This window comes from Salmo salar, chromosome ssa04, assembly GCF_905237065.1.
Source record: "Salmo salar chromosome ssa04, Ssal_v3.1, whole genome shotgun sequence".
NCBI classification, from domain to species: domain Eukaryota; kingdom Metazoa; phylum Chordata; class Actinopteri; order Salmoniformes; family Salmonidae; genus Salmo; species Salmo salar.
This window is the reverse complement of record NC_059445.1, coordinates 36,744,496-37,025,700: the sequence shown is the minus strand read 5'-3', so window position 1 is coordinate 37,025,700 and position 281,205 is coordinate 36,744,496. Positions and strand designations below refer to the sequence as shown.

General features: G+C 42.7%; 8 protein-coding genes and 1 long non-coding RNA gene across 26 annotated transcripts in view; 6 read left to right on the top strand and 3 right to left on the bottom strand.

Annotated features, from left to right (window-relative positions):
* Nucleotides 1-10,918: 10,918 nt before the first annotated feature.
* Nucleotides 10,919-14,133, top strand: LOC106602920 (uncharacterized). Its single transcript, XM_014195929.2, has 2 exons — nucleotides 10,919-11,197; nucleotides 12,329-14,133. Exon 2 carries the CDS (start codon nucleotides 12,331-12,333, stop codon nucleotides 13,219-13,221), a length of 891 nt encoding a protein of 296 aa, XP_014051404.1. The 5' UTR covers nucleotides 10,919-11,197; nucleotides 12,329-12,330; the 3' UTR covers nucleotides 13,222-14,133.
* A 5,848-nt stretch (nucleotides 14,134-19,981) lies between these two features.
* Nucleotides 19,982-26,908, top strand: LOC106602919 (putative monooxygenase p33MONOX). Of its 5 annotated transcripts, XM_014195927.2 has the most exons (10): nucleotides 20,318-20,507; nucleotides 21,208-21,340; nucleotides 21,433-21,717; nucleotides 21,835-21,941; nucleotides 22,137-22,327; nucleotides 22,634-22,754; nucleotides 22,970-23,097; nucleotides 23,378-23,502; nucleotides 23,679-23,860; nucleotides 25,954-26,908. In XM_014195927.2, exons 4-10 carry the CDS (start codon nucleotides 21,917-21,919, stop codon nucleotides 26,166-26,168), a joined length of 987 nt encoding a protein of 328 aa, XP_014051402.1. In that variant the 5' UTR covers nucleotides 20,318-20,507; nucleotides 21,208-21,340; nucleotides 21,433-21,717; nucleotides 21,835-21,916; the 3' UTR covers nucleotides 26,169-26,908. The 5 variants fall into 5 exon arrangements, with proteins under 5 accessions (XP_014051401.1, XP_045572833.1, XP_014051402.1 ...); XM_014195926.2 differs by lacking the exons at nucleotides 20,318-20,507; nucleotides 21,433-21,717 and adding an exon at nucleotides 19,982-20,000; XM_045716877.1 differs by lacking the exons at nucleotides 20,318-20,507; nucleotides 21,433-21,717 and adding an exon at nucleotides 19,984-20,000 and having other exon boundaries at nucleotides 21,857-21,941.
* Nucleotides 26,909-38,125: 11,217 nt separating this feature from the next.
* LOC123742449 (rho GTPase-activating protein 24-like) lies at nucleotides 38,126-40,179 on the bottom strand. Its single transcript, XM_045716876.1, has 2 exons — nucleotides 39,591-40,179; nucleotides 38,126-39,380 (listed from the first exon to the last, which is right to left on the bottom strand). The coding sequence occupies exons 1-2, from the start codon at nucleotides 40,121-40,123 to the stop codon at nucleotides 39,143-39,145; spliced, it is 771 nt and encodes a 256-aa protein (XP_045572832.1). The 5' UTR covers nucleotides 40,124-40,179; the 3' UTR covers nucleotides 38,126-39,142.
* A 171-nt stretch (nucleotides 40,180-40,350) lies between these two features.
* LOC106602918 (rho GTPase-activating protein 24) lies at nucleotides 40,351-57,758 on the bottom strand. Of its 4 annotated transcripts, none has more exons than XM_045716874.1 (7): nucleotides 57,438-57,758; nucleotides 48,984-49,100; nucleotides 41,830-42,037; nucleotides 41,543-41,672; nucleotides 41,300-41,373; nucleotides 40,932-41,053; nucleotides 40,351-40,670 (listed from the first exon to the last, which is right to left on the bottom strand). In XM_045716874.1, exons 1-7 carry the CDS (start codon nucleotides 57,487-57,489, stop codon nucleotides 40,354-40,356), a joined length of 1,020 nt encoding a protein of 339 aa, XP_045572830.1. In that variant the 5' UTR covers nucleotides 57,490-57,758; the 3' UTR covers nucleotides 40,351-40,353. The 4 variants fall into 4 exon arrangements, with proteins under 4 accessions (XP_045572830.1, XP_014051396.2, XP_014051398.2 ...); XM_014195921.2 differs by having other exon boundaries at nucleotides 41,543-41,675; nucleotides 57,438-57,755; XM_014195923.2 differs by lacking the exons at nucleotides 48,984-49,100; nucleotides 57,438-57,758 and adding an exon at nucleotides 42,244-43,844 and having other exon boundaries at nucleotides 41,543-41,675.
* Nucleotides 57,759-65,696: 7,938 nt separating this feature from the next.
* clk4b (CDC-like kinase 4b) lies at nucleotides 65,697-76,285 on the top strand. 3 transcript variants are annotated; one of them, XM_014195919.2, is made up of 13 exons: nucleotides 65,697-65,832; nucleotides 66,697-66,854; nucleotides 67,838-68,066; nucleotides 68,684-68,774; nucleotides 69,108-69,174; nucleotides 69,265-69,381; nucleotides 70,475-70,641; nucleotides 71,078-71,172; nucleotides 72,556-72,685; nucleotides 72,762-72,844; nucleotides 75,260-75,339; nucleotides 75,467-75,557; nucleotides 75,792-76,285. In XM_014195919.2, exons 2-13 carry the CDS (start codon nucleotides 66,697-66,699, stop codon nucleotides 75,939-75,941), a joined length of 1,458 nt encoding a protein of 485 aa, XP_014051394.1. In that variant the 5' UTR covers nucleotides 65,697-65,832; the 3' UTR covers nucleotides 75,942-76,285. The 3 variants fall into 3 exon arrangements, with proteins under 3 accessions (XP_014051394.1, XP_014051393.1, XP_014051395.1); XM_014195918.2 differs by lacking the exon at nucleotides 65,697-65,832 and adding an exon at nucleotides 65,861-66,593; XM_014195920.2 differs by lacking the exons at nucleotides 65,697-65,832; nucleotides 66,697-66,854; nucleotides 68,684-68,774.
* Nucleotides 76,286-76,846: 561 nt separating this feature from the next.
* Nucleotides 76,847-217,259, top strand: LOC106602916 (collagen alpha-1(XXIII) chain). 8 transcript variants are annotated; one of them, XM_014195910.2, is made up of 29 exons: nucleotides 76,848-77,377; nucleotides 78,019-78,088; nucleotides 149,585-149,629; nucleotides 155,267-155,274; nucleotides 162,384-162,410; nucleotides 170,358-170,384; nucleotides 170,580-170,606; nucleotides 176,764-176,790; nucleotides 178,472-178,498; nucleotides 181,791-181,907; nucleotides 195,075-195,110; nucleotides 195,423-195,449; nucleotides 200,793-200,846; nucleotides 200,927-200,989; nucleotides 201,154-201,198; nucleotides 201,353-201,415; nucleotides 201,630-201,674; nucleotides 202,016-202,060; nucleotides 202,145-202,234; nucleotides 202,349-202,402; nucleotides 202,510-202,575; nucleotides 202,827-202,853; nucleotides 203,095-203,163; nucleotides 207,260-207,322; nucleotides 207,445-207,471; nucleotides 207,560-207,613; nucleotides 207,910-207,996; nucleotides 212,858-212,896; nucleotides 214,396-217,259. In XM_014195910.2, the coding sequence occupies exons 1-29, from the start codon at nucleotides 77,087-77,089 to the stop codon at nucleotides 214,396-214,398; spliced, it is 1,623 nt and encodes a 540-aa protein (XP_014051385.2). In that variant the 5' UTR covers nucleotides 76,848-77,086; the 3' UTR covers nucleotides 214,399-217,259. The 8 variants fall into 8 exon arrangements, with proteins under 8 accessions (XP_014051388.2, XP_014051385.2, XP_014051387.2 ...); XM_014195913.2 differs by lacking the exon at nucleotides 178,472-178,498 and having other exon boundaries at nucleotides 76,847-77,377; XM_014195912.2 differs by lacking the exon at nucleotides 176,764-176,790.
* Nucleotides 217,260-217,767: 508 nt separating this feature from the next.
* On the bottom strand, nucleotides 217,768-234,925 carry LOC123742448 (uncharacterized). The gene is made up of 2 exons (XR_006769609.1): nucleotides 234,845-234,925; nucleotides 217,768-218,185 (listed from the first exon to the last, which is right to left on the bottom strand). It is a non-coding gene; the product is annotated as an uncharacterized lncRNA (long non-coding RNA).
* On the top strand, nucleotides 234,760-256,892 carry LOC106602915 (RAC-beta serine/threonine-protein kinase). The gene is made up of 14 exons (XM_014195909.2): nucleotides 234,760-235,114; nucleotides 236,296-236,460; nucleotides 236,660-236,788; nucleotides 237,034-237,145; nucleotides 237,358-237,505; nucleotides 244,476-244,607; nucleotides 245,122-245,187; nucleotides 245,318-245,386; nucleotides 246,595-246,717; nucleotides 247,092-247,220; nucleotides 251,751-251,965; nucleotides 252,177-252,264; nucleotides 254,048-254,150; nucleotides 255,060-256,892. Exons 2-14 carry the CDS (start codon nucleotides 236,415-236,417, stop codon nucleotides 255,137-255,139), a joined length of 1,440 nt encoding a protein of 479 aa, XP_014051384.1. The 5' UTR covers nucleotides 234,760-235,114; nucleotides 236,296-236,414; the 3' UTR covers nucleotides 255,140-256,892.
* Nucleotides 256,893-273,444: 16,552 nt separating this feature from the next.
* Nucleotides 273,445-281,205, top strand: part of LOC106602914 (uncharacterized) — a 14,763-nt gene continuing 7,002 nt past the window's right edge. The window contains exons 1-3 of one of the 2 annotated variants that reach the window (XM_014195907.2): nucleotides 273,445-274,143; nucleotides 277,044-277,163; nucleotides 280,289-280,441. In XM_014195907.2, coding sequence (XP_014051382.1) covers nucleotides 273,580-274,143; nucleotides 277,044-277,163; nucleotides 280,289-280,441 — 837 coding nt within the window. In that variant the 5' untranslated portion in view covers nucleotides 273,445-273,579. The remainder of the gene's footprint in view (nucleotides 274,144-277,043; nucleotides 277,164-280,288; nucleotides 280,442-281,205) is intronic. The other variant, XM_014195908.2, reaches the window with a different exon arrangement.

Here is a 281,205-nt window from a genome sequence, read left to right as displayed (position 1 = left end):
AGGCAATACGCTTGACCTCATCTTTACTAGATGCTGTTCTTCCACTAATCTCATTGCAACTCCCCTCCAAATCTCCGACCACTACCTTGTATCCTTTTCCCTCTTGCTCTCATCCAACACTTCTCACTCTGCCCCTACTCGGATGGTATTGCGTCGTCCCAACCTTCGCTCTCTCTCTCCCGCTACTCTCTCCTCTTCCATCCTATCATCTCTTCCCTCTGCTCAAACCTTCTCCAACCTCCTCCAATCTCCTGATTCTGCCTCCTCAACCCTCCTCTCCTCCCTTTCTGCATCCTTTGATTTTCTCTGTCCCCTATCCTCCAGGCCGGCTCGGTCCTCCCCTCCTGCTCCGTGGCTCGACGACTCACTACGAGCTCACAGAACAAGGCTCCGGGCAGCCGAGCGGAAATGGAGGAAAACTCGCCTCCCTGCGGACCTGGCATCCTTTCACTCACTCCTCTCTACATTCTCCTCTTCTGTCTCTGCTGCTAAAGCCACTTTCTACCACTCTAAATTCCAAGCATCTGCCTGTAACCCTAGGAAGCTCTTTGCTACCTTCTCCTCCCTCCTGAATCCTCCTCCCCCTCCCCCCCTACTCCCTCTCTGCGGATGACTTCGTCAACCATTTTGAAAAGAAGGTTGACGATATCCGATCCTCGTTTGCTAAGTCAAACGACACCGCTGGTCCTGCTCACACTGCCCTACCCTGTGCTTTGACCTCTTTCTCCCCTCTCTCTCCAGATGAAATCTCGCGTCTTGTGACGGCCGGCCACCCAACAACCTGCCCACTTGACCCTATCCCCTCCTCTCTTCTCCAGACCATTTCCGGAGACCTTCTCCCCTACCTCACCTCGCTCATCAACTCATCCTTGACCGCTGGCTACGTCCCTTCCGTCTTCAAGAGAGCGAGAGTTGCACCCCTTCTGAAAAAAACCTACACTCGATCCCTCCGATGTCAACAACTACAGACCAGTATCCCTTCTTTCTTTTCTCTCCAAAACTCTTGAACGTGCCGTCCTTGGCCAGCTCTCCTGCTATCTCTCTCAGAATTACCTTCTTGATCCTAATCAGTCAGGTTTCAAGACTGGGCATTCAACTGAGACTGCTCTTCTCTGTGTCACGGAGGCTCTCCGCACTGCTAAAGCTAACTCTCTCTCCTCTGCTCTCATCCTTCTAGACCTATCTGCTGCCTTTGATACTGTGAACCATCAGATCCTCCTCTCCACCCTCTCCGAGTTGGGCATCTCCGGCGCGGCCCACGCTTGTATTGCGTCCTACCTGACAGGTCGCTCCTACCAGGTGGCGTGGCGAGAATCTGTCTCCGCACCATGCGCTCTCACCACTGGTGTCCCCCAGGGCTCTGTTCTAGGCCCTCTCCTATTCTCGCTATACACCAAGTCACTTGGCTCTGTCATATCCTCACATGGTCTCTCCTATCATTGCTATGCAGACGACACACAATTAATCTTCTCCTTTCCCCCTTCTGATAACCAGGCGGCGAATCGCATCTCTGCATGTCTGTCAGACATATCAGTGTGGATGACGGATCACCAGCTCAAGCTGAACCTCGGCAAGACGGAGCTGCTCTTCCTCCCGGGGAAGGACTGCCCGTTCCATGATCTCGCCATCACGGTTGACAACTCCCTTGTGTCCTCCTCCCAGAGTGCTAAGAACCTTGGCGTGATCCTGGACAACACCCTGTCGTTCTCCACTAACATCAAGGCGGTGACCCGATCCTGTAGGTTCATGCTCTACAACATTCGCAGAGTACGACCCTGCCTCACACAGGAAGCGGCGCAGGTCCTAATCCAGGCACTTGTCATCTCCCGTCTGGATTACTGCAACTCGCTGTTGGCTGGGCTCACTGCCTGTGCCATTAAACCCCTACAACTCATCCAGAACGCCGCAGCCCGTCTGGTGTTCAACCTTCCCAAGTTCTCTCACGTCACCCCGCTCCTCCGCTCTCTCCACTGGCTTCCAGTTGAAGCTCGCATCCGCTACAAGACCATGGTGATTGCCTACGGAGCTGTGAAAGGAACGGCACCTCCATACCTTCAGGCTCTGATCAGGCCCTACACCCAAACAAGGGCACTGCGTTCATCCACCACTGGCCTGCTGGCCCCCCTGCCTCTGAGGAAGCACAGTTCCCGCTCAGCCCAGTCAAAACTGTTCGCTGCTCTGGCACCCCAATGGTGGAACAAGCTCCCTCACGACGCCAGGACAGCGGAGTCAATCACCACCTTCCGGAGACACCTGAAACCCCACCTCTTTAAGGAATACCTAGGATAGGATAAAGTAATCCTTCTAACCCCCCCTTAAAAGATTTAGATGCACTATTGTAAAGTGGTTGTTCCACTGGATATCATAAGGTGAATGCACCATTTTGTAAGTCGCTCTGGATAAGAGCGTCTGCTAAATGACTTAAATGTAATGTAAATGTAATGTAATATGCTCTAAAACGCTGTGGTGACAAACACATTTTTTGCTGCCCTGTTTCCAATCGTCCACATGGCTGGGATAACCTATTCAAGTAACTTTAAGTAAATACATTTCTAAAATGTATTTTTTTTTAAATAAACTGTGTTTTATTAGCTAACTAGACAACGTTACAGTGCAGACAAACTCAAATGAGCTGCTAACGTAGCTAACAGTAGTTAGCTATCTAGCCAACTTTACATTCTGTATAGATAGCTAGCTAAGTGAATTAAATATCACCAGCAACCCAACTTCATATTAGCTAACGTTAGCTATCTTGATGTATTTATCACTGCTAGCTACCTGCATTTGTAGGTAGCTAGCTAACAGCCATGGAGGAGGGTGAAAGGATAGCAGCCCCAACTGTCAAAGTGAGAGAGTAACGTTAGGCTATTCTGGATAGGGCAGGTACTTTTGTGTAGTTCCAGTCCCTAGAAGTGAGGACGGAGATAATAATAACATAATATTCAGTGTGGTCTAATTTGAGTATGAGGTTTTCTGTCCTCAGATACAGAGAGCTGTGAAAGCCTGTCTGCAGACAAAGAGGTCACAATAAAGAGCAGTGGTTCTCAGTCCTGGTCCTGGGGATTCAAAGGGGTGCACATTTTTGTTTTTGCATTAGCACTGCACAGCTGATTCAAATGGTCAACTCATCATCAAGCTTCAAGTGGTATTTATGTATTCATTTGTGATGCTATCCTTGATATTATCCTGCATGTGCACATGCATCTATCAATCCAATGTTATCATGATTTGATATAAGGGATAGAATACTTTAGTAATCCACAATGACCTGGTGATGTAAAAGTCTAATAATTACATTATCTTCCATATTCCTACAAATACCTTGTAACTGGAGATTCCTGCCTACAGTTACCGTGTAGGGCACTACAAGGTTTGGTGACCAGGGCCATCTGGGACTGCCTCCTGGAGAAATTCAGGCATGTGAAGGCTACCTGTGTCCTGCATAACTTCATGAGGATGGACATGAGGACCAGGAGGGGATCTGTAGCTCGCCGCTGTGTGCCAGAGGAGAAGTCTGCTGCTCTGCAGGATGTTTCAAGGATGGGGTTCAACAACGCAGCAAGAGAGGCAATCCGTGGGCGGTAGATCTTTACCTCCTACTTCTTCGAAGACGGTGTTGTTCCCTGAGGTCATCTTGAGTGACCGAGGTCATGAACTCTGGAACAAGGTAATAACATTACAGGCTATATTCTGTCACCAATGATATAAATAGCCAAGTTTATTTACTGATGTTAGATTTTCTTGCTATTGCAAAATGTCTTGCTATTGTCTTACTCTCTGCAGAGATGAAGAACCCTCATGGCACAATACCATCATAAATCCATGAGAAAACATATATCTCTTGTTTTCAGGCTGGGCAACTGGCACCATTTCCCAGTCCCGATTCCAGTCCCCGTCTTGGGTCCTGGCCTCCCAAGGTGTCCACACTCTACACAACAGAGGTCATCGTCCACTGCTTCTGTTGGAAATACGTGAGAAAAGGTAAGGAGGTGGCCTGGTGCAGGAGATGCGGCAAGCATTTTCATGTGTCTTGTTTGTCTCATGTTGTCAATGTGCGTGAATTTGTCTGTCCATCGTCCGTCATCTGTTTTGTCTGATGTTTTCCACATCCTTGTTTTCACTGCTTGGCCAGCTCCCCACCTCAAGACGGTAGGTATTTTACTACATTGCGTGTTGTTGTAAATTGTATGTTCTTGTAAATAACCTTAATAACCTGTTGTAATATTGTTTTAAATTTGTATAAAGATGTGTTTTTTTGCAGACATTGGTTATGTTGGTAAGTTGTTTGGTAAGTATATAGCGTACGTATCTGTTTTGTATTCCAAGTAACGTTTACAAGCATGTAAATATTTGTATATTTTCCATTTGTTTGCTGGTAAATATTTGAAACTTGCTTGAATTGGCTGTAAATGTATACATTCGCATATTAGATGTATTCATTGCAGGTAAAATTTTCAATTGACTAAAATTAACTGTTCAGTTGATCAGGTACAGACTTACTGGTCCTTAACCCCTTCTCCGTAGCCATTAATCTTTTGTGTCCAATTCCAAATCAAATTTTAGGCCAGGGTTGGTATGGAATTGGACATTGGTTTCTAGTTAGTGTTTGCATGTCTGGAGGTTCTAGATTTGTGTATGTAATATGGCAGAATTGTCCCGGAGTCCATTACACAGCAGGGTTGAGTCATATTGCCATATTGCTACACCTATCCAAGCCCCATCAGGTCAAGCACTACAAAGATAGAGTAGGGGGTTAAAGGCCTTAATTAAAAACAAAATCCTTCTCTCGACCTGTGCCTTGACATGGTGAGAGGGCTTCCAACTAAACCAGGCCCATGTTATTGAACTCCTGACTGAGACTGGCTGCCTGTCGAGGACAAGTGACAGGAAGAACTAGCCGCAGCACCTGATCAAGCCTCTCTTGATTCTGCCTCTTTCCTCTCCTCATCCTTTAAATCTCTCCTCTCCCTCCAGACGAAATTCTGCATCTAGTGACGTCTGATTGCCCAGCAATCCGCCCACTCATCCCATCCCCTCCTCCATCTCATTACATCATCTAAAGCTACTGTTATTGTCATGTTGTCATTATCTGCTAATAAAGTTTGCTAGCCGTATCATACTGGGCATATAATTACTACGCAGCCTAAATAATGCCAAATGTTTAGTGCTTTTCACACAGCAGGTGCATGAGCCATGTGCTCATAGGACTAGCAGCAGCACAATCACCTTGTAGTATTCTAACACATTTGTCAATGGAAACAACAATATAAACTGAATGTTTTCATACCTGATAATCTGATAATGTAATAAAACTGCAATTGAAATATACTACTGTTGTCCTCCTTTGACTTTTGAACTGTGTCAAGAATGGTAAAGAATGCTAATATCCACATAATGAAGATTGCATACCAAATAAAATACATTTTCAGGAATTTGTAGGCCTGCAATGCCAAACCATCTCTTGCTCCCCCAGTGGTAATGAGGTAATAATAATGTGCAGTGGAGAACTAGGCTCTCTATGATGCTGAACACCTTGCGGTGTCCACCGGGTGGCACTAATGCCTGTCTTGTCTTCTAGACCTATTTCAACATTTCCTGTAGATGCAATTAAAGGCGGGTACAATAATATAGGCTATACCATGGAAAGTCTCAATTTCTATTGTAGCCTTACTTTCAAAAGATGAATATATGTATATGTATATATAATATGTACCCCTGCCGTTATAAATATTTTTTTAATTCCTTTTCTGAAGAGAATTTGAAGAATTTATTTTTATATAGGCAATTTTGTGTCACTATGTAGATTTTTTTGTATGGGTTGTTCCAGCCATGTGTTTGTTGATGTTGTTGTTGTTTGTATTGTTTCTTGTCTTTAACCTCCACCTGATTGCTATTTCGTGTCTCATTTATCTGTATGGGTTTCTGGGATCAGTCAAAAACAGAAATTCCACACAGCCAGAAAGTCAATTTGATATGAATTATAATTTAATTTCACATTGTTTCATTGAGTAGGCTACATGCATTCATGCAGAGTAAAAGGATTGGACATGTTTTACTTTCATCAGAAACCCAAACAGTGGATGTGATTGAATATAGTTCCTGTGTAATATAATTTTCAATCCATCTGATACTGTACACCATCTGATATAAGTGATTATGTGATATGACCATGTGATAAGCGACACATTGATTGATGAGTAAAGGTAGGAATTAGTCTTGAATACCAGACCCTAGGTAACAGAGAGTGCCTAGGGTCTGGTTTCAATGACGGAGGGGGAAAACAATTCTGGGGTGGGTCCTCTTCAGACAAACATCCCTCCTAACACATCACAAGTGTGGGAAGGCAGGGTTTAAAATGTGGGCAGGAACTGTGCTCATGAAAAATCATCCCCCATAGAGATAGATAGAGGATTCGTCTTGATATCTGTGCCATTTTATTTGTCACAAGCAGAATACAACAGGTTAACGCCTTAACATGAAACGCTTACTTACAAGCCTTAACTCTACCAACTGCATTGTTGGTTAAGAAAATATTGACAAAATAAATTGCAGTAAAAATTATTATTTTTTAAATACAAAAGTAACACAATTAAACAATAATGAGGCTATATACAGGGGGTACCGGTACCGAGTCAATGTGCGGGGGTACAGGTTAATCGAGGTAATTTGTACATGTAGGTTGGGTTAAAGTGACTATGGGGGTGTCAATAAAAATAGTCCGGGTGGCCATTTGATTAATTGTTCAGCAGCCTTATGACTTGGGGGTAGAAGTTGTTAAGGAGCCTTTCGGACCTAGATTTGGTGCTCCGGTACCACTTGCAGTGTGGTAGCAGAGAGAACAGTCTATGACTCGGGTGACTGGAGTATTTAAAAAAAAAATTGGGCCTTCCTCTGACACCACTGTCATGACATTGGCCTGTGGGTAAGGTTTATGACCCCCCCATAAATACCTTTCTCCCTTCCCCTCTCTTTCTGACCCTACTGAAGGACTTGAATAGCCTATGTTAAATATAGAGAGTCTGGGAACATCAAACAAATGGGGAAAAGGAACCATATTTTGGTAATAAAACCAGTTGGAAATATGCTTGGGAATGTAATGAGTATGGATGTCAGTTCGGTTGTCATCTGAGACATTATGACTGATGACAGGACGACATAAACTGTACCTGAGAAAGTATACACCCTCTAGTTATCAGAGTAACATGGAATTGTTTTGCAATTGAAATGTTTGATATTGAAATTGTTTGTTAGGAGATTAAATGTAATTTTAGCTTCCAAATGAGAGAATTGGGTTTTCATAAGGAAAGTGCCCTGCTTGATCAGTGGCCCACCCCTGTGAAGAGACGGGTTATAAACGATGAAACACATCCTTCTCCCTCTCCACTATATAAGCCTTTGACGTAAAGATAACCATGGTTCCAGTACGTGAGGTCTGCAGCCTCTACGTTAGAAGGACACACGTCAAGTACAGAACTAAGCCAACCTCGGCGTGAGCTTTGGTGGCGAATGGTATGAACTTTGAGCTTATTCACTACAGAAGTGATATTTCCTAGCCGTTGAGTTAGCAGCGGCCGCTGTAGACGGGGGCTAGGAAAGGACGGACGACGGATCCAGTCTAACAGACAGACAAAGATACCACCACGTATCCAATTTACCACCAGAGACATTCTTCCGAGGACAGGAAGATCTGTTGGCCAACCCGGCCAGCATCTACGACCAATCTACCGAAGCGCAGCTCAGAGTAAATATTTATTGCATTTTCCTTTTTCAAATGGGCGGTAATTTAGAATGCATAAGATAATGTATTTACGATAGCATAGCTGCTGTTTCTTTGTTCCTAAGTCTTCCCGCTCTTTCATTCAAGCCCAACCCCCTTTCCTTTGTGTAACCAGCCATCATGTATGACATCATTTGTATTCGGTGTATTTGTAATTCTGTGTGATTAGTTTAGGTATTTAGTAAATAAATAATTAAACCCAATTTTGTATTGCTGATTCAACTTGTTAGCCAGGGTTCATGAAGATAGCCAAGAATTTACAACTTTCATTATGAGACTGAAAATAAGATAAGGGTTAATATTGACTGCTATCGATGTAAAATATGACTAAGTATTTTAAGAGTTTATTCGGAAGATAACGGCTCTATAAACGTTCTTCCGTGGTGCCCCGACTTTCTAGTTAATTACATTTACATGATTAGCTTAATCAGGTAATATTAATTACAGAGAAAGGATTTTATAGGATAGCATGTCATATCACTTAATCCGGCATAGCCAAAGACACGACACCACCTAGTATATAGGTTCTGGATGGCAGGAAGCTTGGCCCCAGTGATGTACTGGGCTGTACGCACTACCCTCTGTAGCGCCTTACGGTGACGCAACCGGTCAGGATGCTCTCGATGGTGCAGCTATAGAACATTTTGAGGATCTGGGGACCCAGGCCAAATCTTTTCAGTCTCCTGAGGGGGAATAGGTGTTGTCGTGCCCTCTTCATAACTTTCTTGCTGTGTTTGTTGTTGTGGACACCAAGGAACTTGAAACTATCGGCTTGCTCCACTACAGCCACGTCGATGTGAATGGGGGCGTGTTCGGCCGTCCTTTTCCTGCAGTCCACGATCATCTCCTTTTTCTTGCTCACATTGAGGGAGAGGTTGTTGTCCTAGCACCACACTGCCAGGTCTCTGACCTCCTGCCTATAGGCTGTTTCATCGTTGTCGGTGATCAGGCCTACCACCGTTGTGTCGTCAGCAAACTTAATGAGGGTGATGGAGTTGTGCTTGGCCACACAGTCGTGGGTGAACAGGGAGTACAGGAGGGGACTAAGCACGCACCCCTGAGGGGCCCCCATGTTGAGGATCAGCGTGGCAGATGTGTTGTTGCCTACCCTTACCACCTGGGGGCGGCCGGTCAGGAAGTCCAGGATCCAGTTGCAGAGGGAAGTGTTTAGTCCCAGGGTCCTTAGCTTAGTGATGAGCTTTGTGGGCACTATGGTGTTGAACACTGAGCTGTAGTCAATGAACAGCATTCTCACATAGGTGTTCCTTTTGTCCAGGTGTGAAAGGTCAGTTTGGAGTGTGATTGAGATTGTGTCACATCAACACCATCATCCCAGAAAACCTAGACCAACTCCAAACATGTGTTTGATACTATTCTATTCACTCTATTCCAGGCATTATAATGAGCCGTCCTCCCTTCAGCAGCCTCCACTACTTTTGGCAGGAAAATAACCCTAAAACACAAGGCAAAATATACAATGGAGTTGCTTACAAATACGACATTGAATGTTTCTGAGTGGCCTAGATAGTTTTGACTTACATTTTCTTGAAAATCTATGGCAAGACTTCAAAATGGCTGTGTACCAATGATCAACAACCAACTTGACAGAGCTTGAAGAATTTTTTAAAGACTAATATGCAAATATTGTACAATCCAGGTGAGCAAAGCTCTTGGAGACTTACCCAAAAAGACTCACAGCTGTAATCACTGCCAAAGGTGATTCTAACAGGGGGTTGAATACTTATGTAATCAAATCAAGATACTGTACCTATAAAATAGTAAAAATAAGAAAAACCCTGGAAAGAGTAGGTGTGTCAAAACTTTTGACTGGTACTGTAGGTTTACAAGAGAAGGGAGCTAGCAATACTATCGTATGTGCAGGTAGAAGTGTGGCTAGTTTGCTTTCCAGCTAACTAGCCAAGTTAGCTTAAGCCTTGCAGCGTGGGCTAACTGAGTCTCGGTAGCTAGCCATGTTACAGTAGCTGTCACCAGAGACTGAGAAGTAGAAAAGCAATTCGACTCGAACCAAAATGTTCCTTTCGGTAAGTACTAAACACTGTCGATAAAAGCTGAGGTCCTACGTTCGGCAGGGTTAACCTCAACATTCGCCTGTGAACTGTTATGTAGGAATTCAGGAATTTAAGTCATGCTGAGGAAAGCTTCAGGAGCCGTCGTGATCATTTCCGCAAGGAAGAGATGCAAGAATGACCATAAGGCGGGCGAGTGGCGCCTCAGGAGGAGGAATGGGCTCACCTTATTCGCCACCTGTTTATCTCCGACAGACGTTGTGTGATCGGTTACTTGTGATCACCTGAGAAATCCAATTGTGAGATATCGAAACAAGTATTAAAACATTAAGACATTAATACATTCACTCACAAACGACCACTGTCCCAGCTGCACTAGATAGAGAAGTACATATACCGATACAATTTACTTTGCATTTAGTAGTCCATCAGCACAAAGAACTAATGAATGTTTGAACACGTTCTTCTTGGCCATGGGCATTCTGAAGCACCGGCCAGAGGGAAGCCTCTCGAACTGAGGGTGTAGAGGGTGGGAGGGGTTGCTAATGACAGCCAGTGTCTTCTTTTTGGTTGCTTTGTGGAACAGAATGCTCAAATGTGCCTGTGGTCGACCAATTACTTTGCTGGCTGTGTTTACTATTCTGGTCAGTTTGCTTTTGCTCCTCACGCTCAGATTACCATACCAGACTGTCATATTAAACGTGAGGATGCTCTCGCCCAAGCTGCTGTACACCCTCTCCAGAACATCCTGGCTGACCCCAAACCCCTTTCATTTCCTGATTAAAAACAGGCGTTGGCTTTCTTTAAAAAAAACTCAGCTTGTTATCAATTTGTGTCCCTAGATATTTAAACACTTAACCACCTCCACTGGTTGGTCGAGAGAGAACAACAACAGTGAAAGGACCCACCCCTGGGGCACTCCTGTGTTCTTGCATCACGACCCCGTGTTGAATCATGGGGACCATTATCCTCTCCTCCTCATCCTGTTCTCCTCTCATCCTCCTCTCCACGACCTCATCCTCCTCTAAATGCCGCCTCTTTCCTCCTAATGCCTAACCTCCTACTCTCTTCTCTCTTTCCCTTTCTTGCCACTCCACTCACTCCTTGTACCTTCCACACTCTTACTCTGTACATCAATAAAATCCATTTGGCACATGATTATGCTCAGCCACAAAATGGGATGGAGGTGCTATTTTTAGCCGGCTAAGGGAGGAGAGGGAGGGCATGGGAGCGAGAGAGAGAAAGGGGGTGGGATAAACCGTTCTTTTCGTTCTGTAGCTGTATGTTGGTCGGAGGCACAGAGCTCTGGGGTAGCTTGGCTAGAGACAGCGAGAGGATTGAGAGGCAACGAAAACGAGCAAACGACACCACCAGAAACACAAATAAGACACAGGTAGGAAGCTCTGCTGCATTCTACATAGAACAGGCAAAGCCAGACACCTGGACTGATAGCAATACTAATAGATGGTACGTGCCCTGAGGAAATTGAATGGTTATATCATAGCTGCGTAAATGGCCAGGCAATAAGTACACAAAAAACAATGTAAGTGCTGATGCTCAATGGCAAAATAGTTGATATGCTTAAAATGTCATTAATTCAAGTTAAAGTATTTTGGTACCCTATGGGATGTGTAGAACAAATATACGTGATAACCTATATTTAAAATTCTGCATAAAATTAAGATATTTTTAGGATACTAGATGAGATTATGTAATAGGGATTTGTTTTGCTATGTGAATGAAGTCCCCATGCCTAATGTAAGTTAGTAACACTGGTCTGACTGTCGGTTTGTCAGTCTGTCTTCTAAGCTCACTGTTCCTGAGACAACATGAGAATAGGGAGGGGCATAATGAGTTGTTTACATGGGGTCCTAAAATGGAGAGCTGTGCTGTGTTACCTTCAATAAAAGGAAAGCTAATAGTTTAAACCCACTCAATGTTAATCTGTGCTTTTATATATTTATTAGTGTGTGTGAACATGTTTTTGTGTGGTGTATGTGTGGGTTATCAGGTGGGTGGATTGTGTGGTTTATGTGTGGGTTATTGGGTGGGTGGATTGTGTGGTGTATGTGTGGATTATTAGGTGGGTGGATTATGTGAGTGTGTGTGTGGGTTATTAGGTGGGTGGATTGTGTGCTGTATGTGTGGGTTATTAGGTGGGTGGATTATGTGAGTGTGTGTGTCTAATATGAGCACACCTTAAGATGTGATGAGGGAAAGCGAGGTTACCATGGAGACAGGCTCAGCACATCTTTCCTGTAAAAGATTGCACATACGAATCAAATACACAAATGCATTTCATATGCAATTATGTATTTAAAAAACATACAAAGAGCACAGTCAATTACACTTTGCCTGTTTTTGACTTTTTCCTGTATTTAACTAGATGCAAATTGATAATTCATAAAAAAATGTGTCATTCTCATGGCATTGTTTACATTTTCCACAATCCAAGCTTTGCAAAAACAAAAAGTTATTCTCAGAGACTGACCTGACCAGCCTCTCTCTCCCTCCTGTTTCCTAGGCATGCGACCCCGCTCCAGACTCCTGGCTAAGAGGTGCCTGCCCACCATCAGGGAGGGCTATGAGGAGCTGGTCCAGGACATGAACCAGGCCAACAGCCGCCACCTCCCTCCCCATGGTCAGGTACACTCACTGTCTACCCATGACTACTTCCTGTCCATCTGCCAGCTCGCCCGACCAACCTTCCCCCAGGGAGAACCTGACTGTGACATCCTCACGGTGGGCGCTCTGGCCTCCCTGAGGCCTTGCCTGAGGCTGCACAGACTGAGGGACCCTGTGCCACCCTGTCAGCCTCTGATCTCTAAGGTCAGCCGCCACACACAGTTAGAGCAAGAGGAGAGTCAGAATGAGTGTAGTGGCCCAGAGAGAGTGGTGGATGTCAGTTCACGTCAGACCTCCAGTAGGGTTGTCCCCAGTGTCTCTGACCCCTTGGAGTTCCTCTACGGTCACAGGGAAGGACTCCTTTCAGCCGCCTGTCGCGCCCATGGCTCACAGGGCTGGATGGGTGAAGGGAGTCAGAGTGCGACCCAGCGTCGACCACAACCCCCGGTACGTGCCAACAGTTTCCCCCGCATGTGTTCCTCACCCCTGACCCAGCGCAAAAACAGCTGCCGTGAGCTATGGCTGGTGGACCCCACTGACCAAAAGAAGCCAAACCCTGACCCTGCTCCACCACAGACATCCTCATCAGACCAGCAGAAACCTGATGCCTCCAGCTCATTCTCATGGAGGTTCCAGAATGACCCAGACAGGGCACCTGCAGGTGAGAGGGGGAAGTGCACACGCTACATGGACAATCACACAATGGTATCACACTGGATCGCTGACTGTCGCTCGGCCTGGAGAGAAGCAAGAATCAGGGCGTGCATGCTTCCTGCCATCGCAGAGATGTAAACTTGTGTAGCGTTGTTAATTCCCACTTTTAAGTATTGTACATTATGGATCCTTGATGTACTTATGTACCGCTTAATTGGTACATTTGGACAATGCAGGTCCATGTGGTAACATGTACAAATTGAGTTTTCATGCCTGCCCTTTTTGTACAGTATGTAGTGTAAGACATATTGTAGACTAGCGTATGCCTCACACATATTACAGTAAGTGGAATGTTGACAGTGCTTAGAAGACATCAGATTTTGGAAGGATGATCACGCGAGACAAGTATTAGGGAGAGTAAAGATGTGTGGAAAAGATGCAGAATTTGCTATAAGGATTATGCACAAAGACATATGACTAAGAAAAATGACAGATCATAATCTTTACTATTGAGTGAGTGATAGCTCACTCCATTATTGACAAATGATAACTCTGGTCAAATAAAAACATTCTACTTTTCATAAAAATGGGAATGGTACAGTTTTAGAATCAGAACGGAGGATAATGTGATCCTATAGCTAGTTCAGGCTCCCTGTAGGAGAGCATTCAAACTCAGATTATTCTCAGTGGTTCTGAAAATGTCTCTTGCGATTTCCTCTCTCATGTATGATATGAGTTATGCAATGACAATGTAGATCTGTGCAAAACTGATGAGTCTATTTAAATCTTCCACTAAGTAAAGCCATGATGAAACAGTACATCATATTCACACTGAGTGAAACAGCATGTGACGTTGTATATTACTTTTTGATTGTGTTTAATGGTCCTCCATGACAGTACAATGAACTCTGTGTCAAAATATACAAATGGAAAGAAAACAGTATAATTAACTTGTAAATGCTTGACAATACAATCGTTTGATCTTGTATGGTATGGCTTTTCTAACTCTGTCCATTTTTGGCTCGTAATCTAATAAAATTATGTGTTTTACCCTGCCTCTGAGTGTCCAAAACCTAGACCGGTTGCACTAGGAAATATATCCGTATAGTGCAAGATAAACAAGTTATCCAAAACCCTTCTGTGATGGGGAGATAATAAAATTGAAGTCCTGCTCAGTATCAATTTTTTTTACCCCTTTTTCTCCCCAATTGGTAGTTACAGTCTTGTCTCATCGCTGCAACTTCCGTACGGACTCGGGAGAGGCGAAGGTCGAGAGCCATGCGTCCTCCAAAACACGACCCCGCCAAGCAGCACAGGTTCTTGACACACTGCTCACTTTAGCTGAAAGCCAGCCACACCAATGTGTCAGAGGAAACGCCGTACAGCTGGCGACCAAAGCCAGCATGCATGCGCCCGGCCGCCACAAGGGGTCGCTAGAGCCCGATGGGACAAGGACATCCCAGCCGGCCTAACACTCCTCTAACCCAGATGACGCTGGGCTAATTGTGCGCCACCACATGGGTCTCCCGGGCGCGGCCAGCTGCGACACAGCCCGGGATCGAACCTGGATCTGTAGTGATGCCTCTAGCATTGCGATGCAGTGCCTTAGACAGCTGCGCCACTCGGGAGGCCCCCTGCCCTATATCTTGAAGCATTATGACGGATTCTAAATTCCTAGAATTAACCAGGGATGTTATTTGTGAAAAGGATTTACAGAAATTAGATTACAATAATGAATATACAACTGAGATTCAATAATAACTTTGTCAGTCCAATGGCTGATTTGTGCAAACAAGTAACACAGTGTCCTCCAGTGAGTGATAGCAGTCAGGACACAAGAGTACGTTGGCCTCTTGTTGAGGTAGGGTAAATCCATTTTAATTCAATCACTTTTTGATGGCACCCCTTTTGATTTAAACAAAAATTCCCATACATGTTTGCCCATGGTAGAAGTGCTCAGAAAGTGACTTTTTTTGCCAAAACATTCAAGAGATTAAGGTGCTCAAATTTGACCTATTTTGCATAACACACCATACCATGAGACATCCATGTCTTCAACACGACAAGACAGCCTACTGGGAGGAGGTAAGAGCCCTGGCAGAGTGGTGCCAGGAAAATAACCTATCCCTCAACGTCAACAAAATGAACGAGCTGATCTCGAACTACGGGAGACAGCAGAGAGAGCACATTGACGGTCTGAAATGGCCTTCACACAAACAGTGTAGTGAATAAGGCGCAACAGAAATTCGATTTGGTCCCTGAGACCCTGTGAGGGAAATGTTATGTTTGTATCAAATCAATGCTGCTTTTCTCTTAACCAATTCGATGAGTTCATGCAGGTGACTGACTGATCGTGTATGGAGGAATCCTCACTATCACTGATAAGAAACTTGACAGTACGCCCAGAATGTTGCTATGGGAAAAACCAAGGTATCTCAGTTTCAAGGTCTCAACTTAGAGAAAGCCTTGTGAGGTATTGGTCAGTCACATGTGCGAACCACCAGTAATGATGAATTAATTATGCTAAATAATGTAAATATAACTTGTCTGTGTATAGCCATATATAAGACAACTGCAACAGATTTTAGACCATGTTAAGAGTTAACGGAGAACTGTTTAAAAATATATTTCACAGTTGAAACACACTAAATAGTGTCTCATAGTGTATCCTTTGATGTCTCCTACTAGTGCTGGTATTGTGCTTTGTTTTCATGCTATCTGAATGACTCAAACATTATAAGAAAATCAATAGGTGCCCCTTGCCATGACATTTTTGGAATTTCAGATTCTCCCTGACTGTCTCGTTTGTAGTTGGATGATTGCTATTTTCTCAAAGATCATCTTATTTTTTTGGTATATATATTGCTCCATTATCTTATCTGAACTCGTTAGGAACTCGCCTTTCATCTCATATTAATCTTGTCCATCTATGACAAACAGAATGCATTTTTTGTTTAAAATCTATGAATTATTTTAGATGAATGGCAATAAATTGATCGCTGAATGTGCTATAGCGATGAAATCCCTATCACCTGCTGCACTATGATGTAAAGATATCAGGCATGTGCTTTGTCAGTGGCTGTAATGTAGGGTTCAGCCAGGAGTTGATGGACAGTTGTTGTGGAAGTTCTAAAGAATCAGGAGAGACTTGGATAATTCTTCAAGCAATCATACTTGAATATCAATTAATTATTGCAATAGAGCCTGACAATAGAGGAAATGCTGAGGTCTTATATAGTGGACCTAAAAATGCTTAGTCATGGCTGGTTCCACCCCTTCCTGGGCAGGTTCAGGGCATCATAAGCTACCTTGTTTTCTTCTTGTGGCTATGTGTATCAGGTCATAGTGCACAAACAAGTGATAACGTTAGTTCCGTTACTCCTCTGTTCAAGCCAGCTTCTGTCCTCTTCATATCTCCACACAGCTGTACCCTTGGAAGATGGTAAAAGACAGGATGGACTGAAAAACTGTGGTCACTCTTAGAGGCTCTTTGTCTTGACTGTGTGTCACTGGTGTAGAGATGAGTAGGCAGGAAGCAGTCGCAGGTTTAGAACTACTGAATTTATGTAAGCACCATAGATCAAAGCGAGACGAAACCCAAATACTGTTGTGCTCAAAATATATCTTCATAAACAAAAAGGCACAGGGCGAACCCAAAGTGCAAAATATAAAGTACTCAGGAAATAGGAGAGATTCCTCTCAGAAAAACAAGTAACATTTACAATGACCGAGAAAGACAAATGGCAGAGGGAGTATATATAGCGATAGAGTGGGGATTGGAACCAGGTGTGTGTAATGATGACTAGACAAGTCCGGGGTTGATGAGTGAAGGGCGTGTGCCAGCAGTAGGTTGGGCAGCAGCTAGAAGGCCGGTGACGCCAAACACCTGAGCTGGACAGGAGGGGGAACCAAAGAGAAGGCTGGTGTGACACCGTGTGACTAAATTGAACAGAGGCAGAGCGGAAAAATACCAGCTCCTTCTTACAAGACCTTCAAACACACAGTAGAAATGTACAGGTTTAAGGCTCCTACAGCACATGTGCATAACAAAGTTTAACATTAAGAACTATTAAAGTAATTCTTCATTGCATTGTCTCTGCTATACAAGCTTAAAGAAGTTATACAGGATTTTTCCCTCACACTGTCGGAAGAGCGATTGGAAAGGTAGGAGGTACAGCCCAGCTTCAAGTGGTTTCAGATTTCACATCCTATGTCACACCGGTGTAAAAAAAAGTATACTACTCTGTCCGTGGTGAGCAAAATAAACAAAATAATTTAGGCTCTTGAAATGCATCTGTGCATTGGTAGATGTGCTGTACATTGTACAAAACAGTTATTACACTGCTATAGACTGTCACTACAATATTATTGACTGTTCTAAACACGTATTACTTTAAAAAAAGATATTGAGCCTTTATTTAACTAAGCCAGTCAGTTAAGAACAAATTCTTATTTACAATGATGGCCTACCCCGGCCAAACCCTAACCATGCTGGGCCAATTGTGCGCCACCCTGTGGGACTCCCAATCACGGCCGGATGTGATACAGCCTGAAATCAAACCAGGGTCTGTAGTGACACCTCTAGCACTGAGATGCACTGCCTTAGACCACTGCTCCACTCAAGAGCAAATTCTTACATTGCTACAGAACATTGTTAAAACAATAGACCTACATTGTGAAGAGTGGGTGAAATCATAAATGGTTTGCATTAGCACGGGAGCTTAAGGGGACCAGTTGTCCATATAAAATAAGTTACTAGAGGAGACAGAAAAAGCCTAAGTCACAGACCAAAAAAAATAAATTTAATGATGCTAACATTCTAAAATCTTACCAAGACGACATCGTCAAAAGAGAGTTAATCTTGCCAAAAACATATAAACCTGTAGCTAATGTTGATTTTTTTTTTTCATGAGCAAGTCTTCACTACCTAATTCTACATCTAGCTAAGGTGTTTTGTGGTTTTAGAATCAGTTTTTATGAAAGTCGAAATGTGCCCGAAAATTTGCTAGCTAGCTAAGGTTAACATCTGCAATCGCTGGCTGAACCAGTTTCAAATCAATCCAGAACTACAGAATTAGAGTTCACACATTCAATGATTAATACTCCCTCTAGCTAGCTAGTGTAGTGAAATTGTAGCTAAGATAACAAATTGGTTTTCATGATAAGGCAGTTAGTTTCAGTTCTGCTGTGATTGAGTTCTGCATCACACAACTATCCAGATACCTGCGCTAGCTGCGACATTATGGTGTTGGCCAAATGTTACAAAGTAACGTAAACTCACTCACTTTTGTACATCGCCTTGGTCCGTACAATTGACCTTATTTTAGCACCCAAAAAACGTAATACTTCCAGATCAACTGTAATGTCAATACCATTGTAAAGCACAATTTCTCCCCTTTCCAACAAAATTAATGACATGGCCTCCAAGCTGCCCGTTTCTGCATGATTCAAGAAGGCAATTGAGCTCCATCGGGTCTTTTTAAAAATGGCGGGTGGGGAAGCGAAACTAATGCGTGGTAGTGAGAAGGAGAGGAGATGTGTGGGAAAACGGCTTTTTCACTCGATCTGTCCAACTTATCACCTTGTAAATGTAAATAAAACACTATGAAGAGTTTATATAATGTGTCATTACATACCTATTAGAAGGTTTGTGTCGAATTTGAATCGGGTTTTTAGGTCGGTGCTAAAGTGATCTTCAGAAGTAAACAGCGGCTTTGAGAGTCATGATCGCTTACAGTGATGACGCAAAAAAATGACTAGGTATCCCCCTTAACCTGTCCCTTTCTTGTTTTTAAACGATGAGAGAAATGCTACACCTTGTGGAGAGAGATTGTAAGACAGAAATAGTTGCTTTATGCGTGCTGTACCTTACGGCATGACACGTCACGATGTAACGGTGGGTCAGTTTTTTCAACTTTTCTCCAGTACGAAAGAACCATTACCATGTCGATCAATGCTTGAATAGAAACGTAGTTCACACCCCAGATTTTGAAGTCAGCACAGTCCCGTTAGTTTTCTTTGCAGCCTCGTTTGAATGTCGCGGTTGCGCACATTTGTACGGAATGGGGTGCGTTTTCGTCAGAATCAGATACATGCTGATTTCTGAGAACAGCCCCATAACTTTGGTGCTGCTGTACAACTTCATCAACAAGCTGGCAAATTAGCTACCGTAATGGCCATTCAAACAAGCTCCCACTAGGCTGCTAGCAGGTGCAAGTTTGCTCAGTTGATCGAGTATGGTTTGCCATAGTAACCACTAGCCAGTGAGGATTGCTGCGGAAAGGGGAGTAATTTTCAGAATAAAGCCCCACAGCTGAGGTGTCATGATACCCATAAAACCTAGCCGTCCACCATTCACTTTTCCCATAGGGAATTTTAGAAACACTTAAAATAAGGGCTGTGTTTTGTGCAGGCTTACCCTGGCGTGACGTTTGGATAACCATGTAAATCTCTCTCAGACAAGGTGACTTTTATCAATATATTCTGCTTTATTTGCTCCCAGATTCGAACATGCTAGTTGGATGACTGTGCATTCTGACTGAGTGACAGCAAATGTGGCTGCCCTCTGCCACACACACACCACTCGGCACGGTGCTCTTAATCAGCAGGTTTTTTTGCAGTGAGAATGTGCAGACAGGTATTTTATCCCCAACATCTATTTAGGCATATTAAAACACTTCACTTTTTTTCGATCAGGATTATCATTCGATCCGACTAACAACAGTCAATGTATGGATATGAATACGAGTATGGCCATGTAGGCAAACCCCTAGTCCTGCAGCACCCCCTGAAAAATCTGAAAAGAACACAAATAAATCATAGCCAGGCATTCAGACGTCGACACAGCAAGTCCATGAGAGAAAGAGTGAGAGAGAGGTGCTCGAACACTGGTTGCGACACTGTGTCCCAGTTAACAGGTAGCCTTGGATTGGGCCAATCAATATGAAAATGTTATCTTCAAAACATTTTTAAATCATGTTCTTTTAAGAGTTGATACGTCCAGCAACAGTGTTGGTATTGTATTGTTGTTGTTTTTTTTACAGGGGACTATAATGAAAAACAATATATATATACATATATACACTAAATCGATCTTTGTTAAATTATTTAAATAATATATTGTTTGTATTTTCAATAAATGTATGTCTAAGCTACTTTAGACGATATACTTTTTACAATTTTAAATCAGAAAAACGTCCAGTAACAGTCAAGTAACATTTTGTCAGGGGGACTTTTATTTGCAGTATGATCACGTGGCCGAGGTTCATAACGCTCCGACTTTCCTCCTCACATTGAGAACGGGATATTATCATGGGCGAGATGTTTCTCAGTTGTTCCGAAACCTTTCCCGTTGACATTATAAGGTTACGACCGTCTTCGTCGTCAACGTGTCTGTTGTAAGCGACGTGGGGGCGTTATATCTGGTAAATTGAAACGAAATTGTACATGTTAGATCGTGTTTGTCATTCAATGACCATTGTTGTCGTTACAGCACCATAATCGCTCGCTGTAGCTTGATATGGCTGCCTATCTGCTTCATAATGCATTTGAAATAGTATGTCAGGCATTCTAATTTATTTGTCCAACAAAACTGCTTTTGGTGATGATGCTCAGGAAGAACAGCCGCGCGCTATTCTATTTTACTCGCAGTGTCCATCATCACCGGTCTACACCGGTTGATCCAGCGCAACACGCACAGCCATTACATTGCATAACGGATTGCGCATAGAGTGAGATAATCCCAGGCAGCAACGCTCACATGTATTGCATTTTATTTGTTACATTTTAATTACGTAAATCGATGACAGTTGTTGTTAACTTGCATTGAGAATTAGAAATGGTTACAGATGATCCCAATGAACGTGTGCCATATGCAGGGACATTAGTGTTTTATATAGGTAGCCATTGTATTAAGTACAAGTTCCCACACACAGTTTGCGGTATACTGTGCTGTATGCCTTTGGATGAGATGATGATGATGATGATGATGATGATAATAGGTAGTGTCAGCTATTATCTGCTCAAGAGCTCTTGTTGTTCTGAACATGGCCAGAGAGTGCCTCAGCCAAAGACCCCCTGTCTGTCATGTCATCTGCTGATTGCTGTATTTTGGTTCCTTTTCAGCTTCACAGGGCTGTGCTCCTTTGCATCTCCAACAAAATGCTTTGTCAGCGGGCCTTACTGTCTGAGAGTGAGCCAGATAATAAACCCAGCCTACTGTAGTGGTCATTACCTCTATTCAGCACTGCACAACACGGTAAGCATGGGCAAGCCTCTGCCTCTATTATCTAACCTAACCTACATTTCAGGTTGTATTTGTCAGTAAAGACTTTGACCTCCCTGTCACAGATGTTCCAGATTGCTTTGTCAAATAGCACCTGAGAGAATAGAACACCAGAACAGAGCACAACACCATATCAGCTGCCAAGCAGTGAAACATTGACTCACCTGAGCAGCGCAATGTTGTCAATGAACAAGCTGTTTAATTACGGTTGCTTACAGTCTTTGGCCACTTACTCAAGCATGCAACTGGAAGTTTCGTCCTTTTCCCAATGGTTATCTGGATCACTCACTTCTAAGTAGTGCGTGTTCATATTACATACATCATTTTGATTATGACATTCTTTCTCTGAGGTGAGCGTGTACACTGTACATTTTATTATGAATAGCCTAATATGATCACAAAATAGGTTGTTCTGTGTTGATGAAATTAGATACAGGTATTCAAAATAGTCTCTTTATCCCTTAAAGGTCCAGTCCAATCTTTTGTCAGGTTGGATTCATCTGAACAATAACCCATTGTGAGCCATAACAGAGACAGCCTTCTGCAACAATGTCCAGGTCAGGAGATATACCAGGTAAGGATGGGGGGCAGTAAGAGTGGGCATTACAGTGTTGTGTACTTGTTTAAAATGGTGATGGTATACTGTATGGAAACATATGCTTCCAACACCTATAGAGTGGCAAGATATACTGATCATCATTTTATGTATTTTGAGCACATTTTAAGTTATTTTAGACAGTGTTTTAATGCTTGAACATTCCCTCCTCAGCTCTGGAGTCTGGGACCCCAGAGGGGCTCCTGGGAGGCATGTCCCTGCCCATTGGCATGACCCGCCGTGCAATGAGCTATGATGACAACATGGAGGCGCCCATGTCGCCCCCTCCCTCTGACATCAACATCAACAACCTATGGGGGAGGAGGCCCATGGTACCAGACAGGAGGTTCAGTCATCTGGCTGAGGTAGATATCACACACAATTTTCCACTGATCTATAGCCTCACGTAGTTAAGATAGTGGTCTGTGTTCGTCCGTATTCATAAAGCGTCTCAGAGTAGAAGTGTTGATCTAGAATCATGTCCCCCCCATCCATGTAATCTTATTCATAATGATCTAAAAGACTAAACTGATCCTAGATCAGCCCTCATACTCCAACACACTTTATGGATATGATCCCAGGTGTTTTTAATCATACAAATATTCCTCTACCTGTCTGTGTGATCCATGTATTTTAATTTTTTTTTTTTTTTTAAATCTCTTGTTTTAAAGGAGGATGAATCTGGAAATGCCCTGACCCATGCTGCCATGTTTGACGCTGGCCTCAGGCCACATATGCCAGTAGTGGTGAAAGCCAAAGCCTCCTCCATCATTTTGAATTCTCTGATGACCAGTAAGTCTCTTCACTGTGATAATGAATGATGATTACTGTATTATCAACGTGAGCTCATCCAATCCTGTTGCTCATTAATGGAACATTGATTAGGGTGGGGTGTTATATAGAGTACTAGTCAAAAGTGTGGAGACACCTACTCGTTTTAGTGTTTTCCTTATTTGTACTATTTCCCACATTATTAATACATATTATGTCCTCTTGTGTTTTTCCAGAGCAAACCCAGGACAGCATGTACAGGTTTGAGCAGCAGGCTGGGCTGAGAGACACTGTCTACACGCCCCACAAGGGCCTCACTTCTGAGGAGACCCGCCATCACCACCGCATGCCAGAGTCATTCCATGTGAGTCTTTATTTCATCGCTTACTGTGGCCCTACTTTATTATCTGGAGTCTGATAATTATTAACAGAAAAATATGAATAATATTTTATGAATAATATTTTATTCATTTTATTATTTTTGATGATTGCTTTGGTAAAGCATCAACAGTGTAATCAATGAATGCTCAAAATCTCAATTAAGCAATCTACAGTATGTCAAAGAGGAGTGATTATTGAGATTTAACTGTTAATAATATTCATCATACTATATACTTTTTTTCCTTTTGTTGTATTGCCTGTAGAAAATGAATATTCAAAGTATGGACATGGGAGCAGGACATAAGGGAGGACATGAGGACAAGCAAACATCATCTGCTCAGTCCACCCCGAATAGCACTCCTCAGAGTTCACCCAAACAGAAACGCAGGTAAGCGCAACCATGTCCTCATTACCAGCTGTTTATGGAAACATGCTGTACTTTGACCCTGAACACCAAATACACGTGCCCTTGCCCACCTTATCTATATGAGCATGTGTATGATGCCTGTTCAGTGGCCACTGTAAAGTGTTTGACCGTCTGGCATTTCTCTGTGTTCCTGGCAGGGGCTGGTTCACCAGCCAGAGCTCAACTGTCACTAGCTCAGACCTCAGTACCAGCTCTAATACCAGTGTGGACATGGGTGCTGGTGAGGGGGGAGGAGCAGTCGAACGCTGGGGTGTCTTTGGACCACGTCTGGTGGTCCAGAAATCCATTACCGACACCGGTGCGGACCACACAAGCACAGGTAAATGGGATTTGGGGAGGGTGATATTTAACATGTTTTCGTTTGGTAATGGTGTTCCTCTAAACCAGGGGTCCTTCAACTTTTCCTGTGACCCAAATCTTCCTCCAACAACTCAAATTAAGAAGAAATAGTGTGTGATTATAGATGTATTCTTCGAATTTGCGATCCATCTCTCACATGCCCAAGGCCCACTTTGGATCCCGACCCATAGTTTTAGAAACCCTGTTTAGCTGTAATCCAGTTTATAGGTTGGCTCAATGTTTTTTGATGTGAATTACACATGAATACTATTGTTTTTACATGGTTGTGTGCTACAGCAGTACACTTTATTTACTTTGTGTACCAGATATCCTTATCTGTGTTGCCTTGACGCTTTTAACAAATTATCAATTTATCAGGTGTTTATAGGTTTCAAAATTATTGGCACCCCTGTTTTCAATACTCCAGCAACCTCCCCTGGCAAGGACAATGACATTGAGCCTTTTTCTAAAATGTTTTACGAGATTAGACATCCTTGATATCCTTCGTCTGTGCTTATGGACTGACCTCTTCAATTCAAACCACAGGTTTTCAATGGGTTTAAGTCCGGAGACTAAGATGGCAATTGCAAATTGTTGATTTTGTGGTCAATTAACCATTTCTATGTGGATTTTTATGTGTGCTTGGAATCATTGACTTGCTGGAAGATATACTTGCGGCCAAGTTTCAGCCTCCTGGGAGAGGCAACCAGGTTTTTTGGTCCTGTTTACTGGTTCATGATGCTGTTGCCCTTAGCAAGTGCCCCAGGAACAGTGGATGCAAAACAGGCCTGTAACATAAATGATCCACCTCCATATTTTACCTGCGGTCCTTTTCTGCACATGCATTGTTCTTTCAATGCCGAACCCACCACTGGTGTGTGTGGCCATAGAGCTCTATTTTCGTCTCATCTGACCATAGCTCCTGGTTCCAATAAAATCTAATTGAATTTGTCACATGCGCTGAATACAACAGGTGTATACCTTACAGTGAAATGCTTACAAGCCCTTAACTTTAACCAACAATGCAGTTTTAAGAAAAATAAGTGTTTGGAAAGTATTTAGTAAAATAAACTGAAGTAAAAAATAAATAATAAAAAAAAAATCCAAATACATAAAAAAAATGTTTTTATAAAATAACAATAGCAAGGTTATATACAGGGGGTACCGGTACCAAGTCAATGTGCGGGGGCACAGGTTAGTCAAGGTAATTGAGGTAATATGTACAGTACCAGTCAAAAGTTTGGGCACAGCTACTCATTCAAGGGTTTTGCTTTATTTGTACTATTTTCTACATTGTAGAATAATAGTGAAGACATCAAAGCTATGAAATAACACATATGGAATCATGTTGTAACCCAAAAAGTGTTAAACAAATACAATTTCTTTTATATTCTTCAAAGTAGCCATTCTTTGTGTTGATGACAGCTTTGCACACGCTTGGCATTCTCTCAACCAGCTTCAACTGGAATGCTTTTCCAACAGTCTTGAAGGAGTTCCCACATATGCTGAGCACTTGTTGGCTGCTTTTCCTTCACTCTGTGGTCCAACTCATCCAGGTCATCAGATGTATCACTCCATCACTCTCCTTCTTGGTCAAATAGCCCTTACACAGACTGGAGGTGTTTTAGGTCATTGTCCTGTTGAAAAACAAATGATAGTCCCACTAAGTGCAAACCAGACGGGATGGCGTATCGCTGCAGAATGCTGTGATAGCCATGCTGGTTAAGTGTGCCTTGAATTCAAAATAAATCACAGTCACCACTATTATTATTATTTATTTTTTACCCATTGCCTGATTTTTATGAAGGTCAACAACCATTTGTCTCTTTTTGTTTGTGAGTTCTTTGCCTTTTCAAATGGCAATGGATGACAAATGGATTTTACATGCGTTTTACCTCATTTTAATACCCCAGTAAAACAGGAAGCCATAGAAGGTCACAATACATTTTCACTGAGATTTAATATTTATTTTCATAAGTCTTTTGCTTATCTTTATCAAAGGTGTCAATCATTTTGGAGGCGACCTGCAGTTATTGCTCCTACCTAAGATAAGTCCTGTGTTTTTCTCTCCAGGGGGTTTTGCTCTCCAGTCGTACCGCGGGGCCCAGAAGCCCACCCCCATGGAGGTGATGAAGGCCCAGGCCACTCGGTTGGCTGATGACCCTGCTGTCGACAAACAGGCCCCACCCAAGATGGAGATCCCCACCATGGAGGGCAGTAGACGGTCCGCCCGGCCGCACAAACTCAAACCTCGAGACATGAACATCCTCACTCCCTCAGGCTTCTGAGTGGTACCATGTCATCACTACTCCCTAATGTTCTACTTGTCAAGTTGTCGTAGCTGGTCTACCCTCTTTCCTCTCCTGACTTTTCATGATCTGAAATGAGGTCCCTTTAATGTATGTGACTGAATCTGAGAACCTTCACAATTTCCAAAAAGAAAAGCATCCTGTTGTTTGATACTATAGTATTTGGTTTTGAAGTTTTCCTCCCTTGCACTAAAATAGTCGGGGTTTTTTGGTTTCTATTTGTGTGATAAAGTTATTGTGCCATGTTGATTTTGTTTTGCCTCATCCTTTGTCTTGTAATGGAACTGTGTATTTTTACTTTGTATTTATGGTCCAACTGTGAAAACGTTCTGATACATGACGGTGTGCAAATAGTTACTCTCACTGTTTGATGAAAAAAAAACGTAACGGCCACACTGTGTAGTGGTTTGATCATTCTGTTTGCTTGTGAATCTCATTCTCCAGAAGTATCGCTAGCTTTTCATTGTCTGCAGATTTATATGCCGATAAGATCTAATGATTCTCATTGTCATGTCTCCCAAGAACTTTGTGGTGATTATTGTTCACCCTCGATGAAGTGTGGTTTTTGTGCATCCGCATTCTTCCTGTCAAGATGGCCCTTTTGAAGTTAAAACACTGCTAGTAAAACACTGCAGTAGAATATTAATATGACATGTTACATATTTACCAGTGAAGTATGTAATGATTTGACTAACCCTGTTCAGGTGTTTTTCTATTTATTTTTTTAAATAGAAAAATCATCCATATACATGGCTGTCCATATATATATATATATATATATATATGTATGTATGTGTGTGTATGTATATATATATATATATATATATATATATATATATATATATATATATATATATGTGTGTGTATGTCTTCTGTGGACTTTGTTGTAAATATCTGAATAAAAAATAATTCTAACAATCAGCAAAATCTGGTTCCATCAACCATCCAGAAACAGTGGACAGTGGAAAGATGCACAGCACAGGTTAAAGAACCTGGTGGAGAAAGATGGATTTCCATTGTGATTTAGAAATTGAACTATTTGTAAATTTCATAAGGCAAGATCAGCTACTACTGATTGATAGCAATAGAAACCTGCTGCCATTTCACACTGTGAAGTGATCATCAATTCTTCAGCAGAGATACTAATGATTACCAGTAGATGGCATCAGCTCCTTTGTAACACAATCTCTGAATTGGCTGGATAACTCTCATGGAATGCAATGCTGGGATTTCATTTAACCTGTCTCACGAAAGACAGCGCCACCTTCCTGTTCACGTGAGCACAGCATAACAAGGTGAGTCCAAAAATGTTTTGTATGCTGCTGCATAAATGATGTAATATGCCAGGGAATTGTGTATACTGTAGCTAAGAAAGTAATACTAGTGTATGTTGTGTAGTAAGCTCTTAGTAGCCCATGTGCCTCACCCTAATAATTTGGTCTATTTACCCCTCTTAATTTCGCCTAATGTTCTGACTTGGTGATGTACAGTTAGCACATAACCTAGAGAAATGTAATCATCGAATATTATAAGAGCTTCCATTGTCTGCCTATATGCCCCCTTTATTTATCCTACAGTTCAGACTTGGTGTACAGGGAGAACTCTTAAGAACGGCCGTGTTCTGAATTCTGTTGCTGTACTGTATATTTCAAAACTGTATATCCTCTTATCCGCTTGTCTTCCCCTTATGCCATTGTTTGTACATCTCAATTGTCAGTAGAAACCACATTTGTTTAAGCAAGTCAGCCATATCAGCTATGTTTTTTACAAGGCAATAAATGAGGCTGAATGAACTGTTTCGCTGCCAGACAAGGCTCCGCTGATTGCCAGGTGTAGCAGTGGTAAGATGTTGGAACTGCTGTTAGGACAGCATTATGTAGGCCGTTTGTCACCGTTATAGTGCAATTAATGTATTGTTTAGTGTTGTGTTGTGGCTTTGCATCCCACTTATTGTTTTGATTTACTTGCTAAAATTGCTACTGAATAGAGAGTATATTTCCTGCTCTAGTATGCATGCCTAGTCACCAGTCGCTACTGATTCCAAAATTCTGTTGAGAAATGGGTGGTCTTAGTGCGAACTGTCGTCTGCACCCCTTAGTAACTGTAGATAAGACTCAAGGCTGGACTGCGCATGCGTGCCAGTTCCCCGCTCTTGTGGCGAGAAGCCCACAAGTTGGTTGACTCTCGCTCACCAGTAAGAGCCGGAGCACCCTCTGGTGGCAATAAAGTCGCCCCTTTCTATATATATATATATATATACTGCTCAAAAAAATAAAGGGAACACTTAAACAACACATCCTAGATCTGAATGAAAGAAATAATGTTATTAAATACTTTTTTCTTTACATAGTTGAATGTGCTGACAACAAAATCACACAAAAAGAATCAATGGAAATCCAATTTATCAACCCATGGAGGTCTGGATTTGGAGTCACACTCAAAATTAAAGTGGAAAACCACACTACAGGCTGATCCAACTTTGATGTAATGTCCTTAAAACAAGTCAAAATGAGGCTCAGTAGTGTGTGTGGCCACCACGTGCCTGTATGACCTCCCTACAACGCCTGGGCATGCTCCTGATGAGGTGGCGGATGGTCTCCTGAGGGATCTCCTCCCAGACCTGGACTAAAGCATCCGCCAACTGCTGGACAGTCTGTGGTGCAACGTGGCGTTGGTGGATGGAGCGAGACATGATGTCCCAGATGTGCACAATTGGATTCAGGTCTGGGGAACGGGCAGGCCAGTCCATAGCATCAATGCCTTCCTCTTGCAGGAACTGCTGACACACTCCAGGCACATGAGGTCTAGCATTGTCTTGCATTAGGAGGAACCCAGGGCCAACCGCACCAGCATGTGGTCTCACAAGGTGTCTGAGGATCTCATCTCGGTACCAAATGGCAGTCAGGCTACCTCTGGCGAGCACATGGAGGGCTGTGCGGCCCCCCAAAGAAATGCCACCCCACACCATGACTGACCCACCGCCAAACCGGTCATGCCGGAGGACGTTGCAGGCAGCAGAACGTTCTCCACGGCGTCTCCAGACTCTGTCACGTCTGTCACATGTGCTCAGTGTGTACCTGCTTTCATCTGTGAAGAGCACAGGGCGCCAGTGGCGAATTTGCCAATCTTGGTGTTCTCTGGCAAATGCCAAACGTCTTGCACGGTGTTGGGCTGTAAGCACAACCCCCACCTGTGGACGTCAGGCCCTCATATCACACTCATGGAGTCTGTTTCTGACCGCTTGAGCAGACACATGCACATTTGTGGCCTGCTGGAGGTCATTTTGCAGGGCTCTGGCAGTGCTTCTCCTGCTCCTCCTTGCACAAAGGCGGAGGTAGCAGTCCTGCTGCTGGGTTGTTGCCATCCTACGGCCTCCTCCACGTCTCCTGATGTACTGGCCTGTTTCCTGGTAGCGCCTCCATGCTCTGGACACTACGCTGACAGACACAGCAAACCTTCTTGACACAGCTCGCATTGATGTGCCATCCTGGATGAGCTGCACTACCTGAGCCACTTGTGTGGGTTGTAGACTCCGTCTCATGCTACCACTAGAGTGAAAGCACCGCCAGCATTCAAAAGTGACCAAAACATCAGCCAGGAAGCATAGGAACTGAGAAGTGGTCTGTGGTCCCCACCTGCAGAACCACTCCTTTATTGGGGGTGTCTTGCTAATTGCCTATAATTTCCACCTGTTGTCTATTCCATTTGCACAACAGCATGTGAAATTTATTGTCAATCAGTGTTGCTTCCTAAGTGGACAGTTTGATTTCACAGAAGTGTGATTGACTTGGAGTTACATTGTGTTGTTTAAGTGAGCAGTATATATATATATATATATATATATATATATATATAGATAGATAGATAGATAGATAGATAGATAGATAGATAGATAGATAGATAGATAGATAGATAGATAGATAGATAGATAGATAGATAGATAGATAGATAGATAGATAGAGAGAGAGAGCGCACGGAGGGTCGATTGGGCTCCCTCCGTCTTTGAGAGAAAGCGCCTGAAAAATGGGTCGCTGCACAAAAGGAAAGGGTTCTATGAGTACAGATGTTAGTAAGCACAAAGCATGGCAAACTAAATACTGAGAGCAAAGCTGGCAATAGCTAGACGATAGTTACCTAGCGTTTGCTGTGACGGCTGGCAGCGTAGCTTAAGCTAGCACAAGCCGGTACCTGGTAAAAAAAACCTCACAGGACTCGTTAGAGAGCTGTCTGAGTATGTTTATTTCCCAAGGGGTACAGGGGCCCACTATAACTCTGGGAGAAAAGTGTTGCTAACCGGGTTAAGTGGGTGCTAGTCAACGCTTAGCCATGAGGCTATTGCACGTCATGATATCTCTGGGGCCCTTTGGATGATAGATCAGAGCAAGATTTCAGAATGTAAGTACACATTTCACTTTCAGAGGTGAATTTATCAAACCTATCACGTTGAAAAAGTGTTTTGTTGTTAGGAGCTCTCCTCAAACAATAGCATGGCATTTTTCTCAGTAATAGCTACTGTAAATTATTAACAAGAATTTAAGCTTTCAGCCGATATAAGACACTTATATGTACCGACATTTGTTGTTTCTCTAAAATCTGCGATGTTGACATAACACGCTGCATGATTTCCAACTGTCCCGTTGACAGAACGCGGATAGGTGACTTTCTTTCATTTTGTTATTTTCCACTCCGATACTGGTGTCCAGAGCTGTCTTAATGCTGGGTCATTAACTGCCATTTTGTGTGTAAATCAAAGCGGATAAAATATGTCCTGTATTTTTGAGAGTACATTGAACATTTTCTTGGGACTTGAAAATCAACACTGACAAGACCAAATGGAAATGTGAATCTTGAGGATTCTGGACATTGACACCCTTAAAAAGAGGCTTCCAGACTGGGCACACTGTCACGTCTGCCCCTGCTCCCCTCTGTGGCGCTTGAGGTCGCCAGGCTGCTCATCATTATGTACACCTGTCACCATCTTTACGCGCACCAACGCTTCATCGAAATCACCTGGACTCCACCACGTCATTGATTGCCTCCTCTATATCTGTCACTTCCTCAGTTTCATTCCCGGGTCTGCATTGATGTTGTTTTGTTTCTCTTGTCCAGAAGCTGTTCTTGTTCAGTTTCATGTCTATTTATTATTAAAACCTCACCCTTTACTTGCTTCCCCTCTCCCAGCGTCTGTGGTTACGGAACCGTTACACACACTGTATATTTACTCGTCTTGCCTTCAGCAATCCACACTGTGTCATCATGAATGTTATCTGCACAATCAATGTGCAGCGAGCTGTGTTTTACCTTGAGCAAAATAGACCTAATATTTGTTGGTTATATGTCTACCTGTCCTGTTGTATTGTGTGTGCCGTATCAGAAGAAATCTCAGATTCAGCTTTTTCATCCAATAGTAAAGTCAGGAGAATAACCTTCAGAAGTTGGTGGTGCTCCTCTATAAATACTAAGCACACTTTGTCTACTGTGTCTGTTTTATTCCTCTCTTATCTTACCCTGTTGGATTTTCTTATTTGACCAGAGTGTATTATACAGTGTTACTTTTTCCAAATCCAATCTGTTTCCCAAGTTGAGTCAGCATCATCACATTGAATTTCTTGGTTGAAATGACGTGGAAACAATATTGATTCAACCAGTTTTTGCCCATTGGGTATGGATGCAATAAAAGGGGATGGATGACACACCACTCTGCCTTTATCCTGCACAATGTTGGCCGCCCAACCTCGTAAGGGCTTTTTTTGTCTGGGTTATTGTTTTTCAGTGAGTGAATCTAATGTGTGCAGTGGACGCTGCTGAGGGGAGGACGGCTCATAAGAATATCTGGAATAGAGTATAATGGCTGGAATGGAGTGAATTTATTCCATTCCAGCCATTATTATGAGCCGTCCTCCCCTCAGCAGCCTCCACTGAATGTGTGAGGGACATAGAGTGGGGTTATGTGTCTGTGTTTTGTGTATTTTACTGTATAATGAAAATCTGAATAGGAGTCTGAAAATCTGCTCCTGTAAGCTATAACTAAGAGATGGGGCAAGTCGACTCTTAAATCATAATTTATAAGGTGTGAATCATACCGCACAAACCCTGCTGGTCTATGTTACCTCATGTCTTTCTCTCTTTCTCTCGCTCTTTTTGTTATCAAACAATCAATACAGACACTTTGCCTGGTTGCTGTTTAACACGATCAAACTTGTTTAATACATTTCTTTAAGACGTAGATACATAGTCTAAAATCTATACACCCTAGGTAGAAACCAGTGGAGGCTGCTGAGGGGAGGACTGCTCATAATAATAGCTAGAATGGAGCAAATGGAATGGCATCAAACACATGGAAACCATATGTTTTATTTGATACCATTCCACTTTTTATGCTCCAGCCATTACCACAAACCCGTCCTCCCCAACTAATGTGCCACCAACCTCCTGTGGTAGAAACTGTTAATTTGGTCTATCTGTACTGCTTGAGAGTTCTCTGCTGTGATGCCATTTATGTCTTTGATAGCTCCTACAGTTTTTTTCCAATGGCTTTGGTGCAATTTTCACAAGTATGTGGTACATTTCCACAACTCTAAGCACAAAAATCTAAACAGATCATCAAAATGGCTCATGTTTCAAAACTCTAAGCACATTTTCAACCGACTGAGTACGACAGATAAATTCACAGTCACTTGTTCACTGCATCAAATCAATTTGGATACATGTTCATTCTAAGTATCTGCTTTCAAAATGAAATATTCCCTTTAGTTTCGATATGATTGTCTTGTTATTTGCTAACAATACAATTAACTGTTCAAAATGATAACTTCCTGAACCAAAATGATGTAGTGCCTAGTTAATGTGTATAGTTTGGTAACTGCTGAACCCTACATTTTTATATTTTTACCTGATAAATGTATAAATTTGACATAAATGTATGTTGGAAGGTAAAACAAAATCATATATGGATGTGGCTGTAAATACTACATCACCATTCTCCATTAGTCAGTGTGCTTCAATAGGACACTATGTGCTGTCATTTGGAATTATATTGTAGTGTACAATGCACTGCTGAAGTAACTGGGTTGTATATTTAAGTGATAATACCTGAGTAGCCGGCATTTTGAGGAAATATTGGCATGGTGTTGTTCGTGAGGGTCGGCAAACCGTGCAAATATATTCTCCAAACACCGGCTTCGAGGGCATTATCACTTTTATACAACGGGTTACTAACATAATCAATTCATTATTTACATATTTTCATTAAAAACGTTATTTTGATGAATTTATTCCATCCTTCCACAAGATATAGTCCTGACACAAATCTAGGGTTGCTACCCAAGGCGGCTGGTCGTTCATTCTATCGGTTTGGTTGCCAGAGACGCAACCCAGTCGTTCAGTCTTTTTGTTCTGTATCTATGGTTGCAACCCAGTCGTTCGTTCTAAATGTTCTATTGCCGTACTGGCTGGCAACGTCCTTATCCCTTGCTTGCTAGCTAGCCAACTATGGCTAACTTACAGTCAGGTCAAACAGTGCAGCCAGAAAACAACAAAGTAGCTGCATTTGCATTTGTTTAAGCTGTTTTCTCGTGACATTTATTTAGATACATCCGACACGTTCATTACTATGGGACAGTTGGAGATCAAATTTTAATATTGAAACAATGTTACAAATGTCAGAAAGACAGACAGCATGGTTCATACAAATCTGTGAGATAATGTCTAGATGATTGTTTATAGTGGAGATCAAGTTTATAAATTGTTTATAAATTACCTGGCTGGACTGATGAGACAGTGGATTGCGCTGTCAGATGGAACAGAGAAAATAGGCATTTTAACGTCATAGATTTAGCCGGTGGTAACTTGTGGAATAGACACCGGCTGGAATGTGGTGATCTTGTACAATGTTGCATGGGGCAAAAAGGTTTTTACAGTAGCCAACTGCTTTATAATACCCCTATTTCTGATTATTTGTCCTGAGTATGTAATGTATAAGTATTATAAAACTAAGACTGACATATTTCTCAGCATGCTCACAACCTGCCATTGGATACATTTATAAATAAAATGGTGCATGCCAAATTATAGTCAAATACTGTATGGAAAATAATATTTATAATCTTCTATTCTTTCTATTCAGCACTTAAGTACTGTTTTGAAATGTGTATCCTGCATTTGTTGCTATTGGATTAAATGGTAGTTAAAATGACAAAATCGTGAGCCTATCATTATCTTGTATTGGAGGCTAAACAAAATGTGCTCTTCGTATTTCACTGAAAACTTAGATTTTTCATAAATGACTCAGGGGTGAAAGATGTGTGAAACAATCAAAGGTTCTGAACATAAGATAGGGGCCATTGCAAGTTATCAGTTTAGAGTTTTGTACTTAGAGTTTTTAAAATGTACCAATTACTGTACATCTGAAAAATTTGCCAAAGTGATTGAAAAAACGAATACGTTCCACTTTACTCGTTCTGTCTGGAAAAAATATGCAAAAACTGGGATGATTATCATTTGACATCGAAGGAGGACATTTATTCAGCTAAATACTTGAACAGTAGACGGGATCTATATGCTTAAGAGTTATTTTACTCCATACGTGTGTGTGCACATTCCACTGCAACATTAAGTAAAAGTATGTTTTCATGGAAGATAAGCATAATGTTGCTCTCATCATGTAAATAACAATGAAAAAGAATTCTGTACAGAAATATTAGACTATACATTTGTTTTGTGTAAAAGCTACAAGGCTCGAACGACTACAGGAAATGGAGGGGCGAGCACACCCCCATATCCACATCGATGGGGCTGTAGTGGAGAGGGTCAAGAGCTTCAACTTCCTCAGTGTCCACATCACTAACGAATTTACATTATCCAAACACACCCACACAGTTGTGAAGATGGCACCTCAGTGCCTCTTCCCCCTCAGGAGGCTGAAAAGATTTAGCATTGACCCTCAGATCCTCAATTGACCAAGGTTCTACAGCTGCACCATTGTTAGTATCTTGACTGACTGCATCACTGCTCGGTACTGAAACTGCAAGGCACCGGGCCGCAAGGAGCTACAGAGGGGGGTGAGTACGTCCCAGTACATCACTGGGGCCTAGGTATCCAAGCGCCATCCAGGACCTCTACACCAGGCAGTGTCAGAGGAAGGCCCAATAAATAAAAAGTCCTGTTTGGCTCAGTTGGTAGAGCATGGCGCTTGCAACGCCAGGGTTGTGGGTTTGATTCCCATTGGGGGCCAGTACAGAGGAAAAAAGTATGAACATATATGCAAGTCGGTCTGGATAAGAGCGTCTGCTAAATTACATAAATGTAAATTGTCCAAAACTCCAACCGCCATAGTCAAATCAAATGTTATTTGTCGTGTACACATATTTAGCTAGTGTAGCGAAATGCTTATGTTCCTGGCTCCAACACTGCAGTAATACCTGACATATAAAACAATACACCCAAACCCCCAAAATAAAAATAAAGTAATTAAGAGATATAGAAATTTTAGAATGAGCAATGTCAGAGTCCGGAATATATATGTTATTTTATATATACTGTACATTTTATATATATGGCTCACGAGTGGCGCAGCGGCCTATGGCACTGCATCTCAGTGCAAGAGGTTCAAATCCAGGCTGTATCACATCCGGCCGTGATTGGGGGTCCCATAGGGCGGCGCACAATTTGCCCAGCGTTGTCCGGGTTTGGCCGGGGTAGGCCATCATTGTAAATAAGAATTTGTTCTTCTAACTGACTTGCCTAGTTAAATAAATAAAGACATTTAAAAATATATATATATTATGGTGTGTATAGACATTATGGGCAGTGTATATAAGATAGGCCTTGACTAGAATACAGTATATACAAATGAAGTGGGTGAAACAGTATGTAAACATTATTAAAGTGACCAGTGTTAAATGACTATGTACATAGGGCAACAGTCTCTAAGTGCAGGGTTGAGTACCGGGTGGTAGCCGGCTAGTAACAGTGGCTAAAGATCAGGGCAGGTTACTGGGCGATGGCAGGCGATTGGTAACTGTTTAACAGTCTGATGGCCTGGAGATAGAAGCTATTTTTCAGTCTCTTGGTCCCAGCTTTGATTGAGCTGTACTGCCTTCTAGTTGGTAACGGGCTGAACAGGCCCGTGCTTGGGTGATTGAGGACCTTGATCTTCTTGGCCTTCCTGTGACACCGGTTGCTGTAGATGTCCTGGAGGGCAGGAAGTTCGCCCCCAGGAATGCGTTGGACTACCGCACCACCCTCTGTAGAGCCCTGCAGTTGTGGATGGTGCAGTTTCCGTAACGGGCAGTGATACAAACCGATAGGATGCTCTCAATGGTGCATCTGCAGAAGTTTGTGAGGGTCTTATGGGCTAAGCCAAATTTCTTCGGCCTCCTAAGGTTGAAGAGGCACTGTTTTGCCGTCTTCACCACACTGTCTGTGTAGATGGGCCATTTCAGGTTGTCAGTGATGTGTACGCCGAGGAACTTTAAGCTTTTCACCCTCTCCACTGCGGCCCCGTTGATGTGGATGGGGTCATGCTCCCTCTGCTGTCTCCTGAAGTTCATGATCAGCTCCTTAGTTTTTTTTGAAGTTGAGGTTATTTTCACCTCCTCCCTGTAAGCTGGCTTGTCGTTGTTGGTAATCAGGTCTACCACTGTTGTGTCGTCTGTAAACTTGATGATTGAGTTGGAGACGTGCGTGGCCATGCCGTCATGGATGAACAGGGAGTACAGGAGCGGGCTGAGCACGCACCCTTGTGGGGCCCCCGTGTTGAGGATCAGCATAGTGGAGGTGTTGTTGCCTACCTTCACCACCTGGGGACGGCCCGTCAAGAAGTCCAGGACCCAGTTGCACAGGGCTTAGTGATGCGCTTTGAGGGTACTGTGGTGTTGAAGGCTGAGCTGTAGTTGATAAACAGCATTTTTACATAGTTATTCATCTTGTCCAAATGGGATAGGACAGTGCGATAGCGATTGTGTCATCTGTGGATCTGTTGTGGCAGTATGCAAATTGTAGTGGGTCTAGGGTGTCGGGTAAGGTGGACGTGATATGATCCTTAACTCTCAAAGCACTTCATGATGACAGAAGTGAGTGCTGTGGGGAAATAGTCATTTAGTCAAGTTACCTTCGCTTTCTTGGCTACAAGAACAATGGTGGACAAGCGTCAAGCGGTACCAGTACACCAAGACAGTAACCAACAGGACCCTGAACAGCTTCTACCCCCAAGCCAGAAGACTGCTAAAAAAAGATAGCTAACTAGCTAATGAAATGGCTACTGGGACTAAGTGCGTTGACCCTTTTTGCACTCTCTCTCTTGCACTGGCTCTATGCGAGCACACACTGGACTCTATTTACACCAGTGGAGGCTGGTGGGAGGAGCTATAGGAGGACGGGTTCATGGTACTGGCTGGAATGGAATCAATGGAACTGAAGCCTAATGTTCGACTCCGTTCCATTTATTCCATTCCAGCCATTACAATGAGCCCATCCTTCTATAGCTCCTTCCACCAGCCTCTACTGACTTACACATACTTACACTGACATCCCAACACACACACACACTACAAACGGCCACAAACACGCATAGCACCCACACACATGCATACTGACGCCATCCACACGTAGAAACACACACTCACCACATACGCTGCTTCTACTGTCTTATCTATCCTGTTGCCTAGTCACTTTACCCCTACCTATATGTGCATAGCTACCTCAATTACCTCGTACCCCTCCCTGCAAATCGACTCAGTACTGGTACTCCCTGTATATAGCCATGTTACTTTTATTTGTTATTGTTATTCGCTATTCACTGTATTTTTATTCCTTGTGTCACTGTTTCTATTTAAAAAAGTGTATCTTTATCTTAAACTCTGTTGGAAAAGGACCCATCAGTGAGCATTTCACAGTTAGTCTATACCTGGTGTTTACGAAGCATGTGACAAATACAATTTGATTTGGTGTCTTGTATTTTTAAGACATCTGTTGAAAGGTGTTACTCAGCCTGTTCTGTCATAACAAGGTGGAAAAGTGTTCAGATGGGTCCCAAATTATATAATCATTCATAATTATAGCAGTGGGGGAAAAAAACATGAGTCTTTTCTTAGACTATTAGACAAACTCAGAACATTACCCAAATGCTTGGAAGCATTAAATCAGATTATATTTAAGATCAGCTTTTACACGGTGCCTAAATTGATGTGGGATTTTGTCAAAGATTGGGAATAGTAGATCCTCTCTGCATTTACACAATTTTTTTTCTATGGTCCTCATATTCAAATATGTACCTCGAAGCCAGTTTTAATGGGGGTTTTTCTCTCATTATTTCCCTCTATTCAGGAATTGATGTAGACCTGGGACACCATGTGGGTGCAATTCATTTTAAGGTAGAACATAAAACCAGCAGTAGTCTGGACCTCGTAGGGTAAGATTTGAATATCTCTGCTCCATTGGCTTGTTCTGTTACTTCCTAGATGATCACTGTGTTCAACATCTCTTTCAGTACTTTTCCTATGTGGCTCAGGATGGACTGATTGGGGCTGTCTGTTATCCCAACCCCCAGCTGTCAGCCAATCCATTCCATTATAGATCCAGTAAGTGTCATTCTCCAAGCTTTAATTCTGTATATTATAGGGCTCATTTCAGTCATAGAAACATTTAGTGAGTTCAATAGCTTGTGTTACTCTCCATCATCTCCATCTCATTCTGTTCTGGTTGTCAATGTATCTGGTTGAACTACATTATGTCCAAGACATCCAAGCAGAGTTGTCCATCCCAGCTGGTTCCATCTCAAAGCTTTCTCAGAACCATCCTCAAGAATGGATCATTATGAGACAAATCCAAAATGGATTTATCATGGCAACAGACAGTTCACTCTATATTCCATTCAGATCACGGGTGATTGCATGCTCCTGATGCTGCTCTTGTAGTGCTCTGATAGTGTCATCTTTCTCTAATCTGAATGGCCATCAGAAGCTTTGTACGATGTGCTCGCTCTTGCTGGCCTCAGCTCTCAGCTCTCCGAAGGTGTCGAAGAACTGCTCCATCTCCATCTGCAGCGTGGCGTTGCGGCGGTCGGCGTCGGCCCGGGCACGCTCCACGTTGCGGATCTTGATTTCGGCCACACTGTACCAGCGGCGCTGCTGCGCCAGGCTGGCCCGCAGTCCCACAACCTCCCCGTGGAGGGCCTCGTTACGCAGCTCAAACCTGGGAGAGCCAGGAGAAAGGGGGACAAGGAGTTATACACACACAGCTTTCACTCTGGTGGTACTGCAGGACTGTGGTCCAGAATGTAACATGGAACATCACATCATGTTAGTGTAACCTGACACATGTTGAAGACTGTATATAGAATATATATGGACATTTGAAAAGGACTGCTGATGCATTGGCGTGAGTTATTCAAAGTTCCATTACCTCTGGATCTTGGCCTCGAACTCAGTCCTCTGCCTGGCCATCTGTTGTTTGAGGCCAGCCAGGAGAGTGTACATGGCCTGGGAGGCCGGGGGGACGTGGGGGTCAGAGGGCAGGAAGACCTCCGAGCTGCCCGTGCTCAGGGGGGCATCAGTAGGGACAGAGGAGGAGGCTAGGGAGTTAGGATGGAGGTCCTCCCCTGGGTCAGTCCAGAAGGAGTGGAACCTGGTGGACCTCCGTCCTAGGCTAGCTTTGACCACACCACTCCCACTATCGTCCAGGGGCAGAATCTCACAGAAGGACCATGAGCTGCTGGTGTCTGCCACGCTTGCCATGCCCGCCTCCACCTCCACTGGACCAGCAGTGCTGCCCACACCACCATCAGCAGCCACCTCATCAATGCGCTGGAGTGTGTCCAAGTTGTCATAGACAGACAGAGTGCTGTCCTGAGCCTTACTGCTTCCACTGGTGCCAGTAGTCCCCTGCTTTGCAAGCCAGCTGGGACCATCTGGGCCTGTCCAGCCACTGGGCAGCATTCTGCTGTGGTCTGGGTCAGCCTGTATTGTCACAGTGGAAGCAGAGGCTGTGAGAGGGGAGGCAGGGTGAGGGTGAAGGTGGGGGCTGTGTGCTGTCTCAGGGGGCTGGGACTCTGACTGGGCCGGAGTGTATCTGTGGTATAGAGACCCAACAGCAGGGATCACTGGAGAGAACCCCTCAGCTGGCTGCTGGTGGTCTGTGTTGAACAGGCGTGGGGGCTAAACTGATTTCACACGGGCTTTTGGGCTGACCCTCTCCTCTCAGCAATCAGAGGCAGGGAGAGCTGGCGGGAGCAAGGGGAAGGATGGTGGGCTAGCTGTTGTTGTGGGAGGTGCTCGGCTGTTATGCCCAGCCTGGAGTCATGTGACTGGGCCTGGGCAGTGGGCTGGGTGTGCGCCCCCTCAAATGGGTCTCCTTTCCATCTATGACAGGGGTAAGAATCTGGTCGTGAGGAACCGGGGGCGTCTACGTTTCCCCCCTCCCTGGAGAAAAGGCACTGGTGCTCCCTGATCAGCTCAGACATGAGCTGCTGCACCACGGCTGCCCCTGGGGAACAGAAGGACGGACACACTGAATCACAGCCGGACACATACAGTACCAACAACGTACAAACAGCATCACATGGCACTCAGCGTGTACGCAACACTGTGTTGATATAAACACTGTCTCAAGGCCACCCGGGCAGACAGACAGACACAGCCCCTATCTTTATCGGTCTATATCTGTCTCTGTCTGGCTCTATATCTGTAGGCTATCTCTGATTCATGTCCTTTTTTCTGAACAACACTCTCACATGCCCACACGCACCTCCAATGATACTCTCTGGATCTTCAGCTTTGGGTCGTAGGATGTTAGGCCCGAAAACAGTAGCCAGGTTCTGGGTGCTCATCTTGTTGCTGCTGGAATAGGACTGGACTTCGTTCAAAAACCTGTATTGGCAGCGATTTATCCGTATGAGACTTGGGCAGGGTCGATTTTGTCACAGCTGCTACATAACATGTGTAATGGTTGAACAGATGTTAATGTATGTTGTACTGTATGTTGTAAGCTACAAGTCTAGTGATTCAAACAATTATATTTGCATTGCATTGAAAGTGAGGTATGTTGTATGTAGATTTGATGTTATCTTGATGTGAGATACTTGCTAATGAATGACAGGTCATTTGTAGACTTACTGGCAGATGTAATTTAGCAGGTTAAAGTTAGCCACTGGAAGTTCATGAAGAAGATGCTGTAGTGCTGTCAAACCCTTGGGGACACCGGGCAAGATATTGTTGTAATTACCATCTATGGTACTTGATCAATTACATTTCTCCTTAGAACTTTTAGATCAGAGGATGGTGGTTGTGTTATGTCTCTCTCTGTTCATCAGATGTATCTCAGGATGGCGTGCATGATGCAGCTGGATGGAGACTTACCTGCTTCCTCTCAGAGGAGATGTTCTTGCCACACAACAGGAAGTCCTGGTATCTGGAGAAGGGCACCAGTGGCTCTGGCAGCTCCCGCAGATAAAGCTTCAGGAGCGACGCCACGGTGTGCACGTCTGTACTGCTAGGATGTGAAATACACACACACTTAAAATACAGCACATCTCTACCACCGTATGGGGGCACGCATAACGGTACATACAGATATAGCTGGACATTAGGTCTAATTTCATTTTCAACTGTGATGTTTCTGTTTGTGTTGACTGGAGAGCTCTTACCTGTCAAAGGAGGGCTTCTCCCCAGCATCGAAGGCGTCCTGCAACTCTTTGACCAGCGTGGCCTGGCCTGGCTGGCGGAACAGCCCCACCTCCAGAAGACCCCGCTCCCGGATGAAGTCCACACACTGCTCCACCACCAGAGGTGCCATATGGACGCCGTAACGCCGCTCATACAGAACCGTCTCCTCCAACCGCTGGCCAAACACGCCTGGGGGTGGAGAGAATTTAAGATCACCTAGGCTAAATGAATAAATGGAGGATGATAGAGTGTGAGTTTGATGGTTCAGGGAGCTTCCCTTCATCAGACAAGCGGACTCGAACCCTCCATGCTCCAAACCACCTATTTACGCAGCCTGCCTCACACTACATCTCTGTCTGTGTGTCTGTGTGTCTCTGTGGGCCTGAGATACTCACGCCTCCTGAAGCTCAGCACCCGCTTGATCTTCCTGTAAGCAGGATGGGACAGGTAGCTGCTGGTCCTGCACACTGTCGCCTTGTTCTCCGGCATCTTCTCTGTTCTCTTCACACTTATTTTGTCCCCGTCCAAATCACTCTCTCTTTTCACCACTTTTCTCCCCCTCTCTCCTCTCCAGCCAGTCCGGCTGTTTGATGGGGGATTATGAGAGGACTCAAATGTCTCGGCGCTGCAGAGACCAGCGCGTTCTTTCCCAAGCGGCCCACCCCTATCTACCTCTCTCCTGTCTGTTGCTTTGGGTTCTGTTTCTTCTCCCCCTCCCTCCTCCTCTTCCCTCCTCCTTTTCTTTCTTCAGGTAAACAGATAAGGCTCCTTGGTCTGATGACTCAAGAAATGAGGAGGCAGAGACATTCCTTGTTGATGCTCAACAATGGTCCTTGAGCACAGCTATGTGACCTAATCAGATGAATTAGCATTCCAATGGAAAGAATGTCATCCTACAAGAAGAAGCATTGTGACATACCTGACATATCCCAAACTCACAATCACTCAGGCATGCAATGGAGCAAACATTCCAATGAATTGAACAACCATGGGAACATGAGCCATATCAAAATGTATTACGTGATGTTGAACTTTGGAAAGTAAAATCCCATCTTTATTCTTGGCGGCTAAGTTCCCCTCTTTAGATTCCTAAGATAATGATTTAACAGGAGATAGGAGAGTCCAGCAACACTAAATGTTCAACTGATTAAACTGGTCCTCTTCACCACTAAACACTGTAAATGTTTAGAAAAGTTCCTCCACACGTTGTTGCTGAATGCAGATAAAGAGTATCGAGGAGGCAGTTGTACAGTAGCTCGGCTCCTCTCACCCTCACCTCAGCATTGGTTCCCAGGGCACAAGTCCTTCCACGATGCTTAACTGAACTCAATCTGGTGAGCGTTGAACATCCAGAGGAACCACTGTCAACCTGGATTGTGTTAACAAAAGAGTCAAACAGCTCTCCTAGAAGAAGGTGTCCATGTTATTGTAGAAGTGACGACTGTGACAACCACAGGGAGTATATCATTCCCTCCCCACCCAGAAGAGATTAAGTTAGTGTTCCAGTGTTGTCCAGCAGTAATTGTGCTTGGTTAGCACCACTTAGCAAGCTATGTCCTTGCGGCACGTGTCTCTCCCTCCTTGTCCTATCCAATCCTCCTCATGCTTCAGGAATGTGCCATTGTTTTCACTCAGCCAGTGTCATCCCTCCCTGTCCAATACACTCTCAGTCCCCCCCTGAGCTGCTCTCTTTTTCACCAATTAGATGATGTTTGTTTCCTCAGGTCGTAGTCCTTAGGGTTCCTTCAAAGATCCCCACGGTCCCACCACAAGAACAAGTACACAGTGTTTTGTCTTGGACTCTTTCTCTTTTATTTAGCCTGGCTCAGCCCCCTCCACAGCTCCTGCCTACTCCACCCCTCTAGTCTCTACCCCACCTCCCTCCTGTATCAAACTATTCCCCACCATACTCACTGGAGCAAGGCCAAGGTGGCACCGGCACCCTCTGTATCTCCTATCTCTCCCTGGCCGGGAATCATTAACAAGGGAGAACAGTGTCACAGACTGGCAAAATAATAAATGAGTTTGAACCCTTTTTGTCCCCCCACTCCCCTCTGTCCTAGCATACTACTCTGCCTACAGGCAGCCAGCCCCTAATAGAGTAATTTTCCACTGAGCTATTATGAACCACCCCTTTCCCCTTCTGGTCCAAGACTATATGGGGCTAAACTGGAAACTGATAAGCCCCAGCCCCAGCTGAGGCTGGCTCTCTGACTCTCTTGCTGGACATTAGCTGGATGTTAAAGAGGTGGATGTACGGCCTCAGTGAGCCATGATGGCCTCTAATCTGTGAAAATCTCTCTCCTGAAGGACGTGTCGGAGAAAGGCAATAGGCTCAGTGAAGTAAGGACTAACTTCTCCGGAGTGGTGTGGGGAATTCATTGGGAATGTTAATCTCTTGTGAAATGTGTTGCTGTGCATTGACCAGGCTCCGGGGTCAGATTCATCTGATAGGCACAACAGTAATCTAAGGACATTTAGGTCTTTATGAGCACAACAGGGAGTATTTCGACCCAGTGAATTTCCTCTGTTATGGCCTGATGTTGTCGTTCTTTGATGGAAATATTAAAGGATGATTATGTAAGTCATTCTTCCAATGCCTGTCTCAGGTCTGTGCGTAAGGATCAATATTTCCTCACATAAGGGAAGTCAGCACAAGGCCTGTACATCTCATGGGCTATCTCAGCTCAACCTGTGTGTGTGCGTGCGTGCTTGCGTGTGGGTACACCCTCTGTGCTTCTGTGCTCTGTTTTCAGACCTCTAGGTGTAACCACCCTATGTCCACCCTGTACGTTGAGGCTGATGTGGCTTGAAGGGGAGCTGGCCCCTCTCTGGATAGTCTTGCGTAGCCATACCTCAAAATCACGTTGTTGTCACGCCCCCTTTTTGAGATCTGGAGAATTTTGTATTAGCAGAAACAGCAAAGTGTTTACTGGATGTTAAATTACAAGAACCCTCTGCCCACAGAAGGGGTGCTGCGTGTTATGTTCGTTACTGTTTTCCAACCGGGTAGGACACATTTTGCAGAGTTGTTGCATATGCTAGTTTGCAACATTGCAGAAAATGGAAGAAAACGTGGAGGAAAAACTGAATTCTGTTTTGTCAGAAGTGCGCTCTACACACACAATCGGGCCGATGAAGGCATTACACCTCCTCTGCTTGAATTGTCCGCCCAAGGAAGGCATTTGATTGGTTTGACGTGTTGCGAGGTGCCACTGATTTACACCGGGTTTCCACCCCTTTCTAGACCTCAATGCTGAGTTTACCAGGCTTGACAATTAAGGATTGCTGGTTCTGAATGACTTACTCTTTGGGTAACTACCCAGCTAGCACATTTGGTTCTTTGGAAGTTGTGGGAACGTATGTTTTTGGTTTCACATTGGTTGTTCATCCATAAATACAGAACAAAAAGACTGAACGACTGGGTCACATCTCTGGCAACCAAACTGATAGAACGAATGACCAGCTGGCTTGGGTAGCAACCCTATATTTGTGTCGGGACTATATCTTATGGAAGGATGAAATAGTATGAATGAATTCATCAAAATAACATATATATTTTTTAAATATGTCAATCATTATTTGAATAAGTTAGTAACCCATTGTATAAAAGTGATAATGCCCTCGAAGCCAATGTTTGGAGGATATATTGGCAAGGTTAGCCGGCCCTCAACTTTGTCTCAGGTCTGACAATACCTATGCCAAAATATCCTGCTAACACCGGCTTCTCTGGCATTACCACTTAAATAATTGTCATTCCATCTTCAAAACACTAGCTTACTATGGATTGTTTCATTATGCAGTTTAACCTACTATCTATAGCTATATACAGTATTTAGCTGCTATTTATATACTTTTTCAAAAAAATTACACATCAAATAGCCTAATAATTATGAAAAAAGTAATAGGCTTGACGATAAATTTTGCCGCGATTGTTGATCTCAGTGCTTTTGTCTGGCTAATAGCTTGCCCTACACAAATAGGCTGCAATCAAGGACAAGGTAAATTAAATTAAATTAAATAAAATTAAATTAAATCCAATTTGAGATACTCCCCTGGTCTTCTGAAGTCCTCACTGCTTCTCTCTCTATCTATTTTTGTTATTTATCTTTGAAAAAAGTAGGTTTCCATCCAATATGTGATTTTTTTCCACCAGCGGTATGTTTCAACCAAATTGACTTAGTCAGCCACCAATTGTGCAAGTTCTCCCACTTAAACAGATGAGAGAGGCCTGTAATTTTCATCATAGGTACACGTCAACTATGACAGACAAAATGAGAAAGAAAAAACAGAAAATCACATTGTAGGATTTTTTATGAATTTATTTGCAAATTATGGTGGAAAATAAGTATTTGGTCACCTACAAACAAGCAAGATTTCTGTCTCTCACAGACCTGTAACTTCTTCTTTAAGAGGCTCCTCTGTCCTCCACTCGTTACCTGTATTAATGGCACCTGTTTGAACTTGTTATCAGTATAAAAGACACCTGTCCACAACCTCAAACAGTCACACTCCAAACTCCACTATGGCCAAGACCAAAGAGCTGTGAAAGGACACCAGAAACAAAATTGTAGACCTGCACCAGGCTGGGAAGACTGAATCTGCAATAGGTAAGCAGCTTGGTTTGAAGAAATCAACTGTGGGAGCAATTATTATGAAACGGAAGACATACAAGACCACTGATAATCTCCCTCGATCTGAGGCTCCACGCAAGATCTCACCCCGTGGGGTCAAAATGATCACAAGAACGGTGAGCAAAAATCCCAGAAGCACACGGGGGGACCTAGTGAATGACCTGCAGAGAGCTGGGACCAATGTAACAAAGCCTACCATCAGTAACACACTACGCCGCCAGGGACTCAAATCCTGCAGTGCCAGACGTGTCCCCCTGCTTAAGCCAGTACATGTCCAGGCCCGTCTGAAGTTTGCTAGAGAGCATTTGGATGATCCAGAAGAGGATTGGGAGAATGTCATATGGTCAGATGAAACCAAAATATAACTTTTTGGTAAAAACTAAACTCGTCGTGTTTGGAGGACAAAGAATGTTTAGTTGCATCCAAAGAACACCATACTGTGAAGAATGGGGGTGGAAACATCATGCTTTGGGGCTGTATTTCTGCAAAGGGACCAGGACGACTGGTCCGTGTAAAGGAAAGAATGAATGGGGCCATGTATCGTGAAATTTTGAGTGAAAACCTCCTTCCATCAGCAAGGGCATTGAAGATGAAACGTGGCTGGGTCTTTCAGCATGACAATGATCGCAAACACACCGCCCGGGCAACGAAGGAGTGGCTTCGTAAGAAGCATTTCAAGGTCCTGGAGTGGCCTAGCCAGTCTCCAGATCTCAACCCCATAGAAAATCTTTGGAGGGAGTTGAAAGTCCGTGTTGCCCAGTGACAGCCCCAAAACATCACTGCTCTAGAGGAGATCTGCATGGAGGAATGGGCCAAAATACCAGCAACAGTGTGTGAAAACCTTGTGAAGACTTACAGAAAACGTTTGACCTGTGTCATTGCCAACAAAGGGTATATAACAAAGTATTGAGATAAACTTTTGTTATTGACCAAATACTTATTTTCCACCATAATTTGCAAATAAATTCATTAAAAATCCTACAATGTGATTTTCTGGATTTTTTTTCCTCATTTTGTCTGTCATAGTTGAAGTGTACCTATGATGAAAATTACAGGCCTCTCTCATCTGTTTAAGTGGGAGAACTTGCACAATTGGTGGCTGACTAAATACTTTTTTGCCCCACTGTAGGTGTTATTATGAACTTGTTGCAACATTTGATACTTGATTGGGAACCATACTTAGGCAGCCCGTTTTCCCTCCTTGAGTTGTGGGATCTTATTTTTGTACTGCTCGGTAAGCCTGCAAGACGTGACGGTCATTTACCATTGTTTATTATTTTGTTTAATTGTTCTGAAAAAAAAAAATATCAAGATGAACACTTACCACGCTGCACCTTGGTCTACTCCTTTGGACAACCGTTACACCAAACCAGTCATTCTTGAATTTGCGATTTCCAACTTGTTGTGTAATGTTTATGTCCAATGGCCAATGAGCACCGATACGTTTTATCTATAATTTCTCTTCATATGACAAGGATTAAAAAGTATTTGCCAGTAGATTGTCGGCCTGATTCATGATGATGACTGCTAGCTAAGATTTTGAAAGTATGATGTTGACAATTAGAGAACATTACCAACCCCTATGCTTCATATTTTGCACTGGCTGCCCCACCACCACAGAAAGCACTTATCTAGGCTGACCAGCCTTCTCTGTGTTTTGGACACTGGTATGCAGCTTTATTAAGTCAATTATTTATTCATTTCTTTTCACATTGTTTGCAAACTGATATGTGACACCTATTAATGCCAAAATAACGTGCCAACATTTTTTGCTAAAAATGTGGGGCTCAAAACAGGTGGGGCTCTGCCGGGTCGCCACTCATCCTGCACCATTCCCATAAAGTTGTGGGAAGGTTGTATGCAAAATAACCATAGGACAACCACGCTCTCACCATGCTTTAAGAAACAGATTGTGTTGGGATCCAGGTAGCCTAGCAGTTAAGAGTGTTGGGCTAGTAACTGAAATATCACTGGTTCGAATCCCTGAGCTGGCAAATTGGAAAAATCTGCAGTTCTGCCCTTGAGCAAGGCAGTTAACCCCTAACAGCAACTGCTCCCCGGGTGCTGATGATGTCGATTAAGGTAGTCCCCCTCATGTTTCTGGCTCAGAGTGGTTGGGTTAAATGCGCAAGACACATTTTGGTTGATTGCATTCAGTTGTGCAACTGACTAAGTATCCCCCTTCCCCTCACATATGGTTCTCAGAATATTATGTGCAAACTGGGTATTGTGTTAAGCCCAGCAGGCACCCAGCCAAGGCAGACACACAGCTGTGCCCACCAAGGAGGCAGAGGGGAGCTGAGGCTGAGGTATGCGCACACATAAGGTTGGGCTAAGCCCTGTACAGACTGGAGGAGTCATACTCTGGTCTGTTGAACTAAAACAAATTATACGGCGTGACTGATTTGATTGTTTGTTCAAGACAGTGAGAGCGCCAAGTGTATGCATTTGAGTGTTATAATGAGTGTTTAGTAGTGTATCTTATGTAAAAGTGATGCTACCTGTAAAGGGTATCCAGACACCCTTGTTGAGGGTCTTGAGCCACTCCTCTCCCTGACCACAGCTGTTGGAGAGGAAGAAGTATGAGCCAGGGCTGACCAGCACGTCTCTGTTCCCACCTGTGATGGAGCGAGGGATGGATGGATGGAGAGAGGGTGAGAAAGAGTCACAGACAGATAACAAAGACGCGTGACTGCAGCCCTACTGAAAAAAATCTGCCAAAATGTCAAGCTGGTCAGACCAGCATGGTCTATCTAGTTAGGCTGGCCAACCAGCTGGTAAAGCTGGTGATGCTGGTGACCAGCTCATGCTAGTATGTTGGTGACATGCTTATACTGGTAGGCTGCTGATCAGTTTATGCTAATCCAATCTGTTAGTTGGACCTAATGTACCTGTTACTGAAATGGTTGTTCCGTTTTAAATAGTTTAGGTAGTTTAATGTATTCATCTTTCTAACCCTAGTAGGCATTTTGAGTACTGATTGTGGGTGAATAAAAGTTCTAATTGTTGGATATCTACACTCAGGCTGGATTCCAGTAGGAATTAAACATAACTTTGCAAGACAGCATAATGTGGCTTGCAGGCCTGATGTGGCCATTGTATTAGAGAAAACCTAGGCCCTCAAAGTAAGGCCTTATGGTATATGTAATTTACTGTCTTAAATAATCAAGCACTTTGATGCTGGTTTTGCTGGTGACCAGTGTCCAAAACACAGAGAAGGCTGGTCACCAGCAAAAGAATGGCGAACCTACTGAATATAATCGTTCAGTATAGTTGTATAGCTATAAAACTATAATATGCTTCATAATAAAACATATAAAAAAACATCAGTCTATGCTGGTCTATACATTTTTTTTGTTCAGCAGGGAGGCCACTGATGAGCTCTACTTGATTCTTGTCTGGGACAAGGAGCCGCAAACAGCAGAGAGGCTTTGTTTATTGACAAAGACCACAATTACCCTATGGATGGACAAATGGATCTGTCATTACAGATGACATGTTGTTGTGCTATGGCCCCAGTAAACAGCCCAAACCATGTCCACTCTCAGTCTAATTGGGATTGATTGGACGTTGTCTTCTCTGATTTCCTTGTATCAAATCAAATCAAATATTATTTGTCACATATGCTGAATACAACAGCTGTAGACCTTACAGTGAAATGCTTACTTACATTCCCTTAACCAACAATGCAGTTAAAAAAAAATACCTACAAAAACGTTAGAGGTAATTGAGGTAATACATACATGTGGGTAGAGTTATTAAGGTGACTTACGCATAGATAATAACAGAGTAGCAGCAGTGTAAAAGAGGGGTGGGGGCAATGCAAATAGTCTGGGTAGCCATTTGATGAGCTGTTCAGTAGTCTTATGGCTTGGAGTTAGAAGCTGTTTAGAAGCCTCTTGGACCTAGACTTGGCGCTCAGGTACTGCTTGCCGTGTGGTAGCAGAGAGAACAGTCTATGACTAGGGTGGCTGGAGTCTTTGACCATTTTTAGGGCCTTCCTCTGACACTGCCTGGTATAGAGGTCCTGGATGGCAGGAAGCTTGGCCCCAGTGATGTACTGGGCCATACGCACTACCCTTGGTAGTGCCTTGCGGTCGGAGGCCCGAGCCGTTGCCATACCAGGCAGTAATGCAACCAGTCAGGATGCTCTCGATGGTGCAGCTGTAGAACCTTTTGAGGACCTGAGGACCCATGCCAAATCTTTTCAGACTCCTGAGGGGGAATACGTTTTGTCGTGCCCTCTTCATAACTGTCTTGGTGTGCTTGGACCATGTAAGTTTGTTGGTGATGTGGAAACCAAGGAACTTGAAGCTCTCAACCTGCTCCACTACAGCCCCGTCGATGAGAATCTCCTTAGTCTTGATCACGTTGAGGGAGAGGTTGTTGTCCTGGCACCACATGGCCAGGTCTCTGACCTCCTGCCTATATGCTGTTTCATCGTTGTCGGTGATCAGGTCTACCACCGTTGTGTCGTCAGCAAACTTAATGAGGGTGATGGAGTTGTGCCTGGCTGTGCAGTCATGAGTGAACAGGGAGTACAGGAGGGGACTAAGCACGCACCCCTGAGGGGCCCCCGTGTTGAGGATCAGCGGGGCGGATGTGTTGTTACCTACCCTTACCACCTGGGGGTGGCCCGTCAGGAAGTCCAGGATCCAGTTGCAGACTGAGGTGTTTAGTCCCAGGGTCCTTAGCTTAGTAATGAGCTTTGAGGGCACTGTGTTCTTGATCACTGAGCTGTAGTCAATGAATAGCATTCTCACATAGGTGTTCCTTTTGTCCAGGTGTGAAAGGGCAGTGTGGAGTGCAATAGAGATTGCATCATCTGTGAATCTGTTGGGGCAGTTTGTAAATCGGAGTGGGTCTAGGGTTTCTGGGATAATGGTGTTGATGTGAGCCATGACTAGCCATGACTAGCCTTTCAAAGCATTTCATGGCTACAGACGTGAGTGCTACAGGACAATAGTCATTTAGGCAGGTTACCTTAGTGTTCTTGGGCACAGGGACTATGGTGGTCGGCTTGAAACATTATGGTATTACAGACTCAGAGAGGGAGAGGTTAAAAATGTCAGTGAAGACACTTGCCAGTTGGTCAGTGCATACTCGGAGTAGACGTCCTGGTAATCTGACTGGCTCTGCAGCCTTGTTGACCTGTTGAAAGGTCTTACTCGCATCGGCTGCGGAGAGCGTGATCACACAGTCATCCAAAGCAGCTGATGCTCTCATTCATGCATGTTTCAGTGTTACTTGCCTCGAAGCGAGCATAGAAGTCATTTAGCTTGTCTGGTAGGCTCGTGTCACTGATGTGCTTCCCTTTGTAGGTCTGTAACAGTTTGCAAGCCCTGCCACATCCGACGAGCGTCGGAGCCGGTGTAGTCCAATTCGATCTTAGTCCTGTATTGACGCTTTGACTGTGTGATGGTTCGTCGGAGTGCATAGCGGGATTTACTATAAGCTTCCGGGTTAGAGTCCCACTCCTTGAAAGTGGCAGATCTACCTTTCAGCTCAGTGCGGATGCTGCCTGTAATCCATGTCTTCAGGATGGTGTATGTACGTACGATCACTGTGGGGACGACGTCATCGATGGACTTATTGATGAAGCTAGTGACTGATGTGGTGTACTCCTCAATGCCATCGGTAGAATCCCAGAACATATTCCAGTCTGTGCTAGCAAAACAGTCCTGTAGGTTAGCATCTGCTTCATCTGACCACCTATTTATTGACCGAGTCACTGGTGCTTCCTGCTTTAGAATTTGTCAGATTTGCCAAATCGAGGGCGGGGGAGAGCTTTGTACGCATCTCTGTGTGTGGAGTAAAGGTGGTCTAGAGTTTTTTTTCCCTCTGGTTGCACATTTAACATGCTGGTAGAAATTTGGTAAAACGGATTTACGTTTCCCTGCATTATAGTCCCCTGCCACTAGGTGCGCCGCCTCTGGATGAGCGTTTTCCTGTTTTCTTATGGTGGTATACAGCTCATTGAGTGCGGTCTTAGTGGTGGTATGTAGACAGCCATGAAAAATTACATATGAAAACGCTCTAGGTAGATAGTGTGGTCTACAGCTTGTCATTAGATACTCTACCTCAGGTAGAGGTAGATATTTTGCACCAGCTGTTGTTTACAAATATACATAGACCGCCAACCCTTGCCTTACCAGAGGCTGCTGTTCTATCCTGCGATAGAGTTTATAACCCGCCAGCTGTATATTATTCATGTCGTCGTTCAGCCACGCCTCGGTGAAACATAAGATTACAGTTTTTAAATGTCCCGTTGGTAGGATATACGTGCTTTTAGTTCGTCCAATTTATTATCCAGCGATTGTACATTGGCAAATAGTACAGATGGCAAAGGCAGATTAACCACTCGTCGGCGGATCCTCACAAGGCACACCGATCTATTTCCGCGATACCTCTTCCGTCTTCTTCTCTTGCGAATGACGGGGATGAGGGCCTGTTCGGGTGTCTGGAGTAAATCCCTCTCGTCCCAATCAGTAAAGACAAATTCTTCATCCAGTTCAAGGTGAGTAATCGCTGTTCTGATTTCCAGAATCTCTTTTCAGTCATAAGAGACAGTGGCAGCAACATTATGTACAAAATAAGCGGAAAAAAATGCGAAAAAACTAACAAAATAGCACGGTTGGTTAAGAGACCATGAAACGGCAGCCATCCTCTCCGGCATCATCTTAACATTGTTTAGGTATGCCACAGCCCCACCCCACCTCATCTTCATTTGGAATGTCTGCATGACTTTGGTTTGGAACCCCTGAAATAAACAAAATTCTAATAACTGCTTGATCATTTATCAATTTATTTTCTCTAGTAATCAATATAGAAACAATGAGGCTGCGTTTACACAGGCTGCCCAATTCTGATTATTCTGTAAAGTTTGGTGGAGAAGGAAATAATTGAGCTGTTTTTCATGGTTTGGGCTAGGCCCCTTAGTTCCAGTGAAGGGACACCTTAACCCTACACCATACAATGATATTGTAGGCAGTTCTGTGCTTCCAACTTTGTGGCAACAGTTGGGGAAGGCCCTTTCCTGTTTCAGCAATCAATGCCCCCGTGCACAATGCGAGGTCCATACAAAAATGGTTTGTCAAGATCGGTGTGGAAGAACTTGAATGGCCTGCGCAGAGCCCTGATATCAACTCCATTGAACACCTTTGGGATGAATTGGAACGCCGACTGCAAGCCAGGCCTAATCACCCAACATCACTCATGCTCTTGTGGCTGAATGGAAGCAAGTCTCTGCAGCAATGTTCCATCATCTAGTGGAAAGCCTTCCCAGAAGAGTGAAGGTTGTTATAGCAGCAAAGGGGGGACCAACTCCATATTAATGCCCATGATTTTGGAATAAAATGTTCGACGAGCAGCAGTCCACATACTTTTGGTCATGTAATGTAGATAAATTCTCCAGTAGGATGTGTTTCCCAGCCTATTGTATATTTTTCTCATTTTTATTATTTAACTAGGCAAGTCAGTTAAGAACAAATTCTTATTGTACAATGTCTGCCTACCCAGGGCAAATCCTCCCCTAACCCGGACAATGCTTGGCCAATTGTGCACCACACTATAAGACTCCCAATCACAACACAACCCGGGATCAAACCAGGGTCTGTAGTGACGCCTCTAGCACTGAGATGCAGTGCCTTAGACCACTGCGCCACTCGGGAGCCTTAAAATATCACAGTGTATATAACGTTGAAGATCTGACATTGTTTTAAAGGTACAAAAGTTTGTCAATGTTGAAATTTGGTTTCCATGATGACATAATCCTGTGGTTGAAATTTCACCCTTAAAACAACAGTTTACGATAATTTCTTTTTTCAAATCCAATGTATTTTCCACGTAGATTCCACGTCACATTGAGCTGACAAATTACGTTGACAAATGGTTTGTGGCCAGTTTGTGTCCAGTGGGTAGTTTACTTTTACATACTGTACATAAATGTAGAGAAAGTATTCATATCCCTTGGCCACATTTTGAATTTAAAATGGATTAAATTGAGATTGTGTCACTTGCCTACACACAATACCCCGAATTAGGTTTTTAGACATTTTTGTAAATTAACTAAAAATGGAAAGCTGAAATGTCTTGATTTAATAAGTATTCACCCCCTTTGATATGCCAAGCAAAAATAAGTTCAGGATTAAAATTGTGCTTAACAAGTCAGCATGGACATGATTTTTGAATGAATGACCACCTAGATCTTTGTAACCCTCACATACATGTATCTGTCCCTCAGTCACACAGTGAATTTCAGACACAGATTCAACCACAAAGACCAGGGATTTTTTCCAATACCTTGTGAATGAAGAACACCTACTGGTAGATATGTAGAAAAAAAAACACACAGAATATTCCTTTGAGCATGGTGAAGTTATTAATTACACTTTTGATGGTGTATCAATACACCCAGTCACTAGAAAGATACAGGCGTCCTTCCTAACTCAGTTGGCGGAGAGGAAGGAAACAACTCAGGGATTTCACCATGACTTTAAAACAGTTACAGAGTTTAATGGCTGTAATATGAGAAAACTGAGGAAGGACCAACAACATTGTAGTTACACCAAAATATTAACCTAAAGAAGGAAGACTGTACATCATAAAAATATTCTAAAACATGCTCAATAAGAAACTAAAGTAAAACTGCCAAAAATGTCATGAATACAAAGTGTTATGTTTGGGGCAAATCCAACACAACACATCACTGATTACCACTCTTCATATTTTCTAGCATGGTGGTGTCTGCATCATGTTATAGGTATCCTTGTCATCGGCAAAGACTAGGGAGTTTTTGGGATAAAAAAAAAGTAATAGAGCTAAGCACTGGAAAAATCATAGAGGAAAACCTGGTTCAGTCTGCTTTCCAATAGACACTGGGAGACAAATTCACCTTTCAGCAGGACAATAACCTAAAACACAAGCACATTGAATGTTCCTGAGTGGCCTAGTTACAATTACAGTAATTCTGATAGTACAGTATTTTCATCTCTCCAGTGCTCATACAGTGCATGAACTGGTATATGCAGTGTCTGTCCTCTCTGCCTATCTCCATGGGCTCACAGACTGAGATCCTCTCATAGTCGTACCGTCATACCACAGCACCAGTCAAACATGACAAATCCCTAAATGCCGATACAGATTAATACTGTTTTTCATTCCATGCATTTCACAATCCCTCCCCCTCTCTTTGAAATCTTGTTCATCTTTGAAGAGTCTGGGTGCTGGGAAAAACAGTGTAGGATCCTTATGTACACAAAGGAAGGGGGATTTCTTGGAAATAGCAATTGGGAATGCTGTAGTAATGTTCAGTGATCTACTGTATATACACCAGTCTCAGAAGAATGGTTTTCCTGTACGTGTGATTTATGCTTGCCGTCTGCGAGTTGTTGGGATTCATTCCAGACAATTAAACATGCCATTTTTCTGTAATAGTGCAGAACATGTGATTCTAGCTCCTCCCGGTCACTGTGTCCTCTCTGTTAGAGTGTTAGCTGGACAACAGCCCGGATAGAATCAGATGGCCATTCCTTTTCTTTAAGCACTTCTCAGGTTCAACAAGGGACGAGGAGCTCATTGATTTTCATAATTTAATTCAAACTCTTGCTGCCTTTTTTCATACATTTCTTTCCCGGAGATATGAATCAAGTTATGAGGTTATGGAGGCAATAAAAACGGTGCTCTCAATTCTGCACACATTCTCTGGGAAAGAGTGTGGACGGTGATTCATTTCAGGCGAGACACTTTTCTTAACGAGTACAGCAATGTAAAAAGTGCCTTATCGATACCTACACCTCTACTGTAAAAGCCTGGGCCAAGCAGGCACTGTGGTGGCTCTGACTACAAGGCATTCCTCACCTAAGCTGCAATAACGGAGCTGAGCAGACCCTACATGTGATGTGGGTGTACAGTATGTGATCTTTATCAGAGACTCTAAATTACTTATATTGATTGGGAAAGTTTTTCCATTCCAAGATTATTTAGTGTAACGCAACAGCATTATGGGGTAAAAACAAGCCTTTCCCATCAAAAATTTGCTCCACATTCCTCTACATTTGACATTTAGTCCATTTAGCAGACACTCTTATCCAGAGGGACTTAAAATGAGTAGAATGATACTCAGTCTTTTAGTCCTTTGTCAAATGACTGTCTCATCCCTACCTCATCCCTGGTGCCTCATCCACTCCACTCTCTCAACTCATTATTTTGAGTGCCCTCCTCCCCTACCTGTCCCACATCCATCATGTTCTGTAAATTAGGGGCCTGGTTAAAACAGCTTTAATGTACTCTTCCTCTCCTGCCCCCTTCACCTCTCACTCCTGAACCCCATTGTACATGCACTGATGTCTCTCAAGGGCACCAAGAGACACTACATCACTTTCTGTTCCCCATGGGAGCCCCATGTTATCTGCATAGGAGTGTTTGATAGGGGGAAGTACATCAGGACTGGATGACCCAATTCTCCCTAGGGGATGTAATTAACCCTTGCTGTGTTGCCCTCCTCTTACCCCCAGCATTCCATAGTGATATGATCGAATTAGAACTGATCAAGCATGGTCTGTACACACTGAAACCTGCCGTACACATGAACTGAACTGTAATGACATTTGGCCACATAAGGACATCAGTGCAAGTATTTCATTCTCAAGAAGTAGAAACATTAGTAGAAAGATTCTTCGTAACTCACACGTTTGCCTTGAGTTTAGCTTTATTGATGCATAGTATGAAAAAGCAATATGAATGGGAAAAGTACTGAAGTATGTCAAGTGGTTGTAGTGTAAAGTAACTTTTTTTTCTCTCACTATGGTCACAGTAAATTTCTGCTTAATACGAGGAAACAATCAAAGTAGACCTGCCAAAGCCAGTTTAAAATGACCCAGACCTGTCTCATGATAATGGCTGATGGATAGTAGGATGGGAGGAGTGTGTGAGGCAAGGGTTGACGTCTTACTCACCTTTCTGAGTGGCGCTGTTGTACTTCCAAGACTTGAAGCAGGTGAGTCCCATACTGCAGGTGTCTGTCCAGCTCTAGTACTCACCTAGCCTAGCCAACGGCCCAGTTCTCTAAGCACATGTAGTTGACCCATAATAATCCAATTGATTTTGCATATTAAACACCTTTACCTTCCACTGATAGCACTCCCTACCGACCCAACATCCCGAAGGCTGCCTAGGACTGCCATGTCATTGATCCCCGTCCATTACTCCTCCTCTCTTTCCCTCTCTCTTTTTCTCCCTCTCTCTTTCTCCTGATCTCTTGCTATGTCCCTCCTCATCCACCTCCTCAATAACCATACAGCCCCATCCCCTTAGCCGTGCTGTGTTTGGTTGGGGGAGACGTACGGTGGAGGGTGGGCTGGGGCGGAGGCCCTCTGCGGCAGACCAACCCACAACGGCCGCACACGCAGAGGCAAAGTATGGCCTCAGCATCTCTCTACCAGCTGTAATTACTTCACTACTGTGCCACGTCGCAGGCAGAGGCAATTTCCCTAATGCACAGCCCACCCCACCCGCCCCAGCTTTCGCATTTTGTTTAATGGCCATCAATGTGCACCGCCCTCACCCACACACAATGACTCAAGGGTTATAAAGACGCGAGCGGGTGCCCGGCGCGTTAAACTTTTGAACCGTCGTCCAATACACTAAGAGGAGCTTCTCTCTCCTTGCTCTGCCATCCTCTCACACTCTCCCCCCTCTCTAGCCTACATCCCTCTAGCTCTCTCCCATAGCATCTTGGATTTATGATCCTGGCCTGGCAGATGCTCAGGGATATATTGATCCTGACCAGAGAGACCCATTTCATTTGGCGTGAAGAGCGCTCCTCCTCAGTAGTCTTTACTGATGCCATCAAATCTGTGTGGCTTGGCTGGAGTTATGTGGCCAGGTGCCAGTCTATGAATGTCACAGTGAAAGGGGTACCATGAGACCATTACACATACAACATCTACCTAGCTACTCCTTTAAAGGTGTTGTCCTTCGTGTTACTCCTATCATCAGAGATAGAAGATGGGGAGATCACGAGTGAGATAAAAAGACAATGCAATTATCTTTTTGACGTTTGCTTCTCTTGTTAGGATTAAAACTCGGAAAGTGAAACTAGTTAAAGTCTTAACTGTCCTCCTGGGATATAGACTCCTGGTATTGGCGATGGGGTATTGGCCAGCCCAGTCCCTATAGTCTACCCATGTGACAAAAGGGGATTCAGTTCCCTGCTCTGACCACATCAGGGAGGGACTCCAATTACCACTGAGAGCTTTCAATTCCCTATGTGTCAAAACATGGGACTCACACTCTTCATGCGAGGGGGGTGGGGGGTGCTCTTCAGAAAATGAAAACAGTCACTCCTCCCATCCCATCCCACCCGACCCCACTCCACCACTCCTCATTTTCACCCCTTATTCTACTATTTAGTTCAATTGAATTGTTGGTTTAAGAAGATCTGCTAATGGTTTCCATTTTCATTAGTACACATGCCTTAAGCTCTTTTCCCCTCCACTTTCTTTGGGGTCAAGAGTTAAGTCTGTCAGTCTCACCAAGTGAGGAAGTGTAAGTGTTCAGATTGACCTTGCATTGAAATGCATTAAACTAATAGTTCAGCTATAACTCCGACATTCCAATTGTTTTTATCATACTCAGGGTATTCCAAATGAAACCAAATAAAATTGCATGACTGGGTTTTACTGATCCAGTCTTTCACAAACAGTATCCATGATCGTCTGTGTTGAAATATACCTGAAAAGCCAAATGCCTGTTTTTGTTTGTGGCTGTGGCACACAAACAGGCATGTGCTTTATGTGGATTCATCAAGTCAGTCATTCAGTGGGAAGAGTGGATAAAATGTTCCAAGCAGTGTTTGTGTTGCGGCACATATTGTCATTTGACTAATGAAATGTTTCTGCCCCCTACTGATGTAAACATGAAATAGCAGACAGACTTAAATTAGGTCAGTACGAACCAGGCCACTCCAACCTTGTTCCTGGAGAGCTACCGTCCTGTAGGTTTTCGCTCCATCTCTAATCTAGTGCGCCTGATTCTAGTAATTAGCCGCTTGAAAAAATGAATGAGGTTAGTTACAACTGGGGTTCGAGTAGAAAAACTATAGGAGGGCAGTGCTCCAGGAACAGGGTTGGAGAGCCTTGGACAGAAGCTGAAGAATACTTTTGTTGGTGGTCATTTCTCAGAGGTAAAATAAAGCATATTTCCTCCTCTCATTGAAAGTATTGTGACGTGAGATGATCACATCATTTGTATTTTGTCATAAATACCTGTCTTTATCTTTTGGGTCATTCTTGAATTACGGTGGCATTTACGCCTCTTGCTTTGCAACCATGAAAAACCCTGTACAATGACATACACATTATAAACAAAGACATGTACAATGAGTTGTTGATCAATAAGTCCTTTTATACTGCAAAACTGTATCTTTATGCATTGTATAAAGTACTAAGGTCAAGCACATTGGCTTGTCCCAGTAGTGAATAGTGTTGCAGTGTTTTGGGGATTTCAGATCTTATGCAAGAAAGTAAACAAGCATTTATTTTTTTATTTAACCTTTATTTAGGTAGGCAAGTCAGTTAAGAACAAATTCTAATTTACAATGACGGCCTACCCCGGCCAAACCAAGACAACGCTGGCCAATCGTGCCACTTTATTGTTACTACATGATTCCATATGTGTCATTTCATAGTTTTGATGTCTTCACTATTATTCTACAATGTGGGGGAAAAAAGAAACCCTTGAATGAGTAGGTGTCCAAACTTTTGACTGGTACTGTGTGTGTGTGTGTGTGTGTGTGTGTGTGTGTGTGGTGCATTCCGAAAGTATTCAGACCGCTTTCGTTTTTCCACATTTTGTTACTTTACAGCCTTATTCTAAAATGAATTAAATAAAACATTTTCCTCATCAATCTACACACAATACCCCATAATGACAAAGTTAAAAAAGGTTTTTAGAAATGTTTTCAAGTGTATTAAAAATAAAAAATAAGTATTCAGACCCTTTGCTATGAAACTCACAATTGAGCATTCTGTTTCCATTGATTTATCCTTTAAATGTTTACAACTTGATTGGAAAGGCACACACCTGTCTATATAAGGTCCCACAGTTGACAGTGAAGGTCAGAGGAAAAACCAAACCATGAGGTCGAAGAAATTGTCTGTAGAGCTCCGAGACAGGATTGTGTCGAGGCACAGATCACAGTGGCCTCCATCATTCTTAAATGGAAGAAGTTTAGAACCACCAAAACTCTTCCTAGAGCTGGCAGCCCAGCCAAACTGAGCAATCGGGTAGAGTGGCCTTGGTCAGGCAGGTGAACAAGAACCTGATGGTCACTCTGACAGAGCTCCAGAGTTCCTCTGTGGAGATGGGAGAACCTTCCAGCAGGACAACCATCTCTGCAGCACTCCACCAATCAGGCCTTCATGGTAGTGGCCAGATGGAAGCCTCTCCTCAGTAAAAGGTACATGACAGCCCGCTTGGAGTTTGCCTAAAGGACTCTGACCATGAGAAACAAGATTCTCTGGTCTGATGAAACCAATATTGAACTGTTTGGCCTGGCAACATCCCTACAGTGGAAGGGACTGGGAGACTAGTCAGGATCGAGGGAATGAGGTACGGAGCAAAGTACAGAGAGATCCTTGATGAAAACCTGTGCCAGAGTACTCAAGACCTCAGACTGGGGCGAAGGTTTACCTTCAGTCAGTCTCTGACTGTCCTTGAAATTATTTTATACCAATAAAATTGCTCAGGGATATACATTTCGTTTCAGAAGTAATACAAAAATTCTTAAGAATATGTAACAATTATTGGCACCCCTAGTGATTTTATAAATAAAATCAAACAAAATAAAATCGGCATTAATATTCTACTATTTTAAGTTCCTCTCAGCTTAAAGGCCCATGAACTGAAATTCTGAAACTGGAAGACAATGCCCACCATTTGCCTCATGCAGCGCTAGACATCTCCTTCGCATAGGCTGTTTATTGTGGCCTGTGGAATGTTGTCCCACTACTCTTCAATGGCTGTGAAAAGTTTCTGGATATTGGCGAGAACTGGAACATGCTGTCGTACACGTTGATCCAGGGCATTCCAAACATGTTCAATGGGTGATATGTCTGAGTGTGCAGGTCATGGAAGAACTGGGACATTTTCAGCTTCCAGGAATTGTGTACATATCCTTGCTACATGGGACCATGCATGATCATAATGAAACATGAGGTGATGGTGACAGATGAATGGCATGACAATGGGCCTCAGTATCTCATCACGGTATCTCTGTGTATTCAAACTCCCACACGACGCCACACACGCTTTCTGCCATCTACCCGGTACAGTTGAAACCAGGATACTTCTGTGGAGAGCACACTTCTACAGCGTGCCAGTGGTCATCAAAGGTGAGCATTTGCCCACTGATGTCTGTTATGATGCAGAAATGCAGTCAGGTCAAGACCCTGCTGAAGACGACGAGCATGCAGATGCGCTTCCGAGACTGTTTGCACAATCAAAGAATTTCTGCACAAACTGTCTCATCATATGTCTGGGTGGCTGGTCTCTGATCCCACAGCTGTAGAAACCGGATATGGAGGTCTGGGTTGGCGTGGTTGTGAGGCCGGTTGGACGTACTGCCAAATTCTCTAAAATGAAGTTGGAGGCGATTTATGATATTGAAATGAACATTAAATTCTCTGACAGCAGCTCTAGTGGACATTCCTGCATTCAGCATGCCAAGTGAATGCTCCCTCAACACTTGAGACATCTGTGGCATTGGGTTGTGTGACACAACTGCACATTTTAGAGGGACCTTTTTTGGTCCCGAGCACATGGTGCACCTGATTATGCTGTTTAATAAACTTCTTGATATGCCACGCCTATCAGGTGGATGTACTATCTTGGCAAAGGAGAAATGCTCACTAACAGGAATGTAAACATTTGTGCACAAAATTTGAGAGAAAGAAGCTTATGTGAATATGTAAAACGTTTATTTCAGCGCTATGAAACATGGGACCAACCCTTTACATGTTGCAATTCAGTTTAATATATGCAGTAACTTCGGAAAGTATTCAGACCCCTTGACTTTTTCCACATTTTGTGGAAACATCTCAAGCTGTCAGGTTGGATGGGGTGCGTTGCTGCACAGTTATTTTCAGGTCTCTCCAGAGATGTTCGATCGGGTTCAAGTCCGAACTCGGACTGGGCCACTCAAGGACATTGAGAGACTCCTGCGTTATCTTGGCTGTGTGCTTAGGATCGTTGTCCTGTTGGAAGGTGAACCTTTGCCCGAGTCTGAGGTCCTGAGCGCTCTGGAGCAGGTTTTCATCAAGGATCTCTCTGTACTTTGCTCCGTTCATCTTTACCTCAATCCTGACTAGTCTCCCAGTCCTGCCAATGAAAAACATCCCCACAGCATGATGCTGCCACCACCATGCTTCAGCATAGGGATGGTGCCAGGTTTCCTCCAGACGTGACGCTTGGCATTCAGGCCAAAGAGTTCAATATTGGTTTCATCAGACCAGAGAATCTTGTTTATTATGGTCTGAGAGTCTTTAGGTGCCTTTCGCAAACTCCAAGCGGGCTGTCATGTGCCTTTTACTGAGGAGTGGCTTCCATCTAGTCACTCTACCTTAAAGGCCTGATTGGTGGAGTGCTGCAGAGATGGTTGTCCTTCTGGAAGGTTCTCCCATCTCCACAGAGGAACTCTAGAGCTCTTTCAGAGTGACAATCGGGTTCTTGGTCGCCTCCATGACTAAGACACTTCTCCCCAGATTGCTCAGTTTGGCCGGGCTGGCAGCTCTAGGAAGAGTATTGGTGGTTCCAAACTTCTTCCATTTAATAATGATGGAGGCCACTGTGTTCTTTGGGACCTTCAAATCTGCAGAAATATTTTGGTACACTTACCTAGATCTCATGGCTTGGTTGATGCTCTGTCATGCACTGTCAACCGTGGGACCTTATCTAGACAGTTGTGTGCCTTTCCAAATCATGTCCAATCAATTGAATTTACCACAGTTGGACTCCAATCAAGTTGTAGAAACATATCAAGGACGATCAATGGAAACAGGATGCACCTGAGTTCAATTTTGAGTCTCATAGCAAAGGGTCTGAATACAAGTTTGGACACACCTACTCATTCCAGTGTTTTTCTTTATTTTTACTATTTTCTGCATTGTAAAACAATAGTGAAGACATAAAAACTATGAAATAACACATGGAATCATGTAGTAAGCAAAAAAGTGTTAAACAAATCAAAATATATCATTCAAAGTAGCCACCCTTTGCCTTGATGACAGCTTTGCACATTCTTGGCATTCTCTCATCCAACTTCATGGGGTAGTCACTTGGAATGCATTTTAATTAACAGATGTGCTTTGTAAATTTGTAGAAATGTTTTTCTTTCCTTAATGCGTTTGAGCCAATCAGTTGTGTTGTGACAAGGTAGGGGCGGTATACAGAAGATGGCCCAATTTGGTAAAATACCAAGTCCATATTATGGCAAGAACAGCTGAAATAAGCCAAGAGAAACGACAGTCCATCATTACTTTAAGACATGGTTACTTTGAAGAATCTCAAAGATAAAAGATATTTGATTTGTTTAACACTTATGGTTACTGCATGATTCAATATGTGTTATTTCCTAGTTTTGATGTCTTTAGTATTATACAATGTAGAAAATAGTAAAAATAAAGAAAAACCCTTTAATGGTTAGGTGTGTCCAAACTTTTGACTGGTACTGTATGTAAATAAGGTATTTAAAAAATATATTATATAAATGTGCTAAAATTTCTAACCCCATAGTGACAAAGCGAAAACACAGGTTATGTTGGTTGGTTGCTAAGGATATCTATATTTTTTTTAATCCATTTTAGAATAAGGCTGTAACGTAACAAAATCTGACAAGTCAAGGGGCCTGAGTACTTTCTGACAGCAATGTTTTAGTGCCTAAAAATAAGGGGATAAATGAATGTAAAAACAACATATAGTAATCTCTCAGATATAGGACAGACATTTCAGAACAAACTTCCTTTTGATAGTTTTTTGGACTATATGTTGTTCCATGTAGTGAATCTGTTATTCAATGTGTTTCTATTGGCTAATAGCAGTAATACCAAATTCAACGTTTCATCCCCCCCAAAAAATATACCTTTTAAGTGGTCTTAAAATCGTAAATCAGATAGCTAAGGATCTTTGGTATGACCATATTAAACCAACTCCCTTCCCCAGCTTACACTCTAGAGGGTTTTTATCAAAATCCACAAAGAAATGGTTAATAGACCACAAAATCAACATTTTGCAATGGCCATCTCAGTCTCCGGACTTGAACTCAATTAAAAACCGGTGGTTTTAATTAAAGAGGGCAATCCATAAGAGAAGATGAAGGATATCAAGTATCTGGAAATATTCTGAATGAAGGAATGGTCTAAGATCCCTCCCAATGTATTCTCCAATTTCATATAACATTTTTGTACTTATTTAATACAGTATTTTTTTCTCAACTTTTAGCAAAGGTACCAATAATTATAGACCTGACTGTACATCTCTGCTTACACTTGAACCAGCTGCGTTGAAAAGCAAACCTGTAAGCAAAGCTGCAACGATATTCATAAAATAGAGGGGCTAATAATAGCTGAAGGGATGGTCATAAACATGAAACCCTGCAAGCAAATTATTACCTCCCCATGTACAAAAACTATTTATGGCATCAGCTGGGTTAGTCAGGTCAATATATTTGTGTTAACAGTGAATGACCATCTGGAAAATAGTTTTTTTTTTCTCATGACATAACTCCTCATTGGGGGATCTACTGTTAGGCAATACCAAAGGTTCTCATGCCTTATTGCTTACATGTTTTTCATGTTACCATTGTATACACCCCAACAACATTTTCTGAATGTTCCTTATGGAAGGACACATCTTTTGATTATTTCAAATTCCTCAGGCCTACTCATTTTGAGAGAGGGCAATGCATGTAACCTTTTATGCTTTTGTCATAGAGAGAAGTTTTGTCCGGTCAGGGTTAACTGGATACAATATTGTATTTATCTGATAAGTTGAGGTGAGAGACTGGTTTTATACTTACCCTGGAAATAAGGATATATCAGTGTCAAACTAAGAGATCTGTCAGTGTCCAACATTTTGGCAACGTGGAAATTGAGTAGACCTGCGTTGAGTGAGCGTTATGAACTACATTTCCCATCACTCCGCTGACGTCAGAGGGCTTTGTTCCAAACCACACGGTCGCCATTTTTGTTGAGTATTTTGAGTACATAATTTGCAACCGTACTTGAAATATCTTTCCCTTAGCTTGGCTGGAAAGTACAGGGTCTTATTTCAGAACTTGACAACCAGTTGTTTGAGGTGAGGGTATCTTTATGTTTAACAGCGAAATATAAGCTCATTACATTAAACTTAAAAGCGCAATAAACCATCTTGACGTTAAAGCTAATGTTAGCTACCGAGCAATCAACGTTAGCCAAGGCTGTTCGCTCCGAGAACTGTCAAAGTTGTAGCATGTTAGCTTATTTCGTGTTATTTTCAGCTTGTCTGAAGATAACTCTGATATTGCCATATCTAAACTAACCGATAAACAGTTGTCTAACGTTATATACTTGTTGTGTGCTAACCTTATCGCAGTAAGGGTTTGTTGACATAGCTAGTTAACAGTTAGCTAGCGTTAGTTAACTAACATAACATAAGGAAGTGGTTTCCACTAGTTACCACAGCCACGTAAAATGAATGACAACCACAATTTAGGTTTGTCTTAATTTAATGTTTGCGGTGGGTTTAGGTTTAAAATCAGATTTTAAGAAGATAAATTGTAGAAATAGGCGGGCTTTATGATTCTGTTGTACGACCCAAGTGTTAACGAGTAACGTTTCATGTGTAGATTTAAACAGCATCACACATACCACACGTTTAGCTAGCATCTGTCCTGTATATCAGCCAATCATGGGTTAGCCTACTTCAGCTGTATTAATACATTTTGCTCTGAAGTCGGAAATGAAGTATGTCCACAGTCCAGTCACGTCTGACACGATATGAGACATGACAAGCAGACAGTCAGGCTAGCTTTTCACCAGAGCCATGCCAGGGGAAGCGCGTTCCCTTCATTGCAGCTGGTATGGATTTTACAACCAAGATGTATAGGAATGCATGAGGATAGGCTCTCTAAGCCGTCTTAATTTTTATTGCATAGGCTCACAACCTTTCCTTGTTTGGCAGATGCGGCGTTCCAAGCGCATGCGACACCCTGATGGCTGGGGTGAAGAGTATAGCTATGAGGAGAAGCAGGACATTCGCAAACGGCAGAGGCGCAGTTCCCATAGCAGTGACCGGGAAAAGAGACCGAGGCGGTACCACCACTACAAAACATACGAAAGGTAAATAAGGCACACTGCTCATGTAACATCAACTATTCAAGCTAAGATGAATAATGAATGTCATTGAATCTGTTTAGGGTCAGCATTGTTGAAAATGTTCAGCCAACATTCTTGAAGATGCTGTCATAAAACCTTTATCAGAACATATAACATTTTTATTATGGCAAGGGGAATTCAAATGTAAACACCACTGACTATTAATTGTAAACAGTTATACAATCAATCACAGGAATAGTATTTCTGGATATTAACTGGCATTTTGTTCTATTTACAATTTATATAGGCCTAAAAATGTATATATACTTTTATCTATTTACAATTGCATTGAACAAGTATGCAAGTACAAGTTTGCAGGTTCCACAGCAATCATAAACACAGTATTGACCAATAAATCCTTGGTGTTCTTGTGATCAAGCCCTAAGTAAGTTACAGCTCCATGCCATAACATGACATGCTGGGAGGTGGGATTTACTACTGTAAGATTGTCAGGTGAGGGAATGACCTCCATTCCAGGCATATGTGGAATGTGTGTGAGAGGTTGGAAACCCCTCTTACAGGCATGACTGTGCAGTCCGATCTATAACATGGGTGTCGGTGGAGAGGGGAAAGAGGTCCTTTAGATACTTGGCTGATGCTGCCTACCGGCGCCTGACCGGCCAAGACCCCTGCTGCAAGGGCTGATGAACGGGCTGATGAATAATACCACACGCCTGAGATTACCTTATCAACATCCTTGTTGTATTCTGTATTCGTCCCTTATTCTCATCCTTAGCAAGTGGCCGTTTGTCGAGCCAATGAAGGTGATCAGTCAGAATTTCACTTGCAGTGCATGTGTATGATCACAGTTGTATCCCATCATACAAACCATCAAAACATTGCTGTGATTTTTTTTTTTATCAAGCAATGTCTCCCACTTGATAATGAACATGAACTTGTAGTTTCCAGGTTGAGTGTGTTTTAACTGTAGTCTACCTTGACTACAGGTGTCCCCTTGACTCTAAGAAGCTGGAGCGCAGAGCCCAGGAGCCCAGTGTGGAGCGAGAAAGCCATGGGGCCAAGGAGAGGGATGGGGCCAAGGCTGAGCCGTGTAAGGAGCGGAGGAACAGAGACTGGCACCACTACAGCAAATCCTCCGCACGCAGTGGCCGTAGCCACCAGAGCAGTCGCACACGACACCGCTCCCGCCGTCACAGCCAGGGGCGCTCTGACTCGGTATGATACTCTCCACCTGTCTAACTCTTTCTGTCTGTGGAATTGGGTGATCGCATAGTAGAACAGTAATCATCTATGGTTGATAATTTTGTTATTGGGGTTATTTGAACTTGCATAATTATTCCTAATTGGTCTGGTATTCCAAAACAGTGCTATGCTTTATTATTAAAAAGAATGTTAAACAATCATTTCAATCTTAAGTGATTGGAATGAAAGTTTGGATTAAGATATTAATTTCGGCACAAATATTAGATGCTATGCTTCAATAAAACTCAACCATTGAACCGTGGATGATGTTCTGCTACACTTCTGTTGTATAACTACTCTTATAATTTATTGAAAGAACTTCTATTGTGAGTCATGTCTGAAAATATGTTGCCATGTTTTTCTTCTGTAACACACATTATGGTGGCACCTGTGCGTTTCTCGGGGATGCATTTGAAATTGCTGCTGCCGTGGCCTGGCCTGGGTTTCTGAATGGGCCGAATATCCTCCCCCTCATCAACTTCCTCCCGCTGAATGAATGATTGGCGCATTCTGGCCTGGTTCTGGCGGGTTTATGATGATCATGGTGGTGATGCTGTTGGCCATGAACCCCCCCCCCCCCCCCTCTCCAGAGGAGTCACCGCAGGAAGAGATCCCGAAGTTTTGAGGATGATGAGGAGGGTCACCTGATCTATCACAATGGACTCGTACTAAAAGCAAGATGTATAGAACACAAACCTTTCTTTCTGTAACCCTTTTGTCTGATGTATGTTTGAATTATGTCAGTGTAGGTAGGGTATAGCTTCGGGGCATTGGAATCTTAAGAAATATTGTAAAGCTTTGAGATTTGGAAGATTTTTTTTCTCTATCTGTCTATTAGCAGTAAGGCTAGAGAACTATTATTGTAGTAGTTTCCTAGTAATAGGAGTGAAGTGACAAATGCTATGTAGCCAGAGTGAGTAGCAGTGGTGTAGACAGCTGCTAGTCTAGTTATCTGTTCTTGTGTTGTAGATGCTCTGTTCTGATGTACTAACAGCTTCTCCTTTGCCCCTTTAGATGAGATTGTATCCACTTTAGGAGAAGGGGCATTCGGGAAAGTGGTGGAATGTATTGACAATCGGAAGTAAGTAACATCTTTATTTCTTGTTCAAGCCAACCGAATGGGTTTACACTCATGGCATTATCTTCTCCCTGTCAACCTCTGCTTTTGTAGTGATGACACGAGGGTGGCGCTGAAGATCATTAAGAACATTGATCGTTACCGGGAGGCTGCTATGTCTGAGGTAGAGGTGCTGGAACAGATGAACTCCCTGGACGACGAGAGAACCTTGTGAGCAACCGGGACTAAGGGACACACATTTTAGCCTACAACATTCTTATATACCTCTGACCAGCTGATTGGAGGTGATATACGAACAGGTGGTAATCAATGTTGCGCGTGGCCGTGCACTTCCTCCAGGACTGCCAGGAGATGCAAGAGATTGAACTTCACTGAGTTCGCCCCATTAGTTTGCACTATATAGATCGTTTTTTCTGTGATTGAAACAACATATCAGCCCCTTTTTTTTCAATGCAACAAACCAAAACAAATCTAACTTTGCAAGATTGAGTTTGTGGTTTAGTTGTAGGCAGAGGGGTAGCCGTCGAGCGGTCTTTCGATCACTTGCGAGTGAATGGGCTTTTCAGATCAGAGCACATAGCCATGCGTGTGCACATTTGTTGATATTCTTTGCTAGTTATTAGCCCAGTTATAATTAAGTATAGGTCAGCAATGGGGAATTACTGCTTCCTACAAGAATGCAATATGTAGGCTACAATTCAAGCTGTCTTTGAAAAGCCAGTCTGGTAAAAAAGCTTATGTCTTAATTAAAGGGGCAGTTTTGTTTTTTGACAGGCCTCTAATATGCAAATAAGCCAATAGGCAGAGGGATAGCCTACATTGTCTAATTCATTGTATGGTAATTAATTGTATTTAGTAAAGTGTTTTTATTTTTTTGCATCATACAATGCAATGTAGTCACCTATTTGGCCCATGATGTTACAGACCAAGTAAAAAATCATGAATTAATGTCAAGCCCTTCATGTAAAAACATTTTTTAAAGTCTCATGCAATGTAGGCCTGCATTCAACAGCACATATAGGCTACTGTAGGCTACATCATAGAAATCAAAAGCTATTTCCATGTGAAAATGTTATGGGATTTGCTCCATTGGTTTTGTTGATAGGCCTACATTACGGTCAAAGTGGCTACTGTCTAAAACTGTAAGGGTACTACTGTCTGTGTTCATTGTAAACGTGTACTGAAAGTTGCACAAAATTCTCACAATGTTCAAGTTTCCACTCACAAGACCAACAATTTGCTCACTGTCCCAAAAAAAGAGGGAATATTTGTGTTAATGTGTTTTCTTATTGCCCTCATACAGTGGCTGTGTGCGTATGCTGGACTGGTTCGATTACCATGGCCACATCTGCATTGTGTTTGAGCTTCTGGGTCTCAGCACTTTTGACTTTCTAAAGGAGAACGGCTTCATGCCTTTCACTGTGGACCAGATCAGACACATGGCCTACCAGATCTTCAGAGCTGTGTCCTGTGAGTAAAACTCTGGTGGTGCAAAACTCTGTTCAGGAGGAGTGTATCTTTTTTTCCTGTAGGCCGAATCGTCTCTTGTTGTGATGACTGCTGCTGCCTTCTTGGCCAGGTGTCCCTTGTAAAAGAGACTCCCTGTCTCAATGGGACTTTTCTGGTTAAATGTAAATAGATACAATATACAGCTTGATGTTTTTACAAAAAGCAACATGGAAATGGGAAGTTCTCTTTCTGTATATTAGTTGAACAAGATGTAAATGTAACATTAAGTGTCGTGGAATTTGAATAACCAAATACTAATTATCTTAATTTGAAATCATTGTAACTTGCACGGTGTGCTCTATACCATCAGATGGTGGATAGTTGTTTTCTTTTTGTAAATTGGAATTTAGGAACAAAGGAACGTATCTTAACACCTACACTCATTTTTGTTTTATAGTTCTCCATCGAAATAAACTGACCCATACTGACCTGAAGCCAGAGAACATTCTCTTTGTCAATTCTGACTATGACATGGAATACAATGCCAAAATGGTAAGTTGTCTGACCACTGCAAGTTGAGAGCACACACACACAGACACACACACACACACACACACACACACACACACACACGTTCATTGCTGCTAATCTGCAGCTTTCCTGGTCTAAAAACGTGCAGGGAGACGATTTAGATATTGACAACCTTTATTTAAGCATTTTAAAACACTTCAGTTTTTCCAGTCATGAGTATCATCCAATCCAACTCAATTTATGGATACGATAATGAATACAAGTATGGCCAGATCAGCACATCCCTACCCAGTCAGTAGGTCCAGATCGGCACACCCCTACCCAGTCCCTCCAGTCAGTAGGTTCAGATCGGCACACCCCTACCCAGTCCCTCCAGTCAGTAGGTTCAGATCGGCATACCCCTACCCAGTCCCTCCAGTCAGTAGGTTCAGATCGGCACACCCCTACCCAGTCCCTCCAGTCAGTAGGTTCAGATCGGCACACCCCTACCCAGTCCCTCCAGTCAGTAGGTCCAGATCGGCACACCCCTACCCAGTCCCCTCCAGTCAGTAGGTCCAGATCGGCACACCCCTACCCAGTCCCTCCAGTCAGTAGGTCCAGATCGGCACACCCCTACCCAGTCCCTCCAGTCAGTAGGTTCAGATCGGCACACCCCTACCCAGTCCCTCCAGTCAGTAGGTCCAGATCGGCACACCCCTACCCAGTCCCTCCAGTCAGTAGGTCCAGATCGGCACACCCCTACCCAGTCCCTCCAGTCAGTAGGTTCAGATCGGCACACCCCTACCCAGTCCCTCCAGTCAGTAGGTTCAGATCGGCACACCCCTACCCAGTCCCTCCAGTCAGTAGGTTCAGATCGGCACACCCCTACCCAGTCCCTCCAGTCAGTAGGTTCAGATCGGCACACCCCTACCCAGTCCCTCCAGTCAGTAGGTCCAGATCGGCACACCCCTACCCAGTCCCCTCCAGTCAGTAGGTCCAGATCGGCACACCCCTACCCAGTCCCTCCAGTCAGTAGGTCCAGATCGGCACACCCCTACCCAGTCCCTCCAGTCAGTAGGTTCAGATCGGCACACCCCTACCCAGTCCCTCCAGTCAGTAGGTCCAGATCGGCACACCCCTACCCAGTCCCTCCAGTCAGTAGGTCCAGATCGGCACACCCCTACCCAGTCCCTCCAGTCAGTAGGTTCAGATCGGCACACCCCTACCCAGTCCCTCCAGTCAGTAGGTTCAGATCGGCACACCCCTACCCAGTCCCTCCAGTCAGTAGGTTCAGATCGGCACACCCCTACCCAGTCCCTCCAGTCAGTAGGTTCAGATCGGCACACCCCTACCCAGTCCCCTCCAGTCAGTATGGACCGCTGCAGGAGACAGCGTGTAATAAGTGTCTTGTGTTTTCAAATGCAGAAACGGGATGAGAGAACTTTGAAGACCCTAGATGTGAAAGTGGTGGATTTTGGTAACGCCACCTTTGACCACGAGCATCACACCTCCGTGGTTTCCACCCGCCATTACAGAGCACCGGAGGTCATCCTTGGTAAGTGGCAAGAAACCAATGTGTTGGTGAAAGTGAGGAATGCAAGTCTAAATTGTTGTAATGTTTGTTTTCACAGAGCTGGGGTGGAATCAGTCATGTGATGTGTGGAGTCTGGGCTGCATTCTCCTAGAGTACTATCTTGGGTTAACACTGTTCCAGGTAGGTACAGGAGCAGTAGAGGGAGTTTCTTTCAGCAAAAATATTTGTACTGATACAATTGCCTTCCTGGCATTTTTGTATCCTGGGTGCCAGTCTTTCTGCTTAGGGCTGTGGCGGTCATGAAATTGTCAGCTGGTAACTGTCATGCAAATAACTGCCGGTCTGATGGTAAATTACCGTTAATTAACATAAACATGTTTAACATCTCCGGGCTTCCACACACAGCCTACAAGCCACTGATGTGGAGACTTATAAATCCCACTTAATATAGCCTACACCAACACAATAAATCCATTATTTATTTTGGGCAGGTCTAAAGAAACATTATGGTTTGAAGAAAATGTAGCCACTTTCAGAAGCGTAGAATGGCATATTCTGAGTCGTCCTAATATTAGGCCCTGATCTGGCTCTGCCATATTGCTGTGGGCTGCATTAGTTTATTTAGCAGACAAAATTTGCTTAATTCTTCTGGCATTATTTTATAGTAAGAAGAATATAATTGAACACAGCTTAATAAAATATAAATTATATTTTTCCCAAATTATTTCCGGGGGTGTGCACATGCGGCTGTTCTGTGTTGAGCACTTAACAAAGTGAATTCTCCCCACGAACTGTCTCCGTTAGTACGTTAGTCACATGCGTTATCTGACAGCACTGGCCCGATTTTGACGAAACTCGTGTGAATGATGTATCTTGCCATAGAGATCGGTCATTTACAAAATTACCGATTGGCCCAAGGCACGACCTACATTAATAGTCACACGCGATCTCAGTTGGCCTAAGTCTCTCATTCACAATTTGACGAGCACTTGGTAATATTGTCACCCATCAGACTATTCTCAATTTAATCCGGTCTTTTACATATAGCCTACTAATGTGTGGAAGTATTTTGGATTTAGAATGGCCCACCAAAAAATTAAACATGTCATCCTTAGCCTGCACTCGAATAGCGAATGGCGGTTATGTGCAGTTTTATATATATATATATTTTTTTTTTTATATGCCTGGTAGGCTACACCGGTTGTAAAGCAGATTCATGTGCTTAATTTTAAGACTTGAGCAAAAAATATTGCAGCACGAGGAAAGCTGGGATCCTCTTTTTAAATAGTGGCCAGTCAAATCTGTTTTCACAAGCGATTGCACATGACTGGGCTCATAAGAACCACCCTGTTCCATGGGTCTACAGGCTACGTTTAGTTATTCGGCCACTTTAGTTGTGATTACAAACTTTATCAAAACATATAGGCCTATGAGCTAGGCTATGTGATGCCTGCGACTGCTTTGAAAAAGGTGCAAAAAATATATGCACCGCATCTTGCCTTAGACTGCACACGCTGGGCATCATTCAAAAGTGATCATATTCTCACCCCTTAGACTATTTAGAATAAAATGTAGTCTTTACATGTACTAAATAATGTGTGAAATTAGTTTGAATTGAAAATGTGCAATTATCATGCACCTGTCGGAGCGGGGGAAAAAAGACATGTTATTCGTATGCACATAAATATTGAATGGATGACGCTTTTCCTGCAGTTCATTTTCATGCCAGCCAGGTAGGCTACTCCAGTTGTAAAGCAAAGCAATGTGCTCAATATTAGGAAAGTTGAGAAATAAATCAAGTAGGCTTAGCCTATGGAAAGCTGACGGATCCACTTTTTAATAGAGGCCATCAACTTTAATCACACAATTACATAGCCTATAGAAATGTTGCGCAACATGGGCTTATTATAGGAACACTTATTTCATTCCATGCATCAGCCAGCTATGAGGAGCTGGCTCTGGCTGCGCCACAGGCAACCCTATTTCACTCAAACTGTGAGCGCCAGGGCTCTCATGAAGGGTTTGATTAGATTTTTGATTGCATTTGCATTGACGTCAGCATGATTAGAGGGACAATAGAGTGCTGAGTACCAGGCTATTAGCGACTGGCCGTTAGCAAGTTTGGTAGGCCACTAATTACCATCAGCGGCGGCATAGCGCAGTTTTGGAGAAGCCTAGTTACCTTGACTCAGCGGTCACATAGAATTTGACTGCGGTCATGACTCTTGACTGCTGCTGTAACGGTAACACAGTCACCGTAACAACCTTATTTTAGCCTTCCCTGTAGCTCAGTTGGTAGAGCATGGTGTTTGCAACACCAGGGTTGTGGGTTCGATTCCCACGGGGGGCCAGCACAGGAAAAAAAAAAAATGTATGAGTTGTATGAAATGTATGCATTCACTACTGTAAGTCGCTCTGGATAAGAGCGTCTGCTAAATGACTAAAATGTAAATGTAAAAATGTTATTTCTACTCTCTTACCATCTCCTGGAATTGTCATGCCATGTTTTGGCATGACAATGGAGTAGGCAAAAGCACAAACAGATCTGGGACCAGGCTAAATTTTTTGGGGGACTTTAACTTTGTGAAATTTCAGACGCATGACAGCAAAGAACACCTGGCCATGATGGAGAGAGTTCTGGGGCCCATACCTGTCCACCTACTACAGAAAACCAAGTATGTTTAGTGTTTGTTAATGATTTTTGGTTGATAACCCTGAGTCTCAATTTCAAGATGCAGATTTACATGATCATTGACAAATGGTTGTCAATGTGTAAATGTATGTTTTTAAATTGTCCCCCAGGAAGCGGCGGTATGTGCATCATGACCGGCTGGACTGGGATGAACACAGTTCGTCAGGGAGATATGTGAGGAAGCACTGCAAACCACTCAAGGTAAAACTCAAACACTATTACAGTTACCTGTATGATAAGCACCATGCACATTAGGGACCACAATGGAAGTAAGTCACTGACTTGATTGTACTGTCCCTGTCACGTTTGCCCTTTTGTGAATCAGAAATACCACAATACAATCGCTGGAACAACCTCAATTGATCTGCACACATGAAATGCTGTACAACAACTAGATGCTGTTTCTAATATGTACTGTTTCTCTTGTCCCCTTAGCAATACATGTCCTCCAGGAGCTCAGACCACGAGCAGCTATTTGACCTGATCCACAGTATGATGGAGTATGACGTGTCCAGGAGGCTCACCCTGGAAGAGGCCATCTGGCATCCATTCTTCCACCCGATGAGAAAGGAGAGGAAAAAGTGACCCTGAAGACCACAGCACGCACTACTCTACATTTCTCTACGCCAAGGGAGACTTCTATAGACTGCATCAGTCCGCTATCTATGAGATTATTACCCTTGTTTACATACCGATTGAGTTTACCTGCCTGCTTCCTTCAGATTTAATTTATTTAACTTGTGAATCCGCTTGATCCCTTTTGATTTGTGAATAAATTTGTTTACTATGTTCTCAAAATTGTGTTCCTTCACATTGAACTAACCCTCTTTTTTATATATTTTATATTAATTGATTTGCCATAGAATATTGTCAGCCACATTTGACATCATTGGAAAACATTATTGCTCATTAAAGTTGATTGATTGCTAGACATGTTTTTTTTTTTTTGTCATTTTCAATGCAGCATGGTCAGTAAAACAAACAGTGATAAGAATGGTCTGTTGGTCTACTTGTAGTAGTCATATTTATCCAGTTGATGGCAATACAACATCCCATGACTAGATTCCAGTTCCACTGTGCAAGAGATGGGATTTGAAATAGACAAGTGCACTTTCCTTGATAAGATTAAAATGTATTTGTTGATACAACATTTGAATAAATAACATTGTGTGACATTCCAACCCCCCCCCACACCCCCCAGACACACGCACACTTTTCATTAATGGTTAATTTTATATTTCAATATTTTCTCAAAGTACAGTACATTTTATATAATCCACTAAAATGGTATGTCAAATCAATGAATGCTATTACTTTGCTTTGTTTTATTACATTTCATTGGGTTCGTTTACGAGTTTAATTCGTTTAATTATTCAGGTTTTCATCCATTTATTCACCATTATTCTAGAGATGAATTCTCAGCCAGTCTTTTTTTATTGAAGGGACTTCAGGGGGTGCTAAGAATGGTATTTGGCATCCTGTCTGTGTCTTACTGGTCGAAATCGTTCGACCTGAGAGCCCGTGAGCGCAACTACACAGCCTACGCTACTGTTGCGTCCAGCTTTCCTCCCCATTCACATATACTCAGAGATGTAAACGTTCATTCTAGTAATGGCGCCGATGCAGTAACAAAGTGGCATTAAGAAAATCGAATTATTTCTAGCAGGAAATGTTGCACACAGTTAAAGTGCTTACAATTTATTTCTAGTATTTTGGCTGCCAACGTCAGGATGGGATCCCACGCAAAATCAGAGAATAAGAAGGCCATGGAATCTATCAACTGCCTCAAATCAAACTTTTCACATTGTTTAGGCGGGCTGTTAATTGTCTTTTGCATCATGCTGTCGGTGTGTTCTATGGCGTTTTGTTTTTTGGTCAACTTCAAGACATCTTACCTGGAGTACAGAGTGCATACATTGGAGATGGAGAGAATGTTCCTGATCCATCCCGATGCATCCGGGCAGGATGAGAATGGAACAGTACCTGGTCTCCAGGATATCATTGAAAAACTTGTGCAAGAGGTGAGGATGACTTAAAATTTTAATAAAGTTAAACATGTATCAGACTGATGCAAATGCAATATTTTGAAGGATGATTTCTCACATTTTCGAATACAGTAAGGTTGCCTTTTAAAAAAAATCAACATTGTGGTAGCTGATCACCATAATCAACTAGGGCTGTTACAAAAACGAATTAATTGCAGGATTTGCTCTGATTAATCACGATTAAACGCCAATTCAGAATTTGCTCAAATTGAGCTGTAATTTTAAGATTTTTTATACAAAAAGCATTACAAGAATACTTACTTCTTGATTTTTAACCTCAAATTCAACTTGTTGTGACATCGCATTGTCTTTAACTGTATAGAAAAAAATATTTTTAACTGTATAGATTATGTATTTGTATGTTTTCAGACAATTCGATGAATCATGATTAAAAATGGAGAGATGAGCTCTGACAGCCCTTTATGTAACACGATTAATCTCTAGGCTAACTACTAATTTGACGCCTTAATTCAGACTGATCTCCACATTCGAGATCCATTCAAAAATGGTTGTCCATTTCTACCACTACTCTACCACATTTCTACCACTACTAATATCTTACATTTAACCTACATTCAAAGAAACATGCACTGTGCATTCTTGTTGTCCCCTTTCAGAGACTGACCATAGCACTGCCCAAACTTCGCACTGCCAGGGAGGTCATTCAAGAGTGCTTCTGTCCTCCAGGTATGTTTCCTACTCTATGAAAGGTGGCTTCTACTCCCAGGTTGATAGAAGGAATTTAAAATATTAAATTGTTTACTATTACATTATCAGTCAACTTGACTTTTCTCAAACAGTTCAACAAAGTAGTCATCATTTTAATTAGTGTTATTCAATTGAAAACTATTCAGAGGAAGACAATGCTCAGGTATAGGCATATAAGCACATCTATTTGCAACGTGTTATTTTTGCTAAGCCTGTTAATGGTCAACATAATAAAGAGTGCATTCAGAAAGTATTCAGACCCCTTGAATTCTTCCACATTTTGTTACTTTATAGCCTTATTCTAAAATTGATTAAATTCTTTAAAAATCCTCAATCTACACACAATACCCCATAATGACAAAGCGAAAACAGGTTTTTAGACATTTTTGTAACTGTATAAAAAATACAAACAGAAATACCTTATTTACATAAGTATTCAGACCCTTTGCTATGAGACTCGAAATTGAGCTCAGGTGCATCCTGTTTCCATTGATCATCCTTGAGATGTTTCTACAACTTGATTGGAGTACATCTGTGGTAAAGTCAATTGATTGGACATGATTTGGAAAGGCACACACCTGTCTATATAAGGTCCCACAGTTGACAGTGAATGTTGGAGCAAAAACCAAGCCATGAGGTCGAAGGAATTATCCATAGAGCTCCTAGACAGGATTGTGTCAAGGCACAGATCTGGGGAAGGGTACCAAAACACTTCTGCAGCATTGAAGGTCCCAAAGAACACAGTGGCCTCCATCATTATTAAATGGAAGAAGTTTGGAATCACCAATACTCTTCCTGGAGCTGCCAGCCCGGCCAAACTGAGCAATCTGGGGAGAAGTGTCTTAGTCAGGGAGGCGACCAAGAACCCGATTGTCACTCTGAAAGAGCTCTAGAGTTCCTCTGTGGAGATGGGAGAACCTTCCAGAAGGACAACCATCTCTGCAGCACTCCACCAATCAGGCCTTTATGCCAGAGTGGCCAGACAGAAGCCACTTCTCAGTAAAAGGCACATGACAGCCCGCTTGGAGTTTGCCAAAAAGCACCTAAAGACTCTCAGACCATGAGAAACAAGATTCTCTGGTCTGATGACACCAAGACTGAACTCTGAATGAACGTCTGAATGCCAAGCATCACGTCTGGAGGAAACCTGGCACCATCCCTACTGTGAAGCATGGTGGTTGAAGCATCATGCTGTGGGAATGTTTTTCGGGGGCAGGGACTGGGAGACTAGTCAGGATCGAGGGAATGAGGAACGGAGGAAAGTACAGAGAGATCCTTGATGAAAACCTGCTCCAGAGTGCTCAGAACCTCAGACTGGTGGAGAAGGTTCACCTTCCAACAGGACAGCGACCCCAAGACAATGCAGGAGTGGCTTCGGGACAAGTCTCTGAATGTCCTTGAGTGGCCCAGCCAGAGCCCGGACTTGGATCCGATCGAACATCTCTGGACAGCCCTGAAAGTAGCTGTCCAGCAACACTCCACATCCAACCTGACAGAGCTTGAGAGGGTCTACAGAGAAGAATGGGAGAATCTCCCAAAATACAGGTGTGCCAAGCTTGTAGTGTCATACCGAAGAAGACTCGAGGCTGTAATTTTTTATTTTTTTATTTAGCAATTTTTATTTTTTATTTTTTTATTTAGCAATTATTTTATTTAATTGCTGGCAAAGGAGCTTCAACAAAGTACGGATTAAAGGGTTAGGGTTGCAAACTTTCTGGGTAATTTCCAGAACTTTTCCCGGAAATTTTCCATGGGAAGTTAAGTCCTGAAATTTTGCTTAAATTCATCAAAAAAGTTAGCTTATAACAGTGAACCTTTTTTTGTGGGATACACATAAGGCAATTCTAGGTCTTGTGGCATATTTTAGTTAAACTATCCCCAATTCAATGGAATTGCAACCCTCTGTATGCACAGTGCATTCTTCCATCACATGTGCAGGGCACTCTTCCATCACATGTACAGCTGATTCTCAAGATCTTGCACACTAATGAGATGCTATTGAGCCCACACTACCACACTGTCTGAGCCAAGGACTACATGCTTTCTGGTAAGTTTTGATTAAATACTGGGTGGGTTGAATATATTTTATACGACATACATGATTTTTTGTTAACTAGTAAATAGTAGCCTACAGCAAAGTGTGTTTAAATCATTTCTAACTTGTTAACAATTTCTGCTAGTTAATTTTTGCTACCATGTGGGTTTTCGCTTGCTTGAGCCTGCTAACTGAGGAGTGTTAATTCGCCTGTTTCCATACATGTTTCATTTTAAAACATTTATCTTACAAAGGAGTTGTTTAAACTAACTGGTTAACTATTTATCTGTACATGGAATTGTATTTTTATTTATTTTTTACATTTTTTAATCTAATCTTTACACGAAAATGCCACGGGCACTATCTGATGCGTGGAGACATTTCAACTGCAGATAATGTTGAAGGAAAAGCTGTGTACATTTGCTAATACTATGCCAAATCATATGTGAAGAATGCAACAGAGATGCAGAATCATCTGGCCAAGTGCATAAAGTTCCCTCAGCGCTCACTACAAGCAACCTCTGACAAAAGTCCCTCTACTTCTATTCGAGGTAAAAAATTATGAATCAGACACCTTATCGATAGCAATGGCTCATGGTCCTCCTGGAACCACAAGTTTTTTTAACTCAATGGAGGAACGTAGTCAGAGAAATGCTGATGAATGTCTTGCTCGAGCTGTGTATGCAACTGGTTCACCTCTGATGCTCACAGGCAATATGTATTGGAAGAGATTTCTGAATGTTCTTCGCCCAGCATACACCCCTCCAACCAGACATGCTTTATCTACTAATTTGCTGGATGCAGAGTTCAACAGAGTTCAAGTGAAGGTCAAGCAAATCTTATTGAAAGCAGACTGTATTGCAATCATCTCTGATGGGTGGTCGAATGTTCGTGGGCAAGGAATAATTAACTACATCATCTCCACCCCTCAACCAGTATTCTACAAGAGCATAGACACAAGGGACAACAGACACACCTGTCTCTACATTGCAGATGAGCTGAAGGCAGTCATCAATGACCTTGGACCACAGAAGATATTTGCACTGGTGACAGACAATGCTGCGAACATGAAGGCTGCTTGATCTAAAGTGGAGGAGTCCTACCCTCACATCACACCCATTGGCTGTGCTGCTCATACATTGAATCTGTTCCTCAAGGACATAATGGCACTGAAAACAATGGATACACTCTACAAGAGAGCAAAGGAAATGGTTAGGTATGTGAAGGGTCATCAAGTTATAGCAGCAATCTACCTATCTGATGTTCAGACTCTGCTTGCAGATGTAAGAGAAGAAATCCGTACTGCCCTGCCCACTTCACTGTTGCGCCAAGTAGAGGAAACTGCAGTTCTGAAATACATAAAAAAGCGTGAAGACTTCTGCCTGAAGCCCATACACGCCACAGCGTACATGTTGGACCCCAAGTATGCTGGCAAGAGCATCCTGTCTGGTGCAGAGATCAACAAGGCCTATGGTGTCATCACCACCGCGTCTTGCCACCTTGGCCTGGATGAGAGCAAGGTTCTTGGCAGTCTGGCGTTGTACACTTCCAAGCAATGGCTTTAGGATGGAGATGCAATATGGCAGTCATGCCAACATATCTCTTCAGCCACCTGGTGGAAGGGACTTTGTGGATCTGAGGCTCTTTCCCCTGTTTCTTCCAAATCCCACCAACATCAGCCGCCTCAGAGCGCAATTGGTCCTTGTTTGGGAACACACACCAAAGCACGCAACAAGGGTTGAAACATTGGTAGCCATCTGGGCAAATTTTGGTAAAGCCTCAAATTTTTGCATTGGTAAATATATCCAATACAGAAAACATCTACATTTAAATGGTATTTCCGTTAATTCCCATATATTCCCGTTAATTCCAACGGAAAGTTTCCACCTCTGAATATTCCCCAAAATGTGCAACCCTAGTCTGAACACTTTTGTAAATGTGATATTTCAGTTTATTTTTAATACATTTCCAGAAATGTAAATACATGTTTTTGCTTCATTATAGGGTGTGTAAAAAATATATTTTTTAGAGGCTGGAACATAACAAAATGTGGAAAAAGTCAAGGGGTCTGAATACTTTCCGAATGCACTGTATAGACAGTGTACAAAACATTAAGAACAACTTCCTAATATTGAGACACTCATGGGGGTGTCCACTGAAAGTTGACTAGCAACAACAACTGGAACCAAAAGTACCAGTAAATTTGCCCAAGAAAGACAGGAAGCAAACCAAAAACCACAAAATCAGACAAAGGAATGTTTTCTCGAACTCAAATGAGGAGAGTCCCTCTACATCTCTCAAGGCAACTGGAGGACTGGGACAGCTACTCTTAAATAGCACCTGGGCCAGCACAGGTGAAACACCTTCCCACTAATTAGATGGCAAGCCAACACAGGTGGAACACATACTGTCTAACAAGGTGACACCAATCGGTGCACCCTACATGCTAAAGTGACATACGTGCTAAAGTCCAACGTCACAAGATAATGGAAAAACCAACGCCTGTAACACTTTCCCCCTTTTAAGACAGCAAATATATCCTACTTGCTCACCACCAACAGAAAACAACTTCCATTGCACAACAGAATCATCTTAAACGTGTCGATTTCTGCAATATAAACATGATGTCTACTGGCTGTCAACAATTAAATACAAGACAAAACAGCCACCTCTTTTATTTATAAATGTATGTACAGTAACAGTCAAAAGTTTGGACACACCTAATCATCCAATGGTTTTTCTTTATTTTTACTATTTTCTACATTGTAGAATAATAGTGAAGATATCAAAACTATGAAATAACACACATGGAATCATGTAGTAACCAAAAAAGTGTTAAACAAATCAAAATATATTTTATATTTGAGATTCTTCAAAGTAGCCACCTTTTGCCTTGATGACAGCTTTGCACACTCTTGGCATTCTCTCAACCAGCTTCATGAGGTTGCCACTTGGAATGCATTTCAATTAACAGGTCTGCCTTGTTAAAAGTTAATTTGTGGAATTTCTTTACTTCTTAATGCGTTTGAGCCAATCATTTGTGTTGTGACAAGGTAGGGGTGGTATACAGAAGATAGCCCTATTTGGTAAAAACCAAGTCTTTATTATGGCAAGAACAGCTCAAATAAGCAAAGCGAAATGACAGTCCATCATTACATTAAGACATGAAGGTCAGTCAATCTGGAGAATTTAAAGTGGAAACTCCTGCAATATCCATATTAACTTTCCTCTCGTAAGGAAAGTTACCACCTCATTGCGGAGCTTCACTCGATAGGCATGTTGTTTGATTGGGGCCGAGTCCCCAACGTCAATGTCATGCACTAGTACATTTGTCTGAGTTGGCACATCTGAGAAATAAACCCAGATATTCTAAAAGCAGTGCAACAATGTTGCCTTTTTCCTCTGGAGACAAGTGTGCCAAAAAGACAAAGGTTTTCTAGAATCTCTGAGTTACTCTACCGGACAACCGGCACAGGGTGTATTGGGCTGTCCTCGTACTCTTGAGGAAGACTCGAGTCAATGGTGACAGCAGTGGCCACAGGTAGACCATCACAACCGGTTTCCCCCGAGTTCGCCACCCGATCATAGCGGGTCAAGTATGGTTTCAACATGACACAGCCGGGTTTTTCACCTGCACTCCGGTGTGGCGATGATGTAATCCAGATTACCAATTTTTGTAATTATGGGGTAAGGGCCTGAAAAGCGAATCTGCAACAGTGACTCCAGAACGGGCAACAAAACCAGGACTTGGTCACCCACATCAAAAGCGCGGTTTCGGTCCTACCGATCGTACCAAACTTTCATTTTCGTTTGCGCCTTCTCCAGATTCTCACTGGCAAACTCACAGGTGCGGTGTAATCTGTATTGAAAAGCACTAACGTGCTTCAAGAGATTTTTTTGTTTGTTTTTAAGGTGTTGCCCTCCTACAACCTCTCTCTCAGCAAGCTCAAAGGACCTCTGACATGATGCCCAAAGACGAGTAATAGTACGCTGCTGCTACTCTCTGTTTATCATATATGCATAGTCACTTTAACTATACATTCATGTACATATTACCTCAATTGGGCTGACCAACCAGTGCTCCCGCACATTGGCTAACCGGACCTTCTGCATTGTGTCCCACCCACCACCCGCCAACCCCTCTTTTACGCTACTGCCATTCTCTGTTCATCATATATGCATAGTCACTTTAAATATATCTACATGTACATACTACCTCAATCGGCCTGACTAACCGGGTCTGTATGTAGCCTCGCTACTGTATATAGCCTGTCTTTTTACTGTTGTTTTATTTCTTTACCTACCTATTGTTCACCTAATACCTTTTTTGCACTATTGGTTAGAGCCTGTAAGTAAGCATTTCACTGTAAGGTCTACACCTGTTGTATTCAGCGCACGTGACAAAAACTTTGATTTGTTTTGATTCATTTGGACTAAAATCAAGAGATTCCTGAACAACCTCACATGCTGCCAACAGCTCAAGACGGACCCCTTCATTCCATTCTTTCTCAAACTCAAAGCAGTAAACTCTCAACATAGACTTCAAAGTCTGATGAAATCTCTGAAGAGCACCTTGAGACTCTGAGTGGTAGGCACTAAAGGGGCAATGGGTAACAGCCAATTGCTGTAGCACTTCCTGCAAGACCTTTGACATGAAATTTGAACCTTGGTCTGACTGCACCTGCACTATCTGCGGAAGTCCAAACGTTGAAAATAATTTCACCAGGGCCTAAGCAATACTGGGAGCCAGGATTTTCTTCATTGGAATGGCCTCAGGGAAACAAGTGGCAGCGCACATATTGGTCAAGAAAAACAGTTTACCACTATGTGATTTGGGCAAAGGACCAACACAAAGCACCAGAACCCTGCTGAAAGGTTAGTTAAAAGCAGAAATAGGCTGCAAAGGTGCAACCGCTACAGCTTGGTTTGGTTTACACGTCCGCTGGCAAACGCAACAGGATTTACAGTAAGCCATAACATCCTGTTTCAGACCAGGCCAGAATAAGTTACACAAGATATGGTCATATGTCATGTTGACCCCAAGATGGCCTATCATACTTCCATCGTGAGCCAACCTCAGTATCTCTTGTCAATGCGTAACTGGAATGACAATTTGACATACACTGGGCCAATCGTCTTGCCCAGAAGTGGTGTGAGAATGCCATTTTATCATTAGAACACCATCTCTGTCAAAGTAACCCACACGAACTTAATCAAACTCCTCCTCTGGACGTATCTCAGAAAAAAGAGGGGAGAGGGAAACATATTTACTCTGTTCCACAATCAGCTGCTTTCTAGACATCGAAATGTCACATGGAGGGACCCTCTCTTCCTTCAGCAGTCCAACAAACTCGCCTCACCTTTGGGGTTTTCAAAGGAGAGGTCAAGGGTTAGGGTTCACCAATAAACGTCTCAGACAGATTGTCCATGGTGGGATCGCAGACATCCTCCTCAACACTAGACTTGCTCTCGACGACTTTCTTAGACAGCACGTGTAATGGCAAACGCTGGGAACACTCTGATACCCCATCAGGTTCCTCTACTCTGGGTTCCTTACAAATTACAGGATTTTGCACGACCTTCCCTGCAGCCAAATCGTTGCCCAAAATGAATGAGACCCCCTTAACCGGTAAGCTATGCCTCTCTCCAATGACAAAGGAACCAGAAATAAGATCCGACTCAAGAACCATATTATACAAAGGAACTTCCATGCAACCCATCCCCACGCCCCGCAGCAAAACACTGCAACCACCCACAGAAGTGTCAGACAAAGGCAAAACAACCCCAAAACGAAGGACTGGGCTCCCTCAGTGTCTCATAGTATCTTAACCGGCTGCTTATTAACAGCATCACGACTCTGCCAAGACACAAACCCGTCTGAAACAAAGGGTTCATACACATCTGATCCAAAATCATGTTTTGGAGATACACCAATCCCAACCAGAGACTTAATGGGCCAGAGCACTTTCACAAGAAGAAACCGCCTTTCCTCTCGCTCATTTCTGTTTCCACTTAGGACACTGAGAGACAATGTGTCCTTTCTCGTGGCAGTAATGACAAACTAGCGGATACAAAAAAACTGTTTGTCCTGATCTTTATCTTTGGGCACTTTCGAAATGGACTGAAATCTCGCAGTAGGAGGTGACTTCTCTGGATTGCTTTTTTTGTAAGTATAACTCCTAGGTGCTTTGTTTGAATGTATTTTTATGTGTCAATACAAACTTATCTGCGAGAACTGCAGCTTTCTCAAGAGTGAGATCCTTTTGCTCATAAATGTAGGTTGCAACCCTTTCGTGAAGGCAATTCTTGAGCTGCTCGAGAAGTGTGTGTCTTTAAATCCTCAAGGTCCTTGACCTCTTGAGAACCATACTTGTTCCCTTGCGAACTCAACATGGCTTTGTGATTCTGTCATTCGTAATTTACAGAGCTGTTGTCTGTATGCCTCTGGGACCAACTTGTTAGGATAGCAGCTTTAACAGTGTCAAAATCTGAACTCAGGTCAAGAGATAAAGCGGCATACACTTTCTGAGCTTTTCCCACAAGAACACTTTGGAGGAGCGGTGAACAAATATCTTGTGGCCATTCCAGGGATGTGGCAATCCACTCAAACAGAGCAAAACATACATCCACCTCCCCGTCGCGGAAAGGCAGCATAAGCCGGCCACTCCGACCAAGATCAAACTCTGTCAAGGCTACAGGATGGCCCGACCCGATTCGGAGTACCTCCAGATCCATCTCCCTCGCCGCGCTTCTAGTTCCATGTCTCTTAATCGAATGGCATGCACATGTTCCTCCTGCACTAGTCTGGCTGCACATTCTCTTTCCCATTCCATGTGCTCAAACTCCAATTTTTGTTGCTCCAATCTTTCCTCACCTTCTCTTTCCCTTTCCTTGTGCTCGAGCTCCAATCTCTGTTGCTCCCACCCTGCCCCTTGTTTCACCTCTCACAGCCACACGTCTACGGGACTCACCCCACTACCCGCAGTATCCCCTTCATCAGCTTCCACCCCACTACCCGCAGAACCCCCTTCCTCAGCCTCTCCCTCAGGAAGGATTTCCTCCTCCACCAAAGCAAGTACTCATCAACTCTTTGACTATTGCTTTTGGATCGCCAGATGACACCTTGATGTCATAATGCTTTGCAGTGATGGGCAGATTTGCCTTTGTACATTTATTTAGCATCTCCCATGTAGGGTTTTCCACAAATTCTTCTAACTTAAAGTCCAGTGCATTATTTAAATTTTCCTGTGTGTTTATGCAAATTTAGAAATTATTCCCTCAATCTTATAACCACTCAGGGTGGATGTCAGTGACAGAAACTCTGCCACAAGTGTATTTTGAACACTCATTTATCTCGGCACAGCAGAGCTTCAGAGTAGGTGATTAGAGCGACTACCCTACTCATGGGAAACAACATCCTGGATGAGCCCCAATTTTGATGCGTTCCCCAGCAAAAATGTTGCTCAAACATAAGAGGGAACTAACAAAGAGTCACTGACCAACAACCAAAATGAAACAGGTGGGGTTTTAGGATGGGTTTTGAAAAACAATCATGGGGGTGTCCACTGAATGTTGACTAGCAACAAATACTGGAACCTAAAAGACACCCACAATGAGCGTCCACAAAATTTTCCCAAGGCAAACAAAAGAAAAACCCTCACCAAACTTAAAGACAGGAAGCAAATCGAAAACAAAAACAGGGAAGATCAGATAAAGCATAATTTGACTAGAAATCAAATGGGGAATGACAATTCTAGGTTTTAGCCCTCCACATCTCTCAAGACAACTGGAGCACTAATGAGATGGCAAACCAGCACAGGTGGAACACATACTAACGATGTGACACCAATTGGTGCGCCTTACATGCTAAAGTGCTATACGTGCTAAAGTGAAACCTCAAAACATAAATGTAAAAACCAAAGCCTGTAACAACCCATACACTCAAATGAGGAATGTTCTGTTTATTCATGGGTACAGGGATACTCACGAGCGGGATATGAAAGGTGCAGGTAAACGGCCTTGGTTTTTGTGTTGCTCCTCAAGAAATGATGGTGGCCATGACAGAAGCCAAACATGAGTTGACTTGGGGGTGTGCTTTGATGTGGGTGTTTCTTGGGTGTGTTCTTGCCACCACCAAGACACACCCATCTGTCAGAACCAAGGGGCCAGGGTTATGGTTGAGAAGCACAGTTTCAACTGCTCCTACAGTTTTGCTTCGGTACTGCAGTTTAACTGAGACCCAGCCCCAAACATTTTTTTTCCCATACCCGGCCACATAGAGAAATCAGATTTGAAAATTCCTAATAAGACACTCTAGTCATCACCTTTGTGCACAAAACATCCATGAATTATTAAAATAATTGTCCAATGTCTACCATGTTTTTGAATGATGTGACGACACTGTCGCTGCTCCCTGTGGGCACTGAGTACTAGTGCGCATGTGATGTTGGTCCATATGTACTGAATGCAACCCGAATATAGACTGTCCATGAATCGGCGTATGCGAAAATGAGTAGATTACCTTGAAAACAATGGTTGGACATCTTGGATGCTGTTTCTAGTTGTTATTATACCTCAGTGGTCAGAACCTTGCCTGCAGCTGTCCCCACCCCCCCACTCAATCACAACAAACAAACCTCCTGCAGTCTGAGTTCAATGACTACAGGCAGATGCATGGTGAGATGCTGAAGGAAGGTTTGAATTGAATTTGAGAAGAATGCAATTGCTGAATTTACGTAGATATTCTAAATTAAGTGGTTTGGTAACAGGTCCATGTAGAATGAACAACCCTTGACATAGTACCCAAGAAGCAGTGTTCTGCTTAACATAACAATGTGCACCTTTTATCTTTCATTGTCATTACAAGCCGATACAGATACTGTGCCTATCGGCATTTTGTCTTGTGGTAATGGGGCTACCTTGGCAAATATGTCAGAGTGGTCATACCTTCCTGTGTGGTGTCCCGTATATAACAGGAGTTCCCTGATCCCGGTGCAGAATACACAGGGTTTCTCCTCCCCATATTGACTGATACCATTCAATTCAATAAGACAATTCAAGTAAAAGTTGTGTCTAGTAAAAATGTTATGCCTAGTGCCAGTCTCTCTCCATTCAGAGACATCAGTATCAAGCCCATCTGTCAGTGTAGACTTCACATCATCTTGCAACTCCATGTGCTGGCTCCATACATGTTTCTGTGAACGTATAAAGTGCCATCAGAAAGTATTCATACCCCTTGACTTATTCAACATTTTGTTGTGTTACAGCCTGAATTCAAAATGAATGAAATCGTTTTTTTTCTCTCTCCCATCTACATATAATACCCCATAATGACAAAGGGAAAACATGTTTTTAGACATTTTTGCTAATTTATTGAAAATGAAGTACAGAAATGTCTAATTTGCATAACTATTCACATCCCTGAGTCAATATGTGTTAGAATAACCTTTAGCTGTGATTACAGCTGTGAGTCTTTCTGGGTAAGTCTCTACGAGCTGTGCACACCTGGATTGTACAATATTTGCACACTATTCTTAAAAAAATTCATCAAGCTCTGTCAAGTGAATTTGTCTGTTGGAAAATAGACTGAGCCTCTAAGATTTTGCCTGTGCTTAGCTCTGTTCCGTTTGTTACTATCCTTAATCCTTGCCGATGACAAGCATACCCATAACATGATGCAGCTACCACCATGTTTGAAAATATGTGGTAGTGAGTGGTAGTCAGTGATGTTGTTGGGTTGGATTTCCCGCAAACATAATGCTTTGTATTCAGGTCATTGTGCCTTATTGCAAACAAGATGCATGTTTTGGAATATTTTTATTCTGAATAGGCTTTGTTGTTGGTCCATCTTCAGTTTTCTCCTAGCACAACCATTAAACTCTAACTGTTTTAAAGTCACCATTGGCCTCATGGTGAAATCCCTGAAAGGTTTCCTTCCTCTCCGGCAACTGAGTTAGGAAGAACGCCTGTATCTTTGTAGTGACTGGGTGTATTGATGCACCATCCAAAGTGTAATTAATAGCTTCACCATGCTCAAAGGGATATTCAATGCCTACTTTATTTTATTTTACCCATCTTCCAATAGGTGTCCTTCTTTGCAAGGCATTAGAAACCTCCCTGGTCTTTGTGGTTGAATTTGTATTTGACATTCACTGCTCAACTGAGGGACCTTACAGATAATTGTATGTGTGGGGTATAGAGGTGGCCTAGTCATTCAAAAATCATGTTAAGCACTATGATTGCGCACAGAGTGAGTCCATGAAACTTATTTTGTGATTTGTTCAGTACATTTTTACTCCTGAACATATTTAGGCTTGCCATAACAAAGGGGTTGAATACTTATTGACTCAAGACATTTCAGCTTTTAATTTCTAATTTATTTGTAAAAAATATAATTCCACTTTGACATTATGGGGAATTATGTGTAGACCAGTGACAATACATCTCAATATAATCCATTTTAAATTCAGGCTGTAACACAACAAAGTGTGGAAAAAGTAACGTGGTGTGAATACTTTCCGAAGGCACTATACACACATAGTCACTGTTCTATTACCAATGACAGTTAGGATAGGCACACAAACATATACTATGGTGAAGTTTGAACAAGTCAGACTATCTTATCTAATTCTGTTCTCCCCATTGACGACTGTTGGTGAGCAGGCAAGAGGTGAGTCTGGAGGTGAGGTCTTTGCCACAGCCCCATTCATGGGCATAGCAGCATAGATCAGCTCCTGGCCCCTCATCAAAGATACTGGTTGGACACACACACACACACACACACACACACACACACACACACACACACACACACACACACACACACACACACACACACACACACACACACACACACACACACACACACACACACAGACACAGATTACATTATCAATGGTGGTTATGATTAGCCTGGTGGAACCAACCTGATTGCCACCTTCACCTCTCTATTTCACTTCAGATACAGTATAATTAAATGTGAAGTGAAATAGAATGGTGAAAACATCGATCAGGCTAGATTATGCCCTGGCCTGGATATTATATGCATCTAAGAAGTAGAAAATAAGCAATGTTAGTGTACATAAATGATGTTTCACAATCTGGTTATCAAATGTATCAAAGTAAGGAAGTGGATTACCTTCTGTATTTGTACAAATTATGAGCCTGTGAAAGCTGTTGCCACTGACAGTTGAATGTTGCTGGCCGGATACTTGCCAACATGTAGCTGACTGTTCCATTTATAGGAATACTCACAGTGAGGGAATGTCTGCATCATGCTGATGAGGGCCACCTTGCTGGTCTTGTCTATGCTGCATGTTCGGCAGAAAACGGGACATCTCTCAAACAACTGCAGCAGGCAATCTTATGAGGTGGTGTTGATTGGGAGGGCCTGTGACAGGGTGATATAATAGACGGCCAAGTGGTAAATTGCAAGTTGTTCTAAGGAAAGGACAAAGCTTTTTGCTAATGCACTTCACAACCAGATTGACTCTACTAGTTGTATCTGCTTGGCTGGAATTAGCCTGCTAGTTTATCAAGCTGGATATTTTTTAAGACAACTTTTCACATAACACACATTACCTGTCGTTGTTGATGAAGCCATCTGTGTCATCAGGGCAGTAACTTGGGTCAGTATCAGAGGCCTCATGATTGCGTGTACTTTTCATAGGAGTCGAGGGAGACTGGCAACAACGGAGGATGTGTCACAAGGGTACTTGTGTCGCATGACACGCTTTAGTTATGAGGTCTTGCCTGACAAGCTGTGAAAAAAATCAAGTGAACGGTGAATGAAATCATATTTGGAGGTCGCTAAACCATTGTAATCACATTGCTAGACATGCTATGATACCCGTATTTGCTCCTTCTGGTAGGTCTCGTCATCCGTTCATGAGCAGGGGATCAGTCTGACACCCAACTGTGCATGTTCTCTAACAGAAAAACAAGGTCAACGATTGTCATCATCCCTCAATTATAAACACAGATTGAGAAATAACGTAATCTCGTTTGGAAGCTAATTCTGTGCTTCACAGATGTAGACTGACTGGCACCAGATTGGATTAGATACAGGCCGGTGAAGCCATTACACTATGCAACCAACTGTGACATGTATTGCTATGGCCCTGGGTTGGTTTGAGTTTATTGCTGCTAGTTAGTACACTGTTATAGTCAGACATGAGTTAGCTAGTACCACCATGGAAATACGATGACATTGCTAAAGTCGGCAAATAATTAGTAGGAAACAACTGCCATATTATGACGTTGTCAAATTTACTTTAGAGAGATGGCAATGTTGCCATTACTATTACTAGAAAAGTAAAATAATTGCTCGCAATGCTAATGTTAGCTAGCTAAAATATAGTGGTCCACTTTTCCCCTCAATCTTAGTTAGCTGGCTAAAGTTATACTGCATTCAAAGTCAATCTGGTGACATCACAATCATGACAAAAGGTTTTCATATTTGTCTTATTTTGAAATGCTATTGTGTTTCCAAGCCAAATCCGAGTTGAATTGCGGTAGGCTAACGTTAGCCAGCTATACTGAACAAAAATATAAACACAACATGTAAAGTGTTGGTCCCATGATTCATGAGATTAAATAAAGATCTCAGAAATGTTCCATACGCACAAAAAGCTTATTTCTTTCAAGTTTTGTGCACAAATTTGCTAATATACCTGTTAGTGAGCATTTCTCCTTTGCCAAGATAATCCATCCACCTGACAGTTGTGGAATATCAAGAAGCTGATTAAACATCATGATCATTACACAGATGCACATTGTGTTTGGGACAATAAAAGGCCATTCTAAAATGTGCAGTTTTACTACACAACACAATGTCACAGATGTCTCATGTTTTGAGGGAGCATGCAATTGGCATGCTGACTGCAGGAATGTCCACCAGAGGTGTTGCCAGATAATTGAATGTTAATTTCTCTATCATATGCCGCCTCCAGCATAGTTTTTTTGAATTTGTCAGAACGTCCAACCGGCCTCACAACTGCAGACCATGTGTAACCACAACAACCCAGGAGCTCCGCATTCGATGGCCACTGTCACGCTGGAGAAGTGTGGAGCTTGGCAAAATGGGGCAGGATTTGTTGACGTAATTGTAATCCAAACCCAACCTTCATTTACTTGTTGTGATGCTGTAGACGAAACTTACTTTATGACCAAAATTATCGTATTTACACTTTGTAGTACATTTTGGCACTATAATAAATGTTTCTGAATCATATCGATGCTACATGGCCGTTTTCAAAGGGATTAGATGGTTTTTAGGGGCAGTTGCTCTTAACAGCCTAAAGAAGATCTATAGAAAATCTCAAGGATAGACTGATAGTAACAAATCTATATGCTGCTGCAAGTATTGAAGGTTTGAGAGTTTATTCTCCGGTCCTATACTTTGACGCTTCATCCCAAGTGTCAAAATGTGATTACTCACATGCCTCTGCATGACTTCAAATCAGCATGGAAATGTACAGGGGCACCTGGGTCCTAAATGGAATTCAAGCTGATACTGTATGTTGGTCCTCCCTTAAGCCTTGCCTGGATTTATATTTTGAAATGTTGAAATGTTGCCTAGGCAGGAGTTGACATTTTATATATTGTGTCTGTGTGGTGAAGGTGGATGGCACGATAGTGTTGTCTCTAGTCCTGAGACCTGGGATCAACTGTAGCCTCACCCTCCGGGGTGGGAATTAAGCTTGCTTGTAGTGATGTGTATGGATGGCTTCAGAGTGCGGTGCTGGCAAGAGCGTAGTGATGTATCCTGGAAGAGTTGGTTCTCACCAGAGCCATGTATTTATCTTCGAAATATATGTCTCTGGTTCTCACTACAGCACTGTTACTGCTCCACTTGTTGGCTTCCTTTCAACATTTTTGTCTCCGTGGTAGCATACTGTATGCCATTATTCACTCCAACAGTCCCACCCCGTCACTCACTGCTCATCATGTTTTGAGAATAGTAGAACAGTGACATTCTGAGCTGACTGACACGGTGGTCAAGGCCACAAGCTGAGTGCTTTTCATCAATTTTATACAGCAAGAATCTCTCACATGTGGAAGTTATAAAAAGTAAAATGTGGTTTGATTTTGACGGCATGGCTTTTTTGAGCCAGCTCGGCCGTGGAACATTAAGATTTATAACCGTCTATTGAATGAAAGCGGAGAAGACAGGGTATGCTTAGCCTTGTATTAATAAATACACTTTCTTATTCTCATCTTATTTTATTTTCCGAAACGTAGTGTTTTGCTTGAAACAGGAATGACAGGTAGACCACGGAATCATTGGAAGGACGTGTCTCTTTATTGCTACTCATTGGTTTGAAGCATTATGTGTGTCTCTATATGATTTCACAGAAACATAGCTCACCTTTAGTTGATCGGTCCCCTGTTGTGACTGCCAAAATATTTCCAGTTTTCCACTGTACAGCATCTACAACATGGGGCAAGATGAATTCATTGGCATTGCCAACATTCAGAGATGGAATGGTTTCATGCGAGTGGGACCTGACTGAAGGTCGAAGACCTTTAGTACAACCCCTCATCTCAAAGTTCCGGAACTGAACAGATGAATACTTGTGCAGCCTCAGGAACATGTATCTATGTTAGTTTGAAGAGCATTGGCCTCCCAATTAAGAAGTAGACCCAAATGCTTAAGGCACCGGAAGACTGTATTCTTAGGAATAACAAAAGGGTCTATTTTGTCATGGCTAGGTTGGCCTCAGGTTTTGTGTACACGGCTCTAAACATGAAAACACTTAAAAGGGGGAAACATAGCATGGAGTTGGCGAGTGAACATGAACTACCAAAGGCAACAAAGCCTTGTCTACGCCAGCTGCGCACTCAAAATTCAATTGGTTCGATTTTCATTGACAGGTGGTGCTTGTGCATTTGTTCTTTGCATCTCAAGGAATTAGCATGTTGTTGTAAAGGAAGGAAAGGCTGGATTTGTGGTATAAAAGACAGCGTTTGTAGCCCTCCATCATTTAAAGTGCAGGGCACTGAGAAAGGGGCACTGGTTTCTTACCTTGCGTCTGTTCAGATTTAACAATGTTATGCTTTATGATAAACCCTTTTCTTCCAGCACCACAAAGCATCCTTAACTCCAGTTGACGGTGCAGGTGGTCCTTCACTCTTCACCATGGTATTTTTTTACTCTTGGAACTGTGGGATTAGCTAGTCTCTGTCCAAATGCTGCTATTGTGCTCTCTCAAAGAGACATGGGAGTATTTCAAAACACAAGTGCTTGAGGGGCTTGAAATGGAGGCCCTGCATTCACTGATGTTTTCTTTGGTGCTGGTTTGTGACGCACTTGACCACTAGTGCCAAAACTGTCTTACTCTTACTGCCATACCTTTGTGAGGAAAAAGGATCGATGATGACCTAACTTAACATTTGCAATTTACTTAATTGATACATAATCTGTTGTGTATTATCTAGTTATTGCCTAAATGAATCTAGTTTACCACTACAGGATCGGTGGGTCCCCCACGGGACGGTTGAGCTAACGTAGGCTAATGCGATTAGCATGAGGTTGTAAGTAACAAGAACATTTCCCAGGACATAGACATATCTGATATTGGCAGAAAGCTTAAATTCTTGTTAATCTTACTGCACTGTCCAATTTACAGTAGCTATTACAGTGAAATAATACGATGCTATTGTTTGAGGAGAGTGCACAATTATGAACTTGAAAAGTTATTAATAAACCAATTAGGCACATTTGAGCAGAAATGTGAAACATGAGAAACAGAAATGCAATGGTTCATTGGATCAGTCTAAAACTTTGCACGTACACTGCTGCCATCTAGTGACCAAAATCTCAATTGAGCCTGGGCTGGAATTATGGCCTTTCTATTGCATTTCAAAGATGATGGTACAAATAAAATTATTTAAAAAATGCATGTTTTTTCCTTTGTATTATCTTTTACCAGATCTAATGTGTTATATTCTCCTACATTCATTTCACATTTCTACAAACTTCAAAATGTTTCCTTGCAAATGGTATCAAGAATATGTATATCCTTGTTTCAAGTCCTGAGCTACAGGCAGTTAGATTTGGGTATGTCATTTTAGGCAAAAATTGAAAAAAAGGGTCCGATCCTTATTAAAGTGCAGACTGTCAGCTTTAATTTGAAGGTATTTTTATCCATATCGGGGGAACCATTTAGAAATTACAGTACTTTTTGTAGATTTTCCCCCCATTTTAGGGAACCATAAATATTGGGGCAAAATAATTTACAGTGCATTAGGAAAGTATTCAGACCCCTTGACTTTTTCCACATTTGTAAACGACCAGCTCGATTCGGTCTTATGTAGCAAAATTTGAAATTGTGTTTTTTACATTGAATAAAAGTAGAGACTTAGAGCTACCGAATGGTATATCATACATACTGCTTTGAAAGTTTATAAACTTGTAACCTCAGTTTTGAGGACATGGCCCTTGAATGTTTTGGTACACCTACTGGAGAGCGCTACTTTGTCTACACCCATGCAGTATCGTTCACACCCTGTTAAGCTTTAGCCCTACCCAGCCCGTTAACTTCATAGTCATTGCAACAAATGTAAAGTGCTGGAGTACACAGCCAAAAACATCAACAAATGTGTCACTGTCCCAATACTTTTGGAGTTCACCGTATATCTGACTCTTTGTATATTTTTGTGTGCACACATGCAGGGTTCGTATGTGTTGTAGCATCCCTCCACACTACAGGGGTTTGTTACTTCTCCTCATGCTTTTGACCAAAACGTGATAAATACAACCTCAAAGAAAACTCCCTGAATTGGAATGACAACATAGATAACTAAAGAGGGGAGTAAAAAAAAAACTAAAACAGCTTACTTGACAAGGTAATCCTTACACAAAGATAGTGGGCATGATTTCTTATGGGCCTCACAAATGCAATGTACATGTTGAATATCTGTGTAGAAAAATATGCCTGCACATTGTACAAACTTCTCTTGTTCAAAAAGGAAATTGAGTCTTGAGTCAGGGGGTTTATTGAAATAACCAGTCTGTACATATTTGCCTCAAAATATGGGTAAAAGAAACAATGAAAGCTTGGTCCCTTATTGAAAGCATCTGTCCATGGTCTGTGGGAGGGCATTTGGCTAGCTTTCTGCACCGCTGTAAAATCTCTCTCCCTCCTTTCTCTTCAACATTTCACAATTTCATTGAATAAAATGTGAGGCCTTTTACTCTCTGAGACGGAAGGGGTATGGAAATGATTATGGCATGTTAAGATTAATTGTCCAGAATCCTAGGTGATTGTTTGAATGGTTAGTTATTTGGTAGATTGAGGGAAATGCCCCCCCTCTCCCTGGGTGTCTCTAGGTATAAAACCCTCAAATTCCAATATGCCCTCTCATTTGTTTTGGGTGGATGGTTTTTACCCCTCCACTAAGCTGCTCTGTCCCGTTGGAGTTTCACTATAACTTCTGGTGGTGTTGAAATAGACAAAGTCATATTTTGTGGTACCACAGTCCTTGTCCTTAAATCCATGTTTCATTTCGATGTGTGGTACACGCTTCTTTTGATTGTGTCTCAACACTGTTTTCATTGCTTTCATTGCTCTGTGCTTGCTAAATATTTAATTATATCTACATGTATTTTGTCCCCCAAAAAGTATTGGCTTTGGAGTGGACTTTGCAGGCATGTTGCTGTCATAATTTGTTAAACAAATGTTAAAGTGCTTGTTAAGCATACGGTGGCTTCAGAAAGGTCTGGGGGAAATATACCTTCACAGTTCACAGGCTGATGCTAAACAACATGAGCGGAAGTGTCGGGTATTTTTGTCATACTGTAGCTCTCCTGTACTGTACTGCTCTCTGCTCTCTCTTGTGTTTTTATATTAGTTTGAAATTCTGTTTAGTTCCAGAGAAAATAACTTAATTAATAAAAAAAAAAACATCTAATCAACAATTACATTATTTTCAATGAACTCTGCAACTTTTCCAACTGTTGAATTTTTCACAACTGCCACCAACTGGTTTGGCAGTTTCCACACAGAGGGCCAGCGATAATTACAGGCACCTGTGATAATCTGAAGTACCCAAAAGGGCCACTAGATATCTTGTGATAAAATACATTAAAAAGCCGCGCCTTGTTGGGAGCCATTTATAAGTTGTATAATTTTTGGGAATGTCACATCTTGTCACTGTGGGGCAGTAATGCATAAGGTGATGGGTCAGATCATAGGCTAGGTTTAAAGGTAGACAGCGAGATGACGTAGAATAGATGCACAAAGTAAAGAAGTAGTGGGTCAATTTCCACAACAGCACACAGCGCTGAAGCGTGAGGCTAAATTTCTCAGCTGTTTTGGTCCCGTAGCTACCACTTTGTAGCAGCGTTAAGTGCACCCGTGCACATGAGCAGATACTCTGTGTGACTGTGAAAGCAAAGTCTTGCATCGTGCTCATCACAATGGCAGCTTTGACGGATCACTTTTGTCAAATAGTCACCGCCTTTCAAAGTGTGTTGCATTCTGGGGATAAAAATTGTCCGTCTTGCGCCTTCATGTCGACTGCATGAACTTTACAAAAATCATGTGATCAAAGGTCATGGAGTTTTGACTGCAGTCGACTGCAAGTTTCTGCAGTTTCTCTTCGCCAACTTCATCTTGCAGCCATCGCCTGCATTGTGGGAGACTCTATTGTCAACCAATCATTAGGGTATTTTAGTTTCACCCACGCTAACATGACCAAAGACATGATTGAAACAGGTACTAATTCGTCACGATTTACAGTATGTGTAAGTATGGATATATATACACTAATTGATTGTACAATGTACACACAATTTTATAATTTCAGTTTGTGAGTGTGTGTGATATGGGGGTTAGATACATGTTTATTTTGACATTATACAGAAAACCTTTTAGAAGCAATGGCAACACTGCCATGTTGATCTGAGCCTTGCTGTTGGAAAACCACATCCGTGTCCTACTTTTGGCTGTCGCAGATGCACCTCCCCGGACTTCACACCTCAGCTTTCATCTACAGTCGTTGCTTTAGCCTTACCACTCAAACTCGCCCAATATCTGCGGTGCTGCTCGTGGCAACGTCATCTCGCTGAGTCTACCTTTAAATTATAAAATCAATCTCAATGTGACCTGCCAGATTCAGAAGCTTGAAAACCCCATTAAGAAGAAAAACAAAACACTTGAAAACCTCATTCGAGAAAGTGTGTGTCTGCGTGTGTTCATACATGAACGCATCAGCGCATGTTTGTCTCTGTCTGTGTGTTTGTGTTTGTCTGTGCATGCCAGATGTATATCTATTATGTCTAGTCCCTTTAGAAAATCATCTTGTATTGTTCTCGTCCATCAGCACAGATACTGTAGACCTCCCTCTCAACAACAAGTTGTTCAAACATATTTGAAAGGTCATTTAGGGTGACAGTACTCTACTCTCTGATGGGTGGATTTGAATGGGTGGGGATGTCACTCAATTGTGTCCATGGGCTCATTAGCAGCAAAAGGAACACCTCACTTTCAGACCTCTCCTTTTTCTTTATGTTACATAACCTTTGACTTCTAAGCTATTTATTTACCCATGGTACACCGTCCCATCTCATAAAACCCTTCGCCTAGGCCAGAGTTTCAAAGAAGGGTCCATGGATCTAGAAGATCTCTGAAAGAGGGTTTGATTGCACATGCTGCCAGGTTACATGAGCATGCTGCTGTGTGTAAGAGTAGCCTGATCAGTTTTAGCGCCGCCAGCTCTAATCTTAATTGCAAATCTCTCAAATGCCTCCAGTCAGCCAGAGCGTCCTAGTTTTTAGTTTTTCTTCATCTGTGTGGCTGCATGCCATGTTTCTTCACAGTTTAACATCAAGTTCTGCGTGTCCCCTGATATTACCTCTGAGATGCATTTCTCTAGCCGGGCTGGAGACCTGTAGACAGGGGACTGCTGTTTCCTGCCTGGCTGGGGAGTTGACTGGGTTTATTACTGTGTTGTTGTGGAAGTGTAAAGGTTTGTGTTTGGCTGTCCAGAGCCCTGTCTCTTAGCCTGGAACGCTCCAATACACAGACAGTGTCACGTCCTGACCGTAGAAAGCTTTTATTTTTTATGGTAGAGTAGGTCAGGGCGTGACAGGGGGGGTTGTCTAGTGTAAATTTTCTATGTTGTGTGGTTCTAGTTTCTGTTTTCTATGTTTTTTTGGGGATGATCTCCAATTAGTGGCAGCTGGTCATCGTTGTCTCTAATTGGGGATCATATTTAACCTCTTCAGCGTCTCATCCCGTCAGCGGGATCAAAATCCAGCGAAAAATCATATCGCCATTAGCATAACAAAATGTAATAATGTTTTTTTTTTTTTTCAAATTATATTGTTTTATAGATACACCTCTCCTGATTCGACCCACGTCGTCCGATTTCAAAAAGGTTTTACAGGAAAAGCAAATCATTAGATTATGTTAGAGGAGTCCATCGTAAAAAGCAGCAACATAGCCATTTTCCGACCAACCACATGCATCACAAATAACCAAAAAACAGCTAAATGCAGCACTAACCTTTTACAAACTTCATCAGATGACACACCTAGGACATCATGTTACACAATGCATGCATTCTTTTGTTCAATAAAGTTCATATTTATATATGAAAACAGCATTTTACATCGGCGTCTGACGTTGACTAACTATTTTCCCGTCAAAAGCATCCGATGAAACAGTGCTACAATTTACTGAATTACTATTCGAAAAACATGTTTAAAATGTAATATTGTCATTCTAAGATTTATAGATTAATATCTCTTGAAAGCACCTGTCATACCAGATTTAAAAATAACTTTACTGGGTAATCACACTTAGCAATAAAAGGGGATGCGATACTCAGAAAATGAGCTAGTAAATACAGCTCGGCGCCATCTTGGAACAATCGCATATCACATCTAATGTTGTATAATATTGTCAATAATCCCTTACCTTTAGTTGTCTTCATCAGAAAGCACTTCCAGGAATCCCAGGTCCACAAAAGATGTATTTTCGGTCGAAAAAGTCCATCCTTTATGTTCCATTAGCTTGTTGTTGTTAGCGCGTTCTGAAGGCTGCACCAAAAGTTCCGATGTGCGCGGGGCTACTCTTTCAACAAAATGCATTTTTTTCTTATTTAGGTTTGTTCAAACATGTCAAACGTTGTATAACATAAATCTTCAGGGCCTGTTTCAACAAGAGAGCCAATAAGATTTGAGGGGGATGATTTCATTGTGTTTCAAAACGTTTCCAAAGGTGGGGGTAGACAGGGCCGCCGGCGTCATAATGGTGATGGCCCTCCCGCTGTGACCAATTTCCAACGCGTCTCATTCACTGAGTTTCGACAGTAGAAGGCTCAAAACACTTTGTAAAGACTGGCGACATCTTGTGGAAGCAATAGGAAGTGCTCAATAAACGATATCTCACGGTGTGAATAATAGGCGACGACGTGAAGTTGAGTCCACAATTCAGAATTCCACTTCCTGGTTCAATCGGTCTCGGGGTTTTGACTGCCATATGAGTTCTGTTATACTCACAGACACCATTCAAACAGTTTTAGAAACTTTAGGGTGTTTTCTATCTACAGGTATTAATTATATGCATATCCTAGCTTCTGAGTCTGATTAGTAGGCCGTTGAAAATGGGCACGAATTTTTTCCAAAATGCGCTGTGGCGCCCCCTATCCTAGGGTAACGTCAAGATTAAGTAGTTGTTTTTCCCACCTGGGTTTGTGAGAGATTATATTTTGAGTTAGTGTATGTTGCACCTCTTCGTCACAGTTTGTTGTTTTGTTTAGTAGTTTATTTGTATTTCTTGCTTAGTTTCACAGTTAAAATAAAATGTGGAACGATACACACGCTGCGCCTTGGTCTCCTTCGTACAACAAACGTGACAGACAGGTTTATTTAGCGCCTCTCTCTGTTTACAATGTTCACCTCTTTTGTAGTGTTCTGTTGCCAAATCTCACGATGTTGATATGATTTTGTTTATAGCAAAATTAAATAAAATGTAAACTTTTTTTATAAAATCTAAAACTTATTCAGAGAGTCTACAATATCCACAGTAACAGTATTTGGATTAAATTAGAAAAATCTAAATTATATTTTGCATGGCAAGTATCCTTTAGATCATTGGCATTGTTTATAAAAATGTACTTGGACTGTAGACTATATTATGTAAAATATTTGACATTTTAGTCATTTTACTGTAAGTCACTCTTATCCAGAGGGACTTACAGTTAGTGCATTCATCTTACAGTTACTATGTGGGACAAGTTCCAACCACATATAAAAGTTAACCCCTTAGAGTCGATTGATGCACCGGTGCGTCAATCTAAATTACATAACAAAAAAAATCACAATCCGTCAATTTAAGCTAGACGTATGAGTCTCAATCCACCGCATCCGCCTTTGTCGTACTTCCGCATCTGCTGTGAAGCTGGCAGAGCTAGAGTGGTGTATGTCAGACCATGAGATATCCCGAAAATCCATCTTCTCATGAAAACGTCTTTGGCGTCAGAACGGTTTGACCTAAAAATATTAGGACCACTCTATGGAAAGGGGAGACTAATGAACACGATGGTGTTCTACAACCCCCGCAAGTGTCAGGAGACTTGTCTGACGTCAGTACCGTCGATGTGCCGACTTCTGTTTGGTAGCGTCTAAACCGTTTGGGCTACAAACTAATGGGACCCCACTGTGGAAAGGGGAGATTTTCACGAACATGATAATGTTCTATGACCCCGACAAGTATCACGGGACTTGTCTGAAGATAACCGGAACCGGTTTTAAAAAGCTAATGGAAGTATGAAGGTAGTTTTGTGCCTACCCAAAAAAGGGTTTAAATATGTGTAAAATGTGTTTTTATTTGGTAACGGAATTTCAAGTTTTAACCACTTAAAGCTGCAATATGTAACACTACAAAACCTTGTTTCTTATGATGTATTTTTTGACTGTCCTTTTTGACATTTATGAAAGTGTTATTTAATGGGCTTTGGTAGTAAATGCCAAAATCTATATTTTATCAAATAATTATACCTAAAATGTTCCTAAAGTTCAAAATCAAATAGTTAAATGATCCATAGTATGACCATCTTAAAACAATTCCATATGTCAGCTTAGCTCACCTCCCCCAACGTCTTAGATTCTAAAGAATTCAAGTATTCCTCAATAAAGCAGCTAGCAGCAAAGTCAGTGCTAGGAAGAAAAGACAAGTGCAATGTAGTGCAAGAAAAGCAAGGGTGTTCGTTTTTTGTTGTTGTTCATTTCCATGTAAAAGGATCGAGGAGCACCAACATGTGAAGTTCATAGGAGCATGTCAAATTTGGTGTCAAATGAAAACTAAGAGTCTATATAGTTTTTTAATTAAGGTGTACACTGAGTGTACAAAAGATTAGGAACACCTTCCTAATTTTGAGTTGCACCCCATTTGGCCCTCAAAACAGCCTCAATTCGTCAGGGCACATAATCTACAAGGTGTCGAAAGCATTCCACAGGGATGCTGGTCCATGTTGACTCCAATTGTGTCAAGTTCAATCCACTTCAATCAGTGTAGATGAAGGGTATGAGACAGGTTAAAGAATGATTTTTAAGCCTTGAGACAATTGAGACATGGATTGTGTATGTATGCCATTCAGAGAGTGAATGGGCAAGACAAAAGATTTAAGGGCCTTTGAACAGGGTATGGCAGTACGTGCCAGGCGCACTGGTTTGAGTGTCAAGAACTGGAACGCTGCTGGGTTTCTCAGTTTTCTGTGTGTATCAAGAATGGTCAACCAACCAAAGGACATCCAGTCAACTTGACACAACTGTGGGCAGCATTGAAGTCAACTTCGGCCAGCATCCATGTGAAATGCTGTCGACACATTGTAGAGTCCATGCCCCAATGAATTTGAGGCTGTTCTGAAAGCAAAAGGTGGTGCAACTCAATATTAGGAAGGTGTTCCTAATGTTTTGTACACTCATTGTATGTCATGGAAAGAGCAACCATTTTCCATGCTAAGAATTAGGAATAAACAAAGGCTTTAATTTCTGGTCTTAGAAAGTATCTACCATAAAAAGTTTTAAAAGGTACTAGAAATACATTAAAACAATAATGTTGAAGTAAAGACCCCTGCCAAGTAATATCAACACTTATATTTTGTTTTGGAGAACATGTTCTGCCTTTTTGTAAGTTTAAGAAACATTACCTTTTGCCTTGAAATTCCGTTACCAAAAACCCACAAATCTTTAAGATATTTTCTAATTTCTTTCCCTCATGAGGAGGGAGGATAATGAAAGCTCACAGAAGTAACAAGAAAAGGTAGACCTATTCATTTCTTAGTATTTTTACTGGTATCAACTTTGTTTATGAATTATTATCGATGCATTATGCAGAAATGCTCCGGCATTTCCTGGTTGCTGAAATTCTAATAGTTTGCCTAATTTCAGTTTATGTGACAAAATTAGCAAGTATAGTGTAGAGAATCATTGTACCATCTAAACCGCTGTAAAATATATTTTCCAAAACCCAAAATGTTATATTTTCAGCTGTTTGAATCTGGGGTGCAAAAACAAAAGTAAAAGACACAAAAACAAAACCTAAGAAGGGGAAGCTTTTTAAAAAGAATAATATTTTAGAGATTATTTCATTTTCGGTTATTTGAAAATGAAATAATCTCCAAAATATTGCTATTTTTAAAACAAGCCATAGAAAGTTGGTTGCAATTTCAGTTTAATCCACCAGAAAAAAACGGAATAAATACTACAACAAATATTATGGTTAAACTCAAATATACTAATTGATAGAAAAAAAGAAGATTTTTGGCGCTTTTAAAAAACAAGTGTATAATCTTTGTAAATTATATCATTAATAGGACTGGTGGAGTTATGTCACACATGCAGCTAACAAAAACATATGGAAATGTCTGCTCTACTCAAAATTAAAACCAACTAATTGCAGCATAACTGCAAAAATGGAAGACACAAGTGGATTAAACACCAAAATTGATTAAAGAAAATGTTGATAAATAAAAAAGTATTAGGACCAAGTATTAAGGACCAAACATGTAACTTCTGTGCCATATAGATTGCAAAATAGTATGGAAGAGATTTTCGATGTTGTCACGTCCTGACCAGTAAAAGGGGTTGTTTGTTATTGTAGTGTGGTCAGGGCGTGGCAGAGGGTGTTTGTTTTGTGTGTTTCGGGGTTTTTGGTGTATGTAATATATTTTCTATGTGTTTATCTGGGTTTCTATTTCTATGTTGGGGTTTTGGAACGCCCTCCAATTAAAGGCAGCTGGTGGTCGTTGTCTCTAATTGGAGGCCATATTTAAGTGGGTTAATTTTCTCTTGTGTTTGTGGGTGGTTGTTTCCGTGTATAGTCTGAGCACCTTACAGGACTGTTTTTCGTCGTTTGTTTTGTGTAAGTGTTTTGTTTTTTCCTTCAATAAAAGAAGATGATTCATATACCCGGTGCGTTTTGGTCCACTACCTACAACGACGCTTGTGACAGATGTACTGATTCCATGGCACATGGTTTATGAACTGATACTCAAAATGACGCTGGATTAAAAACGTAGTTTTAATGTAAATTATTATACAAAATTCTTCCATCCCAGCCCTGCGGATTTTGTTGCGAAGAGATAGAATCATTAGATCATTTGTTTTGGTACTGTCCTTAAGTAGCTTGTTTTTGGTCGCAGGTTCACGAATGGCAGAAGAATTGCAACATTTACCTGGAGCTAACTCTGCAAATAGCACTGCTGGGTGATTTAAAAAGTCATAATACATCGATCAATAATAACATAATAATACTCTTAGCAAAATTGTTTATCATTAATTTACAATCTGTAGAAACTATGAGAGTAGAAAGGTTCAGAACTTTTGTGAAACATCACAGGACAGTTGAAAAATATATATTAAATAGAATTCAAAACTGGATGGTGTTCAGAGATAGGAGGGGTTAAGTTTAGCTGAATGATGGGACTAAAAACAAACAAAAGATGACCAATGTAAAATATGTATAAGCTGGAAGTAGAAGCCTTAGTGCTGTTGTCCATTAGTTTACTCCAATTAGGGGAGGGGTAGTAGAGCTAGGGGAAAATAATAAAGGAACATGTTATCACAAAATATATACAGTTGAAGTCGGAAGTTTACATACACTTAGGTTGGAGTCATTAAAACTTGTTTTTCAACTACTCCACAAATTTCATGTTAACAAACTATAGTTTTGGCAAGTCGGTTAGGACATCTACTTTGTGCACGACACAAGTAATTTTTCCAACAATTGTTTACAGACAGATTATTTCACTTAGAATTCACTGTATCACAATTCCAGTGGGTCAGAAGTTACATACACTAAGTTGACTGTGCCTTTAAACAGTTTCGAAAATTCCCCAAAATAATGTCATGGCTTTAGAAGCTTCTGATAGGCTAATTGACATAATTTGATTCAATTGGAGGTGTAACTGTTGATGTATTTCAAGGCCTACCTTCAAACTCAGTGCCTATTTGCTTGACATCATGGGAAAATCAAAAGAAATCAGCCAGGACCTCAGAAAACAAATTGTAGACCTCCACAAGTCTGGTTCATCCTTGGGAGCAATTTCCAAATGCCTGAAGCTACCACGATCATTTGTACAAACAATAGTACGCAAGTATTAACACTATGGGACCACGCAGCTGTCATACCGCGCAGGAAGGAGACGCGTTCTGTCTCCTAGAGATGCGAAAAGTGCAAGTCAATCCCAGAACAACAGCAAAGGACCTTGTGAAGATGCTGGAGGAAACAGGTACAAAAGTATTTATATCCACAGTAAAACAAGTCCTATATTGACATAACCTGAAAGGCCGCTCAGCAAGGAAGAAGCCACTGCTCCAAAACCGCCATAAAAATGCCAGACTACGGTTTGCAACTGCACATGAGGACAAAGATCGTACTTTTTGGAGAAATGTCCTCTGGTCTGATGAAGCAAAAATAGAACTGTTTGGCCATAATGACCATCGTTATGTTTGGAGGATAAAGGGGGAAGCTTGCAAGCCGAAGAACACCATCCCAACCGTGAAGCACGGAGGTGGCAGCATCATGTTGTGGGGGTGCTTTGCTGCAGGAGGAACTGGTGCACTTCACAAAATAGATGGCATCATGAGGGAGGAAAATGATGTGGATATATTGAAGCAACATGTCAAGACATCAGTCAGGAAGTTAAAGCTTGGTCGCAAATGGGTCTTCCAAATGGACATTGACCCCAAGCATACTTCCAAAGTTGTGGCAAAATAGCTTAAGATCAACCAAGTCAAGGTATTGGAGTGGCCATCACAAAGCCCTGACCTCAATCCTATAGAAAAGTTGATTGGTTTGTATGGTTTGTTAAACTTTGAAATCAAAGGTTTTTGTTTGGCATACATTTTAAGTGAAACATCTCATGCTTTTCATCAGTCAAATTTATGTTAGTTGGCAATGCTGTGATCTACAATGCTTGTCAATGAATGTCTCAGTGCAGAATCATGGCTCCTGATAGTGGATGTATTTGTTGTTTTCTTGCAGAGACTGCCAAAGCCTTTTTAAAAAAGCCTAACTATTTTGGAGAGTTTGCGTGCTGTGATCCTTTTCTGATGACAATCTGCTAATTGTGTGTACTGCAGTGGAGTTCTGAGATAGTTGGGCTCTAATACCCTTCCCGCTCTCCTAACTTCATTGAAGAGGCTCCTCACACGCAGACAATGTTAACACTGAGTGCTTCACCAGGAAGTTTTTAACGGCTGTTTACTTTTGCCGACCTCCCCAGAGAAAAACACATGGTTTGATGTCCAGTACATAATAAAGTGCAGCAGATTAGGGTTACTTTATCCTTAGTGGGGATTCTAACACCTGGTAGAGTGTGTACAAACTCTGTTGTCACATTGAGATTAATAACATTTTCATCTTTGGTTGAGTGTGGCTTCGATTTTCTAACTACTTTCCCTCCCACTCCCCTTGCTGGTTCAAGCAAGTATAACAATATTAAAGCCCTTTTATGTGAAATCTCATGGGTCAATGTTGTGGGTAAATTCGATTTTTATCACAGATCGTATTACATTACGTTCACATTGCAGATATGCAAAAGTCATACCAACTGGGACCTGACCCAATTGTTTCGCATTCTTGAGATACACAAGCAAATCTCTTTATAAGTGTATGTACTGTAATACTGGTGACAATGTTGACATGGCAGGACCCGTGGCCTGGCAGGGATCAACAGGCATCCCCAGTGTGTTACTCTTGACCCTGTCCAAACACCCAAACCAGCATGTCAGTCTACGTGTGTGTAGACTGATGCATATGAAATGACCTTGTTATCTCTGGCCTTGCAAATGGCCAGTGACACCATGGGCTTTCTCACCACAGTCAGGATCTGAAGTAAAAAAGCCCAGCTTTTATATTTGTCACTTGTCTACTACCAATGTTCTATAGTGAGAACGATTATTGGGAGACATTTAACAGAGCAAATTAAATGAAACAATTATTCATACTGTATATCATCAATGATACTTTTTAGGCCTATATAGCATTTACAAAGTAATCAACAGCTATTGTTTCAATTGATCCCAGGGTTCTACTTAAAATAGACAATACATACCATACCAGTCAAAAGTTTGGACACACCTACACATTCCAGGGTTTTTCTTTATTTTTTCTACATTGTAGAATAATAGTGAAGACATCGAAACTATGAAATAACACATATGGAATCATGTCATAACCAAAAAAGTGTTAAACAAATGTAAATATATTTTATATTTGATATTCTTCCAAGTAGCCACCCTTTGTCTTGATGGCAACTTTGCACACTCTTGGCATTTTCTCTACCAGCTTCATGAGGAAAGCTTTTCCAACAGTCTTGAAGTAGTTCCCACATATGCTGAGCACTTGTTGGCTGCTTTTCCTTTACTCTGTGGTCCAACTCATCCCAAACCATCTCAATTGGCTAATTGTGGAGGCCAGGTCATCTGATGCAGCACTCCATCTCTCTCCTTGGTCAAGTAGCCCTTACACAGCCTGGAGGTGTGTTTTGGGTCATTGTCTTGTTGAAAAACTAATTATAGTCCCAATAAGCGCAAACCAGATGGGAAGGCGTATCACTGCAGAATGCTGTGTTAGCCATGCTGGCTAAGTGTGACTTGAATTCCAAAATAAATCACAGACATTGTCACCAGCAAAGCACCCCCACACCATCACACCTCCAACTCCATGCTTCACGATGGGAACCACACATGCAGAGATCATCCGTTCAGCTACTCTGCGTCTCACAAAGACACAACAGTTGGAACCAAAAATCTCAAATTGGACTCATCAGACCAAAGGACAGATTTCCACCGGTCTAATGTCCATTGCTCATGTTTCTTGGCCCAAGCAAGTCTCTTCTTCTTATTGGTGTCCTTTAGTAGTGTTTCTTTGCAGCAATTCGACCACGAAGGAATGATTCACACAGTCTCCTCTGAAAAGTTGATTTTGAGATGCGTCTGTTACTTGATTTCTGTGAAGCATTTATTTGGTCTGCAATTTCTGAGGCTGGTAACACTAATGAACTTATCCTCTGCAGCAGAGGTAACTCTGGGTCTTCCTTCCCTGTTGCGATCCTGAGAGCCAGTTTCATCATAGCGCTTGATAGTTTTTGCGACTGCACTTGAAGAAAATGTAAAAGTTCTTGAAATTTTCTGCATTGACTGATCATGTTTTAAAGTAATGATGGACTGTTGTTTCTCTTTACTTATTTGATCTGTTTTTGCCATAATATGGGCTTGGTCTTTTACCAAATAGGGCTATCTTCTGTATACCACCCCTACCCTGTCACAACACAACTGACTGGCTCAAACGCGTTAAAAAGGAAAGAAATTCCACAAATTAACTTTTAACAAGGCACACCTGTTAATTGAAATGCATTCCAGTTGACTACCTCAGGAAGCCATGTCTGATTTTTGTGTTAGTTGTCATCTAAATGTGTTATCACTGCGCTTTCAACCATTTAAAAGCACAACAAAGTTCAAATGAAAATACAATGTCAGATATTCTGCATATATACAACAACTTAATGTGTTATTACATTTACATTTACATTTAAGTCATTTAGCAGACGCTCTTATCCAGAGCGACTTACAAATTGGTGCATTCACCTTATGATATCCAGTGGAACAACTACTTTACAATAGTGCATCTAAATCTTTTAAGGGGGGGGGTTAGAAGGATTACTTTATCCTATCCTAGGTATTCCTTAAAGAGGTGGGGTTTCAGGTGTCTCCGGAAGGTGGTGATTGACTCCGCTGTCCTGGCGTCATGAGGGAGCTTGTTCCACCATTGGGGTGCCAGAGCAGCGAACAGTTTTGACTGGGCTGAGCGGGAACTGTGCTTCCTCAGAGGTAGGGGGGCCAGCAGGCCAGAGGTGGATGAACGCAGTGCCCTTGTTTGGGTGTAGGGCCTGATCAGAGCCTGAAGGTATGGAGGTGCCGTTCCCTTCACAGCTCCGTAGGCAATCACCATGGTCTTGTAGCGGATGCGAGCTTCAACTGGAAGCCAGTGGAGAGAGCGGAGGAGCGGGGTGACGTGAGAGAACTTGGGAAGGTTGAACACCAGACGGGCTGCGGCGTTCTGGATGAGTTGTAGGGGTTTAATGGCACAGGCAGGGAGCCCAGCCAACAGCGAGTTGCAGTAATCCAGACGGGAGATGACAAGTGCCTGGATTAGGACCTGCGCCGCTTCCTGTGTGAGGCAGGGTCGTACTCTGCGAATGTTGTAGAGCATGAACCTACAGGATCGGGTCACCGCCTTGATGTTAGTGGAGAACGACAGGGTGTTGTCCAGGATCACGCCAAGGTTCTTAGCACTCTGGGAGGAGGACACAAGGGAGTTGTCAACCGTGATGGCGAGATCATGGAATGGGCAGTCCTTCCCCGGGAGGAAGAGCAGCTCCGTCTTGCCGAGGTTCAGCTTGAGGTGGTGATCCGTCATCCACACTGATATGTCTGACAGACATGCAGAGATGCGATTCGCCACCTGGTTATCAGAAGGGGGAAAGGAGAAGATTAATTGTGTGTCGTCTGCATAGCTGTTGTTATGTCATGTTATCACTGAGCTTCAACTAATAGTAAATCCAAATGACTTGGATTGCAGTTGGGATTGCATTAAAAGTACATGGTGCAAGTAATCCATAACTTTCGAGATTCTGCGCAGATTATTACACCAATTCTGAAGATCTACACAGATCTGCGACCTTTGCACGCGCAAAGTGATAACGCATTAAGTTGGTGTATAAATGCAAAATATCTGTCATTGTATTTCCATTTGAACTTTGTTGTGCTTTTTAAAATGGTTGAAAGCGCAGTGATAACACACTGGGAATTCAACAAACTTCTGGCTGTCTTTTTGAGTGGGTGAATAAAGGTTGAAATCTCATTGATCAAAATCTCAAACTAATATTATCCAAATGTCCATAATTGAAATGATGTGGTGTGCCGAGTGGGATCTTTGTATATGAAACATTATGGCATCTGTGACAACACGAGCGGCGCGATTTAGGCCTCATTTCAAAGTAGTACATTTTCTTCTTCTTTGGTGTTTGAAAAAAAAAAGCATAGCGCTTATTAAGATGATTTACTACCACCTGCAGGGCTGCAGTCCCAAACCAATAATGTGTGTCATTCATTTCTTGTGGCCATTATATGGCGGTTATATAGCTTAAAACCATAAACAACCCAATTAAAAGAAGAAGACATTAGACAATGCTCTGATCATTGACTGATCACTCCCAACCCATAGGAATCCCCATCCAGTTGACTACTTTAAAATGGGGGATGCCCTCAATGGCAATGTCTATGCTAAAATAGGTTATATCCATCTAGAGTCCTCTATTTACAGGTAACTGCCAAAATAGTGAAAACACTTGAGTAAATGACGGGATACAAAGTACTCTAACTTGAAAGCAGGTGCTTCAACACAGGTGTGGTGCCTGAGTTAACTAAGCAATTAACATCCCATCATGCGGTCATGTATAAAATGTTGGGCAGGCCATTATTTTGGCTACCATGGCAATGCCCCGTAGGATAACAATACCCCCATCCAGAGGGCACGAGTGGTCGCTGAATAGATGAGATGAGCACGTAAACGATGTAAACAATATGCCATGGCCATCACAGTCACCAGATCTCAACCCAATTGAACACTTATGGGAGATTCTAGAATGGCGCCTGAGACAGTGTTTTCCACCACCATTAACAGAACACCAAATGATGCAATTTCTTGTGGAAGGATGGTGTTGCATCTCCCCGATAGAATTCTAGACACTTGTAGAATCTATGGCAAGTTGCATTGAAGCTGTTCTGGCTCATGGTGGCCCAATACCCTATTAAGGCACTTTACGTTGGTGTTTCCTTGATTTTGGCAGTTACCTGTATCTCTATGGTCTAACCAGACCCACCAGATCAAATGTTTATGTCAACTGACCAGGCCCCTCCCTGTCAGTTTGGATGAACACCAAGCAGGGTCATTGGCAGGTCAGGTCAGGTTTAGTAAAGGCAACATGGCTTTTTGGCAATTATATTGAATTTATGACCTGCCTCTGATTCGTGTTTTTCCTGTAAATAGTTTAATGAACTACTGGGATTTAGGGAATGGCTGTTTAATCACCACAGTGGAGTTGTGAGGATTTGGATGCTGATAGCATAGATGTGTTTATACTGTATACCCGTGTGTTTTTCAGTGTGTCCGTCTGTGGGTGTATGGGTTTACAGTCTGTGTGAGTTCGTGTGGTGGACTACGTGGGGGAGTATGTGTGACCTGTTGGGTATTTGGCTTAGCACGTGTTGCTCAGCCTGGGACAGCATTCCATTTCTCTTTCAGCGCCACGGCTGTCACCACCACCCCCACTCCCCCTGTCTCCCCCTCTCCTCCTCCTCCCACTCACCTTCCCCCAGCTGGGGCTGACCCCCGGGTTATCTACCATAGCTGCTCTCCAGACTGGGGTCACACTGACGTGCCAGCCTCGAGGTCAGACCAATTTGTGAGAGGATAGAAGTCAAAGCGACAAAGGGAGACACATATGTAAAAGTTAGATTGAAAGTGAGTATCAGAAAGTATGTGACAAACCTTTTGAACAACAGACTCCTTTTGCCAGTTTGATTCCTGTTAAAGGTCTTATCTCAATGTCCTTATCGCACTGTTATTTCTGCTAGTGGATCTCATGGAGCTCATACGTTTACATGATACTCATCCACTGCTACTTGTAGTGTGGTCTTAAGCTGTTCCTCATGTTGTCAGTCAACTGACCAAATCGCCCTCTAGTGGCCTCATGGGTGGCATGTTATTACTCAATCAAATGTATTTATAAAGCCCTTCTTACATCAGCTGATGTCACAAAGTGCTGTACAGAAACCCAGCCTAAAACCCCAAACAGCAAGCAATGCAGATGTAGATGCACGGTGGCTAGGAAAAACTCCCTAGAAAGGCCAGAACCTAGGAAGAAGCCTAGAGAGGAACCAGGCTATGGGGGTGGCCAGTCTTATTCTGGCTGTGCCGGATGGAGATTATAACAGAACATGGCCAAGATGTTCAAATGTTCATAGATGACCAGCAGGGTCAAATGTTAATCTTTTTTAACATTTCAAAATTAATGAACATTATTATTTTTTTAATCTGCTGAAAGTCCGGTGTTTCTATGTCAAACAGTTTTGTTATATTTCAGTCTTCTGCAATGTATGCAAAGTTAAAATCGAATACATTTCAACTATCTGACATGGTATAGGTGTCTTCTTTTTTTATGCCCATAACCATGTGAAGTATATACTTTTGTTTCAAAGTAAATTTGTTTAAGACTACCAAGACACTGATTTAGCCCACTGCAGTATTAAATCACTCCTGGTATCTCTGCCTGTCCTGGATCAGTGGATCGGGGGCTAGTGTCACGGCTGTCTGAAGGAGCGGACCAAAATGCAGCGTGTTCGTAGTTCCACATATTTATTAAACTGAAAGCAATACACAAAAACAACAAACCGTGACGCAGAGAGGAAAACACACTACTCCAAAGATAATAACCCACAAACAATGAGAAAAACCCCTACTAAAATATGATCTCTAATCAGAGGCAATGAGGATCAGCTGCCTCCAATTAGAGATCAACCCCAAACAATCCCAACATAGAAATAGACAAACTAGAACTTAAACATAGAAATAGAAAACATAGAACAACCCAAAACACCCCCTGTCACGCCCTGCCCTACTCTACTTTAGAAAATGACATCTTACTAGGGTCAGGGCGTGACAGCTAGACAGAAAGACAGTACTGCTACAGTGCTTCTTCCTTTAAAAATTGCATCCTACTGCAGCACAGCTTGCGGTGTGCTGCGGAATGGTATGTCACGTTGGAGTGCATGATGTCATAGTATTTTACTGTCAGCCATTGTTTCCATTACTACTAGTTTGACCACCAGAGGGCATCTTTGAGAAGCTAAGTTATTGAAATGACATGGAGTTGTAGGCCTAAGAGTCTTGTTTACTGTAGCTGTTTTTGCAGAACTTACTAGCTGGCCAGATGATTAGAACATCACCGCAGGGCTTTTTTAACTGGGATAAACTATTGGAAATAAAGTAGGCAGTTAATGTCGGAAACTAGCCAGTATAAAACAGAATCCTTCCTGTGTGGCTCACCCATGGCCTCTGGAGCAGGTTAGAGCACCACAATACCTAATTCCATCCCTGAGCTAATACAATAAAGAGGAACAATGACACCGCAATGTGCTCCTTCCTGCTGCTTCCAGTTTATTTTCCATGAGATCGGGGGTCATACAATATGACAACGTGTAAACTGATTCTAGATCTGCCTGGGTGTGAGACTAGAAGAATTCTCACTGTTCTGGAGCGCAGGCAGCCACAGATGTATGGATAAGTTACAGAGCTAACTACACGAATGTCACCATGCCACACATGAGTGATGCATGTCTTCCTGAGCTAGATTCCTCCCAAGTGATACAGAGTCCTGAAGAAACAGGTGGCGGTAGTGAGAGAGGGGATGGTACAATTAGGAATAAACACTTGCTGGGTCATTGGAAAGAAAGTTCTTTATTAGGGCTGACCCCATTTAGTCGACTGGTCCATTGTTTGGTCGATAGGCTGTCTGTCCTTTCACTTTTTATTTTGTCAAGCAGTGGCAAATATATTTAAAAAAAAATGTTATGGCACACAAGACACTTGTCTGATTCATACCTGTTTGAGTGGACTAATCCATTGCAGAGATGCGGGTATTGCACACCAGTATCACCAGCAGAACTTTTACCGTTAATTACCATCATTTCTATTCTACAATGTTTGTTTGGTTATGATAATTTATATTAATGCATTCAATATATTATCATTACAGTCTTACCTGCCATAGTACAGGTGACTTCAAGAGTGGACGCGTTGTTTGCAGAGCGCACAACCTAGGTTACATTTCATTCCATTTACAAGTTGTCAATTTATTCGTTGTTGTCAGTTTATTCAGTATTTGGGGTGCTGCTGTCAATCTTGAGTAAAGAAACGCACCTGATTACACAAGGTGCACCTTGTGCTGGGGACAATAAAAGGCCACTCAAAATGTGCAGTTTTGTCACACAACACAATCCCACAGATGTCTCAAGTTTTGAGGGAGTGTGCAATTGGCATGCTGACTGCAGGAATGTCCACGAGAGGTCTACCATAAGCTTTCTCCAATGTTGTTTTTGAGAATTTGGCAGTATGTCCAACCGGCCTCAAAACTGCAGACCATGTGTAACCACGGGAGCCCTTATGTGGGGAAAAACTCATTCTGATTGGCTGGGTGGGCCTATGCCCTCCAAGGCCCACCTATGGCTGCACTCCTGCATGTTGCGTTGATATTTTTGTTCAGTATAGCAAACCAAATGCACAACTGCAGAGCATTAAGCACATTTTAGACAGTTAACCTAATAGTAATGAGATATTGAGTTGATAAACATTAAGTTGTGTATTCAATACTGTAACTAGATCACCTGGTGTGTGCTGCACAATAGTGAGTGACTCACAAGGCTCTGGTCTCTCAAACACCACGTTTTTGAGAGACCGGACTACCGGTAAGCTTCATAATGAAAAATTCTGAGTAATCGGGGTAGAAGGGCCTTGGTCAAGGAGGTGACCAAGAACCCGATGGTCACTCGGACAGAGCTCCAGAGTTCCTCTGTGGAGATGGGAGAACCTTTCAGAAGAACAGCCATCTCTACAGCACTCCACCAATCAGGCCTTTATAGTAGATTAGCCAGACGGAACCACTCAGTAAAAGGCACATGACAGCCTGCTTGGAGTTTGCCAAAAGGCACCTAAAGGACTCTCAGACCATGAGAAACAAGATTCTCTGGTCTGATGAAACCAAGATTGAACTCGTTAGCCTGAATGCAAAGCGTCACGAAACCTGGCACCATCCCTATGGTGAAGCACGGTGGTGGCAGCATCATGCTGTGGAGATGTTTTTCAGCGGCAGGGACTGGAAGAGTAGTCAGGGTCAAGGGAAAGATGAACGCAGTAAAGTACAGAGAGATCCTTAATGAAAACCTGCTCCATAGCACTCAGGACAACAGACTGGGGCGAAGGCTCACTTTCCAACAGGACAATGACCCTAAGCGCAATTTAATCAATTTCAAAATAAGGCTGTAAGGTAACAAAATGTGGAAAAAATCAGGGGGTCTGAATACTTTCTGAATGCACTGTATGTAAATAAGGTATTTCTGTATTTTATTTGTAATAAGCTTGCAAAAGGGTGAATGTAAACCCGGGAAAAAACACAATGCCTTCCCCTGTTCCCAATACAAAATAACACACAACACTCCCCAAAGCAACAAAAAAAAAGTTGGACAACCGTCCCCTATTTTGGACCCGCCCACATCCACCCCAGTACATTTCTAACTGAAGTGATTATTTTATTTTAGAATATCCTCATACATTGGCCTTAAGCACAATGTCCCACTCCCAATAAGTTATGATGAAGCCAAAGACAATCATTCTCAGGGACCAGTCATTTTTCAACATGGAGGGAGCGGTCCCTGTTTGGATCTTGTCATAAGTTGTCTTGAATGCAGTGGTACAGCACAGTACAATACCTCTGTGCCAGATTCCTGTGCAGTATCTTTGTGGTCCCTCACTACCATTAACTCTCTCAGGTCTCTTTAGGTCGACCATGTTAAGAGTTGGCCCCACCACAGCCCAGAGGCACATCGCAGTAGGGACATTATGCAAGGAGGCTTTCTCTTATAGTATGTGGAGGGAGGGAGATGGGGGGGAGACAGTCTCTGGCAAGGTCACCTTGCTGAGTTGTATTTGGATCCCAGGCCACAATGTAAGAGAAGGAGAGAGAGTGCAGGACTCCTTCATGCCTGGGGTCCATATATCTCCTTCACAATCCCAACAAACAAGGTTTCACCACCACTGTTCTGCACATTCTCTCCCTGATCACCAGGCTGATTACTGCGTTTAGGATACTGTCTCAGATGATTTATGAGAGTTTACGTATGCAGTATTTCACTTTAAAAAAAAAAATGAAATGATACATTAAATGTTGTATCATTATGTTCTATGATAATTGCAATACACCAGCTGCAGGAGAATTCTATTGCCTTGGTGTGATCACTGCAGATGCAGTGTTCGTTATTACAGTTATTACAGTACAGTGGGTCTGTAGAGAGAGCCGAATTAGCCAAAGCAGTTCCTCCATGTCTAATAGGGTTTTAATGGTTGGGGATTGCAGCGGAGTGGATTGCGTTATTGGTTATTGGTGTTGTAAGCTCTCTAAAAGTGGTCTGATGGTTTGGTTGTATAACTGGTGTGTGGTCCCACTGTTGTTGTTTCCTCGTGATGTGGTTTATTTGCATGCGATTGTGGCGAGTTAGTGCCACCACACCACTTCATCATGTTGGTGAATGCCCAGAATGGTGCAACTCAAAATAAACTCAATACAATATTGTACCATTCTGATCACAACGCTGATTCTCAGGGTGGACCCATGGCCTTCCATCTCTCCTCCTGCAGTGCTTACATATAACTACTATGCTTTATTAGTCAATTCATTAGTCTTGCACTGGAGGAAATGAACAATGCAAGCCTTTAAGATCCTTTCGGGTTAATTCAGGAGCCCTAATCTCTCTGTTTCTTTCTCTGTGTCTCTCTCTTTCCCAAACTCACATCTGTCTGCATCCCATTAGCACTATGCTCAGCCACAGCCACCACAGAGGAACTGCTTGCGTGTAGTGAAGAGACCTGAGGCAGAATAAACATTAACACCAACCATGGTTTCTCTGCCATCCAAGAAAAAATGAACAAACAGCCAGCGCCATATGGCCTTCCCTGTTCCCCTCCACTAGTCCTGCCGCTGTAGCTGATTTATGTAGTCACATGGCACTAAAACGCAGCTGCATATTAAGAGACACAAACAACCAACATCCCATAATCTGCATGTCTGATGTGCTGTGTTTGTCTTGTGATTTCAGGTGAGCAAAGATGTCTTTATGTGCATAAAAGTGTTATTACACAAGTAAGGGTATAAGGGAAATAAGTGATGTGTAAAAGTTCAGCAGATATACTGTACAGAAATACCACAGTGTTTAATATTAACCAAGTGCAATGCTAGGTATTGAGTCATTGTGAGATATGAAATTAGCCCTCTGTGACCTCGAATACGAGTGCAAATGTGAATGGGTTCATATTATCAGTACTTCGCTATCTTTTTTAATGTGAGAGAAGTGTTTTGTAGAAGTTTATATCCTTTAAGAGAATGAGAATTTACATACTTGTGATACAGAGATTATTGACCGTCAGTAGACGAGACCTGGTGTGTCATTGTCGTGTGTGTAGGTGGCAGGGAAGTCAGGCGCAGGAGAAACCAACTTGGTGTAACTGGAGTGGTTTAATTTAGATAAAACAAACTCCAAAAAACCAACGTACATAAAAATATCATGGGTAAAATAACCCGTCGCGCACCAATACAAAATACACGAACACATAACCACAAACAATCTCCGACAAGGACATGAGGGGAAACAGAGGGTTAAATACACAACATGTAATGAATGGGATTGGAACCAGGTGTGTAGGAAGGCAAGACAAAAGCAATGGAAAATGAAAAATGGATCAATGATGGCTAGAAGACCGGTGACGTCCACCGCCGAGCACCGCCCGAACAAGGAGGGGCATTGACTTCGGCAGAAGTCGTGAAATGGTGACGATACACGCAGCATGTCTGATGTGTTGTGTGCAATAATCAGTTTTTATCTGGTTTCTATCACCCATTCATCAATTCTCTCATTCTCATTCAGTGAGGAGAGAGACATTAGCGCCTGTGGACCAACGCTTTTACACCGAGCCCGAAAGCATAATCAGCATTCTAACTCCCCCGTTGCAATGTACCATACTATATCACAATCTACCTCAATGTGCTGTGGCATAAACTCAAAACTTTTAATTGAGGAACCACTGTATGTCTTGTGATTTCAGAAAATGAAAGTAAACGTTCTAAACTTCTACACGCTTGAAAAGTCGTCGTCATTGTTCAAATGTGAAACATTTGCATCCATTTTCAGACTGTTAAGGCTGTTCTGAACCCGGTATGGATATTTAAACAACAGTAGGCAAAACATCACTGTCAAAATAAGAGAGGACATATCCGACGGACAAACCAAGAGAGACAGTTTAGAGCAGGGGTACTCAAAGTACTATTTGAGAAAGTCTGGTCACATCGGATGGATGTTGTTATTTATCAGCATAGTAATAAACCCCCAACTCGCAACGCATACAGTGTTGGGGATAAAAAATATAATTATTTAAGACAATGACAATCTTTTTAAATAGTTCCAGATTTGCAAATGTGTAACATCACGGTATTGTGGTCTGTGTAAATCATAAAATATATTCACTTTTCATTAACATGTCTTTAACAGTATTTTATGAGTTTTCTCCAACTCATTTTGACTCAAATGGAGTAGCATGGCCATGATACAAATGCAATTAATCATGCCTCAAGTCAAGCAATGTTGTATGTTCAGTCATTTTAGTAGCTTTTAGAGAATACTTTTTTGGCATTTGTTACTAAGCAAAGAAGAGAATGCTGAAATGAAATAGTCCTATTGGCAAGTTTCTCTCCTGGCAAACAACATTATGTGACATATTGAGAGAATATGAGCACAATAAATTATTTGCTGTGATTTTTGTTACTTATGAGTTACTTATGTCGGTTAGAGGAAAACAATAGATGACTCACTAGGGAATAAAATAGTGAAAAAAAGTTTTTTCTCTTCAAGTAAAAATAGTATTTGAAATATTTTTGTCATATATATTTAGTTGAGTAGTAAGATGATATTATATGTATTATGTTTGACTCACGTCTAAGCAGGATATGTCTCATAAGGTCAGCCCTGCTCAGAAATGGACACTTTCTTAGCGCCATAATCTCTGCTCTATAATTGCATGTTTTATTGTAAATTATTTATTGTAAAATATTTTTTTATATTCGTAACATAGGACACAAGACCTCAAGCAAGTTTCCATTACCAGTCATTCTAATAGTCCCCGGTAGTCTTAATTTGAGTCTAAATCTCAATCTTAATCTAGTCCCTGCACACCTGCCAGTGTTAGGTAGGAGACTGAGAAGTGAGAAAGTTCTTCACAGAAGGGACTCTGTCTCACAGCGGTTCCAAATGAGCACATCTCCAGGTGCCTGACTCATATACTGTATGTAGTGTAAACCATGGTTTAGCTCAGCTCCAAGTGTGGATAAAATAGTAACGATACATACCACTTTTTGTCTCTGTACAGTATCAAAAAGGGAGCAGCTAATGCCTAAAATGGCTAAATCTCTCCTTAAATGCACACCCCTTGTTTGCATTCTATACCAAACTGTATATGATTTGACCTGAGTGGAATAGAACCATAGGGAAGATTGGAGCAGAACAGAAATGAGTGCTGCTGCTGACATGTGTATTCAACATCTGTTTTGTGACTCACTGCTTACTTTTTTTCTTTCTCGAGCACACACAGTAGCCTACGCCGTTTACATTTCTCCGCTTTTTCAGTTAGGTCCAGGAGGGAAGCTCTTTTCAGAGGGCATGTGGTTATGGTTTTTGTGAATTCACCGTAAACGTTGCTCCTTTGCCAAGTAAAAGTGCAGAAAGGAATTCCCCAGGCCAGGTATAGCAGGTAGACGCAGGGTGGCCCCCAGGCGGCTGGGGAGGCCTGCTGTGTCAGTATGTGTGGTGTGTGAGACCCCAGTCTGGCTCCCCTCTGGCCTCAGTACCAGGCCATGCAGCGGGCCAGACTCCTGGGACTGAAGCTGGGACTGAGGCTGAGCAGGAATCAATCTCTCTAAACATTACATTTTGCACTTGGGATAAGCTATGTCTTCACTTCTCTGCTAGTGATTCTGTACAGGTTTAGTGAGTAAATAGTTACATTGTTCAGGGAAATGTTACAAAGCTACACTGATCACCTTCCTAAAATTGAGTTGCACCCTCTTTTGCCCTCAGACCATCCTTAATTCGTTGGGGCATGGACTCTAGAAGGTGTCGAAAGCGTTCCACAGAGATGCTGGCCTATGTTGACTCCAATGCTTCCCACAGTTGTGTCAAGTTGGCTAGATGTCCTTTGGGTGGTGCACCATTCTTGATAAACCTGTGTAACTGTTGAGCGTGAAAAACCCAGCAGCGTTGCAGTTCTTGACACACTCAAACCGGTGCGCCTAGCACCTACTACCATTCACCCTCTGAATGGCACACGAACACAATCCATGTCTCAATTGTCCCATTTAACCATCGTACATATAAAACCTTATTTGTTCATCGAAAATTATTAAATTATTAAAATCAGGTTAATGAGAACATAACTCTGCAATGTTGGGTTGTATTGGAGAGAGTCTCAGTCTTAAATAATTTTCCACACACAGTCTGACTGTATTTAGTTTTCATGCTAGTGAGGGCCGAGAATCCACTCTCACATAGGTATGTGGTTGCAAAGGGCATCAGTGTCTTAATAGCTTTTGCGCCATCAGCACAGATACCAACATGAGCAGCAGCTACATCTGGCTACATACGGACCGTTAGTGGAATTCCTGCGAGAGAGTAACGTTATTGGATGTTTGTTATTTGACTAGGCTACCTGTATTTGACATAGTGTTGTTATTTCGCTAAAAACTAGATGGTTTAATTTTATTTTTGGTAATGGAACGAGGCTACTCCGGCGAGAAAAAAGCCTCACCCAAATGTATAGCCCCGTTGGAAAATGTAAATGGACTGTTTGAAAATGTGAAGGAGAAAAGAAATGTAAAATATATATATAAACATTTTTATTTGGCGTACCCCCGACCTGGTCTATGTCATGGAAAGAGCAGGTGTTCCTAAGGTTTTGTGTACCTCCCTGTTAGATTTATGCTGCTGATATCATTGCTAACATATTGGGAACAGCCTGCATGGTGACCTTCATTGCTTGCTCTGACACTTGTCTGCCCTTGGTTTCGCGGTCACAGGAAATGAGCGCTCAGTGATTCCCATGGGGTCTGTCTGTGTTGTCGGGGGCAGGCGTCACTCTCTCGCTCCTGTCCCTGGCTCTAATGGGAACCAGGGCTGTGATACTGTTCTATCTCCTATACGCTGTCTGTATATGTTTCTGTGGGACTTGTCCTGTGGTCAGACCTGTCAACAGTGAGAGACAGCAGTTGGTTGTGACTGGCTAACTGGTTTGTTATTTTATCTTTAATCCCCATTAGGTTAAGATTACTAGTCTGGAGATGCAGGGGGCCATTAATCACTGCTGGTCTGGTTTCATCACCTTAGAAATGGAGGTTTATTCAGCGTGAGCAGCTGTGCAGATGAGAACTGAACCCCAGAGGTATAGAGATGGAGATGAGGTTTTGGTGGTTTTTGGGAAGGATGTGCAATTAAGTCAAAGCTTAATTAACATTTTACGTTTTAGTCATTTAGCGACACTCTTATTCAGAGCGACTTACAGTTAGTTAGTGCATTCATCTTCAGATAGCTTGGGGTGACATCCACATATCACAGTCATAGAAAGTACATTTTATCTTAATAAAGTACAATAGCTATCGCAAAAGTCAGAGCTTTTTCTTTCTTTGGGGGGAGGTAGGGCTACAGATGTTTTTGGAAGATGGGCAGGGACTCTGCTGTCCTAGCTTCAGGGGGAAGCTGGTTCCACCATTGGGGTGCCAGGACAGAGATGGGACTGGGCTGAGTGGGAGAACTTGGGAAGTTTGAACACCAGTTGGGCTGCAGCGTTCTGGATAAGTGGCAGGGGTTTGGTGACACAAGCGGAGAGCCCAGCAAAGAGTGAGTTGCAGTAATCCAGGTGGGAGATGACAAGTGCCTGGATTAGGACCTGCACCGCTTTCTGTGTGAGGTAGGGTCGTACTCTATTGATGTTGTAGAGCATGAACCTGCAGGAGCGAGTCACTGCTTTGATGTTTGCAGAGAATGACATCAACTCTTCAATAGTCAACATGAAATGTAGGTGTTGGTCGGTTTAGTATGAGTTTAATCATTCCCCTGGGATCGTAGGTGGATGATATGATATTTTGAATTTTATCTGTTGGACTAGGCCTACATTCTGCATTCCCATGATACTGTGAGCCTGTATCCATTCTCTCCAAGCTTCAGCCCTCCAGTTCAGTTCCTTGACCTTTTATTTGGAATGCTCATGAAACAGGATAATAAATAAGGATGCTTCTATTATGGCTACTCCAAAATGTTTACTGCCTTACCCTAGCTCTGAGTGTGTGAAGTTGATCTAACTTCATAGAATGCTCCAAGATAAATATGTGGTTTATTATGGAGCGAAGCGGGTAACTTTGCTTGGACTTTGGTTCCAGATTAGTGTTTGTCTGATCAAAGGCCACTGAGAACCATCCAGCCTACCTTAGGACCTCATGTTGCCAATGGGTTTGACACATTGCTATGAGATCATATTATCCAGAAGATCTGACTATGTTCTAGTTAACTGTTTCAGTGAACATCAAGAGATGTATGACATTTTTGTCCAAGCAATGAAATGGATTCTGCCTTTCATAGAAATGTCTCATATCCTTGGCTATTGTTATTTTCCGACCCAACTTAGTGTTTTTGTTTTTGTTCTGGACGGTTGTGTTCCTTCATCCTGCTGTGTCTTACTTTTCTTTTTTAATGCAAGACAAGAGCCAATACAGGCATAGACTCAGTGTCTCCTCAGTGCTGTTGTAGATAGACCCTGCCAGTCACTGAGAGAGAGGGGGGGGTCAGACTGGAGAGACCTGACAACTGACGTAGACCAGATAGGCTGAAACATAGGCCTGTTTCCCTGGCACAATGAATTACTCTTGGTGACCATCCACTATGAGGGTAGGATTTATGTGTTACTCCAGACTACAATATGTAGGTGAAGGAGAAGCTGGGCTGGGACATTCTTGGATAGGTAATGAACTGTTAAATGTGTGCGTGTGACTTCAGAGATAGATCAAGTCAAATCTTATTTTATTTGTCACATGCGCCGAATACAACAGGTGTAGACTTTACCATGAAATGCTTACTTACGAGCCCTTTCCCAACAATGCAGAGTTAAAAAGTATTAACATTTGCAAACAATTTAAAAGGAAATAATAACACAATAAAATAACAATAACGAGACTACATACAATGAGTACCGAGTCAATGTACCGAGTCAATGTGCAGGGGTACGAGGTAGTTTAGGTAATTGAAGTAAGATGCACATATAGGCTACCCTCGGGGCGGCAGGGTAGCCTAGTGGTTAGAGTGTTGGACTATTAACCGAAAGGTTGCAAGATTGAATCCCCAAGCTGACAAGGTAAAAATCTGTTGTTCTGCTCCTGAACAAGGCAGTTAACCCACTGTTCCTAGGCCGTCATTGAAAATAAGAATTTGTTCTTAACTGACCTGCCTAGTTAAATAAAGGTCAAATATAAAATAAAATATAGGTAGGGGTAAAATTGACTAGGCAATCGGGATAGATAATGTGTGTGTCAGTGTAGTTGTGTGAGTGTCTGGGTAGTGTGCAGGGAAATCCAGTGAGTCCAGTGAGTGTGCATACAGCCTGTGCAAGAGAGTCAGTGCAAATATACTGAAGAAAAATATAAACGCAACATGTAAAGTGTTGGTCCCATGTTTCATGAGCTGAAATAAAACATCCCAGAAATGTTCTTAACACACCAAAAGCTTATTTCTCTCACATTTTGTGCACAATTCTTTTTACATCCCTGTTATAGAGCATTTCTCCTTTGCCAAGACAATCCATCCCCCTGACAGGTGTGGCATATCAAGAAGCTGCTTAAAAGGCCTGATCATTGCACAGGTGCACCTTGTGCTGTGGACTAAAAAGGCCACTCTAAAATGTGCAGTTTTGTCACACAACACAATGCCACAGATGTCTCAAGTTTTGAGAGAGCATGCAATTGGCATGTTGACTGCAGGAATGTCCACCAGAGCTGTTTCCATAGAATTGAATGTTAATTTCTCTACCATAAGCCAAGCTCCAATGTTGTTTTAGAGAATTTGGCAGTAAGTGCAACCGACCGCGCCAGCCCAGGACCTCCACATCCATCTTCTTCACCTGCGGGATCGTCTGAGACCAGCCACTCAGACACCTGATGAAACTGAGGAATATTTCTGTCTGTAATAAAGTCCTTTTGTAGGGAAAAACTCTTCTGATTGGCTGGGCCTGGCTCCCCAGTGGGTGGGCCTATGCCCTCCCAGGCGCTCCTGCCCAGTCATGTGAAATACACAGATAAGAGCCTAATGAATATGTTTCAATATACTGATTTCCTTATATGAGTTGTAACTCAGTAAAATCTTTGAAATTGTTGCATGTTGCATTTATATTTTTGTTCAGTATAAAAAGGGGTCAATGCAAATAGTCAGGGTAGTCATTTGAACTGTTCAGCAGTCTTATGGCTTGGGGGTAGAAGCTGTTCAGAAACCTTTTGACCCAGATCAGGTTGTCTCCAGTGTGGTGATTCTTCTGACAGTGGACTGTGGGTGTCCATAGGTGGCCATACCACAGTGTCCTTTGAATTAATCTTACTACAGTATAAAGATTCAAACTATATGGCACAGGCTGGCAGTCTTGTCAAATAAAATAAAGATGTTTTAAACTATATTTGTTTTACTATGGTAGGATAGCATTAGTGTCAACATAATTATGCCATTGTCTGTAAGGACATACCTGTGGGATTCATGTTCCCACACTTGTTCTTCAGATCAGTGAGGGTCTGCCCTCCAGAGTGGCCTGACGCCACCCAACAAGTTTTAACAAGGTGTGGAAGTGGTTTCCCTACATTTCTCACTCTCTCATTTGTTCCCTTTGGGTGAACAACTCATATTCCTTAACAGTTTTCATTCATTAACAGACTTCAAAGGGCTCCGCAAACACGAAAAAGGCAAAATCGCTTTATGCTCCAAATTTTTATGCAAATAAGACCAGATGAAATGCCACAATTAGTTTTATTGAAAAGTAGGTGGTTTCCTAGAGTGCCCTGAGCATCTGAATGGTAACCTGATAACTGACTCTGTCATGTAACTGTATGTATTGCTTTCAAAGTGTTCTGCAATATATTCGGAAAATCCATCCAGAACTGCTAAAGTTGTTTGATAACTAATGCTACTTTCCATGGACAATCATCCTATTATCTGGAAGGCTAATTGCAGTCTCCTTTCTGTAGGTCAAATATACATCAACGTTGCTACCTCAGTGGTAAAATGTGACCTGTAGGCTAAACAAACTGTTACCTGTCTGTGTTTAATAGCAGGGTGAGGGGGTATATCTGACTGTCAGTAAGGACAGCCCCGTGTTGGGTGTTCCCTCTAGGTGAAGACAGGACCTGTGTTGGGTGTTCCCTCTGGGTGAAACAAAATGAAATCTAATTGTATTCGTTACATGCTTCGTAAACAACAGGTGTGAACTAACAGTGAAATTGTCAGACTAACAGTGAGTCTGACCATTTTTAGGGACTTCCTCTGACACCGCCTGGTATTGAGGGCCTGGATGGCAGGGAGCTCTGCACCAGTGATGTACTGGGACGTACGTATTACCATCTGTTGCGCCTTGCGGTCAGATGCCAAGCAGTTGCCATACCAAGTGATGATGCAGCCAGTCAAGATGCTCTCAATGGTGAAGCTGTAGAACTTTTTGAGGATCTGAGGGACTAGGTCAAATCTTTCAGCCTCCTGAGGGGGAAGAAGAGTTGTCGTGCACTCTTCATGACTGTGTTGGTGTGTTTGGACCATAATAGATCCTTAGTGATATGGACACCGAGGAACTTGAAGCTCTCGACCTGCTCCACAACAGACCCGTCGTGAATGGAGGCGTGCTCGGCCCTCCGTTTCCTGTAGTCCACGATCAGTAATTCGTCTTGCTGACATTGAGGGAGACGTTGTTGTCCTGGTACAACACTGCCAGGTCTCTGACCCCCTCCCTATAGGCTGTCTCATCATCATCGGTGATCAGGCCTACAGCACCACCATTGTTTTCATCTGCAAACTTAATGGTGGTGTTGGGGTCGTGTGCAGCCACGCAGTCCTGGGTGAACAGGGAGTACAGGAGGGGACTAAGCATGCACCAGTGAGTGGCCTCCGTGTTGAAGGTCAGTGTGGTGGATGTGTTATTGCCTACCTGGGGTTGTCCTGTCAGGAAGTCCAGGATCCAGTTGCAGAGGGAGGTGTTTAGTCCCAGGGTCCTTAGCTTATTGATGAGCTTTGAGGGCACTATGGTGTGGAACGCTGAGCTTTAGTCAATGACTAGCATTCTCACATAGGTGTTCCTTTTGTCCACAGTGTGGAGTGCAATAGAGACTGCATCATCTGTGGATCTGTTGGGGCGGTATGCAAATTGGAGTGGGTCTAGGGTTTCTGGGATGATGGTGTTGATGTGAGCCATGACCAGCTTTTGAAAGCATTTAATGGGTACAGATATATGTGCTATGGGGCGATAGTCATTTAGACAGGTTACCTTAGTGTTCTTGGGCACAGGGACTATGGTGGTTTGCTTAAAACATGTAGGTATTACAGGCTGACTTAGGGAGAGGTTGAACATGTCAGTGAAGACTCTTTGCCAGCTGGTCAGCGCATGGTCTGAGTTCGCATCCTGGTAATCCATCTGGCCCTGCAGCCTTTTGAATGTTAACCTGTTTAATAGTCTTACTCACATCGCCTATGGAGAGCGGGATCACACAGTCGTCCAGAACAGCTGGTGCTCTCACACATGGTTCAGTGTTGGTTGTCTCAAAGTGAGCATAGAAGGCATTTAGCTTGTCTGGCAGGCTCGCGTCACTGGGCAGCTCACGGCTGGATTTCCCTTTGTAATCCATGATAGTTTGCAAGCCGGTGTAGTAGGATTCGATCTTAGTCCTTTATTTGACGCTGTGCCTGTTTGATGGTTCGTCGGAGGGCGTAGCAGAATACCTTATACGTATCCAGGTTAGTGTCCCGCTCCTTGAGAGTAGCAACCTTTAGCTCAGTGCAGATGTTGCCTGTAATCCATGCCTTCTGGTTGGGATATGTACGTATGGCCACTGGGGGAACGACTTCGTTGATACACTTATTAATGGATGAGTCCCGAAACATATTCTAGTCTGTGCTAGCGAAACAGTGCTGTAGCTTAGCATCTGCTTCATCGGATCACTTTGGTATTGAGCGTGTCACTGGTACTTCCTTTTGAGTTTTTGAAGACAGAACCTGTGTTATGTGTTCCCTCTGGGTGAAGACAGGACCTGTGTTGGCTGTTCCGTCTGGGTGAAGACAGGACCTGTTTTGGGTATTCACTCTGCATGAAGACGTCACCCGCTCGTCACCTCACGTCACCCCGCTCCTCCGCTCTCTCCACTGGCTTCCAGTTGATGCTCGCATCCGCTACAAGACCATGGTGATTGCCTACGGAGCTGTGAAGGGAACGGCACCTCCATACCTTCAGGCTCTGATCAGGCCCTACACCCAAACAAGGGCACTGCGTTCATCCACCTCTGGCCTGCTGGCCCCCCTACCTCTGAGGAAGCACAGTTCCCGCTCAGCCCAGTCAAAACTGTTCGCTGCTCTGGCACCCCAATGGTGGAACAAGCTCCCTCACGACGCCAGGACAGCGGAGTCAATCACCACCTTCCGGAGACACCTGAAACCCCACCTCTTTAAGGAATACCTAGGATAGGACAAAGTAATCCTTCTAACCCCCCCCTTAAAAGATTTAGATGCACTATTGTAAAGTGGTTGTTCCACTGGATATCATAAGGTGAATGCACCAATTTGTAAGTCGCTCTGGATAAGAGCGTCTGCTAAATGACTTAAATGTAAATGTAAATGTAAGACAGCAGGACCTGTGTTGGTTCTTCCCTCTGGGTGGAGACAGAACCCATGTGGTGATAGTATGGCTGATAACTCCTTCATGGGGTTTCCCCTGGGCAAATTTAATTTATTTGTCAGGCAGCTTAAAAGCTTGAGTTTCAGTCTCTATACAGTACATGACTGGGTGCCGGGTGGATTCTGGTCTTTTTCAAGTGTGAAGATCAGAAGTCAGCCAGGAGATTGAAAAGCTGAAAACTACATGAGAAGTCCTCTTTAATTACGCAGTTTATGGAGTCCAGTGTATATAGTTTGAGCACAGAAACACTCAAATGTCCACAGTTTTTCTTTATCACATATATTTTCATTTCAGTTTATTTTATTATGCAAATGTCCACATTTAGAAAAACAGTCTCTGTGAGTGCCATGCCGTACAGAGTAGCTGGCCAGTGTCTGTTGCCTTGGTGTGAAAAGAGTGAAGGCTCCCTCTTGTGTTGAAAGTTATAGATGTTCAAATGCATGCCTCAAAACACAGTACGCTGGCCACTGATACAGGTATCACAATTTGTGCCTTACGTAATCACTACACATAAACATATCCTTTTGACTTGAGTTAGATACTATACTGTATGAATAGTAAAAGGTGGCCAGAGGAATTCACACAAGGGTATTTCAGACACATTTTTTAACTCTTCCTCCGGAGTGGGTGAATGACTGACATACATAGCCTGTGTGGTCTCTTCTCTTTGATTGTGATCCAAATCTCTCCTGGTATTAGGTATCCTTGTGGTCCAGGAATCAGTGGTGGAAAAAGTACCTAATTGTCATACTTGAGTAACAGTAAAGATGTTTTAAAAGAAAATGACTCAAGTAAAAGTGAAAGTCACCCAGTAGAATACTACTTGAGTAAAAGTCTAAAAGTATTTGGTTTTAAATATACTTAAGTATCAAAAGTAGTGTAATTGCTAAAATATGTTATATTTTGATCCTGTGAGGAAAATGCTTTCATTGACTCTGTCTTTGTGTGTTATCCTTACTGAGCCCTGGTTTTGTTTTCAAAACATCATCTCCTTTTTGAACAGTATGAACACTGACCTGAAGTCCTCTGAATATGACCATAGGCGGTTCCATTTCTTGGACATGTGGATAGAGGTTGCTAATGGGGAACTTATCACCACTCTGTATCAGAAAGAGATAGACACACTTTCCTTCTAGCAAGTAGCGCTCATCCTAGTGCCCTTAAAATAGGCATACCCAAGAGCAAGTTCTATAAGCTCAGACGTGTGTGTCATTCAACAGAGGACTATTGATAAAGCTGTGAACATGAAACAATGTTTTCTGGACAGGGGGTACTCCAGCCTGGTATGGAAGTGGCATACCAAATTGTGCGCTCTAAACCTTGCTAGGATATACAAAAAAACTGTTCAACTTCTAAGGAGTTCTGTTACTTGCATCACTACATTCAAGCCCCAAAGCCTTTCCACTGAGCACAGATGTCAGTTCAACGTCTAGTTTTGATTTACATTTGGTTGAATTGTCAACTAATGTGAATTCAACGTGAAAACAACAACAAATGTCACCGTGTTATTGGATTTAGGTTAAAAGTTGGGTGAAAAAAAAACACAAAATGCCCTTATGTTGCATTTGACATTTTACTCATTTAGCAGTCGCTCTTATCCAGAGCAAATTACAGTTAGTGCATCCATCTTAAGAAAGCTAGGTGGGACAACCACATATCTCAGTCACTAGCTAGGTTTCAATCTAATTAGCAACAGATTTTCATGCGGATATTCTAAAATTCTGGTTTTTGCACGTGCACTCTAGCCAACATCTCGCAGTTACAGTGATGGTAGGCTACCTACATTATGAGATTATTATGGATAAGAGCTATATTATTTGTATTTATCAAACGGCAGCCAAGCATCGATCATCATGTCACCAAAATAAGACCCTCAATATTTATTGGCAAGGAGCATCAAGCTCACCACCTTGCACTTTCACCACCCTGTGAAGTTTCTTTACAATTTATTTAATCTGTAGCCTAACTGCATAGTTTCCCGAGTCATAGTGGGAGGACCACACAACATATCATCGTGTGACTCCAAGTTTACTTCGATATGATGGTTATCATATCAATATATGTTCCACCATGTTTCCACCGCCATATGCATTTACAGACAAAATTGTTTGTCGGCATTTATAAAATTGTACCAGCATTTCACGTTTCCATCAGCCCAGACGACTTTTTTCATGTGTCAGGTAGTTCATCTGCATGAAATGGTTGGATAGAAAAGTGGTTACTGTAGGTAAATTTTTCCTCAAAAAAGTAGCTATCATCAAAGTCAAGGGGAAAAACGTTAAGTGGCATTTTTATTTTAATGTGGGGGATGGGAGGGTTAGAAGGGGGTGTAATGGGGGGTGTGCTGTGGGATTATTTAAGATACTCTTTGAAGTGGTAGGGCTTCAGATGCTTTCGGAAGATGGGCAGGACTCTGCTGTCCTAGCTTCAGGGGGAAGCTGGTTCCACCATTGGGGTGTCAGGACAGAGAAGGACTTTGACTGGGCTGTGCGGGAGCTGCCCTCCCGTAGCGGTGGGATAGCCAAGAGACCAGAGGTGGCAGAACGGAGTACTTAGGTTGAGGTGTAAGGTTTGAGCATAGCCTGAAGGTAGGGAGGGGCTGTTCTTATTGCTGCTACGTAGGCAAGTGCCATGGTCACTGGTTTGATGTTTGCAGAGAACGACAGTGTGTTCTCCAGGGTCGCACCAAGGTTCTTTGCACTCTGGGAGGGGTATGCTGTGGAGTTGTGATGGAGAGGTCTTGGACCGGCAGGCCTTCCCCGGGAGGAAGAGCAGCTCCGTCTTGTCGAGCTTGAGGTGGTGGGCCAACATCCAAGCTGAGATATCTGCTAGGCATGCAGAGATGCGTGTCGCCACCTGGGTGTCAGAATGGGGGAAGGTGAAAAGTAGTCGAGTATCATCCGAATTGCAATGATAGGAGACACCATGTGAGGGCATCACGGAGCTGAGTGACTTGGTGTATAGAGAGAAGAGGAGGCCTAGAACCGAGCCCTGGAGGACATCAGTAGTAAAAGTACATGGTGCAGACATAGATCATCTCCGTGTCACCTGGTAGGAGCGGCTTGCCAGGTAGGATGCAATCCAAGAGTGTGCAGAGCCTGAGACGTTTTCACAACGTTTTCACGACTCTGACGAGCCAGAGGCGGAGGATATACGGCTCCCTCAGGAACAGGCCCCGACCCCAGTGATCTGCGTGAAGAGGAGGCGTAGAAAGAGAGGCCGGAGAGCGGGCTGCCTTCTGAGAAGTCAGAGGCGATCGAATAAACCCCCTCTTCCCTCAATTCTGCTGGCAAACATGCAATCTTTGGACAATAAAATGGATGAGTTATTGGGAAGATTACACTACCAACAGGACATTAAAAACTGTAACATCTTATGCTTCACGGAGTCATGGCTGAACGACGACAATATCAACATACAGCTGGCTGGTTATACGATGTACCGGCCGGATTGAACAGCGGCGTCTGGTAAGACAAGGGTAAGACAAAGGGCAGCCGTCTATGTATTTTTGTAAACAACAGCTGGTGCACGATATCTAAAGAAGTCTCGAGCTATTGCTCGCCTGAGGTAGAGTTTCTCATGATAAACTGCAGACCACACTACCTCCCGAGAGAGTTTTCATCTATATTTTTTGTAGCTGTTTACATACCACCACAGGCACTAAGATAGCATTGAATGAGCTGTATTCCTCCTGTATTCCTCGGTAAGCAAACAAGAAAATGTTCACCCAGCGGCGGCGCTCCTAGTAGCAGGGGACTTTAATGCAGGGAAACTTAAATCAGTTTTACCAAATTACTATCAGCATGTTAAATGTGCAAATTTGACCATAATGCCATCCTGATTCCTGCTTACAAGCAAAAATTAAAGCAGGAAGCACCAGTGACTAGATCAATAAAAAGTGGTCAGATGAAGCAGATGCTAAGCTACAGGACTGTTTTGCTAGCACAAACTGGAATATGTTCCGGGATTCCTCCAGTGCATCGATGACGTTGTCCCCACAGTGACCGTACATACATACCCCAACCAGAAGCCTTGGATTACAGGCAGCATCCGCACTGAGCTAAAAGCTAGAGCTGCCGCTTTCAAGGAGTGGAATTCTCACCCGGAAGCTTTAAGAAATCCCGCTATGCCCTCCGACGAACCATCAAACAGGCAAAGCGTCAATACAGGACTAAGATCAAATCATACTACACCAGCTCTGACGCTCATCGGATGTGGCAGGGCCTGCAAACCATTACAGACTACAAAGGGAAGCACAGCCGAGAGATGCCCGGTGACACAAGCCTGCCGGACGAGCTAAACTACTTCTATGCTCGCTTCGAGGCAAATAACACTGAAACATGCATGAGAGCACCAGCTGTACCGGAAGACTGTGTGATCATGCTCTCCGCAGCCGATGGAAGACCTTTAAACAGGTCAACATTGGCCGCAGGGCCAGACGGATTACCAGGACGTCTACTGCGAGAAAGTAGCAAGTTTCTTCACTTTTCAACCTCTCCCTGTCCGAGTCTGTAATATCAACATATTTTAAGCAGACCGCCATAGTGCCTGTGCCCAAGAACACTAAGGTAACCTGCCTAAATGACTACTGACCCGTAGCACTCAGGTCTGTAGCCATGAAGTGCTTTGAAAGGCTGGTCATGGCTCACATCAGCACCCTCATCCCAGAAACCCTAGACCCACTCCAATTTGCATACCGCCCCAACAGATCCACAGATGATGCAATCTCTATTGCACTCCACACTGCCCTTTCCCACGTGGACAAAAGGAACACCTATGTGAGAAGGCTATTCATTGACTACAGCTCAGCGTTCAACACCATAGTGCCCTCAAAGCTCATCAATAAGCTAAGGACCCTGGGACTAAACACCTCCCTCTGCAACTGGATCCTGGATATTCCTGACGGACCGCCCCCAGGTGGTAAGGGTAGGTAACAACACATCCCCCACGCTGATCCTCAACACAGGGGCCCCTCAGGGGTGCGTGCTCAGCCCCCTCCTGTACTCCCTGTTCACTCATGACTGCACGGCCAGGAACGACTCCAACACCATCATTAAATTTGCAGATGACATAGTGGTGGCCTGATCACCGACAAAAACGAGACAGCCTATCAGTCAGAGACCTGGTCGTGTGGTGCCAGGACAACAACCTCTCCCTCAACGTGATCAAGACAAAGGAGATGGTTGTGGACTACAAAAAAAAAGGACCGAGCACGCCCCCATTCTCATCAACGGGGCTGCAGTGGAGCAGGTTGAGAGCTTCAAGTTCCTTGGTGTCCACATCACCAACAAACGAACATGGTCTAAGCACGCCATGACAGTCGTGAAGCGGGCACGACAAAACCTATTCCCCCTCAGGAGACTGAAAAGATTTGGCATGGGTCCTCAGATCCTCAAAAGATTCTACAGCTGCACCATTGAGATTATCCTGACTGGTTGCATTACTGCTTGGTATGGAAACTGCTCGGCACCGACCGCAAGGAACTACCAGAGGGTAGTGCGAACGGCCCAGTACATCACTGGGGCCATGCTTCCTGCCATCCAGCGGAAGGCCCTAAATATTGTCAAAGACTCCAGCCACCCTAGTCATAGACTGTTCTCTCTGCTACCATACGGCAAGTGGTACCGGAGCGCCAAGTCTAGGTCCAAGAGGCTTCTAAACAGCTTCTACCCACAAGCCATAAGACTCCTGAACATCTAGTCAAATGGCGACCCAGACTATTTGCATTGCCCCCCCCCTCCCCTCTCCACACCACTGCCACTCTCTTTTGTCATCTATGCGTAGTCCCTTTAATTAACTCTACCTACATGTACATACTATCTCAACTTACTGGTGCCCCCGCACATTGACTCTGTACCGGCACACACCTGTCTATATTGTTAATTTTTATTTTTATCACTTGTTACTTTTATCTCTTATTCTTATCCATATTTTTTGAAATGGCACTGTTGGTTAGGGGCTCGTAAGTAAGCAATTCACTGTAATGTCTACACCTGTTGTATTCGGTGCATGTGACTAATCAAATTTGATTTGATTTGATTTCTGCCAAAAAACGAATTTTGATAAAAAAATACATGTTTACGTTGAAATGCCTTTCCTGTGAAGTAGTTATGTGCAACATATGTCTAGTTTCCTTTTTTTTGAGTCACATTGAGGGAGAAAATACAAAATCTCCACTTAATGTGTAGCAAATGTGCCACCTCCGCGACGACCAGATGCTCTCGGACTATGAGATAACACGCAGTTAGATGAAGAGAGAGCAGCTGGAGTAGCAGTGTTCTCCAGGGTGATCCATGTCTCTGTCAGGGCCAAAACGTCTAGGGCAGAGATGGGCAACTTGCGGCCCAAGGCCCTTAGATCAATCCCCCACCCCACTTCACCCCACATAAAAACAACTCAGTCAGGGTCTCAACTTACTGTTGCGAGTTAGAATAGTAGAATACACACGGTGCAATTTCGAAATTTGTTTGTACATCAGCAGTTTTTCTGTTATGTCAGTCTCTGATCGTCAGTCAATTAATCCCTGTCAGCTAAAGTTGTTTAGATTGCTAAATTAGTTTAGCAGCCAGCTTCTAAACTTATTATCATGGTCGAATTACCGCAAAAATGTCAAACAACCCTCTGGTGAAAAAGTCAACCATTTGTGTGCTACAGATCATTCTGTGACTTTTGTGTGTTGATTTGAGCCAGAACACTGCTTGCTAATAGCATGATTTTCAAGGTCAAACATAAAGCTAAGGGAACTTGTCGTCACTGACCTCAGTTGGGTTTAGCAGTGGATAAAGAGGGTATACTGTACTTTTGTTTAAAGTATTTTTTTTTTTACCTAGCTTGTGGTTAGAAGTATATTAAACAATAATCTGTGATACAGGGTTGGTCGATCAAAACTCAATCTGCGATTTACCCTCCTTTCATTTTACCTGTTGACAAGAGACCAATTAGTAAGAACATTTGTATGATGCCTGTTACCAGTTAGCATGAAGGAAGTCCACTATATGCTCTATGCAAGTTCACCCAACTCAGAAACTCAAATCAGGGTGGGAAAGACCTCATCCGCTCAGCCCCTCTACTTTAGGAGCTGACACCGATATTTCCTCCCAGTATCAGACCCATAGCAGTCATTCATGTGACCTGTATATCTGCCAGAGTAATCTCACCTTGAGTTCAGTACATTCGTCACTAGTCTGAGGGAGTACCACTGAGACCACTGTGGGTTTAACCTCACTTCTGAATGTTATAACAAGACCACTGATAAGAATGGACATTGATGTACATTTAGGTATTGAGCTAGCTTCTGAATCAGCTAAACACTGTTGAAGTAAATGGTCTTGAGAAGTTTAAGGCAACAGCCTTTACCGGCACCCTGAAAACAACCTGAATCTGAGAGTCCTCTGAGAATCCATTTTGTTCGAGTATAAAGGAATTTAGGGGCATCAGCAAACTATATCCTGTTCACAAATATTTTATCTTAGATCACTATTTGAATGTTTATTCTAGCTTGTTCAGTATATACACTGTGAAAGAAAACAGATCAGGAATGAATATAGGCAAATGCAAGTCAGGCACACATACGCAGGCACACTGACACAGTCATAGCTTTCACAGTCTTCCGTGGAAGTCTATTTCAATACAACCATGTTCCTGTTGTCTACGTATAATGCATTAAAACGCATGCGAAAGGTTAAGTACGTGTTCAGACATCAACACTTCTTGTACACACAGGTGCCTGTCCGTGAGTGGAGGGCAGAGGCGGTCGGTTCCGTTTAAGATGAGGGAGGGCGATCTTTTTTTTATGAGCATGGCCTTATTTCTATTGCAGCATATTGGATGACTGTCATTCATATTCCATTCACCCAGCTCAATGTAACATTGATAGGTTTAGGCTCCATATGATACTCTAATTTTCCCTATACCCATAATGAGGTTGCTACAACCCAGTCTATGAATGAAAGTTTGAGTAATCAAGGTGACAGACGTTGACACATTCAATAACGCCTTTCACAATCTTGCCTGCATCTAGCTGATCTGATCTAGTGTAATCATTAGTCTAACACTTGCAAACAAGAGTTTCTATTAGACAAATTCAAGTATGTTTATCCCCTTTTGTTCCGTTTAATTCCATTTAAAAAAGAAAATTCAACAGAATCGATGGAATGAATACACCCCTGATCAAACGCAAACACAGTTCACTTTCATAGCAGCTACATACAAACAGCATGATCCCTTTGATCATTGGATAATTCATTCTCGCATCTACGCGCTCTACTCCTTTTACCTTTTCCCTTCCCTGTACTGGTCCACATGAAAGAGGCCAAGATGCGTTCCAGGTTTCTTTACAGAGCCCATCTGGTGCACAGAGTGGTCTCTCCGTGGAACGCCATTAAACTATTTGACTCTGGGATGCCATGCTCCTCTATAGATAATCACACCTTGATTTCACATTCTACCCATCAGGCCTATAGCCTTAGAAGAGAGATTTGTGCTAATTTCTATATTATTTCCAAATTCTCATCCAGTGTATCCTTTATACCAGCAACTGATTGTTCTGTGCCTTAGCATAGTGGAAGTCCCAATATGAGTTTGTGCTGTCTTAAGGACTGCACAAAGTCCTGAAAATGTCAATGTTGATTATGATGCTATATGTGTCAATGTAAATCTTCATTAAGACTTTCTCACTGGCGTACCACACACACCCGCATTGCGGGTGGGGGGGCAGGCAACTGGCTCTGGGGGCCCCCAACCCCCTCCCCAGATAGAATCTGAACATGTCATAAGCCATGACAAAAGTGTTTCGAATTATAAGAAATTAGCTGTAAAACTGCAACATTTCCTCTCATGGCAAAATGCGTAGAATAGCAGGAAATTAGCTAAAAAATGCAAAATTCGCTCAGCCTCATTGCAAAATGTGTAGAATAGCATGAGGTTAGCTATAAAATGGCAAATTTTTCTCTCAGACTCATGGCAATACAGCATGTATACGCGTCCTGATGTGTGACTTCTGAATCTTCAATCTTGAAAAAATTGGCACTTTTTCAGAAAAGAATGCCTCACATTTATAGTCTCTCACAAATATGTTTCAGGGAGTACAATAGAATATGTTGTAAAGAAAGATAAACATACCTCTAAAGCTTCATTATGCCTAGGCATTTGAGTTGGTTTTGAGTCAAAAACACAAATACGTCAGCTGAATGGATAAAACTGCCATCGCCCATGGCTTCAATTATGGCCAAGGTTTAGTGTTTGATTCTGCTGACTTTGGTACGATTTGGTACGATGTCAAATGTAATATGCAGTGGGGAATGATGAAGACCGTCATCTCTCGCTATGTGGGAATAGTTGTTGGTTCTGGATACTGTTGTCTCATCTGTACACCATCCAGATGTAGTCTGCTAATCATACCATAAGTCTTTTGGTCCTTCTAGTGTGTTAGGCATCACATACCCCCCAATCTAACAGACTGTACATATACTATAATCCTATTATTACCTTTATGTCCTTTTCTTAACTGTAACAAAAATAAATTCACTCTGTGCAGACCTCATAAAGTATGCTTTGAAAAACAAAAACAAAACAATCTGAATTATAATCTCTTTTGGTGTCTGTGCTTGCCAGGTAGAAGACCCCTGCTGTATTCCTGCCTAATACTTGTTATTCATTTTTAAACCTTTATGTCTAATCATGCCAGAGAATACACTCTAGCAATCACTCTGCCATTCCTGGAGCTAAGGAGCTGAGTGAATATAGGCCACTCTTGTAGGTGGGTAGAACGGTTTTAAACCTTAAAGTTGTTGATGAAGGGTGAAAAATCAAAGTCCTTTTTCATTTGTGTGAGAAGAACAGTATGGACTTACTTTGGCACTCAAACGGATTATTGGCCTGTGAAGCTAGCAGGAAAATGTTACTGATTTAAAAAGCCACAGATCAAATATGAAAGGAAATCTATTTAGGAATATCTTTCCCCTGGTAAATAATCCAAAACACATTGTGAGGGGAGGTTGAGGAGGGTGTGGGGGTAATTCGCCTTATAGTACAGTGCAGGTTTTAAAACCTAGATGACCAGAGGTTTAGCCAAGTTCTGAAACCCATTAAGTGATGGACCATGTTACAACTGCCTTGCAAGCATGGCAGACCAGCTGTACAGAACAGCAGACACCAGAGGCACCTCCAACACATGGGTCCTGACAGACTACAGCACGGCCTTTTATCTTGTGGATGACACCATTGCAGTGAAACACCTTTTGCAATTATCTGTCCAACCAGAGATCACGCCATGGATTTGCAACTTTCATTCCGGCCATAGCCAGGTGACAAGATACCATGAGACTCTATCCCAGGCCCAAGAACTATCCTGTGGCCTCCCCCAGGGCACACGCCTTGGTCCAATTGTATTCGTGGCTCACGTCAATGGTGGATCAGAAGGAACCCTGGGCCTTGGCCTGAACCTAATTGAATCAAGACATTTATGTGACACTTCCACCATACAGCAGGACCTCAACCAATTAGCCGACTAGTCAGAACAAAACAAGATTGTGCTCAACCCAACAAAGTGCAAAGTCATGTACATCTGTTTCAGCCACAATCTTGACACACCTATGACATTATCCATCTCCAGCCACACATTTGAGGTGCTGTCCAGTGCCAAAGCTCTCTTGTGTGACATTTCAAGCCAACATAAAATGAGACACAAACATCTCCGACACCAAAGGGAACCGAAGGCTCTTCATGATTAACTATTTTTGCCACTTAAGCCTTCCCCCGTAAGACCTTCTGACAGTCTACACCTGCTTTATCCATCCAGTGCTCGAGTACGCCGCTCTAATATGGCACTCAGGTCTCACAGCCCACCAACACAAACAACTTGAGAAGATCCAACAATGTGCAACCAAAATCATCATGGGCCCCACCTACACCTATGACTCTGCATGCAATGACCTGGGCTTGCAGTCCTTGGAGTCCCTCCGTGCCCACGTCTGCAGATCCTTTGCCCAGAAGCTCGCAAAATCCCAGGATTACAACAAATGACTGCCTCAGACAAGAAGCGATGTCAGTGGCAGATCTACCCTGTCCAGTCACAAACTGAACCTTCCCCCTACTCGGACTGACAGATACTACAACAGACCTATGCCTTACTTTGTGAGACTACTTAATGCTGCTTAACTGTAATATTGTATACTACATCTCATATGTTTTATTACATTTTATTGAATTACTTACGGTGCATTCGGATAGTATTCAGACCCCTTGACTTTTTCCACATTTTGTTATGTTACAGCCTTCTTCTAAAATGGATTAAATTGTTTTTTCCCCTCATAAATCTACACACAATAACCCATAATGACAAAGCAAAAACAGGTTTATAGACATTTTTGCTAAAGAAAATGAAATATCACATTTACATAAATATTCAGACCCATTACTCAGTACTTTGTTGAAGCACCTTTGAGTCTTCTTGGGTATGATGCTACAAGCATGGCACACCTGTATTTGGGGAGTTTCTCCCATTCTTCTCTGCAGATCTTCTCAAGCTCTGAGAGGATCTGGTTGGATGGGGAGCGTCGCTGCACAGCTATTTTCAGGTCTCTCCAGAGATGTTCGTTAGGGTTCAAGTCCAGGCTCTGGCTGGGCCACTCAAAGACATTCAGAGACTTGTCCCGAAGCCACTCCTGCGTTGTCTTGGTTGTGTGCTTAGGGTCGTTGTCCTGTTGGAAGGTGAACATTCGCCCCAGCCTGAGGTCATGAGTGCTCAGGAGAATGACGAATGATCCTCCATTTCATCAAGGATCTCTCTGTACTTTGCTCCTATCATCTTTCCCTCGATCCTGACTAGTCTCCCAGTCCCTGCCGCTGAAAAGCAAGGTTGTGATGTAACAGAATGTGGAAAAACGGAGAGGGGTCAGAATACTTTCTGAATGCACTGTATGGTGTAATTCAGCTGTTAGCTGCAAATGTGTACATTTCCAAATAAACCTTAATATACGGTATATGTGAAAGGCGGTGCTCCTGGTGGCTAGTGACATTGATGCAGGAAAACTAAAATCAATTTTTCCTCATGTGTACCAGCATGTCACCTGTGTAACTAGAGGCAAATAAACTCTAGATCACCTTTAGTCCACACACAGAGATGCATACAAAGCTCTCCCTCGCCTTCCATTTTGCAAATCTGACCATAACTATATCCTCTGATGGCATTGAGGAGTTTACCACATCCGTCACCGGCTTCATTAATAAGTGTATCAATGACGTCGTCCCCACAGTGAGTGTACATATCATATCCCAACCAGAAGCATGGGTTACAGGCAACATCCACACTGATCTAAAGGCTAGAGCTGCCACTTTCAAGGAGCCGGACACTAATCCAGACACTTGTAAGAAATCTCGCTGCGCCCTCTAACAACCCATTAAACAGGCAAAGTATCAATACAGGATATGGCAGGGCTTGCAAACTATCATTGATTACAAAGGGAAACCTAGATGTGAGCTATCCAGTGACGTGAGCCTACCAGATTAGCTAAATGTCTTTTATGCTCACTTCGAGGCTAGCAACACTGAACCATGCATGAGAGCACCAGCTGTTCCGGATAACTGTGTGATCACTCCGTAGCCGATGTGAGTAAGACCTTTAAACATGTCAACATTCACATGGTCGCAGGGCCAGATGGATAACCAGGACACGTACTCAGAGCATATGCTGACAAGTGTCTTCACTGATATGTTCAACTGCTCCCTGACCCAGTCTGTAATACCTACATGTTTCAAGCAGACCACCATAGTCCCTGTGCCCAAGAGCGCCAAGGTAACCTGTCTAAATTACTATCGCACCGTAGTACTCACATACACTACCATTCAAAAGTTTGGGGTCACTTAGAAATGTCCTTGATTTTTGAAAGAAAAACACATTTTTTGTCCATTAAAATAACATCAAATTGATCAGAAATACAGAGTAGACATTGTTAATGTTGTAAATGACTATTGTAGCTGGAAACGGCTGATTTCTTTTATGGAATATCTACATTGGCGTACAGAGGCCCATTATCAGTAACCATCACTCCTGTGTTCCAATGGTACGTTGTGTTAGCTAATCCAAGTTGATCATTTTTAAAGGTGGCACGGATTTCATCTGAGATTACTTGTCTTTGTTGTTGTTGTTGTTGTCGTCCTTATTCTCTTCCTCTTCCTCATCCTCATCCTCTCTGTTGTCTTGCAACTTCGGCATTGTTTGGATCCATTGTCCCAAAGCACATGGACATGCCTCTAGGCCCTATTTATTGATCTTGCAATTCTGATTGGTGTGTTTGCACCTGGAGGAAGTTGTGCTCTTTGAGTTTAGGTTGTGATGACTTGAGTTAATTATATTGAGAGCATGTTTTTGCGGAATTAATTATTTATTTGGCCATTTTGGTGTAAGGTTTTTCAGAAAGAGTTTTGAATATTGAAACATGTGAAAAGAGGTGAATAGTGTTTACGGTTATGTGAAATGTGTGTGTGTTTTTGGGAATGACATAAGGGTATGGGTTTTTGTGCTACGGGAATCAGTTTTTGTGTTTAAGCAATTGAGAAACTGTAAGCAGAGCTTTTGCTAGGAATAGGCTGTTGTTCACATTACTATAGTGTCTGATGCTGCTCAGTAGCATGTGTTTCATAGTCTCTATAGCATTATGCGCTTTTTATGATTGAGTGGTCCTCCTCATCAGATCTACAGTACCAGTCAACAGTTTGGACACACCTACTCATTCCAGGGTTTTTCTTTATTTTTTACTATTTTCTACATTGTAGAATAGTAGTGAAGACATCACAACTATGAAATAACACATACGGAATCATGTGGTAACCAAAAAAGTGTTAAACAAATCAAAATATGTTATATTTGAGATTCTACAAAGTAGCCACCCTTTGCCTTAATGACAGCTTTGCACACTATTAGCATTCTCTCAACCAGCTTCATGAGGTAGTCACCTGGAATGTATTTCAATTAACAGGTGTGCCTTGTTAATGGTTCACTGTGGAATTTCTTTCCTTCTTAATGTATTTGAGCCAATCAGTTGTATTGTGACAAGGTAGGGGTGGTATACAGAAGATAGCCCTATTTGGTAAAAGACGAAGTCCATATTATGGCAAGAACAGCTCAAATAAGCAAAGAGAAATGACAGCGCATCATTACTTTAAGGCATGACGATCAGTCAATGTGGAAAATTAAGAACTTTAAAAGTTTCTTCAACTGCAGTTGCAAAAACCAAGTGCTATGATGAAACTGGATCTCATGAGGACCGCCACAGGCAAGGAAGACACAGAGTTACCTCTGCTGCAGAGGATACTACTAAAGGACACCAATAAGAAGAGACTTGCTTGGGCCAAGAAACATGAGCAATGGACATTAGACCAGTGGAAATCTGATGAGTCCATATTTGCGATTTTTGGTACCAACAGCCGTGTCTTTGTGAGATGCAGAGTAGTTGAACAGATGATCTCTGCATGTGTGGTTCCCACCGTGAAGCATAGAGGAGGAGGTGTGATGGTGTGTGGGTGCTTTGCTGGTGACACTGTCTTTGATTTATTTAGAATTCAAGACTCACTGATGGTGCTGCATCAAATAACCTGGCCTCCACAATCACCCGACCTCAACCCAATTTAGATGGTTTGCGATGAGTTAGACCGCAGAAAAGCAGCCAACAAGTGCTCAGCATATGTGGGAACTCCTTCAAGACTGTTGGAAAAGCATTCCTCATGAAGCTGCATGAGAGTATGCCAAGAGTGTGCAAAGCTGTCATCAGGGCAATGGGTGGCTACTTCGAAGAATCAAAAATCTTAAATATATTTTGATTTGTTTAAAACTTTTTTAGTTACCACATGAATACATATGTGTTATTTCATAGTTTTGATGTAGAATGTAGAAAATAGTAATGATAAAGAAAAGCCTTTGAATGAGTAGGTGTCCAAACCTTTTACTTGTACTGTGTGTCATCACTATATTAATATCATTTGGGCTAGGATCTGTTCATTCCACCCATGGTTCCATACTTTATGCTAGCTACCTGGAGAGCTTTGCTTTGAAGTGCTGTGAGCTATTAGTCTTACTATTGGTAGAGACTGCCTGTAGTGTGTAGACTTCAACTTCCATCACATTGTAGAAAGAAAATGTGTAGCCTAATGCATAAAATTTAGCATAAAACATTTTTGCTTTTATTCAGTTGGGAATATTGACCAAACGTATGACACTGCTGTCTTCATATGAAACTTTCTGAGCTTTAGGGCTGGCAGGGAGTGTAATATATTTTCTGGTGACATCAGCTAAAGATCATAACCACAAGATGGATTTGCAATTTAAAACTGTTTTTGCACCATAGGGAGCTGTTCAACAATATTGTCTTCTGCTGTATTAAGGAAAAGTGACACTGAGGAAGTAAATCATTTCTGTCCACCATTCACCCCAAAATAAACATTGTAACGAGCATAAAATTATAGGTTGTGTCTCAATTCCAGTCTTTAATGTGAAAATATGCAGTTCAAACAACAACAAAAAGCAGTAACCTCTGCACTGTTTTTCAGCTCTGAGATGGGGTTGGTTAAATGTAACCACTCTCAAATGTATAGTTAGAGCTATGACTCACAATTATAATTGTAACCATATTTTGAGGTTATACCATGTTTGTTTACAATTATATTGTTTACAAATAATGGATTAAAAAAAGCTACATTTTCGGATCTGATTGTCACGTTTGTCGTCGTAGAGAGAAAGGGACCAATGCGCAGCGGGTTTCGTGCTCAACATATTTATTTATAAAATAATGCGAACACCACGGAAGAAAACAATAAACAAACTAACAACATGAAACAGTGAAAGCAGGCTCAACAAAAAGCAGTGCTCTCAAACAACTACCCACGAAAAACAAAGACAAACACACCCTACTATATAGGACTCCCAATCAAAGGCAACTCAACACACCTGCCTTCAATTGAGAGTCCAACCCCAATCAACTAGACATAGAAACACAGACATAGACCAGTGACAAACCCCATAATACATACATCACCCACCCTCTGCCACGTCCTGACCAAACTACAATAACCAAATATACTCTATACTGGTCAGGACGTGACACTGATAGGGTAAGACAGTTGAACTACGCTCATGAGGTATTCATAAGTTATATTCCTTAATTAATAATCAATTGGTATCATGCATACTACATTTTTTTAAGAGTAACGATTAGTATGAGCAAGAATCGCTTTTCAGAACAAGCCCAGTGTGAAAACATGGTCTGTTGAGATGTAAAGTCTATTTTTAAGAAGAAATTGGATGTGTCGCTAGTGATTCTCTCATTGTAATGGAGAATGTGATGATTTTGGACAACGGGATATTTTCTCTTCCATTAGTGGTGTTTTATTATGCCTCCTATAACAAAGCCAGCACTCTACTGCTGCCTCTATCACATGGGCCAGTTGTAATACATTTAAATCAAACCTTTTCCTGGTTTTAGATGTTCCCTATCCGTCATCTTCAAACTTTGTCTCATTTACTGTAGCTCGATAGTCTCCTGAGCGGATCATTTTATAATAGAAATAATAATGCCATTTAGCAAGCGTTTTTATCCAAAGCAACTTACATTTATGCGTGCATACATTTTATATACGGGTGGTCCCAGGAACAAGATCCGCTATCTTGCCGTTGCAAGGACCATGCTCTACCAACTGAGCTACCGAGGACCAATCATTAGAAGTAGGTTTATATAGCAACAAAATCAGGTTGCTCGTCTTGGAGGAATGAGTTAAATCTTCAAGTTTCAACTTTAACTGTAATACCAATCACTGTTGTCAATGTCAACTGTCATCCATTTGTCCAATGAGGAGTGCATATCCTCATTTAAGGGCAGGGAGAGGACACAAATGTGTCTTTGATTTGTATCCCAGCCAAAATAGAAGAGGCTGTAGTTGTGATTTACTGTTTAATATCAGGTTTCAGGTAAGACCCAAGTGCAGACTGTGTTGAAGTAACTATGTTTATTGCAACAACAGGTGGCAGGCAAATGACAGGTCTAGGCAGGCAGGGGTCGATAATCCAGAGTAGTGGGGCCAAGGTACAGGACGGCAGGCAAGCCCAGGTCAGGCAGAGGTCAGTAATCCAGAGTAGGTGCAAAGGCACAGGACAGACAGCAGGCAGGCTCAGCGTCAGGACAGGCAAGGGTAAATACCAGGAGGACGAGAAAATGAGAGACTGGGGAAAAGCAGGGGCTGAGACAAACCGCTGGTTGACTTGAACAAACAAGACAAACTGGCACAGACAGAAAGAAAACACCGGTATAAATACCCAAGGGATAAGTGGGGAAGATGGGCGACAACTGGAGGGGGGTGGAGACAAGCCCAAGGACTGGTGAAACCGATCAAGGCATGACAGTTTAGCGTTGTTTTTATGTGCAGTTTCTATAGGTAGGACTAGGATCAGAGACACATAACTGGAAACGGATGCTCACTCGCTGTCTCTACAGACCCATGAGATTGTCTAAGATAAAACATAACCCTTACCATAACTAACAATAACTCTAGTATTCTCTGTAGATAATATTGCACTATGACAACATTTTTTGTATCAGACATGCTCCCTAAAAATGTACTCTTATCAATTGCTTTTTGTTTTTGTATCAGACTTGTTCATATATTTACCTCTAGGGCTATCTAACAATATAGAATTAAGCTTCAAAAGATACTGTTTTGTTTGAATGTTCTGCCAGGTTGATTCTTCTGCCAAAGTTAATGTGCATGTGGATTTAGCCAGATCCATACAACACTCAATCTTGGCCCAGAAAAAAAACTCCTTCCTGTGTTGGCCATTTCTGCTATAGGTTTACTTTGGGTCCATCCTGCAGCTACAATGTGGTATCTTAAGATGTGGATAAGCACCAATAATCCACTTCTGGTATGAATTTGATGCCAAGTGAATGGGGGTGTCGACCTCAGTTATTTCTCATTCCTCCTCCTTTCACACCCTCAGCACAGTATAAGCTCTTTTGTGGTGTAAAAAATTGAAGAAGTTTTCACGTACCACCTGCTAAATGAATGTCCATGGAATTCATTATGAATTCCCTGTATTCATGTGAGCATTCCAGTACTGCTAAGGCTTTTAATCCAACACTTGTAGAGGTGTGGGTCTTTGGCACAATTTATGGTACCTGGCGATTGAAGTTCCCTATTAAGATAGTGTTTGCGCCCTCCTTTCTACTGGACCTCTTCCATACCTACTAAAGATCATGAGAGAGTCAGCTACCAAAACGAATTTTAAAAATGACATTCTTTGTGTTCACTACAATTATAGCTGTACCAGTCTCATTATCTTACTGTAAAAAGAGAGAGAATAGTATAGGTATGCAATGTATTTTTTTTCAAAATCTTCATTAGCCTGTGAAATGATGTACAGCACACACATTCTACTGTTATTTTTTATAGGTCTAAAATGTTAATCTTTTTTTGTTAACTATCAGGATTTGCATAGTATTCTGTGATAACACTAGCTTATGTCTGATTAAAGTGTACTTAAATATACAGCTCTCTAATTTTGTGGAATCAGGGGAAAGTGCTTTATGATGTTTTTTGTGACAATGGGTAGAGTTAAATCACGTGTCCTGCTGTGCGTTCTTTTCTTCGAATTTTTTATTTAAATCTCTTGCTGGATGTTGATTTGATTTGTTTTGAAGAGGGGCAATATCACGCACACAAAGTTTAGTGTACAAACCACATATTCTCTCTTTAATAGGATTTACATGGAATTTGGTGTCATGATTTTTCAGCAGACAGACAGAGGGCAGGGTAGAGGGTTTACTCACCATAGATCGGTAATAGGACTCTAGTTTTAAAAGATGTAGGGCTATCCTCTCGTAAACTGGCAATAATAGTGTGGGAACACTGTTCCCTTTTTTCCTGGAACGCTGATATATTTGTCTAACGCTCAAATAGGCATGCAAATTGCACATGTTGACTTTGTTGAATAAAACAAAGAGGACATTCACATTCATATTTTAATGTTAATTCAAACTGTTTTGTTCAGTTCTGCTAAGTTGTGCATTGTGTCCAAGGAATCGTCCCATTGGTAAAAGTTATACTGAGCTCACGTCATCTGAGAGTAGCTATCCTCCCCCTGCATGTGAGCTGCGGCAATTGGTAAAATAATATGATCTTAGCACAGTATGCTTTTATTAATACCATACTTGTCGTTTGTTCTTGAGCCCTCATACGTTGCATGTGTTTGACTATGACTCTTGGGCCAGTGTGTCAGGGTTAAAGCATGTTGAACATATCTGTGGAGAGTGTGGGTCAGTCGGTCTTGTTTATCTGGGTGGACTGTGTAATGGCTGCAGTCCCTGATCCATGCGGGGGGTTAATGATACGGCTTGCATGTGATGTCACTGTTGGCCGGGCTGGGGCCTTCCAGCAGATGCAGCCAGGGGAATGCTGAGGGGACACGTGCGTGTGTGTGTGTTCCATGGTCGCTGCTGTCAGAAATAGCCCTTTTCTAATCTCCCTTATCTTCAGGGTTAACACGCCAGGGGAAGCTTCCACACTCATTCCCGAGCCTGTCTTCAGGAATGGGAAACAGAAAGCAATTTTTCTCACGCTGAGTCTCTGATATTGACCAAGTTTATCAGCCTCCTAGATTCTCTCCCTCATCAGTTAGTGATCTGTTAACCCAATGTCATAGCATCAGTATTGTCAGGTCATGTTCACCATCTCCTCCTGTCTCTACACACAAATGATACTCAGTAATGGAAGAACCTTATCGGACTTGTCCAAACATGGTCACTTTCTGACTAGTTCAGATATCTGAGAAGTAAACAGATCATTCCCCACTGGAAGCTGTATACTGTAAGTTACACACTATGAAATAGGTTTGTTTATTGAAGCTGTAACCCCAAACTGTGGTGTGTTAAAATGAAAGTGAAATTATTTTAAAGCAATTCAGCTGTTGCCCTCGAAAACAAATCATTTATCGAATGGGAAATATAGGCAACCTGTATGTTAAATTAGTCAACTAATAAACAGTTAAATTAGTCAACTAATAAACAGACAAATAAATCATCTCTGTTCCTCTCTCTGTCATCCTTCTAGGGCCTCCAGGAAAACGGGGAAGGCTGGGAAGACAAGGCAACCCTGGTAAATATTATTTCTTTTTTCTATGTTCCAATGTTTTCAATGCTTATCTTCCTTAGCAGTGTGTGTTAATGGGTATGTTGATCTGTGCCATGGGGTAAACCAGGGATCATCAACTAGATTCAGCCGCGGGCCGATTCTGTTCTTGAGTGGATGGTCAGGGAGCTGGAACATAATTACAGATCATTTGTAGACTGCAAATTGACAGCAAGAAGCCCAAACAGATATAATATTTGACTAAAACATAATAATTTCAAACCTTGCTTATATTTATATACAATCACATATATCTCTCTATTATGTGTGGGAATACTTTGGAGCAGATTTCTGAAATTAAAATCACTTGAAGCTGACGTCTTTTTTGTCCAACAATAATATATATATATATATACTGTAAAATTATATTTATTTTTTCTCAGAAAACTTGGGCGGCCAAATAAAATCACCCACGGGCCAGTTGGGAAACCCTGGGGTAGAGTGTATAAAAAGACCAACAGATCTGAGTGAACTGTATAGTACCCTACAGTCCCTGGTTGCAGCCAGCCAGGGGAGTTTTGACAGTGTGCAGCTGCAGGCTCCTTGGGCGAATGACTTTTCACCCTGCCAGTATCGCCTGCCTGGCTAGCCTCACTTCTCTCTGTTTCATCTGAAGAAATCCAGCCATTCTCAGGAATAATTATACACAGACCTATGTATACTCAGAACCCTTTCAGACATGCCTACGGACGGGAATGTACGTTTTTGGTTTCACATTGTTTGTGGGAATGAAGCCCTACGTCTCCTGACTGGTAAAACGGAAATTTTTTCAACGTTCTGAGAACAGAAGGGACAATGTCTCCTGTTCTGGGAAAGTTTATTTGTAGGTTGCAGGGAGGTTCTGAGAACATTTTACTCTGGTTCCTTGAAAGTTTTCCTAGAAGGTTTTATTAACGCTCTGAGAATGGAAATGATAGGTTGCTTTGAGGTGTTATTTTTTTATGACTTTCTTATAACTTTCACTGAATGTTTCAATAAGAAATTACACGTTTTCATGGAAAGCGGTCTTAACGTTCTTAGAACAGTTTGAGAACATTACTTTAAATAGAACCATGAGGAAACCTTTAGGTAACATTATGCTAAACTCCTGAAATTCCAACAGAAGAACATTGTTTCTGAACATTCTCTGAACTATTTGAGAACATTCCAGATTATTTGAGAACATACTATTACTGCTGGCAGGCAGCACTGCCGCAAAAACGATGTTGGCTCTTAGATGGCAATCACTTCACTCACTCCCCAGTGGATACAGTTACTATACGAACTGAATATGAAATTCAATGAAAATGTACATTAAATGTAACCATGTTCAAAGTTTAAGGAAACGTTCTGTTGAAGTAATGAAATTCCAAGTAAATAAGTCAAGCAACTATCCTGCAGAAAGTTGTGGAAAGTTGTATGCAAAATGACCTCAGGACACCCAAGCTCTCACCAAGCTCTATGAAACATATGGTTATCAGAACGTTATGTTAGCTGGGGGCGGACTGGCTGGGGGCGGACTGGCTGGGGGCGGGCAGAAAAGAGCATATCCACTACTATAATTGGGTTATTTCTTATCACATCCTTTGTTATTAATAGTGTGTGTAGTTCAATTTTCTTGCAATGTTCTTTGACATTTACCATATGTGGATATGTTTTTTCTGTGGATATGAAACATGGTGAACCCATACAATCCTTTTCACAACAACCGAGGCCAGAATTCACAGGTAATTTATTAGCTGGCAGTGTATCATCAGGCTGTTAGGTGAGGCTCACTAATTACTCCCCTGGGCTCCAGCAATGTGACCGGAAGTTCAAATACTAGAAAAGCATTGAAAGGAGTTCCAATATGATGTCACCTTTCTGTTGATAATAGATCAGGCCATTTCCATGTAAAAAGACCCATGAAAACCAACATATGAAGTTCATGGAGCACATCGCATTTGGTGTCAAATGAAAGCTAATAGTTTATATTTTTGAGAAATGTAATCATATTTTTGAAAAATTATTTAAAATAGAAAGGTACTATCTTGAGCAGAGGGAGCATTGACGGTAGAGCCAGGCAGGGAGGTAGAGAAATCTGACAGACAGGCCTCGGAGCTCTTCATCAGGCACCTTTTCGTCTTTGATGTTCACAGCTTCTCCTCCGTAGATCAGGCTATATCGTCCACTACTGAAATGTAGCACCCACGTGGTGATGCTTCAGCGACTGTAAAAGCGGCAGTAAGACCACCACTCCTCAGCAGTTGAACTGAAAATCCCCCTACGAGGTGAGCCTCTGCATCACCTCACACCGCAGTCCACTTCCATCTAGGAACCGGAGCTGGAAGCCAAAAAGCCAATGCTGTTGACCGGATGTTGCTACTGCCTCATTCAATTTGTGCTAGCTAACTAGCTAGTGAAGCAAAATATAAACTGACTTGCTATAATCAGTCCTGCAATTTCGTGGGTCACCACCAGATATTACAGTTTCTCATCATAGACCTGAGCAAGGGAGGGGGAGTTAGTCAGCGCGTAGACAAGGGAGGGGGAGTTAGTCAGCGCGTAGACAAGGGAGGGGGAGTTAGTCAGCGCGTAGACAAGGTGACTTCAGTGTTAAAGACAGAGCCTTTATAAGGCTTGCCTATTTTTTATTTTGGCTAATTCACCATTTCCAACTATTTACATGACCATGTGATCAGAAAAAGATGCACACTAACTTTTCATCCTATGATAATCAAAAAACCTTATCTGAAAATGCCAGAAGACAAATTCCCAAATAATCAGAAACACTTTGCCCGTGATACAAAATGCCCTCGATGACTTACCAAGGTTTTAGTGCAAATGGCTGAACTTGGCTCACCTACAGCGTACTCATCTTCTCAGCTATGATATGGAAATGAATGTGTCCCAGAGAGAAGATAGTAGAAATCTTGACTACACCACATCAGATACATACAGAGATCCGTAATCCGGACAGTAGCCTGAACTCCATGTCTGGTGCCCAAATGTGGACCACAGACAAAGCTCATCCATGATGTATAGTGGTGGGTGGCGTTGGAGGTAAATCACATGGCCCATATAGCTCTTGAGGGCTTCTGCCCAGGTGGTCTGCAGAGGAGCAGCATATAACATGTCTCCCATGTGTCCCATCTCATCTCATCAGTACATTCTCACGTCCTGGCCTAAGGTTCTGGCATCCGTTCACAACCTGTCAGTTCTGCCCTAGATAGTGTAGAACACACATGCAGTTAGGGGAATGGAGAGGATAGGTGCCTCTTTGTTTTCTGTGTGATGACTTTGGCTGCTGCAGTGGGGGGGTTGAATAAGATTACTCCACTGGCTCCACAACGCCCCCAGCTCAGCGACGCACGTCTCCATAAAAAGCAGCCTTCTGTCTAGTGACCTGACTCCACTCGACTTCAGTCCCTGACCCAGCAGGGTTCCTCCTGGCCCGGCCGGGATCCTCATTCTCTGTTCTGGATCCCTTTCTCTCTTGAACCCTTTTTCTCTGGATCCATTTCCCTCTCACCGTGACAGCGAGAGGAATGACATTCTAACTATGACAGGGTCTGTAACAGAAGACCCTGAGATGTCTGTCTTCAGTCACTCCTTAGATTTACTATTTGTTTACATGTTGGAGTAATGCTGTGCTGGACTCTCCCTGAGGTGCCTGTATCTCAGTGTCACATTCCATTAGCAATACCAAATCTTGTTAAAGCATCATTATACAGATTTGATTTGATTTATTAGGATCCCCATTAGCCGACGCCAATGGGAACAATTAGTCTTACTGGGGTCTGTTACATAACGAAAAAGACATTACAGACAAAGACTGCAATTTACATACTGTACATTTAAAAACTTTAACATGTAGTGTGTGTGTGCATCTATCAGTTACACATACAGAGACAAAGAGAGACTACTCAGCTGTAACTAAAGTACTCATGTCCTATTCAGCAAAAAATACAATTAAAGCATACTTATTTATGCCATGATGATGGCATGTTAAGAAAATAATATATCAATAGTTTAACTACAAGCAAAATATGCTTTTTTTTCTCTTACTAATATTATTTCCATATCATGTGTGCTTTGCATTTGACTTGTTTTGATGTAGGACTTGTGTTTTTGTTGTTTGACATGCCATTATTCTGTCCCTTATGCAGCAGAAATATACTTATGCCAATGTTTAAAACACACAGTCATTAAAGACCAGTTAAAAACACACTTGTGGAAGGTTGGTTGGGTTGCCCCTATTGAGATAGAGGACTTTGTACACTGAGTGTACAAAACTTTAGGAAAACCTGCTCTTTCCATGACAGACCAGGGGCGTCAATCTCATTACACAGAGGGCCTCGTGTCTGGGGATTTGAGTTTTTTCCTTTCAATTAAGACCTATACAACCAGGTGAGGGGAGTTCTTTACTAATTTGTGACCTTAATTCATCAATCCACACTCAGTCCTCCGTATAATTAGTTTGACACGTGACATAGACTAACCAGGTAAATCCAGATGTAAGCTATGATCCCTTATTGATGTTACTTGTTAAATCCACTTCAATCACTGTAGATGAAGGGGAGGAGACAGGTTAAAGAAGGATTTTTAAGCCTTGACAAACTTGAGACATGGATTGTGTATGTGTGCCATTCAGAGTGTGAATGGGCAAGTCAAAAGATTTATGTGCCTTTGAAAAGGGTATGGTAGTAGGTGCCAGGCGCACTGATTTGAGTGTGTAAAGAACTGCAACACTGCTGGGTTTCTCCACATTCGTCAGTTTTCCGTGTGAATCAAGAATGGTCCACCACCCAATGGACATCCAGCCAACTTGACACAACTGTGGGAAGCATTGGCGTCGACATGGGCCAGCATCCCTGTGGAACAATTCACACCTTGTAGAGTCCATGCCCCAACAAATTGAGTCTGTTCTGAAGGGAAAAATGCTTGGAACTCAATATTAGGAAGGTGTTCATAATGGTTTGTACACACAGTGTATCTGTGCCATTATGGCAATATCCATGTTAAAACAGGGTATTCATCTAGAAATCCTCTCTCTCTATGGTTGTCCCCCCGTCCCGTCCCAAGATAGCTGTAACAGCAGCCTCGCTCTAGTGGTCCTGACTGCTGGCAGGCTGGAACACACACACACACACAACACTGCTGAAAACATAGGGATTTGCATTGCCCAACCAGTATCTGTGATTAATCATGTCAGTAGGGGAACATTGCTATTACACAGGCCTAGATATCCTCATTGTGGTGTGTGTAAGTGTGTGTGCAAGCTTGTGTCTGATGCTGGACAGATATACACACAGGGAAAGAACAAAGTCAGGAGGGCAGAGCCTTCTGTAATCAAACTCATTATGCAATCATCATGTCTCGTGATTGCAATGACAGCCGAACAAACAAGGCATCATGGGAACTGAGTTTGTGTTATGACAAGGACTGGTAAAGGTTTGTCTAAAATGAAAGAGTAGATGTAAGCCATACAGTATCAACCGGTTGGGGCTATTATGGTCAAACAATCAACCTCCCACTGAGTTAGTCACAACTCCAAGGTAGAACATGAAAGTTACCAGGATGAAACTGTTCAGAGGTCATCATCACTAACTGAATATTTCTATCCTTGTTTGTTTTCTGTTTCAGGATCTCCAGTAAGTACCATTTTCACCATGGTCATGGGATTTTAGTAGATGTGTATGAGGATAAAGTATGTTTGGTCTGCACTAACCTGGTGGGCCGTGCTTCAGAAAAGGTAAGTGATTGAACACCTACAGTAGCACATGGTAGGCAACAGTAGGTAAGTCATCAGTTTTTGTTTAGCTTAAAAGTATAGTTCACCAAAATTACAAAATTACATTACACATTGGTTTCCTTACCCTGTAAGCAGTCTATGGACAAGGTATTTGTAATGAACACGAGGGGAGACAGAGAGCTGGTTTCAAGCGCATGACGCAGCAGGTGTTTATTGTAAAGGACCACAGGAGGAGACAGGAAGCTGGATCCAGGGGCAGGCAGGTCATACACAGGGGGTCCAAAAGGGCAACAGTACAGGCAGGGAAAAGGCTAGTAACGCCGTCCGGGTGATCAGGCAATAGGTTGATAACAGGAAATCCGAAATCCGCTACAGTACAGGCAGAAAGACGTCGTTAGTGAGACAGGCAAAAACTATAATTCACAGGAAAACCCAGCGCTCTGAAAGACGTGTCACAAAACAAACAATACCTCACAGTGATGGGGTGCAAAGAACTGAACTAAATAGTGTGTGATAATGACATACAGGTGTGTGTACGGGAGGTTAGAATTCAGGTGATTGGGATCTGGAGAGTGAGCTGCGTTCAGGGGATCTAGGTGTTTGAGAGTGTGAGCTGGAAAGTGAGCTGGAAAGTGAGCTACATTCAGGGGATCTACTTGTTTGAGGGTGTGAGTTGGAAGCAGACGTTACAGTGTGACAGCAATCCAGGCATTGGTTTTATTTCCCTGGCAGTTTCCATATGCTAACATTTTAGTATTTGTGGCACAAATGTTATTTAATACAACCACTTGCATAAAAAAAAAAAAACATTTTTACGCAATGTGGCTGATGCAACAGATCAGAACGTTTAGCTTAAAATGTTGATACGCTATTAGGCTATTTCTTCACATTATAAGCTCAGCAGTGCGCACGTGGTAGTAGGCTATAAGCGCAAATGTTCCATTAGCAGAAAACACCAAAATTGACCAGCAAATGCAATTATGCATGTAATAAATGTGTGAAATTTGTTTTAATTTAGAATGGACCATTATCATGCACCTGTATCAAAACAGGGTCAGCGGGGAAAAATACATGTCATCTATGCACTTAAATAGCAAATGGAGGACGCTTTTCCCGTGGTTCATTTTCATGCCATCCAGGTTGTAACGAGTGTCGTGTGTGGAGGACCAAGACGCAACAGGAAAATGTATACTCATCTTCTTTTTAATTATTGAAGAAGGTGAAACAAACAATACACGTATACAATATGAAAACGACACTGACAGTTCCGTCAGGTGAAAAACACAAAACAGAATACAACTACCCACAAAGGGACAGGTGAAAACAATCTCCCTAAGTATGACTCTCAATCAGAAACAACGATATACAGCTGTTCCTGATTGAGAGCCACACCAGGCCAACAAAGAAATATACAACCTAGAATACCAAAGCAAGAACATACACCAAAAACCCCGGAACACATAAATACAACACCCCTCTACATACACATAACCCCCGAACCACATAAAACAAATACCCCCTGCAACGTCCGGACCAAAATACAGTAACAAATAACACCTATTACTGGTCAGGACGTGACACAGGTAGGCTATACTCCTGTTGTAAATATAAGCAATGTGCTTAATATTAGGAAAGTTGAGAAATAAATATAGTAGACCTAGCCTATAGAAAGCTGATGAAATCCTCCTCTATTTAGTAGAGGCCATCACTCTGTTTTCTCCCACAATTGCATAGCCTATAGAAATGTTGCGCAACATGAGCTCTCATGAAGTGTTTGGTAAGATTTTCTATTACATTTGCATTGATGTCAGAGTGATTAGAGGGACAATAGAGTGCTGAGTACCAGGCAGGTAGCAGGTTTGGTAGGCTACTAATGACCATCAGCAGCATCAGAGATTGGAGAAGCCTAATTACCGTGACTAAACGGTCACGTGGTATTTGACTGCCTTCATGACTCGTGATCGCCGGTGTGGCGGTAATGCAGTCACTGCAACAGTCCTAATGTCAGCAAGGGAAAGCATGTACAGAGAAAAAAGGGTGGGGTTAAGAATTGACCTCTGGAGGACACCATTGTGAATAGGTGCTGGGGGCGATACTGAACCATGCTCACTGAGAAACATGTATCACCTGAACCAGTCGAGCCGGTCAACAAGGGTGTTATGATCAATAGTAGCAAACGCGGCATTGGGATCCAAAAGAACTAGAATAGGGCATTCAACGGCAGCCAACAGAAGGACATTACTGACTTGCAATAAAGCAGCTTTCATACTCATTTTTCAAATAAGTTTTTCATACTCAAATAAGCCACAAATTGCTTGAAAACAACTTTTTCAAAAATCTTGGATAAAAAAAGGACGTTTTAAAGAGAGGTCTATAATTACTCAGTGGGGAGGGGTCTAGATTGGGCTTTTTAAGGAGAGGTTGGACCAGAGCAGTTTAAAAGAGTCTGGAAAAAAAGGCAGAGGTCAGGGAGACAGAATGTTGGGGCCAACAGTAGGCATAACCTATTTTAGTAGTCAAGTAGAGATCACATCCAAGGGGCAGGAGGAGGTCTTCATGTGAGCTACAGTAAGGAGGGACTCAAAGGATATTTGCTCAAATGAGCAAAAGGAAACAGCCAACTGGGCACAGATGTCAATTCAATGTCTATTCCACGTTGGTTCAAAGTAATTTCATGGAAACAACGTTGATTCAACCAGTGCGTGCCAAGTGGGAGTAGACAGTCTCAGAGTAGTTGCCTCAAGTGCCACCTGACCAGAAATGCTGGCATAGTGTTGGCTACTGTCAATCTTGGATATATATATATATATATATATATATATATATATATATATATATATATATATATATATATATATATATATATATATATTAGGGGGGCTGGTTCTAAGCTAACATATGGAATTGTTGTAAGAAGGTCATATCATGTATCATTTAGAAATTTGTTTTTAAATTTTAGGACCCCTTTAAGTATATAAAAAAAGATATATAAAAAAATTGTCGATAAAATATTGAATTTGGACTTTACTACTTATAGCACATTGAATTACACATTCAGAAATGGCAAAAACATACAGTCAAACAATAATTCATAAGGAATAAGGTTTTGGAAGATATAAGAAAGCTGATATTTAACCACTTATTTTTGTTGGCAATAAACTACCTCCATATTTCCATTCATTTGTATGGGTTACCATTAGATGAAACGGAAAACACCATGGACTTTGTGAGCGTCTCCCCTTTCTATAGAGTGGTCATATTAGTTTGTAGGCCAAAGCATTCGGATGCTACAGACGTTTTCGTTAGAAGACCGATTTTTGGGACGTCTCCTGGTCTGACAAACAGGCTGTAGCTCTGCCAGTTTCCACCACAGATGCGAAAGGGTGACATATGGGGGATGTGGTTGTTTTGAGACGCAGCCCATGCAAAAAGAGATATCTCTAGTTTAAACTGACGGACTTTGACTGGGACTTTTTTATTATGTTACTTGGATTGACGCACCGGGGTTAAACAGAATGTCTCATCAGATCATGCATTATCTCATACAATACGGGAAGTTTGCAGGCCTTCCATTTACCTTTTGTAAGTTAACTTTTTAAGGCACGAGTGTGGTCGTTTAACCAAGTTGAGACTGGCAGACCGTTTATTCTTGGTTTTAAAGGGTGCCACTGAGTCTAAACTAGGCTGAAATATGTCATTGAAACTGTTCCGCAAATCATTGGTGTGATGTCAAAGAATAGGATCAGTAGTACAGGATAAAAAAACATTCGTAAATTGACTAGCAGTTGTGGAGTTAATGATGGAAGAATGAGTGGGGACAGACACATTTTTAGGAGGAAGAGAAAACATTTGTAAAACAATACTGAGGTGGTCAGAGACACACACATCAATAGATTCCAAGTTATCAATATTCCGAGCACAGGACAGCACGAGATCAAGAGTATGGCCATGTTGTGTGTAGGCCTTGTGGCATGTAGCATAAACTTAAAGGATTCTAACAGGTTAAGAAACTACCATGCTAGTGCTTTGACACCTTAAGGTCAAATACTACAGCAAATACACTTAAAGGGATAGTTCACCAAAATTACACAATGACATCAGTTTCCTTACCCTGTAAGCAGTCTGTTGACAAGGTATGACAGCAATTAAAAAAAAATAATTCACCTTTATTTAACCAGGTAGGCCAGTTGAGAACAAGTTCTCATTTACAACTGCGACCTGGTCAAGATAAAGCAAAGCAGTGCGACACAAACAACAACACAGAGTTACACATGGAATAAACAAATGTACAGTCAATAACACAATAGAAAAAAAGTCTATATACAGTGTGTGCAAATGGCATAAGTAGGTAAGGCAATAAATAGGCCATAGTAGCGAAGTAATTACAATTTAGCAAATTAACACTGGAGTGATACATGTGCAGATGATGATGATGATGTGCAAGTAGAAATACTGGTGTGCAAAAGAGCAAAAAAGTTAATCAAAACAATATGGGGATCAGGTAGGTATATTGGATGGGCTATTTACAGATGGGCTGTGTACAGCCGCAGTGATCGGTTAGCTGCTCAGATAGCTTATGTTTAAAGTTAGTGAGGGAGATATAAGTCTCCAACTTTTTTTTGCAATTCGTTCCAGTCATTGGCAGCAGAAAACTGGAAGGAAAGGCGGCCAAAGGAGGTGTTGGCTTTGGCGATGACCAGTTAGATATACCTGCTGGAGCGCGTGCTACGGGTGGGTGTTGTTATTGTGACCAGTGAGCTGAGATAAGGCGGAGCTTTACCTAGCAAAGACTTATAGATGACCTGGGGCTAGTGGGTCTGGCAACGAATATGTAGCGAGGGCCAGCCCGACGAGAGCATTCAGGTCGCAGTGGTGGGTGGTATATAGGGCTTTGGTGACAAAACGGATGGCACTGTGATAGACTGCATCCAGTTTGCTGAGTAGAGTGTTGGAGGCTATTTTGTAAATGACATTGCCGAAGTCTCGGAAGGATAGTCAGTTTTACGAGGGTATGTTTGGCGGTGTGAGTGAAGGAGGTTTTGTTGTGAAATAGGAAGCCGATTCTAGATTTAATTTTGGATTGGAGATGTTTAATATGAGTCTGGAAGGAGAGTTTACAGTCTAACCAGACACCTAGGTATTGTAGTTGTCCACATATTCTAAGTCAGAACCGTCCAGAGGAGTGATGCTAGTCGGGCGGGCGGGTGCGGGCAGCGATTCGTTGAAAAGCATGCATTTAGTTTTACTAGCGTTTAAGAGCAGTTGGAGGCCACGGAAGGAGTGTTGTATGGCATTGAAGCTCGTTTGGAGGTTTGCTAACAGTGTCCAAACATGGGCCAGATGTATACAGAATGGTGTCGTCTGCGTAGAAGTGGATCAGGGAATCACCCGCAGCATGCTTTGGTTTAGTTTCCCTTGGATAAAAAATAATAATATTGGTTCCTTGACTTAATTTGGGATCTATCCCACAACTGTCCCAGACTATGTTTGGGACAGTATTTCTCGCACATAATAGAATCGGTCAACCTTTGTACTATTGGGGATAGTAGATTGACATAGGCTAGTGCTTTTGCTGTTCGTTAGGCCTCCTCATCTTGTTGGCCGATGAAAAGTAAATGTAGACAGTTCTTCCAATATCTTCAATATGCACCTCAGAATTGGATAAGGACACGCACAGTTGCATCCCCGATGACTGACAATTTTCTCTGGCTCAATGATAAGAAATCAGAGGTTGTTTTATTTAGCCCCCACCTTGCTAGAAACCAGATTGTAAATAACCTTGGTCATTTGTCCACCAATGCAAAGCCTATGGCCAGAAACCCTGGTGTATTCTTTGACACTGACCTAAACCTTAGGCTGCATGTAAAGGAGGGTGGTGCCCTGTCCTGCTATTATCATCTAAGAAATATAGCTAAAGTCAAGTCTTTTATTTCAGTCACTGATCTGGAGAAAGTTATATATGCTTTTATTTATAGATTACATGTCTCAGAAATCACGCCATCGTGTGCAGTTAGTTGAAAATGCTGCAGGAAAGAAAATGTAACCATATCACAACTATTTTAGCTTCTCTACACTGGCTGGCTACCAGTCACTTTTAGAATATATTTTGCAATTGTATGAATCACGTTTAAGGCTAAACTTGGTTTAGCCACATTGTCACGACTTCCGCCGAAGTCGGTCCCTCTCCTTGTTCGGGCGGCATTCGGCGGTCGACGTCACCGGCCTTCTAGCCATCGCCGATCCACTTTTCATTTTCCATTTGTTTTGTCTTTGTTTTTACACACCTGGTTTCACTTCATTATTTAACCCTCTGTTCCCCCATGTTTTTTTGTGAGTGAGTGATTGTTTGTATGTTTTACGGTCCGTTATGTGGGCTTGCTTTATTGTATTGTATTTGCCTATTTTGAGTAAATTACGTTTATTTACTCATATCTGCTGTCCTGCACCTGACTCCTCTACACAAGCTACACACAGACCTCATTACACACATCCTATATCTCTGATCTTTTATCTTGCTATGAGCCAGGACGCAGCCTGAGATCCTCTGGCAGGGCACTGTTGACCATTCCAAAGTCTAGGTTGAAAACGAAAGGAGACCGTGCATTTGCCATTAGGGCCCCTAGACTTTGGAATGGTCTGCCAGAGGAGATCACGCTTGCAGATTCAGTCCCTTTTTAAAAACTCTCTGCTGAAGACACACTTTTATTAAGTTGCTTTTAATATATGCTTTCAATGCATAATTTGAATTAGCTATCATTTTTTAATCTCATTCCTCCAGTCTGTTTCTTTGTTAGTATTTTCATTTTCTTATTTTATGATGTGAAGCACTTCCTTACTTGTATCGTAAACCGCTATACAAATAGAGTTATTATTATGATTATTATTAAGGGCCCGGCATTAAAATGAAAAGTCTGCCATAGTGAGATTGTTTAAAAGCATCCAAATTTTAATCCTAATTCTGACCTTCAGTTCTATTCTCTTATGTAGTGTTCTGTATAATCCTAACAGGGCTCGCCTGGACGGGATGGTTACCCGGTAAATGTCACTCTAATTCTCTTTTCTGAGCAAGTGTTCTATTATAAAAAATGTTTAAACCTGCATAAAATGTTACTCATTGTGTTACTCATATGTTACTCATTGTGTATCTATTATTAATTGTATTATTACGTGTTTTACTTTTCTATTATTTCTCTATTATCATTCACTCTGCATTGTTGGGAAGGGCCCGTAAATAAGCATTTCACTGTTAAGTCTACACCCGTTGTTTACGAAGCATGTCACAAATAAGATTTGATATGACCTAGAATATGATCTTCCCTAACCTAGAGTCCTAGACCAACCCTGTTCCTGGAGAGCTACCGTCCTGTAGGTTTTCGCTCCAACACCAGTTGTAACTAACCTGATTCAGTTTATCAACCAGCTAATTATTAGAATTAGAATCAGGTGTGCTAGATTAGGGTTGGAGAGAGAACCTACAGGACGGTAGCTTTCCAGGAACAGAATTGGAGAGCCCTGTGCTAGACTACAGTAATCTTCCCTCTTGGCCCCAGTTGAGTTGTTAACCTCTTTTGGCGCATGAACCGCTAGCGGGACACCTACGACAACATCCGGTGAAATTGCAGAGCGCGAAATTCAAAATACAAAAATGTTAATATTACACATTCATGAAAATACAGGTGTCATACATCATTTAAAAGTTTAACTTCTTGTTAATCCAACCACGTTGTCAGATTTCAAAAAAAGCATACCATGCGATTATCTGAGGACAGCGCCCAACACCAAAATACTTTTTCAACCAGCACAGGCGTCACAAAATCACAAATAGCGATTAAATAAATCACTTTCCTTTGAAGAGCTTCCTCTGTTTGCAATCCCAAGGGTCCCAGCTACACAATGAATGGTCATTTTGTTCGATAAAGTCCTTCTTTATATCCAAAAGTATGTTTAGTTGGCGCCAATGATCTCAGTAATCCACTCTTTTAACATGCATACAAACGAATCCAAAAAGTTACCAGTAAAGTTCGTCCAAACAAGTCAAACGATGTTTCTAATTAATCCTCAGGTACTCTAATATCTAAATAAACGATAATATTTAAGACGGAGAGTAGTATGTTCAATGGGGAAGATAAATAACGAAGAGCACCTGATTCACGCGCCAACAAGACCACTTTTCTAATGAGAGACGCCTTGTAGTTCTTCCAACTACTTGTTCATTTTTCAAAAAACAAGCCTGAAACCCTTTCTAAAGACTGGTGACATCTAGTGGAATCCATAGGAACTGCAATATGGGTCCTATCTATTTGTATTTCCCATAAGCAAGCACTGAAATGGCCTGTGACCTAAAAACAAAAATATTCCGGGTGGATTTTCCTCGCATTTTCGCCTGCCATATCAATTCTGTCATACTCACAGACATTATTTTAACAGAGTGTTTTCTATCCAATGCTACCAAGTATATGCATATCCTAGCTTCTGGGCCTGAATAACAGGCAGTTTACTTTGGGGATGTCAGTCATCCGAAATTCCGAACAAAAACCAGTCTCCAAAACAGGCTAAGCTATTGTGTGTAGGCACCTGCACCTCTCCCAGACCATAAGAGAGTGTCATCAACTTGATACATCAGGAAAAGCTCTCTTTTGCAGTTCAAACAAGTCTACTGACTTCATCTCAACAAGTGTCTAACACTTTCACAACAATACACCTAATACACACAAATCTAAAGTAAAGGAATGGGATTAAGAATATATAAATATTTGGACGAGCAATACCAGAGAGGCATAGACTTAGATAAAGTAGAATAGAGTATATACCTATAAGATGAGTAATGCAAAATATGTAAACATTATTAAAGTGAAAAAAATCTAATCAAATGTTATTGGTCACATACACGTGTTTAGCCGATGTTATTGCAGGTGTAGCGAAGTGCTTGTGCTTCTAGTTCCGACAGTGCAGCAATATCTAACAAGTATTATCTAACAATTTCACAACAAATACCTAATACACACATCTAAGTAAAGGAATGAAATTAAGAATACAGTTGAAGTCGTAAGTTTACATACACTTCGGTTGGAGTCATTAAAACTCGTTTTTCAACCACTCCACAAATTTCTTGTTAACAAACTATAGTTTTGACAAGGCGGTTAGGACATCTACTTTGTGCATGACACAAGTAATTTTTCCAACAATTGTTTACAGACAGATTATTTCACTTAGAATTCACTGTATCACAATTCCAGTGGGTCAGAAGTTTACATACACTAAGTTGACTGTGCCTTTAAACAGCTTGGAAAATTCCAGCAAATTATGTCATGGCTTTAGAAGCTTCTGATAGGCAAATTGACATCATTTGAGTCAATTGGAGGTGTACCTGTGGATGTATTTCAAGGCCTACCTTCAAACTCAGTGCCTCTTTGCTTGACATCATGGGAAAATCAAAAGGAAATCAGTCAAGACCTCAGGAAAAAACAGTGTAGATCTTCACAAGTCTGGTTCATCCTTGGGAGCAATTTCCAAACGCCTGAAGGTACCACGTTCATCTGTACAAACAATAGTACACAATTACAAACACCATGGGGCCACGCAGCTGTCATACCGCTCAGGAAGGAGATGCGTTCTGTCTCCTAGAGATTAACGTATTTTGGTACAAAATGTGCAAATCAATCCCAGAACAACAGCAAAGGACCTTGTGAAGATGCTGGAGGAAACAGGTACAAAAGTATGTGTATCCACAGTAAAACGAGTCATATATCGACATAACCTGAAAGTCCGCTCAGCAAGGAAGAAGCCACTGCTCCAAAACCGCCATAAAAAGCCAGACTACGGTTTGCAATTGCACATGGGGACAAAGATCATAATTTCTGGAGAAATGTCCTCTGGTCTGATGAAACAAAAATAGAACTGTTTGGCCATAATGACCATCGTTATGTTTGGAGGAAAAAGGGGGACGCTTGCAAGCTGAAGAACACCATCCCAACCGTGAAGCACGGGAGTGGCAGCATCATGTTGTGGGGGTGCTTTGCTGCAGGAGGAACTGGTGCACTTCACAAAATAGATGGCATCATGAGGGAGGAAAATTATGTGGATATATTGAAGCAACATGTCAAGAAATCAGTCAGGAAGTTAAAGCTTGGTCACAAATGGGTCTTCCAAATGGATAATGACCCCAAGCATACTTCCAAAGTTGTGACAAAATGGCTTAATATGGGCTAGGTGGGACGCTTGCGTCCCACCTACTCAACAGCCAGTGTAATCCTGTGGAGCGATATTCAAATATCTTAGAAATGCTATTACTTCAATTTCTCAAACATATGACTATTTTACACCATTTTAAAGACAAGACTCTCGTTAATCTAACCACACTGTCCGATTTCAAAAAGGCTTTACAACGAAAGCAAAACATTAGATTATGTCAGCAGAGTACCCAGCCAGAAATAATCAGACACCCATTTTTCAAGCTAGCATATAATGTCACATAAACCCAAACCACAGCTAAATGCAGCACTAACCTTTGATCTTCATCAGATGACACACCTAGGACATTATGTGATACAATACATGCATGTTTTGTTCAATCAAGTTCATATTTATATCAAAAACCAGCTTTTTACATTAGCATGTGACTAGCATGTGACTAGCATTCCCACCGAAAACTTCCGGTGAATTTACTAAATTACTCACGATAAACGTTCACAAAAAACATAACAATTATTTTAAGAATTATAGATACACAACTCCTATATGCACTCGCTATGTCCGATTTTAAAATAGCTTTTCGGTGAAAGCACATTTTGCAATATTCTGAGTAGATAGCTCGGCATCACAGGGCTAGCTATTTAGGCACTCACCAAAGTCAGATTTACTATAAGAAAAATGTTATTACCTTTGCTGTTCTTCGTCAGAATGCACTCCCAGGACTTCTACTTGAATAACAAATGTTGGTTTGGTCCCAAATAATCCATAGTTATATCCAAATAGCGGCGTTTTGTTCGTGCGTTCAAGACACTATCCGAAGTGTAAATAAGGGTCATGCGCACGACGCATTTCGCGACAAAAAAAATCTAAATATTCCATTACCGTACTTCGAAGCATGTCAACCGCTGTTTAAAATCAATTTTTATGTCATTTTTCTCGTAAAAAAGCGATAATATTCCGACGGGAGTGGTGGTTTTCGTTCAAAGAGAGAGAAAGTAAACATTGAGTCGACTCGGGCACGCGCGCCCCGTCCCATTGTCCTCAGATCGGCCACTTACAAAATGCGCTACTGTTTTTCAGCCATGGGCTGCAAAGCCACGATTCAGCTTTCTGGAGCCTTCTGAGAGCCTATGGGAGCGTTAGAAAATGTCACGTCATGCCAGAGATCCCCTGTTTTTGTTAGCGATGATCAATAAGGCCATGAAATGGTCAGAGAGAGCGCTTCCTGTTTGGAATCTTCTCAGGTTTTGGCCTGCCAAATGAGTTCTGTTATACTCACAGACACCATTCAAACAGTTTTAGAAACGTTAGGGTGTTGTCTATCCAAATCAAACAAGTATATGCATATTCTAGTTACTGGGCAGGAGTAGTAACCAGATGAAATCGGGTACGTTTTTTATCCAGCCGTGCAAATACTGCCCCCTATCCCCAACAGGTTAAGGACAACAGTCAAGGTATTGGATTGGCCATCACAAAGCCCTGACCTCAAGCCTATAGAAAATTTGTGGGCAGAATTGAAAAAGCGTGTGCGAGCAAGGAGGCCTACAAACCTGACTCAGTTACACCAGCTATGTCAGGAAGAATGGGCCAAAATTAATCTAACTTATTGTGGGATGATTGTGGAAGGCTACCCGAAATGTTTTAGCCAAGTTAAACTATTTAAAGTCAATGCTACCAAATACTAATTGAGTGTATGTAAACTTCTGACCCACTGGGAATGTGATGAAAGAAATAAAAGCTGAAATAAATCATTCTCTCTACTATTATTCTGACATTTCACATTCTTAAAATAAAGTGGTGATCCTAACTGACCTAAGACAGGGAATGTCAGAACGGCAAAGACTAAGATACAGGGGATAGTATAGAATACATTATATACTGTCGTGGAATTATTGTAATCAAAAGGAGAGACTTTTCAGAATGATTTGCAATGAACATTTTGCTATAACCAATTTTACCAGAATCATACATTTCTAAGGTGTCCAAATTTGGGAAGCCCTGCAGGGATCAGTCCCACCAAGATACAATGACAGACCACACCCTAAAAAACTGGCCAAAATACAATGTCTAGACGTCATACAGAAACACCGGTAAACAACTTGTTCTTCAAACAGGATTTCTCATAAACTTCCGCCTACATTCCAAGGGTTCATAATAAGAAATCTATTTATCTTTTCCAAACCTACTCCACGTCCCTCAGGAATACTTTTAAGACAATGATCACCCTTTTCCCCTAACTGCCCGCTTCCTTCCTAGGTAAATAAGAGACTATACTCTCTTTTCCAACCTAGGATAAGGGTAACATGTCTTTCAAGAAAAATATATCATTAGCTACATGACATTTTTTTCTTGGCCACTCAACACTTTCGCCTAAACTGCCCACTCTGACATCAACAAATGCTCAATTAATGTCTAACATTTTTACTCAAGCCACATTTCTTCAGCCTCCAGAGGTTGAAGAGGCAATGTTGCGCCTTCTTCACCACGCTGTCTGTGTGGGTGGACCATTTCAGTTTATCAGTGATGTGTACACCGAGAAAATTGAAGCTTTCCACCTTTTCCACTGCAATCCCGTTGATGTGGATAAGGGGATAAGGGGTGCTCCCTCTGCTGTTTCTTGAAGTCCACGATCAGCTCCTTTTATTTTGTTAAACGTTGAGTGAGAGGTTATTTTCCTGGCACCATATTCCTTCCCAGGGCCCTCACCTCCTCCCTGTAGGCTGTCTCATCATTGTTGGCAATTAGGCCTACTACTGTTGTGTCGTCTGCGAACTTGAGTCGGAGGCGTGCGTGTCCACGCAGTCATGGGTGAACAGGGAGTACAGGAGGGGGCTGAGCACCCACCCTTGTGGGCCCCAGTGTTGAGGTGTTGTTTCCTACCTTCACCCTCTGGAGGCGGCCTGTCAGGAAGTCCAGGACCCAGTTGCACAGGGCAGGGTTCAGACTCAGGGCCTTGAGCTTAATGATGAGCTTGGAGGGTACTTGGTGTTGAATGCTGAGCTATAGTCAATGAACAGCATTAATACATAGGTATTTCTCTTGTCCAGATGGGATAGGGCAGTGTGCAGTGCGATGGCGATTGCATCGTCTATGGATCTATTGGGGCGGTAAACAAATTGAAGTGGGTCTAGGGTGTGAGGTAAGGTAGAGAAGATATGATCCTTGACTAGTCTTTCAAAGCACTTCATGATGACAGAAGTGAGTGCTACGGGGCGATAGTCATTTAGTTCAGTTACCTTAGCTTCTTGTGTACAGGAACAATTGTGGCCATCTTAATTAAAGCATGCGGGGACAGCAGACTGGGATAGGTAGAGATTGAAATGTCCATAATCACTGCAGCCAGCTGGTCTGTGCATGCTCTGAGGACACGGCTAAGGATGCCGGCAGCCTTGCGAGGGTTAACACTCTTAAATGACTTACTCACGTCAGCCATGTAGAAGGAGGGCCCACAGTCCTTGGTAGCTGGCCGCGTCGATGTCACTGTGTTATCCTCAAAGCAGACACAGGTGTTTATCTTGTCCAGAAGCAAGATGTGTGTGTCCGCAACATGGCTTGTTTTCCTTTTGTTGTCCGTGATTGTCTGTAGACCCTGACACATATGTCTCATGTCTGAGCCGTTGAATTGCGACTCCACTTTGGTTCTATACTGACGTTTTGCAGAATAACTACACTGTTTGTATTCAGCCATATTCCCAGTCACCTTGCCATGGTTAAATGTGGTGGTTCGCGCTTTCAGTTTTGCGCGAATGCTGCCATCTATCCATGGTTTCTGGTTAAGGTAGGTTTTAATAGTTAGTGGGTACAACATCTCCTATACACTTCCTGATAAACTCAGTCACCGTATCAGTGTAATCGTCGTTGTTATTGTCAGAGGCTACCCGGAACATATTCCAGTCCATGTGATCAAAACAATCTTGTCAGACCAGCATTGAATAGTCCTTAGCCCGAGTTCTTCCTGTTTGAGTTTCTGCCTATAGGAATGGAGGAGCAAAATGGAGTTGTGATCAGATTTGCCGAAGGGAGGGCAGTGTTCGAGTGTTTTTTCAAATGGTTAATTTGCCCGGGGAGCAGTTGTTGTTTGGTGTTAACTGCTTTGCTCAAGGGCAGAATGGAATATTTTTCCAGAGGGGTTGGGTTAAATGCGGAAGACACATTTTGGTTGAGTGCATTCAGTTGTGCAGCTGACTAGGTATCCCCTTTCCCTTACCTGTCCCTTCTATTCAGACAAAGGTTTGAGACAGTTGTTCTGACAGTAGGTCCAGAAGGATTGGGTTGCACGTGTTGGCAGTCCACATGCTTACTTAAGATCAACAGGAAATGCACAAACCTGTGAAGTTCTTCCAATAATAAGAGGAATGTGAGTCCAAACTCTGTGTTCATGACTGAACCACATGTGGGCCCAGTTGGACTCACAGTTTCCCTACAGTATTCACAGAATAGTTGATGTACCTCTTTTCCTTAGAATCCTTGCATCTTCATCCTTCTTTTTAACGCCACTGGCTGTGGAATATTATAATAGTACATTGAATTGACTTCAAGAGCATTTCAGCACCTGTGCCGCACTGGACAGCGACCTACATAATGGCTTTGTGATACAGTGAACGTGGACTCTAGACTGACTGGATTTTTACCCATGTTTGTCTATAGCCTGCTTAATCGTTGGCCAGCAGTGTGCCCAATTGATCTGATATTTTTGCTACCAAAACGTGCATACAGACTCCGGAGAGGTGTACATAACCGTGTTTTTCTTTAACATAATATGTATTCTTCATACATTTTTCTGTATTCTAGGGCCCACTTGGGATGGATGGGAAGCCTGTAAGTACCCATTTTCATCATCTTAATATTTTGATATGGTTTTGATATTTAGCTCACAGTGCACTTTATACAGTCCAGCTCTATTCAATGATGTGTTCATTCAATTATCATAAACATTTTATGTGTTCTACTCTTGCCATGAATGACTTGTGATATAATCATTCTGTGATTTAAACCTTGTCTTCCCATATACAGGGTGCTCCTGGTCCCATGGGAAGCCAGGTATGTACGATAATCATCTTATCTGTTAAACTCCCAGTTTTTGATGACCAAACACCAACGTGTCTATATAAGCAGATGTGATGTAGCAGAGCTGAACATCTGCCAAAAAAAGATACCATACCGGGCCTCCCGAGTGGCGCAGTGGTCTAAGGCACAATTACACAAAAACAATACACTGTAATACATGCAACTTGGAAAATACAACATTTTTACATTGACATTTTAGTAATTTAGCAGACGCTCTTATCCAGAGTGACTTGTAGTAGTGAGTGCATACATTTCAGTACTGGTCCCCTGTGGGAATCGAACCTGCAAGCTTCAAGCTCTACCAACTGAGCCACACGGGACTAACACTACAAAGTTAATAATGAATGCACACATATTCACAGTCCCTGCGTCCTATTGTCTGACCATGAATAGCGCCTACATCTGTCCTACAGTATGTCCCACTGTTCAGCAGCCTAACCTGTTGGGGCTCGGGGGCAGTATTGAGAAATTTTGAAAAAAATATGTGCCCATTTTTAACTGCCTCCTACACCAACTCAGAAGCTAGGATATGCATATTATTAACACATTCGGATAGAAAACACTCTGAATTTTCTAAAACAGTTTGAATGGTGTCTGTAAGTATAACAAAACTCATATTGCAGGCAAAAACCTGTGAAAAATAGATTTAAAAAAAATGTGAATTTTGTGACTGTACTATTTAGTGTCATTGTTTTATAGATACCATAGTGAGAAAGGATTCATTTCGCAACACCTACGGCTTCCACTAGATGTCAACGATCTTTATAAAGTTGTTTGAAGCGTCTATGATAAACAGAGAGCAAATTAGAATGCAAGGAAGTTGACATGTCATCACTTCATTTTTTTGCGCCTGCGCATAAATCTGAGAAGCGTGAGTTTGTCATCATTGTTTATCTAGACATAGGATAGGTTGTGTGAAAATATTACTGATGTTTAACGTTAAAAATGGACCAAAAGATTAATGCTAAGCAACGTTTGACATGTTTGAACGAACGTAAATAGATTATTTACTTTTTTTTTTTTGCTTTTCGGCGTGATTTTACACCCCCCCCCACCACGTTTTGTGGGAGCATAATGAACGCTAACTACTTGTTGTTATTTGGACATAAATTATGAACTTTGTCAAAAGAAACCACATTTGTTCCGGACCTGGGAAATCCTGGCAGTGCCTTCTGATGGAGATAATCAAAGGTAAGGGGATATTTACAATGTTATTATCGATATTAGATGATGCTAACTGTATAGCATAGCTTATTGTTCTTAGCATAGCACCCCGTTTATTGCAAAATGTGATTTCCCAGTAAAGTTATTTTGAGATCTGGCCATTCGGTAGCAATTACGAGATGATAATATATTATTCTTTGAATGACAATATTATAATTTACCAATGTTTTCGAATAGTAATTTTGTTATGTTCACCGGAAGCATTTCAGAGAAGAAAAAATCTGAATTTCACGCTACTGTAAAATGCTGTTTTTGGATATAAATATGAACTTGATGGAACAAAAAATGCATGTATTGTATAACATAATGTCCTAGGAGTGTCATCTGATGGAGATTGACAAAGGTTAGTGCATAATTCTAGCTGGTTTCTGCTTTTGGTGACGCCTGACCTTGAATTGAAAATGGATGTTTGTACTTTTGTGGCTATGTACTGTCCTAACATAATCTAACTTTATGCTTTTGCCGTAAAGCCTCTTTGAAAATCGAACAATGTGGTTAGATTAAGGAGATGTTTATCTTTTAAATTGTGTAAAATAGTTGATTGTTTGAGAAATTGAAATTATTAGATTTTTGATGTTTTGAATTTCCAGCCTTGTTAGCAATCCCGACTCGGGGTTCATTGCTAACCTGTAGCCCCAACAGGCTAATGGCTGCCTGAATGAAAGGAATGAATGAAATTAACACTCCTCTATTCTCCACCGGTCAGCTCATTATCAGCACCCTCTGGTTAAGGGAGACCTTTTTAACTTTGATTCACCTTGGCAAAGCTGTGCTCCTAGTCTGGAAAGGCCTATCCATTCATCAGTGTGCTATATGAGCCCCTGAAGGCAGGCAGCCCTGAAGGCAGCCCTGTGCATACCTGCGTCTATATCCAAGGGACCACAGCAGGCTCGTCTGCAACATGGGAGGAGAGGTGGAAACAATGTCACACTCAAGAATAAATGGGGTGTGTCTTGACTGAAGTGAGCCTCTATAAAAAGTACCCCTTTCTTATAAGATTATCTGATTTATTACCTTGTTCTGAAGGCACTTATACACGTTCTTAAACACTTTCCCTGCACCTCATTAAGACTTTGCAATTACTTTTGATGGACTAAATGTAACACAAATGCACTGTAATCTTAAGACTTATAGTGCATTCAGAAAGTATTCAGACCCCTTGACTTTTTCCACAAGTTGCAGCCTTATTCTAAAAATGAATAAAAAAAATTCCCCAAATTTGTTGTTGTTGATATTTTATTTAAAAAAATGTTATTGAAAATACAGATCAACAATTTACATTCTTACATCATACAAAACAGAACACAGGTACTAACGAGAAAATACTGAAACAAACAAAAATATTAAAAAAAGAAACAATTCTAGTGCAATTGTAATCACTCTGAAAAAATCTTATTGTAATGATTTAGGAAAATGTTATTCATGTTATTGTTCACTAGGGTTAATGTTTTAATAAAATAGTTAAATTCAATCAAAAATAAATTGTATTTTTGGTATAGAATTTTGGAATTATTGTTTGTCTAAAGTATTTGGCAACAAGAATAAAAATAAATCACAATCATCTCAATGGTCTTGTTATCATTGCAATAGTAACATATTATATCTTTCTTGTCAAAAACATGGGTAGTGTTCATAATGGTAAATAAGTATTTTGCAAGGTTTTCCCAAAATTCTGACACAAATTTAAATTCAAAGAACAAGTGAGACAGATTCTCACCTTCTTTTTCACAGAAAACGCAGATCAAGAGCCACAAATTTGGATATCATAGAATTACATGGATATATCTTACGTAAAATTTTAAAGTGCATTTAACTTTGTTTGGTATACAATATTTGTAAGGCCTTAACCATGCATTTTTCCAGACAATGTCAGGAAAAAGCATGTTCCAGAAAAAATGTCCTCTCGGTGTTACACTCTTCTTCGTCTGAAGATAAAGAGAAATAATCGTTGGAGAAAGTGGACCAATAGGCAGCGGGGTTATGTGTACTCATCTTCTTTTTATTATGGAAAAGAAGGTAAACCGAAAACAAAACACGTACACAGGAAAAACACACCGACGACTAACAGGCTTGTAAGGCACAAAGCTATACACAGCAATTAATCTCCCACAACTCAAAACCCAAACACATACCTATATATAGGACTCTCAATCAGAGGCAACCAGAAACACCTGCCTCCAATTGAGAGTCCAACACCCAAACCTAAACATAGAAAACTAAACTAGACAGAACATAGAAATACAACCTAGAACATACCCAAAACCCTGAACTAACAAATCAAACACCCTAATACACAGCCAACCACCCCGAACCACATAAAACAAATACCCTCTGCCACGTCCTGACCAAACTACAGTTACAAATAATCCATAATACTGGTCAGGACGTGACACTTGGTGTAAGTTGGTTTTGTGAATGAAGAATTTGTCTTATATACTTATTACAACAAGATTTCTCAAATAAGCCCACGCCTTCCAATCTGAGTTCTGGATAAGCTTTGTGATCATTACCAAAGCTAAGATGAGTTTTCATTAGTGTAGTTAGACCACTGGGAACGGCTTTGATCACAGAAATAAACTCTCTGAAAGGTATTGGAAACTCTTTCAATGTTATAAATTGTTCATATGTGAGAATATTACCCTTGTTGTCGAAAACATCAAGAACAAAGTCAATATTCCTCTCATACCAGATGGGGTAGAACAATGACTTATTCCTTACAGTTATGTATGAATTATTCCACAAAATAGCTTTATGTGGGGAAAAATTGTGCAGGCAACATATTTTCCAGGCCATTAAAGTTTGTTGGTGAAACCTAGCCAATTTAGCATGTAATCTTTCAGGAATATATTTTTTCCCTCATCAGTCTACACACAACAGGCCATAATCACAAAGCAAAAACAGGTTTTTAGAAATGTTGGCAAATGTATCACATTTAGAAATGTTTGCAAATGTATCACATTTGGCAGCAATTACAGTCTCGAGTCTTCTTGGGTATGACGCTACAAGCTTGGCACACCTGTATTTGGGGAGTTTCTCCCATTCTTCTTTGCAGATCCTCTCAAGCTCTGTCAAGTTGGGTGGGGAGTGTCGCTGCACAGCTATTTTCAGGTTTATCCAGAGATCAAGGACATTCAGAGACTTGTCCCGAAGCCACTCCTGCGTTGTCTTGGCTGTACACTTAGGGTTGTTGTCCTGTTGGAAGGCGAATCTTTGCCTTAGTCTTGTGATTAAGCGCTCTGGAGCATGTTTTCATCAAGGATTTCTCTGTACTTTGCTCCGTTCAGCTTTCCCTCGATCTTGACTAGTCTTCCAGTCCCTGCAGCTGAAAAACATTCCCACAGCATGATGCTGCCACCACCATGCTTCACTGTAGAGATGGTGCCAGGTTTCCTCCAGACGTGATGCTTGGCATTCAGGCCAAAGAGTTCAATCTTGGTTTCATCAGACCAGAGAATCTTGTTTCTCATGGTCTGAGAGTCCTTTAGGTGTCTTTTGGTAAACTCCAAGGGGGCTGTCACGTGACTTTTACTGAGGAGTGGCTTCCGTCTGCCCCCTCTATCATAAAGGCCTGATTGGTGGAGTGCTGCAGAGATGTTTGTCCTTCTGCAAGGTTCTCCCATCTCCACAGAGCAAATCTGAAGCTTTGTCAAAGTGACCATCCGGTTCTTGTTTACCTCCCTGACCAAGGCCCTTATCCCCCAATTGTTCAGTTTTGCCAGGCAGCCAGCTCTAGGAACAGTCTTAGAGGTTCCAACCTTTTTCCATTTAAGAATGATGGAGGCCACTGTGTTTTTGGGGACCTTGAATGCTGCAGAAATTTGTTGGTACCCTTCAGATCTGTGCCTCGACACGGTCCTGTCTCGGAGCTCTGCGAACAATTCCTTCGACCTCATGGTTGGGTTTTTGCTCTGAGGTGCACTGTCAACTGTGGGACCTTAAATAGACAGGTGTCTGCCTTCCAAATCATGTCCAATTTATTTTACCAAAGGTGGACTCCAATCAAGTTGTAGAAACATCTCAAGGATGATCAATGGAAACAGGATTCACCTGAGCTCAATTTTGAGTCTCATAACGAAGGGTCTGAATACTTATGTAAATAAGGTATTTCTGTTTTTAAATTTTAATGCATTTGCAACAATTTCTAAAAACCTATTTCTGCTGTGTCATTATGGGGTATTGTGTTTGGATCGATGAGGAAAAACATTAATTTAATCAATTTTGGAATAAGGCTGTAACGTAACAACATGTGGAAAAAGGAATGGGGTCTGAATACTTTCCGAATGCACTGTATATGGCATGCCTCCCCAGATGTAATTATTAAATGATGTGTACTATATGCAGAGCAAAAAAGATTGCAAGACTTGTGTAAAGATGTACTGTATACATTACGTGTGGAGAGTGAGTGGGTGTTGAGGCTCCTGTTATCTAACAGTACAGTGAAAAGCAGCAGCCCAACCCTCCAACACCAGTTACATCACTCTGACACTGACATCACTCTGACACTGTCTATTTGCTCCATCTGTGTGAGGATTAAAAATCGCCTGTGTCCATTCATTCACAAAGCTCATATTAGCAGATACCCTTCATCTCAATCTGAACACACTCTAAGAAGGCCTCATGCGGGTACCTCATCACAGAATTAATTGCAATCATGAGATTCTGTAGAGCGTAACCCTTTGAGGCCTAAACTCATATGTCCTCCACCCGTTGTAAGAGGGAGAGTTAATCAGTGAACAAAAGCTGTGTCCCTCAAACCACCACACAACCCTGAACCCTTCATGAGGTAGAAGGCATGGCTTTCATTTGGGTCTTTAAAGGGAAAGTGAAAGTTGAAATATCTTGGAAGGAATGAGTTTTGTCAGCGATCATCACAGTCCATTATTTCCTTTTTCTCCTCTATTGTCAGGGACTGCCTGGGCCAAAAGGAGACAAGGTATGACAAAATACACCTTTTCTATAGTGCAAGTAGTCCTATAGAAAAGCTACTTTTTTACATGAATTTTTTTGTATTTTACCCCCTTTTTCTACCCAATTTCAATCTTGTCTCATCGCTGCAACTCCCCAACGCGCTCAGGAGGCGAAGGTTGAGTCATTCGTCCTCCAAAACATGACCCGCCAAACCGCGCTTTAAGGATCGGACCCTTTTTAAAAAAAATCGCCCTAAAATGACATACGCAAATATAACTGCCTGTAGGTCAGGACCTGAAGCAAGGATATGCATATTCTTGATACTATTTGAAAGGAAACACTATGAAGTTTGTGGAAATGTGAAATGAATGTAGGAGAATATAACACATTAGATCTGGTAAAAGATAATATAAAGAAAAAAAACATGTTTTCCCACCAAAAAAATGTTTTCATCATCTTTGAAGAGCAAGAGAACACTTAGGAGTGTAGGCGCAATTTATATTTTGGCCACTAAATGGCAGCAGTGTATGTGCAAAGTTTTAGGCTGATCCAATGAACCATTGTATTACTGTTCAAAATGTTGTATCAAGTTGTATCAATTGATACATTTTCAAGTACATGACTATAGAGAACATACAAAAATGATATGGTAATAAAACATTTAAGTTTACACACTCTCAGGAATGTCATAAATTATGGATAATTAGATTCCCTACAGAAAAGACACTAACCTTACACTTCGAAATGGGGGGGGGGGGGGGGTTCGACACACCCAGTTCCTACATTTGAATATAAAAATGTTTTTTTATCAAACAAAACTATGCTACATTTTATCTCTGGGACCCTCAGGATGACAAATCAGTGCAAGATTACTGAATGTAAGTACATTATATCCTTCAGAGGTGAATGTGTCAAACCAGTTGCCTTGATAAAAGTTTTTTGTTCTTGTGCACTCTCTTCAAACAATAGCATGGTATTTTTTCACTGTAATAGCTACTGTAAATTGGACAGTGCAGTTAGATTAACAAGACTAACTGCACTGTCCAGGGGGGAGGGGGGGGGACACCAATCCTGTAGAGATTAACAACCGCCTAATTAACCCAGAATCCAGTGATACAGCCCGGGATTAAACCAGGGTCTGTAGTGAAGCCTTTAGCACTGCGATGCAGTGCCTTCGACTGCTGCGCCACTCGGGAGGCCCTGAAAAGGTAATTTTTAATGTGACTTGCGACAGCAAAAGTCACACTATAAATATTGTCAAGTTTTGAGTCAACTTAAAAATTGTGCTTCCTAACAACACTGTGGTCAGAGCAGCACTGAGGTGGGTTGCTGAGTTCACATTAATTAATATCCCACAAGGCTTAATGCCTCTGCCTCAGCAACTCAAAGAAATAACACTTAGATTTCCCTTGACCACCAAGTCAAAATGTTTAGTTCTATGTCTCAAAAAAAGTCTCACCTACATCTCACCAACTACCATAAAAATACTTTTAAACAGCGGAAGCAATTCACACAATTTTCTGGATTCATGTAAAATTACCTTTCAAGTCAATTAATTAGTACAATTAATAAAGTTATAATACAATTTTCAACTTGAAATGGAACGAAATTCTGGAAGTATGATAGTAATTTGCTTTGTACCTTTGATATACCCGTCGTGTACTTTGATCATCCATAGCATTCTCTAATTTTCTTGTTTTCTCTAGGGAGACCAAGGAGATATGGGGCCCAGGGTGAGAGAATTAAATATGTCATATATATATTAGGAATTATTGCTCTTTCCTTGACATAAACTGACCAGGTGAAAGCTATGATCCCTTATTGATGTCACCTGTTAAATCCACTTCAATCAGTGTAGATGAAGGGGAAGAGACAGGTTAAGAAGGATTTTTAATCCTTGAGACAATTAAGACATTGATTGTGCATGTGTCCCATTCAGAGGGTGAATGGGCAAGACAAAAGATTTAAGTGCCTTTGAACGGGGTATGGTAGTAAGTGCCAGGAACACCGGTTTGAGTGTGTCAAGAACTGCAACGCTGCTGGGTTTTTCACACTTAACAGTTTGCCGTGTGTAACAAGAATGGTCCACCACCCAAAGAACATCCAGTCAACTTGACACAACTGTGGGAAGCATTGGCGTCAACATGGGCCAGCATCCCTGTGGAACTCTTTCAACACCTTGTAGAGTCCATGCCATGACAAATTGAGGCTGTTCTGAGGACAAAGGGGGGTGCAACTCAATATTAGGAAAGTGTTCCTAATGTTTTATATGTGTATCAGTCTATCTTTTATCATTCGCCAACACACCAGAATATTACCAGCTCCACTCTCTCAGGTCAAGTACAATGCTTATTTTCCCCAGCCACACATTCACTTCTTTTGTTTTAACCCACAGTTTATTCTATCTACCACATTATAGGGAGAAATATGGATCAGGAATCCAGATTTTTACATTTTATACATCTGAACCTATCGTAAACCGATAAGTCAACCCTACTGACTCCACTGTAACCACCACCCTAACACACTTCTGTTGGAAAAAGGTGCCCTGGTTTGGCCTATTAAATGATTATTGCCTAGTTATTGTATTTAAGCCCCAACTGAAGGGTATTCTGAGGCACTGCTGTTCACTGTGCACATGAGTCTAGTTCTCAAAAGAAAGACCCGGTTACCAGGTGTCCGTGATAAGACAAAAACACATTTTATCTTGCACTGATCCATCGGGCACTAGTCTCCATACTGTTGTCCTTTCTACCGAGGTCAAGGGAAGTAGCACTGCCTCCCAGCCATTTTCAAATATCAAGACGCAATTGGTTCACCATCAGTCACTCTTTGCTAATAAGATATTTTACATCGGGTTGTTGGGGCAGATGCATTCCTGTCCTTCTGAACCCTCTTATTCTGCCTCAAAGTTGATTATGGCCTGGTTTCTAATGGAGTTCATTGTTTCCTAGTCTGTACTCCAAACTCTTATTCATGGATACGTACTTTGTAGTTCACAATATCTAACATATGAGGGCACTTGCATGTCCTTTTAGCACTTCAAGGTGTATGTGAATTCGTAGGAGGGTGTCAATACTGATGAGCGTACAGTCTACCATGGTCGTTGTGTCTGTGTAGAGATTTGAGAAAGCAGAGGGAAGACATAAATTACACCAGGAAGAATGTGGTTTTAGCCTCTAAACCCAATGCAATTCATATTGACCACAGCTCTAACACAAACATGGACAAGACTGCCAGAATCTCTCCATGGATGGTTGATATTCATATGAAGGCAATCAGCCACAAGACAACTAGGCTGCTATTGTTTGAGGATTGAAACCAGACAGAATGACTATTGTCTTTGTATGCTCTTGTCAGTTATGGTTGAGTGGCTTTACACATACTAGAACTGTGCCAAGACAGGATTTTTGTGCTTACTAACAGATGGATCAATAACCTCAATTCCATCCCTTCACCCCCTCTGTTGTCTCTCACCCTACTCACGTTTGTCTTTCATTATCCCCCTCTTACCCAACCTCTCCTCTTTCCTTCATCCTAATGCTCCTTTCCAACACTGTCCAAACCTCACATCAGGGACTCACTGCACTCATGGGCTCTGCACATGTGCTCAGTAATCAGATTCTCACAGTCAAGGTTTGTCCTACCCCCCTTCCCCAACACTATATCTCTCTCTCTCTCTCGACCGGGTCCTCTGAGTCTCCATCCAGCCTTGCCACCCCCTTCCTTTTTTCTCCTTCTCCCTCTCTTCTGTCAAGCGTATAGAGAATAGTAGAATATGTTTCCCAAGCCAATAAAGCGAATTGAATTGAACTGAAATTGAATAGTCATTTCTGACATCCTCACAACTCTGTTTAACCTCTTTCTTACATTCTTTCTTTCTTTCTGTTTGTTTTTATTTCACTCTATGTCTCTGGTGGCTTCCCTCTCTCCCTTTCTCTCTGCAGTCATAAACGCCTCCTTGTCACGGCTGTCTGAAGGATCGGACCAAAATGCAGCGTGTTTGTAGTTCCACATCTTTATTTAACCGTGAAACGTAATGCAAAACACCAAAACTTGAAATAACGAAAAACAACAAACCGTGCCGCAGAGAGGAAAACACACGACTCAAAATATAATCACCCACAAAAACAGGTGGGACAAACTTAAATATGACCTCCAATTAGAGACAACGGTGACCAGCTGCCTCTAATTGGAGATCATACCAAACAAAACCAACATAGAAATACAAAACTAGAAACTGAACATAGAAATACAAAACATAGACAAACACCCCCTGTCACACCCTGACCTACTCTACCATAGAAAATAACCACTTACTATGGTCAGGACGTGACACTCCTGAAGGTAGAGCTAGTCTTGGGCGCGTCTCAGCCCTCTTTCTCTTCTCTCCCTTCAAGCTGGCTTCTCACCCTCTCTTCTTCTATCACTTTCCCTCACTCTTTTACATATCACACATGTACATATGTTATTGGCCTCAAGCATTTTTATGTTTGCCGCTCTGCCACTTTCATATGTCTGCTTCAAATTAGAGAGAAAATGAGTGGCGAAGTAAATTATGTCTCTTTGGAAAGTGAGTTTGAGTAAATGACAGTGTTTGTTGATGATAATTGGTAGAAAGAATGCCAGTCAGAACTATGGTAATTGGGGAACAAGAATAGCTTGTTAAATTGCTGTTAATATGACTGTGTTAAAGATCTTGTTTTGAATCAAATTTGATCAAGCATTCAACAGTCTTATAGCGTGAATATTATGCATAGCAGCAGTTTAAGCCTCGCTGTAAGACTTTGACATTGGCAAGGATAGTTGGCGGCAAATGCCAGACACTTTGTAAAAAGAGGCTACTGTCAGAAAAGTTTTGAATTAACTGTACAGTACATTGATCAAAGTTAAGATATTGAAAGTGGTTCAAGAACTTGTCTGGGGTGTGACAATACAATTATTCTGAAACATCTTTTGATTGATAATACTGTGGGAATTGGGATTATTACCTCATCACATACTTCTCCTTCCATGCCTATACAGGGTGATCAGGGTCAGGCTGGCCCTCCCGGCCCCCCGGGGCCCCCTGGCTCACCAGGTCTCAGAGGACCATCTGGGAACACAGGGAAGGATGGGCCCAGAGGTCACCTTGGGGAGCAGGTAAGACAGCCCCTCTCTCCTCCTCTCATCCATGTCACTACAGTCATCAGTCAGAAGAGGACTGGCCACCCCTTGGAGCCTGGTTCCTCTCTAGGTTTCTTCCTAGTTTCCTGCCTTCTAAGGGAGTTTTCCAGACACTGTGCTTCTGCCTTTGCATTGCTTGCTCTTTGTTTTTTTTGGGGCTGAGTATCTGTAAAGCACATTGGAACAAAAACTGATGTCAAAAGGGCTTAAAAAATCACTTTGATTGATTGATTTATCTAATTCCCCTCTGAAAACCCCCCAGCATAAACTAGCATGGTCTGGAGACCAGACTTTGTGTTTTCGCTGGAGACCACCCTTTGTTGTTTTTTTCGCTAGAGACCAGCCTCCAGCCTACATCCTTATTTATGGACCTTGGACCCATGGAATGGGGGTATTCACCTACTCTGTGACATGTACAGATTACAATTCTAATCATTTTAGCTCATATAAGGGAACTTTAACGGTGGGAAATCGCCTCACTATACAGCCCATTGTGCATTGACATTCATATTGCATTGTACAGCCTTACCTATGGATCTTGGTCCATGAATATTAGCTACGATGCTAATCTTTGTGTAAACTCTTCAGAATTGTAATCTGTGGGGTTCCCAAAGTAGGCTGATACCTATGGATTTTGGGTCCACGAAATGGGGTAAGGCTATACATTGCAATATGAATGTTCTGTACAACGTAGGTTGACTGGTGAGCTTAATGTGGCTCATTTCACACCGGTTTCAGGGTCCCGCAATAAGTGCTACGACGCTAATCATTTTGCTAGATCTTAACAGTTGTGTTCTGTGGATGTCACTGAGTAGGCTGATACCTATGGATCTTGGGTCCGTGAAATGGGGTAAGGCTGTACATTACAATATGAATGTAAATAATAGTGAGGTGATTTCCCACAGTTAAAGTTCCATAATATGAGCTTCGACTGTTATTTGTGTAAACTCTTTAGAATTGTAATCTGTGGGTGTCACCGATTAGGCTGATACCCCAATTCATGGACCCAAGATCCATAGGTAAGGCTGTAAAGTGCATATAATCAAATCCGAATACAACAGGTGTAGTAGACCTTACAGTGAAATTCTTACTTACAAGCCTTTAACCAACAACGCAGTTTTAAGAAAAAATAAGTGTTAAGTAAAAAATAGATAAGTAAAAAATAGCTAACAAATAATTAAAGAGCAGCAGTAAAATAACAATAGCGAGGCTATATACAGGGTGTACCGGTGCAGAGTCAATGTGCGGGGGCACCGGTTAGTCGAGGTATTTGAGGTAATATGTACATGTAGGTAGAGTTAAAGTGACTATGCATAGATAATAACAGAGAGTAGCAGCAGCGTTAAAGGGGGGGGGTGAAATGGAAATAGTCTGGGTAGCCATTTGATTAGCTGTTCAGGAGTCTTATGGCTTGGGGGTAGAAGCTGTTAAGAAGTCTTTTGAAACTACTAGACTTGGCGCTCCGGTACCGCTTGCCGTGCGGTAGCAGAGAGAACAGTCTATGACTAGGGTGGCTGGAGTGTTTGGGAATTTTATGGCCTTCCTCTGACACCGCCTGGTATAGAGGTCCTGGATGGCAGGAAGCTTGGCCCCAGTGATGTACTGGGCCGTACGCACTACCCTCTGTAGTGCCTTTCAGTCAGAGGCCGAGCAGTTGCCATAGCAGGGAGTGATGCAACCAGTCAGGATGATCTCGATGGTGCAGCTGTACAACTTTTTGAGGATCTGAGGACCCATGCCAAATCTTTTCAGTCTCCTGAGGAGGAATAGGCTTTGTCGTGCACTCTTCACGACTGTCTTGGTGTGTTTGGACCATGATAGTTTGTTGGTGATGTGGACACCAAGGAACTTGAAGCTCTTAACCTGCTCCACTGCAGCCCCATCATATAAGTCTCCCCCAATGCAATTCTAAAGTCTAATACATCCACAGTGCAATTTCAACATATGTACTTTTTTTGTGACATATGAACTAATTATTGTCTTTTGTTGAATTTACATAACAGCATTCTGACCTTGGTCAGCATTATCTAATGCAAATATGGCATGATTCCATGATTTGTATCAGTTTGAACCACTTTCAACTTTTATTTTGAAGGCGAGATGCAAATTCCACTAGTGTGGCTAATCCTTATTGTGGCTAGCTTCACAAAGGTAGCATATAGCTAGTGCTAAACTAGCGCTTAGCATGAGGCTAGCTAGCGAGCTTTCTTACCATTAATTACGATAAATTAAAACATCTAACTACAAGGATTCAAAAGTGCAACATATAAGTATATACATTCTTCTTACCGAACCACATGGCCTTTGTTTTGGAGGTGTTCAGAACAAGGTTAAGGGCAGAGAAAACTTGTTGGACACTAAGAAAGCTTTGTTGTAGAGCTTTTAACATACAATTTGGTGAGCGACCAGCTGAGTATAAGACTCTGCATATACAGTGCATTCGGAAAGTATTCAGACCCCTTGACTTTTTCCACATTTTGTTATGTTACAGCCTTATTCTATAATGGATTAAATTGTTTTTTTCCCCCCTCATCAATCTACACACAATATCCCATAATGACAAAGCAAAAACAGGTTTTTAGGAAGTTTTGCTAATTTTTAAATAAGAATTCAGACACTTTACTCAGTACTTTGTTAAAGCAACTTTGCCAGAGATTACAGCCTCGAGATTTCTTGGGTATGACGCTACAAGCTTGTCACATCTGTGTTTGGAGAGTTTCACCCATTATTTTCTGCAGATACTCACAAGCTCTATCAGGTTGGATGGGGAGCGTCGCTGCACAGCTATTTTCAGGTCTCTCCAGAGATGTTTGATCGGGTTCAAGTCCGGGCTCTGGCTGGGCCATTCAATGACATTCAGAGACTTGTCCCGAAACCATTCCTGCGTTTTCTTGGCTGTGTGTTTAGGGTCGTTGTCCTGTTGGAAGGTGAACCTTTGCACCAGTCTGAGGTCCTGAGAGCTCTGGAGCAGGTTTTCATCATGGATCTCTGTGTACTTTGCTCCGTTAATCTTTCCCTCGATACTGACCAGTCTCCCAGTCCCTGCCGCTGAAAAACGTCCCCACAGCATGATGCTGCCACCACCATGCGTCACCGTAGGGATGGTACCAGATTTCCTCCAGACGTGACGCTTGGCATTCAGGCCAAAGAGTTAAATCTTGGTTTCATCAGACCAGAGAATATTGTTTCTCATGTCTGAGAGTTCTTTAGGTGCCTTTTGAAAACTTCAAGCGGGCTGTCATGGGCCTTTTGAGGGGTGGCTTCCGTCTGGCCACTCTACCATAAAGGCCTGATTGGTGGAGTACTGCAGAGATGGTTGTCCTTCTGGAAGGTTTTCCCATCTCCACAGAGGAACTCTGTAACTCTGTCAGAGTGACCATCGGGTTCTTGGTCACCTCCCTGAGCAAGGCTCTTCTCTCCCGATTGCTAAGTTTGGCCGGGTTTCCAGCTCTATGAAGAGTCTTGGTGGTTCCAAACTTCTTCCATTTAAGAATGATGTATGCCACTGTGTTATTGGGGACCTTCAATGCTGCAGAAATGTTTTGTTACCCTTCCCCAGATCTGTGACTTGAGACAATCCTGTCTCGGAGCTCTATGGACAATTCCTTCTTGGTTTTTGCTCTGACATGCACTGTCATCTATGGGACCTTATATAGTCAGGTGTGTGCCTTTCCAAATCATGTCCAATCAATCAAATTTAGCACAGGTGGACTCCAATTCTGTTGTAAATATATGTCAAGGATGAAAAATGCTAACAAGATGCACCTGAGCTCAATTTTGAGTCTCATAGCAAAGGGTCTGAATACTTTTGTAAAAAGGTATATTTTTATTTTTAATACATTTGAATACATTTCTAAAAACCTGTTTTGCGTCGTCATTATGGGGCATTGTGTTTGGACTGATGAGGAAAACATTTAATTGAAATATGTATTGTAACAAAATGTGGAAAAAGGGAAGGGGTCTGAATACTTTCTGATTGCACTACTGCCTAAACTATGTTGTTGATGTAAATTAAGAAGAGAGTGGGACCTAGGATTGAGCCTTGGGGTACTCCCTTGGTGACAGGCAGTGGTTGACACAGCAGATGTTCTGACTTTAGACATTGCACTCTTTGAGATAGATAGTTAGCAAACCAGGCCAAAGACCCCTCAGAGACACTTATACTCCTTAGCCGACCCACAAGAATGGAATGGTTGTCACGCCCTGACCATAGAGAGCCCTTGTTTCTCTATGGTGTTGTAGGTCAGGGTGTGACTGGGGGGTATTCTACTTTATTATTTCTATGTGGGGTTCTAGTTTATTATTTCTATGTTGGTGATTTGTATGATTTCCAATTAGAGGCAGCTGGGAATCGTTGTCTCTAATTGGGGATCATATTTAGGTAGCATTTTTCCCACCTGTGTTTGTGGGATATTATTTTGTGTACCACTTAGTCACGTTTCGTTTATTCTTTATTGTTTTGTGCGTTTCACTTAAATAAAATATGTGGAACCCAGATCACGCTGCACGTTGGCCTGAGTATGCTTCCAGTTCGTACGACGAGGATGACAATGGTCTACCGTATCAAAAGCTTTGGCCAAGTCAATAAAAAAGCAGCACAACATTGCTTAGATTTAAGGGCAGTGGTGACATCATTTAGGACCTTTAAGTGACACATCCATATCCTGAGCGGAAACCAGATTGCATTTCAGAGAGAATACTATAGACATCAAGAAAGCCAGTCAGTTGATTATTGACAAGTTTTTCCAGCTCTTTTGATTAACATTGCAAGATAGAAATTGGCCTTTAACAGTCAGGATCAGCTTGATTTCCCCCTGTAAATAAAGGATGCACCGTGGCTGCCTTCCAAGCAATGGGAACCTCCCCAGAGAGGAGAGACAGGCTTGGCGATGATAGGGGCAGCAACTTTAAAGAAGAAAGGATCTAAACCATCTGACCTAGATGGTTTTTGTGGTTCATGTTGAAGGAGCTCCTTTAATACCTTAGAATCAGTGACCACCTGTAGGGAGAAGCTGTGTAGTGGGGCAGGGGAAAAAGAGGGAGGAGCATTACATGCTGACTAGATTGGCCAAGCGCATGCGCCATCGCGCGCATGTTGATTCTGTCCATCCACACCAGATGCGAACAGGACACGCAGGTTGAAATATCAAAACATACTCTGAACCAACTATATTAATTTGGGGACAGTTCGAAACATGTGAAACATTGATGGACATTTAGCTAGCTAGCTTGATGTTGCTAGCTAATTTGTCCTGCTTAGATATAAACATTGGGTTGTTATTTTACCTGAAATGCACAAGGGCCTTTTTTTCCCCTGGATCTTTGTAGAATGTTGACCCATTCTGAGTCACACAATATCGTGTGTTCTGTACTCTAACAATTAATCCACAGATAAAAGGGGAAACCTAGTTAGTTTCTAGTAATCTCTCCTCCTTCAGTCTTGTTCTTCTTCTGTGGACTTTATATGGCAGTTGGCAACCAACTTTAAGGTGCATTACCACCACCAACTGGACTGGAGTGTGGATCTTAGTTCATATTTCAATCACCCACGTGGGTATATGCCCCTAAAAATAAATGAGGAGATGGGAGAGGCGGGACTTGCAGCCCGTCAAGCATCAAAAACAGAACCAAGTTCTATTTTAGCGCCTGGCTACGCAGACGCTCGTTGTTGCGCGCGAGCAGTTTGGATAAAATTATTGAATAACGTATGTGTACATTTATTTTGCAAAGCTCGCGTGCACAACACGGGCGGTGTGGTTAGCATGTTAGAAGGGCTGGGAGATAAGGAAGTGTTGGACAGCCAAGGAGGCGTAGCTGTGTCAAATAGGAATTCCTGACTTAATTAAGTGGTGATTAAAGAGCCCAGCCATACGCTGCCTGTCAGTAACAACCACATCATCAACATTAAGGGCAGCTGTGAGGAGGAGGGTTTATTCTCCAGGTTTTTCACAGTTTTCCAGAACTTGTTGGTGTTAGACCCACAGAGAGAGAACTGCTCCTTATAGTAACTAACTTTGGCCTTCCGGATAGCCTGAGTGCACTTAATTATAATTTGCCTGAACAACAAATAATCAGAGTATTTATTTCCCAAGCTTTTCGCCAAATGGTGCTCTTGAGGTGGCGTAACTATGCCAGATCACAGTCGAACCAGGGGCTGAACCTGTTTTTAATTCTAATTTTCTTTATGGGGGCGTGCTTGCTAACAATACCACTGAAAATATAAAAAAATAAGTTCCAAGCATCTTCGACAGAAGGGATCAAGCTGATTTAATCCCAATTTGATTATATTCCATGTTAAATCCTATAATGGACAAAAACAACTAACAAATACCCCTTAAACGTCACACGACCCATGAAATAGTTAGCGAAACATGCTACTTTAATTATTAATTATGAGAAAAGAGAAAATTGACTGGTTTCAGAAAAAGTTCCGTAAAAAGAATGAGGAAGTGAGGTCATGATCACCAGTGTAAAGGCCACAAACCAACAGATCTGCTGGTTCCACCTAGTGGTACCAAAACCTTTCAAGGAATATTAATGCATAAACCTGGAGGACTCCAATAATGAAATCAAAGTAATTAAAGTTATGGCTCACATAAAACCATTTATTTAAAATCTAAAACACATCAAATCAAGATAAAACTGTGCCCATACATGATGTGAGCAGGGGGAAGGGGCTGCAGGAGTGGGTGCAACGCCTGTGACCGAGAGGTTGTGAGTTCAAATCCCAAGTGAGGTGGACTCCCAAATAATCCGAATTGTTATGTTAGGCTATGCAAAGATAAATAACATACAGTACCAATCAAAAGTTTGGACACACCTACTCATTGAAGGGTTTTTCTTTATTTTCACTATTTTCTACATTGTAGGATAATAGTGAAGACATCAAAACCATGAAATAACAAATATGGAATCATGTAGTAACCAAAAAAAAGTGTTTAACAAATCAAAATATATGTTTTAGATTTCAGATTCTTCAAAGTAGCCACCCTTTGCCTTGATACCCTTGACTTGACTGTTGTTTCTCTTTAATTATTTGAGTTGTTCTTGCCATAATATGAACTTGGTATTTTACCAAATAGGGCTACCTTGTCATAACACAGCTGATTTGCTCAAACGCATGAAGAAGGAAAGAAATTCCACAAATTCACTTTTAATAAGGCACACCTGTTAATTGAAATGCATTCCAGGTGACTACCAGTGGTGTAAAGTACTTAAGTAAAAATACTTTAAAGTACTACTTAAACCTCTCTAGGACATGTGGGACGGTAGCATCCCACCTCGCCAACAGCCAGTGAAATAGCAGAGCGCCAAATTCAAAACAACAAAAATCTCATAATTCAAATTTCTCACACATACAAGTATTATACACCATTTTAAAGATAATCTTCTCATTAAAATCCAACCACAGTGTCCGATTTCAAAATGGCTTTATGGCGAAAGCATTAGATTATGTTAGGACAGCACCTAGACAAGAAAAACCACACCGCCATTTTCCAAGCAAGGAGAGGCGTCACAAAAAAACAGAAATACAGCTAAAATTAATCACTAACCTTTGATGATCTTCATCAGATGGCACTCATAGGACTTCATGTTACACAATACATGTATGTTTTGCTCGATAAAGCTCATATTTATATCCAAAAACCCCATTTGACATTGGCGTGTAATGTTCAGAAATGTTTTGCCTCCAAAACCTCAGGTGAATGAGCACATCAATTTACAGAAATACTCATCATAAACTTTGATAAAAGATACAACTGTGATGCACAGAATTATAGATAAACTTCTCCTTAATGCAACCGCTGTGTCAGATTTCAAAAAAGCTTTACGGCGAAAGCAAACTTTGAAATAATCTGAGTACAGCGCTCAGACATCAAAACAAGCCATACAGATACCCGCCATTTTGGAGTCAACAGAAGTCACAAATAGCATCATAAATATTCATTTACCTTTGATGATCTTCATCGGAATGCACTCCCAGGAATCCCAGTTCCACAATAAATGAATGTTTTGTTTCGATAAAGTCCATATTTATGTCCAAATACCTCCTTTTTTTTCGCACGTTCAGTCGAGTAATCCAAATGCACTATGCTCGCACAGTAAGTTCAGACGAAAAGTCAAAAAAGTTCTATTACAGTTCGTAGAAACATGTCAAACGATGTATAGAATCAATCTTTAGGATGTTTTTATCATAAATCTTCCATAAAATTCCAACCGGACGATTCCTTTGTCTTCAGAAATGAAAAGGAACACACCTAACTCTCACGGGAGTGCGTGTGATTGAGCTCATGTCATTTTCTCAGTCATCTGATTCCAAGAGCTCTTATTCTCTCCCCATTCACAGTAGAAGCATGAAACAACGTTCTAAAGACTGTTGACATCTATCTAGTGGAAGCCTTAGGATGTGCAAAACGATCCCACAGACACTGTATATTAGATAGGCAATCACTTGAAAAACTACAAACCTCAGATTTCCACACTTCCTGGTTGGATTTTTTTCTCAGGTTTTTGCCTGCCAAATGAGTTCTGTTATACTCACAGACATCATTCAAACAGTTTTCGAAACTTCAGCGTGTTTTCTATCCAAATCTACTAATCATATACATATCTTAGCTTCTGGGCCTGAGTAGCAGGCAGTTTACTACTGGCATGATTTTCATCCGGATGTCAAAATACTGCCCCCTACCCAAGACAGGTTAATTAAGTAGTTTTTTGGGGGTAACTGAACTGAACTTTACTTTACTATTTATATTTTTGCTAACTTTTGCTTTTACTTCACCACATTCCTAAAGGAAATTTCCATTACGGTATCTTTACTTTTACTCAAGTATGACAATTGAGTACTTTCTTCCACCACTGGTGACTACCTCATGAAGCTGGTTGAGAGAATGCCAAGAATGTGCAAAGCTTTCATCAAGGCAAAGGGTGGCTACTTTGAAGAATCTCAAATATAAAATATATTTTGATTTGTTTAACACTTTTTTGTCACGCTGTCACGCACTTCTTCGTCTTCTGACGATATTGCGAAATCGTCGTCTGAAAAGGTAGACCAAAACGCAGCAGGCATGCGGTTGTTCATTTTGAACATTTAATTAAATCAAAACAACCACAAAACCAACAAACAAGAAAACGAACGATCTACTGACAGTCTGCAAGGCACAAGGCTAACACAGAACAATCTCCAACAAAATAACAAACACAAACACACCCTAATATATGGGACTCTTAGTCAAAGGCAAATAGACAACACCTGCCTTCAACTGAGAGTCCCAACCCCAATTAACCAAACATAGAAACAGACATACTAGACTAAACATAGAATACATGAAAACCAAACAGTGCACAAAAACCCCGGAATACTTAAATCAAATGCCCCTTCAACAAACACACCACCCCGAACACATAAAACGAATAGCCTCTGCCACGTCCTGACCAAACTACAATACCAATTAACCTTATACTGGCCAGGACGTGACAGTACCCCCCCCCTTAAAGGTGCTAACCCCGGAAGCACCTTAACAAAATTAACCCCAAGCAACACCAAAAAAGAAAAATTCCCCCCTACTAAAGGGAGGGAAGGGAGGGTGGCTGCCGTCAACGACGGCACTGTGCTACACCCCCCCTCCCCAACCCACCTATCTCTGGAGGTGGCTCCGGCTCTGGCCGTTCCAGGCTGTCGGGGCAGTCTGGCAGCTCGGGACAGTCTGGGCAGTCTGGCAGCTCGGGACAGTCTGGGCAGTCTGGCAGCTCGGGACAGTCTGGGCAGTCTGGAACTCGGGACAGTCTGGGCAGTCTGGCAACTCGGGACAGTCTGGGCAGTCTGGCAACTCGGGACAGTCTGGGCAGTCTGGCCACTCCGGCAGTTCAGGGCAGTCTGGCCACTCCGGCAGTTCAGGGCAGTCTGGCCACTCCGGCAGTTCAGGGCAGTCTGGCCACTCCGGCAGTTCAGGGCAGTCTGGCCACTCCGGCAGTTCAGGGCAGTCTGCCCACTCCGGCAGTTCAGGGCAGTCTGGCCACTCCGGCAGTTCAGGGCAGTCTGGCCACTCCGGCAGTTCAGGGCAGTCTCCAGTGACTGTTGACTGACGTGGCTGGGTTTACGCACTTGAAGGCTAGTGCGGGGAGCGGGAACAGGACGAGTCGGACTGGGTAGACGCACTTCCGGGTCCGCACGAGAGACAGGAGCTGGAAACCCAGGGCTATGGAGGCGCACAGTCGGTCTTGATCTTACCTCCTGCACAACCCGTCTTGGCTGGATGGAACTAGTAGCCCTGTACGAGCGGGGTGCTTGTACAGGGCAGACTGGGCTGTGCAGGGGCCTGATGGTAGCCGTGCGTAGAGCGGGAGTTGGGTAGCCTGGTCCTCGGAGGCGTACCGGCGACCAGATGTGCTGCGCAGGCATCCTCCTACCAGGCTGGATGCCCGCTCTAGCACGGCACCTGCGAGGGGCTGGAATAGCGCGCACCGGACTGTGCGTGCGTATGGGTGAGATAGTGCGCTCCTCAGCGAAACATGGCGCTCTCCACCCCATACGCTCCTCCATATAACCACGGGTAGCTGGCTTCCGGCTCTTCCTAGGCCTAGCCAAACTACCCGTGTGCCCCCCCCAAAAAAAATTATTGGGGGTGCCTCTCGTGCTTCTCCCTCAGCGCGTCCATGGCCTCGTACCTCCGCCTCTCTGCCTTGGCTGCCTCAATTTCCCACTGCGGGCGGCGATAATCCCCAGCCTGGTGCCAAGGTCCGGCCCCGTCCAGAACTTCCTCCCAGGTCCACTTCTCCCGCCAGTCCAACTCGAAGTCCCTCTGCTCCTTCCTCTGCTGCGTGGTCCATAGTTGGTGGGTGATTCTGTCACAGTCGTCTTCGTCTTCAGATGAAATAGAAAAGTCCTCATCAGAAAAAGTAGACCAATACGCAGCCGAGGTCATGTTCATTTTGAACATTTAATTAAATCAAATGCCCCTTCAACAAACACACCACCCCGAACACATAAAACGAATACCCTCTGCCACGTCCTGACCAAACTACAATACCAATTAACCTTATACTGGCCAGGACGTGACACACGCCCTGATCTGTTTCACCTGTTTTTGTGCTTGGGTGACACCTCCAGGTGTCGCCCAACTTCCCCATTATCCCCAGCGTACTTATACCTGTGTTTTCTGTTTGTCTGTTGCCGGTTCGTCTTGTAGGTCAAGCTTACCAGCGTTTGTCCTGTCAGTGCCGGTCTTTTCCCAGCCTTTCGTTTTCTCGTCCTCCTGGTTTTTGACCCTTGCCTGTCCTGACCCTTTACTTGCCCGCCTGACCACTCTACCTGTCCTGTACCTTTGCTCCACCTCTGGATTACTGAACTCTGCCTGACCCTGAGCCTGCCTGCCATCCTGTACCTTTTCTCCTACTCTGGATTATCGACCCCTGCCTTCCTTGACCTGTCGTTTGCCTGCCCCTGTGATTACAATAAACATTGTTACTTCACACAGTCTGCTCTTGGGTCTTACCTTGATTCATGATATTTTTTGGTTAATACACGATTCCATATCTGTTATTTCATAATGTTAATGTCTTCACTATTCTACGATGTAGAAAATAGTACAAATAAAGAATGAGTAGCTGTGTCCAAACTTTTGACTGGTACTGTCAATTTTTCTAAACTAATCCAATCTGCTAGTTGGATTTTATGCCCCTGTTACTGAAATGGTTGTTACAGTTTAGATAGTCTCATTCATTCATCTTTCTAACCCTGGCAGTGATTCTGAATACCGATTGTGGGTATCAACTCTGGTCAGATTCCAATAGGATTTAAACATCACTTTGCAAGCCAGCATATTGTGACTTGATGCTGGTTTTGCTTTAGCTTATGCTGTCACCAGTGTCCAAAATACAGCAAAGGCTGTTCACCAGTGAACACACAACAAAGGCTGGTATGCCAGCATAACCAGCTAGACCATGCTGGTCAGACCAGCTAGACCATGCTTGTAAGACCAGCTTGACCAGCATCAGACTAGCACTGATCAGCATAGACCAGCATATGGTGGTAGGAGAGATAATGAAAGGATCGTCAGCTCAGTTGGCCTTTTCTGGTGATTCAAGTTGATAGAGGGGAACTCAGACATTGTTAATCAGTAAAATGAAGAGTAGTTCAGTACACAAAGCCAACCATTCATTTCCTTTCACTCAGTTCATCTAGCTTTCCTACTGAATCAAAGATAATCTGATTCATTCCAGACAGGACAGCTCTGAGATGAGGTCAATAACACCGCTCTCCATATTGCCAGCAGATGTTTCAAGGTCAACAAGCAGCGAGGTCATTTCCTGTTGTTGTCTCTCTAATTATGATTATCTTAGTGTACTGAACCCACCTCGTTAGGAGCTAGAGGAGAGGAGAGCAACCGGTGGTGGGTCTGCCTTGTCTTGTCATCTTCTCCGCACATGTGGTGGTGAGAGCAAGACAGGGCAGACAGTCCTCCTGGTAACTAGTTTTGCATTGACTCCAGTGATTACCAGGGATTCATTCTCAGACCCCCCGTTTTGCCCTCAGAACAGTCTCAATTCATTGGAGCATGAACTCTACAAGTTGTCTTGATACACACGGGAAACTGTTGAGTGTGAAAAGCCCAGCAGCGTTGCAGTTCTTAACACAAACCGGTGCGCCTGGCACCTACTACCATACCCCGTTCAAAGGAGCTTTTGTCCACACCAGTTTTATCATTGGAATGTGATACAAAACGAGGCAACTGTGTGCTTAGGACGATGCGGACGCCTCTGAGCAGTGGAGAAGTCTGTTTGGAGTGTTTATCCGACTGGATAATAAATAAATAATAATAATTATGCCCCCCCCCACTTCTAAAACCAATGTTGTGCCACTGGTGATTAATAATAGCTCACTAGAGCTGGACAAGAATTGCTATTATTGTTTTTCTTTGCATTTTGTTGTGTTGTTTTGCTCTGTAAATGTAAATTGTTATAATTAGCAAAAATACCGTCTCAGTTGATGCAACAGAAAAGCTTCACTAATTTACTCGAGAACTTTTGTTGTATTTGTATAAATAATGCCATCTAGTGGATGATCAATTGAATTGCCCCGCTCTTCACTTTGGTCCATCTTTACTTGTTGATGTTTTATAAAGCTTGAGGTTTCCTTCACAGGGTCCGCCTGGTCGAGATGGAACTGATGGATTAGAGGTAGCCTATGTTTCAAAGATGATTTTGTATTTCTGATATAATAAGGTGCACAAACACCAACACTCTCTCCCACACACACACACCACATCACAGTATTCCCTTTCCTTGAGCCCTACTCCCAACACTTTGTTTCATGTTTCTTTTTCTTTCTGGTTAGGCTGGTATTGTTTTAGATTTTTGTTTCTTGTTTTTCTTTTATATAATTGTAAAGCAACTTGGGTCCTTGAAAAGTGCTATATAAATACCATGCATTATAATAATAATTATTGCATTTGGCCCACATCATTCTGATAATGTGTCCTCTTTACACAGGGACAAATGGGTCCTCCTGGACGACAGGTAAAAATATCTACATTTCTTATTTCCACACGTACCATTATACATGTACACTACAGTTCAAAAGTTTGGGGTCACTTAGAAATGTCCTTGTTTTTGAAAGAAAAGCACATTTTCTGTCCATTAAAATAACATCAAATTGATCAGAAATACAGTGTTGACATTGTTAATGTTGTAAATGATCATTGAAGCTGGAAACGGCTGATTTTTAATGGAATATCTACGTAGGCGTACAGAGGCCCATTATCAGCAACCATCACTCCTGTGTTCCAATGGGACGTTGTGTTAGCTAATCCAAGTTTATCATTTGAAAAGGCTAATTGATCATTAGAAAACCCTTTTGCAATTATGTTAACACAGCTGAAAACTGTTGTCCTGATTAAAGAAGCAATAAAACTGTCCTTCTTTAGACTAGTTGAGTATCTGGAGCATTAGCATTTGTGGGTTCGATTACAGGTGTAACCGATGCGAAATGGCTAGTTAGTTAGCGGTGGTGCGCGCTAATAGCATTTCAATCAGTGACGTTTCTCGCTCTGAGACTTGATGTAGGGTTTCCCCTTGTGTCGCAAGGGCCGCGGCTTTTGTGGCGCGATGGGTAACGATGCTTCGTGGGTGTCAGTTGTTGATGTGTGCAAGGGTTCCTGGTTCGAGCCCGGGTTGGGGCGAAGAGAGGGACGGAACCTACACTGTTACATTGATGCTGTTGACCCGGATCATTGGTTGCTGCGGAAAAGGAGGAGGTCAAAAGGGGGGTGAGTGTAACCGATGCGAAATGGCTAGTTACTTAGCGGTGGTGCGCGCTAATAGCATTTCAATCAGTGACGTCACTCGCTCTGAGACTTGAAGTAGGGTTTCCCCTTGCGTCGCAAGGGCCGCGGCTTTTGTGGCGCGATGGGTAACGATGCTTCGTGGGGTGTCAGTTGTTGATGTGTGCAAGGGTTCCTGGTTCGAGCCCAGGTTGGGGCGAAGAGAGGGACGGAACCTACACTGTTACACAGGCTCAAATTGCCAGAAACAAAGGACTTTCTTCTGAAACTCGTCAGTCTATTCTTGTTCTGAGAAATGAAGGCTATTCCATGCGAGAAATTGCCAAGAAACTGAAGATCTAGTACAACGCTGTGTACTACTCCCGTCACAGAACAGCGCAAACTGGCTCTAACCAGAATAGAAAGAGGAGTGGCAGGCCCTGGTGCACAACTGAGCAAGAGGACAAGTGCATTAGTGTCTAGTTTGAGAAACAGACGCCTCACAAGACCTCAATTGGCAGCTTCATTAAATAGGAACCGCAAAACACCAGTCTCAATGTCAACAGTGAAGAGGCGACTCTGGGATGCTGGCCTTCTAGGCAGAGTTCCTCTGTCCAGTGTCTGTGTTCTTTAGCCTTTTTATTGGCCAGTCTGAGATTTGGCTTTTTCTTTGCAACTCTGCCTAGAAGGCCAGCATCCCGGAGTCGCCTCTTCACTATTGACGTTGAGACTGGTGTTTTGCGGGTACTATTTAATGAAGCTGCCAGTTGAGGACAGTTTTGCTAACACGGACTGGAATATCTTCTGGGATTCTTCCGATGGCATTGAGGAGTACACCACATCAGTTATTGGCTTCATCAATAAGTGCATCGATGACGTCGTCCCCACAGTGACCGTACGTACATACCCCAACCAGAAGCCATGGACTACAGGCAGCATCCGCACTGAGCTAAATGCTAGAGCTGCCGCTTTCAAGGAGTGGGACTCTAACCCGGAAGCTTATAAGAAATCCCGCTATGCCCTCCGACGAACCATCAAACAGGCAAAGCATCAATACAGGACTAAGATCAAATGGTACTACACTGGCTCTGACACTCGTTGGATGTGGCAGGGCTTGCAATCCATTACAGACTACAAAGGGAAGCACAGCCGAGAGCTGCCCAGTGACACAAGCCTACCAGACAAGCTAAACTTCTTCTATGCTCGCTTCGAGGCAAATAACACTGAAACATGCATGAGAGCACCAGCTGTTCCGAAAGACTGTGTGATCACGCTCTCCGCAGCTGATGTGAGTAAGACCTTTAAACAGGTCAACATTCACAAGGCCGCAGGGCCAGACGGATTACCAGGACGTGTACTGCGAGAATGCGCTGACCAACTGGCATGTGTCTTCACTGACATTTTCAACCTCTCCCTGTCCGAGTCTGTAATACCAACATATTTTAAGCAGACCACCATAGTCCCTGTGCCCAAGAACACTAAGGTTACCTGCCTAAATATCTACCGACCCGTAGCACTCACGTCTGTAGCCATGAAGTGCTTTGAAAGGCTGGTCATGGCTCACATTCCCAGAAACCCTAGACCCACTCCAATTTGTATACCACCCCAACAGATCCACAGATGATGCAATCTCTATTGCACTCCACACTGCCCTTCCCCACCTGGACAAAAGGAACACTTATATGAGAATGCTATTCATTGACTACAGCTCAGCGTTCAACACCATAGTGCCCTCAAAGCTCATCAATAAGCTAAGGACCCTGGGACTAAACACCTCCCTCTGCAACTGGATCCTGGACTTCCTGACGGGCCGCCCCTAGGTGGTAAGGGTAGGTAACAACACATCTGCCACGCTGATCCTCAACACAGGGGCCCCTCAGGGGTGCGTGATCAGCCCCCTCCTGTACTCCCTGTTCACTCATGACCGCACGACCAGGCACGACTCCAACACCATCATTAAATTTGCAGATGACATAGTGGTGGCCTGATCACCGACAACGATGAGACAGCCTATAGGGAGGAGGTCAAAGACCTGGCTGTGTGGTGCCAGGACAACAACCTCTCCCTCAACATGATCAAGACAAAGATGATTGTGGACTACAGGAAAAAGAGGACCTAGCATGCCCCCATTCTCATCGATCGGGGCTGCAGTGGAACAGGTTGAGAGCTTCAAGTTCCTTGATGTTCACATCACCAACAAACTAACATGGTTCAAGCACACCAAGACAGTTATGAAGAGGGCATGACAAAACCTATTCCCCCTCAGGAGACTGAAAAGATTTAGCATGGGTCCTCAGATCCTCAAAAGGTTCTACAGCTGCAAAATCGAGAGCATCCTGACTGGTTGCATCACTGCCTGGTATGGCAACTGCTCGGCCAACTGCAAGGCACTACAGAGGGTAGTGTGAACAGCCCAGTGCATCACTGGGGCCAAGCTTCCTACCATCCAGGACCTGTATACCAGGCGGTGTCAGAGGAAGCCCCTAAAAGTTGTCAAAGACTCCAGCCACCCTAGTCTTAGACTCTTCTCTCTGCTACCGCATGGAAAGCTGTCCAAGAGGCTTCTAAACAGCTTCTACGTCCAAGTCATAAGACTTATGAACGTCTAGTCAAATGGCTACTTAGACTATTTGCAGTGCCCCCCCTCCCCCCTCACCCACTCTTTACACCACTGCTACTCTCTGTTGTCATCTATTCATAGTCACTTCAATAACTCTACCTACATGTACATACTACCTCAACTAGCCGGTGCCACAACACATTGACTCTGTATCGGTACCCCCTTCTATATAGTCTCGCTATTGTTATTTTACTGCTGCTTTTTAATTACTTGTTATTTTTATCTCTTATTCTTATTCGTATTTTTTTTTTAACTGCTGTTGGTTAGGGGCTCATAAGTAAGCATTTCACTGTAAAGTCTACACATGTTGTATTCGGCGCATGTGACTAATAAAATTTGATTTAATTTGATTTCACTTGTGAGGCGTCTGTTTCTCAAACTATATTAAAATACACATATTGTACCTTCAGAGGTACACACTATGATCTTACGTGGTACTGTTCGGTACCTTTTAGGGTACATTTTGGAGATAAAGATAAAATATTTTGAGTATAAAGGTACAATCATCACACTCACTCTCAAAAAAAAGGGTATAGGTTGTGAAGGTACCTTTCTGTTTCCCAGAGTACAAACATATTTTGTGTACGCTCAATACCCTCTCACTCTCAAAAAAAGGGGTATGGTGTGAAGGTACATTTCTGTTTCCCAGAGTACAAACATATTTAGTGTGCCTTCAATAACCTCAATACCCACCATAAGGTACAATGATGCATTTTTGCCACCTAAAAGGAACTAATGGCTTTGTCACTGGGGTGGTACCCTAAAAAGGCACATTTGTACCATAATCATGAACATGTTTTTACAATTGTTTTTAATATATTGGTTTTTGCATGTACATTGATTGATTGATTAATCTTATGCTGCACAAAGATAAATAACATATATTTTTCTAACTAATCCAATCAATTAGTTCGATTTATTACACCGGTTACTGAAATGGTTGTCCCAGTTTAAATGGCTTATGTAGTCTCCTCACAATGTATCTAATCCTGGCAGTTATTATGAATGTGGGTGAATAAAAATTGTGGGTGAATAAAAATTCCAACTCCAGGATATCCTCACTCTGGCTGGATTCCAATAGGAATTATGCATCACTTTTCAAGCCAGCATAATGTGACTTGCCCGCAGGGTTGCTAAATTCTGTTAACTTTCCCACATTTCCCAGGTTTTCCAGAAATCCTGTTTTGAAAATTCCTTGAAACTGGAGGGAATAGGCAGGGCATCTGGAATCCTTCAACCAGGACATCTGGGAATTTGGGGAAATGTGCTGGAATGTTCCAGTGCTTCTTGCAGGCATGATTTGGCTTGTAAACCATGAGTGTCAGGCCACTGTATTAGGGTAAAACTACTGTAGGTCTTAAAATAAGGCCTGATGAGATATATAATGTATTGTCATAATGAGTTGAATTTTAATGGTAACATTCACCAAGGAACTCAGTTGGTTAAAGTCACAGGACTGAAAATTCAACAACCATGTCTCTGTCACTAACAAATACAGTCATGGGTGGTAACTCTACAATTTACTCGAGAAGGCAAGACACAGTGCAAAATAATATTTGTGGCGTGGCTTAGTCTGTGGGTGTGGCTTTCAGCTAGTTATTTTTGGCCACCTGTGAGTGGAAGTGTTGTACCAGTTTAAGTGATCTATTGTAAAGGTACGTTTTTGTCATTTACAATGAACAAATGGCTTTGTCACTGTGGTGGTAACCTATAAAGGCAAAAAAACTGCTTTTGTTCCTGTGGTCTATATGTAATGATGGTACTATCTGAGGTATGAACTGGGGTACAATGACATGTATGTACCTATAACTAAAGGTACAAAGGATGACCATACAGGGTACCATGTCAGGGACAAGCGGTTGTACCCTTTTAAGAACAAATCTAAACCTTTTCTAAGAGTGTATAAAACCTGTGGTTAATTAATAATAATCTAATGTCTTGCAGTTAATTCATATGTTCCAATAATCTGATGTCTTGCAGGGTGAGGATGGACAGCATGGCATGCTTGGACCACAGGGGCCTCCAGGGCTAAAGGTGTGAAATATTATTATTCCTTCCTGTTCCTCCTCTCCCTTCTCTTTCCCAATCTCACTCTATCTCCATGTCTGTGACAGGGGGAACAGGGGCATGCTGGTGACCAGGGCAGGAGTGGCCTTGATGGACTACCAGGGATGAAGGTAAAGAGGAAGAATCGTAAAGAGGAAGAATCGTAAATGGAGATCTTGAAATATGAATATACAGCCATTAATCAATTCACAGGGTTGACCCTATGTATTGATGCACTGGAATGACAGGCATGCTGACGTTCCACTGTGTGTATTCACTCTATGTTCTCGTTCAGGGGGAGAAGGGGGACACAGGAGACACAGGGCCTCAGGGGGACATGGTGAGTGGCTCCTCATATCACACTCTTTGACCTAAAGTCATCTACTGTGGGTCTATGAAAAAATATCTGCATTAGACACATCTTCCAAGATTAAGACATTTATTTTTTTCTTCATTCATTCTACCTGTGTGTTTCACTCTGTCTCCCTCTGCAGGGCTTACCCGGAAAGAAGGCTGTTCTTGACTCCTATGATATCGGCCTTGGCCATGTCTTTCAGGTGAGTTCTTAATTGGGTTCTTTAAAAGTTGATCTGAAACAACATTCTGCATTGTACTGCGACCCCACAAATTCAGATTGTACTATTTTATTAATGATTAAAAGTATCACACACCATAATATTATTCTAGGAATGCATTATGTGTAACAGTCCCCTGTGCAGTACAAAGTCTCACTTTCCTTTTCTACTTTTCTACGTTTTATTATTCCTGCAGGGCCCCCCAGGGCCACCAGGGCCACCAGGAGGACAAGGGCCAAAGGTGAGAGTTGTGGCTGAGTGGTTAAGGCGATGGACTCCTAATCCTTTGTGCTGTGCATGCATGGGTTTGAATCCCATCCTCGTCTGTGGAAGAGATTTTGTTCTGGAGAGATTTGTCATTGTAGCCTATATATTGTATCTATTATACATAATGCACAGTGTGTTATTTATATTATCTGACTGTAAGTTGTTCTAGATAAGAGTGTCAGCTAAATGACCAAAATGTCAATGTATCAAATATGTTGGCATATCCAGCATTGGGGCAGTGATCTACAGTATGGCTTTGGTTTATGGATATACAATAGGCACACACATGTTTTCCTGTCTCCTTCATGCCAACAGGGAGAATCAGGCTCACATGGTGCACCTGGAGCTGATGGGGATAGGGTAAACGACATGACTCTGTAATAATGAATTATTATTGTACTAGACATCATTGTATCCACCTCATGTTGTGCCTCCTCTCTGTAGGGAGCCAAAGGGGAGAGAGGTGATGACGGGATGCCTGGAGTGGCAGGGGAAAAGGGAGAGAGAGGTCTGATGGGCCTAACTGGGCTTGCGGTAAGTGGGATATGGGCTGTGTCCTGATGGATACCCAATGGGCTATAGGCATGGCAGTCTAGTATCCCACTGCCTTGTAGATTTTGTCCATATAATGTATTTTTTCTCTCTTAGGGAGCTGACAGCAAAAAAGGAGAGAGAGGAGATTCAAGGTTTGAGGACAATCTGGTCAGTAATGTTTTAGATACCAAACTGTTAAGTGTGATTTCTCATCATGGTCGAGTAGTGTTATATGATTGTGTGACCTCTGGTTATCCTAATGCTCTTTGCTTCAGGCCCAGATTATCTCTATCGCAGGCCCTCCTGGCCCCCCCGGACCTCCTGGGCTCCAGGGATTCATGGTGGGTAACTGGTCCCTCTGTCTTCTTAATAATAGGGGGGTATCAAAAGCTTAAACTCTCTAGATACCAATGTTCTCTCTGCAAAGGGATGACTGTCAAACATTCCATACTCAACCTGTTCTCAGAGGAACCTAGTAAATCCCAATGTCTACTTTGTGGTAAAATGTTTTTAAATTATCTATGTGCTTTAATATGCTCTTGTGATGAACAGTGTTTACAAAGAGAATGAGATAACACATTGTGTTTTTCAGGGACATCACGGAATGCCTGGCCCCAAGGTGTGTTGTCAGGGCTCTGATCTCTTCCTGCCCCTAGAATGACATAGGATTCTTTAGGCTACTAAAGCTGCACTGGAATGCCCTGTCATTCAAAATGTTGCTTTAACAGATAATGAAAAGCTGGATGTTAGAATAGGGGAGGAAAATTGTACTTGCGGTAAATCAGAGAGAAGATGGATTATAAATTCACAAGGAAATGAAAGCAATAGCTTGAAATTGTGCTTTTGTCAATGTCTCACAGGGGGAACCAGGTGAGATAGTGAAAGGAGAAAAGGGGGATGCAGGTGACAGAGGACCTCCTGGGTTAAGGGTAATTATATCCTATTCTGTCTCACTCATACTGCATGTTACGGTTGGGGTGCATTCGGAATATCTGAATTTAATTAAATTCAACCCATTAATTGAAATTGGAATTTGAATTGGACACCCCCCACAGGAAGCAGAATATTAATTCCATTTAAATTAAAGGAAGTAGAATTCAACATGAAGCATGACAGTCTCATTCCTTTGACTAATCTTTTACCATAAGCATCTGCCATTTATTGCTGCAAAGAATACCGATGTTGTTTCAAATATTAGCTTGATTGCAACTCAAACATGTCACACAGAATTATGAATTTTTATGAACCTACAAAAGAATCTTCGAACATGTCCACACTACTATAATTATTTAAATTCATTATTTAAAAAAATATATTTTAAAATCTGTTTCAACCATATTTATTTTTTTACATAGTATTGATCACTGTATGTCAAAATAAACATGAGCATAATTTTCCAGGCTCAGATCCCAGTTCAGATCCTGGATGAGCCCCCAGGACCATGTTTCGAGTTTCATGTTGGGTCTTCCAACGAGTGCTGCAAAAGTTGGGTGTTGCCCATTGCCCCTCTAGTGCCTACCACCCAGAGTCTCAAGGTGTTCTTGTTGAGAGTCTATGAAGTTTATGTTGAGAGCTTACTGCTTTGAGTTCGAAAAAGACTGGGATGAAGGGGTCCCTCTTTCGTTGTTTGCAGTGTGGGAGGTTTTTCAAGAAACTCTTGGTTTCAGTCTGAATGAACTCGTGTTTGGACATCATGTCAGAGGTATGTTGAGCTTGTAAGGTGGTTGCAGAGAGGTGGTTGCAGGACCATAAACCCAAAAACGAAAACAATCCTGTATCTGATCTTCCCTGTTTTCATTTAGCTCCACTTTTTGGTTTGCTTCCTGTCTAAGTTTGGTGTGGCTTTTCTTAATTTTGTTTGCCTCTTCTTGGGCAAAAGTTACTCATGATGGGAGTGGTGTCATTTAGGTTCCAGTTGTTGTTGCTAGTCAACTTTCAGTAGACACCCCCATGAGTATCTTTCAGAAACCCCTCCTAGAATCCCACCTGTTTCGTTTTAATTGTTCTTAGGGACTCTTTGTTAGTTTCCCCTTTTGTTTGAATGACAATTTTGGGTTTCTTGCTAGGGAACGTAACAAAATGGGGGCTCGTTGCACATGCCGATTGAAAGCAATATTCAAAGAGTTAGTCTATACTGCTTTGTTGGAGGAGGAAATCCTCTCAGAGAGAGAGGCTAATGAAAAGGCTGCTACGGGTAGTGCGATGAGTCCCATAGACGTGCAACTGAGGGAGTTAGAACTAAAGACAAAGTTGGAGCCAGACAACAAGAACAAGAACGTGAGCATGCCATTCGATTACAATAGAGATTTGGAAGTACTCCGAATCAGAGTTTCGATCTTGGTCGGAACAGCCGGCTTGTACCGCCTTTCAACTAAAAGGAGTTGGATGTATATTTTACTCTGTTTGAGGGGATTGCCACATCCCTAAAATGGTCACGAGATATCCTCCAAAGTGCTCTTGTGGGAAAAGTTATTGACCATAGCTCAGATTATGACACTGTTAAAGCTGCTATCCTTCAGGCTTATGAGTTGGTCCCAGATGCATACAGACAACATTTCTGTAAATTATGAAAGACAAAATCACAAAGCCATGTTGAATTTGCAAGGGAACAAGCATTACTTTTTGATCGCTGGAATGGTTCTCAAGAGGTCAAGGAACTTGAAGATTTAAAAACCCTCATACTGCTCGAGCAGTTAAAGAATTGCCTTCATGAAAGGGTTGCTACACTACATGACCAAAAGTATGTGGTCACCTGCTCGTCGAACATCTCATTCCAAAATCATGGGCATTAATATGGAGTGGGGACTTGCTTCCATTCAGCCACAAGAGCATTAGTGAGGTCGGATACTGATGTTGGGAGATTAGGCCTGGCTCGCAGTCGGCGTTCCAATTCATTCCAAAGGTGTCTGATGGGATAGAGGTCAGGGCTCTGTGCAGGCCAGTCAAGTTCTTCCACACCGATCTTGACTAATCATTTCTGTATGGACCTCGCTTTGTGCATGGGGGCATTATGATGCTGAAACAGGAAAAAGCCTTCCCCAAACTGTTGCCACAAAGTTGGAAGCACAGAATCGTCTAGAATGTCATTGTATGCTGTAGCGTTAAGATTTCCCTAGCCCGAACCATGAAAACAGCCCTCGACCATTATTCCTCATTCACCAAACTTTACAGTTGGCACTACGCATTGGGGCAGGTAGTGTTCTCCTGGCATCCGCCAAACCCAGTTTTATCCGTCGGGCTGCCAGATGGTGAAGCGTGATTCATCATTCCAGAGAACGCATTTCCACTGCTCCAGAGTCCAAAGGCGGCGAGCTTTACACCAGTCCAGCCGACGCTTGGCATTGCGCATGGTGATCTTAGGCTTGTGTGTGGCTGCTCAGCCATGGAAACCCATTTCATGAAGCTCCCGACGAACAGTTCTTGTGCTGACGTTGCTTCCAGAGGCAGGTTGGAACTCCGTAGTGAGTGTTGCAACCAAGGACAGACGATTTTTACACGGTACACGCTTCAGCACTCGGCGGTCCCATTCTGTGAGCTTGTGTGGCCTACCAATTCCTGGCTGAGCCGTTGTTGCTCCTAGACTTTTCCACTTCACAATAACAGCACTTACAGATGACTGGGACAGCTCTAGCAGGGCAGAAATTTGACTAACTGACTTGTTAGAAAGGTGGCATCCTATGACGATGCCACTTTGAAAGTCACTGAGCTCTTCAGCAAGGCCATTCTTCTGCCAATGTTTGTCTATGGAGATTGCATGGCTGGGTGCTCAATTTTATAGATTTGCCAATAACGGGTGCGGCTGAAATAGCCGAATCCACTAATTTGAAGGGGTGTCCACATACTTTTGTATATATAGTGTACCTACATTTATGAGCACAAGAATCTCACTCTTGAGAAAGCTGCAGTCCGTGCAGATGAGTTTGTGTTGACACATAAAACTACATTCACAAACAAAGCACCCAGTAGTTAGCCCTGCGAGGTCTCATTCATTTTGGACAATGATTTGGCTGGAGGGAAGGTCGTGCCAAATCCTGTCGTTTGTAAGGAACCCAGACCGGAGGAACCTGATGGGTTATTAGAAAAGTACCCTACAGTGTTCCCAGAGTGTGCCGTTACAAGTGCTATGTCTAAGAAAGTTGCCGGGAGCAAGTCTAGTGTTGAGGAGGATGTCAGTGATCCCATCATGTTTGATCTGTCTGAGACGTTTATGTGTGATCCTGATTTCAGTAAACCTCCTGAGTTGACCTTTCCTTTGAAAACACCAAAGGTGAGCAAGTTTGTAGGACCACTAAGGAAGAGGGGGACCCTACAGTTGACACTTCAATGTCTCGGAAGCAGCTGATTGCAGAACAGAGTAAAGATGTTTCCCTCCTCTTTTTGCTGAGATACGTCCAGAGGAGGAGTTTGATGAAGATTGTGTGGGTTACTTTGACAGAGATGGTGTTCTGATGAGGAAATGGCATTCTCGTGCCACTTCTGGGCAAGACGATTGGCAAAGGTTATGTCAAATTGTGGTTCCAGTTACTCTTTGACAACAGATACTGAGGTTGGCTCGCGATGGTAGTATGGCAGGCCTTCTTGGGGTTAACAAGACGTATGACCGTATCTTGCGTAACTTATTCTGGCCTGGTCTGAAACAGTATGTTGTGGCTTACTGTAAATCCTGTTATGTTTGCCAGTGGACGGTTAACCGAACCAAGCTGTACCAGTTGCAGCTTTGAAGCCTTGGTTGTTGTTAGTGATTCTTTTAGTTCCCCCTTCTGTTTTAGATACAGTTTTTGGTTTCTTGCTAGGGAAAGTAATAATAGTGATGTGTAGAATAAATTAACCATTTGAATGACACTGAATTACCTAATTCTACTTTATTTCTGCTTCCTGTGAGGTGTGGCCAATTCAAATTATATTCAAATTCAATAATTACATTGGAATAAATGAGGAATTAGCAACTCAATTCACAATTGTCCCCAACCCTGCTGCGTATAACATTACGACCCACATAACTGATGACACTATTTCTGCACACAGGGTATTCAGGGTCTTCCAGGTTCTACAGGATTGGTTGGTCTCCCTGGCACCATAGGGAGAAAGGTTAGCAGCATTTTTCATATGCCCTGTTTGTAGAGGATACGGACATGGCATCAGAGTCCCTTGCAGTATTTTTCAAAGTAAGCTGCTTCAGAATTAACTTCAATCATATTTAATTTCAACAGGGAGAGCAAGGATTGCCGGGATTAGATGTAAGTGTGTCTAAATCTGTCACATCCCCCCAGATACTAGTCTGGTTGACAAAGACCCTTCATTAACCACTACTTCTCTCCATGTCAGGGTTTCCCCGGGCTGATGGGAGAAAAAGGGGACAGAGGGAACAGAGGAGATAAGGTGTGCATCAGCCACAACAGTGGCTACTGTGGCTACGTTTATTAATCTTCTATTACCAAGCATGTTATAGTAAAATCTGGAGAAGACTTTGATGCTCGACGAGAGACTTGTCTCCTCTGTGGTCCTCTCTAGCAGTTGGTAAAGCATAGAGGGTGCTACGCTTGGATAGTGGGTTTGATTCCTGGAACCACCCATACGTACAAAGTTTTTATGCAGGCCTGACTAAGCCCCTTTGGGTAAAAGTATCCGCTAAATATATTATGATATATTATTGTTTTGTCACTCTTCTCTCTCAGGGTGACAGCGGGATGCTGGGAAAGAAGGGACTGAAGGGACAGAAGGGCGAGGAGGGCCCCCCTGGACTGGACCAGCCCTGTCCTGTGGTATGTCACTTCTTCCTGTTGCCTCTACGCTCACTCTTCCTCAAACACTGTCTTTTCATTCAAGGGCAATATTTCTCTAAATAACACAATTATTAGGTTACATTTAGTAGAGCAGAGTTTATGTAAGGGATAATCAATGAGGGGCAATGCCTTCTATGAAAAATAATGAATGGAGTGGAAAGTGTGTTCCATGACGCGTTATTTTCCAGAGAACGCATAGAGCCCTGAGTTGATTATCCCTTTCATACCATGGCTATAATTTAACACATTTGCCATTAGAAATGTGTTCATTTTCCTGTAGAAATGTGTTCAACATCCACTGCAGTAGCTAGAAAGTTTACTAGATATCTACCAAACAAATAGACTTGTTAGTTTAGCTTACCAAACCATCAGTTCTAGCTTGCTATTATGAGAATCGAATTCAACAATAGCAATACTGTTTTCAATTTGACTTTTGCTTTCAAAAGCAGCTCAAACAAAACATGTAAAAATGATATAATAAGGCTCCTCGTGGTTTGTGATGTATGGCCAATATACCACGGCGTTGCGTCGTGCCTAAGAACAGTCCTTAGCCGTGGTATATTGGCCATATGCCACACCTCCTCGGGCCTTATTGCTTTTATATATCCATTATCCATGAGCTGTTCACATACTGTACATTTTTATATTGACATTGACTTCAGAAGAGACCAACCTACCATCCCAGTGCTGGAGAATAACGGACAGATCACTGAGCAAGTAGAGGACTATAAATACCTAGGAACCATCCTTGAACCACAAAGCTCTCCTTCAAAAGGAAAACCAAACATATTTACTCTAAATGTCAACATTCTTGTTCTTGAGGAAGTTTAATGTACACCAATCCATCCACCAAGCATTTTATGAATGCTTTATAAAATCCATGCTATCGTTTGATATTGTGGGGTAGTTTGGTGCTCTAGGAAACACTAGTCAGAACCCATTGAACAGGGTAACAATAATCAGTGGGAAGGTCATTGGAGAAAGCCAGGAACGCCCACACTCCATGACGGGGCACAGATATAGATATCTGGCATACAAGTCCAAGAGGGCAGCTTCAAGTTGTATGCCAACATCCATCAAACTCCTCAATTCTTGAAGTTCTTATTTTTATTGGGATATATACTGAACAAAATTATAAACACAACATGTAAAGTGTTCGTCCCATGTTTCATGAGCTGAAATAAAAGATCTCAGAAAATCTTATTTCTCTGAAATGTTGTGCACAAATGCCTTTACATCCCTGTTAGTGAGTATTCCTCCTTTGCCAAGATAATCCATCTACCTGAAAGGTGTGGCATATCAAGAAGCTGATTAAACAGAATGATAATTACACAGGTGCACCTTGTGCTGGGGACTATAAAAGGCCACTCTAAAATGTGCAGTTTTGCCACACAACAAAATGCCACAGATGTCTCAAGTTCTGACGGAGCGTGCAATTGGCATGATGGCTGCAGGAATGTCCATCAGAGCTGTTGCAATGAATTTAATGTTAATTTCACTACCATAAGCCACCACCAACATCGTTTTAGAGGAGTTGGCAGTAACATTAAACAGTATGTCCAACCAGCCTCACAACCGCAGACCACGTGTAACCACGCCAGCCCAGGACTTCTGATCTACAGGATCGTCTGAGACCAGCCACCCGGACAGCTAATGAAACTGGATTTGTACAACCAAAGAATTTCTCCACAATCTGTCAGAAACCGTCTCAGGGAAGCTCATCTGCCCGCTTGTTGTCCTCACCAGGGTCTTGACCTGACTGCAGTTCAGCATCGTAACCGACTTCAGTGGGCAAATGCTAACCTTCGATGGTCACTGGCACGCTGGAGAAGTGTACTCTTCACGGATGAATCCCGGTTTCAACTGTGCCGGGCAGATGGCAGCTTGTATGGCGTCATTTGGGCAAGCAGTTTGCTGATGTCAACGTTGTGTACAGAGTGCCCCATGGTGGCGGTGGGGTTATGGTATGGGCAGGCATAAGCTACGGGCAATGAACACACAACTGCATTGTATCGATGGCAATTTGAATGCACAGAGATACCGTGATGAGGTATTGAAGCCCATTGTTGTGCCATGGAAGCTGAAAATGTCCCAGTTCTTCCATGGCCTGCATACCAGACATGTCACCCATTGAGCATATTTGGGATGCTCTGGATCGACCTGTACGACAGTGAGTTCCAGTTCCCGCCAATATCCAGCAATTTTGTACAGCCAGTGAAGAGGAGTGGGACAACATTCTACAGGCCACAATCAACAGCCTGATCAACTCTATGCGAAGGAGATGTGTCTTGCTGCATGAGGCAAATGGTGGTCACACCAGATACTGACTGATTTCTGATCCATGGCCTTACCTTTTTTTAAAGGTATCTGTGACCAACAGATGGTAATCTGTATCCCCAGTCATGTGAAATCCATAGGGTCTAATGAATTTATTTCAATTGACTGATTTCCTTATATGACCTGTAACTCAGTAAAATCTTTGAAATGAATATACCACACCTCTCATTTACCCCTTGCCCCTGCCTGTCTTCCTGCTCTCTGTGATGCAGTGGTAGCCATACTTTGCCAGCAACAAACCAGCAAGACTCTCCATCTTTAGTCACTGTAATATGGCATTAGTTAATGGATGGTTTGACGGCATGATTGTGGTGTTAGATATTTCTCCTCAGAGTCTGAATTATACTGTGACATTTGGGGGTCTGTTTTCCTCTCACTGAACTTCCTGTTATTTTCTGGGCCTAATAGTAAAGGCTTGCTTCATCCTGCAACAAGCCATAGTTTTCATAGCCTGGCATCCTTGATCAACCAAATCTAAACTATATCTCTAGGGCAATACTTACGATTCATCGGGTTGAATGTGTCCTTCACTATCAAATATGTATTTAAAACACGCTTTTATCCAGGGTCTCCTTTTTTCCGCCTGTAGAAGTGGAAGATTACGTGGTAGCTTATTCAGTCTCATGTGACTGTGTGGTCTAGAATGGGCTTCAATGGCTGCCAATGGAAGACCCTGGATAAAAACATGTTTTAAATGCTTATTTGATAGCGAAAGACACCTTCAACCCGACGAATAGTAAGTATTGTTCCCAGGGGTTGGAACTTTTTCAATCATTTAATTCTGAACAGAACCATTATTTATTTCTTGTTACGTTTCACTTTTCTGACCAGCAAAATAAAGTTCGGAACCAGTTTGAAACAAAAAAAAGTTACGGTTTATATTGTTCCTTTCTTTTCCTATTTAAACCTCTGTAATATTGTATACTTTTACATTTAGCTCGACATTAAATTACTTCAACAATCAGTGTGGATAGAGAAGCTTGCTATGGCGTGGGTAAGCTATTTGCATGCATTGGACACACGAGTGTAGGGCGTGAGATGCGACTGAAATTTTGCAGGTGGGGAGAGAATGAGAGAGGGTGAAGGAGGAGGCTTGGCTTGAAGTGCTGGGCATCTTGTTGTTGTGACATGCAGCTTCTTTGAAGGAACTTTGAATGTCTTTGAAATTTAGAGAGTTGGCTTTATGTTGGACCAGCTACTGTAGCTAGCTAGCTAGCTAACAAGCTTGTGTTTCCAGAATTAAAATAAAAACATTTTACCTTTTGTTAACAAATCCAAACGTGATAACTATAGTATCTTTAACTAGCATTGAAAAGGTTAATCCATTCTCCTCTAATAACAAATCTCTCTCCTTAATTTCTGAATCATGCTTAGGTCAGTAGGCTACTAGATTATGCTTGGAGGGGAGGGGCAGATAGCCTACTCACATACTGGCAAAGATTTTTAGCAGGCAGGCAGGCAGGCATAGGAATAAGCTTCTGAGTGACAGTGAGGTCTTTGCATATGTGCTTTGTTGCGTTTTTTTGTGGGACTGGAAAAAGATACCTGGAACTTAAAATAACATTATTAACCAGTTCCCATGCTTCTAAAATAGTGGTTCTGTTCTGGAACAGTATAAATCACTTTTGTTCTCGGTTCTGATTCTGTTCCTCGAAAAATTGTTATTTTCCGGTTTTCAGTTCTGTTCCCTGAACCATTTCCAACCCCTGATTGTTTTAATATAGATATTGGATGTGCCTCTGTTGACTGGAAACATTATTTTGGTGAAACCCAATATTTTAGATTTGGTTGATCAAGTACACCAGGCTACGGAAGCTTCCGCAAAGAGCCATCTGTCTGTAAACAATGTCTCTTTGTGTGATGAACCAAAGCAAATACATGTATTTTAACAGTAAACATGTATTACCCCGTGATGTTTTAATCTGATTGTCAAACAAATCACTTAAAAAAGTAGCCTACCTGCGCACGTTTGTCCACTCCAAAGTAACTCCACATCCAAACAGCGCACTGGGAGCACGCCATTTGATGAATGGAAAGATACTGTTACAAAATACCAAAAAGTGTAATGACATTCGGCGATTGTCATTAGGCCTACACACTGGTAGCCTGAATTAAGTGATTTGTCTTGCTGACAAATGTACCTTTTTTGTAAAAACAAAAGTTGAGACACTTGAAATACGGGACACAAATTCAGCTGTCTGTCCCGAGCTCATCAGCATGGGAAACTGTAAGGGCGCAGTTGATACAATGTTGCAAGTTTGCTAGCGAAAATTCAAGACAGACAGAGAGAGAGGCAGACAGGCAGGCAGAGTAGAGCGATGACTATGACTGAAAGAACCTGAACCAACTACATTTTAAACAAACAGGAGATTGGTGAAATTAGAAGGGGGGGGGCTGAGCCTGGTCCTCCTACCACTTTGTTGTTACAAGACACCCGTATTTATCTGTGGGCAATGCAATACTGCATGTTTGTTTAATGAAGGTGTTTCTTTTCTATCACCAGGGTCGGGATGGATTGCCCATACCAGGGTGTTCACATAAGGTTTGTACAGCAATAGTACTTCTATGAGGCTCTGTTTGTTTGGCCTGCTCTAGCCCAAGTAGGCATTTGGCTCTCTTGGGGGAGTTTAAGAAGTTTTATACAAAGGGAGGGTCTAATCCTGAATGTTGATTGGTTAAAACCACATTCTAGCCGGTATCTATTCAACAAGATACTACCAAGTTACCACCATCTAAATCTATGATGTTAAAATGCCTATTTACTCTGTTCCGTCTGACTACGCAATCCACTTTTTCATCAGCCCATGCAAGCAATTTATCAACTTGATCTCCACTATAAAACGCATCTAGACATTATCTCACATTTCTTTTAGACTAACATTTAGTTTCAACAGGGGAGATTTGTATAAACCTTGCGGTCTGGCTCTCCGACATTTACAACATTGTTTCAATATTCAAATTCGATCTCCAGCTGTCCCATAGTAATGAACGTGTCTGGAGTCGGGACGAGACAGACAGGCAGCGTTTCTCAGCCAGTTGAAATCATGAATCAGCTGGCATAATTTTTATGGATATATACAAAGAAATGTCAATTGAAAAAAGGTAAAACAAAGTGCAGCTAGTTTGCAGTCTTTCCAGCTTCAGTTTGAAGTGATTATGTTAGCTGTGTTGTTGGCTAGCTCCTGCTTTGAACAACAGTGTCCTGACAAGTGAGCACATGAGCTATGCCAGGCAAAATCGCTCCTCTTTAGCTCATTGTTATGGATGTATCTAAATAAATGTCACTAGAAAACAGCTTAAACAAATGCAAATGGGGCTACTTTGCTGTTATTCTGGCTGCACTTTTTGACTTGACTGTAAATTAGCCGTAGTTGGCGAGCTAGGAAACAAGGGATAAGAATGTTGCCAGCCAGTATGGCAATGGAACATTTAGAACAAACGACTGGATACAGAACAAAAGACTGAACGACTGGGTCGCGTCACTAGCAACCGAACCGATAGAACGAACAACCAGCCGGCTTGGGTAGCAACCCTAGATTTGTGTCGGGACTATATCTTGTATGGATGAAATAGTATGAATAAATTAATCAAAATAACATTTTTAATTCAAATACGTAAATCATTATTTGAATATGTTGTTATCCTGTTGTAAAAAAGTGATAATGCCCTCGAAGCCGGTGTTTGGAAGATATATCGTCTCGGACCGAACAACAATCGTGCCAATATATCCACCAAACACCGGCTTCGAAGGCATTATCACTTAAATATTTAATCTTATATAGTGTACAGCAGTGGTTCCCAACCAGGGGTATGCAGCCCAGTGGGTGTACTTGGCCTACCCACAGGGGGTACTTGAGAAGACATGAGTCCATAAGCCTACAGGTAAAATGCACGGGGGGTACTTCAGGGGTACTCTGGGCAGAGAGAAATTCAGCTGGTGGTACAGTAACCGAAAAAGATTGGGAACCACTGGTGTATAGTATGATTGTACAGTATAATTTACCTGCTAGTGAATGTGTCTCTGCTCTTGCTCTTTTTCAGTGATGAGTTACCTGGGACATGGGATCTGTACATATCGATATATATTTTTCAACTAAAATTCAAGTGTAGTTTTTTTATTGTTGCCAATTCCTATTTAATATGTTGAGGTTTTCATATTGGAATTTGGATTGTGCGTCTATCACAATCAATATTTTTTACTTTTTGTATATGAAAAGAAAACCATTTTTTGTTTGTTTAGAGATTAGGTAGAGGAAAGATATAGTGCACACAAAGAAGGAGACTGGTTACAAATGGAAAGGAGCAGCTAATGCACTCAGCTCCAGATGGAAAAATGTTGCTGCTTACACTATATCTAATCGGGGAACCTGAAATACAGTATTAACCTGAAATACTACAGTATTAACCTGAAATACAGTATGATTGACTGACTAACAGACTCACTAGTGTTCCCACATGGAGATACAGCATTGGAGTGTGCAACTCAGCCTGCACCTTGCAAATGATTCTACCCCATCATTCCTGTGATTGTTGTTTGCTTTGAAAGATCAACCATCATGGCATGGGCCCAATGCCATGCGCCTATCCCAACTTTAGGAAAGGTACAGATGTAGGGTCTTAATTTGAGCCAGTTTGCTTACAGCAGGAAAATAATCCTGCAGCAACAGGAAATACGAATTATAATGTGAATTATAATTAATGGACATTTTTTGTAGGGGTTGATAAACATTTTGTTATGGCAAATCAAGTTTGACATTTTTATGTGGAAATTACAAACTTTAGGAGCCTTTTTAAACCTCAAATACATTACAAGTTTGCGTGTCCTGCAGTGCAGGAAAATTCTCAGCCACAAAAGAGTGATCAAATTAAGATCCTACATCTGTATGGGGAAGCACAGATGCTGGCCCTCACCATGGAACCTTTGTTTGCAATAATTTTCCTAAACGTGCTTAATGTTTAGATCATTATTGGTCTAAAAAGTTGAAGGATGTTTATGGTGGTTTGAAAGTTATTGCTGAGTTGTTGCATCAAATGCTTTTTTCTTTCTTCTGAGTGCTCTAACCATGCTATGTGGAGTTAATTAACACAGAACACTGTACAACTTTTTGAATTAGGCCTATCATGGAAAATGTATGATAGCAATCCTAAAAATGTTTCGAAGATTTTTTACATCTGACATCAAGGTAGACAAAAACATCTACCTATCAAACCTACCTGGTTGGCTGATTGGGTTAAATGTTTGTTCTAGGACATGCCGTTTTTAAGTTGTCTGTCATATTAAATACTATTTTAAATGCACATTGTTGTATTCTTAATTATGAAGTTTAAGTTGCATTGTACTTTATAATGTTGGTGGCCTACTTTTTTCATTTTTCTTCATTTTGCAAATGCTGTCGGTTGGTGTCGGTTCTGTCCATTGAGGTATAAAACAACTGTAGACTGCTGCCAAGATGGACGCTTGTTGTTTTCAACGTAATCTACTCATGTTTGCATACGCCATTTTGTGGTCACTGCCATCTGCTTTACAGAGCCGATAACACCTGCGCACCAGCACTCAGTGCGCACTGGAGCAAGCGCAAGCAGCGACAATGTCATCGCGTCAGCCAGATGATTGGCAGACAATGGATGAATATTAAATGTTAATATTTACGGCTGTGAGGGACGAAGAAAAAAACGGCCTTGAAGACAATTACTGGAAAAATCATTGGAGGTTGCTGAGGGGAGGACGACTCATAATAATGGCTGGAACAGAGCAAATACCATTCCGCTCCAGCCATTACCACGAGCCCATCCTCCCCAGTTAAGGTACCACCAACCTCATGTGAATAGGGTCGTCTATGGGAATTGTCTTTTTGGGTTAGGCTTCAGCTAAACTGCAGTACCAAAAGTGCTCTCTGACCACAGTGTTCCAGACAAGAACCCTGGCCCCCTGGTTCTGTCCGTTGTCCGTTTTGTCTGTTTATATTATTTTCTGTGTTTTTTTGTTGTCTTATTGCATGTGTAAAAATGTGTGTGCATTGGAGTGGTTGACTCAACTAAAGAGCATAATAGAATATTAAAGTTGCCAACCAGGGAACTTTTAAGCAGTTTTCTAGCCATTTTGATGCGAGGCTAGTAGGGGAAAACAATAAATCGGCAAGGAAGGGAGGATGAACGAGCAATGACACTGGTCATCTACACCAGTGTTTCCTAAACTCGGTCATGGGGTGCACGTTTTGGTTTTTGCCCTAGCACTACACAGCAGATTCAAATAACCAACTCATCATCAAGCTTTGACTATTTGAATCATCTGTGTAGTGCTAGGGCAAAAACCAAAACGTGCACCCAGGGGGGGCCACAGGACCAAGTTTGGGAAAACCTGATCTACACAATATAAATGCTGCTGGTGTGAACCAGCTGGACTACTGCTATCATTGCGGGCGGCAGCGAGTCTGATCATGAGACCGATCAACGATTCAGAACTTTCTGAGATCAACCAACCAGTTAGGGGTCCTGCTGCTCTATTATTGCACATGAGTGTTTAACTACAATGTTTTGTCCTATCTGTTATCTGTGTCATTTTTTCCAAAGGCTGGAATGTCTGGTGAATTTATGATTTGTGCCTTAGTAGGTCTATTGCCTAGCCTGCTTTGTGTAGCTTATAGGTGTATATGTGTACAACTGAATGCATTCAACTGAAATGTGTCTTCGACATTTAACCCAACTCCTCGATTAAGGCAACGGGGGGGCTGCCTTAATCGACATCCACGTCATGGGTGCCCGGGGAACAGTGTATGTTGTTGTTGTTTTGTTTTATCAGGACCACAATGGAAATACGATTTAACTTTTTCTTTAAATGCATTAATCCACATGCATGGTTGTATTATGTTTTGAAATTGTCAAATAAAAAAAAATAAAAAAGCTAATTGATGTTATAAGAAGCTAGCTAATCTGTTGTAAGAATCTTTAGCGATAGATCTATCTACATATCAGGAGCTTTGTCATTCCTCCTCAGACCTCACCCCTCCCCTAGTCAAACATCAAACTTGCACTAGTCAAGCATCACCCCTCCTCACTTGTACCCTTCCACTCTTTTATTCACAATGATAAGCTTTTCCGTTAGCTGAAATACATACAAAGCACCTACGTATGCAAAGCTCTCACTCAGTCACTCAGAAACGTATTTCAGTTTCTGCATGCCTGCCAGCAGAAAATCTTTGCAAAAGTGTCAGTAGGCTATCTGCCCCTGCTCCTCCCCCTCCGAAGCATAGTCTAGTAGCCTACTGACATTACAAGCGTGATACAGAAATTAGGGAGAGAGATTTGAAATTAGAGCAGAATGGATGACACTTTTCAATGCTGGGTAAGGATACTATAGGTATCACGTTTCACATTGGATTTATTAACTACTCTGAACAAAAAATAAACGCAACATACAACAATTTCAAAGATTTTACTGAGTTACAGTTCATATAAGGAAATCAGTCAAATGAAATAACATCTATGGATTTCACATGACTGGGAATACAGATATGCATCTGTTACCTTTTTAAAAAAGGTAGGTGCGTGGATCAGCGTTGGACATCTCCTTTGCACATTTAAAAATATATATTTTTTTTATTTAACCTTTATTTAACCAGGCAAGTCAGTTAAGAACAAATTCTTATTTACAATGACGGCCTACAGTTCTAGACGACTGTTGGGAATATACTAGTAGACAAGGCAGTGGTTTTGGTTGGACAGTTGGAAAGCTTGCTGATGAGAGTGGTGTGAGGGAGTTGGAGGTTGGCCCTTCTCTGGTGATAGGGGATTCTCCTCCATGGTAACTCCCAGATCCTGTTGTTGATCTAACCTTGGTAGAGAAAATAAAAGAATGGTCAGAAGTCAGTGATATAGGAAACTGGTTGACAATTACGTTGGTAACAGTTTTATGCATTTTTTCTGCTTTTCGCAGATGGATCAAAGGACCCAGATAGTGGACACACAGGAGCAGGCTTTTTTGTCCCTGAATTTGATGTGTAGATATGTAGAAGACTAACAGATGGCGATACTAGTTGCCCTCCAGTGGGTGGAAAACGTTCATCCTGTCAGAATTATAGTATGCTCAGATTCCCTGTCTGTATTGATTAGTTTATCATCTCATGAATCTAATAGGAGTGACCTACTATTGGAGGCATTATTGTTATTATGGATAATTGAGAGACTGGGTGTAGTACTGAGATTCTGCTGGGTCCCAGCCCATTCGGGTGTTGAAGGGAATTAAATTGTAGACCAAATAGCCAAGATAGCTTTAAAACAAGATATAATTTATATTAATGTTCCGCTGGGAAGAGTAATATCAGAGCCATTTTGATAGATGTGTGGCAGAAGAGATGGGACTCTGAGCCCAAGGGCCGGCATTTATATGCCCTCCAAAGAAAGGTTGGTGGACCAAGATTCAAATGGTCGATGAAACGGTGAAGCATGTGTTGTTGTATTGTTGTAAGTATGGCATGCACCTTTAACATTTGTTTGCGGACCGCCATTATATCATAGAAGAAGAAGAAGATGGCAGTAGCTTGCCAGAGAGCAGAAAATGTTTGACGACTCCTTCGGGTGCGGAATTTGACTTTGGACACTGAAATTGTTTGTTTTTTGTGTTTGATTATAACATGCGGTTTTGGCGAAACTGCTCCAGCTCCTTCAAGTTGGATGGGTTCCGCTGGTGTACAGCAATCTTTAAGTCATACCACAGATTCTCAGTTGGATTGAGGTCTGGGCTTTGACTAGGCCATTCCAATACATTTAAATGTTTCCCCTTAAACCACTCGAGTGTTGCTTTAGCAGTATGCTTAGGGTCATTGTCCTGCTGGAAGGTGAACCTCCGTCCCAGTCTCAAATCTCTGGAAGACTAAAACAGGTTTCCCTCAAGAATTCCCCTGTATTTAGTGCCATCCATCATTCCGGCAATTCTGACCAGTTTCCCAGTCCCTGCTGATGAAAAACATCCCCGCAGCATGATGCTGCCACCATCATGCTTCACTGTGGGGATGGCGTTCTCGGGGTGATGAGAGGTGTTGGGTTTGCGCCAGACATTTTCCTTGATGGCCAAAAAGCTAAATTTTAGTCTCATCTGACCAGAGTACCTTCTTCTATATGTTTGGGGAGTCTCCCACATGCCTTTTGGCAAACACCAAACGTGTTTGCTTTTTTCTGGTCACTCTTCTGTAAAGCCCAGCCCAGCTCTGTGGAGTGCATGGCTTAAAGTGGTCCTATGGACAGATACTCCAATCTCCACTGTGGAGCTTTGCAGCTCCTTCAGTGTTATCTTTGGTCTCTTTGTTGCCTCTCTGTTTAATGCCCTCCTTGCCTGGTCTGTGAGTTTTGGTGGGAGGCCCTCTCTTGGTAGGTTTCTTGTGGGGCCATATTCTTTCAATTTTTTAATAATGGATTTCATGGTGCTCTGTGGGATGTTCAAAGTTTCAGGTATTTTTTTATAACCCAACACTGATCTGTACTTCTCCACAACTTTGTCGCTGACCTGTATGGAGAGCTCCTTGGTCTTCATGGTGCCACTTGCTTGGTGGTGCCCCTTGCTTAGTGGTGTTGCAGACTATGGGGCCTTTCAGAACAGGTGTATATAATATATATTGAGATCATGTGAAAGATCATGTGACACTTAGATTGCACACAGTTGGACTTTATTTAACTAATTATGTGACTTCTGAAGGTAATTGGTTGCCCCAGATCTTATTTAGTGGCTTCATAGCAAAGGGGGTGAATACATATGCACACACCACTTTTCTGTTTTTACATTTTTTGAAACAATATATTTTTTTCATTTCACTTCAACAATTTGGACTATTATGTGTATGTCCATTACAATGAAATCCAAATAAAATCAATTTAAATTACAGGTTGTAATGCAACAAAATAGGAAAAATGCCAAGGGGGATGAATACTTTTTCAAGGCACTGTAAGTCTGAGATGGATGAAGGTAGTAGGATCAGTAATGAATCTACCTACATGACTGAATTAAAAAATAATAGGAAAAGGTTCAGAAAAGGGAATGAGGGTGGATTTTCCACAGATGGGGACATAGATGGAAGGAGAAATCTAGAAGAGCAAACAGGCAGGGAGATGAGGTACAGGAGAGTAAAGTAATGATGGTTTTCTCTGAGCCAACCAGTAAAATGTTAGATCAGATAACATTGTCAAAGGCCATCAAGTTAGATATAGGACATGTAAAAGATGCAAGGTGTGTAGGGAAAAGAAATGTATTGATATTTGCGGTTAATATAGCTCAGAGGTACAAGATATTGAAAATGTAGGCACTAAATGGAGGTAGGGTGAAATACCATGTCCCTGCCAGTAAGGCAAAAGTGAGAGGGGTGATTGCGGGAGTACCAATGGAGGTGTCAATGGAGGAGTTTAAGAGGGAGGTGACTAGGGGGAAAGTGGTGGAGGCGAGGCGAATGAGCAGTAAGAAAAGGGAGGGTGGAGTAGAAAGCACTACGGTGTTCTTAGAGTTTGAAGGGAATCTTCCGAGGATTCATCAGCTTTTATGTTAGGGAGTTTGTGCCACCGCTGCTTTGGTGTTTAAAGTGTCAGTGCAAGGGACATGTAGCTAGCGTCTGTAAGGGCCAGAGACATTGTGCGAAGTATGGGGGACCACATGAATATGGCAAGTGTGGATTGGAGGTCAAGGCAAGGTGCTGTGACTGTGGCGGGGAACATAGTGCTGCATTCAGAGGATATATAGCACAGAAGCAGGAAGCGGACGTACAGAGATATAACATTACAAACAAGATAACGAATGCTGAAGCAGCACGGAGAGTTCAAAGTACAGAATCCTGTGAGGAAATTGGTGCAGCGTCCTCCGATGGAAGGGGAAGGTGAGGGAGTAGCACAAACTGGGGTCTCAACGAAATGTGGCTATCAGTGTGTGGTCACAAAATAATCATTGGCGTTGAACAGGGTTGATTTCTTGGCATTCATGTGTAGTGGGATGAATATGAGTGAGCAAGTTAATTAACCTCTCTGGGATATGTGGGACGCTAGCGTCCCTCGCCAACAGCCAGTAAAATTGCAGGGCGCCAAATTCAAACAACAGAAATCTCATAATTAAAATTCCTCAAACATACAAGTATTATACACCATTTTAAAGATAAACTTCTTGTTAATCCAGCCACAGTGTCTGATTTCAAAAAGGCTTTACAGCAAAAGCACACCATGCGATTATGTTAGGTCAGCGCCTACCCACAGAAAACCATACAGCCATTTTCCAAAGAAGGAGAGGTGTCACAAAAGACAGAAATAGCGTTAAAATTAATCACTAACCTTTGATGATCTTCACCGGATGGCACTCCCAGGACTCCATGTTAGACAATAAATGTGTGTTTTGTTCAATAAAGTTCATCTTTATGTCCAAAAACCTCATTTGAAATTGGCGCGTTATGTTCAAAAATGCATTGTCTCAAACAAACATCCGGTGAAAGTGCAGAGAGCCACATCAAACTACAGAAATACTCGTCATAAAAATTCATGAAAGATACAAGTGTTTAACATACGATTAAAGATAAATTTCTCCTTAATGCAACCACTGTGTCAGATTTCAAAAATAATTTACGGAAAAAGCACACCATGCGATTATGTTAGGTCAGCGCCTAGCCACAGAAAACCATACAGCCATTTTCCAACCAAGGAGAGGTGTCACAAAAGTTAGAAATAGCATTAAAATTAATCACTTACCTTTAATGATCTTCATCTGATGGCACTCCCAGGTCTCCATGTTAGACAATAAATGTTTGTTTTGTTCGATAAAGTTCATCTTTATGTCCAAATACCTCCTTTTTGTTTGCGTGTTTAGTCCAGTAATCCAAATGCATAAGGCGCGCTCATAAAGTCCAGACGAAAAGTTAAAAAAGTTCCATTATAGTTCATAGAAACATGTCAAATGATGTATATAATCAATCTTTAGGATGTTTTTATCATAAATCTTCAATAATATTTCAACCGGACAAATCCTTTGTCTTTAGAAAGGAAAGGAAAGGGAACGGAGCTCGTGCTCACGGCCGAGCATGATAAACAACTCATGGCTTTCAGCCAGACCACTGGTTCAAACAGCTCTTATTCGCTCCCCTTTCAAAGTAGAAGCCCGAAACAACGTTCTAAAGACTGTTGACATCTAGTGGAAGCCTTAGGAAGTGCAATCTGACCCCATAGATACAGTATATTGGATAGGCAATCACTTAAAAAAAACTACAAACCTCAGATTTCCCACTTCCTGGTTGGATCTTCCTCAGGTTTTTGCCTGCCATATGAGTTCTGTTATACTCACAGACAGTTTTGGAAACTTTAGAGTGGTTTCTATCCAAATCCAATAATTATATGCATATTCTAGCTTCTGGGTCTGAGTAGCAGGCAGTTTACTCTGGGCACCTTATTCATCCAAGATACTCAATACTGCCCCCCGTTCCCAAAGAAGTTAAGAAAAAGTCTGCACGCATAGAAGTGGTGTTTACGTGCGGCCAAAGATTTCCTGGGAATTACAGAAGCAACTAGAGTAATGATGCATGAGATGTTTGGGTTCCGGAACTCCAATTTGAGCAGCAGCAGCTGAAAAATGAGCTCCTACAAATATTGAAATTTACATGGTTTTTAGAGTGAAGTACATCGGAAAAAAGCAAAAGAAAACTGCAAGACTGAAGAGGAGAAAAAACAAGCAACAAACAAAGAAGATAGGCTTTTGAAAAATAACTATTTTTCATAAAATTGTAGTTATCTTAGCTAGCTGAATTGTTTACCAGTTGCTAAGCAGTTGCTAGGGACTCTTTTGGAAGAAGCTAGCTAGCTAACGAAGAACAACAAAGAATATCTAGTTAACAGAAGAAAAGAAAGAGAAAATCAGGACAGAAGAAAAAGGATATCAAAGTGAAACAGTTCTCTAAAGACACAAGAGACAATAATACAAGAAACAACACTTCTGTAGCTTGTCAACTATGTGTCTGTCTATCCCTGTTCTCTCCCCTCTGCACAGGCCATACAAACGCTTCACACCGCGTGGCCGCTGCCACTCTAACCTGGTGGTCCCAGCGCGCACGACCCACGTGGAGTTCCAGGTCTCCGGCAGCCTCTGGAACTGCCGGTCTGCAGCCAACAAGGCTGAGTTCATCTCAGCCTATGCTACCCTCCAGTCCCTCGACTTCCTGGCGCTGACGGAAACATGGATTACCACAGATAACACTGCTATTCCTACTGCTCTCTCTTCGTCTGCCCACGTGTTCTCGCATACCCCTAGAGCATCGAGCCAGCGGGGTGGTGGCACTGGAATCCTCATCTCTCCCAAGTGGACATTCTCTCTTTCTCCCCTGACCCATCTGTCTATCTCCTCATTTGAATTCCATGCTGTCACAGTTACCAGCCCTTTCAAGCTTAACATCCTTATCATTTATCGCCCTCCAGGTTCCCTTGGAGAGTTCATCAATGAGCTTGACGCCTTGATAAGTTCCTTTCCTGAAGATGGCTCACCTCTCACAGTTCTGGGTGACTTTAACCTCCCCACGTCTACCTTTGACTCATTCCTCTCTGCCTCCTTCTTTCCACTCCTCTCCTCTTTTGACCTCACCCTCTCACCTTCCCCCCCTACTCACAAGGCAGGCAATACGCTTGACCTCATCTTTACTAGATGCTGTTCTTCCACTAATCTCATTGCAACTCCCCTCCAAATCTCCGACCACTACCTTGTATCCTTTTCCCTCTTGCTCTCATCCAACACTTCTCACTCTGCCCCTACTCGGATGGTATTGCGCCGTCCCAACCTTCGCTCTCTCTCTCCCGCTACTCTCTCCTCTTCCATCCTATCATCTCTTCCCTCTGCTCAAACCTTCTCCAACCTATCTCCTGATTCTGCCTCCTCAACCCTCCTCTCCTCCCTTTCTGCATCCTTTGATTTTCTCTGTCCCCTATCCTCCAGGCCAGCTCGGTCCTCCCCTCCTGCTCCGTGGCTCGACGACTCACTACGAGCTCACAGAACAGGGCTCCGGGCAGCCGAGCGGAAATGGAGGAAAACTCGCCTCCCTGCGGACCTGGCATCCTTTCACTCCCTCCTCTCTACATTCTCCTATTCTGTCTCTGCTGCTAAAGCCACTTTCTACCACTCTAAATTGCAAGCATCTGCCTCTAACCCTAGGAAGCTCTTTGCTACCTTCTCCTCCCTCCTGAATCCTCCTCCCCCTCCCCCCCCTCCTCCCTCTCTGCGGATGACTTCGTCAACCATTTTGAAAAGAAGGTTGACGATATCCGATCCTCGTTTGCTAAGTCAAACGACACCGCTGGTCCTGCTCACACTGCCCTACCCTGTGCTTTGACCTCTTTCTCCCCTCTCTCTCCAGATGAAATCTCGCGTCTTGTGACGGCCGGCCACCCAACAACCTGCCCACTTGACCCTATCCCCTCCTCTCTTCTCCAGACCATTTCCGGAGACCTTCTCCCCTACCTCACCTCGCTCATCAACTCATCCTTGACCGCTGGCTACGTCCCTTCCGTCTTCAAGAGAGCGAGAGTTGCACCCCTTCTGAAAAAAACCTACACTCGATCCCTCCGATGTCAACAACTACAGACCAGTATCCCTTCTTTCTTTTCTCTCCAAAACTCTTGAACGTGCCGTCCTTGGCCAGCTCTCCTGCTATCTCTCTCAGAATGACCTTCTTGATCCTAATCAGTCAGGTTTCAAGACTGGGCATTCAACTGAGACTGCTCTTCTCTGTGTCACGGAGGCTCTCCGCACTGCTAAAGCTAACTCTCTCTCCTCTGCTCTCATCCTTCTAGACCTATCTGCTGCCTTTGATACTGTGAACCATCAGATCCTCCTCTCCACCCTCTCCGAGTTGGGCATCTCCGGCGCGGCCCACGCTTGGATTGCGTCCCTACCTGACAGGTCGCTCCTACCAGGTGGCGTGGCGAGAATCTGTCTCCGCACCATGCGCTCTCACCACTGGTGTCCCCCAGGGCTCTGTTCTAGGCCCTCTCCTATTCTCGCTATACACCAAGTCACTTGGCTCTGTCATATCCTCACATGGTCTCTCCTATCATTGCTATGCAGACGACACACAATTAATCTTCTCCTTTCCCCCTTCTGATAACCAGGCGGCGAATCGCATCTCTGCATGTCTGTCAGACATATCAGTGTGGATGACGGATCACCACCTCAAGCTGAACCTCGGCAAGACGGAGCTGCTCTTCCTCCCGGGGAAGGACTGCCCGTTCCATGATCTCGCCATCACGGTTGACAACTCCCTTGTGTCCTCCTCCCAGAGTGCTAAGAACCTTGGCGTGATCCTGGACAACACCCTGTCGTTCTCCACTAACATCAAGGCGGTGACCCGATCCTGTAGGTTCATGCTCTACAACATTCGCAGAGTACGACCCTGCCTCACACAGGAAGCGGCGCAGGTCCTAATCCAGGCACTTGTCATCTCCCGTCTGGATTACTGCAACTCGCTGTTGGCTGGGCTCCCTGCCAGTGCCATTAAACCCCTACAACTCATCCAGAACGCCGCAGCCCGTCTGGTGTTCAACCTTCCCAAGTTCTCTCACGTCACCCCGCTCCTCCGCTCTCTCCACTGGCTTCCAGTTGATGCTCGCATCCGCTACAAGACCATGGTGATTGCCTACGGAGCTGTGAAGGGAACGGCACCTCCATACCTTCAGGCTCTGATCAGGCCCTACACCCAAACAAGGGCACTGCGTTCATCCACCTCTGGCCTGCTGGCCCCCCTACCTCTGAGGAAGCACAGTTCCCGCTCAGCCCAGTCAAAACTGTTCGCTGCTCTGGCACCCCAATGGTGGAACAAGCTCCCTCACGACGCCAGGACAGCGGAGTCAATCACCACCTTCCGGAGACACCTGAAACCCCACCTCTTTAAGGAATACCTAGGATCGGATAAAGTAATCCTTCTAACCCCCCCCTTAAAAGATTTAGATGCACTATTGTAAAGTGGTTGTTCCACTGGATATCATAAGGTGAATGCACCAATTTGTAAGTCGCTCTGGATAAGAGCGTCTGCTAAATGACTTAAATGTAAATGTAAATGTAAATGTTGAATCAGCCAAGAGGTGATGGTTTGGAAAAACCTATTTAGTATGTTTTTTGTGGTGCTCCAATGGAAATGCTAGAACCTTAATAGCTAATGGCAGGAGTTTAAGAAGTTTGTATATGATATGGATGTAGTACCAGATGTAGTGTGTACAAACCTCAACTGGAGTTTGTGATACCGGGATTCAGTTCGGTACGGTGTGATAGAGTGGAGGGGTCGGTGGGGGTTGTGCTACATTCATTAAAGAGGGTATGGCGTACAGAGTATTGGAGATACAGGAATTGGAATGTGTGGGGATAAAAAATATGTAGGAACAGAGGTAACATTGTAATAGTACATTTTTTATAACCCCTGCAAACCTCTCATGTTAGCACATTTAGAAGGGATTGATAGAACGTGTAGGGGTCAGAAGGTAATATGGTTTGGTGATTTTAATGCCCATAAAGAAATCTGGGGAAGTACGCATGAAGATAACAATGGAAGTATAGTTGAAGAATTTATGGATAACAGGGGATTAGTATGTGTTAATGATGGGAGGGGGACGAGAATTCATGTGGTGAGAGGTACAGAGTCATGCTTACACTTGACATTAGTAAAAATGCTGTAATTCCAGTGTTGGTAGAAACAAATGTCACAGCTGTATTAAGTAAAGAAAGGCAGATGTCCTTGGTGGTGCATTTGCAGCGGTTTATGTGAGTACCTGTGTGATGAAAGTAAGAAAAGATTTAGGAAAAAGTAAAGCAGCATGGAGATGTTTTCAATAATAAAGGGGAGTCGGGAGAAGCTATGGATGCAGAGTTTCTATGTATGAGATGACAAAAGTGTTGGAGGGATGCGGGGGACTGGTCCTGGAGAAGATAGGGTGTGTTATGTGATGTTATGTCAAGGGGGTACTCAAGGAAGCAGGAGGGGTGAAGTCAGGCGCAGGAGACAAATGTCCGTGAACACACGTTTAATGGGCGTAATCCTCAAACAGCCAAAAACAGGCAAGGCAGGGCAGCAATACAAAAACAACAGTATGAGCCCGAAACCAAAGTAGGGGCGCAGCCCAAACTCATCAGCCTTACAAATACACAGGCAGAGGAAAAACACCTAACCCCAGCCTAACCAACCTGACAAAAACAATCACGCACAAAAAACAAACCTAAACAGAAAGACTAAATAACCCCCCCCCCCACTAATGAACTAACACAACACAGGTGCAAACCTAAACTAGACCTAACAAAAGGAAAATGAACAGAGGACCGGTGGCAGCTAGTAGGCCAGCAATGACGACCGCTGAGCGCCGCCCGAACGGGGAGAGGCGCCACCTTCAGTCGACGTTGTGACATGTTAGGGTTGTATAATAAGGTGTCGAGGACTTGGGTGATACCTACTGGGTGGAAACGTGAGGTGGTGTTGCCATTTGTAAAACCAGAAAAAGATCCCGCTAGGGCGGGCAGTTATAGGCCTATCACATTGACATCCAATATGTGTAAGTTGATGGAAAAGATAATAGTGGGTAGGATGATGTATTTCTTGGAAGTTAGGGGATTGTTGAGCATATCACAGAATGGGTTCAGGAGAGGGAGTTCTGCCATAGATGCCCTGGTGACAGTTAGTACAGAGATAGCCAAGGCCCTGACAAAAAACAATTGAGGAGTGTTGTGTATTTTGACATTGAGAAAGCTTACGATACCATGTGGAGGGAAGGGTTGTTGATCAAGTTGAGTGCATTGGGCATCTGTATAACTGGATCGTGGACTTCCTGTTCGATCGGGTCATATGGGTGAGGGTGGTGTCAGAATTGTCAATGTGGTCTGCAGTGGGCAATGGTACTCCTCAGGGAAGTGTGGTTAGTCCGGTGTTGTTCACCCTGATGATAGATGATATTTATTTAAAAAGGTGGGATTGGGAGTAGGTGTGGCCTTGTATGCTGATGATGGGGCTATATGGAAGAGAGGTGCAAATTTGAAATATGTGATGAGGAAGATGCAAGAAGCTGTTGGAGTTATGGAAAATTGGTCTCTAACATGGGGGTTTAGGATGTTTGTGGCCTGCTTTATGGTGTTTTCTAGGAGGAAGGTTAAAGATGTTAGGATGTAAATATACAGTCAGGATATAGGAAGGGAGTCTGAGTTTAAGTATTTAGGTATGTGGTTTGATGAGAGGCTTACGTGGAAGAGGCATGTTGAGTATTTTGAAATTAAGTGTAGGAAGGTGCTGAACCTCATGAGGGCAGTGGCAGGATATGACTGGGGGTCGGATAGACAAACACTGTTGTGTATTTATCAGGCATTGATCAGGTCATTTTTGGATTGTGGGTGCTTTGTATATGGTTCAGCAGCCAGAACGGAACTACAGCGTCTGGAAAAGGATACGGTCAAGGGCCCTGAGATTGTGTGTGAGTGCCTTCAGGATGACACCTGTTGAGGCATTGCAGGTGAATAGAGGGGAACTGCCACTGAGGATAAGGTGGGACAAACTTGCAATAGCGTACTGGGTGACATTGAAAGGGAGTTCAGAAGGATATCCTGCGGTCACGGCAAATGGGAATGTTGGGAGCGAAGAGTGGGTAAGCAGAGGGCAATTGGGCAAAAAGTGGTAGAATATGGACTGGGGGAGAACGAGATAGGGCCGGCAAATGCATTGGGGAAGGTTCCTCCATGGCTGTTTCCGAAACCAAGTGTAGATGTGGATATGATTGAGGGTAGAAGAGAATGAGGTGAGGTGAGGACATGAGACGGTGTGTGGAGAGATCTATAGATAATTGGTTATTTTTGTTTTTAAGGAGATACAGTATACAGATGGATCAAAGGATCCAATCAGTGTTAGGGTCGGGGCAGGGGTGTATATCCCAGATTTCAATGTTAGAGTATGGAAGCAATTAACTGATTATATGTCAGTTTATACGGCCGAGTTGATGGCCATGATTATAGGTTTGAGATGGGTAGAGGAGGTGAAACCACTCAGAGTGATGATCTGTTCTGATTCGGCTGCAGTGTTGAGTAGTGAGAAGACAGGTAGGTCGGATAGGGGAGACTTGTTTGTGGAGATGACTGAGCTGTTAATGGGATTGGAGAGGATGGGAGTTGGGTTCCCGCCCATGTGGGTGTGGAAAGTAATGAGAAGGCTGATGTAGTGGCTAACAGTGCAGTGAGGACAGATGGGGTAGATATTCAGGTCCCGATGGACAGTAGGGAAGTCAAGTCCTTGATCCGGGCCAAAGGGCTCGATCTTTGGCAAAGGGAGTTGAATGCTAGTAGTAAGGAGAGGTCATTTGATCGCGTGCACCGGTCAGTAAAGGAAGAGGTGGGTAGTATGGGATGTAGGAGAGAGGAAGTTGTGTGGAGTAGACTACAGTTTGGGCAAACAAGTTTGAATGCCACGTTGTGGATGATAGGGAGACATGAAACAGGTTTGTGTGATGAGTGTTCAGTTGAGGAAACAGTAGAGCATGTGTTGATATTTTGTGAATACTGAGGTAGATAGCGAGAGATTGTGTGAAAGGGTTAGAGAGGCTGGCCGGGGTTGGAGTTTGGGTGGTGTAGTGGGGGGAGGAAAGGGAAGGAAAGTGGTGTCTAGGGCTCTATTTCACTTTCTTAGAGGAACAGGACAAATGAAGAGAATTTAATGTACGTAGGCCGTGACTGGCCTCACACTCCAGTACAGTAGGTGGCGGTTTATGCACCTTAAAAGCTGGATGCGATCCGCCAATCTCAAAGAAGAAGAAGAAGAAGCTGAAGAAGAAGGTTTGGTTGTTTAGTAACAAAACTAACGTGTGCACAACTATTGGCAAAACAGACAGGGTTGGCTTAGATTGTTGATAACATGTTAACTATATTTAATCTACAATGTTAAAAACATGAATAAAATTGCACAATGAGCACTTTTCTCTCAAATACATCTCTCAAATACATTGGAATTGTAAGTAAGCATTTCACGGTAAGGTCTACACCTGTTGTATTCAATTTGATAGTTGTTGGTTAGCAATCTAGCAAATTTTTGGCCATATTATCATACACGTGACATCAATCAAAACACCTCAAAATAAGACATGGTATCAAGAACAAGATCTAACGAGCTGAAATGAGACACTTATGATTCACCACATGGCAGTTTCTTGTCATTGTTGCTAGCTATCTGGTCCCCAGAACCATAACAGCACACGGCCTTCTTCCCCTTTGAAGCGTGCACATCGTTTCAATGATGTTGTCAGCTAACCCATACACCCGTACAAATCTGACAAAAGCCGTATCCCATCTAGCACAGATTATCCATTATATTGACCAGATTGTCTATGTCCTGAAGATGGAAGCCAGTTGGGAGGAGGCGATATCAGGTGGGACCATTCTAGCCAATGACTGTTCAACGTTGCTCTGACTAATCGGAATCTATGCTTCAAGATTGTTTTGATCACGCGGACTGGGAAATATTCCCCTGTGACGATTAGAACTTATCCAAATCAAAAACCGTGGATAGATAGCAGAATTCACTCAAATCTGAACGTGCAAACCACCGCATTTAACCAAGGCAAGGTGACTGGGAACATGGACGTGTACAAACAGACCAGTTATGACCACCGTAAGACAATCAAAGAGTCAAAATGACAGTACAGGGACAAAGTCGAGTCGCAATTAAACGGCTCCGACACGAGACGTATGTGGCAGGGACTCCAGACAATCAAGGATTCTAAAGGGAAAGCCAGCCATGTCGCAGACATCGACGCCTCGCTCCCGGACAAGCTAAACACCTTCTTCACCCATTTTGAGGCCCCCGCCACTCACAAGGACTGTGTGCTCTCATTATCTGTAGCCAACGTGAGTAAGACATTAAAAGCGTGTTAACCCTCACAAGGCTTCCGGCCCAGAAGGCATCCCAAGCCGTGCCCTCAGAGCATGTGAAGACCAGCTAGCAGGAGTGTTTACAGACATATTCAATCTCTCCCTATCCCAGTCTTTTGGCCCCACTTGCTTCAAGATGTCCACCATTGTTCATGTAACAAAGAAAGCGGAGGTAACTGAACTAAATGACTATCACCCCGTACCACTCACTTCTGTCATCATGAAGTACTAGCTAAGGAAGACACTAGTTAAGGATCATATCACCTCCACCTTACCCGACACCCTAGACCCACTACAACGCTTTTTATTGACTATAGCTCAGCCTTCAACACCTTAGTGCCCTTCAAGCTCATCACTAAGCTCAGGGCCCTGTGCAACTAGATCCTAGACTTCCCGATGGGCCGACCCCAGGTGGTGCAGGTAGGCAACTACATCTCTGCCTCGTTGATCCTCAACATGGGGGGCCCACAGGGGTGCATGCTCAATCCCCTCCTGTACTCCCTGTTCACCCACTGCGTGGCCATGCACATTTCCAACTCAATCATTAAGTTTTCTTAGACCTGATTACCAGCAATGACAAGACAGCCTACGGGGCAGAGGTGAGGGCCCTGGTGGAGTGGTGCCAGGAAAATAACCTCTCCCTCAACGTCAACAAAACAAAGGAGCTGATCATGGATACAGGAGAGAGCACGCCCCCATCCACATCGACGGAGCCGCAGCGGAGAGGGTCAAAAGCTTCATGTTCCTCAGCGTGCACATCACTGAGGACCTGAAACGGTCCCTCCACACTGACAGCATGGTGAAGAACGTGCAACAGCGCCTCTTCAATCTCAGGGGGCTGAAGAAATTCAGATTTGCACCTAAGACCCTCACAAATTTCTACAGATGCACCATGAAATGCATTCTGTCGAGCTGTATCACCGACTGGTATGGCAAATGCAATGCCCGCAACCGCAGGGCTCTCCAGAGGGTGTTGTGTTCAGACCAACACATCACCGGGGGCACATTGCCAGCCCTCCAGGACATGTAAAGCACCAGGTGTCACAGGAAGGCCAAGAAGATCATCAAGGACCTCAGCCACCCGAGCCACTGCCTGTTCACCCTGTTATCATCTAGAAGGCGAGGTCAGTACAGGTGCATCAAAGCTGGGACCGAGAGACTGAAAAACAGCTTCCATCTCAAGGCCATCAGACTGTTAAACAGCCATCACTAACATTGAGGTGCTGCTGCACAACATACTGACTCAAATCTCTGGCCACTTTAATAATTAAAAATTGGATGTATCACTAGTCACTTTAAACAATGCCACTTTATATAATGTTTACATACCCTACATTACTAATCTCATATGTATATACTGTACTCTATACCATCTAAATCAAATCAAACAAAAATTATAAAGCCCTTCTTACATCATCTGATATCTCAAAGTGCTGTACAGACCCCCAGCCTAAAACCCCAAACAGCAAGCAGTGCAGGTGTAGAAGCACGGTGGCTAGGAAAAACTCCCTAGAAAGGCCAGAACCTTGGAAGAAACCAAGAGAGGAACCAGGCTATGAGGGGTTGCCAGTCCTCTTCTGGCTGTGGAGATTATAACAGAACATGGCCAAGATGTTCAAATGTTCATAGATGACCAGCAGGGTCAAATAAAAATAATCACAGTGGTTGTCGAGGGTGCAACAGGTCAGCACCTCAGGAGTAAATGTCAGCTGCCTTTTCATAGCCGATCATTCAGAATATCTCTACCGCTCCTGCTGTCTCTAGAGAGTTGAAAACAGCAGGTCTGGGACAGGTAGCACGTCCGGTGAACAGGTCAGGGTTCCATAGCCGCAGGCAGAACAGTTCAAACTGGAGCAGCAGCACGGCCAGGTGGACTGGGGACAGCAAGGAGTCTACTGCATCTTGCCTACGGCCATCGCTCATCCATATGTACATATTCTTATTAATTCCTTTACACTTGTGTGTATAAGGTAGTTTCTGTGAAATTGTTAGATTACTTGTTAGATATTACTGCACGGTCGGAACTAGAAGCACAAGCATTTCGCTACACTCGCATTAACATCTGATAACCATGTGTATGTGACCAATACAAGTTTGATTTGATAACACATTAGAAACATCTATGTACAGTGTTTGCAAATGTAGAAGAGTAGATTGAGGTAAGGCAATAAATAGGCCATAGAGGTGAAATAATTACAATTTAGCATTAACACTGGAGTGATAGATGGGCAGATGATGATGTGCAAGTAGAGATACTGGGGTGCAAAAGAGCAAGAGGGTAAGTAATAATATGGGGATGAGGAGGATGGGTGTGCTATTTACAGATTGGCTGTGTACAGGTACAGCTGCTCTGATAGCTGATGCTTAAAGTTAGAGAGGGAGATAAAAGACTCCAGCTTCAGTGATTTTTGCAATTCGTTCCAGTCATTGTAGGGATACCCATGGTGCTGGAGATCAGAAGTGTCTGGTGAGAGAAAGGCAGGTTGAGGTTGCCAGTAGTTCAGAAGGTATCGTATGCTGAGGCAGTGAAGAGAGTAGTAGAGGAAGATGGGTTCAGGGCGAGGGATCCTAAAAGGCTCCCTGTGACTAGGCCGAGGCCAATAGAGTGATCGCAATAACATGTGCTTCAGTAAGGTAGCCATGGTTATCAACTGTACAGCATAAAAGGAACATAAATCACAGTAAATAGATGTTGTGGTGGCAGCTGCAGAGAAGTACTTGTGTGTACGAGATTTTACTGCAGAAGAGTTACAAGATGTGTTGGACAATAGTGTCCCGTCCTCCCAGGCTGCCAGCCTAGTGTAGAATCAGATAGGGACAAGTAGTGGAATAATGGTGAGGTTTTAATGGGTGTAGGGTCCGTTGGTATGGCAATTTTCTTCCCTCTTCCCTATCTTTTGTCACTTCCCTTTTTGTGTCACAAAGTGTAATGAATTCACACTCCAGAACAGTAGGCGGAAACACAGGGCAAGAGAAGAGAAATAGATAAACACTCCAGTCCAGTAGGTACGATGAATCCACCTTTCAGTTGGTTGTGATCCGCTAATACAAATTTAAAGAAGAATATGTCCACAGCGATAACAATGGCCAGATATTTCGCCGGATATATAAATGTGAAGCATCCGTTTTGCGTTTCCACTCACTACCAAATTTGGTGAAGAGAGGAAGCTTGCAGTGGAAGAAGACGGTGTAGGATTAATTTTGGCCAACTGCACATTTTCTCCTCGATTTAAATATGAGATCTCAATAGAGTTTTCTGTTTCCGAAACTAAAATCTGTAACAAACAGAGTGGACTACGCTTTGTAAACTTTACCCTTTGCAACTTTTTACAAAAATGCCGTTGTTTAGAAGGAGTGCAAGGGCGAATATAGTTATTGCACAAGCGCACTTCACAGAGTAGGTGGTAATATGCAAATAATGCTAGAATGCGCCAATAGGATCTCGCTCTCTCGTGCTTCGCTCTGACCACATCCTTGCTTCTTCTTTTTACCTCCTTGCTTGTTCTGATTAATTTCTTCCCATTGGAAATGAAAGGCTCTGGTATATCTTGGGTTGGTTAAAACAATGTTTGATATGCCTTCTTTCACAGGCTGACGTCCGTAAATACGTACCTCAACTGCGTCATTTCCTGTTGTACGCTTTTTTTGGGGGGGGTATTCCTTCTCGGATGTCCTGTAAATTACTGGATTGAGCCTGTAAAACAAACTGATTTAAACAAGAACAACGTGGAGAGAAAACAGCTTAAAAATACGCATTTATACGTTTTACAGGTCATTTTAATTGAAAGAGCAAATAGCTTACTACTGCTTTGCTGCGTACATACTAGAAGACTAGTGCACCCTGACTCAAACACGCCACCGCAGAAAACAGTCGAAACTCAGGTAACGTTACGCGGTAGCTAACTACACTGCAGAGAAAAAAGGGCAACGCTACGTTAACTGAGATCGCCTTGTTGTAACGTTGCAGAGTTGACAGGGTTCATCGGTGTCTACATTTCCCCCCTAAAACCAGCCCATGGTGGGGAGTATTAATGGAAGTTAGCTGCTATAGCTAGCTAACGTAAAAGGTTACAGTAACAGTTAACTTAGAGTTTTTTAATGTTTGTTTCTTCAATATTGGCTCAAGAGTAGCTAAGTCGCCAAGTTGTTGTCAAGAAGGTCAATTTGTACGTTACGTTTTAGTTTCGGTTGCGGGTGGGAAAGTGACAGGTGTTGTCAGTCCTTGTCCAAACATAGTTGAAGTTGGGCTTGTCAGCTAACGCTAACTAGCTACTATGAGAGAGTTCATAGCTAGTGTCGTGTGTGCTGGTTACCAAAAACAGGAATAGCCGATCTAACGTTACAGATATAAGTGTCAAGACAACATTTAGACATTTTATGCCATTCCCTTTCAATTTACTATTTAAATTTAGCATGCTACAGATCAACCATCCATTGATTGCCAACAAAACTGAGTAGTTATTGATTGGAGCCATTGCGCTACAGTTAGCTAGCTAACGTTAACTGTTTAGCTGTAGCACGTTAACGTTAGTTACATCAAGTTTCAGCTTGACCTTTTTCAGCATGTCTTGACACTCAGCATCTCAAGTCAGCCTGAAACTTGATGTAGCCTAGCTAACTAATTTGCCATCTTTATTAGTGTCGTACAGTTTTTTTAGCTATAGGTTAAACCACTGATTTGACAGTGTCTGCTAGCCTAGCTAGCTGACCAATTCGACCTCGAATGCTCTCTGTACACCCATTGCAACACTTTCTCCCAGCCATGCTTGTGTGCTTACTGGTACCCTCTGGCACATTTCTTTGATCTATCTGTTCTTGCAGCACCAATAAAGTCTTGCCCCAGCGTCAAATATAAGCTCTGCTAGATAAAAGTTGTAGTTTTTTGTCATTCATCCAGAAAGGTTTGGTGCCAGTAGTATTTTTGTCTGGAAAATCATATTGGATACAAAATGCTGTTGATCTCTGCTCATCTCTTCATAGTCTGTGTAGGCTAGCCTATGTCTTGCAAACTCATGTAGGCTAGCAGTCATTAATATTCCTCATGTTGTGGTTTGTTTGTCTAGGTGCTGGGTTATTGTAAACACTGACACCCTCCTGACAGTCCAAGTCACTCAGGCCCCCCTCCCTTAACCCCACCCGTTCCCCTCCCCTACCCCCTTCCACGACCATCCCACCCTTGACTATGAATGAGGTCAGCGTAGTCCGAGAAGGATGGCTCCACAAGAGAGGTGAGGACTCGCAATTTCTTATTTTTCATAGCTAATATAATCACTTTCAAAACACAATTTCTGACAAAGCCAGGCAGAGAGACAACCAATCCACGCTGTATGTAGTTGCCACTGAATGTACATTGTGGCTGACCTCAGACTAGGTTATATGAGAGTATTCAGGGGGTGTGTACTCAAGCCCACTTGTCTCTCTGTGCAGGTGAGTACATTAAGACTTGGAGGCCGCGCTACTTCATCCTAAAGAGTGATGGCTCCTTCATCGGCTACAAAGAGAAGCCTGAGCTGTCCGTCCAGAGCTTGCCCCCGCTCAACAACTTCTCAGTGGGAGGTGAGGGTCCTTCAAAGGGGGAACTTTTATTGTTGATGTCCCGTGCTCTTGTCTCTGGCAGTGTTTGTTATTTTGCTGGGTGTTTAGAGCCACTTCTGTACATAACATTTAAATGAAATGTTTGTGTTTTCAAGGCTAGATGTTGCTTTGGGGGTCTTCACACACTTCACAAATTAAATGAGGTAAAAACACAGGATTGCGGCATTAAAACATTTGTAATGCCGTAATCCCCCCATTTGTCCCAGAATGCCAGCTGATGAAGACAGAGCGGCCCAAGCCTAACACATTCGTTATCCGCTGCCTGCAGTGGACAACGGTCATCGAGAGGACCTTCCATGTAGAAAGCAATGCAGAGAGGTAAGGAAGGGATAGAGGCAACTATGAGGTGTGAGAATGGGCCAATGGTAGGGGTAGATAAGAGAGCGGGGAGGAGGGGTAACAGTCTACATAGAGGTGGAGGGAGGGATGGATATATTTCTGTGTAAGTCATCAGCAAAAGTGGTTCGGAGGAATTCTACAAGCTCACTACGGTGTAGTAATTGCACATTATTTGGCTGTGTGTGTGTCAGAGAGGAGTGGATGCGTGCCATCCAGGCGGTGGCCAATGGGTTGAAGGTGCGAGAGGAGGAAGAGCCCATGGACCTGTTTGGCTCTCCCAGCGACAACAGCAGCATGGAGGAGATGGAGGTGGCCATGTCCAAGACCCGCTCCAAAGTGGTGAGTGTGTTTCTATGACATGATAGACATGTTCACTCAGATTATTCTTCCAATATGGTTGGGTGCTAAATCCTGGTTTGTTCCTATCCAGTGGCTGTCGGTGACATTTTTAAGATCAGGGAGGATGATACATTTTTTATGAGCATGGCCTTATTTCTATTACAGCATATTAAATGACTGTCATTCATATTCCATTCACCCAGCTAAATGTAACATCGATAGGTTTAGGCTACTACATGATACTAGAATTTTCCATATACATATGAGGTTGCAACAACCTAGCTTATGAATGAACATTTACAACGTAGGGGCACAGGTTGAGTGAGACAGTAACACATTCAATACCGCCTTGCACACTCTTGCCTGCATCTAGCTGATCTAGGGTGTAATCATTAGTCCAACAGTTGCAAACGAGAGATTCTATTGGACAAATTTAGGTATGTTTATCTCTGTTCAGTTCCATTTGCTTCTGTTTACGAAACGTTTTTTAATAAAATCTGTGGAATGAATACACCCCTGATCACACACAAACAGTTCACTTTCATAGCAGCTACATATAAACCGCAGGATCATTTTGGTTGTAGAATTCCTTCTTGCATCTACGCACTCTCCTCCTCTCACCTTTTCCAAGCCAAACCTTCATATCATAACTGCTACACACAGCCTACATCGTTTTCACCATATCATTTTACATTTTATTTGTCACATGCGCCGAATACAACAGGTGTAGCTCTTACACTGAAATACTTACAAGCCCTTAACCAACAATGCTTTAAGAAGTTAAGAAAATAAGTGTTAAGTAAAAAATAGATAAATAGAAAATAAAAGTAAGTAGAAAATAAAAGTAACAAATAATTTAAACAGCAGCAGTAAAATAACAAACAAGGCTATATACAGGGGGTACCGGTACAGAGTCAATGTGCGGGGGCACCGGTTAGTCGGGGTAATTGAGGTAATATGTACATGTAGGTAGAGATAGTGACTATGCATAGATTATAAACAGAGAGCAGCGGCATAAGAGGCCCTTTGATTAGCTGTTCAGGAGTCTAATGGCTTGGGGGTAGAAGCTGTTAGACTTGGCGCTCTGGTACCGCTTGCTGTGCGGTAGCAGAGAGAACAGTCTATGACTAGGGTGGCTGGAGTGTTTGACAATTTTTAGGGCCTTCCTCTGACACCACATGGTATAGAGGTCCTGGATGGCAGGAAGCTTGACCCCAGTGATGTACTGGGCCGTACGTGCTACCCTCTGTAGTGGCTTGCGGTCGGAGGCCGAGCACCCCTGATGGGCCCCCCGTGTTGAGGATCAGCGTGGCGGATGTGTTGTTAACTACCCTTACCACCTGGGGGCGGCCCGTGAGGACATCCAGGATCCAGTTGCAGAAGGAGGTGTTTAGTCCCAGGGTCCTTAGCTTATTGATGAGCTTTGTGGGAACTATGGTGTTGAACGCTTAGCTGTAGTCAATGCATTCTCACATACAGTTGAAGTTTACACACACCTTAGCCAAATACATTTAAACTCAGTTTTTCACAATTCCTGACATTTAATCTTAGTTAAAATTCCCTGTCTTAGGTCAGTTAGGATCACCACTTTATTTTAAGAATGTGAAATATCAGAATAATAGTAGCTGGAATTATTTATTTCAGCTTTTATTTCCTTCATCACATTCCCAGTGGGTCAGAAGTTTACATACACTCAATTAGTATTTGTTAGCATTGCCTTTCAATTGTTTAACTTGGGTGAACTCATCCAGAACGCCGCAGCCCGTCTGGTGTTCAACCTTCCCAAGTTCTCTCACGTCACCCCGCTCCTCCGCTCTCTCCACTGGCTTCCAGTTGAAGCTCGCATCCGCTACAAGACCATGGTGATTGCCTACGGAGCTGTGAAGGGAACGGCACCTCCATACCTTCAGGCTCTGATCAGGCCCTACACCCAAACAAGGGCACTGCGTTCATCCACCTCTGGCCTGCTGGCCCCCCTACCTCTGAGGAAGCACAGTTCCCGCTCAGCCCAGTCAAAACTGTTCGCTGCTCTGGCACCCCAATGGTGGAACAAGCTCCCTCACGACGCCAGGACAGCGGAGTCAATCACCACCTTCCGGAGACACCTGAAACCCCACCTCTTTAAGGAATACCTAGGATAGGATAAAGTAATCCTTCTAACCCCCCCCCTTAAAAGATTTAGATGCACTATTGTAAAGTGGTTATTCCACTAGATATCATAAGGTGAATGCACCAATTTGTAAGTCGCTCTGGATAAGAGCGTCTGCTAAATGACTTAAATGTAATGTAATGGGTGAAATGTTTCGGGTAGCCTTCCACAATCTTCCCACAATAAGTTGGGTGAATTTTGGTCCATTCCTCCTGACAGAGCTGGTGTAACTGAGTCAAGTTTGTAGGCCTCCTTGCTCGCACACGCTTTTTCAGTTATGCCCACAAATGTTCTATGGGATTGAGGTCAGGGCTTTGTGATGGCCACTCCAATACCTTGACTTTGATGTCCTTAAGCCATTTTGCCGCAACTTTGGAAGTATGCTTGGGGTCATGACCCATTTCCGACCAAGCTTTAACTTCCTGACTGATGTCTTGAGATGTTGCTTCAATATATCCACGTAATTTTCCTCCCTCATGATGCCATCTATTTTGTGAAGTGCACCAGTTCCTCTTGCAGCAAAGCACCCCCATATGATGCTGCCACCCCCATGCTTCATGGTTGGGATGGTGTTCTTCGGCTGGCAAGCGTCCCCCTTTTTCCTGCAAACATAACGATGGTCATTATGGCCAAACAGTTCTATTTTTGTTTCATCAGACCAGAGGACATTTCTCCAAAAAGAACGATCGTTGTTCCCATGTGCAGTTGCAAACCGTAGTCTGGCTTTTTTATGACGGTTTTGGAGCAGTAAATTCTTCCTTGCTGAGTGGCCTTTCAGGTTATCTCGATATAGGACTTGTTTTATTGTGGATATAGATACTTTTGTACCGTTTCCTCCAGCATCTTTACAAGGTCCTTTGCTGCTGTTCTGGGATTGATTTGCACTTTTCTCACCAAAGTACGTTCATCTCTAGGAGACAGAACGCGTCTCCTTCCTGAGCGGTGAGACGGCTTTGTGGTCCCATGGTGTTTATGCTTGCGTACTATTGTTTGTACAGATGAGCATGGTACCTTCAGGTGTTTGAAAATTGCTCCCATGGATGATCTGGACTTGTGGAGGTCTAAAAAAAAAAAATTCGGTTGTCTTGGCTGATTTCTTTAGATTTTCCCATGATGTCAAGCAAAGAGGCACTGAGTTTGAAGGTAGGACCTTGAAATACATCCACAGGTACACCTCCAATTGACTCAAATGATGTCAATTAGCCTATTAGAAGCTTCTAAAGCCATTACATAATTTTCTGGAATTTTCCAAGCTGTTTAAAGGCACAGTCAACTTAGTGTATGTACACTTCTCACCCACTGGAATTGTGATACAGTGAATTAATCTGTCTGTAAACAATTGTTGGAAAAATTACTTGTCATGCACACAGATGTCCTAACCTACTTGCCAGAACTATAGTTTGTTAACAAGAAATTTGTGGAGTGGTTGAAAAACGAGTTTTAATGACTCCAACCTAAGTGTATGTAAACTTCCGATCAACTGTAGGTGTTCCTTTTGTCCAGGTTGGAAAGGGCAGTGTGGAGTGCAATAGAGATTGCATCATCTGTGGATCGTTTGGGGCAGTATGCAAACTTGAGAGGGTCTAGGGTTTCTGGGATGATGGTGTTGATGTGAGCCATGACCAGCCTTTCAAAGCACTTCATGGCTACAGACGTGAGTGCTACAGGTCAGTAGTCATTTTGTCAGGTTACCTTAGTGTTCTTCGGCACAGGGACTTTGGTGGTTTGCTTGAAACATGTTGGTATTACAGACTCAATCAGGGACTGGTTGAAAATGTCAGTGAAGACATGCTCGGAGAACACATCCTGGTAATCCGTCTGGCCCTGCGGCCTTGTGAATATTGACCTGTGTCACATCGGCTACGGAGAGCGTGATCACACAGCCGTCCGGAAAAGCTGGTGCTGTCATGCATGTTTGTGTTACTTGCTTCGAAGCGAGCATAGAAGTCATTTAGCTTGTCTGGTCGGTTTGTGTCACTGGGCAGCTTGCGGCTGTGCTTCCCTTTGTAGTCTGTAATAGTTTGCAAGCCCTGCCTCATCCAACGAGTATCGGAGCCGGTGTAGTACAATTCAATCTTAGTCCTGTATTGATGCTTTGCGTGTTTGATGGTTCGTCGGAGGGCATAGCGTGATTTCTTATAAGCTTCCGGGTTAAAGTCGCGCTCCTTGAAAGCGACAGCTCTACCCTTTAGCTCAGTGTCGATGTTGCCTGTAATCTATGGCTTCTGGTTGGGGTATGTACGTACGGTCACTGTGGGGACGACGTCATCGATGCACTTATTGATGAAGCCAGTGACTGATGGGGTTTGCTCCTCAATGCCATCGGAAGAATCTCAGAACATTTTCCAGTCTGTGCTAGCGAAACAGTCCTGTAGCTTAGTATCTGCTACATCTGACCACTTTCTTATTGACCGAGTTACTGGTGCTTCCTGCTTCAGTTTTTGCTTATAAACAGGAATCAGGAGGATAGAATTATGGTCAGATTTGCCAAGTGGAGGGCGAGGAAGAGCTTTGTAGTTTGTACGCGTCTCTCTATGTGTGTGGATTAAAGGAGGTCTAGAGTTTTTTTTTTTCTCCTTGTGGTTGCACATTTAACATGCTGGTAGAGATTAGGTAGAACGAAAGTTTCCCTGAATTAAAGTCCATGACCACTAGGAGCGCCGCCTCTGGATGAGCATTTTCCTGTCTGCTTATGGCAGTATACAGCTCATTGAGTGCGGTCTTAGTGCCAGCATCTGTTTGCAGTGGTATATAGACGGGTATGAAAAATATAGGTGTAAACTCTCTTGGTAAATTGCGTGGTCTACGGTTTATCATGAGATACTCTACCTCAGGTGAGCAAAACCTTGAGACTTCCTTAGATTTCATGCACCAGCTTTTGTTTACAAATATACATAGGCCGCCGTAGAAGACGCTGTACTATCCTGCCGAAAAGCTTAACCTGCCAGCTGTATGTTAATCATGTCGTTCAGCCGCGACTCTGTGAAACATAAGATATTACAGTTTTTAATGTCCCGTTGGTAGGATATACGTGCTCGTAGTTTGTCTATTTTATTATCGATTGATTGTATGTTGGCTAATAGGACCGACGGTAAAGGTAGATTACCCTCTCTGCGACGGATCCTTACAAGGCACCCGGACAGTCGTCCACGATATGTCTTTTCCTCCTTCGAATGACGGAGGTGAGGGCCCTGTCGGGCGTCCGAAGTAAATCCTTCCCGTCCGACTCGTTGAAGAATTCCTCCAGTACGAGGTGAGTAATCGCTGCCCTGATATCAAGAAGCTCTTTTCGGTCATAAGACACGGTGGCAAAAACATTATGTTCAAAATAAGTTACAAATAACGCAAAAAAAACATGCCCAATTGGTTACGGGATCGTAAAACAGCAGCCATCTCCTTCGGTGCCATTTATTATCCATATTATATTAGCTTACGTCAAAGTTAGTCAACATAGCTACTAGAACTAACGCGTTAGTAAACCTGCTACAATCATACAGTACAGTCATCAAGCAGTTTAGCAGTTACATCGGCAGGCCCCGGTGGCAATAAATTAATAAAACCAAAAGCTTACCTTGACTTGGAAGAGTTCCAGTGTTGGATAGCCAGCTAGCTAACATAGCATGCCTCTGTTTGATCCTGGTGTTTGAGTAGGCTAAAATAGCTAACTGCATTCGCTAGCTAAGTCAAAGTGACAAAAACATCTCTCCTTTTGTGTTAACTACTCACCACATTTTATGAACGGCAGTGCTAGCTAGCAAGCGGTAGCTTCTGCTTTTAGTACTAGATCCATTCACAGATTTTTTATTTTATTGGGTGGACATGTCAGTTCATGCTGCAAGAGCTCTTATAGACTTCTAAACTTGAAATATCCTTGTTCATGTTGTGGAGGGAGAGAGGGGAATGCAGAACGTTTACGTTCCGTCTGAACATGTTATTGTTAGACATCAGGTATCCTATGGAAAGGAGAAGGCCCACAGTCTGGTTTCTACCACAGAAGTTAATGGTTATCTGTAGGAGGAATGTATTTTGGAGTCAATTAAATTTGGATATGAGCCAGGGGCTTGGAATGTTACTGAGTAAGGGAAAGGCCATCACATGGTTGCGGTCACGGATAAGGGTGGAGAGCTGTGGATTAGTGAGGAATGGGTGCGGAGGTCAGGTCACATTAAGGGAGAAGGAACCGTTTATTACACACATCACTTATTTTCATGCCTAGCAATGTTTAGCGAAGAGGAGGAGACTTTACCTATAGTGTGGTGTATATATATACACTTGTGCTGGTGGGAACATGTCTTTGTCTGTTCAGCTGTCTGACCCATTGGGTGAATAAACTTGGTTTGAACTTTTTATAGTTGTCTGTTTAGTTTTTACTCTGTTTATTTAGAACCTAACAGCCTCCTAGGTTTTAGAATGAAAGCAAATGTACCCTGAGGAGGATGGAAACTAGCTGTCCTCCGGCTACACCATGGTTCTACACTACAGAGTGCTGTTGAGGCTACTGTAGACCATCAATGCAAAACAATAATTAATTATTAGGTGACCTGTGAACATATTTAGTATAGTTTGTGTTCATATGCTAGCTGGGCAGTCCCCGACCTCCATGGGGCCCCCAACCAATTATAATTTTAAATGAAATGATTGGGGGGGATGAATCGACCTGTTCTGAGTATTGGGTGGGGACATGCCCCCCCATCCCCCATGGCAATTTTGTCTATGGTGTGAATGATCTGTTGTAAAGTATCATACTTCATCATCAATGTGTTTGGCTGGGCTGGGTTACATAAGATGGTTGAATTTTCAACCCTGTGTCTGTGTTGTCAGACGATGAGCGACTTTGACTACCTGAAGCTGCTGGGGAAGGGCACATTTGGCAAGGTTATCCTGGTGAAGGAGAAAGCCACGGGGATGTACTACGCCATGAAGATCCTGCGCAAGGAGGTCATCATCGCTAAGGTAAAGAAATAGGCCTAACCTATACCACTTTACGGTGGTGAAGACTACTGGCCATCAATTTTATACCTTTGGTATTAGGCCTAATCTATTTAGTCCAGTTGTCCTTTATAAGGCATTTTTAGGTGGTGAGTGGTATATTTAAGCAATAAGGCCTGAGGGGGTGTGGTATATGGCCAATATACCACAGCTAAGGGCTGTTCTTATGCACAACGCAGAGTGCTTGGACACAGCCCTTAACCGTGGTATATGGGCCATATACCACAAACCCCCTAGGTGCCTTATTGCTATTATAAACTGGTTACCAATGTAATTAGAGCAGTAAAAATACATGTTTTGGCATACCCGTGGTATACGGTCTGATGTACCACGACTTTCAGCCAGTGAGCATTCAGGGCTCGAACAACCCAGTTTATAATTCGTTACAAGCTAAGGGCTTAAGTACTCTGTGTTTTGGGGTTTATTGTTGCTGTGAAAGGCTGGCCCTCTGATCTGATTTGTGTAAATGTGTGTCCAGGATGAGGTTGCGCACACGGTTACAGAGAGCAGAGTGTTACAGAACACCCGGCATCCCTTCCTCACAGTGAGTGTTCTGTGTTACTGTCAACTCATTACGTGTGCTGGTCCATAACAGAACACCCACACTTGCTGTTTATTTATAGGAGGGCTTGCGGGATGGGAAATTGATCAATTGTCTCTTTCCACTCTTCCAGACACTGAAATACGCTTTCCAGACTCATGACCGATTATGTTTTGTGATGGAATATGCCAACGGAGGAGAGGTGGGTGTCCCAATGTCACACACACGAACAACATGAATGTGTCATTACAGTTTTATCAATTCCTTGAACACTGATTGAAACTGGTATCCAAATGGCCAAAATAATAAAACATTTTTTTATTTATGATTTTTTTTTTTTTTACATAAGTTTGTAATTTCACATTGTTTTCATGCTAAATGCAAATGCTAAGCACTTTTTTGCAAAACATTTGACACATCTCCATTACAAGAGAGAAAAACCTAAATGTGCACCCCAGGACCAGGATTAAGAAACACTGATCTGGTGAAATTACCATTTGATGACGAATGATACCATTCTGATGGGATTCAGATAGTTTGGTGACATGTGGTCTAAGGGTGTTAGTTTGTTTTGTAAAATAAATATTGTCATTGACAACTTAGATGTAAAGCTAGGGAGGATGGTAGCTGACTCTATAGCCACTCCTATCTGTCATCTTTAATATGAGCATAGAGGAAAGTGCTTGTCCTCAGGCCTAGAGGGAAGCAGAAGTCATTCCACTACCCAAGAGTGGTAAAGCGGCCTTTACTCGTTATAATAGCAGACCTATCAGCTTGCTGACAGCTCTTAGCAAACATTTAGAAAAATGTTGTTTGACGAAATACAATGCTATTTCGCTGTAAACAAATTAACAAGACTATCAGCAAGCTTAGAGAAGGGCACACAACATGTACTGCACTGACACAAATGACTGATGATTGGTTGAAAGAAATTGATAAGGAGGTTGTGGGAGCTGTACTGTTACATTTCAGTGCAGTCTTTCATAGCAACCTCTAACATATTGTGGATTCAGAGCTTTCTATCTCATAGAATTGAGGTTTTTCTTTTAATGGAATGTTCTATAATGTCAAACATGTTAAGTCTGGTGTATCGCAGGGAAGCTCTCTAGGCCCTCTACTCTTCTATTTTTACCAATGACCTGCCACTGGAAATAAACAAAGAATGTGTGTCCATGTATGCTGATTGATTCAACCACATATGCGTCAGCAACCACAGCTAGTGTGAAAGGTATTTTAAGTTTTGATGGTGTTAGTGCATTTAGCAAGAGATGTTTTGTTTTGGCAAACACTTACAGTTTAGTGGCTGTTTCAAAAATAGTGTTCAAGCAATCAAGAACATTTTTTTTATATTAAAGCATCTCAAATTAATAGTTTCCCCTTTTCACACTCTTGCTGTCTTTTTCCCTCCAGCTCTTCTTCCACCTGTCTCGGGATCGCGTGTTCACGGAAGACCGGGCCCGTTTCTATGGCGCTGAGATTGTATCTGCGTTGGAGTACCTCCATTCTCGTGATGTGGTATACAGGGACCTGAAGGTAAGCACTATCTGTGTTGATTTTGTCCTGCCCTTCGCTCCCTTCATACATCAAAGGATTTCGTTTTTTCAAATTGTAATAATAATCATGCCTTATCATGTAAATTCTAAAGACGTTTACAAAAGTACCATTGACCATTCTCATAATTGTTGGTATGACATGTGAAGCACAACTTTTTAAAATCAATTGACACTCGAAAGTGTGTTGACCTGGATGGCTGATTCTGTTTGCTAGCTAGCCATCAAGATCAACATATAAGTAGGTGTTCTGTCAGGGCGCAGACTGATTAACTTACTCAACTGTAACCTTTGATGATAGTGACATCACCAGGCACTCGGTTCTAATGTCTCATCCATCCTGGTGTCTTTTCTCAGCTGGAGAATCTAATGCTGGACAATGACGGACATATTAAAATCACCGACTTCGGGCTATGTAAGGAAGGTATCACAGACGGTGCCACCATGAAGACCTTCTGTGGCACCCCAGAGTACCTTGCACCGGAGGTGAGGGCACGTTGCTGGGCATGACTAGTGACCAAGCTAGTGCTACATTGTTATTCTTAAAAATAAATAACATACCTTATTTACATAAGTATTCAGACCCTTCGCTATGAGACTCAAAATTGAGCTTCTGGTTTCCATTGATCATCCTTGAGATGTTTTCTAAAACTTGATTGGAGTACATCTGTGGTAAATTCAATTGATTGGACATGATTTGAAAGGCACACACCTGTCCATATAAGGTCCTACAGCTGACCATGCATGTCAGAACAAAACCCAAGCCATGAGGTTGAAGGAATTGTCCGTAGAGTTCTGAGACAGGATTGTGTCGAAGCACAGATCTGGGGAAGGGTACCAAAAATGTTCTGTATGCAGCACTGAAGGTCCCCAAGAACACAGTGGACTCCATTCTTAAATGGATGAAGTTTGGAACCACCAAGACTCTTTCTAGAGCTGGCCACCAGGCCAAACTGAGCAATCAGGGGAGAAGGGCCTTGGTCAGGGAGGTGACCAAGAACCCGATGGTCACTCTGACAGAGCTCCAGAGTTCCTCTGTGGAGGTGGGGAGAACCTTCTAGAAGGACAACCATCTCTGCAGCACTCCACCAATCAGGCCTTTATGGTAGAGAGGCCAGACGGAAGCCATATGACAGCCCGCTTGGAGTTTGCCAAAAGGCAGCTAAAGACTCAGACCATGAGAAATAAGATTCTCTGGTCTGATGAAACCTAGATTGAACTCTTTGGCCTGAATGCAAAGTGTCACATCTGGAGGAAACCTGGCACCATCCCTACGGTGAAGCATGGTGGTGGCAGCATCATGCTGTGGGAATGTTTTTCAGCGGCAGGGACTGGGAGACTAATTAGAATCGAGGGAAAGGTGGATGGCACAAAGTACATAGATCCTTGATTAAAAACCTGCTCAGGACCTCAGACTGGGGTGAAGGTTAATCTTCCGACAGGACATCGACCCTAAGCATACAGCCAAGACAATGCAGGCGTGGCTTTGGGACAAATCTCTGAATGTCTTTGAGTGGTCCAGCCAGAGCCCTGGTTTGAACATCTCTGGAGAGACCTGAAAATAGCTGTGCAGCAATGCTCCCCATCCAACTTGACAGAACTTGAGAGGATCTGCAGAGAAGAATGGGAGAAACTCCCAAAATACTGGTGTGCCAAGCATGTAGCGGCATTCCCAAGAAGACTCAAGGTTGTAAAAGTTGCTTCAACACAGTGCTGAGTAAAGGGTCTGAATACTTATGTAAATGTAATATTTCAGTTTTTATTTTTAATAAATTAGCAAACATTTCTAAACCCGTTTTTGCTTTTTCATTATAGGTATAGATTGATGAAAAAAAAAATTCTAATCAGTTTTAGAATAAAGCTGTAACGTAACATAATGTAAATAAAAACTCAAGGTGTCTGAGTACTTTCCGAAGGCTGTGTGTGTGTGTGTGTGTGTGTGTGTGTGTGTGTGTGTGTATATATATGTATGTATGTATGTATGTATATATATATATATATATATATATATATATATATATATATATATATATATATATATATATATATATATATATATATATATAATGTTATGTATGTATATATGTATATATATGTATATATATATATATATATATATATATATATGTATATATATATATATATATATATATATATATATATATATATATGTATATATATATATGTATGTATGTATGTATGTGTGTGTGTGTGTGTATACATACATTTTTGACACACAAAACAATTTAGGCAACTGGGATTTTGATTTGTCTATTTATTTAACTTTTATTTAACTAGGCAAGTCAGTTAAGAACAAAATATTATTTAAAATGACGGCCTAGGAACAGTGGGTTAACTGCCTTTTTCAGGGGCAGAAGGACAGATTTTTTTCCTTGTTAGCTTTGGGATTTCATCTAGCAACCTTACGGTTACTGGCCCAATGCGCTAACCTCCAGGCTACCTGCCGCCCCTTGATCCAGGAGGGGATTGAATGTCTTTGCTGTAACCAATAAGCTTCATCTTGACATCCTAGCCACTTAGCTAACAAGTTGGCAAACCAAATGCATAGTTGGAGCCCTGAGCTGCGTATCATTTATTTGACACATCTTAGATTTGTTATAGTTATGCCTAGAACGCACCCCCACAGCCCTGGCGAGGCTGGGGTGCCACCAACCCCAAATTATTGAAAATCATACTGTCAGTATTTCGAAATACCCCGGTATACAGTATAAACAGTTTATCGCCCAAGCCTAACTGGGTGTGTAGACTTTTGTTCCAGCCCAAATCTAAATCAACTGCTCAACAGGACCTTGTTAAGCTGACTCGGGTGTGTTTGAGTAGTGCTTGATCAAAATCCTGCACACCAAGTGACCTAGCTCTCCAGATAGTTGACCACGTGTTTTATACAGTAACAGTGCTGTATATTTGACTTAAGGCATTTTTTCACAGTTATGGTATTGAGTATAATTATACAAAGCTGGTATTGGTATCGAAGCTACAATTCTGAACACTTTGTTTGTCATCTAGCTAGTTTGTCATGATTAGCTCGTAGGAGTATCCTAAACAAATGCATATGGGCAAACCCATGCTTCATCCATCTATAGCCTAGCCACTAAACTCAGCAAAAAAACAAACGTCCCTTTTTCAGAACCCTGTCTTTCAAAGATAATTCAAAAAAATCCAAATAACTTCAAAGATCTTCATTGTAAAGGGTTTAAACACGGTTTCCCATGCTTGTTCAATGAACCATAGACAATTAATGAACATGCACCTGTGGAACGGTCGTTAAGATACTAACAGCTTACAGACGGTAGGCAATTAAGGTCACAGTTATGAAAATTTAGGACACTAAAGAAGCCTTTCTACTGACTCTGAAAAACAACAAAAGAAAGATGCCCAGGGTCCATGCTCATATGCGGGAATGTGCCTTATGCATGCTGCAAGGAGGCATGAGGACTGCAGATGTCCGTACTGTGAGATGCTTAAGACAGCGCTAAAGGGAGACAGGACGGACAGCTGATCGTCCTCGCAGTGGCAGACCACGTGTAACAACACCTGCATAGGATCGGTACATCCGAACATCACACCTGCGGGACAGGTACAGGATGGCAGCAACAACTGCCTGAGTTACACCAGAAATGCACAATCCCTCCATCAGTGCTCAGACTGTCCGCAATAGGCTGAGAGAGGCTGGACTGAGGGCTTGTAGGCCTGTTGTAAGGCAGGTCCTCACCAGACATCACCGGCAACAACGTCACCTATGGGCACAAACCCACCGTCGCTGGACCAGACAGGACTGGCAAAAAGTGCTTTTCACTGACGAGTCATGGTTTTGTCTCACCAGGGGTGATGGTCGGATTCGCGTTTATTGTCGAAAGAATGAGCGTTACACTGAGGCCTGTACTCTGGAGCTGGATCGAGGTGGAGGGTCCGTCATGGGATGGCACAGCATCATCGGACTGAAATTGTTGTCATTGCAGGCAATCTCAACGCTGTGCGTTACAGGGAAGACATCCTCCTCCCTCATGTGGTACCCATCCTGCAGGCTCATCCTGACATGACCCTCCAGCGTGACAATGCCATCAGCCATACTGCTCGTTCTGTGCTTGATTTCCTGCAAGACAGGAATGTCAGTGTTGTGCCGTGGCCAGAGAAGAGCCCGGATCTCAATCCCATTGAGCACGTCTGGGACCTGTTGGATTGGAGGGTGAGGGCTAGGGCCATTCTCCCCAGAAATGTCCGGGAACTTGCAGGTGCCTTGATGGAAGAGTGGGGTAACATCTCACAGCAAGAATGGGTAAATCTGGTGCAGTCCATGAGGAGGAGATGCACTGCAGTACTTAATGCAGCTGGTGGCCACACCAGATACTGAATGTTACTTTTGATTTTGACCACCCCTTTGTTCAGGGACACATTATTCCATTTCTGTTAGTCACATTTCTGTGGAACTTGTTCAGTTTGTCTGTTGTTGAATCTTATGTTCATAAAAATATTTACACATGTTAAGTTTGCTGAAAATAATCGCAGTTGACAGTGAGAGGACATTTATTTTTTTTGCTGAGTTTACATCCTTTAGCCTACAGGAGAATGCTCATTGCTAAAATAACACACCTGCCTGATAATATGAACCCTGTAGTCTATAGCCTTTTTTTAGAGCCAGTCCTAAAAACGTATTTTTGCTAACATGGGCTCATTTCTGGAAAGGAATATTAGCAAGTGTGTGGTGTGCAGACCTCAAAATTGGTATTAAATTGTATTCCAAGTGGCATTAAAAAGGTCTTAAAGTTTAAAATTCTACTTCATGGAACCTGCAGATATCCTGCTTAAGATTGGTTCTCTTATCTACTGATTCTTCATTGTGTTTTTTTTTTAAGTTAATCTTAACGCAGTGAGTATTTAGATGGGAGGTATGCTAATGTCATCAATCAATTGCCTATGGAACATTTTATTTTGAAGGCCTCAATAAAGTGACTAAGACTTTTTTTTTTTTTTCCCCCTACCTCCCTGCACGTCAAGGTGCTGGAGGACAATGACTACGGTCGCGCTGTGGATTGGTGGGGCCTGGGCGTGGTCATGTACGAGATGATGTGCGGTCGGCTGCCCTTCTACAACCAGGACCACGAGCGGCTGTTTGAGCTCATCCTCATGGAGGAGATCCGCTTCCCCCGGAACCTGGCCCCCGAGGGAAAGGCGCTGCTCGCAGGCCTGCTCAAAAAGGACCCCAAGCAGAGGTATGTCGTGGTGGGGTTGGGATATGGGTCTGTGTGATTGTTTGACTGGCCTGCTCAGGGAGGACACCATTTGTGTTAGGCTGGGTGTCTGCTCACGAAAGGTGTGTGTGTGCGCTCATGATTGCAGGCCTGCCCACACAGCCCCTAATGTAGTAGAAAATACTGGTGAGAATCAAGCGGAGTTCTCTGATATCCTGTTGTTTATTGACAGGTTAGGGGGAGGACCAGATGATGCCAAAGATGTGATGTCTCACAAGTTCTTCACCTCCATCAACTGGCAGGATGTGGTAGATAGGAAGGTGAGTGAATGTAGGCTGATAGATTAGGGTTACTGAATCAGTCAAATGGTGGCATTCCAGGTCATTTTGTTTGTAGTTGCACTTGTTTGACATCAACTGCTGAATGACTGATTCCCAAATGACCTTGCATCATCAATAAGTAAATTAATTAGTCTTGTCTGAGCTAGAACGACCCATAGGGCAGGAGACTATCACTTGTTTCTGTAGCGTGAGGCAGCTTGATGTAGAAGTACACCTCGTGCACCCCCTGGACAGGGTGCTAGTATTTCGCAGGGACTAAAGCGAATCCTTTTCCTTAATGCTGAGTGCTAAGCAGAGAGGATCCCGAATCCTTTTCCTTGATGATTGGAATATGTTCAGAGACCCTGACGATACCATCAACAAGCTAACCACCTCCGTCGCCGGCTTCATAAGGAAATGCATCGGCGAAAGTTGTCCCCACAGTCAAGGTTCGCTGCTTCCCTAATCAAAAGCCCTGGGTTAACACAGAGGTTGGAGCTAAACGAAAGGACAGGGCTACTGCACACAGGGCCATCGCAGACAACCCTGAGGCTACAGCCGAGGACAGGAATAAGAACAAGACCTCCAGAGTCATCAAACGAGCAACAGGACCATATAGGAATAAAGTGGAACTATAATACACAGGCTCCGACCCCGTCGCATGTGGGAGGGGCTACAGTCCATTACGGATTACAAAGGAAGACCCAGCCGTGATCTGCCCAACGATGCCTCTACCAGATGAACTCAACCCATTTTATGCACTCTTCGACAATAACAACACCATACCGTACGTGAGGGCTTCGACTGGGTGATCTCTCTCTCTGAGGCCGATGTGAGTAAGGTCTTTAATCAGGTCAACACTCGCGGGACCTGACGGTATTCCAGGGCATGTTCTCAGAGCATGCGCAGATCAGATTGCAGGCATATTCTCTTTGACTGAGTCTGTAATTCACACGTTTTAAGATGACCATCATTCCTGTTCCCAAGAACTCCAAGGCTTCATGCCACATTGATTACCACTCTGTAGCACTCACATCTGTAATCATGAAGTGCTTTGAAAGGCTGGTTATGGCACACATCAACTCCATCATACCAGACACCCTAGACCCACACTAATTTGCATACTGCCCAATCAGATACATAGACGACATCTCAATTGCATGCCACACTGCCCTCACCCACCTACACTGAACAGAAATATGAACTCAACATGCAAAGTGTTGGTTCCATGTTTTATGAGCTGAAATAAAATCTCTGAAATGTTGCACTTTTTTTTTTACATCCCTGTTAGTGAGCATTTCTCCTTTGCCAAGATAATCCATCCACCTGACAGGTGTGGCATATCAATAAGCTGATTAAACAATGTGATAATTACACAGGTGAACCTTGTGCTGGGGACAATAAAAGGCCACTCTAAAATGGGCAGTTTTGTCACACAACACAATGCCACAGATGTCTTGTGAATGTGACATTAAAACTTGAAACTAGTGCCAAGCAGAGAGGCATGAGGTCCCATTTTCAGAGTCTTTGGTATGACTCAACCTATCAATCTCCAGGCAGACACTTTAACCATAAGGCCACAGAGCTGGTTGCATCATAGATCGTTATTATTTGTAGATGGCAGTCAATCAGAATTAACCCACAATGCATCACACATTTGATGCTCTCGAACTCGGCCAATATCAATATGTTTTACAAGTCTTCTGAGATGGCATAGGAAAGGTTGGTACTGTGATGTCCACTTCTGAACCTTTTAGCCAATCTCTGCTCTCTCCCTCCTCAGCTGACTCCGCCCTTCAAGCCTCAGGTGACGTCAGAGACCGACACCCGCTACTTTGACGATGAGTTCACGGCACAGACCATCACAGTCACACCTCCAGACAAGTGTGAGTTTGCGTGTTTATGCGTGCATGAGAGTTTGCAAGTGTTTTTATTAGTGTGTAGCTAGGTTTTCATCCACTTGGCGACAGATGTTCATGCGAATATTCTAGAATGTACATAAAAACAAAAGGAGCATCAAGCTCATCACTGTGCACTTTCACCACCCTGTGAAGTTCAGAACTTATTTCATCTGTAGCCTAAAAAATGGCATGCTTTCCCGAGTCGTACTGGGTGGACCACGCACCATATCATTGTGTGACTCCCAAGTTTGTTTTGATATGGATATTTGAGCAGAAAGGCATTTCCACTGCCATTTCTTGCATAATTCATTTTACTGACACAAAAAGATCCAGGTAATTGCAAGGGACATCACGATACTTAGGTGCTGATATGTATTGTGATTCTCATGATTCTATACGCATTGCGATTCGATGTTCCAAACATATTGCTCGAATAAAAAAACATGAGCAGGCGCACACCCATCAGCTCACGCACATGCGAAAACAAGTTTTTTTTTGTTCAGTCAGGTACATAAGTGCTGAAAACAACAAAATGTCTTCCTATTTAAAAAGATCGAGAACAAGCTATGAATGAAAAATACTTTTTGGTGCAGGTACAGCCAACTAGCGATATTGTCTTTACGATATATTGTCAAAAATAGTATCCCGATTATGGAACTGTATAGATATTTTTTTTCTTCCCCCTATCAATATTGTCTAGAGTATTTAGTTTGACATTTGTAAAGTTGACTGACAAATTTGCTGTTTCCATCACGTCTGTCGTGACTTTTGTTTATCCGACATATACTTTACTTGCATTTAAAAGGTTGGATGGAAACCTGATTTGTGCCACTATATGCCACCAGCAGGGACGTTGTTACAGCGCTGACACTGACTGTTTTTTCTGTTTTCCAGATGACAATCTGGACTGTGAGGACCCCAACCAGCCAGCACACTTCCCCCAGTTCTCTTACTCCGCCAGCATACGAGAGTGACAGTCTCCACCATACACACACTGGAGAGACACACACCGCATCAGCTCACACACTCGCGTCCACACTTATAAAAAAAGACTGCAGTCTTGAGACACCACAGGCTGATGGATCTCTGGTTACAGCGGGGATCTAAGTGCCTAGGCTTGCAGCCATCTTGTCTTCTCAAACTTCGCCTACACTATGGTCATGCACAATTGCAGCCTGTGAACCGCACAGGACCTCAGTATCTCACGTCGTCAGCAGCAGCAGTAGCACATCAGCCATGCACAGGGAGGACTAGAACCTATAGGTGGCGCTATAGGACACTACTGCTCCTCAGATTTGAGGCACTGATCTCTCCATTTCTTTCTTTTTCTCTCGCTCTTTCTCTGAAACTCCCTCTTTCTATCTCCCCTTGTCCCTCTCACACTAACCCAGTAACTCACACAGCTGGGTAGAAGAAAAACAACTCAAACAAGTGATTCTTGTTTTCAAAAATGAGAAATATATAACACCCCCCCCCTCTCTGATTGATTGTTACAGTTGATAAGGAGTCATATTTCTGTGATTTATTCAAGTGCTCTTTTTCTGGAACTAGCTGTTACCAATAGTGTTGAAGTGGTTCTACTGGGAAAGGAGGGGGGTGGGGTGGGAGGCAAATTTGTGATGGTGGTAACAATTAAGATGTTTCTCCCTCAATGTGTTTGACTGTGTGCTTGGAGAAAAGAGATACAAAACTGAATGTGTGTGTGTGTGTGTGTGTGTGTCAGAGTGCGGTCGTGTTGGTGTGTGCGAGCTAGCTGATTGACGTAAACTTGCCTGACGAGTATCAGTAGATTAATTTGCCACGTCACACTACACGGATGTTTCCGACACAGTGCTCAAGAACCTACTCTGGAATATGAGAAAATGCTGGTCAAAGTACTACCATTTAACTGTAATTCAATGAAATGAACTAGTATTACGTTCTTGTTTCTGACTGATCGTTGTGAATAGAACAATAAGTGCTACAGCGAAAAGGAATGGGATTTAGGGAATCACTGTACAAGGTGTATATGTACATTTGTAAAACCCTGTTTTTAATTAAGGACTGGTCTCAACACCTCTGCTCTGAGACACACCAGCCATATGATTTACAAGGGTCGACTAGCACTTGGGCTGCGTTTACACAGGCAGCCCAATTGATATCTTATGACCAATCACAGATCTTTTTCAGAGCTGATCTAATTGGTCAAAAGACCAATTAGTGAAAAGATCAGAATTGTTCGACCTGTGTAAACGCAGCCTTATATACTTAAGCAGACCTTCTTTTACTCAAATTATAAGATTTGTATGTTTTATTGTTGCTTGGAGCAAGTATTTTTTTTCTTTCAATTGTCATAAACACCTGCTGTACTATCAGAAATGGCCACACAGGTGTTGATGAGTGGATCAGTGACGGGTTGCCGTTCTGGTCACAACACCAGGTGTGTGTTGAATGTAATCACGCCTGCTCCTTGTTGCCTGGTGTCTCACTGCTGACGCTTGCTGGTCGTGACAAGGAGATCCAGGTTGTTCTCAAAAATGTTCTGTTAGTCATGTGAGCCTTGTGTCCATTGTGTGCCATTTTGAAATCATTTCTGAGAGGAACGTTTCTCTGTATTCCACCTTGCTGTTTCCCTGACCCCTTTGAAGACATTACTACTCTCATTTAAGAAAACCATTCATAAATGTCTAAATGAAAGTAAGTCTGTTTCCCCTGACTTATTTCAATTAAAGGATCCCATTGTATGTATTTTTTTAGTTTTATACCGTGTGTGTGTGTGTGTGTGTGTGAGACACCTGTATGCATGACGCACCTGTCTGTTCAGGCTTGCATGTGTATTGTATAACCCCACACACACACGTAACATACTGACTTGGCGGGAACTGTAACAAGGCTCATATAGCGAGGATCGCTTCATGGCACAGACTACTCAGCCCCTCACACGTCCAGACCGTGCATTCCCCACAGTCGCCAACCCACTTCTGACACTAGCATAGCGAAAGACGGCAGGGAAGCGACCAGCACCAATGGAGCAGTGTTAGCTGTTAAGTGCTTTGCTCTAGGGCACAACATCACGAGATGGCAACTAAGTTACTGATAGTCTCCCGACCAGATTATTACCTGTTGGACATAGGGTTTCAACCAGCAAACCTCCACTTATCCTCTCTAACCTCTAGGACAATCAATTGTGTAAATTGTTGCAACGAGTAAAGGATCCTGTTTAAGTTTTTAGTCTACGCAAAATTAAAACAATCTTATCACTACTGTCAACATATCATTTCTTATACAATCTTCTACACAGAAAACGGGCCCACTCACACTTCCTATACACACACAGATTAAATAACACGGACCAAGAATCACAAATATAGCTGTGAGGAGCAATGAACGGGTTTCACAGGATGACGGAAAGGACACAATATCAGTTGGATATGCAACTTTGTTATATAAAAAAGCAAGCGCACTATCATGTAGGAACTATCTTTATGTGCAATCATCAGTCTAAACAATGTTCCCTCTAAACTGCATGTGTTTGTGCGTGGCTGTGCACCTCTTCCAGGACTGCCGCGCAGAAGAAATGCCAGGCTGCACAGACGCAAGACATTGAACTTCACTGAGTTGGTCACATTAGTTTGCAATACATAGATCAATGTTTTTTCTGTGAACTAATCAACATATCAGCCCCTTTTCAATACAACAAACCAAAACAAATCTAACTTTGCAAGATTGAGTCTGTGATTTTGTTGTAGGCAGAGCCAGTGCGCAGCGGAGTGGAATTCTGTTGGCGGGTAGCCCGCAAGCCGGTCTTTCAATCATCTGCAAGAGAATGCGCTTTTCAGATCAGCCACATCCACATTTGTGGAAATTCTTTGATTGTGAGTTATTAGCCCAGTTATAGATAAGTATATGTCGGCAATGGAGAGTTACTGCTTCCTACAAGAGGACAAAACATGTAGGCTACATTTCAAAATGTCTTTGAAAGCCAGTCAGGTAAAAAGCTTACGTCTTAAAGGAGCACTGTTGTATTTTGAGACAGGCTTGAATATTCAAATTAACAAATTGGCAGAGGGTAGCCTACATTGTCTAATTCTCTGTATGGTGATAATAATACATTTTATTTTCTAAGGTGGTTTCTTGCATCATACAACAAAATACCATGCAATTGACAGTCACCTATTTGGCCCATAGAGTTAGATCAAGTAAAACATAAATTATTAATGTCAAGCCCTTCATAATGGCAAAACATGTTTAAAAGTCTCATGTAATGTAGGCCTGCATTGAACACCACATATAGGCTACTGTAGGCTATATCAGTGACCGACCAGCTCAAATTGGTATTATGTAGCAAAATTTGAAATTTGTGTTTTTTACTTTGGATAAAAGTAGAGACTCAGAGCTAGATGGTATATCATACACTACAGTTGAGGAACAATGGGAAAGTAATTTTGCTTTAAAAGTTGATAAACCTGTAAACTCACTTTTGAGAAAATGTTTTGGTACTACTACTGGAGAGACCTCCTTTTTCTACACTCATTCAGCATTGTTCACACCCTCTTAAGCATTAGCCCCGCCCATCTCTTTAATGGTTGATCCAAGGTTTCTGTACTAACAACAGCAGTCAAGCACCCAAGCTAACTTGCTAGCTACTTCCAGACACAAATGAGAGAACAGCTCACTGAACATTACTCGCCCTAGCAGAGCTGGTTAGGCTGTTATGTTATCCAGAGCGTTGGTGACTGCAACTGTGCTGTCAGATTGTCCATTCGTAAATTCAGAGCGTTTCGCGCGGAGCGTTCCGGAGCACACTTTGCGATGAGTACGGTTGATCCAAACGTTCTGACCTCACAATGGCAGTCAAGCATCCAAGCATCCACACTGGCTAACGTTGGCTAGCTTGCTAGCTGCTTCCAGACACAAATGAGAGAACACATCACTCTGACCATTTTACTCACCCTAGCAGAGCTAGTTGTGTTGTTTTCATGTTATCCAGAGCATTGATGACTAACTGTGCTGCTGGCAAGAATTTCATTATGCTTTTTTGCCGACATTTACTCACACCGGCCATATTCAACAGCTGTTGAGCGTTCGTAAATTCATCAGTTATTCTGCACTCTGGCACACAGACGAGAGTGCTCTGAAATCGGAGTAGACGAACGCACCCAAAATGCTTACTTGCATAGTGGAGTCTTTTGTTAAAACATGTAGCTAGCTAGGTAAACAATGAACCATAATCCCAACTCATGACGTTACTACCCTGAATGAATCTGCAGGTATCTAACCAACCAGGTTCAATGTTAGCTGGTTAACATTAGGCTGTAACTAGCCAAGCAAATGGCTCTGAGATATGAATAATAAGATCATACACGTAACGTTAGCTAGCGAGCCAGCCAGCTAACATTAGCTAGCTAGCTAACAGTACACTTTAACTTCAAATGACAAAGAACTTTGTCAAAATTAGAAACACATAATATCTGAAAATGTATCTAGCTAGACTATCTTACCCGTATATATCATGGTTGGACGCTTCTCCCTGTCCCGGATCCCATGGTTGCCCTTATTCTGAAGATGTAATCCAGTGACAGTCATTTTCTCCATCTCCTTAGCTATCATATTCTATTTCCACCGATTTCAAAAATTAAAAATATATATATTTTAGAATAAAGCTGTAACGTAACAAAAATAACATCAAATTCAGGTGTTGGATGTTCACTGTATTACAAGGAACAATAGCAGGTCTATTTCACATCCCCAGCTGGCATATTCGGTCTGTTCACAATTCACCTGTACAAACATAGCGGATCTCAACCCCCGACAACAGAAAGAGTTGGCCGCTACTATCCGAGAGATTGTTTGTCAGGAAATTACCTCTGCCTTCGACTTGCAATTAAAACCGATTAATTAATCTCTTGCACCACTCACTTCTAAAATGGATATCTACTCAACTAAAGTGGAAAGTTTGGAGACAGCAGCCAACGTGACAGATTGTTGACTACATGACCTGGAAACAGTGCAAACTAAGCTAGAAGGGGAAATTAATCTCCTAAAAATAATCACTCGAAAATCATTCCTGTAAATTCAATGTGCGGGTCACAAGACATGAAACTGATGTGGAACCCAACTTCTTTTATGAGCAATCTTTTCTATGAACTGTTTGGGCAGGAGAAGCTGGGTCCCATGCCGGTGATGGACATTGGGTCCTCTCCGGGAACGGAGTTCGGTGTATGATTGTACAAATCCACAGTTTTGAAGTCAAATGGCAAATTGCTTGCCAGAATAGGATCAGCATCTACCCAGATCTGAGTGCCGAACTGCTGAAAGAGAGAGTGACATACAATGATCTGAGATCCGAGCTACGCAAGCTAAACCTGAGATGCGGATTCATCCACTCGGCAAAACTAATCTTGACTTTCCACAATACAAAACACACACGTTTTCCACTGTCAAGGAGGCTCTAAACTTTTTTGAGAAGCACATCAAGCCCAACACACAAGGGGACGAGCCGACAGATCTAGGCTAACCCAAATCTGACTGGCTCAATATTCAGGTAAGCTATCCACGCACAATCACACAGCCTTGGCATTGAAGATGCCCTCAGGGTAAGTCAATGAGGACATTCCCTCAATTGAGTAAAATGAACAGTATTTTTATTATTATTATTGCTGAACATTGGACTTCGATATTATTATATTGCTTTTGGTCCAGGACATTTAGACAATGATGACTAACATATTGAAGTGTCTATGGTTGTTCCTTGTAGGACTACAGCACATTGCATCCCTATGAGCTAAACTGTTTAGGAAAGATAGCCAGTATCATATGGGCTACCACATTTTTTTTCTTCTATTGAAGGCTGTCCCCCTCCATTTACACTGCTAAATGTATCTCTCAGGGAGGACTTGGCCTGTAGACCATGATTAATTGTGGGGGTGCTTTGCTGCAAGAGGGACTGGTGCACGTCACAAAAAATAGATGGCATCATGAGGGAGGGAAATTATGTGGATATATTGAAGCAACATCTCAAGACATCAGTCAGGAAGTTAAAGCTTGGTCGCAAATGTGTCTTCCAAATGGACAATGACCCCAAGAATACTTCCAAAGTTGTGGCAAAATGGCTTAAGGACAACAAAGTCAAGGTACTGGAGTGGCCATCACAAAGCCCTGACCTGAAACCTATAGAAAATTTGTGGAAAAACTGAAAAAGCATGTGCGAGCAAGGAACCCTACAAACCTGACTCAGTTACACCAGCTCTGTCAGGAGGAATGGCCCAAAATTCACCCAACTTATTGCGGGAAGCTTGTGGAACGCTACCCGAAATGTTTGACACAAGTTAAACAATTTAAAGGCAATGCTACCAAATACTAATAGAGTGTATGTAAACTTCTGACCCACTGGGAATGTGATGAAAGAAATAAAAGCTGAAATAAATCATTCTCTCTACTATTATTCTGACATTTCACATTCTTAAAATAAAGTTGTAATCCTAACTGAACTAAGACAGGGAATTTTTACTAGGATTAAATGTCAGGAATTTTGAAAAACTGAGTTTAAATGTATTTGGCTAAGGTGTATGTAAACTACCGACTTCAACTGTATTAGCCCTTTTTTACATCAGCCGATGTCACAAAGTGCTGTACAGAAACCCAGCCTAAAACCCCAAACAGCAAGCAATGCAGGTGTAGAAGCACGGTGGCTAGGAAAAACTCACTAGAAAAGCCAGAACCTTGGAAGAAACCTAAAAAGGAACCAGGCTCTGAGGGGTGGCCAGTCCTCTTCTGGCTTTGCCGGGTGGAGATTATAACATGGCCAAGATGTTCAAATGTTCATAGATGACCAGCAGGGTCAAATAATAATAATCACAGTGGTTGTAGAGGGTGCAACAGGTCAGCACCTCAGGAGTAAATGTCAGTTGGCTTTTCATAGCTGATCATTCAGAGTATCTCTATTGCTCCTGCTGTCTCTACAGAGTTGAAAACAGCAGGTCGGGACTGGTAGAACGTCCGGTGAACAGGTCAGGATTCCATAGCCGCAGGCAGAACAGGCCAAGATGTTCAAACATTCACAGATCACCAGCAGGGTCAGATAATAATTATCAGTGGATGTAAATGTCAGTTGGCTTTTCATAGCCGATCATTCAGAGTTAGAGACAGCAGGTGCGGTAGAGAGAGAGAGTCCAAAACAGCAGGTCTGGGACAAGGTAGCACATCCAGTGAACAAGTCAGGGTTCCATAGCCGCAGGCAGAACAGTTGAAACTGGAGCAGCAGCATGACCAGGTGGACTAGGGACAGCAAGGAGTCATCAGGCCAGACAGTCCTGAGTCATGGTCCTAAGGCTCAGGTCCTCCAAGAAAAGAGAGAGAGAAGGAGAGAGAGAAAAACAGAAAAAGAGAGAAAGACAGAATTAGAGGGAGCATACTTAAATTTACACAGGACACTGGATGAGACAGGAGAAATACTCCAGATATAACAGACTGACCCTAGCCCCCCGACACATAAACTATTGCAGCATAAATACTGGAGGCTGAGACAGGAGGGGTTGGGAGACACTGTGGCCCTGTCTGACGATACCACCGGACAGGGCCAAACAGGCAGGATATAACCCCACCCACTTTGCCAAAGCACAGCCCCCACACCACTAGAGGGATATCTTCAACCACCAACCTACTACCCTGAGACAAGGCCGAGTATAGCTCACAAAGATCACGGCACAAACCCGAGGGGGGCGCCAACCCGGACAGGAAGATCACGTCAGTGACTCAACCCACTCAAGTGACGCACCCCTCCTAGGGACAGCATGAAAGAGCACCAGTAAGCCAGTGACTCAGCCCCGTAATAGGGTTAGGGGCAGAGAATCCCAGTGGAGAGAGGGGAACCAGCCAGGCAGAGACAGCAAGGGTGGTTCGTCGCTCCAGTGCCTTTCCGTTCACCTTCACACACCTGGGCCAGACTACACTCAATCATAGGACCTACTGAAGAGATGAGTCTTCAATTAAGACTTAAAGATCGAGACCGAGTCTGCGTCTCTCACATGGATAGGCAGTGAGAGACGCTTATTTCAGTGAAAGCTTACAAATCTGTTTGTGCACAAATCTGCATTTCTCATAATCCATCCACCTGAAAGGTGTGGCATATCAAGAAGCTGATTAAATAGCAATATCATTACACAGGTGCACCTTGTGCTGGGCACAATAAAAGGCCACTCTAAAATGTACAGTTTTGTCACACAGCACAATGCCACAGATGTCTCAAGTTTTGACAGATTGTGTAATTGGCATGCTGACTGCAGGAATGTCCACCAGAGCTGTTGCCAGAGAATTGAATGTTCATTTCTCTAACATAACAATGCTAATTTAGAGAATTTGGCAGTATGTCCAATCAGCCTCACAATCGCACACCACGTGTAACAATGCCAACCCAGGATTTCCCCATCCGGCTTCTTTGCCTGCAGGATCGTCTGAGACCAGCCACCTGGACAGCTGATGAAAACTGTGGGTTGCACAACCTAATACATTTTGCACAACCTGTCAGAAACTGTCTCAGAGAAGCTAATCTGCATGCTCGTCATCCTTACCAGGGTCTTAACCTAACTGCAGTTCGACATTGTAACCAACTTCAGTAGGAAAATGCTCACCTTCGATGGCCACTGGCACGCTGATGAAGTGTGCTATTCACGGATGAATCCAGGTTTCAACTGTACCGGGAAGATGGCGTTGTGTGTGCGAGCGGTTTGCAGATTTCAACGTTGTGAACTGAGTGCCCCAATGGTGGCGGTAGGGTTATGGTATGGCCAGGCATAAGCTACGGACAACGAACACAACTGCATCTTATCGATGGCAATTTGAATGCATGGAGATACCGTGACGAGATCCTGAGGCCCATTGTTGCGCCATTCATCTGCTGTCATCACCTCATGTTTGAGCATGATAATGCACAGCCCCATGTCTCAAGGATCTGTACACAATTCCTGGAAGCTGAAAATGTCCCAATTATTTCATGGCCTGCATACTCATCAGATATGTCACCCATTGAGCATGTTTGGGATGCTCTGGATCAACGTATTCGACAGCGTGTTCCAGTTCCAGCCAATATCCAGCAACTTCGCACAGCCATTGAAGAGGAGTGGGACAACATTCCACTGGCCACAATCAACAGCCTGATCAACTCTATGCAAAGGAGATGTGTCGCGATGCATGAGTCAAATGGTGGTCACAACAGATAGTGACTGGTTTTCTGATCCACAGCCCTACCTTTTTTTTAAGGTATCTGTGACCAACAGATGCGTATCTGTATTCCTGATCATGTAAAATCCATAGATTAGGGTATAATGAATTCATTTCAATTGACTGATTTCCTTATACTGTATGATGTGTAACTCAGCAAAATCGGCCCATATTCCTTGAATGGACAACGAGTGAGAGTGTCACGTCCTGACCAGTAAAGGGTCATTTGTCATTGTAGTATGGTCAGGGCGTGGCAGGGGGTGTTGTTTTTGTGTGTTTTGGGGTTGGTTTATTTAGAGGGGATTTGTTCTAGTTTTCATTTTCTATGTTCGTTTTCTATGTGTGGCCGAGTATGGTTTCCAATCAGAGGCAGGTGTCTTTCGTTGTCTCTGATTGGAAGCCATACTTAGGCAGCCCTTTTTTCCTTTGGGTTTGTGGGTGGTTGTTTTCTGTATAGCCTGTGTGCCTTACGGAACTGTTTCGTCGTTTGTTTATTTTGTTTGAGTGTTCTCTCTAAATAAAGAGGGAAGATGAGCACTATACCAGCTGCGCCTTTGTCTGTCCCTTACGACGCCTATGACAGAGAGACATTGGGAAGTTGATAGCTAGTTAATGTTCAGCTAACCAATGAACAGATTTTAGCCATCTTGCCATTGCCTGCATTGACGTTGTTGCCACGTGAGTAGGACAATAAGAGTCGAGAGAGGGAAACGTTGTTGGATGAAATCGAACCGAGTTTATGGACTGTAAACTGAGGACAATTTACATTTACGTTGTGGAATAGGAGATGCAGATTACTCAGAAGTAAAAGGAAAGAGCCATCACACTTTGCGGAGCAAACTGATTGAGGATTACTGTGAGAAGGAGGATTTAATGGAATCAGAGGATGAGGGAATGTCTTGGCTTCTTCAACTGAAAGACAAAATCAAAGGAATATCGGACTCGGAGGATGCTGCGAAAAGTCTGCCTACAAGTCCCAGCCAGTCGGCACCAACCACGCAAGTGGAAGGCGAACCCAACAGAGAGACAGGAGGAAGATGAGGAGTTATCAGCAGGGAAAAACACACAACACTCTACACACTAAGGGAAATCTTGAGGACACGTTATGCATAGAAGGACGGTACTGAACTGTATCACAAGTTGACTAAGGCAACACAAGAGCCGGTAGAGTCTGCCTTGGACTTCCAAGTCTTCAACCTGAGACAGAAAGTGTTATCAGCCTCAGCTCGTGCCCAATCAGGACTGAAATATGGCACAGAGTTAGTCAAGGGCCAATGCCTGCAGGCGATTGTTACTAGATTAACAAATGATAACGTCAGGGCAGAGATGAGAGTGCATCTCCAGAATATGAACTGTTGCTTGAGAAAATGCAAATTGCCCAGGGCAATGAAAGCAAACGCATGCAAAAGGCCAGGATTTCACATAAGTTCACACCCACACGAGTGAATGCAGTACAGAGTAAGGATAACTGGAATAGTGGAGAGGAATGTGCACAGGCAAAGCCCCCACAGGCCACAGTCCGAAAACAAAAGAAATACAATCCCCTCCTGGGTAAAATTGATGCGAGCAATGAAGCAATCAAAGAACTGACCTGTCAGGTAGAATCATTAGCACAGACAGTGCAGGGCTGGGGTGACAATTCAGTTAGGAATTGCTCCAACAGGAAACCAAGTACAACCAACAGAGAGAAAAGAAAATGCAAAAGTTGTAATGAGACTGGTCAACAGACTTGCCAGCATTGCTACAAATGTGGCAGTGATAGCCATTGGGCAGTAGGATGTAGGATCAGGGGCAAGGCACAGCCATCGGGAACTGCGTTGAGGTCACAACCATGGAATGGGGAGTGACCTCTGATACATCTAGTTCCATCCAGTGTTGCAGCGGATGCAGTGCAAAGGGAGAGAACCTCAGAGTTTAAGTTGTGTTCATTGTGTCATAAAGCTATTATGTTCCAAAGTGTGCCAACAGCAGCATGGAAACCACACCAACCTACATGTAAGACTGCCCGCAAAATGAAAGACCACTACTCACCTTGTCGCATGAGACAGAGAGAGTGGGGGCCAACTACTCCAGCTACCCCAGGACATTGTAATATAGCACAGATGCAAGCACTATGGGACACAGGGGCTCAGGTATCTATCATAAGTGAGGAATGGTGAAGACAAGCACTATGGGACACAGGGGCTCAATATCCATCATAAGTGAGGAATGGACAAGACAAGCACTATGGGACACAGGGGCTCAATATCCATCATAAGTGAGGAATGGTGAAGACGAGCACTATGGGACACAGGGGCTCAGGTATCCATCATAAGTGAGGAATGGCGAAGACAAGCGCTATGGGACACAGGGGCTCAAGTGTCCATCATAAGTGAGGAATGGAGAAGATGGCATTTGCTCACACACAAATTAGCCCACTGGCAGAAATCATTGGCAATACAAAGAAACTGGATCTGAGGGCAGCCACTGGCACTGAAATTCCCTTTCTGGGTTGGATGTTCTAGTTTGCTTGACCCCAAAGCTGATGTCATTGCATGCCAGTAATTCAGGGTTCCTATATTTGTCACAAATGAAAGACTGGAGAAACCAATCATTGAGTTTAATATAATTGAATAAATAGTAAAAACAAAAAGTAACAATGAGCTGATGCTAAGAAATACACTTAAGCTAGGACAGGGCAAGGCAAAGACCCTACTCAATCTGCTACAGCACTCAAGAGTACACGGAGGAATGCTTGCTTACAGCAGGCAGACGTGACATTGTCATTCCAGGTGGACAAACAAAATATATTTGTCCCTGTATCCCAAGAGAGGCCCCTTCAATGATGAAATGGTGTTATTTGAACCGGACGCGAGAGTGATCTGGGGCCTGACCTACAAAGTCAGGTTGTGAAAACATCAAAACACCCATCTCAAAAAGTTGACATTGCAGTAGTGAATACTACCAAACATGACATTACCTTACCAAGACAAACAATGCTAGGGACATTACAGAGTGGTAGCCTATAACCCTGTCCCTGTGCCCAGTGGAGAAAATGTTACTGTAGCACAGGTTCATGACAGATCCCCACCGGAGCCTGGACCTAACACCGGTCACACAGAGTGGTGGGACCCAGCTGTAGATTTACAGCACTTGAGCCAAGAACAACAAGAACTAGTCAAACAGATGCTCAGAGAGGAATCAGCCATTTTTGCCAAAGATGACATGTACATCGGGGCATCCCATACCCCGTATTCACAAAATACTTGATGGTTTGGGAGGAAACTCATGGTTAACAGATCAAGGAAAGGCATACCACCAAGGCTTTGTGTGTCCAGAAAATACATTGCCTTCAGCACGCCTTGAGCCTTATATGAATGGAACAGAATTCCTTATCAAACAGTCCCTCTGCCTTCCAACAAAGCATGGAGGAAAGTTTAGAGGGTATAAGCGAATCCGTATACAATATTTGAATGATGTGCTTATTTTTAGTCAGTCAAATGAACAACATGTGGAAGATGTAAAATCAAATCAAATTTTATTGGTCACATACACATGGTTAGCAGATGTTAATGTGAGTGTAGCGAAATGCTTGTGCTTCTAGTTCCGACCATGCAGTAATATCTAACAAGTAATTTAACAATTTCACAACAACTAACTTTTACACACACGTATAAAGGAATGAATAAGAATATGTACATATAAATATATGGATGAGCGATGGCCGAACGGCATAGGCAAGATGCAGTAGATGGTATAGAGTACAGTATATACATATGAGATGAGTAATGTAGGGTATGTAAACATTATATAAAGTGGCATTGTTTAAAGTGACTAGTGATACATTTATTACATCCAATTTTTAATGATTGAAGTGGCTAGAGATTTGAGTCAGTATGTTGGCAGCAGCCACTCAATGTTAGTGATGGCTGTTTAACAGTCTGATGGCTTTGAGATAGAAGCTGTTTTTCAGTCTCTCGGTCCCAGCTTTGATGCACCTGTACTGACCTCGCCTTCTGGATGATAGCGGGGTGAACAGGCAGTGGCTCGGGTGGTTGTTGTCCTTGATGATCTTTTTGGCCTTCCTGTGACATCGGGTGGTGTAGGTGTCCTGGAGGGCAGGTAGTTTGCCCCCGGTGATGCGTGCAGACCTCACTACCCTCTGGAGAGCCTTACGGTTGTGGGCGGAGCCGTTGCCGTACCAGGCGGCGATACAGCCCGACAGGATGCTCTCGATTGTGCATCTGTAAAAGTTTGTGAGTGTTTTTGGTGACAAGCCAAATTTCTTCAGCCTCCTGAGGTTGAAGAGGCGCTGCTGGGCCTTCTTCACCATGCTGTCTGTGTGGGTGGACCATTTCAGTTTGTCCGTGATGTGTATGCCGAGGAACTTAAAACTTTCCACCTTCTCCACTACTGTCCCGTCGATGTGGATAGGGGGGTGCTCCCTCTGCTGTTTCCTGAAGCCCACGATCATCTCCTTTGTTTTGTTGACGTTGAGTGTGAGGTTATTTTCCTGACACCACACTCCGAGGGCCCTCACCTCCTCCCTGTAGGCCGTCTCGTCGTTGTTGGTAATCAAGCCTACCACTGTCTGCAAACTTGATGATTGAGTTGGAGGCATGCATGGCCACGCAGTCATGGGTGAACAGGGAGTACAGGAGAGGGCTGAGAATGCACTCTTGTGGGGCCCCAGTGTTGAGGATCAGCGGGGTGGAGATGTTGTTTCCTACCCTCACCACCTGGGGGCGACCCGTCAGAAAGCCCAGGACCCAGTTGCCCAGGGTCTTGAGCTTAATGACGAGTTTGGAGGGTACTATGGTGTTAAATGCTGAGCTGTAATCGATGAACAGCATTCTTACATAGGTATTCCTCTTGTCCAGATGGGTTAGGGCAGTGTGCAGTGTGATTGCGATTGCTTTGTCTGTGGACCCATTGGGGCAGTAAGCAAATTGGAGTGAGTCTAGGGTGTCAGGTAGGGTGGAGGTGATATGATCCTTGACTAGTCTCTCAAAGCACTTCATGATGACGGAAGTGAGTGCTACGGGGCGATAGTCGTTTAGCTCAGTTACCTTAGCTTTCTTGGGAACAGGAACAATGGTGGCCCTCTTGAAGCATGTAGGAACAGCAGACTGTGATAGGGATTGATTGAATATGTCCATAAACACACCAGCCAGCTGGTCTGCGCACGCTCTCAGGGCGCGGCTAGGGATGCCGTCTGGGCCGGCAGCCTTGCGAGGGTTAAAACGTTTAAATGTTTTACTCACGTTGGCTGCAGTGAAGGAGAGCCCGCAGGTTTTGGTAGCGGGCCGTGTCGGTGGCACTGTATTGTCCTCAAAGCAAGCAAAGAATTTGTTTAGTTTTTCTGGGAGCAAGACATCGGGGTCTTCGACGGGGCTGGTTTTCTTTTTGTAGTCCGTGATTGACTGTAGACCCTGCCACATACCTCTCGTGTCTGAGCCAATGAATTGTGACTCTACTTTGTCTCTATACTGACGCTTAGCTTGTTTGATTGCCTTGCGAAGGGAATAGCTACACTGTTTGTATTCGGTCATGTTTCCGGTCGCCTTACCCTGATTAAAAGCAGTGGTTAGCGCTTTCAGTTTTGCGCGAATGCTGCCATCAATCCACAGTTTCTGGTTGGGGAAGGTTTTAATAGTCGCCGTGGGTACAACATCAACGATGCACTTGCTAATAAACTCGCTCACCGAATCAGCATATACATCAATGTTGTTGTTCGATGCTATCCGGAACATATCCCAGTCCATGTGATCGAAGCAATCTTGAAGCGTGGAATCAGATTGGCCGGTACAGCGTTGAACAGACCTGAGCACGGGCGTTTCCTGTTTTAGTTTCTGTCTATAGGCTGGGAGCAACAAAATGGAGTCGTGGTCAGATTTGCCAAAAGGAGGGCGAGGGAGGGCTTTGTATGCGTCGCGGAAGTTAGAGTAACAATGATCCAGAATTTTGCCAGCCCGGGTCGCGCATTCGATATGCTGATATAATTTAGGGAGCCTTGTTTTCAGATTAGCCTTGTTAAAATCCCCAGATACAATAAATGCAGCCTCAGGATATATGGTTTCCAGTTTACAAAGAGTCTTATGATGTTCTTTCAGGGCCGTCGAGGTGTCTGCTTGGGGGGGTTATATACACGACTGTGATTATAATTGAAGAGAATTCTCTTGGTAGATAATGTGGTCGGCATTTGATTGTAAGGAATTCTAGGTCAGGTGAACAAAAGGACTTGAGTTCCTGTATGTTGTTATGATCACACCATGACTCGTTAATCATAAGACATACACCCCCGCCCTTCTTCTTTCCAGAGAGATGTTCGTTTCTGTCGTCGCGATGCGTGAAGAAACCAGGTGGCTGTACCGACTCTGTTAACGTATCCCGACTGAGCCATGTTTCCGTGAAACAGAGAATGTTACACTCTCTGATGTCTCTCTGGAAAGCAACCCTTGCTCGGATTTTGTCTACCTTGTTGTCAAGAGACTGGACATTGGCGAGTAGTATACTCGGGAGCAGTGGGTGATGTCCGTCAGGTACTCAGGCAGCAAAATAAATGGGGTATTAAACTCTGATAAGTGTGACCTATTCAAGATTGAGGTCAGTTATTTCTGAAAAATAATTTCTTCTGAGGGTTACAGAATGGACGTTAAAGAAATTGTAGTCATGCAAGATCTGGTAAACAGGCCACCAACAAACGTGAGAGAGCTGAGGAAACTACTGAGGTTTCTAGGGTACTACAGGGATTATGTACTGAACTTCAGCATCCGGGAAGAGAAGGACCAAGATAGCTATGCAGTTGGGACAGGCTCCACCCCACCAGAAGGTTATATGGGATGATACTCACCAGAGAGCATTAGAGTGTGTTGACTAATCCACCTGTGCTTACTTACCCAGATTTATAGGACCATTTTATCCTGCATGTTGATGCCTCTGAAGAGGGATTGGGAGGTGTGTAATACCAACGACAAAGTGGCAAACTGAGAGTCATTGGATATGTCTCCTCACCCTGACACAAGCAGAGAGAAACTATCACCTTCACTCGGGGAAACTGGAATTCTTGTCCCTCAAATGGGCAGTGACTGAGCGGTTCCGAGATTACCTATTTTATGCTCCCTCTGTGACACTGTGCAGTGATAATAACCCCTTGACATATGTACTAACTACAGCAAGACTGAATGCCACCGGTAATCGCTGGGTGGCGGAGCTGTCTGACTTCAATCTCACACTGAAGTATCGTCCTGGAAAGGTAAACACTGACGCAGACTTTCTGTCACGTTCTCCTTTGCATGCTGAACATTACACGGAAGAATGCACAGAGAAACAATCACCTGATACGGTGAAAGCAACACTCAATAATGTTCAGGCACAACAGCATGATTGTGTAACTGGGATATCTGCAGTCATGCTAAGGCCATCAGTGCAAGAGGAGCTGTCAAGGTGGGGGGGGGGGGGCAGTTACAGACCGACTGTCTCATGCATGCTCAGTCAAAGGTAAAGTTAAAAGATGCAGCTGTATCCAGAATCTTGGAACTAAAAAGGCTAAGCCAAAACCAACAGAATGTCATCAAGAGTCATGTGAAGTCTCACCAGAGGGATTATTACAAGGGAAAACAGCAGAATGGACACAAATTGTGGTCCCAAGACCATACAGAACACTAATTTACAAGTACTTACACACTGAAATGGCCCATCTAGGAGCAGAAAGAGTACTGAACTAGAATGCTTTTATTGGCCGCGCATGCAACATGACATTGAATACTTTATCACCAAAGTGTGTAAGTGTATCAAACAAAATAAACCCAGTGTAATAACTAGGGCCCCAATTGACTATGTGCAACATTCTCACTGCACCTAACATTACTAAACCTTAGACATACGAGTTACCACACCCAGTCTCAGGGAGGGTTAACAATGGAAATTCCCCTGGTATCTACTGAGTTAGGTAAATCAGATTTAAGTTGGCTTGCACCTTATTTGTGGAACAATCTTCCAAAAAATTCTTACATTTCATGTTCTGGTGCCTCTACGGCAATTCAGAAAGCTGACTGAGGACCTTATTACTGATGAATGTGTTTGTTTTTTATGATCGTGTTTTTCTTTCTGCTTGCATTTTGTATTTATATTTTTGATGCGTGTATTTTCTGTAATTTATGTAATACAGGGCTCATTGGTAAAAGAGACCTTGGTCTCAGTATGACTCCCTGATAAAATAAAGGTTAAATAAAATAAATAAATCCATCTTGTTTACTCTCTGTGGAGTGAATGGCTGCTGAGGGGTTTTCTGGTTTCATTGTGAGACAGAGTGGGTTACTGGGACGGAACAAATGAGAATAATGTCACAGAGCATTGCTGTATACACACTGGGCATTCTTCCACAGGGGCTAAACAGATCCCACATTCTTTGCCTCCTTCCACTGTGTCAAAATGACTATTTATCAGGAGTATCAGTGAGAAAGTGGTGCTTCTGCATTCCTAGTTGGACACACATTAGGGAAGTGATGTAGTCATGCTGGGTTTGCACTTCTCCTTATTCTTCTCCTTTCAACAGATTTTACCATGTCCAAAGAAAGTCAGTCTGTACTGAAACAGATTTTTATCTGAGACTGATTTTATCTCTAATCCACTCCCTAATGTTTTTCACTCTCTTTTTCTCTGTCCCCCTCTTTTGTTATTTCTGTCCCTCCCCCTCTCTTGACTCTTCTCTCTCACACACACACTTTCTTCTCCTCCCTCTGTAATGGGTATTTGTGTAGCACAATGTTGCTTTAAGATAATAGGCCAGTATAAACAGGTAGATGTTGTACTTGATGTCTGTAATCTGTGTCTGATTGTGTTATGAAATCAAAGGGCCACTTCCCTCAAGCCTTGACATGTTGACATATCCGTATCCAGGCTACACCTTCACTGTGGCAATAGAAACAGAAGTTGAAGGAAAGTAAGGTGAGGGTGCAGCCTTTTCTGACATCACCCAATTACATCATCACACATAAGATGTTTTTGTCCTATTCATGTCCCTCAATGTTCAGGAAAAACAAGTTGTTAGACATTCTGTGTGTCCCCCCCCTCTTTTTCTCTCTTCCTCTTTTTTCTCACTCTGTCATATGCTCTTCTCACTGGCAGTCTGTTTTTGATGTCCGAGTGAGATTGTGAGCTCCTCTTCCATTCTTTCTCTATAAATCTCCTCTCTTGTTGGTTTGCTGTTTGGTGGTGGTGACCCCTGTGTTAGACCATGGGAGACCCTATAGCTTTTTCCGTCCTAAACGAGAGACTGAGACCAAGGTTCACTGCCATGGAACGCCTCTGCTACTCCCTGGACACACTGGAAGATGGACCACAGCGGCCTGGCACGGTCAGTGGTGGTTCAACCACACGGTCTACAATACTGAGGGATGTATCACAAACACAGGAAGATTCAAGCTCGACCACTACCAAACCAGAGCAGGAGGATGTGGTAACAGAAGGGTTGACTTCCCTGACTGAAGAGGGGGACATCGGTCCTGAACCGTTGACCATGTCTAAGATCAATGATTGTTCAAAGCTGTTTCTGACAATAGAAGATGCTCGTCCTGATGGGTCTGGTGAGCTGACCGTGGTCAGGGACAGTTTGACCGTAGCGAATGACGGTCCAGATGGTTTGACCGTGGTCATTGAGGGAGACGGAGACGGTTCTGATGCGGTCAGTGAAGATAGGAGCACTTCCAGGCGGAGCTACATCGATGGAATGTTACCGGACCTCATCAGGAGTGGACGACCGCTCAACAGACGCAGAACACTAGGACCAGTCTCAGACACGGTGAGAGTGAGAGAGAGAGAGAGAGAGAGAAAGAGAGAGTGAGCAAGAGAACAAAAAGGAGAGATTATGTTTGTGTGTGCTGTGAGGCCAGAAATGTGCATTCAGTTTCATTTGATGCAGTAAATGTTATGGTATTAAAATGTCTTGCACCAGAACATATCTTGCGCTAGAATACAATTCACCTCGTTCAGTACTAGTGTGCAATACTGTGTGATACGGTGCTATATAATGCTATCAGCTCATGGAGACTTGATTTGTGGCTGTGTATGGTTGCTAAAGGAGATTTGTGGGAATATTGTTGTCTCTCTTTGAGCCTTTATCAAATCCAAATCAAATCAAAATATATTACTCACATGCGCCAAATACAACAGGTGTAGTGAAATGCTTACTTACAAGCCCTTAACCAGCAATGCAGTTTTAAGAAAAATACCCCACAAAAATAAGAGCAGCAGTAAAATAACAATAGCGAGGCTATATACAGCGTGTACCGGTACATAGTCAATGTGCAGGGGCACCGGTTAGTCAAGGTAATTGCAGTAATATGTACATGTAGGTAGAGTTATTAAAGTGACTATGCATAGATAATAACAGAGAGTAGCAGCAGCGTAAATGAGGGAGGGGGGGGGGGGGGGCAATGCAAACAGTCTGGGTAGCCATTTGATTAGATGTTCAGGAGTCTTATGGCTTGGGGGTAGAAGCTGTTTAGAAGCCTCTTGGACCTAGACTTGGCGCTCCGGTTCCGCTTGCTGTGTGGTAGCAGAGGGAACGGTCTATGACTAGGGTGGCTGGAGTCTTTGACAATATTCAGGGCCCTCCTCCGACACTGCCTGGTATAGAGGTCCTGAATGGCAGGTAGCTTGGCCCCAGTAAATGTACTGGGCCGTACGCACCACCCTCTGTCGTGCCTTGCAGTCGGAGGCCGAGCAGTTACCATACCAGGCAGTGATGCAACCCGTCAGGAGTGAGGGGCCTGGTGTGTGTGCATGCATATATACAGTACCAATCAAAAGTTTGGACTTTTCAACGGGTTTTTTTAAACTATTTTTTACATTGTAGAATAATAGTGAAGACATCAAAACTATGGAAAAAGACATGGAATCATGGAATAACCAAAAAAGTGTTAAACAAATCACACTCTTGGCATTCTCTCAACCAGCTTCATGAGGAATGCTTTTGCAACAGTCTTGAAGGAGTTCCCACATATACTGAGCACCTGTTGGCTGCTTTTCCTTCACTCTGCGGTTCAAATCATCCCAAACCATCTTAATTTGGTTGAGGTCGTGTGATGGTGGAGGCCAGGTCATCTGATGCAGCACTCCATCACCCTCCTTCTTGGTCAAATAGCCCTTACACAGCCTGGAGGTGTGGTGGGTCATTGTCCTGCTGAAAAACAAATGATAGTCCCACTTAGCACAAACCAAATGGGATGGTGTATCCATGCAGAATCCTTTGGTAACCATGCTGGTTAACTGTGCCTTGAATTCTAAACAAACCACAGACAGTGTCACCAGCAAAGCACCCCGACACCATCACACCTCCTCCTCCATGCTTCACGGTGGGAACCACACATGCTGAGATCATCCGTTCATCTACTCTGAGTCTCACAAAGACATGACGGTTGGAACCAAAAATCTCAAATTTGGACGCATCAGACCAAAGGACAGATTTCCACCAGTCTAATGTCCATTGCTTGTGTTTCATGGCCCATTCAAGTTTATTCTTCTTATTGGTGTCCTTCAGTAGTGGTTTCTTTGCAGCAATCCGCCATGTTGTCCTGACTCACGCAGCCTCCTTGGAACAGTTGATGTTGAGATGTGTCTGTTACTTAAACTCTGTGAAGCATTTATTTGGGCTGCAATTTCTGAGGCTGGAAACTCTAATGAACTGCAGCAGAGGTAACTCTGGGTCTTCCTTTCCTGTGGCGGTTGTTATGAGAGCCAGTTTCATCATAGCGCTTGATGGGTCTTGTGACTGCACTCGAAGAAACGTTTTCCGCATTGACTGACCTTCATGTCTTGAAGTAATGATATACTGTCATTTCTCTTTGCTTATTTGAGCTGTTCTTGCCGTAATATGGCCTTAATCTTATACCAAATAAGGCTATCTTCTGTATACCACCCCTACCTCGTCACAACACAACTGATTGGCTCAAACGCATTAAGAAGGAGAGGAATTCCACAAATTAACTTTTAACAAGGCAGACCTGTTAATTGAAATGCATTCCAAGTGGCAACCTCATAAAGCTGGTTGATAGAATGCCGAGAGTGTGCAAAGCTGTCATCAAGGCAAAGGGTGGCTACTTTGAAGAATCTCAAATATAAAATATATTTTGCTTTGTTTAACACTTTTTTTGGTTACTACATGATTCCATATGTGTTATTTCATAGTTTTGATGTCTTTACTATTATTATACAATGTAGAAAATTGTAAAAATGAAGAAAAACCCTGGAAGGAGTGTGTCCAACCTTTGACTGGTACTGTATGTGTCTTTGCAAATGTGTGTGTGTGTGTGTGTGTGTGTGTGTGTGTGTGTGTGTGTGTGTGTGTGTGTGTGTGTGTGTGTGTGTGTGTGTGTGTGTGTGTGTGATGAGCTGTTATACAACAGGATTTCTCAATCTCTGATATTTCAGAAATCTGGATTAGCAGGAATCTGGATTAGCAGGGTTTCTTTTTACCACTGTGTCCGAGATTTTTTAAGAGAAAGGTTGTGTACATGTGCATGTGTGTGTCTGTGTGCATATGTGCATTGTTGAAGGTAGTGCCTCGGGAGGTGGTTTGTGTATATGTCTGTGTGTTTGCATGTAACGCTGTGTCTGTGAATGTCTAGTTGAAGTGAAAAGGGAAATTCTTTAGGAAGTTGATTAATGTGCTACTTTACAAATGTGTTTCTGTGTGTTTAGTTGAAGGAGGTACGTCGGGAGGTGGAGCTATCTCGGAGGCGCAGTCTGAAGCTGAAGGCTCAGGTGGACAAACTACAGGAGAACAGAGAGGGACCGGGATGGAGTCAACACAGAGCGAAGGTAACGAGCACACACACACGCACACACATTTCAAATACAGTCAAGCATTCAGAGCATTCAAGCAGAACCAGATATTTCAAAGGTAATATTTAAGGCATAAGGCCTGGTCATACAATCATTGAAACAAAAACAGTGTTATATATAGAGGTTGAATAACAACAAGACGCACACAACAATAGGGCTTGAATGGATGATGCTGATAACTGTATGGGAAAGGAGTATGTCTTACTGCACACAAGGAATGAATCATTTTGGTTTCTGTGGAGCACATCACCTTTAGAAGTCTGTGTGTATGTTGAACTTTCTTCCCCTCTTTCAATCAAATTTCAATCAAATGTATTTATAAAGCCCTTCTTACATCAGCTGATGTCACAAAGTGCTGTACAGAAACCCAGCCTAAAACCCCAAACAGCAAGCAATGCAGGTGTAGAAGCACGGTGGCTAGGAAAAACTCCCTAGAAAGGCCAGAACCTGGGAAGAAACCTAGAGAGGAACCAGGCTATGAGGGGTGGCCAGTCCTCTTCTGGCTGTGCCGGTGGAGATTATAACAGAACATGGCCAAGATGTTAAAATGTTCATAGATGACCAGCAGGGTCAAATAATAATAATCACAGTGGTTGTAGAGGGTGCAACAGGTCAGCACCTCAGGAGTAAATGTCAGCTTTTCATAGTTGATCATTCGGAGTATCTCTATCACTCCTGCTGTCTCTAGAGAGTTGAAAACAGCAGGTGTGGGACAGGTAGCACGTCCGGTGAACAGGTCAGGATTCCATAGCCGCAGGCAGAACAGTTGAAACTGGAGCAGCAGCACGACCAGGTGGACTTGGGACAGCAAGGAGTCATCAGGCCAGGTAGTCCTGAGGCATGGTCCTAGGGCTCAGGTCCTCTGAGAGAGAGAAAGAAAGAAAGAAAGAAAGAAAGAAAGAAAGAAAGAAAGAAAGAAAGAAAGAAAGAAAGAAAGAAAGAAAGAAAGAAAGAAAGAAAGAAAGAGAGAATTAGAGAGAGCATACTTACATTCACACAGGACTCCGGATAAGACAGGAGAAATACTCCAGATATAACAGACTGACCCTAGCCCCCCGACACAAACTATTGCAGCATAAATTCTGGAGGCTGAGACAGGAGGGGTCGGTAGACACTGTGGCCCGTCCGACGATACCGCTGGACAGGGCCAAGCAGGCAGGATATAACCCCACCCACTTTTCCAAAGCACAGCCCCCGCACCACTAGAGGGATATCTCCAACCACCAACTTACCATCCTGAGACAAGGCCGAGCATAGCCCACAAAGATCTCCCCCACGGCCCAACCCAAGGGGAGGCGCCAACCCGGACAGGAAGTTCACGTCAGTGACTCAACCCACTCAAGTGACACACACCTTTTTTTATTTTTTTATTTAACCTTTATTTAACCAAGTAGGCCAGTTGAGAACAAGTTCTCATTTACAACTGTGACCTGGCCAAGATAAAGCAAAGCAGTGCGACAATAAACAACAACACAGAGTTACAGGTTGGATAAACAAAAATACAGTCAATAACACAATAGAAAAATCTATATACAATGTGTGCAAATGGACCTCCCTTATCTTACCTCATTTGCACACACTGTATATAGACTTTTTCTTCTGTATTATTGACTGTATGTTTATTTATTCCATGTGTAACTCTATGTTATTGTATGTGTCGAACTGCTTTGCTTTATTCTTGGCCAGGTCGCAGTTGTAAATGAGAACTTGTTCTCAACTAGCCTAGCTGGTTAAATAAAGGTGAAATAAAAAAAAATATATAAAAAAAACCATCACCAAGAGGTAAAATATAGAGTGAAAACAACAGTGGACATAAAATCATTTATAGCATGGCTTTTGATGATCCTTGGTTGGGGTCTGAGCAGATTATTTGTTGCGATTGAAAAGTAATAAAATGGTGGTCCGATAGTCCAGGATTATGAGGAAAAACATTAAGATCCACCACATTTATTCCACGGGACAAAACTAGGTCCAGAGTATGACTGTGGCAGTGAGTAGGTCCAGAGACATGTTGGATAAAACTCACTGAGTCGATGATGGCTCTGAAAGCCTTTTGGAGTGGGTCTGTGGACTTTTCCATGTGAATATTAAAGTCACCAAAAATGTGAATATTATCTGCCATGACTACAAGGTCCAATAGGAATTCAGGGAACTCAGTGAGGAACGCTGTATATGGCCCAGGAGGCCTGTAAACAGTAGCTATAAAAAGTGATTGAGAAGGCTGCATAGATTTCATGACTAGAAGCTCAAAAGACGAAAACGTCTGTTTTTTTTTGTAAATTGATATTTGCTATCGTAAATGTTAGCAACACCTCCACCTTTGCGAGATGCGCGGGGGATATGGTCACTAGTGTAACCAGGAGGAGAGGCCTCATTTAACACAGTAAATTCATTAGGCTTAAGCCATGTTTCAGTCAGGCCAAACACATCAAGATTATGATCAGTGATTAGTTAATTGACTATAACTGCCTTGGAAGTGAGGGATCTAACATTAAGTAGCCCTATTTTGAGATGTGAGATATCACAATCTCTTTCAATAATGGCAGGAATGGAGGAGGTCTTTATTCCAGTGAGATTGCTAAAGCGAACACCGCCATGTTTAGTTTTGCCCAACCTAGGTCGAGGCAGAGACACGGTCTCAATGGGGATAGCTGAGCTGACTACACTGACTGTGCTAGTGGCAGACTCCACTAAGCTGGCAGGCTGGCAAACAGCCTGCTGCCTGGCCTGCACTCTATCTCATTGTGAAGCTAGTGGAGTTAGAGCGCTTTCTATGTTCGTAGATAAGATGAGAGCATCCCTCCAGCTAGGATGGAGTCCGTCACTCCTCAACAGGCCAGGCTTGGTCCTGTTTGTGGGTGAGTCCCAGAAAGAGGGCCAATTATCTACAAATTCTGTCTTTTGGGAGGGGCAGAAAAAAGTTTGCAACCAGCAATTGAGTTGTGAGACTCTGCTGTAGAGCTCATCACTCCCCCTAACTGGGAGGGGGCCAGAGACAATTACTCAATGCCGACACATCTTTCTAGCTGACCCCTCTCTCTCTCCTCCCTCTCTCTACCCCCCACCCCTTCCTCCCTCACTACCCCTATCTCTCTCTGCAGGTTACAGAGGAGGTTCACTCCATTCTGAGGTTGTTGCTTCCTTTGACAGAGTCCAGCCCAGTAGAACCCTCTGGTCAGGAGAACAGTCTGGATACAGCACTGGTTCTGCTGCAGAACGTAGCACGCAAACTAGCATTGAACCACACAGCACAGGTGAGCCAAAACTAGCACTGAGCCACACAGCACAGGGTGAGTCTAAACTAGCTCACAAGTCTCAGCCACACAGTACAGGTGAGCTCACACTATATTTTGAGGAGTTGCTACCTGATTGTCAAAACAAGAACATTTATTTAAGTTTTTGGGTTCCAAAATATTTCCTCCAATTTGTTCTTAGTGAATGTGACCCAGGCTTATGACACAGTCTTGCACTCATACAGTCATACCTCTCAGGGGAGTTTAAATCGCATCAGAATATATCAGCAAACAATTTAGGCAGAAGAACCATCGATACCAAGAAACCAGTGGTGGCTCCTCAGAGGAAGGGGAGGACCGTCCTCCTCAGTGAATTTCATAAAAATGGTAAAACATTTAAAAAGTTATCCTTTTTAGATAAAGCTATATTAAATATGTTCACGTCACCAAATAATTGATAAAAACACACTGTTTTGCAATGAAGGTCTACAGTAGCCTCAACAGCACTCTGTAGGGTAGCACCATGGTGTATCCAGAGGACAGCTAGCTTCCATCCTCCTCTGGGTACATTGACTTCAATACAAAACCAATGAAGGCTTGTGGTTCTCACCCTCTTCTATAGACTTACACAGTTATTATTACATCTTCCAGAGTATGTCCTCCAACCTATCAAATAACATTTTATTTGGAATACAACAGGTGTAGACCTTACATTGAAATGCTTACTTACAAGCGCTTAACCAACAATACACTTTTAAGAAAATACCTAAAAAACTAAAAGTATG

What these genes read in the sequence shown, in the direction of transcription:
- LOC106602920 (XM_014195929.2), top strand. Translation starts at nt 12,331, where the DNA reads ATGCGACCCCGCTCCAGACTCCTGGCTAAGAGGTGCCTGCCCACCATC.
- LOC106602919 (XM_014195926.2), top strand. Translation starts at nt 21,917, where the DNA reads ATGTCCAGGTCAGGAGATATACCAG. An exon ending in TTTGAATTCTCTGATGACCA is followed by an intron (nt 22,755 to 22,969) that starts GTAAGTCTCTTC and finishes GTGTTTTTCCAG; the next exon opens with AGCAAACCCAGGACAGCATG. An exon ending in TCACCCAAACAGAAACGCAG is followed by an intron (nt 23,503 to 23,678) that starts GTAAGCGCAACC and finishes TGTTCCTGGCAG; the next exon opens with GGGCTGGTTCACCAGCCAGA.
- LOC123742449 (XM_045716876.1), bottom strand. Translation starts at nt 40,123, where the DNA reads ATGCTGCCCAGTGGCTGGACAGGCCCAGATGGTCCCAGCTGGCTTGCA. An exon ending in TTCGAGGCCAAGATCCAGAG is followed by an intron (nt 39,381 to 39,590) that starts GTAATGGAACTT and finishes TGGCTCTCCCAG; the next exon opens with GTTTGAGCTGCGTAACGAGG.
- LOC106602918 (XM_014195921.2), bottom strand. Translation starts at nt 57,489, where the DNA reads ATGGGACTCACCTGCTTCAAGTCTTGGAAGTACAACAGCGCCACTCAG. An exon ending in TGTCTGGATACCCTTTACAG is followed by an intron (nt 42,038 to 48,983) that starts GTAGCATCACTT and finishes CTCCACCCCCAG; the next exon opens with GCGTGTTTGGCCAGCGGTTG. An exon ending in TCCAGAGAGTATCATTGGAG is followed by an intron (nt 40,671 to 40,931) that starts GTGCGTGTGGGC and finishes TCTGTTCCCCAG; the next exon opens with GGGCAGCCGTGGTGCAGCAG.
- clk4b (XM_014195918.2), top strand. Translation starts at nt 66,513, where the DNA reads ATGAGACATGACAAGCAGACAGTCAGGCTAGCTTTTCACCAGAGCCAT. An exon ending in CTGGACGACGAGAGAACCTT is followed by an intron (nt 69,382 to 70,474) that starts GTGAGCAACCGG and finishes GCCCTCATACAG; the next exon opens with TGGCTGTGTGCGTATGCTGG. An exon ending in GATCTTCAGAGCTGTGTCCT is followed by an intron (nt 70,642 to 71,077) that starts GTGAGTAAAACT and finishes TTTGTTTTATAG; the next exon opens with TTCTCCATCGAAATAAACTG.
- LOC106602916 (XM_014195910.2), top strand. Translation starts at nt 77,087, where the DNA reads ATGGGATCCCACGCAAAATCAGAGAATAAGAAGGCCATGGAATCTATC. An exon ending in TTGGGATGGATGGGAAGCCT is followed by an intron (nt 170,385 to 170,579) that starts GTAAGTACCCAT and finishes TCCCATATACAG; the next exon opens with GGTGCTCCTGGTCCCATGGG. An exon ending in GAGGACCTCCTGGGTTAAGG is followed by an intron (nt 203,164 to 207,259) that starts GTAATTATATCC and finishes TTCTGCACACAG; the next exon opens with GGTATTCAGGGTCTTCCAGG.
- LOC106602915 (XM_014195909.2), top strand. Translation starts at nt 236,415, where the DNA reads ATGAATGAGGTCAGCGTAGTCCGAGAAGGATGGCTCCACAAGAGAG. An exon ending in CCAAGACCCGCTCCAAAGTG is followed by an intron (nt 237,506 to 244,475) that starts GTGAGTGTGTTT and finishes CTGTGTTGTCAG; the next exon opens with ACGATGAGCGACTTTGACTA. An exon ending in CCCGGCATCCCTTCCTCACA is followed by an intron (nt 245,188 to 245,317) that starts GTGAGTGTTCTG and finishes CCACTCTTCCAG; the next exon opens with ACACTGAAATACGCTTTCCA.